Source organism: Lampetra fluviatilis, chromosome 7 (assembly GCF_964198595.1).
Source record: "Lampetra fluviatilis chromosome 7, kcLamFluv1.1, whole genome shotgun sequence".
NCBI classification, from domain to species: domain Eukaryota; kingdom Metazoa; phylum Chordata; class Hyperoartia; order Petromyzontiformes; family Petromyzontidae; genus Lampetra; species Lampetra fluviatilis.
This window is the reverse complement of record NC_136281.1, coordinates 4,552,786-4,837,186: the sequence shown is the minus strand read 5'-3', so window position 1 is coordinate 4,837,186 and position 284,401 is coordinate 4,552,786. Positions and strand designations below refer to the sequence as shown.

At 51.4% G+C, this 284,401-nt stretch overlaps 7 protein-coding genes across 18 annotated transcripts; 2 read left to right on the top strand and 5 right to left on the bottom strand.

Annotated features, from left to right (window-relative positions):
* Nucleotides 1-23,254: 23,254 nt before the first annotated feature.
* Nucleotides 23,255-35,310, bottom strand: LOC144933466 (prostaglandin E2 receptor EP2 subtype-like). The gene is made up of 3 exons (XM_078858250.1): nucleotides 34,675-35,310; nucleotides 31,659-32,346; nucleotides 23,255-25,343 (listed from the first exon to the last, which is right to left on the bottom strand). The coding sequence occupies exons 1-3, from the start codon at nucleotides 34,869-34,871 to the stop codon at nucleotides 24,546-24,548; spliced, it is 1,683 nt and encodes a 560-aa protein (XP_078714376.1). The 5' UTR covers nucleotides 34,872-35,310; the 3' UTR covers nucleotides 23,255-24,545.
* A 16,308-nt stretch (nucleotides 35,311-51,618) lies between these two features.
* C7H19orf47 (chromosome 7 C19orf47 homolog) lies at nucleotides 51,619-58,056 on the top strand. Its single transcript, XM_078858248.1, has 8 exons — nucleotides 51,619-51,667; nucleotides 53,870-53,957; nucleotides 54,711-54,825; nucleotides 55,117-55,201; nucleotides 55,337-55,468; nucleotides 56,158-56,322; nucleotides 56,699-56,775; nucleotides 56,892-58,056. Exons 1-8 carry the CDS (start codon nucleotides 51,649-51,651, stop codon nucleotides 57,597-57,599), a joined length of 1,389 nt encoding a protein of 462 aa, XP_078714374.1. The 5' UTR covers nucleotides 51,619-51,648; the 3' UTR covers nucleotides 57,600-58,056.
* A 44-nt stretch (nucleotides 58,057-58,100) lies between these two features.
* Nucleotides 58,101-68,109, bottom strand: MED6 (mediator complex subunit 6). Its single transcript, XM_078858249.1, has 8 exons — nucleotides 67,647-68,109; nucleotides 60,591-60,750; nucleotides 60,009-60,100; nucleotides 59,543-59,625; nucleotides 59,163-59,271; nucleotides 58,958-59,070; nucleotides 58,843-58,870; nucleotides 58,101-58,716 (listed from the first exon to the last, which is right to left on the bottom strand). Exons 1-8 carry the CDS (start codon nucleotides 67,666-67,668, stop codon nucleotides 58,577-58,579), a joined length of 747 nt encoding a protein of 248 aa, XP_078714375.1. The 5' UTR covers nucleotides 67,669-68,109; the 3' UTR covers nucleotides 58,101-58,576.
* A 3,431-nt stretch (nucleotides 68,110-71,540) lies between these two features.
* On the top strand, nucleotides 71,541-83,579 carry DPF2 (double PHD fingers 2). 9 transcript variants are annotated; one of them, XM_078858239.1, is made up of 13 exons: nucleotides 71,541-71,607; nucleotides 72,939-73,099; nucleotides 74,022-74,129; nucleotides 75,380-75,501; nucleotides 75,593-75,685; nucleotides 75,979-76,080; nucleotides 76,761-76,839; nucleotides 77,044-77,085; nucleotides 77,627-77,761; nucleotides 78,124-78,252; nucleotides 81,295-81,407; nucleotides 81,526-81,607; nucleotides 81,776-83,579. In XM_078858239.1, the coding sequence occupies exons 1-13, from the start codon at nucleotides 71,576-71,578 to the stop codon at nucleotides 81,844-81,846; spliced, it is 1,269 nt and encodes a 422-aa protein (XP_078714365.1). In that variant the 5' UTR covers nucleotides 71,541-71,575; the 3' UTR covers nucleotides 81,847-83,579. The 9 variants fall into 9 exon arrangements, with proteins under 9 accessions (XP_078714365.1, XP_078714364.1, XP_078714369.1 ...); XM_078858238.1 differs by having other exon boundaries at nucleotides 72,939-73,129; XM_078858243.1 differs by lacking the exon at nucleotides 75,979-76,080.
* Nucleotides 83,580-84,459: 880 nt separating this feature from the next.
* LOC144933460 (regulator of G-protein signaling 7-like) lies at nucleotides 84,460-146,141 on the bottom strand. 2 transcript variants are annotated; one of them, XM_078858232.1, is made up of 18 exons: nucleotides 145,658-146,141; nucleotides 110,725-110,821; nucleotides 109,679-109,729; nucleotides 106,914-107,020; nucleotides 103,528-103,579; nucleotides 101,849-101,913; nucleotides 99,924-100,000; nucleotides 97,678-97,759; nucleotides 91,049-91,123; nucleotides 89,833-89,931; nucleotides 89,489-89,550; nucleotides 87,346-87,456; nucleotides 86,709-86,834; nucleotides 86,043-86,229; nucleotides 85,349-85,438; nucleotides 85,158-85,211; nucleotides 84,992-85,033; nucleotides 84,461-84,549 (listed from the first exon to the last, which is right to left on the bottom strand). In XM_078858232.1, the coding sequence occupies exons 1-17, from the start codon at nucleotides 145,742-145,744 to the stop codon at nucleotides 85,013-85,015; spliced, it is 1,443 nt and encodes a 480-aa protein (XP_078714358.1). In that variant the 5' UTR covers nucleotides 145,745-146,141; the 3' UTR covers nucleotides 84,461-84,549; nucleotides 84,992-85,012. The 2 variants fall into 2 exon arrangements, with proteins under 2 accessions (XP_078714357.1, XP_078714358.1); XM_078858231.1 differs by lacking the exon at nucleotides 84,992-85,033 and having other exon boundaries at nucleotides 84,460-84,549.
* Nucleotides 97,757-99,919, bottom strand: LOC144933325 (uncharacterized; the record flags this gene model as incomplete). Its single annotated transcript, XM_078858009.1, has 1 exon — nucleotides 97,757-99,919. A coding segment is annotated over one exon (1,125 nt), but the record flags the coding sequence as incomplete, so codon positions are not given.
* Nucleotides 146,142-160,323: 14,182 nt separating the features above from the next.
* LOC144933456 (signal-induced proliferation-associated 1-like protein 2) lies at nucleotides 160,324-266,789 on the bottom strand. Of its 3 annotated transcripts, none has more exons than XM_078858218.1 (22): nucleotides 266,607-266,789; nucleotides 233,688-235,598; nucleotides 222,689-222,831; nucleotides 217,660-217,848; nucleotides 209,134-209,308; nucleotides 207,426-207,529; nucleotides 199,486-199,643; nucleotides 198,778-199,183; nucleotides 198,216-198,392; nucleotides 194,784-195,058; nucleotides 191,083-191,457; nucleotides 187,450-187,578; nucleotides 186,188-186,300; nucleotides 183,380-183,495; nucleotides 178,670-179,079; nucleotides 177,142-177,321; nucleotides 174,280-174,436; nucleotides 172,468-172,693; nucleotides 171,770-171,901; nucleotides 167,701-167,818; nucleotides 164,838-164,919; nucleotides 160,324-163,901 (listed from the first exon to the last, which is right to left on the bottom strand). In XM_078858218.1, exons 2-22 carry the CDS (start codon nucleotides 235,213-235,215, stop codon nucleotides 163,758-163,760), a joined length of 5,337 nt encoding a protein of 1,778 aa, XP_078714344.1. In that variant the 5' UTR covers nucleotides 235,216-235,598; nucleotides 266,607-266,789; the 3' UTR covers nucleotides 160,324-163,757. The 3 variants fall into 3 exon arrangements, with proteins under 3 accessions (XP_078714344.1, XP_078714345.1, XP_078714346.1); XM_078858219.1 differs by lacking the exon at nucleotides 266,607-266,789 and adding an exon at nucleotides 243,746-243,841; XM_078858220.1 differs by lacking the exon at nucleotides 164,838-164,919.
* Nucleotides 266,790-284,401: the final 17,612 nt, after the last annotated feature.

Below are 284,401 nucleotides of genomic sequence, written 5' to 3'. Positions count from 1 at the left end.
GGGATCTATAGCAGTGTGCGTTGGGGTAGTCGCGAGTGTGCCTCCTGTTTCGTTTGTACAGTAAATGTTTTTCTTTTTAGATTTCCAGAGGCGCACCCCATTAAAACTGCCGACGACGTAATTTCATCGTGCCGGGCCGCACCTGCGCCCTCCAGTTTGGAGAACTCTTAACTGAGTAGTTTTTTTTTTTAACTCGTGTTTTATTTTAATGCAACAAAATATAAACGATTTGTGCTTTTCTGCAATTTTGTCCGGATTGTGCTTTTGGTGTTGTGTCTTGAGACAAGTCCGTTTGGGCCCGTGGAAGTGGAAATTGTAGAACTGCTGCTGAGAAGCCTCTTCAGATGACCTTCACTCTACACATTGGGGCGCAGCGTTTTCACATCCACCCCGCTTGACAGAGCAATGAGCATCGCATGAGAGTCAAATGGATATTTATTTAACTCGCAGAGATGAAATTCAACAAAATTCGGTGCAAGCTCAAATTTTATGTGAGGAGTCTTTTTTTGTGCAGTCATTGGTGACTGGACTTAGATCATCAACTCCGCCATGCTTGGGAGCGCAGTTTAACAGTTCAGTCACTAGCAGCGACCTCCATTCGTACCCAAAGTCACAGCTTAGCTCAGCACTTTGACCTCTTGAGCCACTTGGGTTTCTCAAAATATGTCATTTTGTAAGTGACAAGCCCCCTGAAGTTTTGCATACGACCCCAGTAACCGGTTGCCGTGCTCGCTTATCAACGAGCGGCCCGGGGCTCGTGCGTGCGTGTGTGGTTGCATTTAAGACTTTGGCCCTGGGACATTTTTCCCGTGTGGAGCTGTGCCTGTATCTGCCCCCCACTTTGTACCTCCAGCCCCCCACCCGCCAACGCCCCCCAACGCCCCCCCCCCCCTACGGCGCCGTCTCTAATCCTGGACGCAGCTGTTGACCCCTCCTGTCGCTCCCTTCGAACGTGGAGCGCAGCGTTCCCTCGGGAGCCGACACTTGCGTCAACAGAATTCCTTGCAAGGAGCTCGTTTTTCCTGGCTCATCGTTTTTTGTTACTGTGGGTGGTGGTGTTTTTTTTCTTGTTTCAAGCAGAAATAGAACACTGGAATGTCTTTCCAGGCAGGGGAAAGGGGTCTCCGTGCGTCGTTTCGCTAAAGCGAGGTGCTCCACGTCTCATTTCTCCCTCGTTCCAGTGTCCGAGCAGAGTCTAAACAGCCGGGGTCGATCCGGAGGTCCTGGGTCGGGTCCACCACCCTTATACGGTGTGCACGGGCCTGAGATGGGCGTCGAGGGGGCCCGGACAGGGGATCCAGAAACGCCTGGGGTGGGGTCAGAGGCTCCGAGATAGAAGCCCGTGGGGCCGTGAAGGCCTCCAATGCGTGCCGTGGGTTTGTTGCCGGATGCGTAGCCGGGGGCGTGATGCAGAAACTCGAGCCCGACATATTTTGCTACCATCGCCATTGACAAACTGTGTCCCGGCGGCGGCAATGCTGTAAATCGAGCCGACCGACAGGGCAGTTGCCTCGTCTTGGTTCTCAAAGCGTGAGCAGGTTTCATGGTCTCGCATCGCTTGCCGTTGAGTGCCACAACCCATCGTGGTTATTGGCCAAATTGAGGCAAGGAGGGATCGAAGCATGGGAAAGGGAGACGGCAAGGGAGGTGGGCGATGAGGGAGGGAGAAATGCGCTTGTGGAGCGTCTCGAGAAGCATCACACGATGCTTTACAAAACAGCAGCACAACTGTAGCATGGGGTGCGGTTGGAATCGCTTCATGGGGATGCGGGCGGTCGGGCAGTCGTAAGCAGAGGTCAAGAGGAAGGTCGCCCCAACCTGCACCTGAACGGCGGCAGGAAATCGGCAGCCGCAGGTGGCCAGGGGAGGACATTTCAGACCCGAGGCAGCGGCAGCAGGAGCAGCAGGGAATTTCGAGGACGTTTCAGACCCGAGGCAGCGGCAGCAGCAGTGGCAGCAGGAAATTTCGAGGACGTTTCAGACCCGAGGCAGCAGCAGCAGCAGCAGGGAATTTTGAGGCTCCCCACCACGGAATAGGGGATGAGGAAGTTTGCCAGGGAGCTGGAGCAAAGGGGGCGCACTAAGATGGGTATCGGCTTGCAGCGCTGTGACGAAGGACCGTTGCCTGACCTGTCGCCTCCCTTTTTTGCTTTCCATTTTAAGGCCGTGTTATTGACGAATGTTTAGATTTTGTTTTAAGATGTAACATACAGGGAGGGACGAGTCCTTGGGAGACGTCAAAGTCGGAGATTGCGGTCTTGGTGGGGACTGGCTTGGGAAGCGGCGGAGCGGATCTGAGGTTCGGGGTGATGCGGTTTCACTTACGAGCGTGGGCGCGGAATCTAGCGGCGGCGGCGTTCTGGATCACTTTGGGGGGGAGGAGGAGGGGGGGGGGAGAGTGAGGGATTTTGGGGAGGCCGTAGAGGAGCGAACTGCAGGTGCATGGCAACGGCCGGGGACGAGGAACTGGAAGATGTTGGGAGATGTTGCACCGATGGACGAACAGGTCCAGCAGAGCAAGACACAAGTTCGACAGCAAATTTCTGTTCCCGCCAGCGCTGGAATGGTCGTGCGTTACTCCCCCCGCACCTCCGATTCCTTCCCCCGCACCTCCGATCCCTGGCTACGTAGAGTGCGAAAGAAGTTCAACATACGGACGGGAGGCGAAGGTTGTACGGCGACAGAGATGCAGGGAGTTAAATAACTCCATTCGGAGGGAGACGCTGAAGAAGGAAAGAAAGAATGGAGTCTGCAAGGCAGGGAGGGAATCGGGGGAGCAGGGCTGGCGCTGTGCGGAACGCAGCCGCCGTGGGCAGCAGGGTGCAGACGCGGTGCCGCCAAGGTGACCGCGCGCAGTGACGCCGCTCGGCAGCTGCTGCAGCAGGGGGAGCCCCAGTCGCAGCGGCCGTCCCGAGGCCCTGGACATCGGGCGAGGGGAGCCGGGGATTTGTGTTGTCCTTCCCCGGCATTTCCGATTGGCGCGGTTGGCTGCGTACGGTGCAAAAGAAGTTCAGCGTGCATACGCAGATACATTTCTCTCCTTTGAGGGTCTCCATTGGACAACGTGGGCATCTTGGCGAGAAATGCCTTTGGTGAGGTTTTGGGTGCAAATGAGGCCTCACTCCTGAAGACGGTGATGCCCAATGCACACGTGATGCCCAATGCACACGTGACGCCCAATGCACACGTGATGCCCAATGCACGCGTGGGCAACTGTGGAATTTCCACCGATGTTTGATAGCAAAGATATTTCCGTCAGCACGCGAATTGGTTTGAGCATTCGAGTGAGATCTTGCGCACGACGCTTGCTGTGAGAATGATCTTGGTCTGCAGCCATGCAACGGCTGCCTCTTCCTGCGCATCGATAATTATCACTTGTCATAGTAATGTGGAATTTCCACCACGGGCCCAGGAATAACAAGCACCACGTCGCTCTCATTTGAAGTGGTTCTCACTTTTAACGCCTCGCGTTAAGTCGCTGGCAAATTCGGTCTTTTGTCGTGTTAAGTTAGTCGTGTTAAGTTAGTCGTTGGTGTTAAGTTAATCATACTGGTAGGAACGAAGTGGACCAGACCACCAATAGATTATATCGTCCGTCCGTCCGTCCGTGTATCAACATCGCCCCCTACTGCAAACACTTGGCATGACCCTGTCCGACAAGATGGCCGCCCGCTCCCCCTGCGATCAGTGAATTAAACAAGATGGCCGTCGCTTCCGGCGCCTCACGGCGAAACTTTTTGATCGACTGACTATGGGCGAACTCATTTATTCTGGTGGGTGAACAGTGGCGGGGAGGGGTGGAGGAGGAATTGATGATAAAAACAAACTTGCACCATCGTTACAGCTGCCGCGACGAGAGATGTGGGAGGAGAAGCGGCGACCGCTGCCTTGCAGGTGAGAGGTGCGTGTGTGTGTGTGCGCGAGTGTGCGCGTGCGTGCGTGTGTGTATGTGTGTGTGTGTGCGTGTGTATGCGCGTGTGTGTGTGTGTGCGTGTGTCTTTGCGTGCGTGCGTGTGTGTGCGTGTGTATGCGCGTGTGTGTGCATGTCTGTGTGTGCGTGTGTGCGTGCGTGTGTGTATGTGTGACTGTGTGCGTGTGTGTGCGTGCGTGTGTGCGTGTCCGGCCCACTCGAGCGGCGTGATGAATGGGCGCTATTGGGCTTTGGATCGTTATTCACGGCGAACTGGAAGCGTAGCAGCACAACTTCATTACGTGTGCGTGTGCGTGCGTGCATGTGTGTGTACGTGTGTGTGTGTGCGTGCGGTGTGTGTGCGTGTGTGTGTGCGTGTGTATGTGTATGTGCGTGTGTGCGCATATGTGCGTGTGTGTGCGCGTGTGTGTGCGGTCGATATCCCTGTACCGGTGTAGGGGTGTTACGGAGGGGCTGTATACATAGGATCACACGGGAAACAAACACAGTGGGCGGGGCTTCGTGAGTGCACGGGGAGGTGCTCTCAACGACGTCCGCACCGGGCAGCCTGGGGGGCTGGCCCGGAGTGGTGATCCCCCGGGGCCCCACCCCTCAGCGGGGGGTTTTGGTATAAAAGGGGATGAGCCGGAGAGCTCGGGGAACAATGTTAAAGCTAAACCAGTGAAGACCGAAGATCGTCTAGCTAGAGCCCTGGACTCCCCTGGGTCGCCGCCCTTGTCAGGGCCGCGCAGGACCGAGCCAGCGGCGTGGTCCCGAGAACCAGAGCTAGTGCTCTGGGACTCCGGGTACCGTAGCCCGACTTACCAGTGTCGGGCCAGACAGCCTCCCCTAGCCCGTTAGTGGAGGACTAGGAGGTAGGTCAGAGATAGCTAGCAAGTGTGTTCCCAGCTAGCCGGGTGAGGGGGCCGATACCCCCTCCAGTGTTGTATGTCCGCGGTTGTGACAACTGTTGCGGAATAAATACGTGTGCCTCAACCCCGGCGTCCAAGAGTCTTCAACGACATAACACCGGTATTAGTATCATTCCTACCAGCCCACCCCGCAGGGTCCTGTTTGTTAAGTCGTTAGTGTTAGGTTAGTCGTTGGTGTTACGTTAGTCATTGGTGTTAAGTTAGTGTTAGTCGTTGGTGTTAAGTTAGTCGTTGGTGTTACGTTAGTCATTGGTGTTACTGGTAGGAACGAAGTGGACCAGACCACCAATAGATTAATGTGTCCGTCCGTCCGTCCGTGTTTGTCCGTCCGTCCGCGTTTGTCCGTCCGTCCGTCCGTCCGCGTTTGTCCGTCCGTGTATCAACATCGCCCCCTACTGCAAACACTTGGCATGACCCTGTCCGACAAGATGGCCGCCCGCTCCCCCTGCGATCTGTGAATTAAACAAGATGGCCGTCGCTTCCGGCGCATCACGGCAAAACTTTAAACTTCGCTTCAAAATTACTTTACTGAAACGCAGCACGTTTATTTAAAAAATTACTTTACTGAAACGCAGCACGTTTTTTTAACACAGAGACAAGAAACATTTATTAACAGAGACGAGATACATTTAATCGCCTTATTTGTGCACGAAAAGCACGGCGCGAGGCCTAGTGCGGCAGGCTTCGCGAGGCCTAGTGCGGCAGGCTTATTAACACAGAGATGAAACGCAGCACGTTTATTTAAAAAAAATTACTTTACTGAAACGCAGCACGTTTTTATAACACAGAGACAAGAAACATTTATTAACACAGAGACGAGATACATTTAATCGCCTTATTTGTGCACGAAAAGCACGGCGCGAGGCCTAGTGCGGCAGGCTTCGCGAGGCCTAGTGCGGCAGGCTTATTAACACAGAGATGAAACGCAGCACGTTTATTTAAAAAAAATTACTTTACTGAAACGCAGCACGTTTTTATAACACAGAGACAAGAAACATTTATTAACACAGAGACGAGATACATTTAATCGCCTTATTTGTGCACGAAAAGCACGGCGCGAGGCCTAGTGCGGCAGGCTTCGCGAGGCCTAGTGCGGCAGGCTTATTAACACAGAGATGAAACGCAGCACGTTTATTTAAAACAAAATTACTTTACTGAAACGCAGCACGTTTTTTTAACACAGAGACAAGAAACATTTATTAACACAGAGACGAGATACATTTAATCGCCTTATTTGTGCACGAAAAGCACGGCGCGAGGCCTAGTGCGGCAGGCTTCGCGAGGCCTAGTGCGGGAGGCTTATTAACACAGAGATGAAACGCAGCACGTTTATTGTTGTTGTTGTGCATATTGGCAGTGGTGCCTGACTCGGCTGAATCTGCAGCCCGGCAGCGGCAGAGCAGAGGCAGCGAGAGGCCTCGTCGCTGCTGCTATTCACTCGCTTATAGTTCTACCGTGTTCACTACATCTCTGTCGTGTTCACTATATCTCTGTCGTGTTCACTACATCTCTGCGTGTTCACCACATCTCTGCCGTGTTCACCACATCTCTGTCGTGTTCACCACATCTCTGCCGTGTTCACCACATCTCTGCCGTGTTCACTACATCTGCTGTGTTCACTACATCTCTGCCGTGTTCACTATCATCTCTACATTTCTGTCGTGTTCACTATATCTCTGTCGTGTTCACTATCATCTCTACATCTCTGTCGTGTTCACTACATCTCTGCCGTGTTCACCACATCTCTGTCGTGTTCACCACATCTCTGCCGTGTTCACTACATCTCTGTCGTGTTCACTACATCTCTGCCGTGTTCACTACATCTCTGCCGTGTTCACTACATCTGTTGTGTTCACTACATCTGCTGTGTTCACTACATCTGCCGTGTTCACTACATCTCTGCCGTGTTCACCACATCTCTGCCGTGTTCACCACATCTCTGCCGTGTTCACCACATCTCTGCCGTGTTCACTACATCTCTGTCGTGTTCACTACATCGTATTCACACGCAAGTATTTCTACTTGTGCTGCAATCTTTGATTATTTAGCTGCTGGCTGCATGTTTGGTGGCGATGCTACCGTTATAGCAGCACCAACTGCGGTTGGTTCTGGGTCCATGGAAACGACGCTTTTCACTGCGAGTTTGTAAAGGGTTCCAGCAGCAAATGCGGTCTCTGTTTCAGCAAGCATCTTTTCAATGTGGGCGTCCAGACAACCATTGGGGTCTTCAAAGTCGTGGTTGTTTTCGGTATCCATGTCGTGCGCGCGAATAAAAACTCGAAGTGACAAACAAACACTGCTCAATGTAGTACTGTTATATGAATATGCCAAACGCCCGTCTATTCAACTCTATGTAGACGACATAAAATGCACCAAGGTGCCGTTTATTCCCTCTATTTTATTTCACCTTTATACTAGTAAATGCATTCGAGTTTCCCCATCTAAGGTCAATTAATCTCAGATGTGATCGTTTTGAAATGAAAGACTACGAGTCTTTAAATCTCACAGCGTTTCTTCTCAAAACAAACACTTTTAATTAACGTTACACTAGAACAGGGGTCGGCAACCTGCGGCTCCGGAGCCGCATGCGGCTCTTTTGAACCTTGACCGCGGCTCCGGGGCGGATGCTAGCGAGGGGAGGAGGCGCACTGTGACACCTGCTCTGGCGTTGCCGCTGCTGACAGGTCGCCGCTCCGCCCCACACTGCCCGCCCGGTGACAGGCAATAACGTTGCCGTTGCTTTGTCACATGTTTGGAAGAAGTAAAAACCTTCCTGGGCAGCAAAGAGCTCACCTTTGCTGAGCTGGAACAGCCAGAGTGGCTGGAAAAATTACATTTTATGGTAGACATGACAGCACATCTAAACACGCTAAATACAACCCTTCAGGGGAAAGGAGGCACAGCCCTGCACATGCTGGAGGAGGTTTTGGCATTCGAGCGCAAGTTGACAGTGTTTGTCAAAGATTTACAGAGAGGTACACTGTCTCACTTTCCCTCTTTGAGAGAGTTCAAACAAAGTCATGATACGATAAATTTGGAATATTTCAAGTCTGCAATCACCACAATGCAAAGTTCGTTTGGGAAACGATTCTGTGAGTTCAGAGGAAAAAACGACATTATCCTTCCCTGTCACTCCCCTGGCGATCGATCCATCCCTATTGAATATGACTGCATTTGCAGGTGTAAGTCAACCTGATCTTGAGATGGAACTGGCCGATATAGCCGACAAAGATATATGGGTGTCCAAGTTCAAATGCTTGACCGCTACTCTTGAGGATGTTGCCCGTCAGAAGGCCATTCTGGCTCAGAATCATAAATGGAGTGATATTGAAAACCTTCCCAAACAGGACAAACTTGTATTCGAAACATGGAATGCCATCCCCAACACTTATATAAACATGAAAAAGTATGCATTTGGAGTCCTGTCGATCTTCGGCTCCACATATGTATGTGAGCAGGTCTTCTCCAACATGAACTATATTAAAAACAAACATCGATCACGCCTCACAGATGACAGCTTGCAAGCCTGTGTGAAAATGAAGGTGACGTCTTACAGCCCTGATGTGCAGACACTGTGCACTGAGGTTCAGGAGCAAAAATCCCATTAACCAGGTAATTTAGCTATTAATTTGCAAAAATATATTTTACATTGTTAAGTGAAAAAGTCCTTTTTTTATTCAGATTGACAGCTGACTGCACGATCCTGTATATAGCAATCAGGTAAGAAACAATATATGCAGTGTTATATTTGTTTTAAATGTTGCAATGGTTTTGCGGCTCCCAGTTTATTTTTTCCTTCGGAAACGGGTCCAAGTGGCTCTTTATGTCTTAAAGGTTGCAGACCCCTGCACTAGAATACAGTAATTTTTTCTTTAACTCCTCTATACCCGGTCGATATCCCTGTACCGGTACTAAGTATTATTCCTACCAGCCCACCCCGCAGGGTCCTGTTAAGTTAGTGTTAGTCGTTAGTGTTAAGTTAGTCGTCGTGTTAAGTTAGTGTTAGTCGTTGGTGTTAAGTTAGTCGTTGGTGTTAAGTCGTTAGTGTTAAGTCGTCGTGTTTAGTTAGTTGAGCGATAGGAGGTCGTGCGCTGTCCTTGCTCCACTCAGTCGACCCCCTGTCGGGTCACACTCCGCCAGAGCCCTTCCTTGCCTGGCGCCCCCACACCTCGGCAACTCTTCCCCTCCATCTCACATCTCAATAAGACAAAGATCCCCCGTGTAGCCTGAACAGACTGTTGGGGCAAGTGCTGTTCGCGTGCACGATGGCCAGCACCACGCGATGTTTACACACCGCACCAGATACTCATTTGAGGCTGAGTCGACCTAGGGGAGACCCAGTATAGATAATCGTCACCGGTGTTGGCCGTGAGCCGGGAATCGAACTCGGACCGCCAGGTTCGTAGCGCAGCGTAGCCGCTAACCGCTGCACCACCGCTCCCAAAAGGCCCTTGCTTCCCCCCGGCCCCCTCCACATCTCATCAAGTCTCGCCTCCACCTCCAAACACACACGCGCACAGGGGCCCATGTAGAGCACGTGCTCTGCACGCCGATACAATAATAGCCCGGCTGGATGCGATGGCCCTGCTGGATTAAAGGGGTCATTCGGAGCGGTAAGGGGTGGACTGCCCCCCCCCCCCCGCGCCCCCCCTCCACACCACCATGAGCCCCTTGGTAGCACGCCTCACGATTGTCCAAGTTGCGGTTCGAGGTGACGGGGGGGACAGGCGCCGGACTTGTGAGGACCCAGCTGACGCCAACAGCTGCACTTGCTGCGGTGGTTGGGTGGAGACGTTCAGAGTCGGGGGGCGGGGGGAGCCGTGGGTAGGAGCGGGGGGATGAGGCGAGGTGGTGGTGCTGGTGGTGGTTGTTGCGTGAAGAGCACTTAAAGGCACGTGTCACGCTGTGACGTGCAGAATCTGCGTGTGGTTTATTAAACACTCAACACTCGTGTGTGCGTGGGAGCGGTGGCACAGTGATTGCCGTATTGCAGAGAAAGATTCCCCCTATAGCCTGGACAGACTGTAGGGGCAAGTGCTGTTTGCGAGCATCTGAAGGCCGGCACGGCACACGTGGGGGTGGGTGGCCAACACCACGCCCGACCGCCTTTGTCTCCCCAGTGGCGATGTTTACACACCGCACCAGATACTCATTTGAGGCTGAGTCGACCTAGGGGAGGCCCAGGACCTGTTCAGACAATCGTCACTGGTGTTGGCCGTGAACGGTAATCGAACCCGTGTCGCCAGGTTCATAGCGCAACGCGCTAACCGCTACACCACCGCTCCCCACATACACTCGTACACACACTCACACTCATACACACGCTCACACTCATACACTCACACACTCGTAAACACACATACACACACGCTCACACACTCACACACTCATACACACGCTCACACTCACACACTCATACACACGCTCACACACACACACTCTCACACACTCATACACACACACACGTACACACGCGCACACACACACCATCATACAGACGCTCACACGCTCACACACACACACTCATACACACACACACTCGTACACACGCGCACACACACACCATCATACACACGCTCACACGCTCACACACACACTCACACACACTCATACACACACACTCGTACACACACACCATCATACACACGTTCACACACTCACACACACACACTCACACACTCATACACACACACTCGTACACACGCGCACACACACACTCACACACATGTTCACACACACACCATCATACACACGCGCACAGCTGCTCTGACATCGGCCGGGTCTCCGTCTATTGCCGTTTTTGGTCTCGCGAGGGCAGGCCGAGGTCACGCACGCGGGCGAGGACCTGGGAGACCACAGGCAGCTGGAGACACGGGGACACAGAGACACATCCAGAGACACATCCAGAAACACGGGGACACAGAGACACATCCAGAGACACATCCAGAGAAACGGGGACACAGAGACACATCCAGAGACACGGGGACACACAGACACTTCGAGAGACACGGGGACACAGAGACACAGAGACACGGGGACACAGAGACACATCCAGAGACACGGGGACACACAGACACTTCGAGAGACACTGGGACACAGAGACACAGAGACACGGGGACACACACAGAGCCACGGGGACACAGACACATCCAGAGACACGGGGACACAGAGACACAACTAGACACAGGGGGACACAGAGACACTTCAAGAGACACGGGGACACAGAGACACGGGGACACATCCAGAGACACGAGGACACAGAGACACATCCAGAGACACGGGGACCTAGGTTAGAACGTATATTTGTATGTTGAACTTTTTTCGCACCATAGTGCTATTCTAGACTCAGCACTGCCCACAGACTCAGCGCTGCCCACAGACTCAACACTGCACCATAGACTCAACACTGCCCATAGACTCAACACTGCCCATAGACTCAACACTACCCATAGACTCAACACTACCCATAGACTCAACACTGCCCATAGACTCAGCGCTGCACCATAGACTCAACACTGCACCATAGACTCAACACTGCACCATAGACTCAACACTGCCAATAGACTCAACACTGCACCATAGACTCAGCACTGCACCATAGACTCAACACTGCACCATAGACTCAGCACTGCACCATAGACTCAACACTGCACAATAAACTCAACACTGCACCATAGACTCAACACTGCACCACAGACTCAACACTGCACCATAGACTCAGCACTGCACCATAGACTCAACACTGCACCATAGGCTCAAAACTGCACCATAGACTCAACACTGCACCATAGCCTCAACACTGCACCATAGACTCAGCACTGCACCATAGACTCAACACTGCCCATAGACTCAGCGCTGCCCATAGACTCAGGACTGCCCATAGACTCCACACTGCACCATAGACTCCGCACTGCCCACAGATTCAGCGCTGCCCATAGACTCAACACTGCCCATAGACTCAACACTGCCCATAGACTCAGCGCTGCCCATAGACTCAACACTGCCCATAGACTCAACACTGCCCATAGACTCAACACTGCCAATAGACTCAACACTGCACCATAGACTCAGCACTGCCCATAGACTCAACACTGCCCATAGACTCAACACTGCACCATAGACTCAGCACTGCCCATAGACTCAACACTGCACCATAGACTCAGCACTGCCCATAGACTCAGCACTGCCCACAGACTCAACACTGCCCATAGTCTCAACACTGCCCATAGACTCAACGCTGCCCATAGACTCAACACTGCCCATCGACTCAACACTGCCAATAGACTCAACGCTGCCCATAGACTCAGCACTGCCCATCGACTTAGCACTGCACCATAGACTCAGCACTGCCCATAGACTCAGCACTGCCCATAGACTCAACACTGCACCAGAGACTCAGCACTGCCCATAGACTCAACACTGCCCATAGACTCAACACTGCACCATAGACTCAGCACTGCCCATAGACTCAACACTGCACCATAGACTCAGCACTGCCCATAGACTCAGCACTGCCCACAGACTCAGCGCTGCACCATAGACTCAACACTGCACCATAGACTCAACACTGCCCATAGACTCAACACTGCACCATAGACTCAGCACTGCCCATAGACTCAACACTGCACCATAGACTCAGCACTGCCCATAGACTCAACACTGCCCATTGACTCAGCGCTGCACCATAGACTCAACACTGCACCATAGACTCAACACTGCACCATAGACTCAACACTGCCAATAGACTCAACACTGCACCATAGACTCAGCACTGCACCATAGACTCAACACTGCACCATAGACTCAGCACTGCACCATAGACTCAACACTGCACAATAAACTCAACACTGCACCATAGACTCAACACTGCACCACAGACTCAACACTGCACCATAGACTCAGCACTGCACCATAGACTCAACACTGCACCATAGGCTCAAAACTGCACCATAGACTCAACACTGCACCATAGCCTCAACACTGCACCATAGACTCAGCACTGCACCATAGACTCAACACTGCCCATAGACTCAGCGCTGCCCATAGACTCAGGACTGCCCATAGACTCCACACTGCACCATAGACTCCGCACTGCCCACAGATTCAGCGCTGCCCATAGACTCAACACTGCCCATAGACTCAACACTGCCCATAGACTCAGCGCTGCCCATAGACTCAACACTGCCCATAGACTCAACACTGCCCATAGACTCAACACTGCCAATAGACTCAACACTGCACCATAGACTCAGCACTGCCCATAGACTCAACACTGCCCATAGACTCAACACTGCACCATAGACTCAGCACTGCCCATAGACTCAACACTGCACCATAGACTCAGCACTGCCCATAGACTCAGCACTGCCCACAGACTCAACACTGCCCATAGTCTCAACACTGCCCATAGACTCAACGCTGCCCATAGACTCAACACTGCCCATCGACTCAACACTGCCAATAGACTCAACGCTGCCCATAGACTCAGCACTGCCCATAGACTCAGCACTGCCCATAGACTCAACACTGCACCATAGACTCAGCACTGCCCATAGACTCAACACTGCCCATAGACTCAACACTGCACCATAGACTCAGCACTGCCCATAGACTCAACACTGCACCATAGACTCAGCACTGCCCATAGACTCAGCACTGCCCACAGACTCAACACTGCCCATAGTCTCAACACTGCCCATAGACTCAACGCTGCCCATAGACTCAACACTGCCCATCGACTCAACACTGCCAATAGACTCAACGCTGCCCATAGACTCAGCACTGCCCATCGACTTAGCACTGCACCATAGACTCAGCACTGCCCATAGACTCAGCACTGCCCATAGACTCAACACTGCACCATAGACTCAGCACTGCCCATAGACTCAGCGCTGCCCATAGACTCAACACTGCACCATAGACTCAACACTGCACCATAGACTCAACACTGCCCATAGACTCAACACTGCCCATAGACTCCACACTGCACCATAGACTCAGCACTGCCCATAGACTCAACACTACCCATAGACTCAACACTGCCCACAGACTCAGCACTGCCCATAGCCTCAGGACTGCCCATAGACTTAACACTGCCCATAGACTCAACACTGCCCATAGACTCAGCACTGCCCACAGACTCAACACTGCCCATAGACTCAACGCTGCCCATAGACTCAACGCTGCCCATCGACTCAACACTGCCAATAGACTCAACGCTGCCCATAGACTCAACACTGCCACCTATAGACTCAACACTGCACCATAGACTCAACACTGCCACCTATAGACTCAACACTACCCATTGACTCAAAACTGCCCACATACTCAACAATGCCCATAGTCTCAACACTGCCAATAGACTCAGCACTGCCCATAGACTCAACACTGCCCATAGACTCAACACTGCCCATAGACTCAACACTGCCCATAGACTCAGCACTGCCCATAGACTCAGCACTGCCCATAGACTCAGCACTGCCCACAGACTCAACACTGCACCATAGACTCAACACTGCCCATAGACTCAGCACTGCCCATAGACTCAACACTGCACCATAGACTCAACACTGCACCATAGACTCAGCACTGCACCATAGACTCAACACTGCCCATAGACTCAGCACTGCCCATAGACTCAACACTGCACCATAGACTCAACACTGCACCATAGACTCAGCACTGCACCATAGACTCAACACTGCCCATAGACTCAGCACTGCCCATAGGCTCAACACTGCACCATAGACTCAGCACTGCACCATAGACTCAACACTGCACCATAGACTCAGCACTGCACCATAGACTCAACACTGCACCATAGACTCAACACTGCACCATAGACTCAACACTGCACCATAGACTCAGTACTGCCCATAGACTCAACACTGCCCATAGACTCAACACTGCACCATAGACTCAGCACTGCACCATAGACTCAACACTGCCCATAGACTCAACACTGCACCATAGACTCAACACTGCACCATAGACTCAACACTGCACCATAGACTCAACACTGCACCATAGACTCAACACTGCACCATAGACTCAGCACTGCCCATAGACTCAGCACTGCACCATAGACTCAGCACTGCCCATAGACTCAGCACTGCCCATAGACTCAGCACTACACCATAGACTCAGCACTGCCCATAGACTCAGCACTGCCCATAGACTCAGCACTGCCCATAGACTCAGCACTGCACCATAGACTCAGCACTGCCCATAGACTCAGCACTGCCCATAGACTCAGCACTGCCCATAGACTCAGCACTGCACCATAGACTCAGCACTGCACCATAGACTCAACACTGCCCATAGACTCAGCACTGCCCATAGACTCAGCACTGCACCATAGACTCAGCACTGCCCATAGACTCAGGTGACGAGGTGGAGAGGAAGTGACGAGGTTCTGGTGGTGAGGAAGTGCGTCCTAGCGGCCCCTTGTGGTGCCCCCCGGGGGGGGGCAGCGTGACCACCCTTCCCATGGGGGGGGGGGGGTGCAGAGGCTTTGAAGTGGCCCAGCTAATTAGCGCGTAAATGACGTCACGTGATTTTGGACGATTTCCCCCCCCCCCCTTCGTCACACGGCGTCACAAAAAGTCAGACCCCCCTGAAATATGACGTCACAAAGCTCTGCCCCCCCCCCAAATGAAACATGCTTAAAATCGCTTTAAACTATTGTCATTGTAGTGCGTATTTAATGTGGTGCTGCACTCTGATGTTGTAGCAGAAAACATTTATTAAAAAGTCTATTTAATTAAGTAGAACGTGTTGTCTATATTTATTTAAAGTTGCGCATTTTGATGTGACGTCACGTTTCTCAAACCCCCCCCTCGTCACACATCGTCACAAATGTCTGACCCCCCCCCCCAGGTGCGTGACGTCATTTATGGACGGCCCCCAAGGGCCCGCCGAGCGATGGAACTATTTTTCAGAGGCGACCTGGACACCAACGACAGCTCGACGAATTGGAGGCTTATCACGTGGGCATCTACAGCTACCAATGACTCTAAACGCGTGACGTCGTTGATTCTAAATGTGGAGGGAAAACCCCGCGGACCCGGAGAAAAGTCCACGCGACCACGAGGAGAGAGAGACACGCAAACTCTAAATATGCAGGGGTCGGGGTCGGGATGAAACCCACGCCGTGGGTAAGGTGAGGGAGTTTACACCTCGCCACGGCAGCGCACAATCCGTGTTCTTAAAACGCCGTGATCTTAAATTGTATGCTTAAATCCATCCCTGATCCTGACCCCCTTATACCCTAACTCTCAAACGCATGCCTGGTCCTAGCCCTGACCCCTGACCCCTAATCCTGAAACCCATCCGTGGCCCTCATCTTGACCCAGAACAGGCTAATCCTGGTTCCTAATCTTTAAAACCGTCCCTGCTACTAACCCGGACCTGTAAACCCAAAGCCTTCAGACATATATATGGTTCTAACCATGACCCTTAAACCTTCGCCCCTAAGCCCAGCCCTGGTTCTAACTCCGACGTCTAAACATTGCCCGCGAGTGCATAACACGATCCCACACAAGCCCGCAACGGTACACGAGGGGGTGGGTGGCCAGCACCACGCCCGACCGCCTTTGTCTCCCCAGTGGTGATGTTTACACACCGCACCAGGTACTCATTTGAGGCTGAGTCGACTTAGGGGAGGCCCAGGACCGGTTCAGATAATCGTCACCGGTGTTGGCCGTGAGCGGGAATCGAACCCGGGCCGCCGGGTTCATAGCGCAGCGTAGCGCTAACCGCTACACCACCGCTCCCCACGATCTATACACAACACACACACATTTGATTTATCCGGCGAGAAAAAGAAACCCACTAAAACCTCAACTGGTGTCCTGTTGGGGGGGGGGGTTCGTTAGTTTATCATTGACAGTTGTTGACGGTGCGAGGAAGCGAAGTGACTGCGGTGATTGGTGCGAGAGAGGCGTGGCGCGAGCGAACAGCGACAACGCTTCTGCCGGGCACGACGGAGCGGCGACTCGGTGGTTCGCACCAGAGGTCGCAACCGAGTACCCGACACCCGTACCCTACCTGATACCCGGCTACCCGTACCCGACCGGGTACGGTTAGCCGTTTGCGACCCTGGTGCGGCCGGATACGGGTACGGGTAGGCCGTGAGTCACTGGTGAGTCACCGTTTGTCACTCATTTCGGGTAGGGTACGGGTACCCGTACCCGGCCGGGTACGGGTAGCCGGATATCAGGTAGGGTACGGGTGTCGGGTACCCATTTGCGACCCTGGTGCGGCCGGGTACGGGTACGGGTAAGGAATCAAAACCCGTTTGCGACCTCTGGTTCGCACGCTGCGATATGAACCGGGCGGCCTGAGTTTGACGGCCAGTCACGGCTAATATCAGTGGCTTGTGGTATCTGAACTGATCCTACCCCCCCCTCCCCCTCGCCGCCACAGACCAGCACGGTGAAGTATGGTCAAACGATCCCCACGGTAAGCGAGCCGGCGTAGGGAGCCTCTCTGTTTTTTTAGGGAGCCTCTGATTCAGCAGTTTATTGACAAAGGGCCGTACAACGCGCATGTACTCAGTTTCATTTCAGTTTCATGTATTAGGTATAACCCTGTGAGCCATGCGGCTCTTCACTCGGGTGCAACCGCAACAAAACAAAAACATGAACAAGAAACATCTTAAAGTGACTACAAACAACAAAAAAATACTGGAATAGACATCAAAGTATTCCAGAAAAAACACCGTATTTCAACGGTGTGTGCAAAAAATCCCAGTGGGATGCAAGTCAAACAATAACAACCCTAAGACAATTTAGATTAAAGCCATCAGTCTTAACTCTGTACTTCAGCAAACAAACATGGCTAACCAAACGTTTTCAAAGTGACCAAAATAAAGCTATAACAAAATGTAACAGTGATCATAGGAACTGTGATTGAAATGTAACAATAAACGATATAAACAACATGTACGACCAAACTTTGCAGCCATAGCTGGCTGCATGAGTCACTCCATAACAGCAGGAGTATCAGTTACAGAATCAAAATATTTCAATACACCTTTAAAGATCAGCACACTATAATCAAAACTCAAGATCATACTTTGCAGCAGTCATCCGCAATTATACATTTGATTTCAGGCCATTCTGAATAGCAGTGGCAGCTAGGGGTGTACTCAGGTCTCCAAGCACTATACGAACTCAACCCATTCGTCAGTAACACTGCCCAAAGATAAATATCTAACATGCGACGTTTCGGCCCATGGCCCTTTATCATAGCAGCAAGATGATATCCAAATGTGGGTTTATTGGCCGAAACAATTACGCCCATTATATATTTCGTCTCTCGACGGTCGTGTTACTGACCAACGAGTCGTGTTCTTAGGTTTTTTCGGTAAAGTCACGTAGGTAAAAAATTCTAATTAATAAAAGTAAAATTAAAATATATTTTATTTTATTTTACTTTTATTAATTTAAATTTTTTACCTACGTGACTTTACCGAAAAAACCTAAGAATATGAATCATTGCAGTCACGAAAGCTTCAAATCTAGAATCAACGAGTCGTGATTTACTCTCGTGCGCCACTGCCAACGCAGCGTCACGACGTTTTGTTCCGGGAATCCGAGAGGGTGACTCACTCGAGGCACTCGCACGCAACGAGTCGCCCGCTCGCTCGCCCGGACAGATGATGACGAGGAGGGGAGCTTCCCGGCTCTCACCCCCCCCCCCGGCTCTTAAATCTTCTCGCCGGGACAAACAAAAGAGCTTCCTTTCTCCGGACGAACGGCGCCGCGATTCTTCTCGGACACGGTCACGCGATCGAGGCGCGGTCACACGTGGGCATTCCACATTCATGCGGTCGGAACTAACACAGATTGTCATCTGCCCACGCGTCTTCGCCACCGTTTCATCCATTCCCGTCTGCCATCGTCCACTTTTTGTTGTGATCCATCTGCCGCAGCAGCTCATGTGCACCGATTGAAGACCTTCGTGCACATTCGGGTTTGTCGTTACTTTTCATGATTCAATTCAGCTTCCCATGTCTTTATCTGCGACCTCTCATAATTTACAATGGCTTCTCGAAATCAAATGTTTTCCTGCTGTACAAAGCATCAATGCAGGTGTGTGGGGTTCGAATAGAATAGGTCTGAGGCTCTTTTCTGAATGAACACCAGAATTGACTGAATTCTGGTGTTCATTCGCGCACGACGTAGATCCGACGGAAGAAAGTTGCGTAGCGCTGCAGGAAAGTGTTCATACGCTGAATAAGTTGGGGCAGGATGCAGGACTGAGGATTAAAGCGGAAGAGATAAAGACGATGGTGTTCGGAAGGGAGGACATTGAGAAAGAAGTGATGATAGAAAACAGAATCAAGGTTGTGAATATAAAGGAATGTGTGTAACTTGGGAAGTCTACTGACATGGGACAACGACTGAACGAAAGTCAAAAGAGTGAGTGTCGCAGAGGCAAAAGGAGTGTTAGCAGGATTTTATAACGTAAGACCAAACTGAACATCTCAAGGATGTGCGTGTTAAGTACAACTTTGTATGCATGCGAGACTTGGACATTAAAAAGATTCGTCAGTATAACACGTAGGCTTTCGCGACTAATATCCTTCATAACATAGGGGGAGGGTTTTGGATTAGATTACTAATTGGCTGTGTCGGGTGGTGGCGGGTTTAACGACACATTTATATTTACGCGATCTAACCCACAAAAACACCCGTATCAAAGAGATCAGTTATTGGCACTCGAAATGCATTGCTACAGAAGGATACTGCCGCATCTAAGCTGGACCCAAAGATTGACCAACGTAGACGACCTGATGATGCAGGCAGCGATGAGAATACAAGTGCCACTGTTTGGATACACGTGTAGTCGTAGCGTGGGCAACAACAGGACAATTAAAAGTGTGTTGTGGTTCGGGAGAGAGAGGAAGACCTCCCAGATAATGGATTGACGACGAAATCAGAGATCGGTGGCAGAAAGATGCGGCACTACTTGAGCATGTTGGCACGAGACAGAGGAAAGTGGAAACGGATTGACGGAATGGGCACCTCCAGGGGGGCTCTCTGCCCATGGAGATCGCGATGATGACTGAATCACGGCAAGAGATCTTCGCTGCTGCCCTCCAGCGACAAGTGATGGACAGTTCACGAACAAAAGATACACCACCATTGGAACCTCATTTGTCAGTAAAAAATATGATAATTGTTTTTTTTTACCCTTCTATCTGGCAACAAAACTGACACTTTTTTTTACAAAGAGTCATGTTTGCATAGACCACAATACCTGCAGTCATAATGCGAACAAAAAGCATAACTCTGATAATGTATGTGCACTGTCCTTGAAGTTGATTGGTCCACACCCGAGACAGCTTTCCTTAGAGCCTAGTCTCACATGGTGTTGGACCAACATGGTGTTGGACCAGATGACGCCAAAAGGGTAAAAAAAAACAATTATCAAAAAATACACCGTCAGTAACTCCGCGTTGAAAGGAAAATAGAACAAGGCGACGTTTCGGGTAATGGCATTTGAAGGCTGCGTTATTGAGTTTTTGTTACTTGTAGAGTAGGTCTCCTATAAAATATATATATATTTATATAGGCCTGTGTTGACCGTAAATTCCCTTGTAATAATAATAATCATTATTCATTTGAATTGACTCCACCGTAAAGGTGGAGCGCTCTTAACAATACGATGACTCAGCTGACATCCTGGACATTCTTGCGAAATAGGTTGTTCCCTCCCAAAAATGGTTGTCCTCGTGAATTATTGGTAAGCAATCAAAACAAACACAACGGATCCAGCAAAGCAACGGTGGTTTTGGGGGCTTTAAACAAACCAGGTTCACGGATCGCTGGGAAGTGAATCGGTGCTGCAGGCTTTATAGCCGTGGCTGCATGTTTCCCGTCATCACCGTGTACTGCGTATTGATTCGCCCGATAGGTTCTGTGTGACTGAGGCTGTTTCCACTTTTTACGGTGCTGCTGCTGCGGCGTTTCGTCTGAAACATAAGAATAGGTCTTACCCTTTTCTCGCAATAAAACAGGAGGTGTTACAAAGACGATGGCTTGTGTTGCATTCGAAACTTCGTGATTTAATTGATTTTATTTTCTACTTACGTGACTTTACCGAAAGAACCAAAGAGTATGGATCCCTGCAGTCACGACAACTTCTGATCTAGAATTTCTCTGATAATATTTGCATTGTCGTTAAAACTGATTGGCCTACACAAGAGAAGGCCTTCTTTATTATCTATCAGAGCTTGTGTTTGTTTGCATGTTCAACGCGTGGTTACTGCAGACATGATTCCTTGCAAACTGGTATCTATTTGGTGTTTGAATATCTCTTTGGTTCTTTCGGTAAAGTCACATAGATAGAAAAATAGCTAAGGGGCCGTCCATAAATGACGTCACGCACCTGGGGGGGGGTCAGACATTTGTGACGATGTGTGACGAGGGGGGGGGGGGGTTGAGAAATGTGACGTCACATCAAAATGCGCAACTTTAAATAAATATAGACAACACGTTCTACTTAATTAAATAGACTTTTTAATACATTTTTCTCCTACAATATCAGAGTGCAGCGCCACATTAAATACGCACTACAATGACAATAGTTTAAAGCGATTTGAAACATGTTTTATTTTTGGAGGGGGGGGCAGAGCTTTGTGACATCATATTTGATAGGGGGGGGGGGGTCTGACTTTTTGTGACGCCGTGTGACGAAGGGGGTGGGGGGTCAAAAATCGTCCAAAATCGCATGACGTCATTTATGGACGGCCCCTAAGAGGCCTACGCGATGCAAGAGCGCCTTCGTTGCTCCTGGAGCATCGCACGTGGTCGCCTGTCTGAGCCGCGCGCGCGGGAGCCAATCGGCGGCCTCGACCTGCCCGTGACGTCACTTGTGTCAGCACCAGGACACGCACACAGAGACGAGACCAGGAGGGAGGGCCCCTTACCCCCCCTCCCCCCGGTAGACCTCTCTACCCCAACGCTACTCCCCCAATGCTTTCTGGCAGTAATCTCCTGAAATACCTCCCACCCCCCCCACCAACTCCCCTGGGGTCATCTTTGCCGTTGCAGAAATAGCTTCTTACCTTCATGGGCACTACCCTGGCCTAAACAAAAAAAAATGAACCAAATTAACGACGATAGGCTGACGAGGAAAAAAAAAAAATCCCGATTCATTTGTACGCGGAGAGAGACGGACCGTAAGTCGTTTTTTTTTTGTTTCAATTTAATTCCCGAAGAAATCTTCGCCAGAGTAACCGCGTTACAATTGAAATACAACACTGAATTTGTTAACCCATGGTTGTACGGGGTAACCTCTGGTGGTGAGGATGATAACGACGATGGTGGTTTCCACGTGTTTACATGTAAAGCGTACATACGTGTTTACATGTAAGCGTACTTACACAGACACACTACACACGACTCTACGCTCGCACTAACTTACGCGTGTACATTTTAAACACATTTCTCTATATACATACATACACACACTGTACTTGCATCTACGGTATAAATACTATACGTACAAAATACGAGAAATTACACGTGCACATACACGTACGAATATCGGTATGTACATAGCCTTTCATTCAAATAATATAAACTGTGGGGAGAATTGAGTGTTGGAGGAAACACTGCTGTGGACGATGTACATCGGGCGCAGGGCCAACCGTCTCGTATTCACCCACGGTGCATTGCGGCTCTTAAAATCTCATTTTCTTTTATTGAATTGGGAAATAAAACATCTTCTTGTTGTTGTTTTGGTTGCCGACCCCTGGTCTAGCGTAACTGTTGAATACATTACATTATTAAACGATGCAGCTGCTGCTGCTGAGTCGGCAGTGATGCACAAATAACTTAACACGTTAGGCATTAACGTTCGTTCGTAACACCGTGGCCTTAACGCAAAAGTAGAGCACAGGCGACGTTTAGAGTTGGGAACTCGTTTCCACTCTACCTCTCTGGTCTCTGTGCATGTTAAGAAGGACCATTGCCCGAAACGTCTCCTGTTATTAAATTTTTCATCGGAAGGCCACAGTGTCACTGGCGATTATCGAAGGCGGATGGAGATCACATTTATCAAATAAAAAAAGAGGAGCGAGCAGGCGGGCTGGAGTGCTTTTTAGAAAGCTGGCCATGAAACAATCAACATCATGCGCTGCGACATATTGCACATTAAAAAGAGACACGCGCAGAGAAGTGGCAGACGCGTGTCTCGCCCCCTTCGCGTGTTTATTTAGCAAAGCGACGCGCGCGTGGAGGGGCTCCTGTGACCTGGAAAAAAGGTAATCGAATCCCGCGTGGCGCTTTTCCTTCAACTCTACCGGCTACTCACCTCGCTTCCATCCTCCCACTCACCCCCCCCCCCTACTCAGATGAGTGGCAGGAGGAGGATGAGGTCCCATTGACCTTATCCCCCACCCCATCCCTCATGTCATGCGGGTGGCGTTGTTATCCGCGAGTTATGAACACGCCCCGGGCCTGTTTCGTATTGGCGACGGTCAGTCCGGCGTCAAGGATGTTGTTTATTGGCGTGCGTACGCTCACAACCCTTAGCGACGGACAGGCTCGGTGATTCGGGCGTGCGGCGTCCGTCGACTGGCCCATCGTGTGTGCGTGCGTACCGGGATGAGCGGTGAATTGTGACATTCAATTCGGGGAGAGTTTCGCAATGACCCTGCGGGTGGGAACACTGCCAAAGGCATTGGTGACCGATTATGAAGAGGGCGCAAAGAAGCGTGGAGAGATGCATGCTGGGTATTCCAATGAGAGATGCATTCTGGGTATTACAATGAGAGATGCATGCTGGGTATTACATTGAGAGATGCATTCTGGGTATTACAATGAGAGATGCATTCTGGTATTATGAGTGATGCATTCTGAGTATTACAATGAGAGATGCATGCTGGGAATTACAATGAGAGATGTATGCTGGGTATTACAATGAGAGATGCATTCTGGATATTACAATGAGAGATGCATACTGAGTATTACAATGAGAGATGCATTCTGGGTATTACAATGCGAGATGCATGCTGGGTATTACAATGAGATGCATTCTGGGTATTACAATGAGAAATGCATGCTGGGTATTACAATGAGAGCCAGGGAGGGGAACGCATGGATCAAAGAACAAGCACAAATGACTGCTATAATAATACAAAAGTAAGCAGGCCTGGGCAGGGCACGTCATGTCTAGAGGGTATGATGGTGATGGACCAGCTCGCCAAAGACGTTGATCCTTGCGAAGATGGAGTGATGAGATCAGTTGATTTTGAGAAGGGAGATGGATTGTGGCATCGTAGGACCCGTGCGGGGTTACGACGGAACGGAGAAGCCTTCTTCCAACAGTGTAGATATCTCGGGATCTGAAAGGTATACTGTTGAGCCGTATAGATTGTAGAAGTAAATTCTGTTAGCGAGCACCTATTGAGGCTGGCTCAGAGCACGGGGGTGCGGTGTGGCAAATACTACGCACGCCTACACGGGGACACCTTTGTCTCTCTCGTGCTAGTGTTGAACACACTGCAAGCAATTGCTAACTTTACTCTTGAGTCGACCTAGAGGAGGCACAAGCCAAGTACTCTCACCAACTGCTGGTGGGTACCGTGCACCACGAGCAGAAGGAGTAGGTAGCTCGTACTGCTGCTGCTGATCATTGACGTGCAGCAAATTACTGTGCTACTCCATCAGTTGCCGCCTCGACCGTTGCTACTGCTGCTGTAGATTACGATGCTGTTCCTGTTTATGCTGCTGCTGCTGCTGATGAGATTGTTGCTTATCTAGACATTGCTGTTCATGTGGCACCATCTGCAGCTGCTGCTTTTGCAAATGACAAAGCTGCTGCTGCTGCTGTACCTGCTGCTGCTGCTGCTGTAGCTGTACCTGCTGCTGCTGCAGTTGACAATTCCGCCCCAGCATCCCCAACTGCCACTGCTTCTGCTGATGATGGGATTGTTGTTGCTGCTGCACTTGCTGCTGTTGCTGATTATAATTTGGATCCTGCTGCTGCTGCTGCTCCGTGTGTTGCCGCTGAGGATGATGGTTTGGATCACGCTGCTGCTGCTGCTGTTGATGCTGCTCCGTGTGTTCCCGCTGAGGATGATGGTTTGGATCACGTGGCTGATGCTGCTGATGCTGCTGCTGCTCCGTGTGTTCCCGCTGAGGATGATGGTTTGGATCACGTGGCTGCTGTTGCTGCTCCAGCGACTGCTGCTCGCCACGCCGAGCCGACACGAGGCTCCTCTCAGCCCCCGTGTCCGCGAGCGCTCTGCGGAGTCCTGACGCGGCGCTGCGGGAGACCTTCCCCGGGGCCTCCCTCCCTCGGCGCGGCCTCGGGCAGCAGCCGCACAGGTGGCGCACGAAGCGGCGCAGACGCACGAAGAACGAATGGCGCCCCAGCAGGTACATCCAGGGGTCCAGGATGGGGTTGAAGGCGTGCAGCCGCAGAGCGTTAAGGTCCCGGTGGTAATCCGACTTCGAGGTCACGGCGTTGACGATCGCACGGACCTGCGGTGGGGGGGGGGGGGGATAGGGTGCAGGGCACGGCGGATCCCGTGAGCTCGGGGAAACAGCGCGGGTCTGTCCGCTGCGCAAATCCTCTGTGATGCCCGTTACCCTCGGATGTTGAGCTGCGGTAGGCTGACGCTCATCTGGTCAAACCGAAATAATAAGGGCCATTTTTTATATATATATAACTTGGTAATAACACTCAATACTTCAGGAGCTGCAATGCACGTGAGCACAAGACGGTGGGTCCGTAAAGAGCCGCATTCGGCTCCGGAGTGGCGGGTTTGCCGACCCCTGGATCAGGCGGTGCGGCGAGTAAAGCGCTCGACTTACAGAAGAAGGGCAGCTGGAATGGGCGTCCCAAATTTAATTTAATTTAGCCACTTTATTATATATTTTTTGGAAAAAGGCATTAACGGTAGCTTGTCACGGTTACTTAAGTATACAGGATATATGTAATAATGTAAAAACAAAAAATCGTAGGTGTGGCACTGTCTCCACGTTTTTCCTAAACCTTTTCCGTGAATTCCTGTTTCGTCTTTAACACGGCCGCGATTTTACTTGAAATGTTCCTTGACAAAAACGTTGCCTTCTACATTGGTTGACGAGCCACAGAAAATATTCATCACATTCAGCGCGCTGTGTATGTATGTTGACCTTCTTTCGCACCGTACGTGGCTAACCGTGCTAATCGGAGGTGCCAGGCTAAGTGAACTTTGAAACCACGTGGAGTTGTCGAAGGCCCGCTGGCAGGAGGTCACGGGGCAAACCGAGGTGTCATGGGTTGACTGAGATGACTGACAGATGCACCACCTGTGCTCCCCCCCCTCCCCACTGTGCCGTCCGGCGCTCCGCTCGTTGTCGTGAGAGCGTCGCTCCTCTGCCCTCCGTTGTGGAGGTCGACTGCCTCTAGATTCCCATTAGCGTCCTTCACGAGCCTCCTTCACGGAGGCCGATCTTGAGCACAGGTGGTGCTATTTGGAGGAGCGGGGGAAGGATTGCAAACTAAGCACAACAACAGAAGTTCTAAACAAATGCATTTTCAATCTAGACGGAAAGGTGAAATCTTGAAAACTCATTTCTTAGGAACCGCTTTGTGTTTGGCTTGTGTGGTAGTGGTGCCGCCTAGCGGACACAACACGGTGTTGCATTTTTAGTGTACAACGCGACCCGGGGGTGCTGGAGGGCAAAGCAGCCTTGACCAGTGTCAGGGCACTCAGACGCAATGCAGTCTCATTCACGTTGGGTGTCTGGCGCTGATAAAGTTGCCTCGTCCGTTCCGGCTTCTCTACACCACCACCACCACCACCATCAGTGACGTGCATCTGTCACGGCACTCACGTAAGGACCACAGTTTCATCGGAAGGAACCGGTGATATATTATTTGTACTGATGGCGAGCTGTGTGAGCTGGTTTAGAAAGAAATAAACAATAACCAACATTTAGACTGATAAAAGGGCTACACACACGTGTACAAAGATAAAGATCCCCCGTATAAACTTAACATACTTGTGGGGCAAATGCTGTTCGCGAGCACCTATGAAGGCCGGCACGGTACGCTGGGGTGTGGGTGGCCAGTACCATACCCGGCTGCCTTTGTCTCCCCAACGGCGATATTTACACACCAGGTACTCATTTGAGGCTGAGTCGATTTAGGGGAGGCCCCAGACCATTTCAGATAATCGTCACCGGTGTTGGCCGTAAGCGGGAATCGAACTCTGGTCGCCGGGTTCGTAGCGCGGCGCACTAACCACGACACCGCCGCTTCCCACACGCGTACACACACACACGCACACACAACAACCGCCATTCGCCACTAAGTGGCGGTGACGTCACCACGACGCTTGTGCCAGGCCATGTGCACCCTGAGGCCACGTGAAGTGTCGAACGCCCGCTGGCAGGAGGTCACGGGGCAGACCCAGGTGCCACGGGTCGACTGACCGAGATGACCGAGATGACTGGCTGATGCACCACCTGTGCCCCCTACTGTGCCAACTTGCTGTGCTTTAGCCACCCGGCGCTCCGCTCGTTGTTGTGAGCGTCGCTCCTCCGCCCTCCGTTGTTGTTGGAGGGCGACTGCCTCCAACTGCCCAGTAGCGTCCTTCACGAGCCTCCTCCACTGAGGCCGATCTTGACACCGCTGGTACCAGTCATCGGCAAGTCCACTCAGCTCCACGTCCTCCTGTACCACATCACTCCATCTCTTCTCTAGCCCGTGCCGCGCCCGTTTAGCCCCCTCGATCCGGCCGAACAAAAGCTGTTTAGGCATGCGGTGGCTGGGCATGCGGGCTACATGACCCAGCCAACGCAGCCTTGCCTGCCGGAGGAGCTCACTGATGGGACTTTGCCCAGATCTTTCAAGGACTTGTGAGCTCCTCACACAATCCAGCCTGGTTAAACCCAGGATGGATCGTAGGCAGGCCAGCCTAAATGTTTCCAACCGGCGAAGATGCTCCACTAGGGGGGTCCACGTTTCGCAAGCGTAGAGAAGGGAGGGAATGACCGTGGCCGAGAAGACCTGAAGCTTCGTGCGGAGCGACAGACCAGGTAGCTTCCACACAGCGTTACGCAACCGATGAAAATATATTGCCGCTCGACTGATTCGGAGTGAGACCTCTGCTGATAAACTGGAGCCGGTCATGAGCACACTGCCCAGGTATGGAAAACTCTCTACTCTCTCCACAACTGCCCCATCACCGATTGGGAGTTGTGGGGGCGGAGTGCCCGATGGTACAAAATACCCAGGCAGGTGCTTAGTTTTGGTGGGGCTGATGGTAAGGCCCCACCTCTTAGTGGCACACTCCAGTCTCAGCAGCAGCGTCTCCAACTCCTCTTCTGAATGAGCAGCTATTACCAAATCATCGGCATACATAACGTGGTTGACCAATAGGGAGCCATCCCTTGATCGCACCCGGGCGTCGATCAGCCTCCCATTATATCTGTACCAAATGGTAATTCCCCCGGTACAGCTATTGAAGGCTTCACGAACTACGCAGTCGAAATAGATGTTAAATAATGTGGGAGCCAGAGGACATCCCTGTCGCACCCCAAGGTGTACAGGGAAAGGCTCCGACTCCCGGCCACGTAGTTTTACCCGGGCCCGCTCACCATCATGAAGGTCCTTAATGATCGTGAGCAGAGGGTCAGGGACTCCGAAAGCACGAAGAACAACCCAGAGCCCAGTCCTACTGATGGTATCATAGGCCTTGACCAGGTCAATAAAGCAGAGATGTAGGTCTTTTTGGAATTCCCTACACCTCTGCTGTAGCAGACGGACAGAAAATATGGCATCTGTGCAGGACCGCCCTTTCCTGAAACCACATTGGGGCTCCGCAAGCCTCTCCTCAGCATGCCTAGCAAGGCGATGTTGAATAATCCTTGCCAGGACCTTACCCGGCACACTGAGGACAGAGGTGTGGACTCGAGTCATGTGACTTGGACTCGAGTCAGACTCGAGTCATGAATTTGATGACTTGCGACTCGACTTGGACTTGCATAACAATGACTTTGTCCCACCTATGAGATGTGGACTCGAGTCATGTGACTTGGACTCGAGTCAGACTCGAGTCATGAATTTGATGACTTGCGACTCGACTTGGACTTGCATAACAATGACTTTGTCCCACCTATGCTGAGGAGTGAGATGCCCCTGTAGTTGTTATAGTCGGTACGGTCCCCCTTCTTAAAGAGGGGGACCACCAGGGCATCCTTCCAGTCCTGCGGAACCCGTCCAGTGGTCCAGACTGTTGTTATGATGTCATATAGGGCAGTCTGTGCACAAACGCCACCCTCCCTCAGCATTTCGCCTGGGAGATCATCTCTGCCCGGTGCCTTCCCTGGTCTCAGACTCCGGATCGCCCTCAGTACTTCCTCAACAGCCGGTACCTCAGCCAGCCACTCACAGGGGGTGACCTTTTCCAATATTTGAGGCACCGCAGCCTCAGCAGGGTTATCCCCACTTTGTGCCATGATGTTTTCCTGGCTGAGAGATTTTCCCTCCCCCAGGACCTCACAGAAATGCTCAGCAAATCTGCAAACCTGTTCCTGGGGGTCGGAGATTGGATCACCGTTTTTTCCTCTAATGATGGTAATAGGTGTGGCGCTACAGGTTACTTTTTTGATGGAGTTAAATAGTGATTTGTGATCGCGGGCTACTGAGGCAGACTCCATCTCCTCAGCAACCCGCGACCACCACCCATCCTTACAGCGCCTCACGGCTCTCCGAACCTCCGAGCAAAGACTGCGGTAAACCTCCTCATTCTCTGACGTGGGATGCTGTAGGCGATGAGAGTGGGCCTGTCGCTTTTTCTCAATTAACCTGAACACCTCCTCCGTCAGCCAGGGTTCCCGGGGAGGTCTGGACCGCGTACCCAAAGCAGCCATTGCAGCTGCATGAGTCACAGTCTTAAACCTCGCCCATTTACCCTCGACATCAGGTGGAGTGGGGGACGATGCCAACCCCAGCTGCAAGCGATGATGAAATTCTCGCTTGCAACTTTCATCAGCTAACTTAGACCAGGCCACTTTTGGTTGGAATGGGATCCTGGGTGTACACCCACCACCGGAGTGGAAGAATGGCAGGCGCATCTTACAGATGACTAGTCGATGGTCAGAGGGCAGATCAGCTCCACGGTAGGTCCTGGTGTCAAGGACATGGGCTCGCATCCGCTGGTCCGTCACTACGTAGTCCAGCAGATGTTCTTGCTTGGACCCGGCATGCATCCATGATGTTGTGTGGATGCGCCGATGCCGGAAGAGCGTGTTGGTAATTACAAGCCCATGGGCTGCACAAAAATCTAGCAGCCTCCTACCGTTATTATTGAGCTGATCTGGCCCATGCCTTCCAATCACTCCAGACCAGGTGCCAGCATCATGACCAACTCGGGCATTGAAGTCACCCAACAAGATGACTCTGTCCCGAGTGGCCACTTTAGCCAGCACCTGTGACAGGAGGTCATAGAAAGCGTCCGACTCATCGGCTTTGCCTGCATCCCTCCACGGATGTTCGTCTTCGGTGGGGGCATAAGTAACCACGACCACCACTCCTCGCCTCTGGTTGATGGGAAGGCGAGCCCAAAGTATCCTGCGGCTTACAGCTTCCCACACCTCACCGCCACGCTCCCACGCCCCCTTCATTCTTTTGTTCAGAAGAAGAGCCACACCCTGTTGTTTGGCAGTCTCCTGCCCCGAGTAGAGGACTGTCCACCCCTCATGGTGGCAGGAGCCAGAACCGGTCCACCGGACCTCCTGAATGCCACAGAGATCCAGGCGGTACCGGTCCAGCTCCCGACAGAGGAGTGGCAGCCTCTCCTCCGCAGTGAGCGTTCGAACATTCCACGTGGCCATCCGCAATGGTTTTTCGTTGTTTCTGGAGGAGCCCCGAGGGTTAAAATTCAATCTCCTGGCTCCGCCAAATGGGGTTTGGCCAGGAGACGTCATAAAAGCCTGACCCCCCGGGGCCTCCGGCACAAGCTTATTAATTACAGGTTTATGTTTAATTCGTAGTTTAGTGGTGGTTAATTGAAGGTGGAGGGGTTACCAGCCCCTCGCACCCGTCCAGAGCCCCCATTTAGCCACTGTGGTGGTCACAGACGCCATGAGGGGAGAGGCCAATGGGCATTGGCCCTCCCCCCACAGCACTGCCCACGACAGTGTTGCCCGTCCGGCACCGCGAGGAGGTAGGAGGTTGTTTTGCCGGACGCACACACACACACACGTACACACACACACGTACACACACACACGCGTACAAACGCACACACACGCGTACACACACACACGCACACACACACGCACACAAACACACGTACACACACACACGCACACACACACACGCACACAAACACACGTACACACACACACGCGTACACATACACGCGCGCACACACACACACGCGTACACACACACACGCGGACACACACACACGGACGAGCGGTGGTGAGATGTTATCTCCCTGGCCTGGTGTATAGAGCAAGTTGTTTGTACGTCTCTCCCCCTGGTCGCGTGTATTTTGTTCCGGGACCTCCGGTTATTTCCTCAACATTTCGAAACGTGCTTTTACAGTATTCGGCTGCTATTAATTTCCACACGACAAGTCACTTCGTTGAGCCATCATTTGTAGCCAGGTCGCTTCTGAAAAAGAGCTATACACCTCGGTGGGCTTTACCGAGGTAAAATGAAGAGAAAAAAAAGCGGGAAATACAGGGTGTTTCAAAAAGACGGACCCAATTTCAATGACATTTCAAATCAGTACTGCTTTGAAATTGGCTCCATCTTCTTGAAGCCGGCTGCAGTTTAAAAATCCAGCGGGGTACCGTGAGCGGCGTGGTGCAGACGAGCGACATGAGGGTGATGGACACGAGCAGAGTGAGGTTGTCCTCCTCCTGACGGTGCATCCGGCGCCTCTCGCGAGCTCCGGCCGCGCCGCCGGGCCCTGCCGCTTGCAGGACCCTCTTGCGCCTGATCATGCGGCTCAGGGTCACCATGACGCACGCGTTGCACACCACGGTGACGAGCGTTAGCGTGGCCATGACGGACGCGTACGCGAGCGGGAACGCGGCCGCGTCGCGGCCGCCGCGAGGGCGCATGTCCACGTAGCACCACGTGCCCGGCTCGTAGACCACGGCGTCGGCGATGCCCAGGAGGGGAGCGGCGCCCAGGAGCGAGGCGCCCGCGAAGATGACGCCGAGGGTGACGCGCAGCACGACGTCGCGGTGCGCGCTGCCCGCGTACGCGAACGGCACGCTGATGCAGAGGACGCGCTCCACGGCCATGGCGCACACGATGCCCTGCGTGGCGGCGCCGAAGAAGAGCATGCACGCGGCCATGGACGTGCAAAGCCCCGCGCCGCCCAGCGCGGGCACCGTGAGGTTGCGGCCGTAGGCGGTGATGGCCACGGGGCTCGTGAGGCAGGTGCCCAGCAGGTCGGTGACGGTGAGGGCCAGAACCAGGGTGTAGAAGGCACCCAGCTCACGGCCGCTGCCGTCGCCGCTGCTGTTGTTGCTGATGGTGGTGGTGGTGGGGGAAGGTGGTGGTTGATCAGTGGGTGGTGGTGGTGTTAAACATTTAAATGTCACCTGGATAAACCTTGAGACGGAACATTTCGTTTGCAAGGGGTCGTGTCCATTGCAAGGTGCTGTCGATTGACCGCGTGCACAGCAAAACAAGTATACAGATAGATGCAAATCTGTAACTTACACGGCACGCGTTTATACAATTAACAATCATGTATTACAAAAACAATAATAATGATGATCGTGGTGGTGTTGGAAGTGGTGTTCAGGTGATTTGGTTAATTCGTGGAGAAAGTGGCGAGTTAATTGTTGCAGCGACGGTATTGGTGGTGATGGCGATGCAGTTTGTGATGATGGTCACAGGGGGAAGGTGACTATGATAATGTTGATGGAGGTTGGTGGTCATTGTGATGATGATGGTGGTGATGATAATAGCAGAAGTGATGGTGGTGGCAAGCGTCAGGTTAAAATAAAAACACAACCGAAGAAATGAATCTCGTTGCCGCTGCAACTCGGTTCCTTGTCTCATTCCACATTCCCCTGACGCGCATGAACGCATCCAGTTGTACAACCACCGGTTGTGACTTTACAACCCAGCGACAAGGTGTAACCAATTAGGAATGACCCCGGGGGTGTGATAGCTGTGAGTCAACAACTCCCAACCCCGGGATTTGAATTCGCAACAATCGCGGGCCCAAAACACAGTAATTCTAGATTTGAAGCTTTCGTGACTGCAAGGATTCATATTCTTAGGTTTTATCGGTAAAGTCACGTAGGTAAAAATTTAAAATTAATAAAAGTAAAATAAAAAATATTTCATTTTTTATTTTACTTTTATTAATTAAAGTAAAATAAAAATTATGTTATTTTTTATTTTACTTTTATTAATTTTATTTTTTTACCTACGTGACTTTACCGAAAAAACCTAAGAACACAGTAACTCGCTTTATTGCTGATCACTTTTACAAGTAGCAGTAGTAGGAGGAGGCTTTTGGAACCAAATATCAGCCATAATTGAGGTTTGTGGGGGGTTAGATCGCGTAAATATAAATGTGTCGTTAAACCCGCCACCACCCGACACAGCCAATTAGTCAGGGGTTGTCACGTAAACAAAACGTGGCATTTCGTTACCAGTGCAGCACTAACCGGTGTGTTGGAGAGTAAACCCACAACATTTACAATCGGAGTACGACGTTTCGCCAGTAATTACAACCAGCATCGTCAGGCGACGGCCAGATTTGTGGGGAAATCTTCCTGTTTCAGTCTTAGACATTGCCAATACTTCCCCCCGCATGTGACTGCAGTTGCGTGATTCGCGGCCCCCACAATGCCACGTGCGTGTGATACTTCCGGTACTCGATCGACTCGCGCGCCACATTCTGCTGATTGTGACGGCTATGCTCATGAGCAACGCGACTGGGGAAGTTATTTCCGAGTCCCAAGTCATTGTCACAGTCTGGGTGTTCATCTTCTTGGTTCTTTCGGTAAAGTCACGTAGAAGGGAAGTAATACAATAATACAAATAAAACATAATAAAATAATTATCACGATGTTTCGGCCACAACGCAAGCAGCCGTCCTCAGGTGAAGACCAGGTCTGTCAGACGCTGTCTCCCCGACAGACCTGGTCTTCACCTGAGGACGGTTGCTTGCGTTGTGGCGGAAACATCGTGAGAATTATTTTATTATGTTTTATTTTTATAATTGTATTACTTCCCTTCTACGTGACTTTACCGAAAGAACCAAGAAGATGAATCCCTGCAGCCACGAAAGCTTTAAATCGAAAGTTTGGATGGTCCTTAGCGATGTTTTTTTCGCCAATCCCCTTTGAGTATACGGCTAGGAGAGGAGGTGTCTTGCTGTCTATCGGGAGGAAGCCGGGGAAGCCCCACCGCGCTGACGAGGGGATAGCGCCGAACAGATCCGCTCTCGGCCGACGTGCTCGTCAACCCACTTGCTGTACTGTCGTCCGCGCGCCCAACTCGCAGCCCTGCGCATGTCTTGCAGCACGTCATATCTCCACCTCCGATTTATCACGGGTGACTACGTACGGCGCGAAAGAAGTTCAACGTACCAAAAAGGGTCCCGTAGATCAATTTTACAGACTGACTGAAGCGCAACACGTTTGACCAAGTCTTGCCGCAAAGATGCGCCGAGCGACCATTCCGAACCAAGGTGTTGGAGTCGTACCTTGGAGGTTGGTCCACGCGGTCCACCAGCAATCTAAACAGAGCTGTGATCTCATAAACGCGCCCCAACACCGCCACGTGTCAGCCACGCGCTCCCAACCCGTCCCACTCGGCGCGCTCATCACTCACCCGCAGGCGGCCCTGAAGGTGCCGCTCGTGCCGGTCCTGCCGCCTCTGCCGCTGCAGCTGATGCAGGAGCGGCCCGCGGTGCGAATCAGCATGGCCAGCGCGAGGAGGTTGCCGAGGAGACCCACGGAGAACATGACCGCGCACGTGCGCACCGTGTGCATGGGAAGGATGTGAGTGCTGTTCCGCTCGAACACCATGGTGACTTGAGACGCAAGCCTCGGCAGTCAGACTCGTGATAGCCTCTCTCTCTTTCTCTCCGTCTCTCTGTTCCTCTCTCCGCGTCTTTCTTCCGTGTTGTTTCCCCGTTGGAAGCGGCGCTTTGAGAAGTGACAGCGGCGAGTCACGACGCGTCGCGACTCAGCCGGGCACGGGCGGAGCCGCCCGGGTTATCGCGGAGAGAGGCGCCTTTCATATCGACCAGCGGCTGCATTCAGACGCAGTGTAACGCGTAGCTGAAGTCGTATAAAACGCGTGTCAAACGCGAATGCGCAGCTCGCCCTGTTTGATCAGCTCGCCAGACGACGGCAGAAGCAGCAGCAGCGACGGCAGCGACGACACGGACGGTGCCAGACGGTTCCGCGCCGCATGGATTGAATTTCACGCACGAGGAGAGACGCTGATGGAGGCGGGCGGGGGTGGTCTGGGGGGTGGGGCGTGCAGATCGGTCCAGTGCGTCGCTCCGGTTCTGTAAATCCCGTGGGAAGGTGCAGGATCCAGCGGGGATCTGTTCAATCCCAGCATCGCCGAGGGACAGATCTGCTCTTCCCGCCACAGCGCTCTCGTCTCTTGCTCTGCTCTGCTCGCTCGCTCGCCCCCCCCGTCTCCCACATTCTCACCCCCCGCCCCTTTTCCCGTGCCCCAGAGCGTGGGGAACCAAGTTCGGTTGTGAGTAATCCGGCCCGGGATTTGGAAACCGCCACACATTTCCATTGCGTCTCAGCCGTCCACTACGCCGGACGTGGGGAACTGGCAGTGCGTGTGTGTGCGTGTGTGATTATGCGTGTGTGTGTGTATGTGCGTGTGTGTGTATGCGTGTGTGTGTGTATGTGCGTGTGTGTGCGTGTGTGATTATGCGTGTGTGTGTGTATGTGCGTGTGTGTGTATGCGTGTGTGGGTGTGTGTGATTATGCGTATGTGTGCGTGTGTGTGTCATTATACGTGTGTGTGCGTGAGTGTGTGCGTGTGTGTGATTATGCGTGTGTGTGCGTGTGTGTGTGTGCGTGAGTGTGCGGTAGTGTCGCGGTTAGCGCTACGCTGCGCTATGAACCCAGCGACCCGGGTTCGATTCCCGCTCACGGCCAACACCCAGTGACGATTATCTGAACCGGTCCCGGGCCTCCCCTAGGTCGACTCAGCCTCAAATGAGTACCTGGTGCGGTGTGTAAACATCGCCAATGGGGAGACAAAGGCGGTCGGGCGTGGTGCTGGCCACTCACTCCCTCGTGTGCCGTGCCGTCCTTCATAGGTGCTCGCTAACAGGACTTGCCCCAACAGTCTGTTAAGGTCTGTGTGATGCTGTGCGTGTGCAAATCCTTTACTTATAACCAGGTTATAACCCGCTGAGATCAAAAGCTTAGTCGTTCAAGAGAAGACCTCTGGACCGAAACAAAGTACAGCCGTAGAGAGCACTTACAGCCATAGAGATAACGTGTGTAAGATGTTGAATTTATTTCGCGCCGTACGTAGCCAACCATGCCGATCGAAAGTGCGGGGGAAAGACAACAAAACGAAACACAAAAAGCAGTTCTAAAGAAATTCGTCTTTTTTATAGATCGAGTGCAGACATAGTGATCACGTACAGTCGTAGAGATCAATTACAGCACCAGGTAGCAAGTGTAGCGGTGGAGGACAGACAGAAGTCGTTGCACGAGTATGAGGAAGAGCGGTCACAGCTCGTCAGCGTCACATGAACCTTATGGCGGGACCCCGGGGTCCCCGAAAAAACGGACGTCGAAATCGTAATTCATTGTTTTCTTTTTGGCGACTCCGTCCCACCGCGCACATAAACGCCGCGACCCGCCTTGGCGCGGATCATTCTGTTGCCGTGTCGTGTCCAATCAGCAGCAGCAGCGAAGGCGCAGAAGAAACAAAACGTTGAAACTTTGATGAGCGCATCGTGTAGAGCTCGTCGAGAGGAACAGATTGCCGTGTCGTTCGCCTTCAACAAACATAAAATGACGTCACGACGCAGTTTATTGCGAGAGCCGGGGGGAGGGGGGGGCTTATGGGACCCCGGGGTCCCGCCATGAGGTTCACAATTCGCTTTGACAAATACCCACATCCACACAGTCCGATTCACGAGTCGATCGACGTCCTGTATCGATATTCGATTCGATAGCGGCGATTGTTCTCGTCTCGTTTCTACCCTTCTCGTTCTGCCCCGAATTGTACAATTCGCTCAACCACTCTCAGCGTGACAATCACGGCGTGTATGATTGGCACACACAATTCCATTTTTTTACAAGCACGACAGTCGATGCGTGTTATCCCGAGGACCGTACATGTGTTTTAAATGTATCATCATTGAAAGTCGCACCATTCATTTGCTGACGCCAGCGCGGCTGGACAGCACTGGTCTGGACGGCCAATGGAGGCGAATGGACCAAAACACGAGTTTATATTTGCGTCGGAAGAGATGAAGGTCACTTTCATTGTTTATTAGACAATCTACCCATCAATCAAGCCCTCGACAATGCACCTCCCTGCCGACTCGAGTCCCGATCCCCACCCCCTTTCTGCTTCCATCGGCCTCGACTCTCACCCAGATGCGGGCAGAACGAAACATCGCACCTACTGTTCTTTGGTTCTTTCGGTAAAGTCGTATTATGCTATTATTTAATTTATTATTTTATCTTTATACGTGACTTTACCGAAAGAACCAAAGAATAATTCCTGCAGTCACGAAAGCTCCAAAATTAAGATTGAACCACTTCTACGGGGAAGATTTAAGCTTATATTTTTTCTCTCTCTCTGTTTTTTGTTTTCTCTCTCTGCCTGTGTCCTCTCTTTGGAATTATCACACTTAAATTCTAACTTAGCAAGCTCCAAAATTAAGATTGCACCTACTGCCATTGACATTTCTCATCCAAGACACTGACTGGTGGAACCATCAACCGCATTTCAACATCAACAGGCCGACGCGCACATCTCCTCTGTGAATGGAAAATTAAAAACACAAGGCACAGCGGTGCGAGTGTGGCCATGCAACACGTACCATGGACCGTACAGTAACCCCACTGTGGTCAGCGACACGAACTCTCTCTCCCCTAAAGCTCTCTCGTCGTGGTGAGCGGACATCGACGTTGAGCTCCTGAACATATCGTTGTAATGCGCAAGCATAGAATAGCAGGTGAAAGTCCACTCAGACGGAAATCTCTGTTGCAATAGGGGAGGGCATTGGCAGACGCGCACGTAAAAATGCGAGGTATTTGTGTTACGCTTCGGGATTCCGTCTGCAGACGGCGAAGAGAGTGGCGCACATGGTGAGTCACAAGCAGAGAGAGGGGGGGGTGACACGGGCAAAGAGAACGTATAAGGGAAGGGGGGGGGTAGAGATGCTGGCAGAGAGAGAGAGAGAGAAAATAATCGGGGCAGAGCGATAAGGGGTCATGGGGGGAGAGAGTCGTGGCGAGAATGGACAGCGGTGATGGTGGTGGGGAATTAAATGAAGAACTGTTTACAATTTTATGCTTTCTAAAACTCATTGGTGTAGGTCAATCGGTTAATGTCAATTTGCAACGGGTGTTTCTGGTGTTTGAACATCTTAGTAGCTCCTGAATTATTGCCAGAAAGGGTAAAAGCCTGTTCTGTTTTCATCATTTTGATACTGGCAAAACGTGTCCCATAGATATTTCTAAATTTATGTTTTTGCTGTATTCGTTTTTGGATGGTATGCCAGGGTGGTGGTGGTGGTGGTGGAGAGTCATGGGCAGAGGTCGGCAACGAAAAAAAACAAAAGATAAAAAAAAAATTCGAATTCGGTGATGAAAAAACCCCTGTCAATGTTTCAAGAGTCGCACTGCTGCAACGTGAATACGAGACGGGTAGTGGCGGCCCTTAATCAAGAACGGCCACGAAGCAGTCCTTTAAAGAGCCGCACGGGGTTTCGGATCCGCATGTCGCCAACCCCTGGTCACTCATGGGGAGAGAGAGGGAGACTTTTGACTTTTAAACAACTTTTATTGCCGCCAGCAGCAAAAGCACTGGAGGCGATTTCAATATGAAATACGCCAAGTCACCAGCAGAACAAAAGAAAATAAACGCTACAAATCGACGCGCTGTGGCGCTGAAAGCACCGCGCACAATACAAAAGAAAAGTCACGTGGTGGTGGTCATCGCGCACGCCACGGTGACGAGCGAGCGCTTCAGAAGGTGAACACGAGGGTGCCGTCCACGCTGGTGCAGAGGGCTTTTCCGGCTACCCAGCGTTCGAAGAAGACGCGCACATCACCAACATGTGTGTGGTACATGGCGTGCTCCAGCCGGAGCCGCGCCTTAAGCAGGCCTCTGAACACTGGAAGCACAGAGCAGCCGTCAGTGTCGAGAGAGAGAGGCGCGTGTGCTTCCTGGGTGAGGAATGTGGCACGCGGGGTAGCTGTCGGTGCCGTCCGCGGGGTGACTTTGAGCAGCAAACACTTTCCACATGCGGGGGCATCCGAGCTGTTTGCGATGATGCGGTGTTTGTTACCGTGGGACTGAACCACGCACACCTTTTGCCAAGGGCTTCCGTGCAAGTAAAATAAACGAACGCGCGGTGCTGTGTCAGAGGGCTCCCGTCCTGGTTTCAAAAAAGACACAGAGCATGCATGCCTGCCAGTCTGTCTGTCTGTCTGTCGCCCTCGCTAAACTACTGTCTGTGTGTCTGCCTACTTGCCCGATGACGTTGTTGTTGTTATTGTTGTTTGTGTAATTGCGGATGTTGTTGCTTTTGTGGGGAGCGGCAGAGTAGCGGTCAGCGCCCTGCACTACGAACCCGGCGACCCCACGGCCACCAACACCGGTGACGATTGTCTGAACCCGTCCTGGGCTTCCCCCTAGGTCGACTCAACCTCAAATGAGTACCTGGGGAGACAAAGGCGGCCGGGTGTAGTGTTCTGGGGTACCCAACCTATCGCGTGATGTGCCGGCTTTCTTAGGTACTCGCTAACAGCACTCGCCCCAACAACTCTGTCCAGGCTATACGGGGAGGGGGGGGCGGTCGTTGTTGTCTTTGTTGTCTGGAGGCTTGTACACAGCGCGCGATACGTGATGGCTGGTTAGTTCAACTCGTCAATTTAGTCGCCAGAAATAAATTGGCTATCTGTTGCACGGAGCCATTCGCGTTTGTTTTTGTTATAGAAAGCAGCATCGTGCGGTCATGTTCGTCACAGAATATGACCGGGACAAGCACATCCAACGAGCAGGAAGACGCAGACACACCTACAGCAACCGACAACAACAACAACAAACCGCGCGTGAATCCACGAAGATAACCCTAACAGCCTCTTTCTATGAGGCTGTTGTTTCACACAATTGCTGAGCACAGGCCCAAAGCGACGAGCGGTCAGCAACAAGCAGCCCTGTCAATGTTGTAATAGATTAGCGTGTAAACACGTTTCTTCAATTGACCTAGGTAGCAAGAGCTTCAGAATCAGAATATTGTAAAATCTTGATTTAAAGCTTTCGTGACTGCAGGAATTCATATTATTGGGTCTTTCGGTAAAGTCACGTAGATAGGTTCAAAGAAAATAAAAAACAGAAAACTACGACGTTTCGACGACCACTTGCGTTGCGATCGAAACGTCGTAGTTTTCTGTTATTTTTGATGATTTTCTTTGAACCTATCTACGTGACTTTACCGAAAGACCCCAGAACAGAATGTTGTATTTATGCTGGAGGAATCCGACGAGCTATGAAGCTCTTTTTCACAGTCGTCCAGTAGAGCTTTGGAACAGACACAATGCGATGCCGTGGTGGTTGGACGGGTCCTCAACATGGGTGGTGGAATAATCAACGGGAACAACAGCAACTATAGTAGGAGCGATAGAAGAGTGACAAGTATGTGACGGGCAAATGACTGCTCCTTCTAGAACACTGGTCAAGAAAAAAACATTTTTTTCTGGCCTGGACTTTTGCAGCTGTTTTAGACTAATTTCAGGGTGCTGATTCCAAATCTGATCTCAGATTTGCTCTATCACATCTCATTTTTATGCTATCGGCATACCCCATTTTCATTGATTTTACCCGAAATTAACTCTGTCACTTATGATTGCAAGTTGTTGCGAGTCAGTGACTGCTTTAGTGTTAAAATATGATGCTGTCTTTTTAAGATAGTGTGTTTATAATATAATTTAATGTAGATATCCACATTTATTTAATATTTTTCTTCTGCAGTTTTTATTGAAAATGCAATATTTGATATCTCAAGAACCTGATGTGATAGACAAAAACTGATGCCAGATTTGGAATCAGCACCCCCAAAATTACCTTAAAACCGTTGGAATACCTTATGCCAGAAAAAGTGTGTTGACCAGTGGAATTCTATCGGGGGCAGTGGGGTAGGAACTAAGTGCTCCACCCCTCAGATACAACAGCAGCAATATTCCAACTTTGCCCGTGTGCTTTGTATCGCAGCAGTAGCTTGAAGAAGCTTTAGCACAGAGACGGAAACCATGCTTATTCAATGCCTCCGAAGCCAGATCAGTGACACAGTCGCCGCTCTACGACAGCTCAGATGAGATTATTGTGCCAATCGGACTGACGGATTGACTGTGGGTAACAGCATCAGTGTCGTATACAATGGGAGGAACTGTGGCATTGCCAGCCTCACGTGATCATTTCATTGGCTGTGAGTTTCGAGTTGAATGTGAGCAGGTGTTCCTCACCGCAATCAATAATTGTATTAAAACCCGTGGTGATTGCCCGTGAGGTGTTTGCTAGCTGTCTCGTACTGTCAGCTTACGATTTTTATTACTATGATGCATGAAGCAATACCGTAGTTGTCAACTCACACGGGTTACCCGTATTTGTTGTACAGGGAAATTGAGCTTTCAGGTCCATACGGCGTACAGCCGCTTCAATACGGGCACATTTTTTGTTAACTAATTTTTGTTTGTGTTTCTCCCTTGTGATGGGACATTGTCGAATGAACTTTGAGATGTATAAGGGCACGCACGGGGTGATCAATAATATCCGAATTGGTCTGTAATAAGGTAGGGCACTGATAAGGGATCGACATGTTTGCAATACTGGGGTAAGTGCTGTTAGCGAACACTTCGGTGTGGTGTAGGTAGCACCATTACCGGCCGCCTTTGTCTCCCCAATGTTGATGTTTACACATTTGCATCATGCACAGCACTCATTTAACGCTGATTCGACGTGGGGAACGAAGGGCTGGCTGTGTATGGCTCAGAAATCACTCGCCACTATTAGCCGTGGTCGGAAATCGGTCACATGGTATGTGGAGTTCAGTGCGCCAACCACGACCACGCAGGTTGCAAACACAAAGGCAAAACATCCCAATGTAACCTTCACGGACTATCGGGGCAAGTTCTGTGAGCGAGCACATGAAGGCGAACAGGGCACAACAACAACAACCGCCATTTGCCACAAGGTGGCACGGGGTGTCACCAAAGGCGCTTGTACGTACACGTATGTTGAACTTCTTTCGCACCGTACTTATCCAACCGTGCTAATCGGAGATGCCAGGCTAGGTGACCTTTGAGGCCACGTGAAGTTGTCGAAGTCCCGCCGGTAGGAGGTCACGGGACAGACCTAGCAGGTGCCATGGGTTGACTGAGATGACTGGGAGATGCACCAGCTGTGCTGCCCACTGTGCCAGGCTAGGTGCAGGAGGTCACGGGACAGACCCAGCAGGTGCCATGGGTTGACTGACTGAGATGACTGGCAGATGCACCAGCTGTGCTGCCCACTGTGCCAGGCTAGGTGCAGGAGGTCACGGGACACACCCAGCTGCCATGGGTTGACTGACTGAGATGACTGGGAGATGCACCACCTGTGTTCCCCACGACCCCACTGTGCCAACTTGCCGCATTGTATCCGTTCAGCGCTCCGCTCGTTGTTGTGAGCGTCGCTCCTCTGCCCTCCGTTGTTGTTGGAGGGCGACTGCCTCTATAGCTGCCCATTATGGTCCTTCACGAGCCTCCTCCACGGAGGCCGATTTCGACACCGCTGGCGTTCTCTTCGTCGACAAGTCCACCCATCTCTTCTCGCCCGTTTTAGCCCCCCTCTACCCGGCCAAACAGAAGCAACAACGGCACGCAAAACACAAAGGCAAAGATCCCCCGAATAGCCTTCGCAGGCTGTTGGGGCAAGTGCTGTTAGCGAGCACCTATGAAGGCCGACACGGCACACACGAGGGGGTGGGGGTGGCCAGCAAGCACGCCCGACCGCCTTTGTCTCCCCAGTGACGGTGTCATTTGAGGCCGAGTCGACCCAGGACCGGTTCAAATAATCGCCACCCGTGCTTGCCACCGTGAGCGGGAATCGAACTCGGGTCGCCGTGTCGCTGACCACTACACCCACCGCTCCTCGCGCAGCCCGTCTCTCCCACGCACGCCCACACATCTATTAACAGCGCAATCAGCAAGGGAGCCGTTGGGGGAGGGGGGGCATGCCGCAGTACACTACTCATAGTGGGGGGGCTGGGTGAGAAAGAGAGAGGGGGGGTCGCAGTATCTGAGTCGACACAGCCGGCCACGCAAACCATCCTCCCACGCCTCCTCCTCCTCTTTCTCGTCAAGACATCAAAGATGGGGGGGGGGGAGGGGGGACCACAACTTTTGAGGACTGGTTTATTTCTCAATGTTTACGCCGCAGCATTCTGCTTGTTCCGCTAAGTCATCGTGTTGTATTTATGGCCCTTTGCAGAGGCGAATTAAAGTTTAATCTTTTGGTGCAGTGCCCTTCAGTACGATACAGTATTGCTTTATGGATATCGATTTGTTACAAGGTAGTTTTCAATCCGTTGTTGCATTATGCATCCGATGATGGCCGTGAGACCGTGCCTGGTGGAGTTACTTTAGATGTACTCGGCTCTGCGTTTTTGCACCCATCTCGCATGCCGAGTGTTAGTCATCGCCGAGTGAATGAGTTGCACATGTATACAGCAATGGGTCAATCCTCTGCTGTTTGGGGGTCTGTCCACGCATTACGGCTTGTTGTGGGAGGGGGGGGGGTTATGTGACCATACTCAGAGCCGTCCCTATGCTACGGCGAATTGGGGGGTCGACCGCCCCGGGCCCCGCGCTTTGGGGCGCGACTGGGGGGGGGGGTGTGTGCACGTTTCGTCGTCACGTTGTCAGATGCAAGACTTGCGGTGTAGTCTGAAGGCGTCGGGAGGCCCCCGGTTAGACGGCCGTGACCATACTTCACTACCAGGGGCGGTTTCTTCATTAGGGCGATTGGGCGACGCACCACCAATGTCATTCAACCACAGAGTCACGCTAGCCGTCACTGTGCCTCTGGATATAGTCCAATCAGCGTCATGCTACGTTCTGTGGAGTACCGCCTCTTTTTGGGCGATTTCCCTCCAGCTGAGAATCGCCCCGAGTGGTCCCATAGACTTACATTCAAAGATGTTTTTTTCGAACGGGGGCGCTGCAATGCATTCTCTATGGCTTCCGGGAGGGCTCGCCCTAACGTGCTTACGTCATCATACGTGCTTACGTCATCATACGTAAGCACGTTTCATCCAACAATATAATTTGTCGCCACCTAGTGGAATCTTTAATAAAAGAAACTTGAGTGGTTTGTTTTAATAGTGAGTATAGAAACAAACAAGATGTATTGTAAGAGTCACTTTATTTTTCATTAATATTAAAGAAGTGAAGTTGCCTTTACATGCTTAAGCTGTTAATTTATCCATTGCATGGGTGGACCTTATCCTTATCAATCATCCAGACATTTGCCCCCCCTGAGAGATTTTGCAGGAGCCGCCACTGTTCACCACGCTGGTCCGGCGTGGGTTAGCGAAGTCTGAGGAGCTCGGACGTACGAGCATGACAGTGCGGCGACGCGAGGCATCTGGCTGCACTGCTCTGTGCGCTGCCGACCACGGGGACCCTGGGGGTTCACTACACGGGGATAATTCGTGCCCACAACAACAACAAAAATCATAAAATGTTCAGCTCATTAGCCGAACGGCCTTCCGGAAAATTGTTCATTCAGCAGTAGTTTGTTTTTCAAGCAGGCTTTGTGGGTCTCATCAGCAGATCCGGTTCTATACAACAAGTGCTGCTGCGTGTTTGTTCTTTATGGTGACATTGGAACACAGTACTCTGCCACAATGGGACACATTTTAGCACAAACAGCGCCGTTGCAAAGGTGGTAACGTCTGGGCCGATGAGACCGCTCACAGGTCAAGCCCGGTCCCGAATTTGCTGCTTAAAAAAATACTCGTGGATAAACATTGTTCCAAATTACGAGAGCTATGTTTATATGTGTTTTTCCCCCCCGTAGCAATGCATCATTACTGTTTACATCGTCCTTCATGGTGCTCGGCATTGCCGGGATTTTATTTGACGTCGTCTTGATAATTGGTCGGGATGTAGCCGAGTTTCTCCGAATAGTAACATCATCATCATCCTTATTTTACAATCACAACCTTCATCACCGTGTGCATGATCTTTCGCGTTCCCCTCTTGTAAAAAAAAACATGCTATCGTCGCCATCATCATCATTAACTCATGGGTGATCGAAACATCACCACGATCATCACATGCGACAGCTCCGGCAGTAACATCTCCTCCACTACCAGCCCAGTTATCACCACTGTAACCTTTCGACTTTCATGACTAATACTGTACAAATTCCTCTCATCGTACGAATAACAGAAATTCCACCACGACCGCTCTGGGGATCGATTAAACGAACAGCGACTGCAAGCGAAAATAAATACATGAATATAGCAGCAATAGCCGCTTATGCATACGGCCTGTTCTCTCGCCCTAAGCAAGCACTGTGACATTTTCGCACAACTGGCTCAAGGCTCGGTGGGCTTGTTTTTTTTGTGTGTGTCTTTGAATTATAGTGCACAATAACAACGCGTCGACGGAGCGGAAAGAGTGTCTGTGGGTAAATGGGGCAAAGAGCGAGTGAAGACAATCGCGTGAGAGTGGGACGGGTTTTCGTGGACATGCAAGACCCTGACCCCCCCCCACCCCTCAGTGGTGAGTATTAAATTATTTACTAAAGGCCCCTTCCTCTCTCGCGCTTCCCACCACGTGAAGTTGACGCAACACGCGCTGCCCTGAGACGCTCCTCGTGGGGGAAGTGGATTTGGAACCGGGTAATTTTCTCGCGGTTCGAGCGCTGACTGGCAACAGGGGAAACGGCTGTTGTGTTATTTGTAAACGACAACTAATGTGGTGACGCGCGCCTGTAACCCAGCACCGTGGATGCGTGGCTTGGCCGGATCACGCAGATGTTGTGAAAGCCTCTTCGCCTGGACGCCGAGGTACCGTACCCTGGATGGCCAGGAGAGTGCGGTACAGCAAATGTAGACTCCGTCAGTTCGTCTGTATGGGATCGAATGGTGCCCCCTCGCACCACTCCCAAATGTAAACGGTCATTACGGTGTGCAGGACGTGGGTTCGAATCCCGATCCTGACGCCTGTATAGTTGGAGGTTGTGTGTTCTCCCCCGAGGTCGTGTGGATTTTCCTCCGAGTCCTCCACATTTAGAGGCATGCGTTAGGATTATTTGGCAGCTATAAATATCCACGCATGATAAGCCACTCCGATGAGAGATCACACGTGTGGCCAGGTCGCTTCTCAGAAATGTCTAATAAATAATAAAATTATACAAATAAAACATAATCAAATACAAGAGAGAACTGTATTTTATTATGTTTTATTTTTATTATTTCCCTTCTACGTGACTTTACCGAAAGAACCAAGAAGATGAATCCCTGCAGTCACGAAAGCTTTAAATCGAAAAATAGCTAATAACTCAGTGAACTTTATCTTTAAAAAAAAAACAGACTGAAAGCATCTAAATGTACTGTACAGAGGACCACAGAGATTGGGCAAGTATTGGTACCGACTCACTGCCTGCATTTCCCAGTCCCCTGTGACACCGTGCGCCTGTGAGTCGTTCTGTTTAGGGGCCGTCCATAAATGACGTCACGCGATTTTTTACGATTTTTCACCCCCCCCCCCCCATCGTCACACGGCGTCACAAAAAGTCAGACCCCCCCCTCAGATATGACGTCACAAAGCTCTGCCCCCCCCCAAAAGTAAAACATGCTTCAAATCGCTTTAAACTATTGTCATTGTAGTGCGTATTTAATGTGGCGCTGCACTCTGATGTTGTAGGAGAAAACATTTATTAAAAAGTCTATTTAATTAAGTAGAACGTGTTGTCTATATTTATTTGAAAGTTGCGCATTTTGATGTGACGTCACATTTCCCAAACCCCCCCTCCCCTCGTCACACATCGTCACAAATGTCGGACCCCCCCCCCCCCCTAGGTGCGTGACGTCATTTAAGGACGGCCCCTTATTCGAGAGTGAGCGAATACTGTTGCGGGCGCATTACAAGCTGACATTATTATGAACACAATACAAATAGACAACGTTGAATGCTCTGCAACTCTCCATGTGGTGTGTGAATTGACGAGGAAACTGCGTGAGCCGAAGCAGTCGCGGCGTGCACGGCACGCGTGTGACACCTTAGAGGAGCAATGATCACGACGTGAGACGAGTTTCATGCTCCTGCCAAAGGGGTTGCGTTCGACCGTCTCAATGACGACCGGCGTGGTCTCGCCTCCCTCCCCCCTTCTCTCTTTCCACACTCACTGTGCAGTCTCTCCACGCGCTGAGTCAGTCTCTCTCTCTCTTTGTCTGTTCTTCCTCCTCTAACTTCCTCTCTCGCGACTTCTGCTTTGCTAACATTCCCCAAAAGTGGCGCTACACGCTCGCCCACACAACCATTCCATTGCATGGTGCGTTATTTAAATATCGGTAAAATCATGAACTTTGTAACCGCACAATTCGCTCGCGTTGTTTTAATTATGCGATATTATACTTGACATATTTCTATATTAAATCATGCAACAGGATTGTTACATATTTTTAGGGGTTTTCGGTAAAGTCACGTAGATAGGTTCAAATAAAATAGCAAAAAAAAACAACAAAAATTCCTTTGAACCACTCTTTGTGACTTTACCGACAGACCCAAAGAATATAAATTCCTGCAGTCACGAACGCTTTAAGTCGAGATAGGATTGTTACGGTTGTGCAGAAGGACTTGCCACTTGTCGTATGATTGTGGAATTTGTCAGGCGAGGTTAGCACAGTCCAACAACGCTGGCTTGAGCATGGAGATTCTTTATTGTTAAATGAGTCGCACGTGGGGAGAGGGGCGCTATTGAAATCGCCGTGAGGTTTCCCACTCAACCCGGCCCAGTGGGTGGCGCTCGCAAGACATTTACACACCTCAGCCCGCCATGGAAACTGCACATTTCCGCATAGACGATTTGAAGCTTTCGTGACTGCAGGAGTCCCATACTCTTTGGTTCTTTCGGTAAAGTCACGTGGGTATAATATAAAATAAATCACGACGTTTCGGGCGCAACACAAGCGTCCGTCATCAGGTGGGAAAGCTTGTGTTGCGCCTGAAACGTCGTGATTTATTTTATTTTATTCCAACGTGACTTTACCGAAATAACTAAAGAGGAAATATTTCCATAGAGTGTGTTGTCATCCCCCCGCACCTACTCTTAGCGCGGTTGGCCACGTACGGTTCCAAAGAAGTTCAACATATTTCGATTTAAAGCTTTCGTGACTGCAGGGATTCATCTTCTTGGTTCTTTCGGTAAAGTCACGTAGAAGGGAAGTAATAAAATAATAAAAATAAAACATAATAAAATAATTCTCACGACGTTTCGGCCACAACGCAAGCAGCCGTCCTTATTATTTTATTACTTCCCTTCTACGTGACTTTACCGAAAGAACCAAGAAGAAGTTCAACATATATACAGTACAAATAAGTCATTCACTGCACAGTCATTTTTATCTTTCCAATAGATCAGAGGTCATGAATTCGTGTTGGGGAAGGGGTTAAGGCTTTCGTTATAGCAATACACTTTGTATTTACCCAGGAAAGCCTCACGGGGTCTCAAGCCTTCTTCACGAGGATGATGCAGTGGGACGTTAAGGCCAGTTCCATTATAAAAGAGTTTTTTTGATATATACAGTATGTTGAATTTCGTAGCCAACCGGGCAAATCGGAGTGGTATTGTTCTTTTGCTTCATGTGGGGGGAAACCGGAGTTCCTGGGAGGAAAAAAAAACCCCACCATGAACACCATTGGAACCTCATTTGCCAGTTAAAAATATGAAAATTGTTTTTTTTTTGGTTATTATCAGAGTTGTGTTTTTTGTTTGCATTATGACTGCAGGTATTGTGGTCTATGCAAACATGACTCCTTGTAAAAAAGGTGTCAGTTTTGTTGCCAGAGAGAAGGGTAAAAACCCAATTATTATATTTTTAACTGGCAAATGAGGTTCCAATGGTGAAAATGCTTACCCAGAGCTCTCATACTCTGATGGTGCATTGTCTTTGAGTTGTGCGCCTTTTGGCGTCATCTGGTCCAACTCATGTGTGAATAGGCTCTAAGGAAAGCTGTCTCGGGTGTGGACCAATCAACTTCAAGGACAGTGCACATTATCAGAGTTATGTTTTTTGTTTGCATTATGACTGCAGGTATTGTGGTCTATGCAAGCATGACTCCTTGTAAAAAAAGGTGTCAGTTTTGTTGCCAGAGAGAAGGGTAAAAAACCAATTATCAACCCCACCATGCATACGAAGAGATAACATTAACAACTCTGCAGAGATTGATTCGAGAGCCCACTTTGTTTGACTTTTATCGCCTGACCACATGTGCAAGTGGTCCACTAACCCTGTGTGTGTGTGTGCGTGTTTTGCAATCGATTGGTATTTAACTCAAATTCAGCATCTCTGCTGGCTGCCCTATTGGCCGAGGATGTGACACTACGATTGCCGTTCCGGTCCTGGAAACGGGGGTGTCCTCTTCGTGTTTTGTGAATCACTCTGCGCTCTGTGAGGTCGTGTGAGACACGAGCAGCTGGTGACGCTGGAAACTCAACCGATGCCCCCACCCAGTTGGCTCAGGGCAACCCCATAGCCCCCCCCCCGCTCCATATCCCTTGTGTTATTGTGACAAGTGGCATTGTGGTTATCGTGTTGTGCTAGTTGCTACACACAGGCTTGGGTTACGGACTGTGTGACAACAAGGTCCGTGTACTGTGTGGCGTGGACTTGCTCTGCGTCAGCTGCGTAGCGTTTTTGGGGGGCTGAGAACAGCACCCCCACAACCCCCCCCCCCCCCCCCGATGATGTGTTAATTATATAATTAGTACCGCCTCTTTTGTACTGTCTATATATTTCACACTAGATTCTACTATTATTCTCGTGTGTACGATATGTCACGGTTGCTGAGCAAATGCTCGAAACGCCACGCGGCCAGCAACAAACAGCACGATGCAAGTTGTAACAGACAAGCGTTGATATTGTTTATTGAGTAGAGCAATGTTATACGAACTTGGGGATGTATACGAAGGGAGGGAGGGATGTCTCGTTTGTTCACTCGATTCGTAAAAAAATGTTATGATCGCCGTTGCCCTTGTTTGCCCGTGAAGGCCTCACTCGACTCATTTTCAGCAGTTTCTCGCCGAGTTTTCGCAGTGGGCCGTGACGATCGCTGTGTGTTTTCAAAGAAAGTAATTCGCGGTGACATTTCTTTCAAGTTTGGCAAAGTTGGACCGTGATGCCGACACACAGTGGTCTACGTCATGGGACCATTAACTTCCGCTGTGAAGCAGTGCGGTTTGTAGCAATTATTGGCCAATACATCCGCAGCATTTACCAGAACGGCCGTGGTCTCGAACCTTCTGCAAGAAGAGGCGAACGCTATCTCGCTCGGCCACGTTATATGCCATCAGTATAGGGGCCGTCCATAAATGACGTCACGCACCTAGGGGTGGGGGGGGGGTCAGACATTTGTGACGATGTGTGACGAGGGGGGGGGGGTGAGAAATGTGACGTCACATCAAAAAGCGCAACTTTAATTAAATATAGAAAACACGTTCTACTTAATTAAGTATACTTTTTAATAAATGTTTTCTCCTACAACACCAGAGTGCAGCGCCACATTAAATACGCACTACATTGACAATATTTTAAAGCGATTTGAAGCATGTTTTATTTTTTGGGGAGGGGAGGGGCAGAGCTTTGTGACGTCATATTTGAGGGGGAGGTCTGACTTTTTGTGACGCCGTGTGACGAGGGGGGGGGTCAAAAATCGTCCAAAATTGCATGACGTCATTTATGGACGGCCCCATATGAGCATTTAATGGGCGACGTTTCTGGCGAGGACCTTTATTCATATCACATAAATGGCCCTCCGTGGCATAAATGTGCCATGAAAAAGGGACATTGTCCGAAACGTCGCCTCTAATTTTTTCCCTTTTTAAGGACACAATGTTATTGACGAATGTGTTGAGGTTTTTATTTGTGCACCACTGCCAACGCAGCTTCACTAAATAATTCGTAGAAGGACATCGATTCGTACACGCGCAATGCAATGCTGTACATGTATCGATAACGATTGATCATGATTAGAATCGATTATCAATCGATACAGATCAGTTCACAAACTCAGCCGTGACGAATCAGCTGCGTCCAATATGTGCGCGCTTGAAATAGCCGCCTCCTAACAACCCAATCACAGATATACAATCCTACACCATATCAATAATTGTATCAACTGTACAAAAGTAACAGAGAGACAAAAAAGTAGTTTGCCTAACATGGACAATCTTACTTTAAAAAAAAATATGAATTGTACTCATACCGACTTCATTGCAGTCCAGTAACAATGTTGTGAGCGGCGAATCAGCGGTGCCGAATTGTCCGCTAACCCAGATTCGACGTCTCCCTCCCCCGCACGGGCGATGGCGTCGGCAGGAGCGGGTAAGCAGCAGCGGCGGCGGCGGCATTTGCGCGTTTCGCCTCCCTCGCCGCCTCCCTCGCCGCCTCCCTCGCCACAGCTCGGCCCGGGAGAGCTCGTGCAATTGTTGCTTTGTTCAATTCGAGAACGGGGTGTGAAAAATCGAACTGCGAGACACCCGGAGCCGTGGTTCGCGTGGACTAGGCCGCTACGATGCCTTAGCCGTTTCCTAGCGACTCCGCCGCCGCTGACTGGGCGAGCGAGGTGCCGCCGCGGGATAAGACCCTGGCCGCCGTATATATATAAAACAATAATTTATATTTGGACTTACATATTAGCGTAAAGTAAAACGCTGCATAGCTTTGCGGGAACGTACGCATCAGAGGTGTGGTTAGAGACTCGTCGTAGCCGAGGGAGAGTTTTAAGTAGAATAAGAACGTATTGAGGTAAAAATTTAATTAAAAAAAACTAAATTAAATCACGACGTTTCGGAGGCAACACAAGCCTCCGTCCTCTGGTGGAACCCGTCACAGCAAAATTACTGATGTATCAAGGTTTGTGTTACCTCCGAAATGTCGTGATTTAATTTAGTTGTTTATTCATTTAATTTTTTACCTACGTGACTTTACCGAAAAAACCAAAGAGTATGAATCCTTGCAGTCACGAAAACTTCAAATCTAGAATGAACGTATTGAGGCTGGACTGGGAGTGGGCAGAAGAACGGTGAGATGGGGGGGGGAACGAGTTCCAGATGACGAGGAATCATCTCTCGAGAGAGAGGTTCTGGGGGGCCACATTTAAACCGACTTGCGAGTTACTGACGACGAGGAGTAATCTCTCGAGAGGATCTTGGGGGGGAGAGGGGTGGGCACATTTAAACCGACTTGAGGCTTACTGGTTACGTGGCTTCGGCCGAGTCCTGACGTTTTTGTTTCGATAGATCCGGGAGTCAGCTCGCACGCCTGTCATAAGAACCCTCGAACGACGAGGGGTGATGTCGCGTGTATATATGTACAACTCTCAAGCCGTCGGCGCTGCGAGGTGTAAATGGATTTGTGTGCCCATCTGTACGGACCTTTAAGTCATGTATTTCCCCATCGTATGTGTGGTGTATGTTCCTCGGGAAAAGTGGTTTGCTCCCACACACGTTATAATGGGATTAGTCGAACATCTTGGTGTACAATGAGTTTGAGATTTACAGAGGCTTCCTCGTTACAAACGAATAACGTTATTACATACACTACATTGGTATAAATGTTTAGCCACTTAGTGTCATTACTATTATTGATGGGAGTGACAGTAGTGTTCCCAGTCGCGGTTTTGATTAAGAAGGGCCAGTCGTGCACAGCAATGATGCAGTTTTGCATCTGACGGTTTCACGGATTTAATGAAAACGTGGCGTTTGGGCCAGGCTGCCTTTAAATGACAGCAGCCAACAGGGTTAATGTCAGTGTTGAGTGTGGAGTTGTCCGTAGTTTTGGTTAAACTTTCCATAGCTGGCATGCCATAAATAGGAAATTAACTCTGCTTATTCGAATCCATGTATTCATACAAGTTGATAAACCGTTTTCAAGTAGATTTTGTGTCTCTAACGACGACTACAGGGACCACGTGATTGTGACTTAGGCATTGTTTAAAAATGTCTTAGATTATAACTATAATTGCCTACAATTCGTCCTGTGTAGCTTATTTAGTCTATAATTTATTCACTACCCAAAATGTATTCACTTGAAAACATAGAGCTGATATTTTTAAGCAATGTTTTGTTATTTATACGTTTGAATTTTTTTTGCACAAACTGGACTTGTTCGGATACAAGGTGAATTCACAAGGCTTTGTAAAAAAATCCAATATTTTAGAATTTTGCCTTAACGGAGAATATTTTTTTAAATGTTGGTCAAAATAAAGATTCAGAAATAAATATTGTGCCGTGTTTACAATTTTATTGTAAAGTGGAATTGGTTAAAAAATATTTATATTTGCACATCACATGTATAATGCAGTACATGTGTCAGTGCAGTGAAATCAGTTTGTCTCTAACTTGACACTTCCTTAAATAACGTGCCACTAATTTAAATAGTAAGTGGCTCTGAGTGAGTTGTTAATGTGGGTTAAGCAGTGAATGTGTGACTGGAATGGGTGAGTGAGAAGCTGACAGTCTTTCCGTAAACTGGGTGTTCTCCGATTCTTAATCGTTTTTTTGTGCGTTCTCTGCCACCTCACAGTGACGTCAGAATGGATCCAGTTCTTCAAAGATGCGGGAATTCCCGTGGGCCCAGCCGCCAACTATGCCGTCACCTTCACGGACAACAGGTGCACCATCTGCACGATCGGTCTAATATTAGACCCTGACACAGTCTGCGGCACCCAGGGGAGAAGTGCTTCGTGGTGATCTAGGCTGGAGAGGAATTTGATTGACAGTTGCTTGTGTGAGTAAGAGCCAGTCTGGCCACACAGCATGGCGCTGCATGGGGCTTGCAAAATCCTGCCACGTTACGGTGTCGCGTGTTTGTTTAAAAGATTTAGAGCAAACGTTTGGGTGGTGGCAGGTGGAGTTGACAAAGTTTTGAAGAGCGTTTTTTTTTCCAGTACTATATCTGTGTGTGCGGCAGCGTTCTTATACAGTGAAATATATAGGAATGTTTGCGGAAGCCCAGCCTGCACATTCCATGTGTGAGCTTTGATTAATAATGCTATTGTTTTCTTGTGAACTCAAGTTATGATCTTATCTTTAGGATTTCACTTTTGATTTTTACTTGATATTTGCTTGACTTTCCAGTGTTTGTTTGGATTTGTTTAAAGTTGCAAGACCTTGCCTACACTACTTTTTACTTGTTGACTATGAACTGTATAGTACAGGATGACTTGTACGAAACCATGAAACTAAAATTATATGTATTTGCCACTAAAATGCACTCTCATGTTGTGTTTCCAAGATGGAGCTTATTACTGTGACGCCAGATTATCGAGATGATGCGTTGTGGAGATGCAGGGTATTACCATGAAATTGCGTTGTCGCGACACTGTATTGCACACCCCGAGCAAAGTGCCGTGCATGCCTTGCAGGATCCAGAAAAGCATGCTCATGGACCTGTCCCGTGAAATCCTGCACGAGATGGGCATCGCCGTGGTGGGCGATGTCATCGCCATCCTCAAACATGCCAAGGTGGCGCACCAGCAGGTGGGAGGAGCAGGAAACACGCACGCAACGGTGTCCGAGGGAAACACACGTGTGTCCCTGGCTCCTTGGATCTTTGTAGTAATTGCCTTACCCTCATCCTTACTCTTGACTTCACGCCTTTTATGCCATTGGCATTGGGAAGATGTCGTTGGTCACATTCACATTTTGCATTGGTATTGCACCACGGTGTGTTTATAAACACTGCAAATATATGTAAGTGTTCATCACTTCGAATATGAATACCTTTTTCACTGCCCTCATTAAAACAATGGCAATGTGTTGTTTTCTCAGGAGATTGGCAAGGTGGCAGGAATACAGACCAAGTCTAGCGGTGTGCTGTCGACATCATCTTCACTGAAACGAGCCCAAATTTCTCGTAAGTCTTATTTCATTTCGAAAAGTTTGCATTTTTGAAAGAAAATAGCATTAGATTTTAACAAGTGGCATTTCCCCACGTTGTTGACATTGTGTTTCTCCCGTCATGTTTCTGCCCATGATGTTGACTGCTCAGCGGCCTCAAGGATGATCGCCAACAGCCTGAGCAGGGACTCCCCACCCAACACACCAACCCGCGCTGCATCTCCTGAGGCCCCCAAGCTCTCCTTCACCGTAGCCAACAGGCTGGGAGCCCGTCCTAAACCTGGTAAAGACACACAAACGCATCGCCATGCAGTTCACAGTCATGTCGAGTCAGACAGCCGGGCGGTCTGGTCAGGATTACAGAACTATGCTGTGTTCTTTGCTAAAACAAGTGAAAGCCCATTCATAAGTATTCATTTAATGTTGTGATTTGTGTGATGGAAGCGATACGATGTCATGTGATCAACTCTACAGTGGACACCACACCTGGGTATGAACTCCACTTGCATTGATTACCACGCGACTTTCTAACTCCCGATGTCCATTGGGGAACTAACAGCCCATGGGCTTAATACAGCCCACAACTTAAATTCATACAGCCTGCAGCCACATGAGGCCTAATTTAAATGGCCCACAAATTATATGTATTCCCCTACTGCATCTTAACCACACGAATTTAGTACTAAAGGGGAATTATTTTGACCTGGCAACACTGTTCTAATTTTAGTCTTTCCTGTCACTTCTGTCACTCCAAAGACCTTTTGCAGTCACAGAAGTGAGGTGTGTGTGTGTTTGTGACCCCACCCCCCCCACCAGCAAGATATTTAGATATTTGGAAGTCCTATTTGGCCCTCAGCAAGGATAATGTCCTCCTCACCCACACCGTTGTTAAGTTTAACTGGATAAATAAGAACAGTGGGGCCCGTGGGTGCTGTGGGGTGGCATGTAACCGTATTTTTGGGGGCATCTCAGTGTCTGAGCGGCTAGGCACGAGCGCGAGTGAGGCACAGCCCGAGGAGGTACCGGTGAAGCGGCGGCGCCGGGTCACGGCGGAGATGGAGGGCAAGTACGTGGTGAACATGCCCAAGGGCATCACCTCGCGTACCAAGAAGATCCTCGAGCAGCAGACGGCCAAGAGTACGCACCCCAGCAGTTTCACTTCATGGCAAAACCCCACAGCTAAACCCCACAGCTTAACGAAATACACAGATAAAAACAATACTATAGCACTTCTTGGGTACATTCCTAGGCTGTGTGTGGTGTGCTGTTTGATATGACTTGAAAGCTTTGGGAATATATGCTCCTATTTCTTGGGTCATGTCACATATGCCCACTATGAATACTATCCTGTTGTTACCACCCACCTCATCTCTCAGCCTGTCGATGAAATTCCTCCCTTGTAAGAAGCTGTCATGTTTAGACACTTAATACATTTAAATTAGTTTTGAATACTATGTTGTAAATTCAGCTTGTGTGAGTTAAGATTTCCGTGTCTTCTGGGTTTCTGTTGCAGAGAAACCCCTGGTGCGCAACTCTGTGTTTGATCGATTAGGAGCCGAATCAAAACCCGACACCACAACCGGCACAAAGGTGAGTGACCCTTCACCCCGTAACCAGTACAGTGATGATCCAGGCATGAGTGCTACGTGTGGCTTGTCCAGTTACCTCGTTAGCTCGTGCTTGAAAATAGCGCCTGTGCTTTCCAGCCGACAGGGGTATTCAGCCGGCTGGGGAAGGTGGTGGCAGAAGACAAGGCGTCAAGTGGAGGCAGCAGTGAAAGCCAGGACAACGACGACGATACAGGCTCCGTGCTGCAGTACGCCGGTGTGCTCAAGCGGGCGCGCCTCGGCAAAGCAGCGCCGCGACCCACAAGCTCTGCCTTCGTGCTGCGCGCCAGCAGACCACCTGTCGTCACTGCCATAAAGCGCCTCGCCATAACCCGCAGTGGGGGCGGCAGCGGTAGCAGCAGCGTGTCCAAAAGCAAAGCCGGCACGTCCGTCACCTTGGTGAAAAAACCCACCGCCGGCATCCTGGCAGGGCCATCACGAGAAGGGCTGAAGGAGCAGCAGCAGCAGCAGCCGCCACGCAGACCCAAGGTGCTGGAGCGCCTGGGGAAGCACGTGGCCGAGGCTTCAAGCAGTGAGAGCCGCGTGTCGAGCAGCAGTGGCGTCGGCGCAAGATTGGGCGGCACTGGCGCAAGATTGGGCGGCACTGGCGCCGTGCAGGCCCGCGTGGGAAGTAAAGCCCTGACCGTGACCATCAAGAGGACTGCACCAAGTGCGAGGGTCAGCAGCAGCAGCAGCAGCGGCAGTGGCAACGGCCGTGGCCACAGTTCGCAGGGTGTCCTGGCGAGTGGCTGCGATGACCGGGTGGTCAGTGTGTTTGATCGTTTGGGTAACAAGACAGTTGCATGAAAATAGTGGGTGTCGGTGCAAGTCTTGTTCACACCACCCTCCCACATTTTATTTTCAGAAATGATAAGTGTGTTACTATTTATGGACATGTTTTACTCTCCAATAAGATAGTACTAAACTGCTGGGATTGTAACATTTTAGTTTTGTTTACAGCATTTGATACCAGACATTTGTGATCATAGTTACCCAAATTATATGAATTGACAGTGGTCCTGCAGAATAACATTAGAAAGGGTTTTCAATCACCAAATAGCCGTAACTAAAGTTCCATGATCTATTCCCCAGATGGGACTTATAAATCCAGCCCATAAAGATGTTTTTGTTGAAGTATGTAACACACGCCACATTAAACTAAGCCTCTCAGCGGTAATGGTTATTTTATGTGAAACTAAACATTGCAATGTTTTATGCTTTAATTTTTTTGTATTGAACAAATCACCCAAACAACTTGCAAATGTGAATCAAGGTGTATTTACACAGCACCAAAATGTTCACATTGAGACGTGTTTAACTCTTTTATAATGTCGTGTGAAAATAAACTACATCACAATTACACTGTCAAGCCGTTATAATATTTTGTTTATAACAAGTACAAATGAGAGAATATTTACATTCAACCACAACCCCATCGCTCTTTGAATTGTACAACAGTTTTTTGTGAGCCAAATCAGAATTCGATGTATTGAATTGTAAATCAATTTGCACTGGCTGGGGACAGTCAAGGTTCATTGACACCACTCTTCACACCGAATGCTGTACTTGGCATTGGCAGCACTCAAAGGTGGCATAACCACCCATTACGTATGCACTGTATATACATATTCAACTTGCAAACACGCATAGAGCCTGTAATGTAAAAAAAAGTGTAAAAGTTAGCATAGCACCATCTAACTGCTGTGTAAACGTATCGCATAAGGGTATCTATCCTTGGCGCAAAGAAGCAATGCTGGGGTTTGGGAAGCGGGTCTGTTGCACCCCTACGCCAGACGGCTCCGCTTCTCAGCAGGCGGCTTTGTGGCCGCCCCAGACTGCGTGCCGCCACCCTTGGCTGATTCTTTGTCTTCAGACTTGACGGCAGATTCTGCCACGGGCTCACTCTCTTTCTTCACTTGCTCGGCTGCAGAAAGGAGAAGCGAGTGAGAGGTACTTGAGTATGGGAAGGATTAATATGGCTCCCATTCTTAAAACACATGGTGGTTGCGAGAGGCTTTGGTGAGTGTTCAATGTGGGGGTTTTCATTTACCTGCAAGAGGTTTCTCTCCAGGCTTTGGCTGCAAAGACAAGACAAATTTATTTTTTTAATCCAGTCGTACACTGGCAGTGACTAAGGGTTTCAACATATTTGATGGCAGACAAACCTGGTAATATTTAGGTGGAAATTTCTGGCACAGTTCGGACAGCAGCATGTCCACCCGCTGTCTCTGGAAGTAGGAGCTCGGTTCATCCTTCTTGTCCTTTGGCTTTGACTTTTCTGGAACAAAAATGTTTGTAATTGTTAAGTGACGTGCAGAAAGCATCAAGCATGGTGAGCCGACTCGTGCCAGTTAATGTTGTGTTGCTTACCTTTGAAGTCTTGGTCTTTGAACCTCCACCAATAACCTTTGGAGGGGTGATAACGTGAATACGCTTGGGTTTCATCGAATGCGGACTGGATGTTGTGGACAGCGGACAGCTGTTGTCAAAAGTACAACAGGCACTCTTTTAGTACAAGATTATTTAAATAAATTCATCACAGTAATCCAATACTAACTATTGAAAATATGTGAATAGACAATACATGTTGGGAATTATTAACACTGAATTCATTGGTGATCATTTGAGATAGAACATACATTTCACCAATGTTTACTTTGCATTTGGCGACTCAGGTCCATGCTGTCTGCATGCTTGGGCAGTGGTACGTGTAGGGTGTAGGCAGTGTCTGTACTGTGTGCGCTGCATACTATTCTTGAGTTTATGACCGTGCCCAGGTCAGGAGCCTGGTATACCACTCCCGCAATGATATAGAAATCCGCAAATGGGGTAACTGCAAAAAAGACAACAGCATCAACTAATTAACAAAGTATTCTTCATGTGTTACCAAAATATAGCGTGTTTAATGCAATTTTATAACTTCGTGGAAAGTAGGAAAATTTGCTTTCGGAAAGCTGTTTTGCTAGATCTGATGAAACTGTTAATTTGGCATATAATGGAATGTGGCTTCGTACTTGACTCAACAATATGGTTTAAGTAGGTTGGTTTCAGGAGTTTCAGTGCCACGTTGAACTGGCATAGCTTCGTACCAGAGCAGTAAGAGAGTATCCGCTCACTGAATTAAGAAGCCGGGAAAATAAGCCAGCTTCAGCCTCGTTCCTTAAAGGTGGAAGTGACATGAACAGCATGTGGGCAGCACTGCCCTAGCTGGCTCACCCTGTGTGGGCGAGTGTCTGTGCTGCTTGCGCACTATATACAGGATCGGCTCCTGGGTATGCAGTAAGATGTACTCCAGGCCTGTCATGTTGCTGGACAACAAAAGGGATGACAATACAAAACATAAAAGTGGTGTCCCGCTCAAACAAGCTTGGAGCAGTATTTAGCTCCTGATTATTGCACTCAGCCAGTGGTTGAAATTCGACATTGCTACAGTAGTGGTACTAAAAGGATAATCACTTTTTCCACAGAGGGATACGAATTTAATCGACCCAAGGGGCGAAAGGTCAAGTCATTCCCTCCACTTACATCTTGCAAATTTTAAACCCTGCACTCTAACCATCGTGTCACGTAGCCTGATGGTTATTACAGTGCAGGCATGTAAAAAACCCCAGTAACAATTAAAAACATTCATTTCCAAGCATTTAAGCTCCAAACAATATTGTAAAGTGTCGGAGGTGTGTATTTTTAACACAGCATTTAACTAAGTTGTCCAATGACGGTTGACCATAATAAACAACATCACTGGACATCATCAGCTGCGTGCGCGCGTGTGATGAGGGGGGTCACGCGCGGCCGCACTTGAGTTGCTCCAGGCTGAGCCGCTGCATCTTGACGACTTCGTTGTTACACGTGCGGTCGTAGAAGGGATTGCTGCGCTCGGAGAAGTAATCGAGGACGTTGGCCGGGTTGAGAACAGGGATCCACGCGCTGTCGTGCCACGAAATCCCAAGAAGCGTGTCTGGGGGGGCGAGTGGCAGGAGGGCAGGTCAGGCAGAGGCGCTCGACAACTGAGATACTTCAAATCAAAATTTGAGATACTCCATAATGGAGGTTTGTTGGGTTAGATCGCGTAAATATCAATTTGTCGTTAAACCCGCCAGCACCCGACAGCCAATTAACCCCAAAACAACTTATGGATAATATTGGTCGCGAAAGCCGACATGTTAAATTGAGCTACTTATTCAGACTGTTCAAGTCGCGTTCACGTGTAACCACGTAGCGGTGGCACCGATCAGAAGAGGGAGTTGACAACTTACTGTCCCCCCACAGATGCGAGGAAATAAAACCAAGTCTCTGCCACGATAATACCAGCAGATAAAAAAAATTATGGACAGGGTGTGTGTTCAAATAACATACAGTAGTCGGTTCCGCTTACACCGTTAGCGGTCCTGTCAAATTCCCACTTCTTTAGCTTTCAATACATTGAATATTTATGAAGGCTGCTTGTTTAGTGTTAATGTAGGGGTTAAGGTTGGGGGTTCGGGTCAGGCTATCCTCTGGACTACTCCTAGTAACATTACTGGCCCTAATCGTTAGGGTGCTTTTCTTGCACCGCGTCTGAGGACTGTAGTAGCATTTTTTTTTTTTTTCAGGATCATTCTCTCGTCGAGGTAGCTGTCCTGAGGGATCCGAGAGGCCTACGTCGGGGCCTACGTCGAGGCCCACGTGGGGGCCTACATAGAAGCCTACGTCGGGGCCTACGTCGAGGCCTACTTCGTGGCCTACGTCGGGGCCTACGTCGAGGCTACTTCGAGGCCTACGTCGGGGCCCACGTGGGGGCCTACGTGGAGGCCTACATAGAGGCCTACGTCGGGGCCCACGTGGGGGCCTACATAGAGGCCTACGTCGGGGCCTACGTCGAGGCCTACGTGGAGGCCTACATAGAGGCCTACGTCGGGGCCCACGTGGAGGCCTACATAGAGGCCTACGTCGGGGCCCACGTCGAGGCCCACGTGGGGGCCTACATAGAGGCCTACGTCGGGGCCTACGTCGAGGCCCACGTGGAGGCCTACATAGAGGCCTACGTGGAGGCCTACATAGAGGCCTACGTCGGGGCCCACGTCGAGGCCCACGTGGGGGCCTACATAGAAGCCTACGTCGGGGCCTACGTCGAGGCCTACTTCGAGGCCTACGTCGGGGCCCACGTGGGGGCCTACGTGGGGGCCTACGTCGAGGCCTACGTGGAGGGTGCTCGTCAATGGAAGCAGAACAATGAAGCTGATGGGCCAAACATCTCGCCTCTCCACGTCCACATCACGCAACTATTCGGCCTCGGCGCCTCCAGGCCGCACGCCCGCTGCTGCTCTGCTGTAGTACACACAGCTGCGGCTGCTTCGTGTATGACTCCTGCAACTGCAGTTGGGTCGGCTGCAGCTGCTACAGCAGCTACAACAACAACAGCAGCTGCAACAACAACAGCAGCTGCAACAACAACAGCAGCTGCAACAACAACAGCAGCTGCAACAACAACAGCAGCTGCAACAACAACAGCAGCTGCAACAACAACAGCAGCTGCAACAACAACAGCAGCTGCAACAACAACAGCAGCTGCAACAACAACAGCAGCTGCAACAACAACAGCAGCTGCAACAACAACAGCAGCTGCAACAACAACAGCAGCTGCAACAACAACAGCAGCTGCAACAACAACAGCAGCTGCAACAACAACAGCAGCTGCAACAACAACAGCAGCTGCAACAACAACAGCAGCTGCAACAACAACAGCAGCAAGATGGCGGCGGCGTGTGCGGCCGTGTGTGCGTTGTGCTGCATGGGTGTGGGCTGTGCGTGAGAGTGGGTGAGGGTGAGCTGCGTGTGAGTGAGCTGTGTGTGTGTGTTTAAATTTAGTGTTTTAAAGATGTCAATTCACCTGCTGTGTATCTTACTACTGTCCCTCCCGGCCATATCTAGTGCCACACTCAACTCTACAAACGGCTACCCGCGTTACTTCGCGTCAATACTTATTGCTAAATTTGCCACTACACCTGCTAATGAAACAACTTATAGACACTTCTACACTCCATCATTGTATCCTTTTAAACCCTATCTTTGTCCCATTACTTCACCAGCACTCCTTCCAAACTTCATTCTGCTCTTAAAAATAACACCATCTGCGAGCTGCTGCTATTCGTCCAAGGTTCGTCGCTCTTCATCCTTTCACAGAAAATACCTGTGCAAACTATTAATTCTACTTTTCTTATTTCTGGGTGGTATTGAGCTTCATCCTGGCCCAAATGTAAAGAACTCATATAATTCTGTAGATTTTTCTGGCAGAAAAGGTGTTGGTGTTCTACATGTCAACATCAGAGGGCTTTTGATTAAATTAAGTCAACTAAAACTAGAAGTAGCAAATCTTGACCCGGACATATTTTGCCTAACAGAAACATTTCTCACTCCTGCCGTCAATGACTTGCAGATTACGATTGACAACTACAACCTTTTTCGGCTTGACCGAGGATCTAAAGGAGGTGGAATTGCCATATATGTTCGTAATACTATTGCATGTTCACCAGCTCACTCCTTGTTTAAAAAATGTTGCTTTGAAGGTCTGGCTCTCAGAATAACTCTCCCTAATAATCAACACATATTGGTAGTGTGCTGCTATAGACCGCCTAGTGGTAAGGATGTTGAAGCTGCATCTGCACTGAGAGAGCTTCTTGGGGGCCTCCCTAAAGGTGAAATAGTTTTAGTGGGTGATCTAAATTGGAATTGGCTAAACCCGCCGGCCGTGGCCACAAATTTTGCAGATGAATTTAACCTGTTTCAATTAATAAATGTCCCCACAAGACCCAACCTAAAAAATCCGGGACAGTCATCTCTGCTTGACGTCCTATTGACAAATGCCCCTCACAATTTCGCACTGACTGGTGTTCTAGGTAATAACCTTAGTGATCACTCCTTCATTTTTGGGGTGAGATCATCAGCCAGACACAAAGCCTCCCCTAAATTGGTTGAGAAGCACTCCATGAGACACTTCAGCATACAGGCATTTACTAATGATGTGCTTCACTCGGATATTGACAAGGTCTGTGATATTCCAAACCTGACTACGGCTTGGGAGACCTTCAGGTACACGTTTCTACAAATTCTTAACAAACATGCTCCGTTGGTTAAATTTAAAACTAAAGGCAATCGTCCACCATGGTTTGATCCTTTGATTACAAAACTCATGAAAACTAGAGACAAGGCTTGGGCATGTGCTCAGAAAAGTAATTTGGTTAATGACTGGCTAGAATACAGGATTTTAAGGAATAGATGCGTCAAAAAAATACGGCATGCAAAAAATGACTACTTCTCTTCTACTCTCCTTGAATCTCATGGAAATGCCAGGATTTTCTGGAAAACAATCAAATGTATCGAAAAGGCATCCAAAACAGATCATCTGCCCGTTCAGCTTAACCGAAATGGGGAATATTTTTCAGATCCCCAAAAAATAGTTGACAATTTTAACCTTCATTTTTCTGAAGCTGGTACCCTATTTGATAATCTATTGGGAGTCACCCCTGCTCATGCAAATTCCTACACCCCTATCCAAACATTAAGCGAATTTAGTTTTCAGCCAATCCACGAAAGTAATGTTCTGAAACAACTGTCCTTCCTCAAAGGGTCCTCCTCTACCGGAGCAGATAGTATTCCCGTCTTTGCTCTACTAAGTGTTGGTCACCTAATATACAAACCTATAGCCCATATTTTCAACCTGTCCATCAAAGAAGCATCAGTTCCTCTAGAATGGAAACATTCCTATGTTCGTCCACTTCACAAAGGGGGCCCTAAAGATGATCCAAATAACTACCGACCTATCTCAATTTTGTCCCCGTTGATGAAAATTTTTGAAAAATTATTGAACTACCAAATTATCAGTTTCCTGTCCGCCAACAATCTATTACATCTAAAACAATCTGGGTTCCGAAAAAAATACAGCACCACATCTGCTGCATTAGACTCTATGAATCACATTTACAGTAGCCTTGATAATAAGCAGTACTGCGCCTGTCTTTTTCTTGACTTGTCCAAAGCTTTTGATACAGTAGACCACAACATCCTGCTTAGTAAAATAAGTTGCCTCGGTTTTTCCGAAAACACAGTAAAATGGTTAAAAAATTACCTCTTTTCTCGCACCCAAACTGTATTCACAGATGGTTGGAGGTCAAACAGTGTTAAGATAACAAAAGGGGTTCCACAGGGTTCCATTCTCGGCCCCCTCTTGTTCTCTCTTTATGTAAATGACTTGGGCACTGAACTGGATTATTCCAGGGTAAATCTTTTTGCAGATGACACGGTACTAATTACTGCTGGCCGCTCTCCGGATGACGTGATTGCTAAGCTCCAGAGTGATTTCAACAAACTACAACATCAGCTAGTTGCTCTTAAACTAGTCCTAAATCCTGCCAAAACCAAGGTGCTATGCTTCTCACCAGGACTAAAGCGGGAAGTTATTTTCCCCAAATTACATTCCTTAAATAATGATCAAATAGAGCAAGTTAAGATCTATAAGTATCTTGGGATCATCCTGGATTCAAAACTGAATTTTGAAGATCACATTGATTATATTGGGAAAAAGACAAAAATTAAAATTGGTTTTCTATATCGACACAAGCACTGCTTCCCCCCTATGTTCCGTTTGGAATTGATTAAAGCTACCATACTGCCTCTACTTGATTACTGTGACATTGTTTATAAATCAGCCCCAAGTACTGTACTGAAGAAGCTTGACTCAATGTATCACTCGGCCTTAAGATTTGCATTGAACTGCCCATATAGGACTCACCACTGTGACCTCTACATTGGGTCAAACTTAACATCTCTGAATGTTCGACGGCTTGTGCACCAGATCTTATTTATTCATGATGTACTTGCAAAAGAATCTGCAGATTACCTGCTGGATCTCATCTCTGTTTCAAAGAACAAATTTGACCTAAGGTCTACACTCATTTACCAGCTTAATATTCCCTATTGCCGTACATATACTGGAGGAAGGGCCTTTGCTATTGATGCCCCCAGGGTCTGGAATGCTGTTGCCAATAAATTGAAACTTGAGTCACTACCTATGAGATCTTCACTCAAAACTGCTCTAGAGGAGTTGTACACCCCTAGCTGCCAGTGCTATTCAGTGACCTAAAATAAAATGTTTCGCTCCGGATGATCGCTACAAAGTATGACCTGTGTTTTGATTTAGTGTGCTGATCTTAAAGGTGGAGTGACTCATGCAGCCAGCTATGGCTGCAGGGTTTTGGTAGTACATGTTGTTTATGCCATTTATTGTGAAAATTCTGTCACAGTTCCTATGATTGCTTTTTCATTGCTTTCATGGCTTTATTTTGGTGATTTCGAAAAGTGTATTGGTTTAGCCATGTTTGTTTGTTGTAGTACAGAGTTAGACTGATGGCCTTAATCTAAGCTGTCTTGTGGTTGTTGTTGTTGTTGTTTGACTTGCATCCCACTGGGATTTTTGCACACAGCGTTGGTGTACGGTGTTTTTTCTGCAATATTTTGCTGTCTTTTCTTGGATTTTCTGTTTGCACTTAGTCACATATTCACTTTAAGATGTTTTTTGTTCATGTTTTTGTTTTTTGTTTGTTGCGGTTGCACCCGATTCAAGAGCTGAATGGCTCACAGGGCTATACCTAATAAATGAACTTGAACTTGAAGCATAAGCCGTCTGAAAAAACACTGCAGCCAATATAGCCACAGCCTTAACACTGAGTGCACTCTCCCCAATGTAGGCTCACTGTATGGCTATATCCCATGCACATTAATCACACCAGTCATTAACCACACTAGTTTTGATCAGGACCATTTTCTCCGAAATTGCGATTGTTCTCAAACGACAATGTATCGGGCTCATACAGCCCAACTAAGGAATCCATCCATACGAATGGTGATGGCGATTTTGGACATGATGATGATGATGACTGTGATGCCGTGGAGATGAAGGTGCTGCAGAGAAGATGATGGTTGTGAAGGAGATACAGTTCAGTAACATTGGAGCTCGTGTTTGAGATGACGATGGTTTATAAGATGATGCTTTTATTTCGATTTAAAGCTTTCGTGACTGTAGGGATTCATATTCTTGGTTCTTTCGGTAAAGTCACGTAGAAGGTAAATAAAATAAAAACAATAACATTCTCACGACGTTTCGATTGCCACATAAGCAATCATCATCAGGTGTGAAAACCACAGCAAGTACATTTTTTGTTTTATTTTTCTTATTTCCCTTCTACGTGACTTTACCGAAAGAACCAATAATAAGATGATGCTTGTTTAGATATGATCCTGTACTTTAGCTGGTGGTTATCGGGGTGGTGGACCATAGTTGAGATGGCAGTTGCTGTTCGTGGCGATTTGGATTAAACGTTTCCTACTCAGGAAGGCCTCACCGAGTCTCATGACCATTTCAGGAGGGTCCTGCCAAGTTGATGGCGCTGGTAGTGGTTGCAATTGTGATGGTCGGGGTGAATGATGGTGGAGGTGGTAGTTAAGATGGTAGTGGTAGAAGTCGAGATTGATGGTGGTGGTAGTTAAGATGGTGGTGGTAGAAGTCGAGGTCATTGATGGTGGTGGTAGTAGTGAAGGTGGTAAAAGTCGAGGTGGTTGGTGTAGTGGTTAAGATGGTAGTGGTAGAAGTCGAGGTGATTGATGATGGTAGTTAAGATGGTAGAAATCGAGCTGATTGATGGTGGTAGTAGTGGTAGAAGTCGAGGTGATTGATGATGATGGTGGTAATGAAGATGGTAGAAGTCGAGGTGATTCATGATGGTGGTAGTGAAGATGGTAGAAGTCGAGGTAATGGTTGATGGTGGTAGTCGAGGTTGAGGCGGTGTCTGTGTGGTGCAGCAGCAACGCCTCCATCCTCACCTCGGCCGTCCACGGACGCCATCGCGGCCTCGGGGTCTGGGAAACCCTCCGCGAGTGACGTCACCGGAAACTCTGCGATGGCGTCACGCAGCAACGAGAAGTTCACGCGAGAATGACGTCATAACGCGGCTTGAGCGATGACGTCACGCCTACGTTTTCTCACAGCGTGGTGCTGAGGTTCAAGCACGACGGCTCGCTCGCCCATCGTGTCAGCATCCGCATACAACTAACTACAAGTACAGCCGCATATATCGCTGCGCTCGAGTTAACGCATCCTTTTTTTAAATGCACGGTCGACACATTTTAAACACCACAAGCAACAACGACAAACAAAACCCCCACCGATTCACAGAACGTGTGGTTTAGAAAAGGCAATAATCGCACGTTGCAGTAAATGACAATTTCCCCCGGTCACGTATTTACAAAACGTGGCCCGCGCGAGTGATCAGTCCCCACCCGCGTCACGTGCGCGCGGGTGGGTTGGGGGTTGCGGGGAGGGGGGAAGGGAGGGGTTTTTGGGGGGAGAGTGTGAGGGGGCGAAGGGGGTGGTGGGGGGTGGTGTGGTGGGTGTGGTAGGGGGGGTGGTGTCATTGGCTCCCGTGGTGCGAGGTGGGGCACGAGGGAGAGTTCCGATTGGGTGCTTCGCGTTAATTGGCGGCAGGGTGTGGGCGTGACGGGTCAAGAGCCCCTCTGCTATTGGCTGCCGGGCCCGTTAGCAGCGGGGCACAGGCAGTGGTGGTGGTGGTGTTGTGGGGGGTGGTGGTGTTGTGAGGGGTGGTGGTGTTGTGGGGGGTGGTGGTGTTGTGGGGGGGGGTGTTGTGGGGGGTGGTGGTGTTGTGAGGGGTGGTGGTGTTGTGGGGGGTGGTGGTGTTGTGGGGGGTGGTGGTGTTGTGGGGGGGGGTGTTGTGGGGGGTGGTGGTGTTGTGGGAGGTGGTGGTGTTGTGGGAGGTGGTGTTGTGGGGGGTGGTGGTGTTGTGGGGGGGGGGGGGGTGTTGTGGGGGGGGGTGTTGTTGTGGGGGGGGGGGTGTTGTGGGGGGTGGTGGTGTTGTGGGGGTGGTGTTGTGGGGGGTGGTGTTGTGGGAGGTGGTGTTGTGGGAGGTGGTGTTGTGGGGGGTGGTGTTGTGGGAGGTGGTGTTGTGGGGGGTGGTGTTGTGGGGGGTGGTGTTGTGGGGGGTGGTGGTGTTGTGGGGGGGGGTGTTGTGGGGGGTGGTGGTGTTGTGGGGGTGGTGTTGTGGGGGGTGGTGTTGTGGGAGGTGGTGTTGTGGGAGGTGGTGTTGTGGGGGGTGGTGTTGTGGGAGGTGGTGTTGTGGGGGGTGGTGTTGTGGGGGGTGGTGTTGTGGGGGGTGGTGGTGTTGTGGGGGGGGTGGTGTTGTGGGGGGTGGTGTTGTGGGAGGTGGTGTTGTGGGGGGTGGTGTTGTGGGAGGTGGTGTTGTGGGAGGTGGTGTTGTGGGGGGTGGTGGTGTTGTGGGGGGTGGTGGTGTTGTGGGTGGTGGTGTTGTGGTGGTGGTGTTGTGGGGGGTGGTGGTGTTGTGGGGGGTGGTGGTGTTGTGGGGGGGGTGTTGTGGGTGGTGGTTGTGTTGTGGGTGGTGGTGGTGTTGTGGGGGCTGGTGTTGTGGGGGGTGGTGGTGTTGTGGGTGGTGGTGTTGTGGGGGGTGGTGTTGTGGGGGGTGGTGGTGTTGTGGGGGGGGGGTGTTGTGGGGGGTGGTGGTGTTGTGGGGGGTGGTGGTGTTGTGGGGGGTGGTGGTGTTGTGGGTGGTGGTGGTGTTGTGGGGGGTGGTGGTGTTGTGGGGGGTGGTGGTATTGTGGGGGGTGGTGGTGTTGTGGGAGGTGGTGTTGTGGGGGGTGGTGGTGTTGTGGGTGGTGGTGTTGTGGGTGGTGGTGGTGTTGTGAGGGGTGGTGGTGTTGTGGGTGGTGGTGGTGTTGTGGGGGGTGGTGGTGTTGTGGGAGGTGGTGTTGTGGGTGGTGGTGTTGTGGGGGGTGCTGGGGGAGTAACGCTCCATGCAACGATTCATCCTCCCCCTCCTCTCACGGCGCTTTGATTGTAAACCAAAGATCCCCTCCCACGCATCGATTAGAACAATTGACTCGTGCGTTATGCGCTTGCCTCTGTGTGCACCGTTTCCGTCTTCACCCATTGTCTCGTTTTGACGAACAGTTAAGCCTCAAGGAACAACACATTTGTTGCAGTATTCGTCGATGTTAAATGTCGATTGAAATAGTTTAACACGTAGGCTTTCGTGACCAATATCTACAATACAGATTTTGTTGGGTTAAATCGCGTTATTTATAAATGTGTCGTAACCCTCCACCACCCGACACGGCCAATCAGCAAAAAAGTGTCACGTTGACAAAAGACAAAATAGTTCACTGCTTTAGCCCACCGGTGTGTTGAAAATGTTGTGGTTTCACGCTTCAACACACCGGTGGGCTAAAGCAGTGAACTATTTGTCTTTTGTCAACATGACACTTTTTGGCTGATTGGCCGTGTCGGGTGGTGGAGGGTTACGACACATTTATACAGGGAGGAACAATGTTCCACACTGCCCACCAGGGTTTATTTAGCTGTCTGTCTGTCGTGTATAAATAAATATATAATACACACAGCTCTTTGATTGGTGGAGACCTTACAAACAGCTCTTTGATTGGTGGAGACCTACTGCCGGGTACGGAGAGGGGAGGTGCCTAAGGGAGGAGGGTCAGGGGAGGGGCCTAAGGAAGGGGGGAGTCAGGAGAGGGGCCTGAGGGGGGGGGGGGGTTCAGGGGAGGGGCCTGAGGGGGGGTTCAGGGGAGGGGCCTGAGGGGGGGGTCAGCGGAGGGGCTTGAGGGAGGGGGGGTCAAGGGAGGGGCCTAAGGATATGGGGGGGGGGGTGCTCAGGGGAGGGGCCTGACAGAAGGGGGGTCAGGGGAGGGGCCTAAGGGAAGGGGGGTCAGGGGAGGGGCCTGAGGATATGGGGGGGGGGGTTGGTCAGGGGAGGGGCCTAAGGGAAGGGGGTCAGGGGAGGGGCCTAAGGGGGGAGGGGCCTAAGGGAGGGGGAGGCGATCGTTAAGGGGGCTGTCTGCCTGGCTACCTAAAGTCAAGTTATCTTTTATACATACAGGTTACGAACAACAGGTTCCACACTGCCCACCAGGGATTATTTGTCTGTCTGTCGTGCACGAATGCGCTGTCCAACCAAGTTCCTACCTGCCCACTCTGAAGGAACGTGTTAAATAACGCGATCTAAACCAAAAACGTTGATCATGAATAATATTGGTCGCAAAAGCCTACGTGTTAAACTGACATTTATACATGTTTACGCGATCTAACCCCAAAAAAACTATTATCAATTGAAATAATTTATCGCTCGGGGGCCGGGGGTCGTGAGAAGCTGGTGGGGCTCGGGTAATGGAGGGGCGGGGTTCGGGCGGCAGCAAGGGGCGGGGCTTGAGTGGTGAGGAAGTCGTGATTGGTTAATGAGAGGCGGGGCTATGGTAATGAAAGGCGGGGCTATGGTGATTAGGGGGCGGGGCTATGGCGATTAGGGGGCGAAACTTGAGTAATGATGGGCGGGGCTAGAGTAGTGAGGGGCGGGGCTTGAGTAATGATGGGCGGGGCTCGGGTAATGAGGGCGGAACTTGAGTTATAATGGGGAGGGCTAGGGTAGTGAGGGGCGGGGCTTGAGTAATAATGGGCGGGGCTAGGGTAGTGAGGGGCGGGGCTTGAGTAATGAGGGGCGGGGCTTGAGTAACGATGGGCGGGGCTAGGGTAGTGAGGGGCGGGGCTTGAGTAATGATGGGCGGGGCTAGGGTAGTGAGGGACGGTGCTTGAGTAATAATGGGCGGGGCTAGAGTAGTGAGGGGCGGGGCTCGGGTAGCAGGGGCGGGGCTCGGATGTCGAGGGGCGGGGCTAGGCTCTTTGTTTTCCCGCGCGCGGCACAAAGAAGCGCAAGATGGCGGCCGTGGTGCAGAACCCGCTCAAGGCGTAAGTGACCGCGTCGCCTCCACGACCACCTCCACCCGCCGCGTTATCTTCTTCGCGTCGTCTGTGTCTCTCTCGCTCTCTCCCGCACAAACACTGCTTCATAGCGTCGCCCTGCCACTCTTGATTAAAATCGCGCCACCAAATGATGTTCGCATGCGGTGAGGGAGCGCGGGTTGAGGCGCTGTTGAGCTGAGGACGTGGCGACGCCAGACTCCCTCACGCGCATTAAAAACGACGCGATTTATAAATGTTACCGTCTTTATTTTTTGTTTAAAAGCGGTGTACGTACGTCGCAACTCGAGCGAGGGCTTCTTCGTCGTTACTCGACGTGGCGTGTCTTGTTGTCGCGCTATTGTCCTAATTGCAAAAGTTCTCGTCGGGAGTCATGGCCTCGCAAGCTGTCTATAGTCTTGTCAGCGACTATATCGCTCCTCGTATAACAATACAATTAATACGGACATTTATACACACACACACAAAGATACGATAATCGTGTTGGTGCTGTGCGTGGACACGTTGATCCGTGACAATGGCCGCAGCCTCGGCCACGTTTGACCGGAATGGGGGTCACGGTGACCGGGGTCACGCAGGGGAAGCCGCCTTATTGTCTCTCGTTATTGTTTGCAGTTATTGTTTCATGTTAATACAATGCTATTCTGTTTGTTGTGTGTTGAGGAGGCGATGGTCAAATACGAGAGCGACCTTGGGTTGCGCAGCCGTTGATGCCGTCACTGGCCGCCGTGATGGCGTGGGGCGTGAATGAGTTAAATCCCCTCCCCCATTGCTCCCATCTGTGCTTTAAAACTGCCTCTTCTCCCCACCATCAGCAGTATATACAATTCCCATTGCTCCTGCACGCGTGTTGAAATACATGTGCTCGTTAACAGCACTTTCCCCGGCAGTCTGAAAGGATATTTGTGTTTGTATTAAAATGTCTTCATTGACCAGTGTGTGATACACTGTCATGCCTCATTGCACCTCTCTTTCCACTCTGCTGTACCATGGTATGTGTGCGTGTTAAACCATGCCCTCCTTCAAAAGGCACGTGTGTATATCGTATTGACTATATCGTTCCTCACCTTGGTGTGTATTTTAGGACACAACCTCCTTAGAAGCCCTTGTTGTGTGAATGTTACTATCTCTCCCTTTGCTGCTGCTTGGTTTTGTTTGGGGTTAACACCATCATGCTTAGATCCCCTGTATATATATTAAAACGACATACCCACGTGTTAAACGCCGGCATTCCCACGTGGTTGCATTGAACCTCTCGCTGCAATGCCTACATGCGTGCGTTACACTTCTGTGTTTGTGCATGATATCCAAACTCGCAGCCTCGGAGACCAGTTCTACAGGGAGGCGATAGAGCATTGCCACAACTACAATGCACGGCTGTGTGCTGAGAGGAGTGTACGCCTGCCCTTCCTGGACTCGCAGACGGGTGTCGCGCAGAACAACTGCTACATATGGATGGAAAAGCGGCATCGTGGACCTGGTCCGCGCAGCCTCTCCCCCAACATTTTTGGTTTCAGATTGAAATACTTCACATAACACGCACCCATAAAACCCACCAACAACTCTTACAGACACAATACAGTCTTTGTGTCCCAGGCTGTCCGACATTGGTTTGCTTCTTCGTTCATGAAAATATAATTTAAATATGGCATTAAGCATGATAGCGCTCCAGTGGCGTCGCTATACTCACGGCCATGCTTTATTTTCTAATGGTTACTTTTTTTTCCATGAAAAAACATCAGATTTGTATTGGGCCCTGTGTGTTACTGCCAAAGTGTATCAACAAAATAAGAGCTACGTTTTTTGTTGTTGTTGACTAACGTGCATATCATTTCAATGCAAAGGTGCATTGAAAAGGTTATTTTGAGTTGGTGGACAAGTAGCCATGGAGGTCCATAAATTCCATTAATTGTAAGGGACACAGCTTGTGGCTTCCCTTCCCATAGTGCATGGTTGTGTTTTCTGATTTTGTCTATAAGAGTTGGGTGCGTTTTTTTACACCCGTACACTGACATGATTTTCAATGAGCAGCATTTCACAAACTAGTGCCCATACAACCCTATGGTGCCAATTTGCATGTTGACCATCTGGGAGATGAGTGGAATGTGTAATTACCCTATTTGCGTTTGAATGGATGCTATTAGTGCACGTGGACTTATATGCTTTAGGGATATACATGGAGTTAACATAGCTGCATAATTTAGGATCTTACATTTTCAGTTTGAACAGAGATATAAACCCTGTTTGTTATGGTGATAATCTTAAAGGTGATTACCACTGAACCATGTATGAAAGTAGATGCTTTCGTTTAGTTGAAAACAAGCTGTGTGAAGTGTTATCTTCAGAAAGCGGCAATTGGCAGAGCTCGCTCCGTGTTGTGCTTGTGGTGTTGGGTGGAGCAGGCGTTGCGCCAGGACAGCTCTACACATACCCAGCACGCCGCTGGCGCAAGAAGAGACGGCTTCCACCACCCGAGGATCCACGGCTCCGAATAACCGATATCAGACCAGGTCAGCATCTCTTGTCGTTGACTGAAGTGAAAGGTTGAAGTAATAGAAACGCAGCCAGTTTGCCCTTAAGTTGACAGGTTTTCACAGCTGCCTGGTAATTTCTGCTGGGAATTAACAGAAGCGTGTTGGGTGTTGTAAAACGGACATTAATAGCTCTGGTATGTGCAACCGCAGCCTCTGCACGTTAGTGTCGTGGTTCAAAGTCCAAAATAAAATTTTTACTACACCTTGTCTAATAAAAACGCTCATTGTAGCTATGGGTACCTAGACCTGGAAAACAGTTGACCTTAATGGTAAAATATCAGTGAATTGAAATGACAATAACTGAACATTATTAACAAATGAACCTTATGGAGGGACCCCGGGGTCCCATAAGCCCCCGGCTCTCACATAAACATTATAATGTAAACAAAAACTTTGCTCTTTTCCGCCAATGGGTTTGAAGGATGGTGGCAAGTGTTGTCTTGTTAAACTATGCCCTTAAACTGAAAACTTCATACCTGCAGTACCTCTATTTAAATACACTATCGAAATAATTATTTACACCCCTCTGTCAATCATCGTTTTTCTTAGTGTGGATTTGTGAATGCACTCTGTGAACAGTATATAAAATAGTATGCGCTTTCAATGTGCTGTTCATATTCTAATAAGCGTTTATACCAATGTTACTGTACAGAGTAGTGGGTCGCCGCTACTCTTATCTGCATATATACGAGTGGTATGTGGAGAATATGGCTTAACCGCAAAAAAAAACCTATCTGCACAGATGCATACGAACAAGAGAAGTATGATCAAACAGGGGGAATTAACGGTGCAACGCATCTCATCTGTTAAATATCTGCAGGTAATAGGATTGTCAATGATTGATCCTGGCTGCAGATATTGATAGGTCACAAATAATGAAGATAAGAGAGCAGTTTCACTTAAGTCGTGTAGGCAGTTTGAGCAGCTTTGGATAAGACTTATGATCCTGCTCATACCCGAGCATGGAGTGCATTCGCTCTTCTGCGCATTAATCCTCGCTGCTGCGCTTGGACAACACAACAGAATGATCCGTGCCAGGTGGGTCGTGGCGTTTATGTGCATGGTGGGGCTTCCATTTATTCGGGACCCTGGGGTCCTGCCATAAGGTTCAAATGTTGCAAGTACATTTAACTCAACATAACCATTTCATGTAAACTGATAAAAAAATGGTGGTAATGCAAGAACTGTCACGGTTGCTGTTTGTGTCTTGGGTGTTTTGTTTACAGAAAGCGAGGTGCCTGTGAAGAAAGACCCAGAGTGCTCCAGCCTGGAGGTGCTGCTCCGTGGAGACATGACGGAACGCAAAGGCGTTGACACCCGGGAGGATGACAGCATCAGCGAGTTCCAGGTACCCTCAGCTTAGCCTTTGTGCGGGTATGTAATCATCTAGCAGAGCCTTTTGCACTGTAGACGCTTATCTCCACTCCATTCGTTTACAGAGAGTCTTTGATGCCGAAGATTATTTGGACGATTTGGACGATGAAGATTACGAAGAGGACACGCCTAAACGCAAACCCAAGAGCAAAGGACGGGTATGGATTGTGAAGAATTGCAAACATATTCTGAGGTGTATTTAAGTGTCGGATATAAAATACAGTTTGAAAATAGTGTATTGGTTGTACTTTCAGAAGTAATTTATTTTGTGTGCATATATAAAGGTGTCTTGTTTTAATTTTAATGCAAAAACATGCATCTGACAACACCGCTGTAAACAGATGCAGTTAAAAAGAATGGAAATGCTGCATCGTCAGCGTGAGCTGTAGCCTTGGGGACTGTTATTCTTGTGCTGCCCAGTGGGTGGTTGTGGGTACTTTGTATTCTGTAGGCAAAAGGGAAGCGTGTTTATAAGAAGCAGTCTGAAAGACAAGTGGAGAGTCCTGCTGATGAGCAGGACAAGGGTGATATGAGCTGTGAAGCAGGCAACAGTGTAAGTTTGAAACGCATGAGAAGGGGGTCGTTGGATGGGGCATGGGACATCCTGTTGTTTTATTAGACGTTTTAATTTAAGGAGGATTCGCCGTTATGGAACAATAGTACAGAAAAACGATTTGGCTTTCAGAACTAAAATACCTGTTGCAGGTAAGGATATTTGGCAACTATTTTACATTAATATGTGAAGCCTTTGCTTGTGTAAAAACAAGTTAGTTTACATGCAATTACTAACAACTACATTCGTTAGGGAAATAGACTGTTGTATAAAATTTATTGAACCTCCTTAATGCTGATGACCTAAAGCTGCCATTACATTACAGCGATTACAATTATTTTGCTTTTGCATGACATTGTCATGTTAGCATTTTGAGTGTTTGATACACCATTGCAATGGGCTTATCAAGTGCAGTCTTGTCTGAAGGTGTTACGTAGATGTTGCTTTTACTCATTTTTGCAATCGAGTTACATTTAACTGTGGCATGGTTGGTCACATTGCTGCAAGCTGCATGGGTTTTGTGAAGCATTGACTGCTTGCATGCCATACCTAAATGGTCAATTCATCTTCCCATCAATCAGGTTGTGTTTCCATGACCCTCAGAATAGCATGCGTACTGCAGGTTGCACTGGCCGTTTGTTTAGCGAGTGTTCTGGCTTTCCTGTACCCTGATCCTCCAGGGCAAGGCAGCAGCTGGGACCAGGAAGAAGAATGAAGCAGCAGCACAGGAGGATAAAGACAAGCCGTATGCATGCGACAGTGAGTACTGTTGTGGAGGAAGTCTGCAGAAACAGTCTGTCCATGATACAGAGCAAGTCCTTGAAAGCTGTCTTTGAAACCTAAACCTTTTCAATGTTTGTCTGCCATCATTCTAACTTTTACATCTGTTCTTTTATTTCTCTTTTTTTTTATTTGTGTTCATCTGATCTCTCTTTTCCATGCCTTTTTCTCTTTCCCTTTCAGATAGTTACAAACACAAACGTAGCTCAAAAGCGTCTGATAAAGGTATACACCCTTGTGTTATTGAAACTCTAAATAATGGTGCTTGCACAAAATTAACAGTTGATTAGCAATATGATCATTTTAACAGTTGTAATCAACTTTTTTGGTCAAATTTATGCAACAAATTACAAAAAACCCGTTAAAATTACCAGTTAAGGTTCACGAAGAATACCACCTGCTGCTTGTTTATGTGTTATGCATTCTGCATTTAATACCCCTGAAGTCAATGAAAAATTACTAACAATTTTAATGTTAGATGTATGGCTTTCGCAAATATCAAAGGCTATGTAACATTGCATGTTTATTATTGAACCAGTCTTTTGTACAGCATTTGTAATATCATACTAAGCATTTTATACCTCTTTGTTAACTGCATTTGTTCTGGCTTGCTGTAATTGGTATTTTAGTGGTGTTATGAAAAAAGTATTTTTTTAAAATCACATTGAACCTGTGCGAGAAAAAAAGTGCGGAATAAATAAGCCCTTGCAGATGGTGTGCTGCGTCACACTTCACAGGCTACGTTTTCTGTTTCTCTCTGGTGAAGTTTGCGGGAAGCGGTACAAGAACCGCCCTGGGCTGAGCTATCATTACACGCACAGCCACTTAGCGGATGAGGAGGGCGAGGACAAGGACTCGCGGCCCGCCACACCTGTCACGCGCCGCTCGGAGGACCGCAAAGGTTAGCCCGTTGCATCTGTTCACTGGCTGATCTTTTTCTAGAGCCTGGCACCGTTTGTCAGATGTGGCAAGGACATTGGGATGAGCTTACCAAAGCAAGATACCCGGTGCGGTTTGAAAAGGAGTTCACCTTATTCTTTGGGTCTTTCAGTAAAGCCACGTGGATTAAAACATATATAATAAAAAGAATACCAATATTGTTATTTTTTATTATTTGATCTATCTACTTGGCTTTACCGAAAGACCCAAAGAATATGAATACCTGCAGTCACGACAGCTTTAAGTCAAGGAGTTTACCGTTTGTCATTAGGTCAACTTTGTCTGCATTTAATAATGACATGCCTCTGTTTTTGTTGTTTTTAGCCAAAAAAGGTCCTGATGGGCTGGCAAACCCTAACAACTACTGCGATTTTTGTCTGGGCGGCTCTGTGGAGAACAAGAAGACAGGACAACCGGAAGAATTGGTTTCCTGTTCCGACTGTGGACGTTCTGGTAAGTTCTTGTCGCTCTTATCTTTTGTATATTTATCACATTTTATTGAGTGCATTAAGTGAGGTGATGTTTGGAAATTGGGCATTGTAGTTTTCATTGTACTTAATTTGCAGTGGTGCACATTGCTTCACCAATAAGCAAAGTGTTTGGTCTAATCAAAGCCTTCTGATCATTACATACACTTGAAAGGTACAAGTAACTTTCAGTGATTAACTTTTTGCATTTTAAACTAAAAGAGGCTTTTTGAATATGAATAATACTAAATAGTGAATTGTGACAATTATATTCTAAATGATGTTTTAGGTTTACAAAAACTAGCTGTTTTACTGGACAGCACATAATGCTTCACCTTTTTAAACATCGCTCATTTTTTTCCGTTGTATTGATGAAAAGTTGAAAAAGATTTACAGCATTAACCATTTGCTGCTGGTCGTGTGAATAAGACATTGCATTAACAGCATTATTAGGTTACATTTTTCTGCATTCGCCATTTGATAAATCTGGTGCAGTTTTGCTACGTTTTTGTTAGTTTTGTTCTTTCACCATGCATGAGAAAGATTGAGTGACTGTAGCTCCTGTGTTTGTATCACGTCCTGCACATGTTGGCGGTGCCAGAGCGTGAAGTCTCGGAAGTGGACAGGCGCATTGTAGAGGAGTTGTTTGCAGCCTCCGATAGCGACTGTTCTACGTTTCTGGGATTTGGTGAAGACGATTACCAGGAGCTGCTTTGCAGTGATGACTTGAATGGCCATGCACACTAAATGCAACAAATACCTCTCAACGTTAAGTGTAATTATGTACTAGGTAATGTTATTCTGCGGTTAGCATCCTTTCAAGTGCAAAGGTTTGTAGCACTGAAAAACAAGGAGATTTGCAGTACACAGACAATTTTTCTTGTAAGTTCATTTGAGCGTAATTGGAAAGAAAATAATGTAGATTTTTTTAGAGTATTACGTGTTAGTAGGAGTTTATTTTTTTACCACAGCCTGTGAATAAAAAAAGAGATACTGTAGTTTGTACATTCAAAACGTAGTTTCAATACGTTTATGCTTTTAGTTTTTAAAGTTTGCATTGAGAGCTGCAGTTTGCACACTGTATTTGTGATAGTAATTTGCTTACCTCAAGAACAACTTTATTTAATTAGCAATGCTTTCTATTGAAAGTCTGTAATCGAATGATTTGTTGAAAGGCAGACAATTTTTAACGGTCATACATTATGGAGAATGGGTGACTAGCTTATTAGCTAATGCTGGCCATCATCAGTAGCTCCTCAACTGGGTGATTCATAAGTGGCGTGGAAAGGCCCATCTCTTAATGAACAGTGTCAGGTATGTCCCTTTGCTTTACATTAATTTCCACATCATGCTTTTTACATTACAATCTCAACAACTGTTAAATTGTAAAAGTTTGTGTGCTTTTTAAATGTAGTATGACCCTCAGGCGCTGGGCAGGCAGTTGGCCATTCCATTACAAAGATGGTTCATTGATGGTGTTGGTGTACACTTGTGCTATATCATCTTTTAGGGTCAATACACATCTCAGATTATTTTGTTAACTTATTTTTTAAGTTAAAAGCATCCATTATTTGTGGGTCATGTGAGTGTCGAGGTCACAATGTTAGCGTGCCAAGAGATTAACATCGTAAATCTTGACTTAAAGCTTTCGTGACTGCAGGAATTCATATTCTTTGGGTCTTTCGGTAAAGTCACCTTTTTTCCTGATGATGACTGCTTGTGTTGTGATCAAAACGTCATAGTTTTATTTTCTTTGAACCTATCTACTTGACTTTACCGAAAGACCCAAAGAATAAGATTAACATCTTGTTGGGTAATCTGTAGAAGGTAAAAAAAAACTACCACCGTGTTTTTACTCTTTGCTTGTAAGTTATGATATTTTAGAAAAGCAAGAGTGCCGTTAATGGCATTGAATCTGGATTTAACATGTCTTTACGAGGTTGAGATGAAGTGCTCTGAATGTTAACTATGTTTAACGTGTTGGCACACCCTTTTAAGAATACTTGGATTTTGGCTTCAGTGGGTTAGTCTAAAATGTTTGTATGCTAATGAACTACTGTTGAAATATACTGTGATACTTAATTTATCAGAATGTGGGTGATATAGTTTTCCAGGCAAATCTAACATTTGCATTGCTTAAATAATTGGTAGAATAGCCTACATTTTAAAAACATTTCAATAGGACTGGAAAACATGTTTCTGCACATGGAAAGTAATGGATTTTCATCCTGTCATTTTTAAATTTTTATCAACTTTGATACCATTTCTATTTTTGGTTGATAAGTATTAGTGTTTTTTTCTTCAGGAAAATGTATTTGCCTGCAATGAAATTTTTGGTCTGATTAGTATTTAGTTGTGTTCTCAAATTACTGCAATAATTCTTGAATATTGCAGGGCCAGAAATGTTGATTGTAATTTGCATGCTTTGATTTTAAGTTTTTGCATACCATTGGGTCATGTGGTGATGTTTGTAAATGTTCTTTTAACAAATCTCAGTGATGGGTTCTTTTATTCTATGCATTTGATGAACTGCCACTGAATATTACCTATTGAAAAAACTAATACTTAAATTTTAAATGAGATGTAAATTTGTTAACTGCAATAATTCGGCATTAGAATGATTTGCAATTTTACGGTGGTCGCATATCAATGTAATGTTATTGGTTCAGTTGTGGAATGAGTTGTAATGTGTAAAGTATTAAAAGCAATCTTATTTATTCTTAATAAAGCTGTTTGCACTTTATACAGTCTCTGTGTATTTTTTTGTGCAAAACATCACATTCTCTGAAACTGCTTATTGTAGACACCTTAGGGCCATTGGCATCCTGACGAAAAATTGCGCTCCTAAACCTAAATGAATTCTGTAACCTGGCTGAGCTGTCGTGTGATGGCTGTTGACACGAAGCAGCAGTAGGTCTTGTTCTGCCCAGCAGCTAAAGGGTTAATGCTGTATTTAATATCATATCTTGTCTGTGTGTCTCTGCTCATGGTTTTTAACAACCAGTCTGCCTTTTTGCACACCCCGTAGGACACCCGTCTTGCTTGCAGTTCACTTCAAACATGATCGCCGCCGTCAAGACTTACCGTTGGCAGTGCATTGAATGCAAGTGCTGCAACATTTGCGGCACCTCTGAGAATGACGTACGTACGGGGACACCATCGTTCATACTAGAGGCAGACATTTACACTCTTCCTGTAATTGGCTTGGCGGATTACGTAACATTGTCACAGTAATGACAAGTGTTCACCTTCATTGCAGGACCAGCTGCTGTTTTGCGATGACTGCGACCGTGGTTATCACATGTACTGTCTCAGCCCTGCCATGTCTGAGCCCCCAGAGGGTAAGAAACAGTTCAAATTCCACCATTAAATGACAACTTCCGGGTCAATATAATTTAATTGTATAATTGGAAAAGCATGCACTGAAACGGTCTTGCAAATACTTTTTTTCAGACTTTGTTACATTTGCTTAAAGCTTTGAAACTTAATTCTGCTCGTCTTATTTGCAGGAAGCTGGAGTTGCCGCCTTTGCCTGGACTTACTCAAAGAAAAGGCATCTGTCTATACCAACCAGTCATAAGATGGGGTCCTAGATGCCAACATCTTTGAATGATGACTCAGTTCTCAAGGGCATACCCAATTAGTAAACCCAAGTTTGAGCCACGGTTTGTCTCCTGTTGCAATTGGTATCTTTTGAGTGTAGCTGAGAACCAAGAATGTAATGTCTCTAATGTATTGTTACAGGTAGGTTTTTTTGACTTACGAAATTAACCCGTTGTCGATATATTTGCGCATCAGATGACATGACTGTTCTACATTTACTTTGTCACCTATATGGAGGGGTGTTCGTGCAGCTTGACAACTGATCCATAGAAATTCAGCATGGGCATTATGTCTCTGATTGCGCGCTCGGAGGAGGTAAACAATGCAATCATTTTCTAACATTGTAACCATAAATGCCTTAATAGTGGAGTTTTATATCACAGTGGCCAATAGAATCTGAGTAGACCTAATGTACACCAACCAGATCCTATGTAATTTGTGTGTATATGCGCCAAATTTTGAGAAGTTTGTAGATTTTATTTTTATGCTGTGTACCTGCTTGTGGAAAGGAGAGAGCAGTACTTTCCGCAGGCCTTTTTTTTGTAAGAGTTTTTTTTGCCTGTTTGGCCATCCTTAGCAGTCTGGTGTATCTTACTGGGCGTTGGGTTGGCTCCCCATGAGGGTGTGTTCACTGCCATTGCTTACCTAGGTACTACATGCTTTGGGTACCAACCATCCCCGTGTGCTGGTTGTTTACTCAGTGCTGTAATTGGTCACCTATTATGCCAAGGTCTGCAGTAAGTAGTTACTGTGTACTGCAGCTGATGTTTTTTTAAATTACTGTAATGTTCAAGCTTGCTTAGGGATTTAGAAGAAACATAATAAAAGGATGGTACAATAGAATGTATGGTCATAAAATGAATAAATCAATTGAACAGATATTTGTTTTGGTAGATGCCATAACGTGCATATAGTGCCTATGTAGGGTATTAGTTTTGTTACTTTTGAAAAATTATCATTTAAAAATTCACCTAGTGTAATAATGTGTGGTGTGATCTGGTCTGTATACTGTTAATAAGCAGGCAAGAAGATGACAAAGTGGCTGGCTTGTAAACTTTTTGTAAAAAGAGGTAGATTATGCAGTGTACACTGTAGTTATCTCACATAGTTAATATAGAACATTCAAGGTGTTGATGGTACTTCTCAATATATTAAGATGCTAGCGGGTGGGGGGGGGGAGTACCGGTATAATTCCTGGGGATCATTGTTACTATCAACTCATGCTGCTCGGCATATTAACGGTGTTTTACTTTAGAGCGCAGCAGTTGTCCATAAAAAGGTACTGTCGTAATATTGCAGTATTCTTAATTGCTGAATAGACTCCACATATATCGCCTCTTATGGGTGGAAATATATTCATAAATAAAAACCCCATTGTGCTTTTAGTAGCTTGTGTAATCAAACCCAACTTAAACTCCATTTGACATTTCTAGGTTTTTGTAATTAGTGAATAGCTTTCATTTAAGGGAGAAAATGGCACCCTAAATATAGTAGTTGCCTTTTTCCATAACTGTTTTCTGTTTTTGGCAAAAGTCATGATAATGTTCCCTGCACAAGAGAAAATAGCCCGTTTGTTATCCTTTGGTTTTAAAAAGTGTACCGTGTAGCCGGAAATAAATGCTTGCTTGACCGTCTCTCACCATTAGGTCATCAGCCGTGTTCCCACAACGTGAGGAGGGAGGCACTTCCAATAAAGATGGCCACTCCGTAGTGTTATTGACAGAGCATTTTATTGTATCATGTTGTCTGTGTTAAACTATTGCAGAACACCTAAATACCTGAGGTTGCTAATGCTGTTGCCGCACATGCTGCTCCACAGGGGTCCAGAGTGAATTTCAGGAAGTGTCCTTTGTGTTGGAGAGATCGCGTACCGTAGGTTAGACTTAATGCATACGCTGGACGCTGCGCCAAGTGATCCGTGAATTTTGTATCACCGACTTCCACTTTCCGCCACCTGATTGAATGTCTTGGCGTATTATACGAGAGCTGCGAGCTTTATAGGATTAAAGTTGACTTTTTATGACTGAAGGTTGTTTATGTAGAGCACTGGCCCGAAAGTTGAATATACAGATACGTAATGTGTGCATCGACATGAGTATAGCTTGAGTAATACAGAGCCCTTGTGGAGACGTGTTTAATTACAAGCAACATATTGGGTTTGTCAACAATGTCCAAGTAAATTGGCTTAGCTTACAAGTTGTGCTTGATGGAAAACAAACAGGGTATTCATTTAACGGCAAATATAAATTGCTTAAAATAATAAACGAAACTTTGCCCTAGTTATAGTGGCACTTTTGTGGTTTAAGTTTGTCACAAGCTCATGATGAACAACATTTGTCAGTGCTCGCACAGCCCAGTAACATTGCTTTAAAGTAGATAACACTGTACCGTTGTTATACCCTATGTTCTGAAACAGGTGGGGAGTAACCCATGTGCTATATTTGATAAAAAACATTTCTGTACAGGATATAAAATAGAACACAAATGTGAGTGGCGGTAATGTCCAAGTGGGCGTGTGGACACATCAATTAGCAGCACATGAGAAGCATTCGCAAAAGAAGTTGATCTTGCTTCCAGGCGATGTCTCAGGATCCCTTCCCTCGAGACTCGTGAAGGCTCAATTCGATGAAGCCGCTCTGGCAGATGATGGTCTGTGTCTTCTGCCTCTTAAGGACAATTCCTGCACACAATAGAATGCAGTATGCGTATTACAATGTAAACTGAATTGACGTGAAGAGCGAAACTATATGCTGTATATTTTACTTATATGGATGGCTTAGGGTTTTTGAAGCTGATGTAGACAAAAGCTGAAATGGAGAGCTGATGTGGATGGAAAAGCAGTCCATAGCTTTGGCAACAAGTACACATGCAAATGCACAATAATTTTTTTTTTTATTTTGCTTTGTAAAATGTTTTTTTACACTTCCAAAATAAAATGCATGTCTCAGAGCTGCACTTGTTTGCAATGCCGATTTTGGCGGGTTGCAGATCATGTCCAGCAGTGGATGTTGTGGACGTTTGGAAGAAATGGATATAGATGCACAGAGCAGACGGAGTGGAGCTGACAGTGGAGTAATGATGCTGCTCTATTAAAGCAACACGCATACAAGGACCCTTATTACCTCTGCCCTCGGGTGAACACCTCAAAACAAGTTCATACTTTTCTGTGCACAGGGAAACAAACCGTATTCCGCCTTAACGCATTTCACCAAAATACACTTGTACAGGTGACTGACATCGGTACCCCACAGTTATGAAGAAAAAGTACAAGACGCGTGCGTTACCCACCACATTCCGCGTGAACTTCTCAAACGAGGTCCGTCTGTCTTGGTCATGGTCAGACTTGGAAAATTAGGACATTAAACAAAATGCTGTTTTAGAGCAAAACTGGGGTGCTTGCATTTGACATTTCTGTAAATGTACAAACATTTCAATAATTTTCAAATGTTAAATAGTAATTTTAATGCTGCGTTAGTTACCATCTTTCTGGCCGCCAGAAGTTCTTGATAGTTGTTGGACCGCAGAAATCTGGCGTAGCTGTCATTTTTCATCAGCATGTAAATGTGCTCCTGTTGAAATGCAGGCCAATGCAAACCAATTAAGACCGGTATGCGACACTTTACAACCTCAGACACTTGACAAAGCTAAAACAAACATTTGATTGATGGAAACTACACGGACATGGAAATTAAAGTTTTAAGTAAAGCTAAGGCATCCTATCAGTGGTGTACAAGCACCACAACTCCGTGGAAGCAGTCTGCATGTTTTTTTTTACCAGTCCGTCACCATATTAAACACGTGGGAAATTAGCAACTGGAGAGAAAAAAACCGTATTATTGACGAAGATGGTTTTACGCCAACTTGTGATCATGGGGAGTGAACTTTAAACTCGTAGCGCTGAAGCCACTCACGACTTGCCATGTCACTCGGATATTTCGATTTAGGGGAAGAATTATGACTTTCCCTGGATTGTAAACCACGGAAAGGGAGTCAGAATTTTTTTTAAATATTACATACACTCGCACAACCGCAGCCTTTACAAAGCTGTTTCAGTCACCAGCCAATCCGTTGATGGAGCGACCATACCCCCTGTCTGATCTCACAAGAGGGCAGACCTCTGGCACGTGACGGTGGAGGGAGGGAGGGAGGGAAGGGGGGAGCTGCGGCCGAGACCTGCGCATCCTGGAAGGCGAATCTGCCGGGTTCCCGCACGTTGTGTGCTGTGCGCTCGAAGCTGTGCGAGTCGAGGTTGATGGTGTTGGGTGCCCCAGGCTCCAGGAACTCTTGCCAGATCTCCCGGGCACGATCTGCCACCTTCCGCAACGGCAGGCGCTTAAGTTCCTGCACAGCCACCCAGAACCTGGGGCACGGCACACGGGAATGATCTGGTATTATTATCGTTATACGCGTGCCACAATGCCCCAGTGGTCTGCAGAGGTGCACTGGGACTCGCTATATCGACCACCCAACATCACCGTATTGCAGGAGTTGATTCGATGAGACCAGGAATCAACGTGTAATGGGAGTTATTTATCAAATATGTAGAGCTGGTTTGGGATTTGTTCAGATCATCAAAGGGCTTTGCGTTGGATGACTCTTGAGGAGATGGAGTTTCTGCTCTGGATGAGACGAGCGTTCTGTATTGGCCGAGAAAGTGTCGTTCCTGGATGAGATGAGAGTTCTGACTTGGATAGGACAAACTGGAATTTGATGAGGTGGGGGTTGTGTATTGAATGAGACGAGAGGTCCGTAATTAATTAAAATAAGAGCGATGTTCTGCACGAGCGGAGGGCTAATTGTGATGGAGGTGGTGTCCGCTTGCGTAGCTCCCTCACTCACTGCAGGTTCTCGGAGCTGAACTCTGACTGCAGGAATCGCAGGAACTGCTCCTGCCCCACCGAGTCCTTGAGCACCTCGTCCATGCAGAACCCCCACCGCACCACCCGCTGGTGGCTCGGCTCTTTTCTGCACGGCGGAGTTGGGGGGGGGGAGACAACGGCACGGTCAGGGGTGGGTGGGTGGGGTGGACAGAAGGTGGGTGGTGGTGGTGGGTGGTGGGTGGTGGTGGGTGGTGGTGGTGGTGGGTGGTGATATTGGTGGTGGTGGTGGGTGGTGGTGGTGGATGGTGGTGGGTGGTGGTGGGTGGTGGTGGTGGTGGTGGGTGGTGGTGGTGGGTGGTGGTGGTGGTGGTGGTGGTGGTGGGTGGTGGTGGTGGTGGGTGGTGGTATTGGTGGTGGTGGTGGGTGGTGGTGGTGGATGGTGGTATTGGTGGTGGTGGTGGGTGGTGGTGGTGGGTGGTGGTGGGTGGTGGTGGTGGTGGGTGGTGGTGGTATTGGTGGTGGTGGTGGGTGGTGGTATTGGTGGTGGTGGTGGGTGGTGGTGGTGGGTGGTGGTGGTGGTTGGTGGTGGGTGATGACGAGTGGCAGGTCGAGAGTTGTGGGGAGTGTGCTGCAAGGGGCCTGTCTCCAGGGCTCACCTGGCCTCCAGCTCCCACAAGCTGGCGTCGTCGCAAGCCCAGGGGTTGGAGGGGTCTGGCGGTGTCAGAAACGGGTCGTAGTCCGTGTACTGCTCCGAGTAGGCGATGAGGCTTGGGCATCAACGGGGGGAGGGGAGGGAGGGGGGCAGTCAGTCAGTCAGGGAGCAAGCGCTTTGGAATGAGTTCTCCGCTCACTGCCAATGCTGCACGCCAGGTATGCAAGGACGTGCGTCACGGTGGCGAGACGTTAACTACCTCGCCTGGGCTACAGGAGGTCGGAGGTTCCATCCCTGTAGTTTGCGTGTTCTCTTCCCCGTGGTCGCGTGGATTTCTCTGCGTGTTCTTGCGGTTTACCCTTCCACATTAAGAAACATGCGTTTAGACTTTAATATATTTGGCTGCTCTGAATGTCCACGTGATAAGCCACTTCGTTGAGCTGTAATATGTGGCCAGGTCGTTTCTAGAAAAAATAGCTATATAGCTCAGCGGGTCTTACCTGCTCAAATAAACATAGTTTAATTGATGTATGTTGACATTCTTTTGCATTGTACGTAGCCAGCCGTGCTCATCGGAGGTGACAGGTGGTCTAGCCCCCACCCCCACCCCTATCCTTCAGATATCCACACTGCGATTCTGTTAATTATGCTAACCGTGCCAGTTGAATGGTGGCTGCGGCAATGGCGAGCGTGCAATGTTTCTGCATATGTTGTTGCCACCAGATGGCAGACGTGTCACGGTTGCAGGCTCCTTCGAACAAGGACACGGCATATTCTTTGTGTCTTTCGGTAAACTCACGTAGATAGGTTGAAATTTAAAAAAATTAACCCGTAAAAACAAAGTTTTTCACTATAAATCCTTTATATGCGTGGCATCGGTTTTATTTTATTATTCATTTCTGTTTTTCTTGAGTAAGAGTTTCATTTTGATCACATTGGTATTTTAAATTAAATATGACATTTTTTTTTTCCTAAAAAGTGGACATTTTAGGAAAAATTTTTTCACGAAAATAAATTGTCACGCACAACGAGTCTGTGTGCAAAATGTCAGCTCGATTGGATCACGGGAAGTGGGTTAAAAAACGACCGAAAGATTTGCACGGTCGTAAGCGCGCAAGCAAGCAAGTGAACTTAATATAACGGATTTAAAAAGATACGACGTTTCGATCACAACACAAGCGATCGTCATCGAAACGTCGTAGTTTTTTAATTATTTATTTTCTTTCAACCTCTCTACGTGACTTTACCGAAAGACACAACGAATATGAATTCCTGCATCCACGAAAGCTTGAAGTCAAGATTTAAGGACGCAGCAGTGCAGCTCGCTATTATTATTATTTTGCGTCTTCTGAGGCTGCAACGACAAACGTACCGAACAAACGACACTCCGCCATGGACACGTTCACTGCAAATCGGATCCGAGCGCGATTGTCATTTGAACATAAGTGGTTCGGGCCAACTGAGACGTTGATCTGGGATGACGGACAAGTCGGAAATGGGTACATGTCACACAAGTCATAGGGACACGGTTTTGGAACGTCAATCAAATAAATCGCTCAGAAGTTGCGTTTTCTAAAGAAAGAAAAAAACAGGACTGCCCCGTTGGATGTTTGAAAATGGACAAGGACATCGGGCACACGCTCCGCGTAATTGACTGACAAAAAACCACGGGCCTCCCGTGGTTTTTTGTTGTTGTTGTTGTTGTCTGAGTGCGGCTGCTCCACCCAGTCGATGAATGTCACCACGATTCAGAATCAGAATAAGTATTTATACTGGAAGGGAATCTGATGAGTTGTGAAGCTCTTTTCATTCAATTCGCGGTTTCTAAAAAAAAAATCACACGAGAGAGAATTATTGGAAGTTGTTGCCCTTATTGAACCTCTCTGGTACAACAATACCGCTTTGTTAAGTATTCTGGCTTCCTCGGTGAGCATTTCCGTTCGTTTTGACCATGCCGCACATTTAGGTGTCCATCACCTCTGTTTAAAATTTACCTCTCTCCCACACTGACCTCTCTCCCACACTGACCTCTCTCACACACTGACCTCTCTCACACACTGACCTCTCTCCCACACTGACCCCTTCCCCACGCTGACCTCTCTCACACACTGACCTCTCTCACACACTGACCTCTCTCCCACACTTACCTGTCCGCCACTTTGGACGTTTTCATGCCATGCCGCTCCATCTGCGCGTGCATGAACCGCACCTGAAACGGAGACGTCATTGTCACCATCACGATCATCATCACGATCATCATCACAATCACATTAATTAAAATCCCAGCCATGGCTAAGGGCAGTGGCTGGCGAGTGATACTGATCCAGTCCTGGCACCAACCTCCCCTCCCACCCCACCTCCTCATCAACCCACACTGACCATCGTGGTTAAGAGTGGTCAAACAACCCCCATGACTAACACTGACACGGGGAAGCCTTCGTCTAGCAGTGGATCGATAACGCGTGGGGCACAACGTGTTTGTAAACCCGACCTGCCGTTTGAGCTCCTCCATGCTTGGCCGTTTGACATCTGGAGGCGGCGAGGGTGGAGATCCGTCAGCCCGTCCCTCCTCCTTGAGTCCATAGACAGACTTTAGTTTTTTGGGGGGGCGGTGGGGAGAGCAGGGGGGGGGGACAACGTTGGAGACGGGGTCAGTTAGGGGGACGTGGGGACAGTGCCGGATTAAGCTAATGCGGGGCCTGTAGCAAATGTTGTTATTAAGGGGCCCTAAATAAAAAAAGCACGTAAATATTAAAACGAAGTTTTTTACTTGCATAGTAAAGTAATTGTATTTTTTCATTTGCTATACAACCAGATAAAACGACAAATCGCTAACCTTAAACACCCAGTCGTTCATAAAAGTTAAAGGCGGTATAGTACTGTAGCAATAGAGCAAGTGCAGAATCACCGAACCGGAATTGATAGAGAATAGGTTTTCACCTTTTTTCTGGCAACAAAACAGTTGTGTTAAGATGTTAAAACACCAAACTGAAACCTTTTACAAGGAATCATGTCTGCTTTAACCACAATACTTGTGGTCAAAATGCAAACAAAAACATACTCTGAAGTATATGCATTGTCTTTGATACTGATTGGTCCACATCAGAGACAGCTTTCTTTTGAGCCTAGTCTCAAACGGTGTTAGACCTCTGGTCTAACACCGTTTGAGACGAGGCTTTTTGACCACAAGTATTGTGGTTAATGCAGACATGATTCCTTGTAAAAGGTTTCAGTTTGGTGTTTTAACATCTTAACACAGCTGTTTTGTTGCCAGCAAAAAGGGAAAAACCTCTTCTCATATTTTGGTACTGGCAAAGGAGGTCCCATAACGGAATTGATAGATTGAAAGCATTTAGCGCGGGGCCCTTGAAAGTGCGGAGCCCGTAGCATATGCAGCTACTTGTGCTACTGGGATAGTCCGGCACTGCATGGGGAGAGAGGATGGGGGCAGGACGGGCAGCATTGGGCACATCGGAGACATCGGCAGTGTGACGACAACTGTCGCGTCTCCATGCACAAGGCGGGGAAGGAGGTGGTAGAGGCGAGACAGCGGAGTAGCCTGGTTCGAGCAAGGGGCCCGGCGAAAATGAATGAAACGGAGCACCGTTGTCCGATGCCATATTATTGTGGAGATGCATGGGGCCTGGGCCTCGGCGCAGTTGCACCGCCTGCGCACTCGACGGCTCCGCCAGGGTGAGGGGTCGCACCTTGTGAGCTCTGCCCGAGTTGATTTTGCGACTTGACTTCTTGATGTCCAACTCGAGGATGTTGACGCAGCCGGGCTGGCGGGGGGCGGGAGCACATCGAGAGGAGTCACCACGGGCAAGACCTTCAAGACCTTCAAGACCTTCAATGCCTGCAATACCTTCCTTCAATGCCTGCAATACCTTCCTTCAATGCCTGCAATACCTTCCTTCAATGCCTGCAATACCTTCCTTCAATGCCTGCAATACCTTCCTTCAATGCCTGCAATACCTTCCTTCAATGCCTGCAATACCTTCCTTCAATGCCTGCAATACCTTCCTTCAATGCCTGCAATACCTTCCTTCAATGTCTGCAATACCTTCCTTCAATGTCTGCAATACCTTCCTTCAATGCCTGCAATACCTTCCTTCAATGCCTGCAATACCTTCCTTCAATGCCTGCAATACCTTCCTTCAATGCCTGCAATACCTTCCTTCAATGCCTGCAATACCTTCCTTCAATGCCTGCAATACCTTCCTTCAATGCCTGCAATACCTTCCTTCAATGCCTGCAATACCTTCCTTCAATGTCTGCAATACCTTCCTTCAATGTCTGCAATACCTTCCTTCAATGCCTGCAATACCTTCCTTCAATGCCTGCAATACCTTCCTTCAATGCCTGCAATACCTTCCTTCAATGCCTGCAATACCTTCCTTCAATGCCTGCAATACCTTCCTTCAATGCCTGCAATACCTTCCTTCAATGCCTGCAATACCTTCCTTCAATGTCTGCAATACCTTCCTTCAATGTCTGCAATACCTTCCTTCAATGCCTGCAATACCTTCCTTCAATGCCTGCAATACCTTCCTTCAATGCCTGCAATACCTTCCTTCAATGCCTGCAATACCTTCCTTCAATGCCTGCAATACCTTCCTTCAATGCCTGCAATACCTTCCTTCAATGCCTGCAATGCCTTCCTTCAATGCCTGCAATACCTTCCTTCAATGCCTGCAATACCTTCCTTCAATGCCTGCAATACCTTCCTTCAATGTCTGCAATACCTTCCTTCAATGTCTGCAATACCTTCCTTCAATGTCTGCAATACCTTCCTTCAATGCCTGCAATACCTTCCTTCAATGCCTGCAATACCTTCCTTCAATGCCTGCAATACCTTCCTTCAATGCCTGCAATACCTTCCTTCAATGCCTGCAATACCTTCCTTCAATGCCTGCAATACCTTCCTTCAATGCCTGCAATGCCTTCCTTCAATGCCTGCAATACCTTCCTTCAATGCCTGCAATACCTTCCTTCAATGTCTGCAATACCTTCCTTCAATGTCTGCAATACCTTCCTTCAATGTCTGCAATACCTTCCTTCAATGCCTGCAATACCTTCCTTCAATGCCTGCAATACCTTCCTTCAATGCCTGCAATACCTTCCTTCAATGCCTGCAATACCTTCCTTCAATGCCTGCAATACCTTCCTTCAATGCCTGCAATACCTTCCTTCAATGCCTGCAATGCCTTCCTTCAATGCCTGCAATACCTTCCTTCAATGCCTGCAATACCTTCCTTCAATGCCTGCAATGCCACCACACCTTGACGTAGCTTCCTTCCTTATGCTCGATTCCTCAGCTATTGCACAGTTGCGACAACTCAGTGTTCAAGGTCTGCCCCTTGCAGTTTCATCGCCAGGATGCCTATGAGCTATCGCCTTGTTAACCCCCCCCCCCCCCCACGTTGGGCGCAGAATGATTCGTTGAAATGCGGTTTTTCTTCTGGAAGACTTTGCTGTTTATTCCAGGAATTTTCTGTTGCGTGTAGTCACTTTAAGATGTTTTCTTGTTCATGTTTTTGTTTTGTTGCGGTTGCACCCGAGTCAAGAGCCGAATGGCTCACAGGGTTATACCGAATAAATTAAACTGAAAACTGAAACCGTCGACAACCGGGCTTTTAAAGAAGCGCTCCCACGTTCGCATCACCACCACCACCACCACAAACCAACCAACCACCACCACACATCTGGCTTTAACGTCGTCTCCCCTTTGATCAACCGACCTCTGGTTCGTCACTGCGACGTCTGCCTCGGCAAGCTGCCCTCCTCCGTTCTGCCACGCGTCCAACGGAGCGACTCTAGAGCGACTGTCTCCCAGAGCCGTGGCTCTTGCCCATGGGTCTGTCCACGTGCTCAGCGCGGTTGGCATGGGCCCCTCCTCCGGTGCCGGGACACTGGTGCAGAGTTGCACCTTGAACACTCAATCGCTACGCCACTAACTACTGTCGTCTTTTTTTTATTTACTTTAAAAGGTAAGGCCGACCGAGTTGCATCGCTCTTTTTCAGAAGCGATCTGGCTATCACAGATGATAGCTCAATGATTTGGCTTTTCGTGTGGAAATGTATAGCGGCTAAATACGCTGAACGCGCGTTCATTCTAAATGTGGAGGGAAAGACCGGAGCGCCTGGAGAAAAATAGACGCGACCGCGAGGAGAGAGAGAGAATACGCGAACTCCAAATATACAGCAGCAGGCGCCAGGGTCAAAATCGAACCCACGATCTCCTGTACACCAGGCGAGGTAGTTAACTCCTCTCGGATGCGGGAGTGGGGGGGGGCAGTAGAGATGTTGTCTAGGGGGGTGGGGGGCAGTAGAGATGTTGTGTACGGGACGTGGCACCATAACGGCGAGTGAACTTGGGTTGTGCCAGAGGGACACGTGGTGGTTGGAACCCCCCCCCCCCATTCTCCAATCGTCGACGTCGCATCTCGACTCGTGACACGACGCGTCGGGACGCCAACCTTTGACAGTGAGGCTCCAATCAACGACCGCTCACGTCTCGCGTGCACTGCCCCGTCTCCATTGCGGTGCCTCGTCTGGACTTGTCTCAAATGGATTGTCCGTTGTTGCGTTTTGTTCTGTCTCTACTGTCCGCCTTCTTTAGAACCGTCTCGTTTGTATCGTCTCGTTTGTACTGCCCGTAGCCGTATGGTCTGTACGCATGTTGCCCGAATCATCATATGAAACGTCTGTAAATGACGAGAAAAACTCACGATCGTAACGGAAACACCTGCGCGGCCCGAACATCCATCGGCTTCAAATAACAGACAGAAGCTTCTAGAAAAAGTCACTCTGCCTCTCGTGCGTTCCGCAAAACCCGTCAACAGTTCCTGGAAGAAAGAAAACTGCACTGTGGTCATCTTCATCTTCGGTCACGACACAAACACATGGTCACCGAAGACGAGACGAACACAACGCAGGAGCCACCGCTTTCTTTCGGGACCGTTTGATAGTGACCCAAGAACCCAAGTGGACCACAACGCCGTCGTCCGTGAACTGTTGATGGCTTTGGGTGCACGGGGCAGAGGGCTTTCTGTCCGTCGTTTTGTCACCGTTTCGCTCTTCGCGCTCGGGGTCAGGGGGGGGGGTCCCAGTTGCGGTATTCATGGTCAAAATTGGCTCAATTTGGATACAAAAAATTTACTTAAGTAGGTTAAATACACCGGCTTCTAACTGCGAATACTTGGTGGGAACATCCTGAGAAAATAGTGGAGACTCGGTGAGGCTTTCCTGGGTAAACTAGCGCAATAAGGCAGTCCGGAGTCAGAAAATAATTGTAAGGATCGTACGAATACGAAAGAGGGCAGCGTTGGGCGACCGTGATTAATATATATGTTGAACGAGAGTTGGTGACGGTGACAAAGACGGGTTTATCATGAGATTGGGATTCATTTCAGCCGAGTCTGTCCGGGTCGATAACCGGACCAACAATATCCATGTGAGCCGTGGTCGAGAATCAACTCGTCGTTGGGTAAATTCTGCAGTGTACAATATTAGCAGCGATATTCTTTGGGTCTTTCGGTAAAGTCACGTAGATAGGTTCAAATAAAATAACTAAAAAATAACAAAAAAACTACGACGTTTCGATCGCAACACAAGCGTTCGTCATCAAGGAGATTAACAGCTATTCCAAGCAGACACGTTCACACACACAGCTCACAGGCACATCACGAAACACGTTCACACACAAACATCTACAACAGACACAACCACAAAGATACCCCCCGTAGCCTTTAACAGACTACAGTATTGGGGCGAATTCTGTTAGCGAGCACCTATGAAGGACGGCACGGCACCACACGAGGGTGCAGGTGGCTAGGGCCGCCTTTGTCTCCCTAATGAGGATGTTTACGCACAGCACGAAGTGAGGGTCGGTTCAAATATTCTCCACAGCCGTGATCCGTGAGCTCGAACCCAGCTCCATACACACATCCACAATGACAAGAACAAAGATCCCCCGTATAGCCTTAACAGAATTTTGGGGGCAAAGGCTGTTAGCGAGCCCCTAAGAAGGCCAAAACGGCACACGAGGGGGTGGGGTGGCCAACACCACGCTCGGCCGCCTTTGTCTCCCCAGTGGCGATGTTTACACACCGCACCAGGTAGTAATTTGAGGCTGAGTCGACCTATGGAAGGCCCAGGACCGGTTCAGATAATCGTCACTGAGTGTTGGCTGTGAGCTGGCTGTGAGCTGGAATCGAACCCGGGCCGCCGGGTTCGTAGCGCAGCGTGCTCACCGCTACACCACCGCTCCCCCACAAACATCTACATACACACACACACACTTACACACACACACATCTACACACACACACATCTACATACACACACCTACATACACACACACATCTACATACACACATCTACATACACACACACATACCTACACACACACACCTACATACACACACACACATCTACATACACACATTTACATACACACACACACTTACACACACACACATCTACACACACACACCTACACACACATATCTACATACACACACCTACATACACACACACATCTACATACACACATCTACATACATACACACATACCTACACACACACCTACATACACACACACATCTACACACACACCTACACACACACACCTACATACACACACCTACATACACACACACACATCTACATACGCGCACGCGCGCGCACGCACACACACGGCGCCGTGCAAGGGCGCGTTTATCTCATCAGTATGCAAATGAGTGGCTGGAGGCACTCGCTCCCACGAGGGGGGCGGCAGGAGGGGGGGGGGCGGTCTGGCTCCGGCCCGGACTCGCATACCACGTGATCCCGCACGCCGTGGGCTCAACGTCGTATTCCGCCAGCCCCCCCCCCCACTTATCCATCACCGGCAATGGTGATTAGTTTGTCGCCCGTCGGAATGGAAATTCTGACGAAGGGAATGGTAAATCTGACCGACCAATGCCTGTCACAGATTCACCCGGGATGCTCTCCCTTCCGAGAGGGGGAAGCCACCGGTGCCATGCGCTTTTAAACCAAAATTAAAGACGAATTTATTTAGTTTTTCGTGTTTCGGTTGTCGTGCTTTCCACGCACCTCAGATTCGCACGGTTGGCTACGTACAGTGTGAACTAAGTTCAACATACCAGTTCACCAAAAAAAAATTGCCCCAAAGTTCCCCTTTTCAAAAAAAAGGCAAGCTTGTGTTTTGAGAGGACGCCAGCTGATCCGCAGAGCGGTCAGAACATTTCCTCGAGTGTTTGGTTGTGGTTGGTTGCGATTGCTCACGACGGAACACAATTGTCGGATGGCTGATTGGCAACATTTTGAAAGCATCGTCGTTGTCGTCGTCATCCTACTTGCACTATGGGTTTAGTGAAAGGTGTTTGTTCGTCGTTCTGCGATGGGTTTTACACGCTTTTATTTAACTCACTCTGCCTGTTGTTGTCGTTCTTGTCGTATCCTCAAATATTGTAACTCAATTTTAACCCACTTCCCAATGTGGTATCGACTGCAAACTTGGTATACTTATGTCATACTGATGACAATACTATATTCTATAATGAAAAAAACATATATTTTTAAACATTCTTTTTTATATGTTATGTTTCGGCTTGGGTCTAATTGTCCACGCTCAACTGACGTTGGCTGTAATTGACCACGGCCCCTTACGTTATGGCAAGCTTCGGGGCCACTTCCTGGAGTCGTGGAGTTATTCCATTACTAGTACGGTACATTTGATTAAAGCGTGTTTTAAAAATATATATTTTTTCAATATCACTTATTTTTAGTCCACAACCAAAAGCTCAGTGCGGGGATGAAGCCCCCCCCCCCGCGTATTCGTCCACGGTGGTGGCACAGGAACAGAGGCACCACCGCAGGCAGAATGAGTCTAAATGTCTTCTTGGTTCTTTCGGTAAAGTCACGTAGAAGGGAAAAATAAAATAATATAAATAAAACATAATAAAATACAATTCTCACGACGTTTCGGCCACAACGCAAGCAGCCGTCCTCAGGTGAAGAACAGGTCTGTCGGGAAGACAGCGTCTGACCTGTTCTTCACCCGAGGACGGCTGCTTGCGTTGTGGCCGAAACGTCGTGAGAATTATTTTATAATGTTTTATTTTTATTATTTTATTATTTCCCTTCTACGTGACTTTACCGAAAGAACCAAGAAGATGAATCCCTGCAGCCACGAAAGCTTTAAATCGAGATTCTAAATGTTTCACACGGAGGAACAATCCACGCGTCCGTGCTCCGTGCTTGACAAACTTTCGTCCCGTGCTATTCCGCCGAGAGGCAGACGACGTTGAGCCAAGTGAGGGCCTCTCACCACGGGTCTGTGCACATCCCAGAAGGCGCGCTCCTGGCTCTCCATCACCTTCCTCTCCAGCTTCTCCCTCTTGCGGTCGACCCTGGGCGCCGCGCGAGACATGCGACCACTCGGAATTCGTGGCATTCTCTTCTTAAACCTCGCCGTGATTAGAACAATAATAACAACATCTTCATTGGTTTATACTGGGCTTCGCAGTTCTCGTTCTGGGTGGGACTGGGTTCTGGGTGGGACTGGGTTCTGGGTGGGACTGGGTTCTGGGTGGGACTGGGTTCTGGATGGGACTGGGTTCTGGGTGGGACTAGGATCTGGGTGGGACTGGGTTCTGGATGGGACTGGGTTCTGGGTGGGACTGGGTTCTGGGTGGGACTGGGTTCTGGGTGGGACTAGGATCTGGGTGGGACTGGGTTCTGGATGGGACTGGGTTCTGGGTGGGACTGGGTTCTGGGTGGGACTGGGTTCTGGGTGGGACTAGGATCTGGGTGGGACTGGGTTCTGGATGGGACTGGGTTCTGGGTGGGACTGGGTTCTGGGTGGGACTGGGTTCTGGATGGGACTGGGTTCTGGGTGGGACTACGATCTGGGTGGGACTAGGATCTGGGTGGGACTGGGATCTGTATGGGACTGGGATCTGGGTGGGACTGGGTTCTGGATGGGACTGGGTTCTGTATGGGACTGGGTTCTGGGTGGGACTGGGTTCTGGGTGGGACTGGGTTCTGGATGGGACTGGGTTCTGGGTGGGACTAGGATCTGGGTGGGACTGGGATCTGTATGGGACTGGGATCTGGGTGGGACTGGGTTCTGGATGGGACTGGGTTCTGGGTGGGACTGGGTTTTGGGTGGGACTGGGATCTGTATGAGACTGGGTTCTGTATGAGACTGGGTTCTGTATGGGACTGGGTTCTGTATGGGACTGGGTTCTGGGTGGGACTGGGTTCTGTATGGGACTGGGTTCTGGGTGGGACTGGGATCTGTATGAGACTGGGTTCTGTATGGGACTGGGTTCTGTATGGGACTGGGTTCTGGGTGGAACTGGGATCTGTATGAGACTGGGTTCTGTATGGGACTGGGTTCTGTATGGGACTGGGTTCTGTATGGGACTGGGTTCTGGGTGGGACTAGGATCTGTATGGGACTGGGTTCTGTATGGGACTGGGTTCTGTATGAGACTGGGTTCTGTATGGGACTGGGTTCTGTATGGGACTGGGTTCTGGGTGGGACTGGGTTCTGGATGGGACTGGGTTCTGTATGGGACTGGGATCTGTATGGGACTGGGTTCTGTATGGGACTGAGTTCTGTATGGGACTGGGTTCTGGATGGGACTGGGTTCTGGGTGGGACTGGGTTCTGTATGAGACTGGGTTCTGTATGGGACTGGGTTCTGGGTGTGACTGGGTTCTGTATGGGACTGAGTTCTGTATGGGACTGGGTTCTGGATGGGACTGGGTTCTGGGTGGGACTGGGTTCTGTATGGGACTGGGTTCTGTATGGGACTGGGTTCTGGGTGTGACTGGGCTCTGTATGGGACTGAGTTCTGTGTGGGACTGGGTTCTGTATGGGACTGGGTTCTATATGGGACTGGGTTCTGTGTGGGACTGGGTTCTGTGTGGGACTGGGTTCTGTATGGGACTGGGTTCTGTATGGGACTGAGTTCTGTGTGGGACTGGGTTCTGGGTGGGACTGGGTTCTGTATGGGACTGGGTTCTGTGTGGGACTGGGTTCTGTATGGGACTGGGTTCTGGATGGGACTGGGTTCTGTATGGGACTGGGTTCTGTATGGGACTGGGTTCTGGGTGTGACTGGGCTCTGTATGGGACTGAGTTCTGTGTGGGACTGGGTTCTGTATGGGACTGAGTTCTGTATGGGACTGGGTTCTGGGTGGGACTGGGTTCTGTATGGGACTGAGTTCTGTATGGGACTGGGTTCTGGGTGGGACTGGGTTCTGTATGGGACTGGGTTCTGTGTGGGACTGGGTTCTGTATGGGACTGAGTTCTGTATGGGACTGGGTTCTGTATGGGACTGGGTTCTGGGTGGTACTGGGTTCTGTATGGGATTGGGTTCTGTATGGGACTGGGTTCTGGGTGGGATTGGGTTCTGGGTGGGACTGGGTTCTGTATGGGACTGGGTTCTGGGTGGTGCTGGGTTCTGTATGGGACTGGGTTCTGTATGGGACTGGGTTCTGTATGGGACTGAGTTCTGTATGGGACTGGGTTCTGTATGGGACTGGGTTCTGGTGCGTGAACTCGCCTGGCCTGCGCCTCCGCCTGCATGAAGATGAACTCCCACTTGCGGTCGAACGCTCTCTGCAGTCGCGCTAGGCTCTCCTGCAGATGGGTTCACATCACCATCATCAACTGTCATCATCATCATCACCACCACCACAATATTGCACCAATTTATTCAGCGTCATCACCATAATCATCATCACTATGATCACTATAGTATGCATGCGAAGGAATGCGTGTGCCCTGTGTTGGACTGGCCCTTCTCCGCAGCACACGCGCTACAAATAAGGACTATCGCCTGAAACGTCGCCTCTTACTCACTTTTCTTTTTAAGGCGGCGCTGTTGAAGAATGCGTTCATTGTTATATTTTTCGCACCACGAGCCAACGCAGTCTCACCAAATGAGTTGCCGTGTGCGTGCAGGTGTGTGCACGCTCACGACCACCAACACCGGTGATACTTATCTCAACCGGTTATGGGCCCTCCCTAGGTCGACTCAGCCTCAAATGAGCACCTGCTGCGGTGTGTAAACATCGCCACTGGGGAGACAAAAGCGGCCGAGAGTGGTGCTGGCCACCCACCCCGTCGTGTGCCGTGCCGGCCTTCATAGGTGCTACTCGCTAGCAGCACTTGCCACAAACGTATTTTATGTCTATGCGGGGGATCTTTATCTTTGTACGTACGCGTGCATTTCGAGATCATTACAGCGGTGTAGCATTTACGCTGGGAATACCAACGTAACGACCCGCATGCAGATGAGATGAGTGTGTGTGGCCATCTGCCAGTCAATCTACAACCGTAATTATCCAGATGCAGTCGTCTTGGCCAGGCGATGGATGCCGCTCACTAACTCAACGGGGATGATACTCTTAGGTTGTTTCGGTCAAGTCACGTAGGTAAAAATAAAATAGAAAATAAAAATAATATAAAAAAAAATATAAGCAAAATAATTATTTTATTTATATTGTTATTTTATTTACTTTATTTGTATTATTAATAGAAAAAAAATAAAAAAATTTGTTAATTAAATAATTATTTCATTCCTTCTATTATTTCTATTTATTATTATTTTATCTCTATTATTATTCCTATTATTTTTATTATTTTTTTTTACCTACGTGACTTTACCGATAAAACCTAAGAGTATGAATCCTTGCAGTCACGAAAGCTTCAAATCTAGACTCAACGGGGATGACTTGCCCAGTCTGTTCAAGGTTGTGCGGCGGCTCTGTGTGTTCTCGATTCAAAAGGCATTTCTTTAGAGCTGCTTTTTTGTGTTTTTAAGGGGCCGTCCATAAATGACGTCACGCGATTTTGGACGATTTCGGACCCCCTCCCCCCTCGTCACACGACGTTGTAAAAAGTCAGACCCCCCTCAAATATGACGTCACAAAGCTCTGCCCCCCCCCCCAAAAATGAAACATGCTTCAAATCGCTTTCAACTATTGTCATTGTAGTGCGTATTTAATGTGGCGCTGCACTCTGATGTTGTAGGAGAAAACATTTATCAAAAAGTAAATTTAAATAAGTAGAACGTGTTGTCTATATTTATTTAAAGTTGCGCATTTTGATGTATAGTAACATTTCTCACCCCCCCCCCCCTCGTCACACATCGTCACAAATGTCTGTCCCCCCCCCCTAGGTGCGTGACGTCATTTATGGACGGCCCCTTAGTTCGTTGTCCTTCCCCCGCACCTCCGATTAGCACGGTTGGCCTCGTACGGCGCGAAAGAAGTTCAACGTACATACATACCTGGTGGTCGTGTGGTTTAGGTGTCTGTGCGTACGGGTTTGATCCCTGGCCGCGGCTAACATCGGTAGCAGCGGTATCTCACCCTGGCGTGGGCCTCCCCTAGGTGGACTCAGCCTTAAGTGAACACCAGGAGCGGTGCAAGTGACGTGCATCAGCACTGGAGAGACAAAGACGGCCGTGCGCGTGCGACTCACGGCCTCGTAATCCGCGAGTTCCAACCTCGCCTTGTTCTGCATGGTCCTCTTGCACAGATACACGGCTACATCGCGACACGGACACAGACGGAGACACGCAGAGGCACAGAGACGTAGCGACAGGCAGACACGGACACACACGGCATCGACACAGAGACGCATTGGCACAGAGACGCAGACAGAGGCACGCCAAGAGACACAGAGGCACATGTTGCGTTAATGTGGAATGTGTTGTGTGTGTGTGCGTTATGTACATATATATGTGTGCAGGTGTGTGTGTTTTTATTAATATACTTGCAGTAAATCTGAAACTTGCAAGCGAAAAGCAGACCGCGACGTGATATTCATTGCATCAATCCGTGTGCAATTTGTAAGGGCGCGGTGACACAGACCTATTTCGTTTAAAGGTTATAATCCCTTGTGCATCAAGACGTTCTTTTTACTTTGATATCTCAACAGCGTGACGGAGATCACGTGACGTGAGGGTTCTGCCTTGTGAGTTGACGCCGAGGAGGGGGGAGGAGGCGCCTCGCCCCCCCCCCATGTGGAGTGACGTCACCCGCTAATTATTATGAATGGAGGGGGATGTCCATTTGGAGGACGTCACCTGCTAATGATTATTAATGAGGGGGGCTGTTCGATGTGGAGTGATGTCACTTGCAAATGATTATTAGTGAGAGGAGGGGGAAATATTCCATATTGGGTGACGTCACCCGCTCATGATTATTAATGAGGGGGCTGGTCGATGTGGAGTGACGTCACGAGCGTTAAGGACAGACATTCCTGGGTGATTATAGGAGGTATATGTGTGTGTGTGCATTATGGGGAGCGGTAGTGTAGCGGTTAGCGCGCTGCGCTACAAACCCGGTACCCGAGTTCGATTCCCGCTCAGGACCAACAAGCGAGTTCTATTCCTCACGTTATAAGTTTAAATCATAATTATTGTTGAAATAAAGCATATCATTAAATATATATGTATTTGTAGTTCAAGTGGTCTGAGACGTCACGACGTGTAGGAGGGCGCTATGTTAAAACCAGTGGCGGCTCCTGCAAAATCTCTCAGGGGGGGCAAATGTCTGGATGATTGATAAGGATAAGGTCCACCCATGCAATGGATAAATAAACAGGTTAAGCATGTAAAGGCAACTTCACTTCTTTAAAATTAATGAAAAATAAAGTGACTCTTACAATACATCTCCTTGTTTGTTTCTATACTCACTATTATTACAATCGACTCAGTTTCTTTTATTAAAGATTCCACTAGGTAGCGACAAATAATATTGTTGACTGAAACGTGCTTACGTATGATGATGTAAGCACGTATGATGACGTAAGCACGTTAGTGCGAGCCCTCCCGGAAGCCATAGAGAATGCATTGCAGCGCCCGCCGTTCGAAAAAAAACATCTTTGAATGTAAGTCTATGGGACCACACGGGGCGATCCTCAGCCAGAGTAAAATCGCCCAAAAAGAGGCGGTACTCCACAGAACGTGACATGACGCTGATTGGACTATATCCAGAGGCACAGTAACGGCTGAGATTGGTGGTGCGTCGCCCAATCGCCCTAATGAAGAAACCGCCCCTGGTTAAAACCCCAATAAATGATCATGATGAATTTCTATGAATCGCGTTCATTCGGGAAGCTGCTCTGTGCCTCCAACTCGCTCCGAAGCTCCTCACCGTAATCCGTGTTCTCGGGATCCCAGCAGTTGGAAGGCCAGAAATATGGATTCTGCAAGAACGAGTTAGCCACGATTACCACCACCACCACCACATGTCATACCACACGTGTGATCTTCACCACCACCACCACCACCACATGTCATACCACACGTGATGATCTTCACCACCACCACCACATGTCATATCACACGTGTGATCTTCACCACCACCACCACACGTGTGATCTTCACCACCACCACCAACATCATCATCATCATCATCCGTCATGACCAATACACTTCTGAATGAAGGCTCCGTGATGCCAAACATCATCTCGCCGCTGAACTGGATGACCCGATCTCGTCGTCGCAACCACCGTTGGTACTGGGCATCCTCTCGGGCCGTGTCCCCCCCCCCCCCTCCTTGTGGCTGTCATTCCGTCAGTGGTCTCACCCATCACTTCTCGTGACGTGTCCTTCTCGAGCCCAATTGTTTACTTTCCTTGTCAGTCGGGCTGCAGCACGCCCGACCTCTATTTGTCTCTCGGTGTAATTCCCAGCATGCACCCCCACCTCTCCACGTTTCTTTGACCTCATGAAATATTCACAGTTCCATGCCACGATGGCGAGGCGTTAACGAGCTCGCCTGATATGCAGGAGTGCGTGGGTTCGATCCCGACCCTGACTTCTATATTTTTTGAAGTTTGCGTGTCTTTTTCCCCCTGGCCACGTGGATTTTTATCCGGGTCCTGCGGTTTTTCGCTCCACATTTAGAATCATCTATCCACTGCCGTTATACAGTTCCACATTAGTCACTTCGTTGAGCTATCATTCGTGGCCAGGTCGCTTCTAGAAAAGCGCTGCATAGCTCAATGTGCCTTACCTGCTCAAATAAAACATCGCTTACTTTAGTTTATTACAGTTGGAATGGTGTGGCTAAGTGCCCTGGTTTTGCCGTTAGAGCGTTATCGTGTATTATGGCATTTCTTTATTGAATTAAAAGCGTAAAAGTGTGTTAAGGGATTTACAACGAAATCAGTTGGACCAGGCATTTTCACAAGTGCTTTCCATCCCATAGCGTGGCTAAGTGCTCCCGTTGCAAAATGTCAAACGAATATCAAACGTCCAACCGACCACCCTTCGGTGTTTCTTTGCGCCCTTTCATAACATTTGATATTTCTTCTCACTTTCTTTGTCAACCTCCGTGTTTCTCATCCATACGCCATCCTGAGCATCGCTAACGAGACTGACTTTTGGGAGTATTGCTCGTCCAGCACGCGATAGACCGTTGGCCCACGATGATGGCGAGGCCTTCATCCAACTGTGGGCACACCATGGTCGATGACGAGTGTGGGGCGACTTCAATGTGGCTCACGACGACGACGACGATTCGTTTGGCGAGGGGCGGTCACTGCGCGCGGCGCCTTCAAACCCCGGTCTCTCGACCCGGTTCGACTCCCATCCCCGGTCGCTATGTGAGCCACCTCGCGTTTGAAACTCGGTCGTAAAGACAAACTCAGTAGCCCCAGCGAGACTCGCGGGCGAAATGCGTGACGCTAAATGGCTTTTTCCCCCGGCTAATGTGATGCGTTCACTGCCGCATATCCCGAGGCGCTGTTTCGACATTGTAACATTTCCCATTTATAACCGCGGCTGCCTCTCTACTCCATGAACACGGAGGGAGGGGGCTGGTGTGCGCGCGTGTACGCGCGTGTGTTAGGTCTACTCGGCCTGAAATGAGTACCTGGTGCGGTGTGTAAACATCGTCAGTGGGGAGACAAAGGCGGTCGGGCGTGGTGCTGGCCACCCACCCGTACGTGCACCGTGCCGGCCTTCACAGGTGCTCGCTCACAGCACTTGCCTCAAAAAGTCTGTTGAGGCTAAACAGGGGGATCTTTCATCGAGATTTGAAGTTTTCGTGACTGCAGGGATCCATACTCTTTGGTTCTTTCGGTAAAGTCAGGTGGGACAACCACCTGACGATGGACGCTTGTGTTGTGCCCGGAACGTCGTGATTTAATTTATTTTATTTTATACCTACGTGACTTTATTCGAAAGAACCAAAGAGTAGTGGGATCTTTGTCCTGTGCCAGCCAGGCCGCACTGTGTCAAATAGGCTCGCTGGTCCTGGCCAAGATCCGTGCATTGCCCCATGAATGAGCTCGTCCGCAAATCGAGGCTGCGTTGGCTGGGTCACGTAGCCCGCACGCCCAGCCACCGCATGCCCAGCCACCGCGTGCCCAGCCTCCGCGTGCCCAGCCACCGCGTGCCCAGCCACCGCATGCCCAGCCACCGCATGCCCAGCCACCGCATGCCCAGCCACCGCATGCCCAGCCACCGCGTGCCCAGCCACCGCATGCCCAGCCACCGCATGCCCAGCCACCGCGTGCCCAGCCACCGCGTGCCCAGCCACCGCTTGCCCCAGCCACCGCGTGCCCAGCCACCGCATGCCCAGCCACCGCATGCCCAGCCACCGCATGCCCAGCCACCGCGTGCCCAGCCACCGCGTGCCCAGCCACCGCGTGCCCAGCCACCGCATGCCCAGCCACCGCTTGCCCCAGCCACTGCATGCCCAGCCACCGCATGCCCAGCCACCGCACGCCCAGCCACCGCACGCACAGCCACGGCACGCCCAGCCACTGCATGCCCAGCCACCGCATGCCCAGCCACCGCTTGCCCCAGCCACCGCATGCCCAGCCACCGCATGCCCAGCCACCGCATGCCCAGCCACCGCTTGCCCCAGCCACCGCATGCCCAGCCACCGCATGCCCAGCCACCGCATGCCCAAGCAGCTTCTGGTTGGCCGGATAGATGGGGCTTAATGGGCTCGAGAAGAGATGGACTGATGCGCTTAGGGAGGACTTGGAGCTGAGTGGACCTGCCAACAATTTGGCGCCGGCGGCGTCAAGATCGATTCCCGTTCGTGGCAAACATCGGTGGCGTGTGGCATCTGAACCGCTACTGGGCCTCTCCCAGGTCGACTCAGCCGTAAATGAGTACCTAGTGCGGTGTCTAGCATCAATCATCAGCACCTGGCGCGGCAAAGGCGGCGTTATGCTGGCCGTGATGAATGTTCGCCAGCAGCATGTGCCCCAACAGTCCGTAAGCTACAAGTGGGTGTGGGGCCGGGTGAGGCCTTTGTATTTGCGTAATAGGTGCTCGCTAACTGCAACAGCTCTCACAGTGTACGTACAGCGACACAAGGATGGATGCACGTGTGCGTGGCCTGGCGTGAAGTTAGTCGCCCCCTTGTCAATCATTCGCGGTCGCAGATGTCTGCGCTTCTTGGTTATTACAACACCCACAATACCCCCCCACAACCCCCCCACAATCCCCCCCACACCCCCCCCCCCCCAACACACACCCCCCCGCCAGTAATGTCTACCCCGGGTTGAGAGGGGGCACCTGGAACCGGTACAAGGCGCCGTCGTCTTTGAGCACCAGCACGTGGTCTGAGATGGGGAAGAAGTAGCCGTGGGCTGCCATCTGCGTGCCCAGGTGCAGCGCCTCCGCTGGGGGATCGAAGGGGGAGGGGGTTGTGTGGGAATAGCGCGGGGGGGGGGGGGGTGAGTGGGGGGTGAGTGGGGGGGGGGGTCTCTCACACTCACAATCAGGGCGGTAGCACCAGCCACACGTGTGCCGTGTGGGTGGGTGCGTGGGGTGCTGGACATCGCACCCACTCGGGTTCGCCTTCATGAGTGCACTTTCTGCAACACTCCGTTAAAGGCTATGGGTGAGAGAGGCTGGTTTGGAGGGAGGGGTGATCGAGTTGATGGGTGAATGATCGGGTGGGTGAGTGAGCGGGTGAGTGGATGAGTGGGTGAATTGTCGGGTGGGTGAGTGAGCGGGTGAATGGATGAGTGGGTGAATGATCGGGTGGGTGAGCGAGTGGGTGAGGGGATGAGTGGGTGAATGATCGGGTGGGTGAGCGAGCGGGTGAGTGGATAAGTGGGTGAATGATCGGGTGGGTGAGCGAGCGGGTGAGCGGATGAGTGGGTGAATGATCGGGTGGGTGAGCGAGCGGGCGAGTGGATGAGTGGGTGAATGATCGGGTGGGTGAGCGAGCGGGTGAGGGGATGAGTGGGTGAATGATCGGGTGGGTGAGCGAGCGGGTGAGTGGATGAGTGGGTGAATGATCGGATGGGTGAGCGAGCGGGTGAGCGGATGAGTGGGTGAATGATCGGGTGGGTGAGCGAGCGGGCGAGTGGATAAGTGGATGAATGATCGGGTGAGCGAGCGGGTGAGTGGATGAGTGGGTGAATGATCGGGTGGGTGAGTGAGCGGGTGAGTGAGTGAATGAGTGGGTGAATGATCGGGTGGGTGAGCGAGCGGGTGAGTGGATGAGTGGGTGAATGATCAGATGGGTGAGCAAGCGGGTGAGTGGATGAGTGGATGAATGATCGGGTGGGTGAGCGAGCGGGTGAGTGGATGAGTGGGTGAATGATCGGGTAGGTGAGCGAGCGGGTGAGTGGATGAGTGGGTGAATGATCGGGTGGGTGAGCGAGCGGGCGAGTGGATGAGTGGATGAATGATCGGGTGAGCGAGCGGGTGAGTGGATGAGTGGGTGAATGATCGGGTGGGTGAGCGAGTGGGTGAGTGGATGAGTGGGTGAATGATCGGGTGGGTGAGCGAGCGGTTGAGTGGATGAGTGGGTGAATGATCGGATGGGTGAGCGAGCGGGTGAGTGGATGAGTGGGTGAATGATCGGGTGGGTGAGCGAGCGGGTGAGTGGATGAGTGGGTGAATGATCGGGTGGGTGAGCGAGCGGGTGAGTGGATGAGTGGGTGAATGATCGGGTGGGTGAGCGAGCGGGTGAGTGGATGAGTGGGTGAATGATCGGGTGGGTGAGCGAGCGGGTGAGTGGATGAGTGGGTGAATGATCGGGTGGGTGAGCGAGCGGGCGAGTGGATGAGTGGGTGAATGATCGGGTGGGTGAGCGAGCGGGTGAGGGGATGAGTGGGTGAATGATCGGGTGGGTGAGCGAGCGGGTGAGTGGATGAGTGGGTGAATGATCGGGTGGGTGAGCGAGCGAGTGAGCGGATGAGTGGGTGAATGATCGGGTGGGTGAGCGAGCGGGCGAGTGGATGAGTGGGTGAATGATCGGGTGGGTGAGCGAGCGGGTGAGGGGATGAGTGGGTGAATGATCGGGTGGGTGAGCGAGCGGGTGAGTGGATGAGTGGGTGAATGATCGGGTGGGTGAGCGAGCGGGTAAGTGGATGAGTGGGTGAATGATCGGGTGGGTGAGCGAGTGGGTGAGTGGATGAGTGAGTGAATTATCGGGTGGGTGAGCGAGCGGGTGAGTGGATGAGTGGGTGAATGATCGGGTGGGTGAGCGAGTGGGTAAGTGGATGAGTGGGTGAATGATCGGGTGGGTGAGCGAGCGGGTGAGTGGATGAGTGGGTGAATGATCGGGTGGGTGAGCGAGCGGGTGAGTGGATGAGTGGGTGAATGATCGGATGGGTGAGCGAGCGGGTGAGTGGATGAGTGGGTGAATGATCGGGTGGGTGAGCGAGCGGGTGAGTGGATGAGTGGGTGAATGATCGGGTGGGTGAGCGAGCGGGTGAGTGGATGAGTGGGTGAATGATCGGGTGGGTGAGCGAGCGGGTGAGTGGATGAGTGGGTGAATGATCGGGTGGGTGAGCGAGTGGGTGAGTGGATGAGTGAGTGAATTATTGGGTGGGTGAGCGAGCGGGTGAGTGGATGAGTGGGTGAATGATCGGGTGGGTGAATGAATGAGCGAGTCGGTGGGTGGAAGAGTGACTGACTTGAGAGCGGTAGAGGATGAGTATGGGAATAAATGAATGAGCGAGTCGGTGTTAAGAGTGAATGTGTGCGTGAGAGTGGGTTTGTTATTCAGCCGGCGAGAGCGTGAGAAGTGAATGACTGTGTGTAGTGCAATGGTTAGCGCACTGCGCTGCGCTACAAACCCGGCGAATCGAGTTCGATTCCCGCTCACGGCCAATACCAGTGACGATTATCTGAATCTGCCCTGGGGCTCCCCTAGGTCGACTCGGTCTCAAATGAGTACCTGGTGCGGTGTGTAAACATCGACACTGGGGAGACAAAGGCGGTCGGCCGTGGGCCTGCATAGGCGCTCGCTAACAACACTTGCCCCAACCGCCTGTTGAGGCTATACGGGGGATCTTTGCGTGCGGCAGTGCTCCGTCTACCTTGGTCCTGGGTGTTGAGGTTCTTCATGAGCCACTGCACAATGTCGGCTCCTGCACGCGGACGGGAAACGAACTTCCATCAGCCTTCACCCCAGGTGACCTACGACCTCAAGGAGCACGTTCAAATCTCCCTCGTGGATTTGTCAACGTGGAACAAGCACAGCAGTGACAGCCCGCAAAGTGGTTGTTCCGTGGCTGCAGGGTTCCTTGCCTTACCTGGAATGTGATCGTTTTTAGTAGCGGGACGCTCTGCTGAGTGAGTTTACACTGAGCGGACCTTTGTCACTCTACCGCTGGATGGGGGAGGGGGCCTCCCCACGTCGTGTTGGTCGTAGGGGTTGTTTGACCATACTTCACCACGCTGGTCATCATCGACGTAGCTTCTAAATCTACTTTGATGCCGCTGCTGCTGCTGCATTGGCCTGTGTGCATTGTGTCGAGTATGAAAACAAAAATCCTGATCACAAAAAACTACTGATGCGTAACGGTGGAGAAATATCGGTAATTCAACATACCCTAATATATATATTCAAAAAAGTTTTGCTGGCTGGAGAGAGGGAAGTACGGACGGTCACGTCCAAAGGCCTCGCTCGTTCACGTTGAAGTTTATCTTCTTTTTTGAGAGATTATAACAGGAGATTATAACAAGAGATTATGATAGGAGATTATAATCTCTCAACAAAATAAACCATGCTAATCTTCAAATTTTGACTTTAAACTTTCCTGACTGCAGGCATTCATATTCTTGGTTCTTTTGGGTAAAGTCACGTAGAGAAAAATAAAAATAAATAAAACAAATTACATAAAAAGTTGCTTTTATTATTTAACATTTGTATTATTTTTATTATATGTATTTTTTTTTCTACGTGACTTTACCGAAAGAACAAAGAATACATAATAATCTTAGTTTGTTAGAGATTATAACCTCTCAAAAAAGAAGATAAACTTCAACATCCCTCGACCCACGACTGTGGGTGCTCTCTCCTCCCACAACGCACTCCACCCCGACCCCACACTCCCACGGACTGCAGCATCGTGTCCCTTACCCGTGACCACGCTGGGGATCTTGGTGAGGAAGCTCTTGACGGTGCGGATCGCGACTCCGCCCTCCTCAGCCTGCATCCGACGCACGATCTGCTCCATCTGCACGCCGGTTCAAAAAACAACAAAAAAACAACAACGGCCATCGGCACACGCGGTGGCTATGAGATGTTAACTACCTCGCTTGGTAGGCAGGAGGTCGCGGGTTCGATTCCGACCCCGACGCCTGCTGCTGTGTATTTTGAGTTCGCGATGTCTCTCTCTGCCCGTGGTCGCGTGGAATTTTCCTCCGGGGTCCTCCGGTTGTTTCCTCCACGTTTATTTAGAAATACGTTTAGAAACATCCACACGACGACGAGCCACTTCGTGTGTGGCCAGGTCGCTTCTGAAATAGAGCTAATGAGCTCAGTAGGCCTTACCCAGTGGAATAAAAAAACATAGTTTAGTTTAGTAGATAGCAACAGTCTCAAATCCTCATTATCCACCGTGTCTCTCTACTGGGATTCTCATCGTATGTGCACTGAAGAAGGGCCATTGCTCGAAACGTCGTATTTTTCCTATTAAGGAACTTGTGGGCCATGGGCCAGAGTGGAAACTGCTACCACCTAAAGTAGCAAAGTCGTGGTGCCAATCTATTTACACGGCTAATAGAGGATTATTTCATATGTTTATCATACAATTCACTATTATCATATAATTCACTATTAGTGACCACGTACAGAGACATGTAAACCTGCGTGAGTCATGCCATCCCAGGTGGAACCGATGAGTGGAATTTATGGGCTTTTTGTTGCATTTTATTACAGGGAAGAGTCGCATCAATGTATCTTCGTAAGTAAGAAGGGCAGCGCATTTAACACACTACGGTATCTGTAAAGACAAAGCACGGCTAACTTGATCGTCTTGCGTACGAACACTCCTCGGTGGAGTTGGACAAACATCCAAATATATGACCACGCAGCTCGAACAATTGTGGATAGTTAGCAGTGTGAGAGAGAGAGAGAGAGCGAGAGAGTGAGCGAGAGAGTGAGCGAGAGGTGGGGGTTTACATAAAGCAAAGTTATTATTTTGAAAAAAATTACGAAATGATGAACGAAGCAAAGTGCCGACTACACCGAGCATCTTCTTGTTTCCACTGATCGTAAAAAAAAGAGAGAGAGAGCGAGAGAGCAGTCGACGTCTATCTCTGTTACGGGGGGGGGGGCGTGGTGGGAGTATAATCAACGCATCTTCTCAAACAAAGCCAGCGCAGTCAATTGATCTCTTTAAAGACACACGGCAAAGCCAGGGTGTGTTACAACACACTTGCGACAGAGATTGCACCATCAAGAAACCTTACTAATTGGCTGTGCCGGCTGGTGGCGGGTTTAATGACACCTTCATATTTACGCGATTTAACCCAACCCCCTCCCCTCCTGCTCATTCATGGATAATATTTGTTCGTGAGAGCCTCCTACGTGTTAAACTCACCATCAACGTATCTCATTAATCACAGCCCCACGTCAACTCGTCTGATTAATGATCAGAGAGAGAGAGAGACTGTGAAGTTAACTCATTCCCCTTAGGAGGCGCGCAGGAGATGTGTTTGTCCTGCGTGTCCGTGACTGCCATTCGTGTGCGGAGATCACGAACTGCGGGCGCTGAGGTCACAATGAAAGCGGACCGCCACGGAATCACCGATCTTGCTGATATTAGCCAATCCAATGAAGGGGGCGGGGGAGGGGCGTGGCGCGTCATTACTCGATCCATGGATCGATTGGTAACGAATTGACGCAGCAATTAACCCGTAAATTGTGATTAAGGGGTTATCCATTTAGTACGTACGCATGGAGGGGGGAGGAGGGGTTAACCCAAACGCGTACGCTTGCGTATGGGGGGTCTACTGACAATGTCCGTACGCAATGGAAACGGGGGGGGGGGGGTGAAGCCTCGATAATGAATTGTCTACATTGGCCTTCAAATGAGCCACAGTTCAGTGTCTTCAGCTGTCAGACAACAAGTCCTGCCGGGAGAAGTGGGACTGTGGGAGAGGTGTCACTCGTGTGCCACCGTGCCCCCCTGACTGCAGCTCTCACGCAGCTCAGCAACATGAGTGGCCAAGGTACGCAAACTGAATTATTTAATGCAGCCGGCGGTGGACGATCTGTTTGCTTAAACACGCTAATATGATTCATCCTTGATCGTTTCTGGTGGGGATCAAATAGATTCGGGGGGAGGGGTCAGGTTTTGACAGATTTTTGCGTTACCTACTCAATGGATGGCCCCAAACTCCGGTGTTTTTGACGCGTGTTTGTTACGGATCGACTGAGCAGAATCGATGCCATTAATCTCGATTCACGATTCACAATTACCATATATGGTGATGGGGGTGGGGTGGGAAAATCTCCGATCTGTGATTTTATCGGCTGCAGGATTGTATCGCTCTATTCCAGAGCCTCCGTGGCAAGGCATTTGAGACGCCGCGGCGCCTCCACGTGTGGAGGAGTCGTGGAGGCGATTGCCACGGGGCTCACGATGCGCGAGCGGTCGGTCAACTCAGAGGGATCGATCTCCGGCTCAGGCGTCGTCCACTGGTTTCTGCCAAAGCTTGACAATGAAAAAAACACTCAGTTTAACACGTAGGCTTTCGCGACCAATATTATTCATAATCAACGTTTTTGGTATATCATTACAATAACCCCCCCCCCCGCCTCAAATCGTTGCACCTGATGAGTTGATGAGTTAATGATGACGTCACCCTGCTGCTGCTCTATATAAGAACGGGAGACACAGCAGAGCCTCACCATTCTGGCGAATTGCCCGATGATGCTGGATGCAATTACCAGCGAAACGTCGTACTCAAAAATTGTAAATGTTGTGGTTTCACGCTTCAACACACCGGTGGGCTAAAGCAGTGAACTATTTGTCTTTTGTCAACGTGACACTTTTTTGCTGATTGGCCGTGTCGGGTGGTGGAGGGTTACGACACATTTATAAATAACGCGATCTAAACCAGGGGCGGTTTCTTCATTAGGGTGATTGGGCGACGCACCACCAATCTCAGCCGTTACTGTGCCTCTGGATATAGTCCAATCAGCGTCATGTCACGTTCTGTGGAGTACCGCCTCTTTTTGGGCGATTTCACTCCGGCTGAGAATCGCCCCGAGTGGTCCCATAGACTTACATTCAAAGATGTTTTTTTTCGAACGGCGGGCGCTGCAATGCATTCTCTATGGCTTCCGGGAGGGCTCGCACTAACGTGCTTACGTCATCATACGTAAGCACGTTTCTCCAACAATATTATTTGTCGCCACCTAGTGGAATCTTTAATAAAAGAAACTGAGTGGATTGTATTAATAGTGAGTATAGAAACAAACAAGATGTATTGTAAGAGTCACTTTATTTTTCATTAATATTAAAGAAGTGAAGTTGCCTTTACATGCTTAAGCTGTTAATTTATCCATTGCATGGGTGGACCTTATCCTTATCAATCATCTAGACATTTGCCCCCCCTGAGAGATTTTGCAGGAGCCGCCACTGATCTAAACCCAAAAACGTTGATTATGAAAAAAAACTCAGCCGAAAGCCCCCTTCATATGCGCATCTCCAGTGTTTTGCTCCTCCCACTCCCAGCCCCGCCCACTTCCCCCCCCCCCTCCTCTATCTCTCCTCCCTGGCTCCTCCCCCGTCTCTTACTTATATAGCCCCTTGAGAATTGGTTATTTACCCTTCTCTCTGGCAACAAAACTGACATCTTTTTTACAAGGAGTCATGTTTGCATACACCCGAGACAGCTGTGGACCAATCAACTTCAAGGACAGTGCATATATTATCAGAGTTATGTTTTTTGTTTGCATTATGGCTGCAGGTATTGTGGTCAATGCAAACATGACTCCTTGTAAAAAAGGTGTCAGTTTTGTTGCCAGATAGAAGGGTAAAAAAACAATTATCTTATTTTTTACTGGCAAAAGAGGTTCCAATGGTATATCGCCCCTTGTTACAGCAGCTCTTTTGCCCACTTCAGCAATTGTTTCTAGCTGTGGTTGTCCCACCTGATGACGGACGCTTGTGTTGCGCCCGAAACGTCGTGATTTATAATTTTATTTCTATTATTATTTATATCATTTTATTATTTATTTTTATTATTTCCTTTTTACCTACGTGACTTTACCGAAAAAAACCGAAGAGTATGAATCCTTGCAGTCACGAAAGCTTCACATCTAGAATGAAAAGAAAAATTCCTCGGATCAGGACGCCGCCGCCGATCGAACAAATAGAGTTGAATTGTTGTCATGGCTATTGTCCCCCCCCCCCCAGCCTACCACCTGCTCAGGCTGCAGGCGGCGTTGCGCTGTGACTTCTCCTCTAAGGGATTCGCGTTCTGCACCTCCGTGGAGAGAGCGAGGAAGCACCTCCACTCCTCCACCTTCTCTGTCTCTCACTCTCTCTCTCTGTGTGTCTCTCCTCCTCCCCGTGCCCAATCTCGTTTGCCATCCGTCCGTACGTGTGCACGTTGAACTTCTTTCGCGCCCTACGTAGACAACGGTGCTCAGTGGAGGCGTGGGGGAAGGGCAACAGACGAAACACCGAGCAGCAGCACTGAAGCGATGAACTTTCAATCGTAGATTTGAAAGTTCGCAGCTCCGGTGGCCTCCTCATATCGGAAGGGAGAGCGTTCCAGACGGCCGCAGAAGCGCATCTAAAAGCGCCGCGTGGTGACCGCCGTCCGGCACCCCTCCACTGGAATCAACTTCCCCCGTTCATTCAGCAGTCCCCGTCACCCCCCTGCGGTTCATATCCTGAAGTTTACCTTTTCTCTCTATCTCTCTCTCGCACATTCTCATCCTCGCCCCTCCACTCCTTCCCGTCCCTCCCCGAACCCCTTCGTGACCCCTCGATCGTGCTCACTCGTTCCTCAACCCTTTGCACGCCGCTGCCGTCGAAATCGTTCCGTTCTGCTGTCACCGTGTGTTTTTTTGTTTTTGTTTATACGACGTTAATCGCCTTGAGCGAAGGCACTCTGTGTACAAACACTGCACAAGAGAAAACTCGCGAATCCCGCGCGCGTGTGCCCGTGCGTGGATCGATGCGCCGAGACGCTCCGAGCGAGACGCGGGCGCAAGCACTACAGAGAGAAATGAAAAGGTGCCACCACCCCCGATTTAGATCGATCTGTGATGTGGAAGCCTCTGAACCCGAGAGGCTTCAGAAGTCCACTCCGCCCACGAATGCGCAGCAGCAGCAGCAGCGCCCGTCCCCACCACACCGCAGCCACCGTTGCCGTCGTTGTTTCGCTTGAACAACAGCATCGGTGCCGTGACCGATACTTATAATGACCCCTGGGTGCGCGCACGGCCTCCTGTGGAGGGTGGGGCTCGTCGAGTCTGCGTTGTGCCAACGCGCTGCGTGCCCACCGAGAGGGCTCGCGAATCAATCGATGGAACGCTGCAGGCGGGACGAAGCGGGGGGTCTCACTCGCACGCCGCCACGGCGCTCGCGGTGCAAGGAAACCCCGCGCGCGCCCGCGACTCTCCGTGAGCCGAGAGCCGCGGTCTGAGTCGCAGTCACCTCGCCACCGCCGCATCGCCACCGTCAACACCTCGCCACCGTCATCACCACCATCACTATAACCCCCCCTTCGCCACCGTCATCACCACCATCACTATGGCAATGGCCACACCTCGCTACCGTCATCACCAACCATCACCACACCTCGCGACCGTCATTACAACCACCATCACCACACCTCGCCACCGTCATCACCACCATCACTATGGCAATGGCCACACCTCGTTACCGTCATCACCAACCATCACCACACCTCGCGACCGTCATTACAACCACCATCACCACACCTCGCCACCGTCATCACCACCATCACTATGGCAATGGCCACACCTCGCTACCGTCATCACCAACCATCACCACACCTCGCGACCGTCATTACAACCACCATCACCACACCTCGCCACCGTCATTACAACCACCATCACCACACCTCGCCACCGTCATTACAACCACCATCACCACACCTCGCCACCGTCATTACAACCACCATCACCACACCTCGCCACCGTCAGTACAACCACCATCACCACACCTGGGTACCATCACACCATGCCAGCATCCTGCTCCCTTTCACCGACCAAACCAAAATGCCAAGGGGCCGCATTTGGCGACGGTGCACAAGCAACGATCTCAAACAATTATCACAACGCCAAAGACTGATATCGAGAGATGTATGCAGTACAAGCTAGCCTGACGATTCGGGCAATGACCCTCGTTTGGAGCAGCTGTTGCGAAGACGTTGCCCGGCCGACACGGCGCGAGGTGGCCTTCATCCTACGGATTGAAAAGTTCGAGCAATTTTAAATGAACCCTGGGGTCAGTCCTCTGTATCCCTTGACGCCCACGTCTTCTTCGGTGCCACCGTAATTATCAAATGTCTCCCGAACGTCTCCCGCCGTTTCGACTCAATGTTTTTTTCGTTACACGGAGAAAAAAAAATCCCGTGTAGCCAGTTACCCAGCTATTTTTCGTGGCAACGCCACGCAACCACGAACAGCGGAGCACTATGGAGTCATTGGTGGAGAGAAGCACATCCAGCCAGGAAACTCGAGGCATAGATTACGTCTTGTCATCATCACATGGGTTTGTGGACGTTCACGTCGACGGCGTACTGTCATCTGGCGACCCGGGTTCGACTCCCGCTCATGACCAACATCAGTGACACATCTTAACCAGGCACAGGGCCTCGCCTAGGTCGACTCAGCTTCCGATGAGTACCTGGTGCGGCGTGTAAACATCAGCGTTGCGAAGACAGCAGCGGCCCGGTGTGCTGGTGGCCACCCCTCGTGTGCCGTGGCGTCTCTCATTGGCGCTACTCGCTAACCGCACTTGCCCCAACAGTCTGTTGAGGCTGTAATAGAGGGGATCCTTTGTCTTTGTACGCACGTTTGCGAAATTTCCTGCGCACGTTCCTCCCCGACCGAAGCATTTGAGCAGCATGGGGGCTTCTTTAATGCCCTGGATTTGCCGGTTCGCATTGGCATTAGCACACAGCAGGCGCGCTACACTGGCAGTAATTAGCCTAACCTGTAAGCGTCATTAAGATACGGGAAAGAGGGTGAAATTAATTTCTAAGGACACATTCAAATAACAAAAAATACCATTAGCTTATATTTCTAATATTCAGTTTGGCTTTAAAATCCATAATAAGTTGAAATTTATAATTAAAATCACATTTTGAAAATGACGGCAGGTGCTCGCCACGCCACGGTAGCGAGATGTTAACTACCTCGCCTGGTATACAGGAGGTTGTGGGTTCGATCCCGACCCTGACGCCTGTATATTTGGAGTTTGCGTGTCTCTCTCCTCGTTGTCGCGTTTAGAGCATTTGGCTGCTGTACATTTCCACGTGCATTACCACTCCGTCGAGCCATCATTTGTGGTCAGATCGCTTCTGAAAAAGAGCCATATAGCTGCGGTGGGCCTTATCTGGTAAAATAAAATAAAAACAACGTTTGTCGTTCAGTTTAATTGCTGAGTCGACGAAGATTAAGGGACTGATGGGCGGGATCACGCGGCGATTGTGAATCGGTGCGAGACTCACATGGCGCCGAACGCATTCCGATCTCTGCAATGATATTCCGGGCAACCTTGCGGGCGACATTAATGAAAACGAAAATACGGGGAGGGGGAGACTCGCTTCCAATCGAGAATTCGCCGGCCTACCGGCCTGCCCGGGTAACCTTCATCCTAGCCCGAGTCGACGCGTGCATCGCTCCGCTTTGAAGTGGGGACACAAGGCGGGGGGGGGGGGCAGGGGGGAGCAGGGGGGGGAGAAGGGGGGGAGGGGGGAGAAGGGTGGGAGGGGGAGGAGAGGGGGGGACAGACAGCTACCCTGTGACTAAATCACCCGGAATGCCCCCCATCTCGTCAGATCTCAGAAGCTCCAAGCAGGTTTGAGCCTGGACAATAATAACAACAACAGTAATAATGTTTCGTTTTATATAACGGCGTCTTTCATGCAAATTCAACCTCACGATCGCCGAGGAGCCATATGGACAAGCTTGAAGGCAGCCAAGCAACAATTGCCCAAGATCTGCAGCCATATACATATTAAGATGTTTCGTCCAATTAATGAGCCTTCTCGTGGCTAGCAGACCTCCGCTTTGGCATTCAACTCCTCAACATATTGCCATTCGCAAGATGATAAGAATGAGCATGTATGCATGCGGGAGGAAAACGGAGCACCCGGAAGAAACTCACGCACGCGAGGGTGAAGCACTTTATCCCACGCGGAAGGGCCAGATTATACGAGTGGACACAGAGCTGTTCCACTTTCTCATGTCAGGGAATGGCACCACGTCGACGGCCACGGGAAGGCAATTTGATCGCATTTGTGCAATCCACCAACCCTCCACAGTGCTGGATTGCAGGCCACGTGCATAGCAGGTGGCTCCATGCTCAGGGAATAGGTTGCCGATATCGGTGAGCAGCGCAGCAAACTCCACGCATGATGCCGCCACGTGCTATACACGGAAGACACGGCACGAATGTATAACCCCCCTGTGGTTGCCGCGTGCAGACGGGACGCGCTGTAACGCCGAGCAACACTCGGCATCACAGCCTCTCATCCCGGGGACAGATTTGAAACATTTCCTTTAAACGAGTAAAATCCCATGAGGACGATGGCATCACGAAGCTGCCATGCCTCCCTGCTGAGGATGTCTCTGCTCGTCAGTGTCGGCCCATGACATCAACCCCACCACGTGGACAGACGCACACCATCCCCACCACGTGCATCGGAGCCATCACGCCGATCCCACCACGTGTATCGGACCCATCACGCCGACCCCACCACGTGTACAGACGCACACCACACCATCCCCATCACGTGGATCGAACCCATCACGCCAAACCGACCACGTGTACAGACGCACACCACACCATCCCCATCACGTGGATCGAACCCATCACGCCAAACCGACCACGTGGACAGACGCACACCACATCATCCCCATCGCGTGTATCGGACCCATCACGCCGACCCCACCACGTGTATCGGAGCCATGACCCATCACGTGGACAGACGCACGTGCGCCAATGGTCTTCGTCACACGAGGCGTGGACGGCCCCGTGCTCCGACTGTGATCTCACGCGTGCGGGGTTCTCGCAACTGAAATCGACCCGCGAGTTGAGTTGAGACACGGAGCCCGCGCTCTGCGCGCCCCGGGATTCGAGCCACCGAGAGTCGCCGAGAGCCGCCGAGAGCCCTTGAGCGTCTCCGCGTTTGCTCAGAACTCGCGGCTCAATGTCACAACAATCGGGATTCGTCGCCGTCTTGTGAGCGGCACTCGTCGTGAGAGGGGCGCGTGTCGTCAGACTCCTGGCCACGGCGAAGCATCGGTGGCGAGTGATATCGGGAAGCGGCCACTGGCGGAGCCAGTGGGGGGGGTGGGGGGTGGGGTGGCACGTGCCCCCCTCCCAATGATCCGATCGAAATCCCTAAATTTCGATCGGATCATTGGGGTTTATTAGTAATAAATCGGCATTTTGCGACCCCCACTGCCACTGTGTAGCATATTATTATTACGTGCCAGGGACTCTTATGAGATGATATGACTCTAGTCTGAGTCCATAAATGGCAATAAGTAACCGCAAAGCAGTTATAAGTGACTCACAGAATTGTGCCCAGTCGCGTATACAGTCCACACGACTTCCCTGAAGGCATCAACACCTTCAGCGAGCGCGATGCCGATCACACAACGCGGTTCGAATTCGACCCTCGATCGATGGCTGCGCCATCGCCGCACACGCGTCGAATAGAAAGCAAGGGACAAGTCCTTACTTACTAACAACTCCTTACTTACTAACAACTCCTCTATCGTGTTTCATTGCTAGAGGGGTTGCCCCCCCCTACCTGAAAATCCTGGCTCAGGTCCTGTAACCCGCCCCGCCCGCCTGCCGCCGCTGTGACCCCCTTCACCAACCCGCACTGACCAGCGTGGTGAAGTATGGTCAAGCATCCCCCATGGCTGGCAAAAGGCTCTGAACCGCCCTCTGCCATTTCTGACGCTGCCGCGGCTCTCCACGTTGGGAGCGGAGGGGGGCTGCGTTTTTAGGAAACGATTTCAATTCCTCCAGGCTCCAGCTGTTCGGATTCAACACCCGATCGATGCGTCTATTTATCTGTCCCCCCCCTCCCCCACATCCCCTCTCTCCCGTCCTCTTTGTTACATCTCCCACGTGTTGACGAAACCGTTCCCTCTGTTGCATTCGTGACCCACAACGATGTCTTCTTTCATCCCCCGTATGGTCACCAAGCAGACTGTTGGGTTGAGTAATGTCCGCGAGTCAACACGGCGCACTAAGGGGTGGTGTGGCCGGGGCGGTCGTCTCTCGTCTCCCCAGCGCCGCTGTCGACACCGCGAACCAGGTGATAATTTCACGGCTGAGTCCGACCTTGCTCAGATAATCATCACCGATGTCGGTCCGTGAAGCGAGGATCGAACTCGGATAGCCTGGTCCGTAGCGCAGTGCGCAGAGCGCTGCGCTACCGCACCGCACACACGCGCGCGTGCATAACAAAACAAAGATCCCCCGTATAGCCGTAACAGACTGTAGGAGCAAGTGCTGTTAGCAAGCACTCACGATACTCATTGGCCTCCTTGTGGAGATGATGAATAACAAAACAAATACGCGGCGAACGTCTCCATAACTCCGTCTGTCTCTATAAAACAACGACGGTATTTATCTTCTTGGTTCTTTCGGTAAAGACCTGTTGTTCACCTGAGGACGGCTGCTTGCGTTGTGGCCGAAACGTCGTGAGAATTGTATTTTATTATGTTTTATTTTTATTATTTTATTATTTCCCTTCTACGTGACTTTACCGAAAGCACCAAGAAGATGAAACCCTGCGGTCACGAAAGCTTTAAATCGAAATTTACCGACGGTATTTGTTTACACAAACGGTCAGGCGCACTGCCCGTGATTTCAGCGGCGACGATTTCAGGGCAAGCAAACTCTCTAGACCGGTTTCGACACCGCAGGGTCTCATCATCAGCAGCAGGCTCTCTTGAATCAACGCTGCTCGGACCCTGTCTTGACGCTATGGGTGGGGGGGGGGGGGTCCTCGTTTAATGCAAAATTCGATAGTCGCGCACAACTAAACACAACAACGATCGGCATCGTTGTGCCGGATATAAATAAAACAAGATGAATGGACGCGAACATGCCAAGGAGCCGTGTTTGTCTTCTCAGTCGTTCTCCGAGAACGAGATTTGTGGCTTTGCCCGATGGGCGTCGTTTGGCCACCGACGTTGTGGTTCGTGAGGATTGTGGAAAAACTCGCCCCCCCCCCCCCCAAACCAGCGTGTCGCTTCGCCTCCAACGGCGCGGGGTGACCCGCCCTTGGGACGCGGAGTGAATGTTGAGATGCATTTCAGACATCACGACATTCGACTCGGCGCGTTGGAATTCTGCCACCACCCTCCCACCCAGCCACCCAGCCACCCAGCCACTACCTCTCCCCCCCCCCCTTGCCTCAATTCGAGAAACGTATTCACTCGTATTCACTCGTACCCATCGTACACTCAATAGCGATGCTTGTTGCTGGCCGTTTGGCGTTACTGCGAAAATGATTTCGCCATCAATGTGATTATTCGCGTAATTATTGTTTCAGCTTCAGTTTCATTTATTTGGTATAGCCCTGTGAGCCATTCGGCTCTTGAATCGGGTATGTCTGCTATCGCGTTGTGAGATGCAATGGGCACGCATGACGCGAAATGTATCTAAAAAATGATTGTATTGTTATTGTCGTGAGGCCTGCGCTCAGAAACCGCGATTTTGCAACAACAACAACAACAACTCCTCGCCCTTGTGAATCAAATTGTGAATGTGTCCGCGGGTGTCCCGGGGGGGGGGGGGGGGGGGGGGGGCTCAGTGTGAGTGTGTGAACACACACTCACACGCGCACGTATAGCAGCAGGCGACTCGCCGCCTTCTCGCCTCCTTCTCGCCGGTGCAGTTTACGACTCGATCGAAACGTGTGAAATGGCGCGGCGGCACGGCGACGGATGCCGCGGTGAGGCATGTCCGTGTGGCGGCCGCAATGGACCCATCGCGATTGGCCTTCGGCTGCCTGGCCGCTGTGCGCGCCTCCGTCTGAGCACCACTCAGCGGCCAGCGCCTGGCCCCGCGTAGATGGGGGTCGGCCCGTTCCTGCAGACGGTGTCCTCGGACGCGTGTCGTCGGCATGCCTGCGTGACCAGGCGCTTGAGAGCTCCCCGACCCGAAGTGTCTGCGATCCGGACTCCTGGGCCTAAGTGCTTGAAACAAAAGTGCCTGCCACCCCCACCCCACCCCCTCCCCCTCCCGAGTGCTTTAATCATCGTCACTCGCACGAGGAGTTCTTCCATTGATTTTCGTGCTTTGCGAGCTTCCTTCACTGACCGTGGATTTCTCTCCCAGCCGATCATTAAATCCGCCATTCATTCTGATCCAGAGTCCCTGAAGTTGAGTACCTTCCTGTGTCTTTGTTTCCAACCTCCCCCCCCCCCCACGGTCCCCCCCCCCACGGACCCCTCCCCCCACCTCCTCCTAGCCGCACCCCCAGGTTGCCGCTCTCCTCGTGTCGCGCCTGAGCCGCGTGAAGCATTTGCAGCGCCACCGCACGCTATGATTTTCTTCTCCGCAAGCAGCGGCTTTGACGCATTTGGCGAAAGCTCTTTCCTCCTCAACCACCCCCTCTCCTCCATCACTTCCCCCAACAAAAGCTCACGGTGCATCCCTTCCCTCCGTCACGCGTGGCGCGTCTATTTTTTGTCACCACTCTCATGTCGACAGTGCCACTGGCGTCGTCTCACGAGACGCGTCGCGCATTCGTAGCTGTCCCCAGAGCTTCGCGTGCATCGCCGCGTCTTGGTGAACAGCCTGCGGAATGAGACATTACAGAACTGCTTCTGAGATCCCTCCACAATTGGGCAAGAGTCCGTCAACTCGCTACACTTAAGAATTTGATCCCAGTTGAGCCCACGGTCTCGGCGCGGCTGATCCTCCGATCTGGAGCCAGATTCTCATCGCTGGCTGCCTCTCCCGTGCCCCCTAAGCCAGCCGGCCACCTCGTTACGTGGCCGATTAACACGGCCTGCTACGCACGGCGCGCAAGTAGTGCAACGTACACGCGTCCATAAATAGACACGTGTGCGCGTGCCACTTCGACCCGCCACTCTCCTATCTTCTCGTCGCACGGGGCTGGAGACGCAGAGCGAGAACGCCGCTCGTAATTTCTGTGCGCGCGATAAAAGAGCGCTGGGAAATTAAAGGAAAGCGCGCGCGCACACACGCGGTGACACACACCCACACACGGACACACACACACGCGGACACACACACGGACACACACACACAGACACACACGGACATACACATACGCGCACACGTGGACACACACACACTGGGACACACACACACGTGGACACACACACACGGGGACACACACACACGGATGCACACACACACGGACACACACACACACGGACACACACACGCATACGCGCACGTGGACACACACACACGGGGACACACACACACACGTGGACACACACACACACACACGGTGACACACACACACACACAACATAGAGCGGTGGCTGTGGCCGGGAACCTAGGAACACGTACCATCACATCCCTGACATCAAGGTCAAACCTCTCCTTGCGTACAAATTGCCGATAGGAGCCGCGTGGCACGAACCCTGCCTCTCCGCCCTCTTATCTTGGTCGGTGGGAGGGGGGGAGAAATGCCCACGGTTTGGTTGCCGAGACGAGAATGCATTCGGGAACAGCGCCGCGAGGGGAGGGGTACAAGAGGGGATGCAGTGATTTTTTTTTTGCGGAGGGGGTGGTGGTGGTGTGGGTGAAGAGGCGTGCGGTGAAATTAGTCGTCTGGCAGCGCCGGGGGAAGAGAAAATGAAAATTGCTGTTACAGCTCAGACAACACGTGCGGTGCATTGTGTATCGCTCTCACAAAGGAAAAGATCCCCCGTACAGCCTCAACAGACTTTTGGGGCAAGTGCTGCTAGCAAGCATCTATGAATAGCATCGCAGCACCACGCACGGATGGCTTTTTATGTTTAGTTTGTTGTCCTTACCCAGCACCTTCGATAAGCACGGTTGGCTACGTACGGTGCAAAAGAGGTTCAGAATACACACACGTGGCGATGTTTACATGTCGCATCAGGCACTCGTTTGAGGCGTTGTCGACTTCGCGGACTGCTCAGAGATGTATCACTGATGGTGACAGTGAGCGGGAATCGAGGTTTTGTCGCGCAGCGCGCTAACCACACCACCACCACCCCCACAAGACAAAGATCCCCCGTATAGCCATAACAGACTGTTGGGTCAAGTGCTGTTAGCGAGCACCTATGAAGGCGGGCACGGCACACGAGGGGGTGGGTGGCCAACATCACACACGACCGCCTTTGTCTCCTGATTAGCGATGTTTTTACACACCACACCAGATACTCATTTGAGGCTGAGTCGACCGAGGGGAGGCCCAGGACCGGTTCAGATAATCGCCACTGGTATTGGCCGTGAACGGGAATCGAACTCAGGATCGCCAGGTTGGTAGCGCAACGCACTAACCGCAACACTACCGCTCCTCACATACAGATACACGTGGTGTACCGTATTCACACACACGTGGTGTACCGCACACACACACGTGGTGTACCGCACGCACACACGTGGTGTACCGCACACACGCACACACGCACTTGGTGTACCGCACGCACACACGTGGTGTACCGCACGCACACACGTGGTGTACCGCACGCACGCACACACGTGGTGTACCGCACACACACACGTGGTGTACCGCATTCACACACACGTGGTGTACCGCACGCACACACACACGTGGTGTACCGCACGCACACACGTGGTGTACCGCACGCACACACGTGGTGTACCGCACACACGCACACACGCACGTGGTGTACCGCACGCACACACGTGGTGTACCGCACGCACACACGTGGTGTACCGCACACACACACGTGGTGTACCGCACGCACACACACACGTGGTGTACCGCACACACACACGTGGTGTACCGCACGCACACACAGACGTGGTGTACCGCACGCACACACACACGTGGTGTACCGCACACACACGTGGTGTACCGCACACACACACGTGGTGTACCGCACACACACACGCACGTGGTGTACCGCACACACACACACACACACACGTGGTGTACCGCACACACACACGTGGTGTACCGCACGCACACACACACGTGGTGTACCGCACACACACACGTAGTGTACCGCACGCACACACACACGTGGTGTACCGCACGCGCACACACACGTGGTGTACCGCACACACACACGTGGTGTACCGCACGCACACACGTGGTGTACCGCACGCACACACGTGGTGTACCGTACGCACACACACACGTGGTGTACCGCACACACACACGTGGTGTACCGCACGCACACACGTGGTGTACCGCACGCACACACGTGGTGTACCGCACGCACACACACACGTGGTGTACCGCACGTACACACGTGGTGTACCGCACACACACACGCACGTGGTGTACCGCACGCACACACGTGGTGTACCGCACACACACACACACGTGGTGTACCGCACGCACACACACACGTGGTGTACCGCACACACACACGTACGTGGTGTACCGCACGCACACACGTGGTGTACCACATTCACACACGTGGTGTACCGCACACACACACGTGGTGTACCGCACACACACACACACGTGGTGTACCGCACGCACACACACACGTGGTGTACCGCACGCACACACACACGTGGTGTACCGCACACACACACGTACGTGGTGTACCGCACGCACACACGTGGTGTACCGCATTCACACACGTGGTGTACCGCACACACACACGTGGTGTACCGCACACACACACGTGGTGTTCCGCACACGCACACACATGTGGTGTACCGCACACACACACGTGGTGTACCGCACACACACACGTGGTGTTCCGCACACACACACACACACACGTGGTGTACCGCATTCACACACGTGGTGTACCGCACACACACACACATGTGGTGTACCGCACACACACACACATGTACCGCACACACACACACACGTGGTGTACCGCATTCACACACACGTGGTGTACCGCATTCACACACACACGTGGTGTACCGCACGCACGCACACACGTGGTGTACCGCACGCACACACACACACGTGGTGTACCGCACGCACACACGTGGTGTACCGCACACACACACGCACGTGGTGTACCGCACGCACACACACACGTGGTGTACTGCACACACACACGTGGTGTACCGCACACACACACACACGTGGTGTACCGCACACACACACGTGGTGTACCGCACACGCACACGTGGTGTACCGCACACACACACACACGTGGTGTACCGCATTCACACACGTGGTGTACCGCACACACACACACATGTGGTGTACCGCACGCACACACGTGGTGTACCGCACACACACACACACACGTGGTGTACCGCATTCACACACACGTGGTGTACCGCATTCACACACACACGTGGTGTACCGCACGCACGCACACACGTGGTGTACCGCACGCACGCACACACGTGGTGTACCGCATGCACGCACACACGTGGTGTACCGCACGCACACACGTGGTGTACCGCACGCGCACACGTGGTGTACCGCACGCACACACACACGTGGTGTACCGCACGCACACACGTGGTGTACCGCACACACACACGTGGTGTACCGCACGCACACACACACGTGGTGTACCGCACGCACACACACACGTGGTGTACCGCACACACGCACGTGGTGTACCGCACACACGCACGTGGTGTACCGCACACACGCACACGTGGTGTACCGCACGCACACACGCACGTGGTGTACCGCACACACACACGTGGTGTACCGCACACACACACACACGTGGTGTACCGCACGCACACACGCACGTGGTGTACCGCACACACACACGTGGTGTACCGCACACACACACGTGGTGTACCGCACACACGCACGTGGTGTACCGCACACACGCACGTGGTGTACCGCACACGCACACGTGATGTACCGCACGCACACACGTGGTGTACCGCACACACGCACGTGGTGTACCGCACGCGCACACGTGGTGTACCGCACACACACACGTGGTGTACCGCACACACGCACGTGGTGTACCGCACGTGCACACGTGGTGTACCGCACACACACACGTGGTGTACCGCACGCGCGCACGTGGTGTACCGCACGCACGCACGTGGTGTACCGCACACGCGCACGTGGTGTACCGCACGCGCACACGTGGTGTACCGCACGCACACACGTGGTGTACCGCACGCACACACGTGGTGTACCGCACGCACACACACACACGGCCACGTGCACATTGGATTGTGACGCACGTCGCATGCGTCCCAATCCAATCCAGATGATAATTGGCAATTAATTGCCAATGCTACAGAGCGCCCCTCTTGCCAATTACTCCAATTGCCCATTATACTCGAGGCCCACGGCCACCACCACGTGACGTGGGGCAAAGCCGCAGAGGTGGCAGCAGGCAAGGTTTGCCCCCGACCGCTGTGATCCACTGACCACGTGACCGCGCAAACGTCTTGGGAGAGTAATCCGATCACTCCTAACAGGCAAGACGAAACGCATCGTACACCCCCCGTGTTTCCACCACTGGTTCGGTATTTTTTTTTTCCTGGCCTGAAGTTAGGGATTTTCGGCGTAAGGCACTACCACTACAGTTCAAGACAAGCCTATCCGTACGAATCCTCCAGTATTGTGACCTATATTCGTATGATCATATGAATATGTAAAACAATACGAATGTAGATGTGCCGGGGGATAATAGGAGGTGAGATGGATGCGGCGCGCCAAAAACAATTACCTGGGGCAGCGTTCCGATTGAAATTGAGCCACCGCTAATTTAACAATCGCGAAACAATAACCGCGTAACTCACAAAATCAAGGTGCCAGCTCCCAGAAATGTGGGTGTCTCTCTCTCTCTCCTCTGGCGCCTCTGCAGTAGGGCGGAACGATTTGGGGGAAATATATAATTGCGATTTTTCTGACAGATATTGCGATGGAAATGTTTTAAGTCAAGCTTCAGTTCAATATTCACTGTGTAATAGATTTAAAACATGTGATGGACCATTACATGATACCATCAAAATATGAACTGCTCTATAAATTATAATGCAAGTATGAGAACTTTACAAATTATGAATTGCTTCCAACATGTATTTATTAAAATGTTTTAATTAAAATAGAACAATCAAACATAGAGCAATTGTTAAGTTCAAATAATACATTAATAAGAAAATAAAATTCCAACAATTCCAAATCGCAAAAAAATCGCATTGTTTCAAATTGCGATTTCGATTTGAAATTGATTAATCGTTCAGCCCCACTCTACAGCTCCCACTACGGGATACAAATAACACCTCTGACTGCTGCTGCTGTTGTTGTTGTTATTGTCTCGCGCCATCCGCGCGAGCGTGGTTCGCAAACCCACGCCACTCCTCCTCCTCCCTCCTCTTCCTCCTCCTCCTCACAGAGACACGAGACGCGCCACACGCCACGCGGACGCCTTAGCGCCGCCGCTGCTGCTGCTGATGATGATGAGACGAGAGCGGGTGTGGAGGGGGGGGTGAACGAGGGTTGGGTGTGTGGAGCGGGGGGCGGGGAGGGTGTTTGAAGGTGCCCCCTCTCAATCCCCCCCCCAACACAATCACTCGCCTCCCCCCCCATCCCTCGGCGGGCGTCAGGTGCAGAGGCTGATTCGAGCCACGGGGTGTCTCGTGTTCACACTTTCAGCCTCCAGACCCCACCGCAGCCAGCACCCCCCCCCGACCCCCCCCGAGACGACAACATCCGCAGCTCGCCACTAAGTGGCGGTGACGTCACCACGGCGCTTTGTTTAGTCCAGGCCAGGTGCGCCATGAGGCCACGTGGAGTGCTCGCTGGACGCGGTGTCACGCTGCTGAACCCATGTGCCATGGGGTTGACTGACTGAAGATGACTGGCCGATAAACCGCCTGTGGCCGACGCTCCGCTCGTTGTTGTGAGCGTCGCTCCTCTGCCCTACGAAGTTTGCCGGATCGGCGACTGCCTCCAACTGGCCAGTTGCGTCCTTCACGAACCTCCCTCAACGAGAGGTCGATCTTGACACCGCTGGTACCGGTCATCGGCAAGTCCACTCAGCTCCACATCCTCCTGTACCACATCGGCTCCATCGCTTCTCTAGCCCGTGCCGCGCCCGTCTAGCTCCCCCCCCCCCCTTTTCCGGCCAAACAGAAGCTGCTCGGGCACGCGCACACAAAATGCAATTACGTGGCGCTGCACGTAACTGAGGCGAGGGGATGACGCGGGTAACACAGCGCGAAGACTTCAGCGTAACCACCACTCCCATAACCTGCGAGCGACTGCTGCTGCGTAATGACGCGATAATGGCGTGAATATGACGTCATAATGACGCGATTATGACGCGATAATGACGCCATAATGACGCGATTATGACGCGATAATGACGCCATAATGACGCGATAATGACGCGATAAGGGATTTTCAAACGTCTCGTTCTTGTTCGACAAAAGGAAGGCGGCATTGTGGCGCGGCGTTTCCTTTCCAATTAAGGGTGAATAACGAGGCGCTCCACAGCCTCCCCAGAGCGACGCGGGGGTAGAGGAGGAGGTGGGGATGGGGGGGGGTATGGGGGGGGCAGAGAGCATCTATCAGTTGGGTTAATGACGCCGGCAGCGAAGCAGACACGGGCTCCGTCACGCGGCCACCGTCATCGTCGCGCTAATCCTGTAAGTGTTTGTGATGGAAACTGCATCATCATCGTCGTCGTCAGCATCATTATCGCTCTCGTCTTCAGCGTGATACAGATGACACCGAGGTCATCCTCGTCATCATGATCACGTCGAACCCTTGACTTTCATCGATATTGACCATGATTGTACTGACCACTATCATCATCATCATCACCACGTGATCACCATATCTTACGTTTTTTGTTACTTAAAATGACTTCAAGATTAGAAGAACAATATGAATGATCAAATTCCATCGTCAACCGCTTATATGAGTGATTGAATTCGTACCATCTTCACCACCGTCATCATCATCATCGATCTAGCGCAGGCCTGGGTATGGTTCAGATTATCACTCACCATTCATGTTTCCCGCGGCCGAAAATCGAACTCAGTTGGCAAGGACAGTTGCGCATCACGCTAACCACTGCACCACCGCTCGAATACAAAGATCCCCCATATAGCCTTAACATGCTGTTGGGGCAAGTGCTGTTAGCGAGCACCTATGAAGGCCAGCACAGCACACGAGGGAGTGGGTGGTCAACACCACGCCTGATCACCTTTGTCTCCCCAGAGGCGATGTTTACACATCACCACCAGGTACTAATTTAAGGCTGAGTCGACCTAGGGGAGGCTCAGGACCGGTTCAGATAATCGTCACGGGTGTTGGCCGTGAGCGGGAATCAAACCCCGGGTCGCCGGGTTCGTAGCGCAGCGCACTAACCGCTACACCACCGAATACACGCGCGCACACACGCACGCACACACACACTCGTACACATTCACACGCGCACACACACACGCGCACACACACACGCACGCACACACACACACTCGTACACATTCACACGCGCACACACACACGCGCACACACACACGCACGCACACACACACTCGTACACATTCACACGCGCACACACACACGCGCACACACACACGCACGCACACACACACACTCGTACACATTCACACGCGCACACACACACGCGCACACACACACGCACGCACACACACACACTCGCACACACTCACACGCGCACACACACACGCGCACACACACACGCACGCACACACACACACTCGCACACACTCACACGCGCACACACACACGCGCACACACACTCACACGCGCACGCACACACTCGCACACACACACTCGCACACACTCACACGCGCACACACACACGCACACACACACACACGCGCACACACACACACACGCACACACACACGCACGCACGCACACGCACACACACACACACACTCGCACACACTCACACGCGCACACACACACGCGCACACACACACGCACGCACACACACACGCACGCACACACACACTCGCACACACTCACACGCGCACACACACACGCGCACACACACACGCACGCACGCACACACGCACGCACACACACACTCGCACACACTCACACGCGCACACACACACGCGCACACACACACGCACACACACACACACGCACACACACACGCACGCACACACTCACACACGCACACACACGCGCACACACACACGCACACACACACTCGCACACACTCACACGCGCACACACACGCGCACGCAACTCGGCGCGGCTGTTACACGCGAAGATGAACATCGATGCGAGGCAGGGACACTCGGGGTCCTGTTGCCCCCTCGTCGTCTCGGGGAGTTGACAACCGGCGCGAGTTGGACTTCCAAGTCATCTCGCCCGCTCGTCCCCCTCGAATGGGGACATCCACCTCCAGCGAAGCCCGAACGACGGCGTGAACCGCGTGCGCGCAGCCCTTGCTAGACGATCGTGAACGACGCCTTCTGAGACCGTTTGTAGCGGTCGGAAGTCATGGGATGCGTGTGTGTAAGTGTGTGTGTTTTATGGGCGAGCGGTGGTGTAGCGGTTAGCGCGCTGCGCTACGGACCTGGCGACCCAGAGTTCGATTGCCGCTGACGGCCAACACCGGTGACGATGTTTATACATCGCAATCATCGCCACTGGGGAGACAAATGCGGCCGGGCGTGGTGTTGGCCACCCAACCCCCTCGCGTGCTGTGCCGGCCTTTATAGGTGCTCGCTAACAGCACTTTCCCCTACAGTCTGTGTTTATATAAAAAAAAACATACCAAATAAAATAGAATCTACTCACTACCCCAACGAATTACTGACTGTTTTTCACGACCAATATCATCCATAATAGAGGTTTTTGGGGAAGATCGCGTAAATATATAAATGTGTGGAATTACTGACATCTCGATGTAGTGAGCGATTGGCCGACTCATTAATTCATTACTTGACTGATGAACTGACTGATTGACAAAGTCACGAGCGAAATAATTGATGAATTGACCAATTGATTGATTGACCAATTGATTGCCTGCGCGGCCGTCACTTGAGCATCCCATTCGAGACGCGGCGCTTGACCCAAGGCGCCTCCACGTTGAAGCGCGCGCTTGCGCGCGCCTTTGCTCCTCTTCCCCCCTCGCTCCTCCACCCCCTTCCCCGCCACAATTCGTCTCCTCTTCGTCCTCCTCCTCGTTCCCCCCCCCCCCCGCGCGGTTTACTGTCGTAGTTGCAGCGCGTTGGCCGAACGCGCGTGAGCTGCAGAGACACCCGGAAACGTTACGGCCGAAAACGTTGCGAACGGGAACGGCAGCAAACTGTCGACGTAGTTGACGTAGTCGTCGTCTCTCGTCGCCACCGCGTGCACGTGGTCTTCTCTCGCGGCGCCACCAGCACACACGAGGACGTCTGTGCTGGTGGTGGCGCGCGACGCATCCATACGCTGGTGGCGCGCGAGCCGTCGACCGGAGACGGTGCCGACCCGCGGGTTTCTCCTCGACCCGCGCACGAACTTTCTCTGGCGCCGTTCTGCTGTCGTGGCGGGGTGTAGGGGGAGGGGGGGCAGTGCCGGATTATCCCAGTAGCAAAAGTAGCTACATATGTAGCTGCTCAAGTGACTACTACATATGTAGTAGCTACGGGCCAAGCAACTTTTAAGGGCCCCGCGCTAAATGCTTTCAAGCTATCAATTCCGGTTCAGTGATTCTGCACTTGCTCTATTACTATAGTACTATACCGCCTGCAACCTTTATGAACAACTGGGTGTTTAATGTCAGCGATTTGTCGTATCATCTGGCTGTGGAGCAAATGAAAATATACAATTACTTTACTATGCCAGTTAAACATTTGTGTTTTAATATTTTTTATTTATTGTATATTTATTTAGGGCCCCTTTATAACATATGCTACAGGCCCCGCACGAGCTTAATCCGGCACTGGGGGTGGTGGGGGGGGGGACCCCAGGCATCTTTTGGTGGAAGTTCTATTGTGCAGTTGCCGCCGGTAACGGCTCTGTCCATGACAACGACTGCTGCCTTCGTGACTTCGCGTGCAAGGTCTCGCCAGGCGGTGATCATGTTAGCGGCCCCGGTTGTGATCGAGATGACGACGACGACGATGACGTTGTTGGTGGTGATGATGACATTTTGATCTCTGGAATAGAATTGAAGGCGGATGAGTACCGTGGAGTTTCCCTCACTTGTATGATGATGATGATCCTGATAATATTACCAATGCTAATGAGAATGCCACGCAGATAGTAATGATGATTATTGGTGATGAAGGTGATGGCCCCGGAATTTTAGCAACTCTGATAATGATGATTACAATGATGATGAAGTGTATGAGATCGGTGATGATGAGGATGACGATTAGATCTCGAACTTTGGCCAATATTTCATATCGGAGGTGGAATTTCTAAAGCGAGCGTGGAAATCTTCTCAAAATCCGCATGCGCTCTTTTTCACCACCCGCGACGCAGCAGCCGCCGCCTCCATCGCCACGGCCCCTTCGCTGCAGCAACAGCTGCTGCTGCTGGTGGTGACTGGAGGCCGTCATCATCAGCGGTGACAAATGCCCGCCTCTGCGCCGCTAATTGCTTTATTTAACGGAGCGGATCAACGTTAATTGAGTTTGATCGCGGCTACACTTCGAGCCCCGGAAAGGTCAAACGAGATCGTGGGAGGGCGTTCTCACGAGTCGTCGGGACTCGAGCACGGCTCTCGCGAAGGGGGGGGAGGGGGGGGCGGGGGGTCTCGCACTGCACTCTGCGTCAGAGGACCAAGATCGCACGTCTCACTTGTCGGCACACCCTGCTACGGATTCATGTTGTGTTTACTCGCCGCGTTCGTGCCGGAGAAAAATATTGAGCCGTTGACGTTTTGTGCCCAGTTCCCTGCTTGCATGCGGTTATACAATGACCCATCATCGTCTGTGAAGAAGCGAGAGCGAGAGAGAGAGCCATTGGTTGGAGTGATCTCCACGAGAGTCTGGCGACAAAGGGGAAGAAAGGACCTCAGAGCACGTGCTGGTTACTGTGAGGGCAGATCGGGACCTGGCAGAGGGAAGGAAGCGTTGCCAATAAAGTGCGCATGGCCGCATTCATTTCGGGATGATAATACACGCCTGTCCCCCCCCCCCTTGTGCTGTATGTATTAAAGCATTGTGGCGTTCGGCTTATAATACCGGTAGCTGTATGCGCGTGTGTCTGGGGCACTTGCCCCAAACGTCTGTAGCCCCTGTAGGGGGATCTTTGTCTGCGTGTGTGTGAGTGGGGGAGCGGTAGCGTGGCGGTTGGGGCGCTGCGTTACGAACCCAGCGACCTCCGCTCACGGCCAACGCCGGTGACGATTATTTGAAGCGGTCCCGGGCCTCATCTAGGTCAACCCAGCCTCAAATGAATAGTTGGTGCGATTTGTAAGACATCGCCACGAGGGAGAGAAAGGCGGCCGGGCGTGATGCTGGCCACGCACCCCCTCGTGTGCCGTGCCGGCATTCATAGGTGCTCGCTAACAGCACTTGCCCAAACATTCTGTTACAGGCTATACGGGGGATCTGTGTCTGTTGCACGTATGTGTCTGGTGTGGGTACGTACACGTACACGTGCGCGTATTTGTGGTCAGTGTGCGTGTGTATGTGTGTATGTGTGTATGTGTGTATGTGTGTACGTGTGTACGTGTGTACGTGTGTATGTGTGTATGTGTGTATGTATGTGTGTATGTGTGTATGTGTGTACGTGTGTACGTGTGTACGTATGTATGTGTGTATGTGTGTACGTGTGTACGTGTGTACGTGTGTACGTGTGTACGTGTGTATGTGTGTATGTGTGTATGTGGGTATGTGTGTATGTGTGTATGTGTGTATGTGTGTATGTGTGTATGTGTGTACGTGCCATCATAGTCGGGAGCCGTGGGGCAGAATTGCATTCTCACTCACAACCACTATCGGTGACGAATATCTGGGGCCTCCCCTTAGAGCGACTCAGCCTTAAATCAGTAGCTTGCGCAGTGGTGTTAGCCACATCACCCCCTCGTGCACAGTTCCGGCCTTCATAGGTGCTCTCTAACAGCACTTGCCCCTACAGTCTGTTCACGACTATACGGGCATCTTTGTTGTGGCTTGTGCGTCACGTGCACGCATCGTCACGTGCACGCATCGTCACGTGCACGCATTGTGACGTGTACGCATTGTGACGTGTACGCATCGTGACGTGTACGCATAGTGACGTGCACGCATTGTGACGTGTACGCATCGTGACGTGCACGCATCGTGACGTGTACACATCGTGACGTGCACGCATCGTGACGTGTACGCATAGTGACGTGCACGCATTGTGACGTGTACGCATCGTGACGTGTACGCATAGTGACGTGCACGCATTGTGACGTGTACGCATAGAGACGTGCACGCATTGTGACGTGTACGCATTGTGACGTGCATGCATTGTGACGTGTACGCATCGTGACGTGTACGCATAGTGACGTGCACGCATTGTGACGTGTACGCATCGTGACGTGCACGCATCGTGACGTGTACACATCGTGACGTGCACGCATCGTGACGTGTACGCATAGTGACGTGCACGCATTGTGACGTGTACGCATCGTGATGTGCACGCATCGTGACGTGTACACATCGTGACGTGCACGCATCGTGACGTGCACGCATTGTGACGTGTACGCATTGTGACGTGTACGCATCGTGACGTGCACGCATCGTGACGTGCACGCATCGTGACGTGTACACATCGTGACGTGCACGCATCGTGACGTGTACACATCGTGACGTGTACGCATTGTGACGTGTACACGTGCGCATCGAGCGGTGAAAATGAACGTTTCGCGACGTAAACCAAGCACAGAGCGCAACACGAGGCGCACAGCTCCTCATGGCGTTGTTATACGCATCGCGCCAATGTACTGATTTAAGGCTGAGCCGATCTGAGGGAGGCCCAGAACCGGTTCAGATATTCGCCACCGATATTGGCTGTGAGTGGGAACGCAATTCTGCCCCACCACTCCCTCCGATGATGGCACGTGCACACAGACCACTTTAATTATTTTCGTTTTGCTGTGATTCCCAATTTCACAGTTGTATCGTAAAATTCGTATTAGTATTGTAATTACTTGGATTTGCAATGCAAATTTGCACCAAATTGCTCACATCCCAATGTCAATGGACCCGCTTAGAGCCAGACGAGGTGAGAGAGAAGGCCTCCCGCGTGGGATGTTGACGAGCAGCCGCGTCTCGAGATGAGATTAGGGTGAGAGTCGCGGCTCCTCCGGAATATGGAGAGCGGAGCTTTCGACAAGTGGGACGGATCTCCCGTTGAGATGACGGGCGCTTGTGTTGCGCCCGAAACGTCGTGATTTGTTTGATTTTGTTTTCTACCTACGTGACTTTACCGAAAGAACCAAAGAGCATGGATCCCTGCAGTCACGAAAACTTCGAATCGAGATTTAATGCGGCGGAAAAGTTCGTCGGAAGGCTCGTGAACACGGTGAGTTGGTCGTGGGAACGTGGAGATGCGGAGTCTCTGAAGGATCGTGAACGCGACGGGAAGGCAGGCGTGGGATGGCACGAGATGGGAATGAGATGAGGAGTCATAATAAGAAGGTGAGAGATTCCGACGAGACGTGGAATCAGAAAGAATGAGACGAGAACGGATGAGTTAACGGGGACGGCATGGCATGCGACGGAATACAATATAATGTTATTATAAAGGGGTGCGATGGGATGCCGAGGAGGGAAGAGATGGAATGCGATGGGATGGGATGGAAAGGGGAGCGATAACATTTGGATTTGATGGGATGAGAAGTGATGCAGCTGGACGGGGTGGAGTTGGCGTAGGATGTGAATTGTCCAGCTGTGATGGGGCCCACTCGTCCCGCAGTGGAAAAGTTCTGCCCCATTAATATTGCAGAAGCCGTCAGCACTGCGCGCGGAGCGAGCGGGCGAGAGGGCGAGCGATTGGTCGAGGCGTCATACCGGCGGAGATGCCTTTAATGCCGCCTCCCCCAACCCATATATAATCGATAGGCGCAATCCAGCCTGCGCTAACGGCGCTAATGTAATGTTTTAAATCATTTCCCATTCGCCAAGCACAAAACTTGCATCCAGATGGGCTCGTGTGCTAAATGGACTCTTCCATCGACACGATCGTGGGAGGTGGTCACCGCTTGGGCTTGACCTCCCGGCAGTGGGTTGGTCACGGCTAATGATGCTGCTGCTGCTGATGATGATGATGATGATTTTACAGCCATTTTCAATTCACCACTGGATGAATGCCTTTTCTGTATATTTCGGTCATGGGGGGGGGGGGGGGTTGCTTGGCCATGCGTCACCATACTGATCAGTGCGGGGTTGTCAAGTGGGGAGGGGAGGAGGGGTGAGTTTAATGCTGGTGGTAAAACGTCTTGAGATGCGATTGCATTTGTGATGATATGGATATTCATATTGTTGTTTCGGTAAAGTCACATAGGTAAATAAAATAATACATAAAATAAAAGATAAAAAATAAATAAAATTAAATCACGACGTTTCGATTGCAACACAGGCAATCATCATCAGGAGTGAATATCACAGCAAGAAAATGACTTGAGTAGACATTTTCACAATAATTTGTAAAATATGTTATTTTATATTTTATTTATTATTTTATTTACCTACGTGACTTTACCGAAATAACCAAGAGTATGGATCCTTGCAGTCACGAAAACTCCAAATCAAGAACATATTGTTGTTGTCGTCGTTGTTGCCGTCTATAAACAATTCACAAAAAATATTATTCATAATCAACGTTTTTGGGTTTAGATCGCGTTATTTATAAATGTGTCGTAACCCTCCACCACCCGACACGGCCAATCAGTAAAAAAGTGTCACGTTGACAAAAGACAAATAGTTCACTGCTTTAACATCATCTCGCCGCATTGCTTTGTGCTCGCCACAACACCTTGACGATCTGGTCAAGGAGCATCCACGATCACGCGAACTCCGATTATACTCGCAGCGGCTTTTGGCTGCTGGCCATCGAACAAAGACGGCCACCGCTTTCAGATGCGCTCCTGCGGCCGTCTGGAACGCTCCTTCCATCCGATGTTGGGACGCCACTGGAGCTATGCACGATCAAATCATGTGGATTGAAAACCAGGTGTCTTTAGACACGCGCTTTGCGCTTAGCTCGTCGTCCGCCCTCGCACATCCGATGAGCGCGGTTGGCGTACGGTGCGAAAGAAGTCCATCGCACATGAACCGCGCCTGGGCGCTGCAACGCGGTCCGGTTCAACGCGCTGCTTGCCGTCGCCGGGGGGAGGTTTTGTTGTTGTTGTTGTTGTTGTCGTCGCCGGACAAGAGATGGTGATGAAAGGAAGCGTTTGCCAATCGCGTGAACAGCTGGTGTCTGCGATTTTGCAGGCATCTATCGGCGGCAGTGGAGGAAAAACACTTCCACCATTGTGTCGGTATGGATTCTATGAATCATTGAACACATTTGAAGAAAACTGCCGTTAATGCCAAGGTCAACAGCTGCAATTATCCTGCACTTTGTGTTTAATTGTCCTTCCGAGCAACAGATCAATGATTATTCTCCAATGATTGCAAGAAACGAAGTTGCATAAATAAATGCACAAGTGTGTATGCAGTAAATGTGTTTATTGATGCAGTATATATACTGTAGATTTATATCTCATGAAGGCCACAGTGATCTTGACGAATGTGTGAGTTGTGTTTTGGTGTTGGCTTTTGCTTTTTGTGCACAACAAGGCGCTGAACTGTGGGCCAAGATGCGCGTCCGGGCGAAAGAACCAAAACTTGTCACAACGCCCGGTGCGATTCGCATCATCATCATCGTCATCGCCGTCATCGTCGTCGTCATCGTCTTCGTCATCATCATCGTCTTCGTCATCATCGCCGTCGTCGTCATCGTCAATCTCATCATCGTCGTCATCGTCATCATCGATCTCATCATCGTCATCATCGTCGTCATCATCGTCATCGTCGTCATCATCATCATCGTCGTCATCATCGTCGTCATCATCATCATCGTCGTCGTCGTCATCATCGTCGTCATCATCATCGTCCTCGTCAGCGATGCACACACATCGGCGCGTCCTGTGCCTGGGACAGGGTCACGATATTCACCCCCCTCCGACTCTAGCGACCGCGTGCACGCAGCCGGGAGTGACGACGAGGTCTCTCCTCCCGGCGACTCACGTCAACGGAGAGACACGGGGGGGAGAGGGGGGCTGGAGGAGGAGGGGGGGTCAATCACCGCACGCTGGACATGGCAGAGTGAGCCGGGTGCGTGCGCGATGGCTGGGCGAGCGAGTGTCCGAAGAGCGGTTCACGATCCGTGGGCAGATAGCCCCGTAGGTGTCCGCTGTTGTCACACTTCGTCATTAATCTAGATTTGATGCTTTCGTGACTGCAGGAATCCATACTCTTTGGTTCTTTCGGTAAAGTCACGTGGGTCTAAAATACAATTTTATTTTATTTAATTCGCTCGAGTAGTGCGACATCTGTCCGCCGCCAATCTCTTAATTCGTCGTCGTCTTCAAGCCATTCTCGGTGAGGTCCTTCCTCCCTTACCGGCTCCTTCCATTGTTTCCGAACAATAACAACAAAAACAACAACAACAACTTGCGTCCAAATGGTGGCAGTTTCCTTCTCGTCGCCGCCAGCATCGTGGGCTCCTCTCCTCCTCCTCCTTCCTTCCGCGTGCAATTATCGCGGAGAATCTCGCAAGCCGGAGGGAGGCGGAGGAGGATGCGCCGAATCGCCCTCAGCCTGTCGAGGCACGACGCGGGCGCATTGCCGGACGCTGCGTGTCGGGATCGAGCGAGGAAGAGGCTCTGAGTGCGTGGTGGAGGTGGAGGAGGAGGTGGAGGTGGTGGAGGTGGAGGAGGAGGTGGAGGTGGTGGAGGTGGAGGAGGTGGTGGAGGAGGTGGTGGAGGTGGTGGAGGAGGTGGAGGAGGTGGTGGAGGTGGAGGAGGTGGAGGAGGTGGTGGAGGGGTGGGGGTGGTGGAGGAGGTGGTGGAGGTGGTGGAGGAGGTGGTGGAGGTGGAGGGGTGGGGGTGGTGGAGGTGGAGGAGGTGGAGTTGGTGGTGGAGGTGGAGGAGGTGGAGGAGGAGGTGGAGGGGTGGGGGTGGTGGAGTCGCCTCTTTAGATGTCGGCAAAAAAATTCTCCCGGGTCAGCGGTGGGCGTCGTCTCTCAATCGCGAGCGACTTCACAGAGCCCCCGGTACGGGGTGGAGGGGGGCATAGGGGGGCGTGGTGGGGTGACTCACAGACCGCGTGCTTTCTCGTCTTAAACCGCCCCCCCCCCTTCTCACGCGGACACAATGTAGCATAGAAAGTAGGTTTGCCGATTTTTACAAGGGGTCATGTTTACATTAACCACAATACCTGCGGTCAGAATGCAAAGAATGTCAAGGGCAATGCATACATTATCAGAGTGTGTTTTTTGTTTGCATTCTGACCGCAGGTATTGTGGTTAATGTAAATATGATTCCTTGTAAAAAGGTTTCAGTTTTGTTGCCAGAAAAAAGGGGAAAAAAATCTATTATTAGGTTTGCCGACCTATCTAAATAATAATATAGGCGACGTTTCGGGTAATGGCCCTTTATAAGGAGACGGGCTTTGTGGCTGGGCAAGTGTGCAGTGCCGGCCGTGATGGGTGCTACTCGATAACAGCACTTGCCCCAACGGTCTGTTGGAGCTATACGGGGCATCTTTGTGTACATGTGTGCATTTGAGTGATTTCATGGGTGTATGCGTGTGTTTATATCAGCGAGCGTGTGTCTGCGTGCTTGATGGAACTACATTAATATTTTACGTTTTCTCACAACTCGTGGCGTTTCGCTGCTCATAAAACCGAGCCCAGATGAGAGAGTAGTTTTATAAGACCCGAAACCCATTAACAATGTATGCGGGAGTAGGAAACAAAGCAATGACTTGTGCATTTTTTAAAAATACTAAAATTCCGGTGGCTTACGACCGCCTTATTCTAGCCCCTGCCTACAAAATAAATCTGGACTCTATTGTATATAAGGGGTGGGGGAGTGAATTTGTTGGCACCCTGTTGAATCAACGTTTTACCTCCACTTCTGAGGGGGGGGGGGGGGGGTCCACCTTATATAACTTTTTTGATTCAGGCCTTTTGAAAGGCTCTTACAATTTAGTTGAAGGACAAATGGAACGCCGGGATTTTATAATAGATACAACATTTAGCTTTTCACTAATGAGCTCCCCAGACATCAACGCCTCTTAATAAAAAAAAAAATTCCGCAAAGGCTTCACCCTAAGAGCTTCCTCTCCGATCCCCAAAACATTCAATGGCCTTTTTTTGTGTGCAAGCTGGGAACTGTACAGATCCACGTGGCGAGAGACACCCCAGGGGGGAACTGTACAGATCCACGTGTCGAGAGACACCCCGGGGGGAACTGTACAGATCCACGTGGCGAGAGACACCCCGGGGGGAACTGTACAGATCCACGTGGCGAGAGACACCCAGGGGGGGAACTGTACAGATCCACGTGTCGAGAGACACCCCGGGGGGAACTGTACAGATCCACGTGGCGAGAGACACCCCAGGGGGGAACTGTACAGATCCACGTGGCGAGAGACACCCCGGGGGGAACTGTACAGATCCACGTGTCGAGAGACACCCCGGGGGGAACTGTACAGATCCACGTGTCGAGAGACACCCCGAGGGGAACTGTACAGATCCACGTGGCGAGAGACACCCCGGGGGGGAACTGTACAGATCCACGTGGCGAGAGACACCCCGGGGGTGGAACTGTACAGATCCACGTGGCGAGAGACACCCCGGGGGGGGAACTCCGGGTACCTTGGAGAGCGCGCATCGCCGGGAGGAGCCATCGGCACGAGCCGCCGAGGGGGACCGACCCACCGCCCCGCGCCCCCGCACTGTGGCACCTCGGCAAGAGCACGCGCCTCCCATTGGCAACGGGGTTTGTCACTAGGTACGGTGGGAGAGAAGTTCGAGATACCGGTTGCACGCGCCGTGTGGGCGCGAGTTTGCCGCGACGGTCCGGGCAGGTGTCGGGGAGGGTTATGCGGTGTCGGGAAGCCGTGGCGGTTTCTCGTCGAGTTCCATCGTCCATAGTTAGTTGCGGAAGACCACGGATGTTCGACTGTACGTTGTCAATGAAAGTGATTGAGTTGTATATATTGTTTTGCCCCCCACCCCCTCCCCCCCCATCTTTATTAGCAATGTAATTAGTTAACGACGAGGGTTCGACCATCTAACGTGATATCAATCTATCTCGGGTGACCGTCTGCATGTGAATGAAATGATCTGGACAATAGATGTCAATTGTGGTGTTACAGTAGAATGCTGAAAGTTCGCAAGAAGTGCAAAATTCGTAACTAGCCACGAGTTTTTACGAACAATTTCTCATAAATTATTTGTAATTTGAGATTTTAATTCATATGGCGGAAGTAAGGACGTGAAAATTATTATCATTCTTCACCCGTTCGTCTCAAGACTCGCTTTTAGGAGGCTCTGACAGACAAGTTTGTGCAGTAATGGGTGTCGGTTACTATGTGTGTGTCTAAACATGCGTTTAGACTATTTAGATGATTTTGCTGCTATAAAGGTCGAAATGATAAGACACTTTGTTGAGCTATCATTTAGAAAATAAACTGTTGAAAAATAAATTCATACCTCAATGGATTTTGCCTGGTAAGATGGGGATTGTTCAATTTCATTTGTTAAATTTCGTTTGTATGTGTTGGGGTGATTTGTTTACCTATACTGGTACTTTGAACTCCAATCATCTAATTTTTGGTCGTTGTTGTTGTAACCTTCCTACCCAGCCCGATTGGACATCTGCGAAAAAGAGCTTTACAGCTCCTCGGATTCCTCCGGTATGGAACACATTACACCGATTCTGTGTAACGTCGACGAAAATCGTCAGCCATCGCGATCACTTTTGGTTCACGCCGGCGGCTGTGACGTTTCACCCGACGTCACAGTTGGTTGACGCCACGTCACAGTGGCGACGTCACCGCGCCACTGTGACGTCGCTGCGGCAGCTGCCACGCGGACGAACCGACAACGCTGTGGATCTTGCGGTTGACCGAGGCCTACCTGAGCGAATGCGCCCCGAATTCTCCGCCGCGTCTCGTAAGCTCTGCGGCGTCACGTCTGGACGGTGCTCGGGTGGGCGGCCACTCTGCCTGGGAACTGGCACGTGCTGTGGAATTGGGCTACGAGCTTGGCCGTGAGTTGGCAGTGCTAGCAATGGATTCTTGAATCTCTCTGCTGTGCAGAGGTTTTCGCGTTTACAATTCTCGCATGCGTGGGGCTTTCTCCGGGGTTACTCCGAACACGCTCCAGTGATGGAATTCGCCAAATATTCCCGATGCAGACCCCTTCCTTAAAATAGGACGACTTGAGACTCGGTCGTGAAGCGCTGTTTGGGATTAACCAAGCCGTAGAAACTCGGTTCACTTGCATTGACAGTGAATCAGTCTGGGCGGCAAAATGCGTTCCGAAAACACTCAACCCGGCTACATGCGGGTAACGTCGAGGGAGGTAGCGTGTGACGCGCACTCACGGTAACCGGGTAACGTGCGGCCCACACAGCTACCAGGTGTTATCGGGGGCTTCTGTTTTGATTCGTTTCTCGCTGCTACACCACAGCGGGTTCACCACCACTACCACCACCAACAACAACAACCACCAACCAACCAACAAACAACATCAACACCACCATCCCTCGGGGGGAGGGGGGGAGGGGGTGGTGCAACTTCCCGTCTCCCTTTAACCAAAAGCCTCATTTCAAACGAACCCTTCCGTCGCCTCCAAAAATAATAATGAGGTTAAAAATTAATGAAAGGGACAGGCGGGGGCCACGTGGCGGCCGTTCGGGGGGGGGGGGTGCGCGCGTCATAAGCGGCTTTCATTTCGCCCCTTGTGACCCCCCCCCCCCCCCCCAGAGCAGCAGCAGCAGCGGCGGCGCTCACGGGCACGCGGCTCTTAAGGGCTCGCGTAGCGAACGCGAAAGGTTAAAACGAATTGGCTTTTGATTGTGACTGATGGCCGTTGGCATTGACGGGTCGCTTCAAGTGAAGATCCGAAAGGCTGAGCGGGCCGCGTGGGAGAGAGGGGGGGGGGCTTGCGAGGACCCCCCCCCCCCCAACCCCCTCGATCCACTCCCCGGTCGGATTCTAAGTCGCGGGTTACAGGTCCCCGGGTCCCAGCCTTCGGTCGCCGCTCGCACAAATGCCGCATTGCACTGCCACGGACGCGAGGCGACTCGCTAAGGGTGGGTGGGGAGTGTGGGGAAGGGTGGGGAGGGGGGGTCTCCGCTCTTCCACCAGCAACTTGCTGCGTGGCGCCGCGCGTTCTCTCTCTCGTATTCATGCCGAGTGCGGCGCGATCGTCGTCGGGGACGTGACCGAGCGCAAGGGGACACGAGCGATAGTGGAGCAACAGCGACAACAGAGAGGCAGAGCAGAATGAACCGAGCACGAGACGATGCGTCTTCTCGTGCGACGTGCGGTGAATCCGAGGCAACATTTTTTTTCCGCGCGGGCCACCAAGCCGAGCGGGAGCTACCCGTAGCCGGGCTGCATGCCCTCTCATCATCATCCTCCTCCTCGCAGCTCGCGTTACTAACTCGCCCATTCACTGATGCACTCATTCACTGATGCGCTCACTCACTCAGGCACGCACGCGCGCATTCATCACTCGCGCAAGCCACTCACCTTCCTGTAGGTGCTCATGTTGGGCGAGTGCTGCACGCAGACAAACCCAGATGCCACCGCGGCGGCCTCCGCAGCGAACTCGGCCATGGGTTTCCCCCCGTGACGCTTTGATTCGTAGTAAATTCCAACAGAAACAACTGATGCAACAGCAGCAGCAGCAGCTGCAGCAGCAGCACGCGGCAGTAATAGCAGCGACAGCAGCAGCAGCAGCAGCCGCACGTCGGCAAGAGCGCTATGGAAAGTTGCTGGTAGTGGCCACCACCACCACGACCAGCTGCTGCTGCTACTGCTGCTGCAGGATATCCATGCAATGAGGAGAGGAGGAGGCGTCGGCGCGCAGGCAGAGAACCGCTGAGCGGTGCGCGAGTGCTGCGGGAGGGGAAGTGGAGCGCGCGTGGCGGCGGGGTCACGACGCCACGGCGCCGAAACAGCCGCCGCGGGCAGAGGAGCGCGCACGCACGCGCACGCACGCACGCGCGCAAAGACAAAGATCCCCCGTATAGCCTTTGCAGACTGTTGGGGCAAGTGCTGCACCGATGAGGGAGTGGGTGGGCCGCACCACGCCCGGCTGATTTTGCCTCCCGAGCGCTACCAGTGCTGCTGTTTGGACAAATCACCTGGTACTCCTTTTCAGGCTGAATCGACCTAAGGGAGGCCCAGAACCGGTTCAGATATTCGCCGCTGTTATTGGTCGTGAGCGTGAATTAAACTCGGGTGGTGAGTTGGGTGGCGCAGGGGTTAGCAGCTGACCCTGCCAGCTGCAAATGCGAACACGAACGTCATGTTTGTTTTACATGGCTGTGTTATTGTGCACACCAAGAGTTAATTTATGGCTTTTTCTTACCTCTGCTCGGTTTAAACATTTATTATGCTTTATTACGGCCACGCGCGGTCGTGTTTTACTGCACGAGCCATCGCTACGGTGCGGTGTATAGGAATAATAACAATAACCGTAAACATAAATTATTTAACTTGTTTTATGTAAAGCCGGCGTGACACGTGAACCCTTCACGGCGGAACATGCGACGCGGAATGGCCTCGTCTGACCCCGGAGGGAGGCACGCTCTCCTACGAGTTGCGTGGCGCCCCTGACAATCGGAGAGACCAGCGCGAAGTCTCTGACCCTAGCGCTGACCGTACGAGGCAGACCCTCGCTCCTCGCGAGCTCCAATCAAAAGTTTGGTAGTACATCTTCTTGGTTCTTTCGGTAAAGTCACGTAGAATGGAAATAATAAAATAATAAAAATAAAAATATATTTCTCACGACGTTTCGGCCACAACGCAAGCAGCCGTCCTCAGGTCCGAATGAGACTATGTCTCCTTCACAGACCTGCTCTCCACCTGAGGACGGCTGCTTGCGTTTTGGCCGAAACGTCGTGAGAATTATTTTATTATGTTTTATTTGAATTATTTTATTATTTCCATTCTACGTGACTTTACCGAAAGAACCAAGAAGATGAATCCCTGCAGTCACGAAAGCTTTAAATCGAAATTTGGTAGTACATGTTGTTTACGTCGTTTATTGTGAAAATTCGGTCACAGTTCCTATGACCTGCACTGTTTCATTGCTTTTATGCCTTTATTTTGGTGATTTTCGAAACGTTTTTTGGTTTGGCCATGTTTGTTTGTTGTAGTACAGAGTTAGACTGATGGCCTTAATCTAGGTTGTCTTGTGGTTGTTGTTGTTTGACTTGCATCCCACTGGGATTTTTGCACACATTGTTGGTGTACGGTGCTTTTTCTGCAATATTTTGCTGTCTTTTCTTGGATTTTCTGTTTGCATAGTCACTTTAAGATGTTTTCTTGTTCATGTTTTTGTTTTCTGTTTGTTGCGGTTGCACCCGATTTAAGAGCCGAATGGCTCACAGGGCTATACCTAATAAATGAAATGAACTTGAAAAAAAACTTGAAATCACCGCAATCGGACCACGCCTGTCCAGCACCCGCCCTCTATGTACACGTCTAGTATCTGTAGTATCTGTAACGGAACCTTTTGTCAATCCACTGCTGGATGAGGGCCTCCCCACGCCGTGCGGGTTGGTGGTCATCGGCGCGTGATTGTGAATGAAAACGTGGTAGGATTTAAGCGCGGCATTGAAATATACTGCACTGCCCACTACTGCCCCACCACATCGCCCCTGGCAGCGCTGTGCCGAGCTGTGTGCGGTCATCCATCCAAGCGATGTCCAAGCGATGTCCAAGATAAACCCAGAGATGTGACGAGTTCGGCGACTGGAGACACTGCCTTGAGCACACGCAACATCCACACGCACAAGGGTCGCGTCCGTGCCGCGTCTCCATGGACAGCCACAGAGACAAAGATGCCCACTTAAAGCCTCAAGAGGCTTTCATCTTCTTGGTTCTTTCGGTAAAGTCACGTAGAAGGGAAATAATAAAATGATAAAAATAAAACATAATAAAATAATTCTCACGACGTTTCGGCCACAACGCAAGCAGACGTCATTCAGACGCTGTCTTTCCGACGGCCCTGTTCTTCACCTGAGGACGGCTGCTTGCGTTGTGGCCGAAACGTCGTGAGAATTCTTTTATTATGTTGCATTTCTATTATTTTATTACTTCCCTTCTACGTGACTTTACCGAACAAACCAAAAATATGAAAGCCTTAAGAGGCTTTGGGGCAAGTTCTGTTTGCGAACACCTATGAAGGTCGGCGCGGTCCACGAGGGGGTGGATTGCCAGCACCACGCGCGGTCGCTTTTCTATCCTCAGCGCCGGTGTTTTCATACACACCGCGCAAGGTGCAGCGCTAATTTGAGGCCGAGTCGGAACCAGGGGAGGCCCGGGTCCGGTTCAGTTATTCGCCGGCGGTGTTGGCCGTGAACGCAACTTGAACCCGTGTGGGGCCGGGTCTCGAACGACCACGAGCAATTTGACGTTTCAAGCGGCGTGTCACTACCGCCGCCTTGCGGCTCCACGTGAAGCCGGCCACGTGCGTGTCCCGAGAGCAGTGGCCAACGATCTGCGTCTGCCCGTGGGACCTCTTCTAGGTCGACTCGGCCTTAAACGAGCGGTGCGTAGTAAACATCGCCACGAGCGAGATAAAGGCGACTGTTTGATTATTTGAATTGACTAAGGTCACCTTTTATTTATTCCATGAAGGAGCATTTTGCTTCCCCATGGGAGAATGGAGAAGCATACATTTTGTAAAAAAAATTATGATTGCTATTTAACATTTTGATTCTAATGATTCTACCAGGGCTTTTCATTCTGTGGAATGAATATATAATTGTTATAATTGTACTCTCCAATTTGCTTCGTTCTACTACAAAGTTTCAAGTATTTTTACAGTTAAAATTACTTTTAATATTTTATAATTATAAGATAATTTCCATATCATTCTGAACATCTGTAGTTTTAGTTAGACGTTGAATATTTTCAAGTGAATTTTATGCTAAATTTCAGCTTTCCAACGCCTCCTTTTTAATAAATGTTTTCTCCTACAACATCAGAGTGCAGCGCCACATTAAATATGCAATACAATAACAATAGTTTAAATCGATTTGAAGCATGTTTTATTTTTAAAATGGAAACATGGTTTTGGGGGGAGGGGGGGGCAGAGCTTTGTGACGTTGAATTAATTTTGTGACGCCATGTGACGAGGGGGGGAGGGGGGGGGGGTCAAGAATCGGCCAAAATCACGTGACGTCATTTATGGACGGCCCCATACTTCACAACGCTGACCGCTGCGGCTTCGTGAAGTTGGTGGGTGGGGGGCAGGGGGGGGGGTACAGGCACAGGACCGCTTCGGATTTCACTCGCCGCTGATGTTAGCCGTGCGCGACAATCTAATTCAGGCAAGCAGTGCGCTAACCACTGCGCCGCCGCTCCAATGATAAGGAACCGCCACAGCGACAACAAAGATAAAAACAAAAATCCCCCGTATAGCCGTAACAGCCTGTAGGGGCAAGTGCTGTTAGCGAGCACCTATGAAGGCCGGAATGATACACGAGGGGGTGGGTGGCCAGCACCACGCCCGACCGCCTTTGTCTCCCCAGTGGCGATGTTTACACACCGCACCAGGTACTAATTTGCGGCTGAGTCGACCTAGGGGGAGGCCTAGGACCGGTTCAGACAATCGTCACCGGTGTTGGCCGTGAGCGGGAATCGAACCCTGGTCGCCGGGTTCGTACCGCAGCGTAGCGCTAACCGCTGCACCACCGCTCCCCACAACAACAACCAAACAACAACCAAACAACAACAACCCAACCTGCAATTGCTGCGACACAACGGCGGGTGGCGGCAATTCTTCACCTCCGCATTCTCTGCCCTACGTCCCCGCGCCATCTTACAGCAAAGCGGCTCACAAATGTCAGAATGCATCCGCGTCGTCTGAATCCTCCCGTGAATCACGACACTCATCTGTGGCACCAACACCACCACCCCCCCAACTCTGAAGACGTCGATCCGTGCAGCAGCCTCGAGACACTGTTGGAGACTCTTCCTCGCGTTCTCCCCGTCCATTGCGAATCCCTTCACCGTTATTTTCTAATCTTTGCCTTCCACTTTTTTTTAGTTTTACCTTCCCTTGGGAAACAAAAGACGACTTTCGACGTCACCACTCGCGTGTCTGCGTCATGGACAGCGGTTTGTGCTGTTGTCCATGGATCACGATGCTGCACGGTTCACGCGCCGTGCAAATGCTGTGTGCGCGATGTTAATTGCTGCTGTGCGCCCATGCACCGTCGCTATGCGTGTGTGTGCGTGTTGGTGTGTGTGTGGGTATGTGTGGGTGTGTTGGTGTGTGTGCGCGTGTGTTGTGTGTGTTGGTGTGTGTGTGGGTATGTGTGGGTGTGTGTGTTGGTGTGCGTGTATGTGGGTGTGTGTGTGCTCATGACCGGCTCCGGTTTAACAGCAGAGGTCTCACTCCGAATCAGTCGAGCGGCATTATCTTTTCATCGGTTGCGTAACGCTGTGTGGAAGCTATACCTGGTCTATCGCTCCGCACGAAGCTTCAGGTCTTCTCGGCCACAGTTATTCCCTCCCTTCTCTACGCTTGCGAAACGTGGACCCCCTTAATGGAGCATATTCGCCGGTTAGAAACATTTAGGCTGGCCTGCCTCCGATCAATCCTGGGTTTAACCAGGCTGGATTGTGTGAGGAGCTCACAAATCCTCGAAAGATCTGGGCAAAGTCCCATCGGTGAGCTCCTCCGGCAGGCAAGGCTGCGTTGGCTGGGCCATGTAGCTCGCATGCCCAATCACCGCATGCCCAAACAGCTTTTGTTCGGCCGGATCGAGGGGGCTAAACGGGCGCGGCACGGGCTAGAGAAGAGATGGAGTGATGTGGTACAGGAGGATGTGGAGCTGAGTAGACTTGCCGATGACTGGTACCAGCGGTGTCAAGATCGGCCTCTGTGGAGGAGGCTCGTGAAGGACGCTACTGGGCAGTTGGAGGCAGTCGCCCTCGAACAACAACAGAGGGTGGAGGAGCGACGCTCACAACAACGAGCGGAGCGCCGGGTGGCTAAAGAACAGCAAGTTGGTACAGTAGGGGGCACAGGTGGTGCATCAGCCAGTCATCTCGGTCATTTCAGTCAGTCGACCCGTGGCACCTGGGTCTGCCCCTTGACCTCCTGCCAGCGGGCGTTCGACACTTCACGTGGCCTCAAGGTGCACATGGCCTGGCACAAGCGTCGTGGTGACGTCACCGCCACTTAGTTGCGAATGGCGGTTGTTGGTGTGTGTGTGTGTGGAGCGATGGCGTAGTGGTTAGCCCAGTCCGCCTACGGGACCGACCAGAGCCTCGTGCAAAGAGCACCCGGCCCTGCAATGGCTCTATGGGGGATTTCGCGACCAATATCCATAATAGAGGGGGGGGGGGGGGTTTGGGGGGGGGGGGGTTAGATTGTGTAAATATATAAATGTGTCGTTAAACCCGCCACCATCCGACACAACCAATTGGTAAGGTTTGTCACGTAAAAAAGACATGCCAATTCGTGATGAGTGCAGTACACCGGCGTGTTGGAGAGTAAACCCACAACATTTTACCATTCGAGTACGACGTTTCGCCAGTAATTACAACTAGCATCATCAGGCGACAGCCAGATGTTTGTTTTTAATTTGCGTGCACATGCACAGACGCATCCTCTGCTCTGTGCCGCTCTGGGGTTGCTGCGCGTGCCCTCGTCACGAGTCGCGTCTGCCGACTCGGTCGAGTTGGGGTCAAGGGTCGAGGTCACGTGCGAGCTGACGGACTCGGGGAGACGGGACAGTGCGAGGAGGAACGCTCAGGGGCCGTCCATAAATGACGTCACGCGATTTTGGACGATTTTTTACCCCCCCCCTCCCTCGTCACACGGCGTCACAAAAAGTCAGACCCCCCCCCCTCAAATATGACGTCACAAAGCTCTGCCCCCCCCCCCCCAAAAAAAAAGAAAACATGCTTCACATCGCTTTAAACTATTGTCATTGTAGTGCGTAGCTAATGTGGCGCTGCACTCTGATGTTGTAGGAGAAAACATTTATTAATTAAAAGTATATTTAATTAAGTAGAACGTGTTGTCTATATTAATTTAAAGTTGCGCATTTTGATGTGACGTCACATTTTTCAACCCCCCCCCCCCCCTCGTCACACATCGTCACAAATGTCTGACCCCCCCCCCCCACACCCAGGTGCGTGACGTCATTTATGGACGGCCCCTAGCTCGGCGAGACGGGACAGTGCGAGGAGGAACTCTCCGACACCGTGGCAATAGCCAGCGCGGACGCGACCCCAAGCGACGTTCACCCTCACTCATCCAGATTCAGGCTTCTACCCCCCCATCCCCCCCCCCACCCCCCCATCCCTCCCCCGGAGGGTTCTCACCCTCCTCACCCTCCTCACCCTCCTCACCCTCCTCACCCTGCTCACCCTCCTCACCCTCCTCACCCTGCTCACCCTCCTCACCCTCCTCACCCTCCTCACCCTGCTCACCCTGCTCACCCTCCTCACCCTCCTCACCCTGCTCACCCTCCTCACCCTCCTCACCCTGCTCACCCTCCTCACCCTCCTCACCCTCCTCACCCTGCTCACCCTCCTCCACCGCACGGCGGCTCCACTGGGACGTGAGAAAGGGACATCGAGCGGGTTTCACGCCGCTGCCAGTACGACAAGGCGACAACCGCGTGGCGGTGGATCGTGACGCGCACCGAGAGTCTGTGACGTATGGGGGGGAGGGGGCGGGGCCTGAGGAGGGGGGGGGGATCGAGTTCGTGGGCTGTAGTTGTTAATTGGCGTCATCACCATCGTCACAACATACCCAGTCCGATATTAACATAAATTAAAGTGGCATTAATTATCGTGATAATGTTATTGCATTTTTTTTTAGATTATCAATCATAAAAAGTGATCGATAATGATTATACTAATCATGAATCATCGATCGATGTGCTGTGCCCGTTTATGCTGCTGCGCGGACAGAGAGATGCGATGGGGGGGGGGGGGATTTAAGAGAGGTGCCCATTTGTTTCAACTACCACGCCGGGAGAATAGAATCTAATAAATAATAACAACGACGATGATGATGATGACAATCGTCATCGTGATTATTGCAACTCACGATGCGAAGCCTTCCCGAGCCTCGCCCATATTGTCAGAAATCAATTTCTCGCCGTATTTTGACAAACTATTCTCCGTTATTCGAGTGCAACGTTTAATTTGTTCCGCTGTGCGGCAGGTAAAACCGCGGTGTCTGGAAAAAACCCCATACGCAGACGAGTGCATGACGCTCGCATTCCTCACGAATGAGTCAACAGCTCAGAGACTTGTTCTGTAAGAACCCATCCGCCCACAGGGTCAGAGCACGGGTTCAGCCGTTGGTCGTGAGTCACGAGTTCAAGTCGCGGTCAGGGGCGACAAAAAAATAAAATGAACATCATCCATCATCATTATCATCGACAATCATCATTGCCACCACTCATCTCCGTCATAATCGTCCCGACGGGGTCAGACAAAATGAGTACCACGTGGTGAGGCTGTAGCACAGCTGTGCGATTATACAAACTCCTGGAAGGTGGAATTCCCACAGCGGATCCAGGACTGACCCATAGAGGGTGAACGCCACGTGCCAGCCCTTCGCTGTGAGGATTTGGGGGTTTGGGAAGTTTGGAATTCACAACATTGCACGGGTTTGTGTTGTAGCATTGGCACCAGATCGGAGGCTTTTTGTCTTCCAGGATCTCGAGGCGGCTTTTGGGGCATTTTGGTTTCTTTTAAGTGCTTTTTTTTTTAGAGGAAATGTTGCGGCAGTTTTTCAGGAATCATTAGCAAGCAGGCCTCTTCGTCATCTCTTTATACTTCTTTGAACGTACTGCTTTCCCCACCTGTTAAGTGTTTTGTATGGACATTCTCACTAAATATTAAGGTGCTATTGCTTCTAAAGAACTTGAATTCCCACAGACATTTGCATCACAGGCTCCGCGTTGTGCATCTGTGATAGCGCCAGAGTGCTCGTTTCACTCACAGGTCGGTCCACGCAGCTCTTTTCCTGCCTGATAGTGTTCCGAATACACCCTCCACCACCACCACCGCCACAGCCTAAATCATCACGACCACAACCACCCTGCATCACATTTTCCGCCACCATCTGTTTAGGTCTCGGGCTCCACATCCTAAACCAACACCACCACCACCACCACCGTGATCTCTACCGCCTGCATCTCCTTCTAAAAAACAAAGACAAAGATCCCCCGTATAGCCTTAACATATTTAGGGGCAAGTACTGTTAGCGAGTACCTATAAAGGCCGGCACGGCACACGAGGGGGTAGGTGGCCAACACCACGCCCGGCCGCCTTTGTCTACCCCGTGGCGATGTTTACACACCGCACCAGGTACTCATTTGAGGCTGAGTCGACCTAGGGGAGGCCCAGGACCGGTTCAAATAATCGTCACCGGTGTTGGGCCGTGGAGATGCATCTCCATCTAAACCACCAGCACCACCGACCTCCTCAGCCACCACCTGAATCACCACCAACTACTTAACTGCCATTTCCTCCACCACCACCACTTCTACCACCACCACCACGGCTGTGTGAGGCACAATAACGACTCGAGCCATGTGCCCAGAGCTAAGAGCTAACAGAAGTGAATTATGTCACAGGTTTCTCATTTTTAAATGTCAGCAGTCCTAGGCCGTAGCCATGGAGTCAACATTGGGGTGGACCACATTTTCCAGAGGGTGTGGGGGTCCCCCCCCCCCCGAAAAAAATCTAAATTTGAAAACAAATTTCCTGCCATTCCCTGCCTAAAATATTGTAAAAAATTCACTAACACACAGGATGGACTTTTTATTTATTTTTAACAATAATGTCTAATAGTGTATTGTATTACATTGCTCAGTTTTTTTCTTTTTTACCTTTTCTTGTTTCATTGTATGTAATGGCAGAGATTAGGGATTAATAAAGTACAACCATAACCACAATCATATAAACAGAAATCTATTTTATAGCAATATATTGGGGGGCATTTTGAGGCATATTTTAATATAATCATGGCCTTGCAGCAGTCACACGTTTAATTGCTATTGGTCATGTAAAATAAATGGTTCCACTCAGCAACAACACAAGAAAAACAAACTTAAATATGCATACAGGTGGTGTATGTACGACCGGCACATGAAATATTAAACAAATCTAACCCCGGGCTCTACGGACTTAGCGGCACCCATGTGGCATTGGAGACCGTGCCGGTTAACGCCATCCTTTACTTCATTACTCTTGAAGTCACAGTTTTAATAAACATTTACGAAATAAAAACACCTTCGATGAAAGTACGCGGCCGCGTTGTTTGATGCACCCCCCTCCCCCCACTTGCCCTCCACAATGGCACTTGCCGCTGCTATTGTCAAGGTTCGGCCCCACGGCCTCCCTTGATGATATTATACTCAACACGGGGCTGAACACAAACACGGGGTACGGCACCACGACGGGGGTACCCACGTCTGCTCGTCCCTGCGGCCCCATAACAGCCCGAGGGCCGTTTCAAAACGGAAAGGTCCAAGGCTCGGTGCCCGCGGCCTAATGAGGCTCTCGCTCAAGGCAAGGTCGCCCCGTCGTCAGCCTTGAGCTAATGAGCCTCCTGGTGCCGTCTGGCCAGGTGAAGGCCGCTCTCTGGCCAGTCGAATGCGTTTTTAATGTCGTGCCAAAATAAATGTTCTGAAATGTGTTTTCGTTTTTTTTTCTGTTTTCCTCCGTCCGGCTGTTGCGCGCGCATCGCATCGCCGGTGCAAACTTCGCGTCGACGTCTCGGCATTGTAAGCTCCTGTGGACCGCACGAGTCAAAATGTGTGCTGCGTTTCAAACCCGGGGGTAATCTCTGCCTGAGACGATTTGCGCTGCGGGGAATTATGTTTTGCCATTACTTTTCAATTCCTCAAGTGATAGATGCGGTAGTTGTTTTTGTTATAAAATTGTTTTTTTTTACGCGGGTTGCTTTTGGCATGCTTAGTGACCCAGATCGTCACTACCGTATTGCACTTGAGTTTATCCTGGTATCGTTTGAGTTCTCACGTGCACGAATGAACAAAATAAATTGGAAAACACCAACATCCTCCAAGTAATTATATGCTGTCTGCTTGTTTGTGGGCTCCTGGGATTTTGAGAAATCCCAATGGATACTAAGTGTATTGTTTATTTATGAAGTCATTATTAGAGACAGAAGCCAAGTGGAAGGGTGAGAGGGCGTTGCATGCTAACAGAGCACAGGCTCGTCTTTCAACAAGGGGGGGAATAACTGAGGAGTGGACGCAGAGGTTAAGGCACTGCGTTATGAACCAGATCGTAGGTTCGCTTCTCGGCCACAGCGAACATCAGTACTGAGTGACATCTGACCCGCTCCTGAGCCCCCACCCTTCAACCCGCCGTGACCAAACGGAGTGAAGTGTGGTCAGAAAAAAACCCCCATGCACTGACACGACGTGGGGAAGACCTTCATCCAGCAGTGTATTGACCAAGGGGGGCTGTAGAGAAGATCTGAAGCATGTCTCTCTTTTCGACTAAGAACAGAGGCACATTCACATCTCGCAGCAGTCTCCACCCGCACCCATTCTTCGTGAAACCGATGGCTGCAGTCATCTTGAGAGGGAAATGAAATCCATTTTAATTAGTGGAACATGAGTTTTACCGCACATCTGGGTGGAATAACTCATAATGACTCCCTGCAAGTCCTCCAACATTGTACTTCTGCCAAACCGTCGTAGCGCGCGTTATTCCACGCAGCACCACTCCGCGGGGGGAAAGGGGCGCCCCCTTCCCTCCAAGAAAATCATCCCGCAAAATGCACGGGGGGGGGGGGGGGTGACTGGTCCGAGCTGCCGACAAGATGCGCGCACCCACGTGCAGCACAGAGGGACGACGGTTGTGTCAGCCACATGGGCGAGAGACACGCGGAGAAGTGAAAACACGGCGGGCGGGCGGGCGGGCGGGGGGGGTGAAAGTGATGTCAGAATGCGCCGAGCCAAATGTGTTCAACCCGAGGTTCTGTAGGCGCGGCGAGGCGACGTTCACAGCTGCACACGAGGACGGCCTGACTCGACTCGTCTCGTCACTGGCTTCGGAGCTCCACCAAGCACCACCACCACCCCCCCATGACAAAAAGCCCCGACGTTTGCCACGAGGCCGAGGCTGGTTGGGGTCAGGATGACGACGTTCATTGCTTGCGTCACAGAGTCATCGTCGGTGACAGAAGTGCTGGCGCGTCGCGATCAGGGAGGAAGCCACCCGGCGCGCTGTTTGTTGCGGTTAATTGGGAACTGGTGACAGGCGGGGAAATGCGTCCTCCTTCGCTTGCGTCACCGAAATCGATGCGGACTTCCTTTTCTGACGCGCAGAGAAAATGATTAATGGGGCATTAACGAAATTACTCTGCGCCGTGGGAGGAGCGTTCGGGACCACACCGAGACGAGGACATCTGCTGCCCCGAGACGCCCTCGCCTCCAGGCCACGCGGAGGCAGCGCGAGAACCCGGCGGGGTGTTCCCGTAGAAGCCGCTGCTGATGGCTCACACAGAGTGCGCGCGCTGTGCAATGTGGTAAGTTAGCAAGGGCGGGGCGCTCGCTCCAAGCGCCCTTCCCGAGAGCGGTGGTGGAGGTGTGGTGGAGGTGGATTGGAGGTGGGGTGGAGGTGGGGTGCAGGTGTGGTGGAGGTGTGGTAGAGGTGGGGTGGAGGTGTGGTGGAGGTGTGATGGACGTGTGGTGGAGGTGAATTGGAGGTGTGGTGGAGGTGTGGTGGACGTGTGGTGGAGGTGTGGTGGACGTGTGGTGGAGGTGTGGTGGAGGTGTGGTGGACGTGTGGTGGAGGTGTGGTGGACGTGGATTGGAGGTGTGGTGGAGGTGTGGTGGAGGTGTGGTGGAGGTGAATTGGAGGTGTGGTGGAGGTGTGGTGGACGTGGATTGGAGGTGTGGTAGAGGTGGGGTGCAGGTGTGGTGGAGGTGTGGTAGAGGTGTGGTGGAGGTGTGGTGGACGTGGATTGGAGGTGTGATGGAGGTGTGGTGGAGGTGAATTGGAGGTGTGGTGGAGGTGAATTGGAGGTGTGGTGGAGGTGTGGTAGAGGTGGATTGGAGGTGTGGTGGAGGTACGGTGGAGGTGTGGTGGAGGTGGATTGGAGGTGTGGTGGAGGTGAATTGGAGATGTGGTGGAGGTGTGGTGGAGGTGGATTGGAGGTATGGTGGTGTGGTGGAGGTACGGTGGAGGTGTGGTGGAGGTGTGGTGGAGGTGGATTGGAGGTGTGGTGAAGGTGTGGTGGAGGTGGATTGGAGGTATGGTGGTGTGGTGGAGGTACGGTGGAGGTGTGGTGGAGGTGTGGTGGAGGTGGATTGGAGGTGTGGTGAAGGTGTGGTGGAGGTGGATTGGAGATGTGGTGGAGGTGTGGTGGAGGTGTGATGGAGGTGTGGTGGAGCCGGTTAATTGGTTCGTCTTCCGCAACAACATCAAGAACCGTCGTTTGCCACTAATTGTGCACGTTCAGGCCACGGCGAAGTGTGTGGGGTGGTGATGGGGGGGGGGGTGAACGATGCTGCTCTGTGGTTCCCCCCCTCCCCCCACTTACGGAGGCTTCTTTTTCGGGAATGTTTTGCTTCTAAATTGGGACCGTGACGCCGGCACCACGTGGACTACCACGCGTCTTTTTTTTCTTCCTTCGAATAAACCCGTCGGGATCAGACGTACAATTGTGGGTTAAATACACCCGGCAGTATTAACCAGGGTCGCCATGGCTAACCCGAACCTCTCTCTCTCTGCTACCACGCGCGCTCCTACCCGCTCGTCTATGCCATGGCCCCGCGCGCGTCCCAGGACCAGCCAGCGGTCTCAGACCGCTTTGCCAATCAACCGCTGGACGAGGGCCTCTACTCCCCACTCTATGGAGATCGTGGGGGTCATTTAAAAATTCTTCAGCGCGCTGGTCAGTGCGGTTTGCAGGCGGGGAGCATAGAAGTACGCAAAGTCCATCGCCTTCTTTGTTCGCTGCCCACAACGCTGTCCCCCGCAGCTCTGTATTAACCCGTGAGTTCATCATGCACGCGTGGTTCATGCAGATTTCATGCCTTTGTAATACGTATCTATTTGGCGTTTGCACGTCTTTAAACCTGTATTTATGCCAGAGAGGATTCAGTCGTTTTTTTATTACACGCTTTCTTTTAACTCACTCTGTCTGTTGTTGTTGTATCCTCTAATATTGTAACTCCATTTTAAACCACTTCCCAATGTGGTACCGACTGCAAACTCGGCATACTTATGTCATACTGATGACAATACTATATTCTATCATGAAAATATACATTTTGAAACATTCTTTTTAATATGTTTCAGCTTGAGTCTAATTGTCCACGTTCAACTGACGTTGGCTGTAATTGACCACGGCCCCTTACGTTATGGCAAGCTTCGGGGCCACTTCCTGGAGTCTCGGAGTTCTGCCATTACGAGTACATTTCATAAAAGCGTGTTTATTTTAAAAAAAAATATATTACTTATTTATAAATCAAACATTTTAACAGATGTGCAACGGCTCCGTGGTTCCACTTCCTCTCCGGCGGTCCGCAGACCACGGCACGGGAACCAGAGCTCGACACGCAGCTAAACCGTCAAGGGGCGCCGTGGTGGTGAGATGTCATCTCCATCGCCCAGTATGCAGGAGGGCGAGGGTTCGATCCCCGACCCCGACCCCGACGCCTGCTGTATTTTTGGCGTTTCCGTGTCTCTCTTTCCACGGTCGTGCAGATGCATCTCCGGGTCCTCCGGGGTCTTCCCTCCACATTTAAAAACTTGCGCTCAGAGTATTTGGCTGCTTTACATTTCCGCACGATGAGCCCGCTTAGTGTGGTAAAATAAAAAAAAAACTTAGTTTATTTCAAGTGCCTCGCTTCATTCAGTCATTCGCTCGAAACGACGCGGTTAAGAGGACAAATAAATCGATCCCGCGAGTGCGAGCAGCAACCGCGTGCAGAGCAATTCTTCAACAACGACTGTATGGTCGAGTGGAAGCTGAGTGGAGGCTGTGTGGTGGTGGAGTGGAAGTTGTGTGGTGGATCCTCAAGTCCCAGAGCTCTTGTGCCCGAGGCGGGATGGCTAAGGGCGCGGAGATGCGACCAGACCACACGGAAAAGCCCATCACATCACTCGCCTTCATCATGATCATCCCAATCATCGATCACCACCGACAACCGCAAACACACTTTACTGTATAACAATGTTTATTATTATGCAAATCCAAAAATTGGACCATCTTCTGGCAATGTTAAAACGGTGAAATCATTACACGTTTTATACTACGTTCGAATACAGTAATTAACGGAAACAAAACGAAAAATCACCAATGTTCGTAGGCAAATTAAAAATGAAAATGAAATGTGACACAACTTGCGAACCAGTTGACAGTGACAAGGTCAGAGACGTGCGACCCCTCCACCACCAGGCGCTGGGACCCGGCCCCCGGAGCTCCAGGGATGACACGAGACTCGTCGCGCAAATGTCATCGTACGCTCGGCTCCTCGGACGAAACAGAATGTTGCAGACGGACCTCACTAAAACAAAAAAACACTTCTCTTACGCGCAGACGCCATGTGTGGAAAGAAAAAAAACCCAACCCAACCTAACACCAAGTACAAAATATACAGCATATAGGAACCTGCTGAATAGTGCATATGAACGACCACCACACGTCTTGCACAAGGCCAAACAATGGCCACCCACACGTCACTAAATGCACAAACAAGTCAGCCCGATTCCGAATCTACTGCTGCTTTAATTAGTCTCCCCATGTGCGGGCGCGCGCGCGTGCCCATGGGCTGCTATTGCACGAATATAAGACAATAATTAAGGAGAATGGTGGATGAGCTTCACGCGTGCCCCCTGGCACGCTGTGGTTTGATGTTACAACCGGGAGCTGGTAATTCAAGTTGAACAGATTTCTTCATTACAACAAACAACAACAACAAAAACATTCTGTATCTATATAGTATGTAATAAAGAATAAAATTACCTTTTTTTTTAGTTTAAAAACAATTGTTTCGCAATACGCTTTTAAATTAAAGAGCCAAGTCGTCGCCTCGGGTGGGTCCGCAGCGGCCGCGCAGTGCGGCGCCAAACACCCAGCGGCAGAGTCGGGCGGCGGGCATCTCGCGCGGTCACTGGGCCCGTGACATCACTGGGCCCGCGAGCACGTGATCACTGGGCCCGTGACATCACTGGGCCCGCGCTCGGGCGATCACTGGGCCAGTGATCGGGCGGTCGTAGCGACCGTGAGATCACTGGGCCCGCGAGCACGTGATCACTGGGCCCGTGACATCACTGGGCCCGCGAGCACGTGATCACTGGGCCCGTGACATCACTGGGCCCGCGCTCGGGCGATCACTGGGCCAGTGATCGGGCGGTCGTAGCGACCGTGAGATCACTGGGCCCGCGAGCACGTGATCACTGGGCCCGTGACATCACTGGGCCCGCGAGCACGTGATCACTGGGCCCGTGACATCACTGGGCCCGCGAGCACGTGATCACTGGGCCAGTGATCGGGCGGTCGTAGCGACCGTGAGATCACTGGGCCCGTGACATCACTGGGCCCGCGAGCACGTGATCACTGGGCCAGCGATCGGGCGGTCGTAGCGACCGTGAGATCACTGGGCCCGTGACATCACTGGGCCCGCGAGCACGTGATCACTGGGCCAGCGATCGGGCGGTCGTAGCGACTGTGATATCACTCCGCCCACGGTCGCTGCGTCCGCGATCGCAGAGGCAGCAATCCGGTCGCGAGTCAGAGCCACGCGGAGCGCCTCCCCCGATGGCAGTGTGGCTTCGCCGCAACGGGCGGACCCAGCTCAAGGCAACTCTGTTTCAAGCTGACGTTAAAAAGCATTCTGTCAGAGATTGTTGTTGTTATTATGGGAGGTTATTGAAGTTGGTGGTTTTTTATTATTATTCTGCATTCTGGAGTTAAACGATACATGCCATTTGGTTTAAAAGGAACCGTACAATAAAATTGAACACTGGTTAACCGATTCCCACGATGTTTAACTTCAACGGTATATGTATACAGTATATATATAAAAACACTACAAAGGAAATCTCCGTTTGAGAACAAGCACAGCACAAACCAGCACTTCTCCAGAAAGAAAGCCATCCGGGGACTTGCCGTTACGGGAACACACCAATCAGCACGTGTTGCTCTTTTGGTTCTAGTTAATCATAGTTCTGATTGTAATGCCAAAAAGGTAAAAATTAAAAAATAAATCGATTGTCCCACTCTCGATCAATCAAACCCACGCGTCTCCACCGTGCGCCCAGAGCGCCCAGATCTCCGCACCCCACCCAAAGACTTGCACGAATTCCACCGGGGGGGGGGGTGGGGGGGGGACTGCTCGCCGGACGCCGTGCTCCGGCACACGCTCCGGCACACGCTCGGCCCGCAGCGCCAAGCCACACTATCTAATGCAGCAGTTTCACTGGCACGACGCCATCACCATTCAAGTCCTCGCTGGCCCGCAGGCTACGGAAACAAAGGCAAGAATAAAGTCCTTGTTGGGCCATCAGCCTTCCCGAGGCTATGGCCATTTGAACTCACCACTTATTTATTTTTTGTCGTTATTAATATATATCTTTTTTAACTGGGGGGGGGGGGGGTTCCACCAGAGAACATGGGAATTCAGAGGCACAATTTGTTTGTCTGTTAGGCAAGCGTCGGAATTGTGTGCTTCAGGCCTCCGAAGGACTCGACTTCAATAACACACCCACCGTGCCTACGATTAAGGCATAATCTCGATATTCTCATCCACAGCGGCGCACCGCGCTCAAAAATAAATACGAGTGCATTTAACACAAAAACGTGCGAATGGGACGATTCAACGCGGGTGCATGAAGGCTCCTTACAGCCTCTTCATGCACACATGCCTGAGTCTAGATTACGGGCTTAAAATAGAGCAGATATGGACATCAAATGAGACAGCAGAAATCACACGTTGGCAACACTTTGCGTGTCGCCAATTTAAAATACTGTACAGTTAAATCTCCTCAGGAATTGAGCAAATTACTTCAAATCGTTTTCGCATCACACACTATTGCCCGAGCCACATTCAGGCCCCGGGAAAAACCACTTCATGTACGTAACACAGCTAACTCTAAGCACGATACCCTGATAGTGAATTCAGATCGACGCAAGAGACCAAATGCCAAACACTGTACACCTCTGCAAGCTGGGGATAATACGGGCCTGTTGTGTCCACGCATTTGCCAAGACGGTCCCTTCGCGAGACGGCGAATACGAGTTGGCAGTCTCATGGACGCATCGCAGGGGTGGGTGCTGCCGAAAGTCACGAGCCCCCATCGGATCTGTGCCGTACGTTCGGGAATAAAAGCGGCGTCGTGGAGCCTCGGACTATTCGTGAAACTCCTCCATTTCCAAGCGGCCTCACGTCCCAGCGACAGCAGCAGCAGCAGCAACATCGGCAGCGGTAGCTACTACAGTAGAGACAGGTGGTGACGTCCAGTCATGACAGGAATTCATCCTCACGCCCAACGGAACAAGGCTCCGTCGCGGCCTACAGAGTGCGGAAACGTACGCGACGAAAACGCAAGCCGCCTGGTCCCCATGGCGCTCAGTCTCGAAGGTGCGGCGTCTTCATTTCTTGTCGATGGCGTTGAAGAACCACTCGGTGAACTTGCGCAGCTGCGTGGCCGCCGTCTGCGACTCCTGCTGCAGGCGCACGTTGTCCTCCCTCAGGTCCTCCAGCTCGGCCTGCAGCGCCGCCTTGTCCGTCTTCTCCTACGGAACACGCCGGCGACGGCCGGCGGCGCACGTGTCGGGTGAAAACACGGAGAGCGTCGCGCGTTGTGGGGGGGCCCCCCCCCGCCCCCCGAACCGCTCACAGCTCACGAGAACCGACGGGCGGGGAGGTGACCGAGCAAGGCGACGAGAGGATTTCCGCGCGTCTACGGGAATGAAACATTCATCCAGACCGAGACGCCGAGAAAGACCCGGCTGGACTATGCAGAGACTTTTTTCTTTCATTGCCCCACATTTGTGCATCACATTCAAGCGTGGGGGTTATAAGTCACTGTGTGGAAAAATAAATCAGCGCGACTGTGTTTACTTTTAATACGTTCTTCTCGTTACACAACCTCTCTCTCTCTCATGTGTTCGGTATTCAACAAAGACCCTCCCCGTCTAGCCTGAACACACTTCAGGGGCAAGTGCTGTTGGTGAGCACCTCTATAAAGGCCGGCAAAGCACACGAGAGGGTGGTGTGGCCAGCACCACACCCGGCCGACTTTGTTTACTCGTTTGAGGTTGAGTCGACCTAGGGGAGGCTCAGGACCGGTTCAGGTAATCGTTACTGGTGTTGGACTTTCCTCTTCCCCTCCACTGCTGTGTTACAAATGTTTCAGTGCCTGATGTTTTGCTTGAATCACAAGTGTTTTGTTTACGATATTTAACATTCGATAGTTTTTTTTCCCCTTGCACAATTTGCTTTTAATCCACACTGTTGCTTGAGTAACCCAGGTCTCCCTTAAAAGTGAGGCTTGGTGTCTCAGTAGGCTCTCACCGGGTTCAAAATCAAAGTGTCCTATCTGCCTGTCCCCATCGCTCACTTGGTATTGGACGCCCGTTCCTGCACAGTGTCGTGGGACTCGACAAATTTAACCCCGGCTAGCGTCGCGTCAGTGTCGCGCAAACAGGTGCCAACATTCTCTGACAAACCTTCTGGAGGTCTTCCTGAAGCTGCTTTAAGATGCTCTCCAGCTGCCCGACTTTAACGGTGAGAGATTTAGGAGAGTCATCCCTGAAAAAAATAAAAATAACGATGCGTTTGCGACGATCCCATTAATCACCACGCACTGCTCGGCCCTGGGCCGTGGCCTTGTACAATGCCCTGGGCATAACGCGCGCACAATTACCACGTGTTTGTGCATCTGACAGCACCGCACACGGCCTGCGAATGCGATTAAAACTGCATGAATCTGCGAAATGTAATTACGCTGTGGCAGTAATCGGAGCTAATTTTATTTCAGGTAGTTCTACGCGACCTTGCTACGCCTGGTTTTGAATAATGACCGTGTGTAATGACGCAGGAAAGAGAATAAAATGTTGCATTAAACCCGAGAACACATTTACGTAATTTTGTCGAGTGGCGTTACGTCCGAAGGCAATGCCGCGGCTTCGGATTTTAAAAGGAGAGCGTGCCGAGCAGAACTGGAGCCTAAAAAACATTTTTAATCAAAGTGCTGTGGAATCTAATGGGATACACGGCATAGCAATGCTTATTTATATATATTGCTTTCTTCCCGTTAGCTCCCTCTTTTCCACGAACCTCGTCTGAAGATTATTCTTTGGTTCTTTCGGTAAAGTCACGTATAAAGATACTTTACTACGCGTCTTCTTCGTACTCATTGACATGTAATTTTTTCTCTAACCCCCTCCCTCTCGCTGCCTCCGCCCCCCTCTGTCTATTTAAGGCCACCCCACAGAGACGATCACCCCTCTCTGTACCTGTGTTGCCCGCTCTGTGTATCTTGGTGATATCTGTCTGCTTATATGTCTGTCTATAGTTTTCTGGTTAGATTTTATGTTGCTATTTCATTATACCTGATGATGATTGCTTGTGTTGCAATCGAAACGTCGTATGCTATTATTTAATGTATTATTTTATCTTTAAACGTGACTTTACCGAAAGAACCAAAGAATAATTCCTGCAGTCACGAAAGCTCCAAAATTAAGATCGTCTGAAGATGTGTACAATAAACAGACCATTTCAGTCCGAATGTACTTTCAACCTGGGACGACTATTTTTTGTGAGATTCTGGGCCACTCTGAAAAAGGGTTAAAATGTCAAGAACCCCTCAGCGTCACGTCCTTCAAATGAAACTTAAAACTCAAGGCGTCTGCCAAACATCAGGGGCGCACTACAGAGCCTGAATCGTAACATCGGCGAATGTTTATTCCTCCCCCCCCAACCCCGATTATGGCCACCACCAATGTTTCTCACGTTGCCGCGTTACATTTTTTTTTGTTTCACCCCCACCACGGCGCTCATCTCACAGACCACACTGGAGAAGCTGGACGCGAAGAGTCATGAATAAGCACCGCCCACCGGTTTATCGGTAGTTAGCCAACAGACGCCACCCCCTCCTGAGTAGAAGTTCCACAGGTCCGTAGGATTTAAGTACTTCCTGCCTCCACTGCCCCGACCGAAGCTTCCACCCCTCGTCCCCACAGATCGTAAAACAAACCGGAGGGGCTGACAGCTCCTGTGCGGTGTGGCCTTCAGCGAGGAGGGGGGGGGGTGGGGGGGCTGGCAGATGGTTTAGCACCGTGCGGAGATGGTTGACTATAACACAAGTGGAACAGTTTGAAGGGGAACTGCTCGCATGCCTCAATAGCCTCCACGGAAGCGAGTCTCTCGTGGGATTCTCATCGCTTTCATTTACGTTTGAAGGATGGCTCTTTTAGAGTCGCACTCTATGGAAAAAGTTTGTGTTGAAAATGGGAAACGTCCCCTTTAAAATGACCGAGAGCCTCTATTCATCTGAGTTACGCCACTGCGCCGACAAGTTAATTCAAACGACAAACTTCCCATTCCCTGTGTCTGCGAGTTCAACGGCTCATTCTAAAAGCACATTTAATCGAATCCTATTCGAGAGCCACCCAGTCTTTAGCCCCCTAACCATAGAACTCATCCGTCATAAGCGGGCCGGTTTAAAACGCAATTCCTTGCAAGTTTAGTGGAAAGATGTTTTTGCGTTGTAAAATAAGTCTCGTTTTCCAATACTGCCCAGCAGAAAAGGCATTGCCGAGGCAGCAGTGAAGGCCTCTGCTATAGCAAAGTTCCTGCAGGTGGGGTCCTCGTCACGTCCACAGTAAAAGCCGCCTCGACCCCGACCCTTTACAGAGCAGCCAGGCAGGGGAATTTAAGGTCACCAGACCCCAGGTCGCGACCTCTGTTCGTTAATTTTAATTAAAATATGCATCGAGACCAAAATACCACCGCAAGTAAACGGCTTCCCTGTGCGTGCATTGTCCACACGCGTGCGCACACGCACGCACGCACACGCACGCACGCACACACTCACACGCGAGCGCTAATGTAATGCAGCACCTAAAATGGTGTTAGCGGACGAGACAACGTGTAAATGTTCGCCAGCGATAGTGCAAAGTGAGGATAGCCTTAGGAATAGAAGTTGACGACAGTGATGTGCAAACACTAAAATGCAAAGCAGGGTGTCGACACATGCGATTGCAATTATTTGGGTAATGGTAGAAATGCGATGAAGATAATCGCACATAAATTACTTCACGGAAGACGATGCATGAACAGCTACGCGCCGCACCGGACGCGTTTTAAGCGTGGCTGAGATTTCAACGGAAGGTCCTGGGTCACGTGACGCTCAACAAGTCGGTGACTCAGCAGCCCCGTGACTGAGCGACACAACTCTGAATTTCCAGTGCTTTAAATGGACGGACGCATGGACGCACGGGCAAGACGTTGGGACAGACGGACAGACAAATGGACGGACGGGTGGACTGGACGGACGAATTGACGGGACTGAGCCACGGGACTGCTCACCCCACGAGCGACGCCGAGGGAAGGTGGACGTCTGCCTGGTCGCCCTCCGCCAGCTCGGCGATGCAGCCCATGTCGTCCACATCGAGCATCCCCCCCAGCACGCTCGTCACCCGCTGGTCTGCAGAGCGGGCAAGGAGAACGGGCGGGTGGGGGGGGTCAAACGTGGGCAATCGACGACACCGAGAAGAAGCCACACACCGTTCACCTAAGCACTCGTGTGGTGCACCCCGGCTAGTGGGGACGGAAGACGACCCAGGTGCTAGATGGGAATGGGGAATCCAATTCCACCCAGCTGACCGGCTAAACAGGATTTTTCCGGAGGAGCGGAATGTCGGCTTAAAGCGTGGCCGATGGGATCATTCGCGCTCGGTCGCTTGCGCAACTCTTGACCTTTCAACTAAACCTCTCACAGCAAAATTAACCCCCCCCCCCCGTGGCATCACCGCCACCGGTTCACACGGCGCGCGGGTATTGACCGGCCGTGCAGGGGGGAGGAATGCCGCGCCTCTCCGTGCCGCGGAGAAGACGCGCACAATGGGAAGCATTGTAGCCCTGCTTAGCATCCACCCCCCCCCCTGCCGCCACCGCCCCTTCCTCGTACGCCTAAACCCCCCACTCCCTGCATTCATCGAACATGACAGTTCTTAGGCAGCATGCAATTTTAATGTATTAACCAGAGAGAGAGAGAGAGAGAAATCGCGGTGAAAATGAAAATAAGACTTGGGCAATTAATCAAACAGCGAGTTACTGACTGGCAGAATGTCTTCAAGATGTACATTTAATAAACAGCTGCTGCAATAATAAGCTTTCCTGTGACGAGCACTGACAAACGCATTTAATTGCCCAAATCCTTATTTACATTTGCACTTTTTTTTCTTCTTCCAGTGCACAGCAAACACACGGGTTGTTTAGGCGAGCGGAGAATGTGAGAGGGCCATGGGGTTGATGACCGGAGTTCGTTATCGACGAGCGAGCCGATGGCCCGTTGCCGTAGGTGTTGTCGTTAGATTGGTCTTAAGTTGGGTCCGTGACATTCACATTCATCTAAAATGCAAGTCGTAAAAAAACTGACGATTCGAAGATATTGCGAGTCGCGAAACCCGATTTTCTTTTTTTAATACACAGACGACGGGCAAGACGCGAGACCGTAATAAAACCGTAGGCAAGGGAACGCGAAACAAATGTTATTGCGGTTGTGCGCGAAGTCGTCTCACGTTCCACAACCCAGGCCGAGAAGAGTGAGTCACGCAATCGGAGAAACACAAGATACAAACGTCCGCCGCTCACAAGGTCCCCCACCCCCCACCACCACCCTCCTGAGAGTTTGAGAGTTCACAGAATTTCAAGGGCGATTCAAAACACAGAAAGAGGGGGAGGGAGGAAAAACGAACTACCAACAGCACAGCACAGCAGGCTACGGGCAACGCAAGTACGTGACACGTCAGCCACAGAAGGCTCCGGAGAGCGAGAGAGAAAAAATAGCTCAAAGTATTTCAAACAGAAAAGCACTTCAGATGAGATCGGCATCTGTCATTGTGCGAGGGAATTGGGGGTCGACGGGTCACCTATCTCACTGCTCGCGCTGCCACCGCTGGAGGAGACGCTCATCACGTCTATGCCTACGGGGGACACACGCAGCGCGCGGGCGCCGTAGTCGGGAGGGGGTAAAAAAAAGGCAGAGGCCGCGACACGGTGGCAGCCACGGCAACCGCGACGGCAACGGCAGGTCAGCACGAGCACGATCGGAATTACCTACGCCGGGGGGGGGCGGCTTCCCAAACCCCCAATCTTTGCAACTCCAAGTGGAACGCCTTCTTCCACATCTACCAATTTTACCTACTTTTTAAATACCGATTAAGTTGTAGGACACTCCACATGCCTGACGATTGCTAAAAACACGTCCCACGTGAAGTAAACAACGGCGAATCAAATTCACCGCCACTCGCGCGATCACATTGGGCCTCTTTAGTGGCCATCGGTCAACGTTTAAGAGTGAGCGACTTTATTTTAATATGAACGGCGTTACATTAGTTAAAACGGAAGGTGTCCCGTGATGGCTCGCGAGGATTGGCGTTTGGGAAGTGCTGCCCGATGTCTACACCGCACGACAGAGGGGTTAAGAATGTGTCGAGTGGCACTAGGGTCGTGTGCATTGGCCAGGACTGCCCAGACCATCACCTCCACACTTTGTGGTCACATGGTCACCTCAATAAATGTGTTTTTCCCAACATAAGGAGCGACCTGCCCTCGGTTCCTTTACCCCGGAACATCGGCTGGGCAATGCCGCTCTGCGCCAGCGCAGGATTACCGGAGGACTGCTTGCTCGCCGAGAGCCGTCTCGTGCAGCCTTGAAGGTGCAGACTCTTTAGTGGGGGGGGCGGCGGGGGTTGATGACCCGCACGGTGACTCGCGCACACAGGCACGCACCGGATCAATCGTCCTTCAAGGCGTCCTTGCCTCGTGCAGATGCGTAATCGATATTCCCCCCCTCGTGTGACACTTCATGCTGCTCTTTTGTTTCATTCCCAATCCGCAGAACTGCAGGGGTCACACACCTGCAACACTCCGTTCCGCTCGGCGTGCATCCGACGCGCTCCGCACCGACACCGCGAACCCCACACACACACACCCCCCCCCACACGCCACCACACCAAACCCACGCGCCTTCACGATGAACCCCGGGTTCCGGGCTACGCTAGCTGGGCGAGTAATTACGCGGCGCTTAACGAGGACACCTCGCTTAGCGGCACGGCACGGCACGGCACGGCGGTAATGAGAACGGACGAGCGCGCGGCCGTCACCCATGGGTCATGCATTTTATCCACTCGCTCGGAGAGCCATGCCAAGGGTCAGCTCGTGACCAATTAGCAGCACGGACAAAAAAAAAACACCACACCAGCGGCAATTACCTTCCACGAAGAGAGTGTAAGAGAGTTCTACGAAGGAAAAAAAATCACAAGTGAGACGTTTCTCGTTTTTGACGGCCCCATTGGCGGCGGCGGAGCGAGTGCAACTCTAATGAGCTGGCACCGCCACCGCCGCTTGCACCGGGCGCCAACGGGTCCCGTGCGGGAACTCGCTCGCTCGCGCGCTCCAGAAATGTCAGCCAATCGGTTTCATCTCCCGATACTTAGAAACTTCGCCGCGCACCGCTGCGACTCGCCGTTCAAATGAAGAAACAAATTGAACGGGGCCGGGGATTTTTTCAGAGCAAGCAACACGTCTCCGGCAAAATAGGTCCCGTAGCAGTTTATTTTAATTTCAGGTGTGCTTTGAATTCTTGAGTGCTGTCCAAAATCACTTCGCCTCTGCGGTGTACTAACGAACCTTGACGTGGATGCAACTTGCGAAACTTCTTACGCGTTCGATATACGCGGTGCCGTGCTCTGCAGCATGCGTGTACAGTGCCAAAATGGTGAAACTGCTAATGAAGTAACAAAATATACCCTGCGAGTGTGCGCATGTGAAATACATTAAATGTGCGCGTGCACACAAGGACTGCAGATATTTTTAGCGTCTCTTGAGACTCGAAAGAGCGTTGGAATGCTGTCGGCAATGAATGTCATCCGTCCGCATAGGCGGCCCCGAGCCAATAGTATATATTCCACATTCCTATGACAGGGGCTATTCTGAATATTTATAAAACACGGTAAGCGTGGGCGAGCGGAAGCTGTGGCGCAGTGGTGATCGCTTTGCGATATTAATCTGGCGGCGAGCGATATCCGAATCGCTCCTGGGCCTCCCGCCTCTTCACAAACCCACACTGACCGACGAGGTGAAGTATGGTTGAACAACCGGGATGGAGTGGGGAGGCCTTCTTCCAGAGGTGGACGGATCAATGGCTGTGAACTATTATTTTTATCATACGGACGAAAGACGCTGTAAACTATTGCTTTTTGCTGCATTCGATCGCACGTATGAAGTATATGAGATGCACACAGCTGGCCGGGGCGTCTGGACGCCGCCGCCATACCGGACGTCTCGAACGTGTCCCCCCTCCCCCCACCCCCAAACGAAGTCGTGGCCGCGTGCGGGCAGCGAGAACGAGCCCGCCACGGGCGGTGCTCACCTTCGAAGGCGCGCGCCGCGTCCACCAGCGTCGCCCACTCGAGGCCCGCGGCCGCGTCGGGCAGCGGCAGCAGCTCCTCCACGTCGCGCACGGCTAGACGTGGCAGCGACTCCTCCGAGCCCGATGAGTCCACTGCGGCGGCACGCGGGCGGGCACGCGGGGATTACCGTCGGCGACGGGGCGAGGTGCGGCGCGTATTGACGGCGAGCGGCGCAGGTCGGCACGTGGTCACGCGGCGTGTGGCACGGCGCACGATGGCATGTGGCGCGTGGTGCACAGCATGGTACATAGGACAAAGTTCCCCCGGGTAGCCTTAACAGAATGCTGGAGCAAGTGCTATTAGCAAGGCACCTATGAAGGCCGGGATGGCAAAGGAGGGGGTGGGTGGCCAGCACCACGCCCGGTCCACCTTTGTCTCCCCAGTGGCGATGTTTACACACCGCACCAGGTACACATTTTAGGCTGAATCGACCTAGGGGAGGCCCAGGACCATTTCAGATAATCGCTGTCGCTAGTAGTGGCCGCGAGTTAGAATCGAACTCGGGTCCCCGGGTTCGCAGCGGCACAAGGCGAGGCATTGCACGGCACAAGACACAAGTCGCCCAGCGCGCGGTTCACATTGCGTGGCAAGCGGCACCACAGCACGGAGCGCGGCACGCGGCGTAACGGGTACGAGCCGCGGGGGGCGGCATCCGTACCGGAGAGGCCCGACATGCGGCAAGCGGGCAGCACGGCGTGGGAGGGCGGCTGCGCGTGGCCGGCGGGGAACCCCGGCGGCAGGAGGTAGTCGCCCGCGGGCGCCGCTTGCTCGAGGAGCGAGTCGCGCGCGCCGCCCACGCAGCCGTCACGCCGGCACAAGCTCTCGTCCGAGTGCGTCCGCTGCAGCCGCCTGCGGGCCAGCGCCGGGGTCTGCTCCAGCGACAGCTGCATGCGCAGCAGGAGGGAGTGGGGGTGGGTGGCGGGGTACAGCGGTGGGGGGGGGGGGGAGTTAGGGGAAGGCGCGGAAGCAAACCGATGTCGGTCAGGCGTCGCGTCTCGACGAATGCCGCTCTGGCGCGCCTCGATGCGATGCGGCCGCATTCCACACGTTCTGTGCCTCTGGGTCAAAGTGTCGCGTGCATCCGCACGTTGAACTTCTTCAGCGCCGCACGTAACCAACCGTGCTAATCGGGGGTGTGGGGGAAGGACAATGTGCTGCTGCCGCTGGCGCTGCCTGCTGGTACTCGGCAAAGATTCTTCGGTTCATCAGACTGAAATCGCTAATTGCGGTCATGATATGCGCGCATCCAATCGTGTGCGCGAGAATTGATTAGTTAGAGGTGGGCAGAGATGACGTGCAAATGTTATTTTTAGGCTGCCGATTTAATGAGATGGAACGTGAGACAGACGATGGAAATGAGAAGGACGGTGAAGGTGAGAGAGTACAAATGAGACAAGGAAAGAATCGATTCGCGAATCTCAACGGTGACCCACATCTCGTAACCATTCATCATATCTCAGGAGCGGTTGAATTGTGCCCAATTTGCGAATAGAGGCTGCAGGGAGATTCCTCCAGTGTCTGCGGAATCCAACAGGGCAAGGGAATCGAGCCTGGAGATCCAGTGTGTGTGAGCGTGCGTCTACGTATGTTGAACTTCTTCCACACCTTACATAACCAACCGTGCTAATCAGGTGTGTGTGTGTGTATTGGGGAGTGGTGGAGCAGCGGTTAGCGCGCTGTGCTACGAACCAGGCGACCCGAGTTCGATTCCTGTTCACGACCAACACCAGTGAACGATTATCTGAACTGATCCTGGGCCTCCCCTAGGTCAACTCAGCCTCAACTCGGGAGACAAATGTGGCTGGTGGTCGTCCTGGCCAGCCACCCCCTCTCGTGTGCCGTTCCGGTCTGCATTAGGTGCTCGCCAACAGCACTTGGCCCCAACAGTCTGTTACAGGCTATACGGGGCCTCTTTGTTTGTATGTGTGTGTGCTGCGTCGCCACTCCAGACTCTTCAATATTGGCTCAAGGGCACGGCATTATGTTATCCCTTTCTTCCTTGAGCCACATTAGCCGCGTGGTAATGGACACAAGTAAACACTGCCGAGTGGCTCCGAGGACGAATTGAGCTCCGTGCGTTTTCTCCGCGGTGTTAATTTGAACAAATGATGACCAGGCTCCAAGAAAGCGGCTTGGAAATGTTTGCGCTGCAGAGTCTAGGAAAACATCGATCCATTAAAACCTCCGAATGTGTTTTTTTGTGTTTCCCTATTGCGGAAACGCAGTGACTGCTTACACGCAGTCACTGCCAACACGCAGTCATTATGAACATACAATCACTACGAACACAACATCTCCGATTAGCACGGCTGGCTACGTACGGTGCAAAAGAAGTTCAACATACGGCAGACACGCAAACCACGACCGCGCGCACACAGACGCACGCTCATCCGCGCTCACACGCACGCACGCGCGCGAATGTGGACTAACAAGCCAAGAGCAGCCGTAGGAGTGGGGACGGGTGACGGACCTCATCCCGAACGTGCATCCTGCCGTGGGGGGGCGACATCAACTCCGGGATCCCGTCTGACGCCGCCTCCGCCTCGGCTTTGCGCAGCGATCGTGCGGTGGCGGTGGCGCGCTGCCTCGCCCACGAGACGGTGTCGCTGACGTCGCTGCCCAGACGCCTGGCGCACACACCGTCACATTTCAAAATTGCAATACGGCGACCTCCGACCGGCGCGTGAACCAAGAGGGGGGGGGGGAGCGGTCAGTTTCGCGGCGCAACGCGTTAAACCCATTGTGTGAGCGTGCACGCACACACGCGCGCGCGCCGCCCCCCCTCCCACGCCCTGCACACGCGCCGACCTAATGCGCTAATGGGGTCGTGCGTTGCCTCGTGACCAATTACCCCACGAGCCGCCGAAAAAATTAAATTATCCCGTGCCTGGGGCGTGGGCGCGTGGGAGCGGACGTAAAGCTCGGAGGAGCAAGACACACACCAGGCTCTCCGCCCCGACCTGCCATGACCTCATCGCACAGCGGTTCACGTGGCTGTGAACTCCACACAGCAGCACTGAACGAGGACCGCCAGGAGGTGATGAAAGGTTTTGAGGTCGATACGCACTTACCAGGCGTAAGACGATTCATCGGTTCATTGAGCGACTGGATTCTTTCGCTCGCGATGTGCGTCTCGAATCGCGTTTGGAAAAAGATACCTCACTTGAGAGCTACGCGCTATTTGCCAATATACCTTGGGACGGAGAGAAAGAACAACCCAGAGCAACGAACTCGGTACACGTACGGCACGGACAAGATGAACGCGGCGGCGCACACGAGTAAGATACGAGTCGACTATTGAATCGAATCATGACCCTGAATTGCGACCATTCATTGAATCTCCAGGGGTGTGAATCATTCCAGGCAGAGTTCCTACCAGGAGGTGCTGGTACTATACCACAGTGGCGGCACACGCATGTAGTGCACACGCATGTAGTGCACACGCATGTAGTGCACACGCATGTAATGCACACGCACATGGAGTGGACACGCATGTAGTGCACACGCATGTAGTGCACACGCATGTAGTGCACACGCATGTAATGCACACACATGTAATGCACACGCACATGGAGTGCACACGCCTGTAGTGCACACGCATGTAATGCACACGCACATGGAGTGCACACGCCTGTAGTGCACACGCATGTAGTGCACACGCATGTAATGCACACGCCTGTAGTGCACACGCATGTAGTGCACACGCCTGTAGTGCACACGCATGTAGTGCACACGCATGTAGTGCACACGCATGTAGTGCCCAGCTGTAGGGGTGGGGTGGTGTGGATGGCGTGCCGCTCATTCTGGGTGAAGCTCACAACAGCCTGCGAGGCGACGAGGCCAACACTGGATGGCAGTATCGCGAGCAGATTTCAAATTCTCAAGAGGCCCCCGACCTTATTCCAGGGACGTGCGGTCAGGGGAGGCAGGGGAGGCAGAGCCTCATCTCAGATACTCCAATGGAAATAGCTGTTACGAATACAATAAAGATTTTGTGCTATAAATGTCATTTCTGTACGATTCCAGTCATTTTTATTGCCAAAATATGTAATCATTACATTGGTGACTAATGTAATCATTACATTGGTGACATACAGAGACATAGTAAGGGGCACGCTCTTATTGCCCGCGCTCCATCCAGTTACTGAGGGGTTGCGCAATCAGAGGGGAGGCTGAGCTCGTTGCTGCCTCACCTCTCCTCTCTTCCCTGTCTTTGCAGCGGAGCTCCGTCGATTTGGCGATTTTTACTATAAAAATGATTGAAAATTACATTTATAACACAGATCAGTGGAAAGATCTGAATATTAATTTGATTGGATTATTTTTGACTTTGCGTAACAGCTATTTTCACTTGAGTATGACGGGTGAAGCTCTGCCTCCCCTGCCTCCCCTGACCGCACGTCCCTGCCTTATTCTGAAGAAATATGGAGACCCATGGGACAAATTTCAATACTCTAATTTATGCTAAGTTGCACCCCAAATAATGCATTGGGAGCAAACATTCCAATATCTTCCTTCCTTCTAAGTGATGGAAAAGAATCTGCGATAATATTTTTACTCGGCCTGTTATTTGTTTGGTGTGGATGTGCGTAGCGCGGTTATTAATATCATAGCGTTACCGGCAGCGTCGTTACCGAGATGTCCCGACAAAAACGGTGGCGAGGCCGATGGCGTCAAAACGCCTGCGTAGAGTAGCACACGCGCTTCCCCCGCAGCTGTGCACTCCATTTACTTGATGAATATCCAATTTAAAATGATGAATGGCCCAACAGTCGCACCACGCTGACACCATCCATCATCGCAGGCGGAACGCGATGTGCTCGGGCACGGGGCTCGAAATTACCCGGCCCTAGCGCCTCCTCCATCGTCGCTGTCCACGCGCCGAGAGACAAACGAACTCCGTGCACACCTACATCTCCCTCTCTCCCTCTCTCCCTCTCTCCCTCGCTCACTCGCTCACTCGCTCCCTCTCTCACTCGCTCCCTCTCTCACTCGCTCCCTCTCTCACTCGCTCCCTCTCTCACTCGCTCCCTCTCTCACTCGCTCCCTCTCTCACTCGCTCCCTCTCTCACTCGCTCCCTCTCTCACTCGCTCCCTCTCTCCCTCTCTACCTCTCTACGTGAACGTACTTTACGTTCGGCTGCGAAGAGCACATCTTGTGCGATCGAACAGACACGAAGGCAAATAACCTCCCTATGACATTACAACATAATACATGTCATTAAATAGTCATTATAATGCCCCGGGTTCTTGCAATTCCGGAACCCACCGTGCGATCGCCCACGCACGCACCGCACGCGTACTTCCCGTCTTTGGCTCTGTGTTACGGTACCTGCGGTTCTCGCTGCTGTTGGGGCTCTCGGGCTTTTTCCACCCCCTCAGGTAGCTCCCGCTGGCGCCCTGGCGCGGGTAGAAGGGGGGGCCCACGCCCCCAACGCCCCGGCCCTCCTCGCCCAGGGAGCTCTTGCTGCGAGCGCGCGTGCCAGGGCTGCTGCCGGCGTGCCGCGAGCTACTGCAGTGCGCGACAAGGCCGGGGGTCAGGGGGCGTGGGCGGTGAGTGGGGGGGGGTGGATGAGACAAACCACTCGGAATTGGTCAATCAGGAAAATAATCAACACGTGTTTAAAAGTATCAGCAAGTGTGCGATGCAGGCTGTACGGTGAGTGTTTTGAGACACAAGCGCGTCATTCGTGAAGCCCCATGATGAAGCATGGCAACAGCTCCCAGTGAGCCCGACGGGCAGCATGCAGCAGGGCATTCCTGGAATAAACCAGGTGGCTCTGCTTCAAGAGGGAGCCCCACCTGCCAGACACCCAGCATCACCCCCAACCAGAAGCCACCCTGTGGACCCGAGCCGATCTATCGCCTCCGCGTACCCGCACGTATGGGAACGCAAGCGGCGCCTCATCTGTGCCGGCATGGGGAGACGATAGTTTGTGCTGCTGCAAGAAAGAATCAGCAGTAGGAGCTGCAGCAGCAGCAGCAGCGCCTGCCGTCCCAACGGCGCGTCGCCAGGCGCGCACCGCTGCTGTGCCGCACACACGTTGCAGGGAAAGCGAGCGCAAGCCCAAATCTCACCTGGCCAGGTTGCACCCAATGGCTGCCCCGCCGGAGTTCACAAATGGAGCTCAAGGTACTTCTGTGCCAATTGCATCGTTACAGAGAAACTGCACGGAGTTTCCCTTTCAATCGTACGCTTAACTGCGGTGTCTGTGTTTTCAAACCATTAAACTAAAAAAGATATTGCCTATAAGGTCCGGTTGCACGCAAAATTGGTACGAAAAGCAACCGAGACGATTGCACGGGGAGAGAATACGCGCGAGTGAAACGCAGGCGCAAGCGCTGGTGGTGGCGGTGGTCGATTGCGGTGTGTCTGGAAAGGAAGCCAACCCTGGCTTCCTTGTGACCTCTCCCATGATGCAATGTGCCCAAGCACCATCATGACCGCGCTGCTATGAACTGCATCGGCGCGCTGATTTACCGAACGAATTCTACGTTTCCCAAGGCGTGGAACATTCTGGATGAAGATAAGAGGTTGAGAACTTCTGAAAATCTGACGAAGACGGCAGAGACAGCAGCACAATGAGAATCCTGTACACTCTTAAGTACTAGACGGTGAATAGCATGGTCAGAATATCACGTGCTAACTCTATATCTTGTGCACGCGTGCAAATGCTTAAATCTTTTCAGCATTAAGTGCGAGTCTTTATTTCCAACTACATTCCAAGTCTGGGGTAAAAAAGAAAAATACCTTCCTTTTATTTGTTGACAATGAACAAAGACGACAAAACTCAAACAAAAAGTGCAGCCAACGTCGATTGGGAGCAGTGGAGGGGAGGGGGAGGGACGCGGCCTCGTACCTGGACTGGGAAGGAATGTTGGAGGGACTCCCAGAATGCAGTGGGCTGCCGTGTGACCGCGCGGTCCCTCTGTCGTCGCGACCGCCCCCCCTGTGGGCGCGTTCCCCGGCCGCTCTGTGGGCACCGCTCCCATCCCCCCGGGCGGCGCGGGCCGAAGCGTGGCCCGAGGCGAGCGGCGTGCCGCGCGGCGTCGCCGTGTCGATGCCGCTGTCCGTGGACGTTCCCGGCGCCGTCAGCTGCTGGGAAGTGATGGAGACCGCCACGGCGCCGCCGCCGCTGCCGGAGGCCGCGTCCCGGTCCGAGGGGGCGCCGTCGCTCGGGTGAAACCAGCGGTCGTCGCTGGCGCAGCTGGAGCCCGTGCTGGACAACGTGTTGCTGCTCGAGTGGCTGGAGTAGCGGTGCTCCACGGCCTGCGGACAGGTGTGGCCGGGGCAGCATCGTGGGTCACGTCGCCGGTGCCGGCACCGAATCGACGCCTGCGGTGCTTGCCGCTGGCCGTCAAGGTCGACGGTGCACGCGTGCGCCAAATTTCAAGGTAAAAAGTAGATTTAAAATAAATAATCCTCTGCATTTTCAGTTTAGGTAAAACCAGCCAAATGAGCAAAACACTTTAGTTTAAAAATCTCACAATTTACAAATTGCTCTCCTGGCGGTGGCGAGCCGGATGTTGTTGGATGCTGCTCTGGTCTCAGCGACACGGACACCGCGCTCACCGCCTGAGCCTGGTTAAACCACTGTTGCCTTGATAATTTTTAACCCCGATCGCAACCAACGTCACATTTCTACGAACGAACTCAAAGCGATTCACAGACGCGCATTAAAAAACGTACAATATCGTCGCGGCTCCACTGCCAAATGTTGTGTGAATTGCTTACAAGCCATGTGTTCGCTCAAGCGCAAAAGTTGCCACTTTAAACGGCACCGCACGTGCCATGTGGCTTCAGTGCTGCAATTCAATTTAGAAATGCATTTGAGCATGGGGCTACCTTGCCCCCCCCCCCCCCCCCCGCGTAACCCCTCTCTCCGGACCCACAGGTCTCTGGCACCTGCACACACCAATTCCGCATCTCTGCTGCCCATGTATAATTCACCACCCTGCCAGATGCCTCGTCAGCGCTACCGCCCCTGACGCGATCAGACTGAACGAAATCCACTTAGAGCAGCTCTGTGCAAACGGTGGCACTCGAGAGAGAGAGAGAAAGATCTCATCGCAAGCGAAATCTAAACGACGATGGGAAGGACGCCTAACTGGTCACCCCCAACTATTATTTAGTAACAAAAATATATTTTTGTAACATAAATTTTATTTGTGGCACCGTGGTAATATGACACACGAAGGGGCAGGATTCACATAGCAAAGTTGCAATAGCTCATTACGGGCTCTGGCACGCGATCCGTCGTTTAGTCTTATCCGTGCGGCACGGTTCGTGAGGTGTACTGCACTTGATGGCTGTCGCCAAGTTTAATCCCAACAACAAACGCGACACGGAGCCTGCAGTGGAGGCCGCGAGAGGGGGTGAGGGGTGGGGGGGTGGGGCAAACGTTGCACTCAAGGGCTGCACCGCTATGCGGGTAGCTGCGCTGCTGCCACGGCCAGGGACAGATAACGCGCCCCGTGCGCAGCAACTCAAACGCGACGACAGACGACCCCGCCGCCTACTCTTGCGCACACGCTCCGCTCGTCTCTAGTTGATTAAAAAGGAGGAAAACTTGTTTTCCAAAAGTATTAAATATCAAGGGCAGGCGAGTCTCAATATTAGCCCATCCGTCCTGGCACATCGCCGCCGTGCCGGCATTGCCGTAGTCGGATGAGCAGTAACGAGGGAGATACCCGAAGTTCGCGCGGGTCAGAGTGTTTTGAAACATTGTCAGGATGGGCCCCAGAGCGGGCTCGAGTTACCGAGATGTCCATCTCACTGGGGAGGAGATGCGTCGTACGGCCACGGTGCTGCGGGAACCGTCCTGGAACGCGCACGCAATCGCTTTTGTTTTTGCAATCAACCTCGTGACAAAGCAGCTCTATTCTCTCGGGAGTAAAGCCGACTTGTCGGGCAACGCAAGCCACGATGGTAATTTTCTTCAAACGCCCACAGGCAACGAAACTCAAGGCGCGCTGCACTAAAATTATCGAGGCGGCCGGGTGGCTCAGAGGTCAGCGCACCGAGCAGTGAACAGAGGTTCACATCCGGGTATCGGCCACCTGTCATTAAACAAGGACCTCGTGTGCAGTGAGTTGTGCACAGACAAAAAACCCACCATGTTAAATTTGACCCTGCGCTTAAAATGTCTCAAATTCCAGACGTGATAATTAATAACATTAGTTTGACTATCGCACAATGAACGTTTGTCTCTGTATCAGGCATGGTAGGAATATATCTCCTTTCTTCAAAACACGGGATTAGGACTTCGTGTCTGAACTGTTACGGGACAAGAAGGAGCTCATCAAGCTGAAGCTGCTCCAACCGTAGTAATTTGTTGTTGTTAAATCTCCAGACATCTCAACAGGCAACTATGAGACCTTTTAATTCCTGCCAAGTCCACAAGCCAGCTTCCGCGGATTGACTGCTCAGTGAACATCATCTTGGTGGGGATCTTTCCTTGCCCATAATTGATTCGATATTTAAATACCTCCGTCCGTAGGCCGCTCTCTAACGTAAGAGTTGTGTGCTATTTCGGAAGGCGCTCTTAATCGATGCTTCATCTCCTGACGCCCAGAGTGATATTGAGATTAAATTGGGAGCAAAGAGAAAATAAAGAGAGATTTCAATGAATAGTTGGTGTAAATCAGGTAAATAAAAATGTCATTCTCAAGACTTTGTAAAGAAATAACCAGCTTCAAAATACAACCAAAGAATCAAGTGGCAGCAAAAACGAGCATATCAAGTTTCAAGGAGGTCGTTTGTTTTCTGAAAATGTTTGGGAAAAATGGTAGCTACTAACCCAATTAATTTATCGAATGAAAACACAGCCGCTGCCGTTGACTTTCCAAAAAAATGGTACTCGTTTTATCCACCCCGGAGAAATGAAGATGATGAGCTGCATGGACCCCCCGACTGAGATTTGTATTCGCAACCTTCCGCTTACAAGCATCGCGCTCTAAACGCAAGGCTACAGATAAATACTGTATATAAACATATTAAGAGGTCAAGTTATCGCCCATCATTAATTAACACGAAGAGCAATAAGAGCGGGGGGGGGGATTATCCGAGTGCCGAACAGCAGGGATAAGCGGTAATTGCTTGGGCGAGCATGCCACGCGAATCTCATCTCAAGCCGCTTGATTTGTGGTCTGCTAATTCAAGCTCCCAGCAGAGAATGACCTTTATCGTGGTGCTCAACGTATTGTACCTTTTGCGCTCGATGTGCGGTAACATTTACCCTGGAATCAGTGAAATGAGCGGTGCCCTCATGTCGGATATTCACAAACCCTGGAAGGACACGTGCGAAAGGTACGCGCGCACGCACGTGTGTGCATGTGTGTGTACGCGTGGGGAGCGGTAGTGCAGCGGTTAGCACGCTGCGCTATGAACCCGGCGACCCGGGTTCGATTCCCGCTCACGGCCAACACCAGTGACGATTAATTATCTGAACCGGTCCTGGGCCTCCCCTAGGTCGACTCAGCCTCAAATTAGTACCTGGCACGGTGTGTAAACATCGCCACTGGGGAGACAAAGGCGGCCGGGCATGGCACTGGCCAAGCCACCCGCCGCGCTCCGCGCTGGCTTTAATTGGCACTCGCTTAAGAGCACGATACCCAACAATCTGTTCAAGGCTACACAAGGAATCTTCCGACTCTGCATGGGTCTCACTGCCAAATCGCATCATGGCACCCTCCTGCCCTACCTCAGGGCACATACGGTGGTCTTGGCTGAATGAGACGGCTCTCCCCGCTGGTTGCCCCACACATCCCTCTTTCCGGCCCCCCGCAGGTAACGTTGGCTGAGGGTAATGGAGCGTGAGAGGCTAAAATGGAAAGAGGCAGTCGGCCTGCCTATTGCAGATTATTTTACATCATTAGAGCTTCTTTATGCCTTTTAAAGGCCCCCCCCCCACCTCGAGAGCAGCTGTTTTGACAAACTGCTCGCTGTTGGGGCAGGTCAGAGATAAAAGGAGCGCCCCCTCAAGCAGGATTGGGCATGCCGTTTGAAATCCTGAGGCAAGGAATGACGCGACCTGAAAACTAAGATACATTTATTTATTTGGCATCATCACCGATAACGAAGCGGCCGAGGAGTCGACGCTTGGCCAGGTGGCACTGCGGCAGCGGGCACAAGCCGCAGCCGAAACGGGGTGGGGGATCGACTCGACCTATCATCTCATCATGGTTGCTAAAATAGATACCACTTCGTGCAAAATAAATGAATGTCAGATTATGGAGAAGCTGAACCTCACAAAAACGTGGACTACCCTCACGCATGTGGGCGTTCTCCGGACGCTCCGCTTTTCTTCATTAATTGGCTGAAAACATCTTTATATATAGAGGGCCGCACAGCTTGGGCAATTGATGGCTCTGCCTCACCGCCTCGCTGCCCTTCCTGCTTGTCTGTGATTCCTGTGTGAGGTGCGTTACAAGTTTGGATAAACAACATTTTGAATCATGATTATTATTCGCCAGAAAATTATCGCTCTGTGGTTTCGCCTGACGTCCGCTGCTCATCGCACCGCCACCGCACACCACGGCCGGACAGTTGCAACACTGCGCCACGCTACCTGCGCCGCCCTGCCCGGCGAGTCCCTCCCGTTGGCATCCTGGCGTGACACCCGGCGAGTGGGGCTGTCCCGGTAAGACGACGGCACCTTCCCCGCCGGCACATGCCACATGGGCTCTGCAAGGGTCGACACCGACACACCGGCCACCGCCATCAGCGTGGTGACGTTCATCGCGGGGAGGAGGGGGGGGAAACAAAGGAAGCCGAATGAGAAACGATGACTCACCGAGTCCCGAGAGGAGATTAACGCGGCACGCGAAGGCTGCAGAGCCGCCGCTGGGTTTGTGAAACTGCGGCAGCACGGACGGCTGCCCCCGAAAAGAAAACCGCGGCACTGACGTCGTTAAAGGACGCAGGAGGACCCATTCGTGACGTGAATCTTAATGTCCATTAAACAAAAACAAAGGGGCCGGCGGTGGCTGCAGCTGTGGCCAACGATCCTTGCACATCCCGATGAGTGTAACCAAACACGTTTGCATACTGCGTAAAGTAACTCTACACGGGAAACAGCAATTTATGCGGGGAAGCATTAGTTACAAGAGACTTTTTTTTTTCCAAGGAGGAGTTCTTCACACACTTGGCCAATCTCTCACGAGTACGTTTGAATTGAGGAAGGAATGCCCATCGCGACGGGCAAAAATCTACACAGAGGCCAGGAAGTCATTTCGCTGGACTGCGATCAAATGACTACGACGACAAAATGCCAGAAATTGTTCTCACATCTGAAACGTCACGCTGGCGGAGAGTTTCAGGTGTGGGATTAGGCAAGGGTTCGTTTGTGCTCGGAGCTCTGTGCGTGTGTGCGTCGCCGCACCGCAGAGAATGCCGGGGTCAAGCGAGTGCGCTCGGAGCTCACAGAAGCCCATTCCAGGGCGGCGCACAGCCCCCAGGTTATGAGCCACCGCGGCACGCGACGATTTGTCCAACGCTACAATCGGCAGCACGAGCACTGCACTCAATCCGGACAAATGCGCGAGATGCGAAGGTCACGTCGAGTTTGAGTGCGCGGCACTCGCTCGCGTTCGTGAGATGCCGGATTGCGCAATTATTATTATTTATTACATTTGGCCAACAAGCCAAACTTACAACGCAGGACCATCACGAACGAAGGCGCTGCATTTCACGGAAATGCTTAATTTTTTTTACGAATTAACATCCATGCAATCCTAGATTTGAAGCTTTCGGGACTGCAAGGATTCATACTTTTAGTTCTTTCGGTAAAGTCACGTAGGTAAAAAACTAAATTAAAATTAATAGCAGCAGCAAATCTGGCTGTGACGGTCCCACCTGATGACGGAAACTTGTGTTGCCTCCGAAACGTCGTGATTTTTATTTTATTTTTATTAATTTTAATTTAGTTTTTTACCTACGTGACTTTACCGAAAGAACAAAGAGTATGAATCCTTGCAATCCTCCACGTGAGCGTCCTGCTGATGCTCTCCTCACGGCGGAGAGAAGATTGCTCACTGCAGAGGCTTACGTGGGTGCCCGCTTTTGATGCCAGAAAATATTTTACGAAAATATACTGGGTGGCCCAAAAGTCAGGAAACACATGGTCATTTAATTTATTTTTACACTGGCATTAAAATGTTGAATTGCTTATTATTTAAGTGAATATTGTATCTATTAATGTAATTCATATTTATTTTCCTTCTTCCTGTGGAGTCACCTCAATCCTTGGTTTACAAAACTCCACCAAGAACCCCGAATAAATTGAGGCAAAACAAAATTGATGTTCAGAGATTACACCTGTAATCGTAAAAAAAAAACCCATCTTAAATTCATTTAAAAACACAATTCATTCACGCACGATTGTTCAAGGAAGTCGTTCTGAACACGTGAAGATAAACATAACCCTCTTAATCCACCCCACTGCCTCCGAGCTCACGAGTGGCTACGTCGCGACCTCGGCTCGCTCTCCCTGCATCCCACGAGGAGGCCGCCCGTGCGACTCTCGGGCAAAAACGTCCACGCCGCCATCCCGGGCCACTGCCGGGTCAACGAGACGGCCGAGTGACGGGGACGGAGGCAGGCGCCACCCCACCACGCGCCAAACTCCCCCCCCCCACCCCACCATCACGAGAAGCGGTCGCTGCTATTGCGCAGTAGCGCGTCGTGTCCGCGTAATCGTGACCTCGGTGGCTATTGCTCTCCCGGCGCATCACGCAATAGCACGCCTCTGCTGCGGGCTTCAATGCCGACGGAAATGCATCGTATAATCTGGGATGCCAAGACCTCCGTTTGCTCAATGCCGATGATACAAACCCGAGGTGACGGACGAGAACGTCAATTGACGGCTGACATTTATCGTCCGAGTGGCTGAGAAATGGACGCAATAAGAAACAGCGCTCGCTGACCTCGCAGCCTTGCGCGAGATCCTCCGCTCTTGTGCCGGCCCCGGACAGCTGGCATCGGCCAGCTGACCGGAACTCGGTTGGCTGATGATTTCACGATGCTGAATTATTAATGAATGTTCAAATGTCATACAAAATCAGAATGCTGGGTCGATTTCAGGGTAGGGTGAGCGAATGCGGTTGGAGTGCAGCCTAAACCCGCTCGCTGTTGGGGATAAGCAGAAGTGGCACGGTCAAACCCCTTCTCCCCTCCACTCAGGGTCCACCCCCTCCCAACCGAAGCTGCGATCTTAAGCGGAGATGACTCATAAATGGCGTAAGTCGCGTTTCCAGGATCGATAGGAGCAATGGTGAATTAATTACGTTAGGGCTGTGCTCGTAATTGAGAGAAGCCGATTGTGGCCGATGAGTCAGCGGGGCCTGGAGTGCGATTATCAGCACTGTTGCACACGCACCAATGGATTTCGGCTTCTCCCTCTCGAGGGTGCCGCTGCGACTCCTCGTGCCTCCGTCCACGCTCATCTCGGTGTCAACCGCGTCCTGGCAGACGGACGCCGGCATTTTCTGGCTGCAAAGAGGCAGACGAAACACGCACACGGATAAATAAATATATATACACATATGCAAAAAAACTAATTATAAAGAGACATTAAATTCCAACCAAGACGCAGCAAGGTCATGCAATTGGCGTCACCATAATTGCACGTGCAATTATCAATTTGCTCAATGAACCGCCGTGATGCGGATCGCGCCGTTTGCACGCAAGTCACGGAGGCGAAGCATTGGCGTCGTGGGCCACGTGCTCGTTCGCTCGTGAACGGGGGGGGGGGGTGGGGGGGGGCCACCTGCACACCGTGCCTACGGAGACGATGGCAGTCATCCTCGCAGTCATCCTCGTCCTTCGGCGTTCCACGAGGAGAGAACCCGTTGAGACTAAGGTCGCTTTTTAAGGGGGGGGGGGGGGGGGGCTGGCTTATGCAACCATTGGCAGGAACGAGGACGATTGCACAAAAATGTGATTGATTTGATTTTTTTGTCACGGTGATGACGGCGATGGTGACGATAACAACGGTGATGCTGATGAAAGTGGTGTTTCTCCCCACCCTCCCACCGGCACTCGTGCCGTTTTTAGTACCGAGCTATGAGACGATACATTTTGACGGGAGCCCTAGCAGCTGCCGCTGCGCTACCCCCCGTGTCGGATGAGGGCCTTGGAAGTTTGCTCCACAGACCTACTGCTGAAGCCGCTTCAATAAGACAGGCACCTTTATATGCACAGCAAATAATGTTCATCGCATACGAATTGTAGCTACGTTTATAATTCTCACAGCTGGAAAACGCCAATTTAATCCACAAATCAAGCATGACACGCTGATTTTTTGTGAAGTAATTGGTGATCAAGCTGAGGCCATGGGTATCTAAAACCCAGGATCCCAACAATGTTGGCTTGGTGCTGCGACTCTCCTAATATACACCCGGCCACCTCAACGATGATGAAAACAACGTAGATCATTAATTATCATATCGATGACAAAGTCAATGGCAATGATGTCGACGATAAAAACAATGTCGACACCGTTGACGACGACGACGATCACGGTGGTCGTGATCGTCGATGACGTTAACGACGACGGGATCCTTCGCGAGTGACGAACGAGGAGGTGGTGACGCCTGTCGAAATGCTCGGCCGAGTTGCGCTCGTGCGCACGGCGCATACCCGTCGTGCGCGGGCCGCTGCCTGCGCGAGGGCCCCGCGTCCCCCGGCGTGGCGAGCGCGCACGGGGAGCCCCGGTGCGGCGCGTGCCGCTCCGCTCCGACGGGACGGCCGTCCACCGCCGTCACCCCCCTGGCGAGGCGGGGGAGGGAAAGGGGGCGGCGTGGGAGAAGCGGGAAGGTGCGGCGAGGACGCGCAAGGACACGGAGGGGCGCGGAGAGCGGGGCGACAGGACGGGCGAGGGGGAAGGACAAAGGGATGCAGAAAGGCGGCAGGGCAGATAAGGAGACATTAATGTAACGGCCACCACCCACGTCGCGTTATCAGACATTTGCCCCGAACCATTTTAGAGCCTGCTTTTATCCGTGCCTCGCAAAGCTTTAGATAAAATCGTTACAACGGCAATCAATCTTCCACCTGCCACTAACACAGATTTGCACTTAGCAGACTTAGCCGGCGCTTCCAAGCCACGGCGGAATTTCCCAGTGCTACCAAAAAAAGAAGCTGAATGATGTTGAGCCAAAGCGCATGAACCTTGATTAGTCATGCAACAAAACCGCCACTAAGATCAACGCGAGCGCCGTTTGCTTTCTTGTGGGCGAGGCTCTTGTCACTCATCACCAACTGCTGCTATCGGCGGTGCTAAAAGCCCAGCCCACTCGCACCGAGAGCATCGCACATGGCGCCAAGCCTCAACTATTACGGCAGCCGAGGGCGGGCATCGCACACCAGACCCTCGTGACTCGCCGGCTCGCCGGCCCACCCGCCCGGTTACCGTGATTAGCGAGGCGAGAAATACCACAAACTATCAAGCAGGCGAAGCGCAATGTGAAATGTGGATATCGCCGTATTATCATGGCAAGGAATGATGCATTGATTCCAATCGACGCTTGAGCTCACGATACACGCAATGAACCATATGCGCGAGGATCGATGGCGTACACATTGCGCAAATTGCATGCCGTTATCTTGAAGCTGATGTGGCAAACAGTACAAACGAGATGTTAAAAATAAGATTGAGAGCATTCATTCACGTATAGAATCACGATTTTGGAACCATGGCAATTCTCTGGAATCGCCGCGGGATTGAATGGCACTCGGCTATCGTAAACCCCAAAGTTAACGGAGCGTAATTTATGTATCCACAAGTTACGCAAACGACAGATCGCGACTGCACGCGTAGTCGTGCGCAAGTAAAAAATTGTTACGCAAAATACATCTAGAGCCGACACTCAGTGCGCGCACGTACAGGGGGGCGGCACCACCGTTGTCACTGTGTAAACAGGGTTGAAAGAAAGCAGTGGCAAGATTGTCCATGTGCCGAGACGGTGAGTCACGTCCATTCACGCGTGGAGTGGAGTGCGGTGCGGTGCTCGAAGGCAGCGCAGTCGGCCCCATTCTCTCCCGTTTCCGAGATAACGAAAAAAATCCGCCCACTCCGATCCGACGCGTCCAACCATCACGCGTGCGTCAGATATTGTCCCCGAGAGTTTTGGCCACAGGAAGGGGAAAAAAAACCAACACCCCGGCAGGACCGCCTGGCTTCTCAACAAAAGCTCGGTGCACTCGACTGTTCAAATGCGCCGCAGTATGCGCCGGGAGCGTTGAAAATATTGTCATTTTATGTTTGATGCCGACGCGTAAATGGCGCAATCTTGGATGAACACGACGCTCGAGTCTTTCTGCGTCACTTCAGAGGCCCAGCTGCCTCGAGTAGCAGGCACAGAGAAATTCCTGCAACGACGCTGTCCCTCCATTCTAGCGAGATTATAAGCTGACCAAAGCCATCTTCATTACACTGAGGCAATCATGAGACGTGCAAGCCGCAGACCTGCATGCGAGCCAGCAAATGTGGCGAATGTAATGCACGTAGAAAGGATTAAAAAGTTTGGCATAAAATACACTTATTAGGAAAAGCTACATTCAACGAGCTTATCAGACGAGCCTACTGAGGAGAGAGCTCCAATCGCGCGTTACATTGAGAGCAGTTTTGCGACTGGGGCTGTGGTTTTATTCGCGGTATCGAAATTGCGGATTAAAAAAAAAACCTCATTCCAGATTTCTATTTAAATCCAAAGAATGCGTGCGCCAGCTTCACGCAAGAACACATTTCAGGCAGACACCAATTACAGAGGATTTACAGGCAGTCAATGAAATACTTTGAAAAAAAATATCGCAACTTTGTTGCGTTTAATATGGATTAAAAAAAATGAATTTTCGCGACGGCAAACTAAGCCAGTGCCAGCGGCATGGAAATGTAAACAAACATCTGCAGGCCGAAGATATGCAATTGGGTGACATGAACCTGTTCAACACTGACGCTCTGGAAGCTGCTGCTGCTGCTGTGGCCGCTAAATCCAAGAGCAATCACCCGAAGGCTGCCCGCATTTGCGAAAAGGTTTTTGTCTCATATCGGAGGTGCAGTTTCCACAAAAGCCGGGCTTAATTGGCAGCGCTTGCGACCTTGATAAAGTGTTTAATCTTGTACCGTAGCACGGAGTAGACCAATTTGTGATCTGTCACGATGCATGTCGAGAGGTACAGTCTTGCCACCTACAAATTTATGGAATAAGTATTATTATGATACCGACAGCAAAATCATCACCGTCATTGTTACGTGCATTATTTTAAACGCGATCAAAGCCCTAAGACGAGAGCAAGAGTATCGGTCGCGGGCGAGACCTGCGCGCGAGGATATTCCCGTTGTAATTGTGGCGTTTAACATTAACTGTACTTTGTAAAAAATATTCCTGTGGGAACCCCCTTTACAAATTGCACCAATTAATAGTAAATGTAAAATGGAGACCCTTCACAACAAAGCAATGAGATTAATTAGCCCTCGGAACGTTGCAATTTCTAGATTGAATTAACGCTGGCCGCAAACCCACAAGTTGTGACGTACGGCACGGGACCATCGGCTTCACCGGACAACGGCCAGCCAGAGGTTACCTCCATTACCCTGACAAACGCACGCATGATGGGCACTCCTCACACTCCCGGAGGCAGCTAACATCTCTGTTGATAGGCCTGAGCCGGTGGTGGAAATTCCACATTTTTGTGGCGAGGACCAGTGTATCCATAACACTACCACCACCACTGTTGGCGTCCCGCACAGCGGTACTCATTTCATCCATCGAGAAGCAACGACGGGCCGAGGAGTCGACGACCCGACCGGGATTTCGAACATGAAAACCCTTCCCTTCGATTGGGTCTTTCGGTAAAGTCACGTAGATAGGTTCAAAGAAAATAACACAAAATAACAAAAAGCTACGACGTTTTGTTCGTCATCAGGAAGAGGGGGTTAGCTTCTAAAGGTCAACTGTTTATAAAGGTTTAGAAGCTAACCCCCCTCTTCCTGATGACGAACGCTCGTGTTGCGATCGAAACGTCAGTTGTTTTTGCTAATTTTTTGTTATTTTCTTTGAACCTATCTATGTGACTTTACCGAAAGACCCAAAGAATATGAATTCCTGCAGTCACGAAAGCTTTAAGTCGAGACCTTCCCATCGAGTCAATCGTAAATTATGAATGAGCCACAGGCGGCCCCCCCCAGGAGACAGGATCACCCCCCCCCCCCAGAATCCACCCCCCCCCCAGAACCCACCCCCCGCCGCGTCGCGCCGCGTCGTGTCGCACCTCTTGCCGCTCTCGGCCGCCTTGCCGTCGACGGAGAAGCTCCGCGGGATGGCGCCCTGGCCCTGGGCCGAGAGGATGAGCCCGTGCGGCGGCTGCGCCTGCATCGGCGACAGGGCCTGCGAGTGGTGCGGGGGCAACGTGGACGGGTGCTGCGCCAGCAACGGCGGCTGCTGGCGCGGCGAAGAGCCGGTGGCGGAGGGGCCCTTGCGGGCACCGGGCGGGTGACCCGAGGTCGGCGAGGGTGCGGAGCCCGCGGTGGGCGTCGCGCGCTGCCACACGGGGGCCTTGAAGGGCGTGCGGTTCACGTCGAAGGGCGCGCCTGCCTCTCCGAACTTGTACTCCATCATGGGCACGCGGCAGTGCTCCGAGCAGCCCCTGCGACAAGAGTCACGAGCGAGAGTCGCGCCGCGCGTCAATTGCACCTCCGAGCCTTCAAAACGAGGCGGCGTGCGTCGAGCGGGCTGCGACAACACAAGGGGCGCCCGCGTCGTGAGCTCCATTACATTCCTAACAACTTAAATCAATAACAATCTAGCACGGATGTAATGAAGACATATGCACGGATTTGTTTGTGTCTTTGTGATTAATTTAAGAGCAGCGTCTGGCTTTAAATTCGACAGCAGGCGAAGGCCGTTTTTTGTTGTTGGTTGCGTCTCCCTCTTCATAACGCGACCAAGAAATGCTGCGGGAAAAAACAATTGCAGTCTTGCATTCCCCACAGCCTCCTGGGTGCATGTTTCCCCCAGCCTGGAGTCAGACATATCACTGAAATGACCAACTCAAAACGCCACACAGATCTGGCCAATTCCCCCGGCAGCGGCACAGAGGAGGAGGTAATGCAATCGGGGCCACGCCGCCCGAGCCGGGGATTACAACGCGGGCGGCTCGAGTCCGCAAATTGGCGGTAGCAGCGGTGGTGGAGCTCATGTCGGGAGGCGGGGGGGGAGCGAGGATTGCGTGATGGGGATAATAATCCTGGCTCTGAGAAAGCGGCTCGCAAGCAAATGCTCTGCTTATCGGGCCCGCGGCAGGGCAAGCTAAACCCTCCGGTGTGTTTAGGCAAAACAATGAGCGCGTGCTTGAACCAAAACATCACCCACCGCCAAGCAAAGCAAATGACTAAGCCGCCAAAACAAAGGGATTAAGGAGAGGCACTCGCCTTGAAAAGGCGTTACATTTCCTATGCAGAGCAGGTGGAGGAGAAACGGTCCGGAGCCAAGCGCTAGAAAACAGCATCAATATTTGTCGCGCGCGCGTCAAGAGAGGAAATAGCTTTGGCGTTCAGCCATTATTGGGCAATTCAAAGTTCTCTGTTGTCGCAGGTAATTCAGAAAAGAGTGGGATGAATGGAAGGGCCTCTTTTGGAAGAACACATCCAGCGGTCTTCTGGGAAAACACGACTCCTTGAGACGGTCCGTAGCCGAGAACGTCCACCGTCCGCTCTCAAGGGGCATGCATGGCGGCCGAAAGGCGTCTTTTAGCCAAGGGATTCAGCCCAGCCCCGGAGAGTTGATAACGATTCACTCCCAATGCGGACGCCGGGGCCCGTACAAGCGGCAATTTAATTCGCGGCCTACCGCACAAAAAGCCGGTGACGATGCCCCTGTGCGTGCGTGCGACCGAGTGATGGCGTGACTGTGTGTGGGGGAGCAATGGCGGCACAGCCGGAAATCTGAGTTTTCTCCCTGGCCGTGGCTAACCTCAACGGTGAGTGATATCTGAACTTGTCCTGCCACCCCGGCCCCCCCGGCTGACAACCCCAAACGCGGCAGCGTGGTGAAGTGCGCATGACCGACGCAGCGCAGGGAGAACCCTTCGTCCGGCAGTGGCTGGACAAAGAGCTGTTATTTTAACAGCACTAGCCCTGGAGATCTGCATCTCTGCATGGGTGATCTTTGCTTGCATGTTTATGTTTCCATGCAAGTGTCCATGAGGATTGTACGACTCCTGATGCGCCACTAAGCGCCAACAGCGGACTCCGTGCAGCCCCTTTTCGCCAGCTCTAAATCAACACGAAAAATCACTGTGCACCGAAATGTTTTAACCACGACCAATGCCTGCAATCGTTATTTCAGCCAGTCGCCGTTTCAACGTCTACGAGTCTCCGAGGCCTCGTGACTTCTGCGTTATGCGAATCATAAATTTCCCCTCTTTAAACATATGCAAAGTTTTTGTGTGTGTGTGTGACGCACTATAACTCTTTCGTGTTCAAAGTTTAAATTGCTTGGCATGCAGGTCAGCCCACACACAGACTTCCAGCGAGCTCTGCCTGGGTCAGTGCACCCTCCCAGCCCCCCCCGGGAGGAAAAGGCGCGTCTGATTTGTGAGCTCTCGCTCATTGTTCCAGATCCTGTCCAATACAATTTGCAGGCGGTGGGCCGCCGTACGTACAAGCCGGCCTAACCAGCCATTATTCCTGATTGAATTATGCTTCCTTTTTTTGTTATACAGTCGGTAGAAGCGAACCCCCGACTTCAATATACTTTGAACACAAAAGTTAATTAATGCACGGAATCAAAAATCCATTTTTCTAAGCAAAAGCCGGTCCAATTTTTCGTGCGCAGCTTTGCTCAAATTGACGTTTGCTGCACGAAGCATTTGAACGCAGCCTTATTTGCGATGTTTGCCAGCACTTTAGAAGCAGTGTCGTTCAGGGCATTCAAAAGTGGATTTGGCAAGGTCTCGCTTGCAAAGAAGATAAACTGTCAACTATTTTTTATTTTACCAGATAAGGCCCACTGAGCTCTACATCTCTTTTTCAGAAGTGACCTGGCCACAAATGATAGCCCAACGAAGTGGCTTATCAAATGTTTACAAATGTGTAAGGAAAAAACCGGAGAACCTGGAGAAAAATCCACGCGACCACGGGGAGAACATGCAAACTCCAAATATACAGCAGGCGTCAGGGTCGGGGATGGAACCTCCGACCTCCTGTATATCAGGCGAGGTAGTTAACATCTCGCTATGGTAGCATCTCAATGAGCTCTAAACACATTCTCATTGAAAACTGTGTCTGAAATGGATAGTATAATCATATTGGTCACAGCAATTGGGGGAATCACATTTAAATTCTGATCACTCTAACACAGGGTGGGGTGTGGCAGTGGTTAGTGCACTAAGAAACTGGCCCTCCCGAGTTCGATTCCCAGCCACAGCTAACATCACGGCGAGTGATTTCTGAACCAGTCCTGTGCACTCCCTGCCAACATCCTTCACTGTCCAGCTTGGTGAAGTATGGTCAGCAACCCGCATCGCCAACACGGCGTGGCGAGGCCGTTAACCAGCAGAGAACTGACAAAGCACAGCAAACACTACGACAGACTGTGATAGTTGGAATAGAAGAAGTTTGATCGATCACAAGTATTTTGGAAGTATGCCCACACTGTGATGTCATGCTTGACCAAGCTTCTGAACATGATGTGAGATGCCACCCTCCCTTCCTCCTGTACTGCTCATAGGATATGCAAGGCCAGACAGAGGCTTCACCCCGAAAGACTGACGGAGAGGCAGACAGACAGATCGGCACACAGAGGAATGAGCAGACACACAGATGTACACACACACAGAAGAAAAATACACAGACAGGCAAGGCAGGCAGACAGACACCTGTAGGTGGAACAGATAGACATAGACACAGACGACAGAACCGAGGGACACACGGAGCGAGTGGGGTGGGCGGCCGGGCAGCCGGGCGGGCGAACCTCCTGGGCGAACCGTCGTCGTGCGGCGGGATGATGACCACCCGGACGGTGACCGAGGTGCGCAGCAGGTCGATCATCTGCTCGTGCGAGAGCGTCGCCACGGCGACCTTGCAGATCTCGACGAGGCGGCTGCCCTGGCGCAAGCCGGCCTGCCACGCGAAGCCGTACTGCTCCACGTCGGCGACGACGCCCTCGTAGTTGACGTGGAAGCCGAGCTGGCCCAGCCCGTTGCGCCGCAGCGTGAGCTCCCGCGTCTCGCAGCCGCGCGTCACCAGCTGCGTGCAAACGGACGGACGGGCACGCGTGCCGTCGCGGTTATTTTTACTATTATTGTTTTTTATCGAGTAAGACGACGGGCAGGGGGTGCTGTCGCAATTATAAAAAAACATGTTTCGCCACGATCTCCGCCACGCACGCGCGCGTGCCCGTCGCGGTTAGTTCCACCGTTGGGCACGTGATGAGACGTCACGTCGATTTTCATCGGCTCACCCACGATGCGCGCTCGTGATCGCGTGTGGGAATCGTTTCGCTTACATTTATTTACGATTCAGTGAATTGTCACGATTCATTGCATCATCAGCGGGGTGAATCACTGCACATCTACCAGGCTTACAACAGCAGAGGAATTGTAGCCACCGCAACTATTACAGGAACAGCCGAACACAAAACAGCAGCGCTCCCGCCAGGGACATTGATGCCAGCACTGCTGACACATGCTGGATCAAGCCCTGGGGCTGGGTCTACGTGACACTAGGTTCACAATGGCTGTGTCAGAGACGACGAGTCACCACCGCTGTGAACCCGGTTCACGTCGTACGGTTGAGTCTAATCGTTTATCAGGAGGCTCAGAGTGGCTTTGTCAGACCCAATGAGTCAGCACCACTAGGATCCTGTTTTTTTTTAGTCATCTGTGAATAATAACTTGAATTTCAAGTGCCGCGAATTCCAATGTCTTCAGCCTGGCCACCAACGAACGCAGAAAATAAAATAAAAAATCTCAATTTATTTTCACAGAAGCCATCTTTAAGGCGAGACCAAATGTATACGTTCGCCGCTATGTATATATCCGACGATTGGTGGAGTGGTGAGCGCAGTGGTTCACCGACTGCACCGTTAGCTGGGGATGACGATCGTCAGTGGCGAGCGATATCTGAAGCGATCCTGGACCTCGCTTTACCAACCCGCATTGACCGGCGTGGTGAAGTATGACAAAACACAACTCTTGCTGCTTGACATGGCACAGGACGGCCTTTGTCCAGCAGTAGATTTACAAAGGGGAATGAAATGCAATTTATTATTTGACGATGATGCAACTGCTATTTATAGAGGAAGAAAGAATGACAGCTATTCGTGGGCGAGACACGCTGCAAACTACTTCTGTGGTGTCGTCTGAGGAAATGATTTGTTGAGTTGTTGGCGCTATGTAAGCAAATCCTTTCATTTCACTTCCCAACTCCCGCAGGAAAGCTGAAATCCTATTCTTGACCAAGAGGAGAGAAAAAATATTTCAACAATCAATCGCGTTTTGTTTTATTTAGACGCCTGTTATGTTCCACCAAAGCCGAGCTTCGCAAACACTCTTAGCCCTTCGTGGCGGCTCGGGGTTGTCGGTGTGCAAGGGTTAAATAAACACAACGGATTCGTTCTTTGAGGGCACCCCGAGGGGAGGGTTTGGCAGTTAGAGGTGAAAACGCACCAGCAACCGGAGCGCGGTTAAATCGAGTTCACGTGCGACTCCGCAGTCCAGCGGCACACGTGGCACGGCCTGTGACGAACACGTGCACCACCCAGCCCCCTCCCCCCCGGGCGCTGCCCCGCGACTCGCTGGGAAAGTGGCTGCCTCTGTCTTGGAGGTCGCGACCCTCACCGTGATCAGTTTGCCTTTTTTGCGGAACGTAAACACTCAGGTTTTCCACTCGGAGGCCCCGAGGTCGCGGGCGTTTCCCCCGGGATTCACTCCGTGAGCGTCGAGGAAGCTCGGTTGATGAGACCGGGCTTTCATCGCACGCCAGGGCGACGTGGCCTCGCGTCCCGGCGAAATACGAGCCGGCCAGCTGCCACCACACAACAGCTGTAACCAGGGGTCCGTGGCAAATATTTAGAAGGAGTAACCCTCCGATTCCACCACGGGAGGAATTTCAAGCGAGTGGCAACCGTTCTCCAGAAAATGTATCGATTTGTTTACGACGATGGCTCCCAGAGCGAGTGTTCCAATGAACCTAGGAAGAAAAAGCCGCGAGACGGCGCCGAAATGCACACCATGTGCGGCTCGCGAGTGGGACTCAAAAGCACGGCGAGGCAAGACCAGCCATCCGTTGTCACAAGGGACACGGAGAGGGCCGTGCAAAGAGAACCACCAGCAGAGGCTCCCATGATTAGCAACACGGCGCTGCGCCTAGCATTCACACGCCGCCTCCGTCATCCCGTGGGGCCTCACCGCTAAACATCTCGCCACAAAGCTGGCGAGGCGTCATCGCCACGGAATGGGGCAGCGAGCACAAGAACTCGTGGGCGATTTAAAATTGAATGGGTCGGCATATTCGCCGTGTAAGGAACAACGCGACCAGCCTGTGCAATCCATTCAAGCCGAGGGAGGTCAAGGAGAATTGAAGGAATGTCCACACCCGGTGTACTCCATCCGGATCGGTTGTGCGCCTTAAACTTTACATGCGGAGACATGAAAAGGCTTCTGACACGCGACGGGTATAAATATCATCAATGGTGGGGCTGAGCCACCAGGCAACTGGGCATCTGCGCTGCGAGCCGACGGTGCAGTTGAGCCGATTCATACTCCGTGCGTCTTAAAAGTTCAAAATGCTGAGTGCCGGCTTAAGCTACGCGAAGTTTGAGCTGGATCAATTCCAGAACCGGCTTACTGGGAAAGTGCCGAATTGCCCAGTGACCCAATTCCATCCTAAGCTCACGTGTGAATGAAGGCCACTCGACAAGGCAAGACTATGCTCCAAGCCTTTGGATCTCCTTCCTGTCCTCGGTAAGACTGATGTTTTGGTGTTCCATTTCAAAATCACACCCGACGACTTATTTGCTCTTGATAGCATGGGGGTAATCAACGACGATGTCTGTGATATTAACCGCTCAATATGTTGCATAAGCAAAATAACTGGAGATCAAGGTTGGATTGTAAAGTTCTCGGTGACATCTTGAGCCAGAGATGCCCAATATTAAACGAAGGCTGTTGTATTAATTCTAGATTTGAAGCTTTCGTGACTGCAAGGATTCATATTCTTAGGTTTTTTCGGTAAAGTCACGTAGGTAAAAAATAAAAATTAATAAAAAGTTAAGTAAAATAAAAATCACGACGTTTCGGCTGTTGTATTAATGGGTGTCTCTGCGTTCAACCGAGCAGCTGTGTTTGCTCGCGGCTCGGTTGCTTGGCGACAGCGACGACAACGACGACGGCCGCTCGGTCACCTGCAGCCGCTGCACGACCTCCACCACCTCGTCCGGCGCCACGGTGAGGTCGATGCACTCGCCGCGCTCGTAGTAAATGCGCAGCGCGTTCTGCGACGACGTCCACCCGATGACGTCGCGCGTCGTGCAGTTGAACACCACCCCGCTCCGCGCCACCCTGTCCACCAGCACCACCACCTGGCACGGGGGGACACGCCGCGAGCCGTCACAGACAACCCGCGCCTGCCGTCCTCTTGAAGGGACTCAAACTGTCCCCATGCTCCGCAGGAGATTGCGCGGTGCGCGCTCATTAGCGACGGTGGTCCTGAGGACCTGGTGAAAAATCCGCATTGCTATGGCAGGGAAGAGCCTTCGACAAGACAACCCACTGTGGAATTTAAACAAGCATGGTGCTTTGGAGGAATGCACCAAGCCGACCCACGACCAAAATTTTAATTAAAAAAATCCGTTTAAATCCCACAGCGCTGCGCGAGCGAGCGGCGTCGGTTTCAAACTGTGCAAGACGGCACGTGCGTGCGCTCGCTCACGGCGCTGGAGCGTCGCTCGTGTCGTCGCGACGCACCTGGTTGGAGATCCCCAAGAGGCAGCCGAGCTCGGGGTGTGTGGCGGAGTGGGAGTAGTCGTGCGCGCGCGCGTGCCAGACCAGCGCGCCCTGGCTGCCCAGCTCGGCTCCCAGCCGCGGCCGCGTCCTCTCCTTCCTCTTGCCGCCCAGCGGGATGAACCCGAACGAGCGCGCCGCAGACTCCACCGTGCCCGTCGTCACGTGGTTCTCCGCCAGGTCGCGCAGGTACTCCTGCCTCGTGCGCGCCGCCATCGCGCGGAACTTGTCCGACTTGTGCGCCGCGTTCTCGCCGTTGATCACCTTGGCCAGGAGGAAGTCCCGGAACACGGCCGACTTGGGGAAGGTCACACCTTTGGGGATCGGCGGCCCGAACGGCGGAACGTCTTTCGAGCGAGTCACGGCGACGCTGGCGTCGTGAAAAGAAAAAGAGGAACAAGATTTGCTCGCTTGCGTCGGGAGAAGAGAATGTGAAGGATCACCTGCGCTTGGGGGTTAAACACATTTTCACAGGCTTTGACAAAAAATTTGAGCACGGGGGAGGCCACGCATACAGATGTGCCCCGCATGTGCTCGCCTACTGCAGACACTGCAGGCGCTCGCTCTAAAAGTAGAAAGTAAACATTTGCGATGTCTGCACGTGGCTGCACACGTGTGTGTGTCTCTGTGCCCCCCCCCCTCCCCCACGCGTGCAACGTGCGTGCGTCTCACCTGTAGCAGACGTTCTCGCTGCCGGGGTTGTGCACTCGCACGATGACAAACACATGCTGGAAGTGCGAGCGAATGTTCTTGGGTGTAAAAGGCAGCGCCCCGGGCTCCTGGAACACGATGGTGACGATGTCGTTGCCGATGTGCCGCTTCCTCAGGAGCTGCGACACGACATCCGACATCCGACATTCGACATCCGACATCTGACATGGCACTGCAGCTTCACAGAGGCGCCGGCGAGGGCCTGACGAGAGGTCTTGAGCACCAGTTCGCTCGGCAGAAAGAGTTGGGTGGCTTCTTTTCCCCCCCATCCTCCTAATGTCAGAGCTCACAAATTAAATTGTGTTTCCCTCCCCATCCCCCACCCCCGCCACCCCTTCCCCTTTGAGGATCGCTTTTAATTCTAAAACTGCCAGCGTAAAACGAAACAATAACGACGTGAACGGGGCAACGCGCGCCTGTAATCGTTTCCTCCGCCGCTCGCGTAACCGCGCGCCGCCGCCGGCGCTCACTCGCTCCTCCCTCCCGAGCCCAATAAAAGCCTCAAACGGAACAACTCAACAAATAGGATTTGATTAGCGAATGTAAATGATTGCACAAACCGGCGCGGGCGCAAGCCAGCACGGCACCTTTGTGAGACGGTTAAATGAAAATCCATCGTGCTCCTTGTGGCTACGATTAAGAGCGGAGTCGGGTTTATTATTGAAAGGAAACGCTTTGATTTCATTACAACAATGGGTGAAAAGCACGGCAACGGTTTTGATCATTTCAACACAATCGTTGGGGTGGTGGGGGTGGTTTTAAAGAAGAAAAGCCTTCACGTATCAAGCACTTAGGACTCCCACCTCCCCCAACCCATCAAATGTAAATACAACAACATCGAGCTCATTGTAAGTGCAATGCGCATCTCAATGCGAGGGAGCCCCCCCCCCCTCCTCTCTCGACTAAAGCGTAGAAGAACAGCCCAACGCACACGGCGCGCGAGCCGTGTCGTGCCAGGGCAGGCGTCCGGGGAGAGACAGCGCCGAGGCAGCGCTGCCCAGGGGAGTGGCCCTGCTGCCAGCGAGCGGCTGGCGAACTGCTGCGCTGTGAACCTGGCGACCCCGAGTTCGATTACTAGCACACGGCCGCCTCCCCTTACCCCACCACCCCCCCCACCCAAAAACATGCACCAACTACCGTGCTGAAGTATAGTCTAACAGCCCCCGTGACAAACACGTTGTGGGGGAGGCCTTCATCCAGCAGTGGATTGGCAATCGGGACAAGTTACAAGCAAATAATAGTGGTGGAATGAATTTCGATTTAAAGCTTTCGTGACTGCAGGGATTCATCTTCTTGGTTCTTTCGGTAAAGTCACGTAACTTTACCGAAATAACCAAAAAGAGTGGTGGAATGGTCAATCAAGGGCCGATCTCACAAGTACTAGACTGACAATGCTCCGTGTTACGCGAAGTTTTGTTGAGAGGTTATAACCGATGTAAACTAGAATCAGGCATGTATATCGATCCACATTTGTTTTTGGGTTAGGCCACGTGGTAGTTATATGCCAATTTTCCTAATTTTGTTAAACTTACAGAGCTAATATTCATACGCAGTAACGGATTTATCAAATGTGTATTTGTACACACACACACAAATAAAGAGTTTATAATGTTTCATAAGCGTAACTTTAATAGCGTTCGCTAAGCACTGCAGCGGGAAGCGTTCCCACTGTGGAGATAAACAAAAATCACAGCCTTGGCTGAATCGCCTTTAATGTGGTTCTCGTTTGGAGACGCGGTTTGGCCAAACAGGACTTCCAAGTGGACCATCACGCAGCTCAAGCAAGAGGAAACAAATTCATAGATTCTCATCCAGCCACAAATCGAAGCTCCGACGATGCCGATCGGCAATTTGAGCACAGTAAGCGGTCCCCACCGCGCCAAACGAGGCGGGCCACTAGACGGAACAGCACCTGCGTTTCCCATCACTGCCCTCGCTCGCACGGGGGGGGGGGGGGGGGGCGGCTGCTGGAGAGTAAATCGCAATTTCAGCCGACGCTCAGGTTTCAACGGCACAGATGGAAAGACAATTTAGGCGGCGCCACCATCTTCTGGGCGAGGCGTTCTCCAGCTGCGGGGGCCACAGCCCACGTGCATCGCCCCGTAGGGGACGTGGCCCCGCGGGGGGGGAGGGGGGGGGTCTGGCTTAACCTTTTAGAAAAAAGAATTATTCTCATTGTGACTTCACTTTTTTTTGTTTTCCCAGAAACAGCTCCCTTGGGCAGCAGGAGGTTGCAGGATTGCGGGTATCGTGACGGCGTTCGTGGGTGGACAGCAGACGCGCGGCGTCGTTGTACAATTGCAAAAGCGTTGTTTTCGCTGGAGTTACAAATACGTTGCGATTGTAATTAATTGCGATTTGGGTTTGGTGGCAACACGCAGCAGGACGGTGCTGTGCGGGGAGAAGCACCTATCTCTTCCTTTTTGCGTCACCATTCATAAAAAGACGTTCCCGAGTACGACCGGGGATTAATTGCTCACGAAGCATTTCGTGGATCTGTGGAAAAATTCAGCAGGCTGCACGTGGCCAGTAGTAGCCACAAGAACCGCAGCGAGAGGTCTGCCGGACGTGGTGTGCGCCGGGCGCCGGAAACATATTTCCGACTCACCGATTAGGTGAGGGCCGCACAGAGATGAATCGCTGCTCGAGACTTTGCTCGGCTTCGCGGCGGCCCGACGCAGCGCTCGTTCGATTCGCGGCGCCTTTCAGCGGAGCCGCCGATGATCCCGTAGCTTCGCCGGCGCCGATTGCCAATTACACGCGGAACAGCACGCAACACAAAACGCTTCGCGCACTACGTTGGCGCGAACTGGCCCGGTCACTCCGACGGATGCAGACGCCGAATGTCGCCCGGGCCACTGGCCTCACCAAGAAAAGCCACGTGCATTATTCATGCACTCCGCTTACCAAGAAATCTATCTGCCCAGCCCAGGCACCGTGGCCTCCCCATGTAACCCCCCCCCCCCCCCCACCGCCTCCCCGGTGCTGAGATGAACACTTGCGATCGTGCAATGACAGACGAATTTTAGTTGCCAAGCCCGAAAGGCTGATAGTGGCCAGCAACGTAGATCACGAATGACAATGATGCCAAGATGAATACAGTCGGAGCCGGTTCAGATAGATTCAACGTAAAGCGTACGTTGCACGCGGTGCAGGCGGAGGCGGGGGAGAGGCAAAGGGCGACCTCTGATACAAGCACACTACTGCGGATATAAGCACAGCGTGCCTTGCTCCAAAAGGGTGCGCTTCCATCAAGCTTGTGCCGTCAAAGGGGGGGAAGAGGTGACGGAAGGGCGTTCTGGTCAAGTGTCACGTGCCAATAAAGAAGACCGTTGAACACAGTGTGGGTGAGAGGACACAGCCAAACTGAGGGCAGGAATCCTTAACATTGCCAGAGGAATCAAAGCGATAGGAGAGGGACAAGGAAGAGGCTTGACAATGGTGAGATCGACTCGAGTGCATCATTGAGCACTGGTTCAATCAATCAACTCCTCCACGTTGGAGGATTGTATTGACGGAGATGGAATAATCATCGGTTTCTGAGTGCCCGGCACAGGGATGGAATTAGTACTTCAACCGGGGCGTGCCGGTGACCACCATATGAACCATCAGCTCGTGTGCAGGTGCTAGATTGATTGTGAGAACGCAGGGCCGAGGGGAGTCCATCCAGCAGTGCATTGATAATGGCTGTTGATGACGACGACGACGACGTTGACAATGGTGGTCAACGTACGTCCTGGAGCGCACGGATCGAGGAGACGTCACGAGCGCACAGCTCCGATTGGCGCGGCAATTCCCGGCGGAGGACGCTTCTCTCGCGCGCACGGCCAGGCTGCTATCGCGTCACCGCCCAGAGGCGATAAACGACACCACGACATCTGCCCTGGCGACCCAGGGAAATTGCGGTCCATCAGCCACGTCGCACCACCCCTGCTACAGACAGGAGGAGCCGATTCTCACTCGGTGGCTGCTGAAGAAAGACGCGCAAACGACCGCCGAAGGAGGGAAGTGCAGCCAGCTAGCAAGTACGGTAATTTAAATCGTGCTTGTCAAAATTCCATTTGCGGGCCTTTGGAAGTGTCCAACTAATTATGGCATGTCTGGACTATTTCCCGAACAGCGATCGTGCGCAGATAAAGAGAGAAAAACCCCACGAACGACGTGTACAAAATTATCGCAGCAAAACGAAGTTTAAACGGTCAAAGAAAATTAGCGCCTTATTTTTCAATTTCTCGGTGGCTCCAGCACAAAGCAACAAACTGTTTGTCAGTGACACAAACAAAGCCAATGACTTCATCGATGGTCTTGAACAAAGTTCCCAACGATCGAGCCGGCGAGGCGGCCACGGGGCAGGCAGTCGCACTGCTTGAGACAGACGGTGATCACGATCATCCCGGAGAACAGATGCTGGCGGGGTGACTCACTGCACACACGTGACACGTGTGTACACGCGTGACACGTGTGTACACGGGATGCGACTCGACACGCCGCTGCGGCGTGGGTGGTTCCTCTTCGCTCCCCACTCCCACGCGCCCCTCCCCCTCCCCACCTCCCCTTCCATCCCGACAGCCACTCCAATTCCCTTCTCTTTCTCACCCGATGTCTCTTATGTTTGGAAGTGATGGGCCCAATGACATCACTGCGTTTGGGGCCTCCTGGCTGGTGTAACTTGATCGGGGCGTAAAAAACAAAATCTTAAGCCAAAAAAAGCAGCGCTTTGATAGGGGCGATTCCTGTCGGAGCGAGGAGGATGATGAGGATGAGGCCTGGTTGCGTTGCACGCGCTAACTGCAGGGGATGCTCAGCAGGGTGCCGGTATCTGGTAACGCTGAGTTTTTATTTGGGGGCGGGGTGGGGGAAAATAAAAACTCAATCCATTGAGGTAGGGAAACAAGCCACCAAAAGAAATATAAAATAAACCGTTGCAGAAAATACATGACTGTCGAAGGACGGGGCATCATGTAGACATGGCTCATAATATTTACCGAGCCATTGTCCATTTTTTCAAGGAAACTATGACGACTTTATAGGAACAAAAACAAATAAGAAAATGTACGCCGCAGCTGCGCACTGCTGCTGCTGCTGCTGCGTCAGCGTGGGCGGTGCTACTGCCGCTGCTGAGATTCCTGGGAGCTCAGCGCACTCCTGTCGTATTTTTTGTATCGTTTGTTGCTGTAACGTGCTGCCCCGCCCCTACTGGTCATCTGTGAAAAAGAGCTTTATAGCTCATCGGATTGCTCCAATATAAATACAATATTCTGTCTTCTTGGTTCTTTCGGTAAAGTCACGTAGAATGGGAATAATAAAATAATAAAAATAAAACATAATAAAATAATTCTCACGACGTTTCGGCCACAACGCAAGCAGCCGTCCTCACGGCTCGGTGGCTGCTTGCGTTGTGGCCGAAACGTCGTGAGAATTATTTAATTATGTTTTATTTTTTATTATTTTATTATTAACATTCGACGTGTCTTTACCGAAAGAACCAAGGAGATGAATCCCTGCAGTCACGAAAGCTTTAAATCGAAATACAATATTCTGCTTCAGTCTGTGAGGCACTCGCCATGAAGCTCGCTTGCAACTCGGCAGCAGTTTGGCAAAACTACACCCCAACAACGTTTCCCCTCCGCTTGCGCTACAGGCAGCCCTCGCTTTCATCGCGATGCTCACCTCGGCGATGCTATTTACTCCGCGCGACATGCTGCTGCGCACTGCAGGGATAGGTGACGTTTATAGTCACGGGAGGGAGCCGGCGCGGCCCGTTAAAACTTAAATAATAATTTCAAATTGTAACGTGCACAGCATTCCCTCACCGAAACTTCAAGCTTCACAAGGTTAAGACGTTTGATTTGCTAGGACGCGTGCGAGATTTGAGGCCGCATTAGCGGAGGTGTATCGGATTGTGCAGTTTATTTATGAATGCGCGACAGATCGAAAACGGTGCCACCAGCGACCCCCGTGTTGCTGGCCCGACACAACAAACAGCAGCAGAGACAGTCCACAAAAAAATGGGCTTTCAATTTGTCACAAGTGTTTTTGGATTGACAAGCAAGACAGGCCAATATGTAGGTAATTTTTTGTTTGTTTTGCCGTGATGAAATTGCCTTTCCAAGAGACATCTTGCTGCGAGACTGGATAAATCTCCGTTTATCCGTGCGCACGCACACACACTTTCACACACACACATTCGCGCGCGGCACACACATATGCACAAACTCTCACTCCCAGCACGAGGCTGACTCATTACATCCCGCGGAGGATCGCTCCGCTGAACAAAATAGTTCCGTGGTTGAGTTTGCAAGTGCGAGTTCGCGTTTTAAGCCGATGTATTTTTTTCAGGCAAGCTGGTTTCGCAAGTGTGGGTGTTCGTAAATCAGGTGTTTGGAAGTCAACGACTGCCTCTACCACAAACATCTTTTGTCTCCTCTCCGCCGTAACTAAAGGCCTCTTTGGCACGGCGCTCCAAATGAAGACTCGTCGCTGTGGAAAACAAGCGTAATATGTCGCCAAGCCCTTCCTCTTTTATGACCATTACACGCCCCCATAGTCACGATGACTATCAAGGCTTTGTCCCATAATAACAGTCTGCATTTGCGGTTCTACAAAACATTATACGCCCCCACGACGCTGCAACCCCTCCCTTTTTATTGACTACATTTTTGATAGGGCCGTTAGCCCAGATGCCAGATGCTCTCCTATTCCGTCCGCCGTGGCAACAATCAGCAGAACTGCTCCCATCCCACCACGCCAGATGCATCGCCCCGCAGGCCAGCGCAGACGAGGCAGCCCATACTAATTACAGCGGATAATGGGGTATACAGTCGCTTAGGCACCAAATGGCCCATCAGAAATGTATTATGGCAATAAAGACAACGTCACTAAACGATCCCTAAATTATTTGGTGGCTAGGAACGCTACGATCCGGCGGGACGAGGCTCGCAGCCTGCACCAGGTGCAACTCTTTGTGTCAAAAGTGTCGGCGCGGGGCATTGAGTAAGACATCGTCATGCCTAGGGTTAGTTTCTCCCTGGATGCATCGATTCAAGAACACTGCAGTTTGAGACTCACAGCTCTCAGAGGCCTGTCCTATGCAGTTGAGTTTACACAGAAGCCTTACATTCCATCAAGGTAAGAGAGATTCACGAGCACTTATTTTGGCACGTTACACATGGCGTGGGGGCAGGGAGTAGGAACGACCATCTATTGGCCACGTCAACGCCTAACGTATGTGTGCAGAACTTTGTTCGCACCGTACGTAGCCAACCGTGCTAACCGGAGGTGCGGGGGAAGGACAAACAAAACTAAACACAAAAAGCAGCTCTAAAGAAATTCGTTTTCAATTTAGAGGAGAGGAAGCTATGTAACAGAAGCTTCACATGATGATCTCTGCACGATCCACCAACTCCCACCTCCAAAGCCACTGGACCACTTCGCCAGGTGCCAAATCAGCAGAGGGAGGCCCTCGACGATGACGCTCGATTTCTATTTAAAGCTTTCGTGACTGCAGGGATTCATCTTCTTGGTTCTTTCGGTAAAGTCACGTAGAATGGAAATAATAAAAATAAAACATAATAAAATAATTCTCACGACGTTTCGGCCACAACGCAAGCAGCCGTCCTCAGGTGAAGAACAGGTCTGTCGAGAAGACAGAGTCTGAATGACACACCCCAGGCTTGGAGCGACTATTTAAGCTGAGATGGAGGGGGGAAGGGCGCCTTGACAAAATAATTTGCATATCAAGAGGAATTTAGCATATTTATGGGAAATGCAGATATGCGATTAGTACTTCTTGTGAAATGCGTAGGAGGTTTGGCGGGGGGTTTAAAGATGACGCTCGAGCGCGCGCGTGCGTTGGTGCGCAAGGGGGAGAGGCCACGGCTTCGCGTGGGTCACGTGGGTACCTGCTGCCGGTTGTTGGGCGTGTACGGCAGCATGCTGGACACGTGGAACATGATCTCGTAGTCCTTGTAGGTGGTGTAGAGCGAGTGCATCCCCGTCGAGTCGGCTGTCAGACACGGGGGGGGGGCACCGTCGCGTCGGTCAGTTCAGGGGACAACTCAAACGTGAGCCGAGCCGCCGCTGCCGCCGCCACACCGGACGGCGCAGCACGGACGTAACAGAGTCGCGTTTCATTAACGACCAAATTAACCGAGCAGTTGGGACTCAATTTTGCGCTGCGATTTCAAAATGCAGCAGCGGTTTCATTGTTTTGCTGCCAGTGCCGTTGCCGCTAACGGGCGCCGTTGGCACGGCGCTGCGGCCGGGAACACTTCCAGTGTTTGTAAGGCGCTGCCCCTAATTACACGACTTGCAAAATAATTTGGTTATCGGCCGTCGTACGAGCAAGCGAGAGCACAAACATACCATGGCACTCGTGAGCCGAGCGCAAGCGGATATGACCCAAATTTGGAAAAACCTTTGACCGTTGGAATACCGACGTGCGAACCGTGACATTTAACGTCAAGCGATGTTAACCCAAGGTGATGACATTTTTGTGGCGCGGGCAATGCAGAGGCCAAGTAATCCGGTTTGCAGCGGCAGCTGTGAGGGCATGCGTACATTTACAGGGCACGATTGCTCTTCCTCTGAAAAGCAAACATCACACTTGATAATCTGCGGCGGTGGGGGAGCAGAGTGGTCAACCAGCGACGTGCCGTCTTCCGCGTCTATGCCCCTGGGCTCCCGACGATTCCTGATAACGTTTTGCGTACGGGGGGCGGGGGGGGGCGGCAGCTTTCGCACCATCCTGACTAAATGTCACATCCTCCACGTGGCCTCTTGGCTAAGCGGTGCAACGCTTCACATCTCCCACCGTGGCACTAACACTTTGAGGATTTTCACAAGTGCTAAGGGGAAAGCTCGAGGTTGCACAGGGGCCTGGCGCTGTCGAGGTGCGGGATTGCCCGTGCGAGCGAACGTGCGGGCTTACAGGGCGGATCGCCCAACCGTCGTCACACCGCCACAAACACAGAACGGTGAGAGGGAGCAAGTGACGGCGAGTGACGCTCGCTGCCCAGCACCCTGTCCACCGGCAGAACCGATGCCTCGTCTCCATGAAGCAATTACCCAAAGCAGACACATCACAAAGAAGTGCTGCTCATCGTTCATTTCCCGCCCTGCACCTGTTAGGCAAATACATATGAATTTTTCTGGTAATTAAAGCTAATTTGGCAAATCTTGAAATTCGCGGTGCGGTGCGGGAGACGGATTTGTGCGCGGAACCCAAAACACAAAGTGCTGAACGCCGCCCACGCAGAGGCAGAAAGTGTTAATGACCCCCCACCCCTCCCCCCCCGCCATGATGTTCCAGCTGCTGCAGCTGAGACATCTGCATGCAAATGTGAAGGTAAACAAATGGAGAAATATATACAGCCTACAGGGGAGAAGGTGGGGGGGGGGGAAGAGGGGGAACAGGGAGGATGGGGAGCGAGAGGGATGGACAGCAATAAGAGAGATGGGAAGCAAGACTGATGGAGAGCGAGGGGTGGGGGGGCAGACAGGGACGGGCGAGGGGGATGGGAAGCTGGGGGGGAAGGGAGAGCGAGAGGGATGGGGAGCAGGGGCAGACGGGGAGGGGAGGGGCGACGCGTGGTGCCGCGGGCCGCTCACTCTTGTTGTCGAGCTGCGCGCGGTACTTGGTGAAGCCCTTGAGGCGCACGCGCTCCCCCAGGAGGTCGAGGAACTCGTCGAAGGCCGCCTCCGCCGTCTCGTTGTTGTACATCTCCTCCTCTGTGCTCTGGCCCGCCTTGCAGTACATGATGCCCACCTTGTGCTGGTAGCTCAGCTGCCGGGAGACGACGAGCGGGCGGGAGGGAGGGGGGGGGACAGGCGGCGAGGGTGAGCGGCGGCCGCGGCGGCGGAGGACCCAGCGAGCGATACCCAGCGAGTGGCGGCCGACTCGAGCGGCCACGGGCAAACGCTGCTGCCGTCAATCGTTCCAGAGACCCGTCATTTAATCCGACGGATTTATTTATAGCCACGTGAGGGCCCATTGAGATTAAAAGGTCTCTTCTTCAAGGGACACCTAAGGTCAAAAAAACAAAGTGTCTCCAAGTGCAATCAGAAGTATGATAAGGGTTGAAAGAAAAACGATTCTTTAATGGAAATCGCTTTCCCTGATTTTGACAATCCTTGGAATAGCTGCGGGGGGGGGGAGGTGGCGGTGGTGAGGTTGAATTGTTACATGTGTAGCCACCAGGAAAACGATTGACCTGGCAGACAAAATCCAGAGGTGGCAGCGTGGGGCCCTAGGGGATTATAAAATCAGGGGCCTCAGGATGGAGGAACACCGACAATTGTGATGTCTTCAAACAGTCAGCGTCGTTGTTATGTCACAAACATCGTGCCAACAAGATTCTAGATTTGAAGCTTTCGTGACTGCAAGGATTCATACTCTTAGGTTTTTTTCGGTAAAGTCACGTAGGTAAAAAATAAAAATACAGTAAATTTATCTGTGACGGTCCCACCATGAAGAAGGAGACTTGTGTTGCCTCCGAAACGTCGTGATTTCATTGATTAATTATTTTATTTATATTATTATAATTTTTTTTACCTAGGTGACTTTACCGAAAAAACCTAAGAGTATGCCAACAAGAATTCTACATTTTTTGCGGACATGGATTCCCTGGGATGTTGGCTATCAACAACAAGGCAACTCCTATGACTAATTGGGAATGGGACGCAAGCGTAGGATTGATCACCCTGTCGCTGGCCGCCTTTGGGGAGGGTGTATAGTGTGAAAGGCCGAAACACCCTAGGAACCAAAGGGTCACTACTGACGATGCGCTCCCCAAATTTCACCAGGCTCACTGTTCATGAACTCTTGGAAGTGCTTGCACAAAGGATACTAACATCTCATCCTGTGTTCTTTGGAATCCCCTTATTACACAGTATCATCCAGCTGCTGGAGGGGAGCGGGAACAGGGGGGAGCGGGAACAGGGGGGAGCGGGAACAGGGGGGAGCGGGAACAGGGGGGAGCGGGAACAGGGGGGAGCGGGAACAGGGGGGAGCGGGAACAGGGGGGAGCGGGCCCCATGGCACACGTTTTAATTTCCACCTTATTCCCAGTTGAGTCATTTCGTTTATATTTGAATCTCAAATTAAATGCACAAAAACCGCCATTAATGTTCCTTTCATTATTTTTTTGGAGCGCCCAGGGATACGCGGCGTTGTTACAGGCCTCCACGAATGGAATGAACGTTTCCGCGATGGCAATTTTACTGAGTGGATTTTCTGCAGAGACTTTCAAGGAAATGTCAAACTGTGCATTTCGGTGCGACACCTTACAGTAAACAGACTTGCACGACTGATTTCCAACTCCGTGGGAGAAGAATGCGGCCGAAAGGCAAGAGCTTTAGTAGTAGTTCGGATTTGAATATATGCGTACAGAGGGCCCATTTCAATATAATTGGAATCACCAATAATCATGTAAGTACCGGCAATTGCACCAAAATATTTTACAACAGAGAGAGCGATTTAATTTATACTTGAGAGGTTGAAGTCAATTCCGCCTTCGCTCAATGTGATGCAATGATGTAAAAAAATATATAACATATCTGCTCGATACAAAAAGAGCCACCGCGAGGGACAGCAGTGGGTGCCTCAAGCGCCCGATAAACAGAAAGCAGTGACGTTTGACCCGAGGCTGAATTACACGACACCCACACACAACCGCACTCTATGGGGGGGGGCAGGCAGCGTCCTCTTCAAGCCACGCGGGTTTGTTCGGGGGAAGGTGGGAAAAAAAAGGGGAAAACCACCACGCACAGAGGCCATGCCCACGCAACGACGCAACACTTGTCGGGAAACACAAACGGGGCCATTTGCAACCTCCTCACCACAATCAAACCTCATCGATCAAAAATTAATTAGCACCCGGGCGAGAAAAAACACCCCAGCCATCCCACTTCCTCCTTCCAGCACACAGCAGCAGCCCCCCCACCCCCCCCCCGAGGGTGTGAAATCCAGACGCGGTTGAAAGGAGACAAAGTGAGGCACAGTCTCAGCCAAACGTCCCCCGCACCCACCCCTCAACACCGGCTGTTCGCAGGAATGGCTAACCACAAAAACGGCAACACGCACCAGCCTCCAACAGCCTCCGCCGGATACGAAACTCCAACGCGAGAATTCCAAACGAATGCTTCATATGAGAACAGCCACACCCAATCTTATAGGAAAGGTTCATTCTACTGAAATGCAAACTATGCATTGGTGGCAGGAACTTTCTCATCTCTGCGCAGAAGAGTGAGAGGCCGGCTGCTCGTGGTGGCAAGAACGCTGGCACCTCGGGGCTTTGTGCGTCGACTTGCAGGAGAGAGCCTGCACAGGGCCGTGAGGCACGGCAAGATGCAGAGGTTCACGTCGATTCAATCGCTCAAAACGCGCGCGCGCACCAGGTCCCGCAGTGTAGGAATGTGTTTGCGTGTTAACACCATTTACGATTCACGCACGTCGTTAGATTGTTTTGTATCTAGGGCGATGGCGTTAACAAAATGGGCACGAAACGGATATGAAAATGAGACCGAATTTGTTTTGGCCCTTGAATGCCACAGCCACCCCGACAATGAGTAGAATCGCTGGGGATGTGCATCGCTACGTCCTGTGAATAGTTTTACACGGCCGTATGAATTATAAACATGCATCCACGTGTAATTATGTAAACATGACAAACAACATTAGCGTCAACCTCGGGGCTTACAAACCAAGAGAGTTGCTAGACGCTGCCACTGCCTGGTCAGGGGTGGGGATGGAGAGAGGCGCTTCGATGATCGCAGCAGCAGCAGCCGCCACCCCTCCAGCACGGCCCTCACATTAGCCTGCGATTAGCACCTCTTATTCGTACGCGCCCCCACGGGCGTGCGGAAACAGCATCCAGTACCTACCCCACGACGTCCCCCCGCCCCACCTCTACACGACACGTCCCCCGACCGGAACGAGTCCCGCGGTCGACTGCATCGGGGACAAGCTGATGGACACGGGGAGACGGGAGCGACGGGTACAGGGAGACTGGTATGGGGGCGACGGGTACGGGGCGACAGGTACGGAGAGACGGGACACGGGGGCGACGGGTACGGGGAGACGGGACACGGGGGAGAGCGCAGGGTGGATGTTGCGGCAATAAAGCTGGGCGCTCGCTTATTTCGGGAGGAGGGTCACACGCGCCAAAACGTTATTTTGCGCTTAAGATATTTTAAATTAACGAGCGGCAACACAAACAGCTGCGCTCGCATCCCCAGCGATGAGCGCGGTGTGCGGACCCTGGTGCAGGAGGAACCCAATCAGCCAGGTCAGCAAGTCCTTATTTCCCTTGTCAGCGCGGTTGCCATGGATATTGTGCAGAATGAATTAAAGTGACAGCTTGAAGGCTCACATTTACTAAACTGCCAAGAGGGGTTTGCGTTTCAGCCAATGCTGGCGGGGCTGATGCAGCATAACATCCCCAGGCCCCCCCCCCCCCCGAATCACTCCCCCGTCCTTACCCCCACTTCTCATCTGTGAACGCTGTCATTTTGTTCAACTCAGGTCCCGGCCGTTTGATTTAAAGACGTAATTTCGGCGTGCCGATGCGCGGGAAATAATGCAAGCTAATGGGTTATAAAATCTTCTAACTTAATAATTTATTACGCTGACGATGTTGCACTTATTATACGCACACGGTATAAACACTTTCCCATAACCGACAAAACATTTTCTCCGTGGAACGTCAATGTTTTTATGAACGTCGTACGTTTCAAAGCTTCATGAACGAAGCGCGTTGCGATGGCGATGATGATTTTCACGTTTTGTCAAAACAGCACCAACGGGATTGCGAGGGTTACTCGTACCACAGACCAACAACTCGGAAACTTGGGAGTAGGTTTCTGTCCCATGGTGTCCCTCGGCATAAATGGACACAAACCTGGCGGGCCCCTCAATCCGGCACCACGATCGTTACCACAGAGGCTTAATCCAGTTTAAATGAATGAAATGGCACCTACGTGAACAACGAGAGAAGAGAAAAATTCGTGGACGTTTCACCGCCAGATTGTCCTCGGTCCAGTCATGCCTCCATGCCTTTTGGTCATGCCCGGACAGTCATATTTCATCGGGATATCATGGACTTCTTTACTAAATTCTGCAGCACCATTCTTCTCACTCCTGCAATCGAAACTACTTTGTGGGGCTCTGTCGAAACATCAGCGTGCTTTCCTGCAAACCCATCACGGCCAGGAAGGTCATATTGATCAATTGGTAAAGACCATGTACCCCCTTTTGTGGAAACAGTCGCATAATACCCTCCCCCCTCACCCTTGCAAAAATCGAGCACTTTGGCCACAAGCTCAAAGACAGAGAAAGTGGAGTTCTAGGCCAGATGGTCCCCATTCTTACGGAGTCGTCGGGGAGGTCGGGTGGAGGGGGACGGCTGTTTTTTTTGGGGGGGTGGAGGGGGCTGCGCGCCAGAGGTCGCAACCGGGTACCCGATACCCGTACCCTACCCGATACCCGGCTACCCGTACCCTGCCGGGTACGGGTACCCGTTTGCGACCCTGGTGCGGCCGGGTACGGGGACGGGTAGGCCGTGAGTCACCGGTAACCGTTTGTCACTCATTTCGGGTAGGGTACGGGTACGGGTAGGGAACGGGTACCTGTACCCGGCCGGGTACGGGTACGGGTACCCGTTTGCAACCCTGGTGCGGCCGGGTACGGGTAAGGAATCAAAACCCGTTTGCGACCTCTGCTGCGCGCACCTCTTCCGCGGGAGCGGAGCGCCGACCTGTGGGACGTTAGCATAAATTATTTGATTTGCGGTGTTTTATTACACGCCTTGCACTCTTTTGCCCCCGCCCTCCCTGCCCCCACTTTCTCTCTCCACCCCCACCCGACCCTGTCCCCCAGCACGCTAGTTTACCTTTAGCCCCTTTTTCCGCCTCCCCCATGTAAACTGCCACGTGAGTGGTTCCCACCTGGCTGGAGCAGCGAGCCCCCCAATTCTCACCCCCCTGCCCCCTCCCCCACCTTCGTTAAGCCCCCGCCATGACAAACTCGGCCTGCTGTTGTTGCTGTTCGTGGGATTTGCGTTCCTCCCTCCCCCCCGTCTCCGTTCTGCAATGGGCGCTTTGTACCGGGCTCGCGTTGAGTCGTAACCAAAAGTAAAACGCCACCAAACCCCACGTTGCTCAGCAAGCCGATGAGGCAGGCCGCGGTGGGTGTGGGTTGGTTACTGGTGGGTCAAGAACACTGGAGACACCAACGCTCAGGTGACCCTGCAATCCAACAGCTACACAGGTGAACCAACGGGTTCACTGTCTCACAGGTGAACCAACGAGTTCACAGTCACACAGGTGAACCAACGAGTTCACTGTCTCACAGGTGAACCGACGAGTTCACTGTCACACAGGTGAACCGACGAGTTCACTGTCTCACAGGTGAACCAACGAGTTCACTGTCACACAGGTGAACCAACGAGTTCACCGTCTCACAGGTGAACCAACGAGTTCACTGTCTCACAGGTGAACCGACGAGTTCACTGTCACACAGGTGAACCGACGAGTTCACAGTCACACAGGTGAACCAACGGGTTCACTGTCACACAGGTGAACCAACGAGTTCACAGTCTCACAGGTGAACCAACGGGTTCACTGTCTCACAGGTGAACCGACGAGTTCACTGTCACACAGGTGAACCGACGAGTTCACAGTCACACAGGTGAACCGACGAGTTCACAGTCACACAGGTGAACCAACGGGTTCACTGTCACACAGGTGAACCAACGAGTTCACAGTCTCACAGGTGAACCAACGGGTTCACTGTCTCACAGGTGAACCAACGAGTTCACTGTCACACAGGTGAACCAACGGGTTCACTGTCTCACAGGTGAACCAACGGGTTCACTGTCTCACAAGTGAACCAACGGGTTCACTGTCTCACAGGTGAACCAACGAGTTCACAGTCTCACAGGTGAACCAACGAGTTCACTGTCGCACAGGTGAACCAACGGGTTCACTGTCACACAGGTGAACCAACGGGTTCACTGTCACACAGGTGAACCAACGGGTTCACTGTCACACAGGTGAACTAGCACACATTCACACAATTGAACCAACGAGCTCACTGTTACACACGTGAACACCACATGCTCAGAGTTGTACACACAAACCCAAATGCTCTCAGCCGCATCCACAAGTATAAATCAAGCATGAAGGTGGAATTACCGCCAGAAATTTGGCAGTTTCCAGTAAGGAACTCCTTCCGAGCAGTCCGCAGCCAACGTAAACATTTACACGTTGTAATTGAACATGCTAAATATTTAGGTGAAAGTCACGCTGTTCGCCAGGCCCATAATCGTTCCGTGTGCGCGTGTGTCATTCCACTCAGCTTGTTCAGACCTTACACCGCACACGCACCGTCGCTGTTGAATTGACGGCCCCGTCCGTAAAAAGGGGCACAGCAAACATTCGGAATCGGCAACTCTGAATGCGGCGTTTCATCAGCAGAATCAGGGCGATTCGCTTTTCTCTTCCTGACGGTTTTCGCTCTCTACCCCAGCTGCGATGCCAATAACCGAGAGGTGCAAAGGTCCGGTTCGTGATGTTACTTACACATTTCACTGCAATTTAACCTCTGCTCTTAACAGTAGCACCCGGAATGCCACAGGGACCCCCACTAGAGCCATGCAAAGCTCATAAATAACCTTCACTAACCCTCACGCGCACACAGCAGCAGCAGAGAGAGAGAGTCATTCCGGTTGGCTCGCAATACTCGCTTCACTCACAGCCACATCCCCCACCACCCATCACCGCCCCCGCCCCCCCACTCCCTTTAATCGGCAAATTTAAGTTGGAGCGTTTTCGTGGAAGTGCCGAGCTCAGATCCTCCACGGGTAACGGCGCAGGGGGGGGGGGGGGGTTTGGCCGCGTGCCTCTCTCCGCCGGAGCAGAGGAACAACGGCGTGGGGGGCGGCGTCGCTCGTCGCAACGCAGGCGGCCGCCGACCCCCCGCGCAATTCCAGCATCGATTAAAAGTGGGGGGGGTGATGTACATGTATTAAGACAATACGGAGCCGCGAGTTATTAACCCCGCGATAATGGCAGCAGTCTGCCCGTATTAAGCACTGCGCCTCTTTCGTCTTCGCCTGCTGCAACAGTTGAACTAAAACTAAACTTTTTTAAAAATTATTTTAACCAGGTAAGGCCCACTGAGCTACGTAGCTCTTTTTCATAAGTGACCTGGACCACAAATGATCGCTCAACGAAGCGGCTCATCACGTGGAAATGACGAGCAGCCAAATACTGGAAACGCACGTTTCTAAGTGTGGAGGGCAAAACCCGAGGAGCTGGAGAAAAATCCACGCGACCACGGGGAGAACATGCAAACTCCAAATATACAGGTGTCAGGGTCGGGATCCAACCCATGACCGCCTGTATACCAGGCGAGGTCGGTAACAACTCGCCACCACGGCGGCCCGTCCCCGAGGCAATCCACTGCTGGATGAAGGCTTCCCCACGTCGTGTTGGTCGCCGTGATGGCATTTATTCAGCAGCGGATTGACTAACTATTGGAGGACAATTGTAATGACGGCTAACGTTCGAGCGGTATGTTTTCTGCTATTGTTTTAAGCGCCATCGTCCCACAAGTGTCCCACAACGCTGGCAATGAGATGGAATTCTTCGCCTACAGAGCATGAAGCCAGTTGTACGAATTTCACATTCACACAAAAAACAAATATCACCCATAGAGCCTACGTCGACTGCTGGGGGCATGTTTTGTCAGAAAGAACCAATGTTCATACATAGTAGCAGGTACTCATTTAAGGCTAGGTTAACCTAGGGGAGATTCAAAACCAATTCAGACACTATTTGCCACAGATGCGCGTTGTAACTGTGAATCGAACTTGGGTCACGAGATTCATAGCGCAGTGCTCCAACCACTACACTACTACTGCCCAACAACCGCCATTCGCCACTAAGTGGCGGTGACATCCCCACGGCACTTGTGCATTTCTAGCCACCACAGCGGCCAACCCCTCCATCTTCAATTAATTACCGCTAAACGTCGTGGAAAAAAAAACCATCCTACTACTGCTCACACAGATAAAAAACACACACGCACCCAGAGACAAAGGCAGCGTCAACCCACGCGCTCACGCCGCTCCTCACCCCCTGCTCGTCGAGCTTGAGGAGCTGCTCGGAGACCCTGGGAGTGGCCGGCGCGAGGCGCAAGCAGCTCAGCTGCAGCTCGGGCAGCACGAACTCCATCACCTCCTTGAGCGGCAGCCCCCGTGTGGTGCCGTGGCGCGCCGTCGACGGCACCGCGTCCTCCAGCACCGCTCCGCGCAGGGTGCGCAGCTGCGGGGGGGGGGGCCGGGGGCACAGGAGGTCAGTGAGGGGGCAGTCGGGTGGAAGGGTTCAGCGCGGACAGCTCGGCGCAGGCGAGGATGGGCGAGGTCGTGGCAGGCGAAAAACAACGGCAGGTGCAGAGAAAGTGGGGTCGGGGTCGAGTGACAGTGGAGAGAGACGGGGTACAAAAGCTACGGTGACAGGGTAGGACAGCGACATCCTGCACCTCCAATTAGCACGGTTGGCAAGGACCCATTTACAACGATCGCCATTTTTACTCATCGCTGGCCGTTTGGGTCGAGTGCTGTTCGCGAGCGCCTATTGCCGATGGCACGGAAACGCGAGAGAGTCGGTGACGGGATTATTTCAACCCAGATCTTCCGTCCACAGAACGACCTGGCGGTAACCCGGTGCCAGATCCGATAGAATTCATTGAGGAGCACTTAACGAGCGCACACGCACGCACACATCGGCAAGTGCAGCACGAGAGAACGCGATTGCCAAGATGTTATGAAAAGTGCACGAGGCGTTCAAAGTTTCTTTCTTTTTTTAGGCAGCAGCCTTAGGCCTAATGAAGGCTTTTGTCGGGTGAAAACATGAGCCAACGTGTGCTTTCTTTGGCACCGGTGTCGTTTCACTTTTCCAAAAAACACTTTTACAATTTCATTTATATATTGAGGGGCGGGGGTGGGCTGAGGAGGGAGTTGGAAAAACAACAGCTTGAGCGCCTGCGCCTGGTCTGCAGACAACGGTGCGCGGCTTGCGCTGCTGCAGTGCAATGATCGCAGCTCTACGCACATTGTGAGCCAGATTCGCACGTTGACGGAACGACCAAAACGCATCCCCCCCCTTGGCGGTTTCGCCCATCTTCTGGGGACAGATACATCGGTGCAGAATTCTCGTGGGAAATGGGATCGTTCGCCTACAGCACGCGAATCGGACTCCGCTGCGTAGATGGCTGCAACGGAGAGCCAGGGGATGGCGTGGGAACTTTGCAGATGCTAACAGACTTGTACCAAACTCGCATTCCTTGAAAACTGATTAGCTATTGCACGTCTAGTAGCTGGAGGGGAGATGTGAACCGATTACGTACAGCACGTATACATGTACAACCCTTGAGTCAAACCACTGCTGGAAGACAGCCCTTGCCATGCTGTGCGGGACATGGGCGTTTGTTTGACCAAAGTACTTCACACCAGTCAGTGGAGGTTGGTGAAGGCAGAGAGCATAGACATGGCATCAGAGTACAGTACAACAATGGATGTTACTGGGCTGTCCTCTTCTGCCAGCAATGTGCCCTGCTTTGTGCATGGCGGTCACTCATCCATGCACTATCCAGGCTCAACTCTGGTTATAGATTTCGCAAAGAATCAGAATCAGTATTTATACTGAAGAAATCCTTTAAGCTATAAAGCAATTTTTCACAGATGTCTAGGCCCTGCATTATACAGTGGTCACCTGCTAGTCACTGTTTTGACTTATTCCACAAATACGTTTTTTGCTCAAATTTCTTGTCAGTAGATTTTTCTTCAATTTACATTTGCTTCTTTGTTTGTACTTCTTTAAAGGTCACAGAATGGCTGACCCTCATCCTCTTGCGTTTTCACCCAGTTCAACAAAGTGAACCTGATAAATTGGAAACGGTGGCCAACAAGACGAACAAGGGTCGGCGGGTGCGTGGGGTTAGTTCCGGCACCGTGGTACCAGCGCAGCGCCAATTAGTTTGGTGTCGACGTCCTGCCACTAGCAGTGGGAATTGTTGCGCGTGAGTGCCGGCGAGTCGGGAGGCAACAGCGTACCGCTTCGGCTCATTCATGGCTAACGGTGCAGGCAACGCATCCACACAAATCAATACACACACACACACTCACACGCACACACACACGCACACACACACGCACACAACTATAGGCGGTGGCAGCCACGCTCAGGAAGATTGAGACCGCAGCCTCGGCACTGGCCCCTTAAGAGAGCGGCGGTGGGCAAGCAGTAAAAAAAAAACACTCTGCCAAGCGCAGAGCGTTACACGACGCATTGCCGCGGCTACAGTCGACCGCGCCGGCTCGTGCGTGGGGCTGTCGAATCGCAGGACCATGATGGGTGGCGATGGCGCGGGGGAGGCGGCATTTATCCAGCAGTGGATTGACAGTGGCCGAATGATAACGGTGAAAGTCAACACATGCTGAATGCATTAACTGTGCGCATGCCGCACGTACACTCTGTTTACTGTGTACGTACTTGTACACGATATCCACAATTTTTGTCAAGGCGCTCTCCTTCCCCCTCCAACCCAGCTTAAATATACGCTCCAAGCTTGGTGTTTCATTCTTCACCTGAGGACGGCTGCTTGCGTTGTAGCCGAAACGTGGTGAGAATTATTTTATTATGTTTTATTTTTATTATTTTATTATTTCCTTTCTACGTGACTTTACCGAAAGAACCAAGAAGATATATCCACAATGTGCAGTGGGTCAATAATAAAACTACCACTTTGTGGGAAGCCAACAGCGGGCGGTTGTCTTATGGGTGGACTGGCACCAAACTTTGGAATGTGGAATTCTGGAGGAGGCAGACTCGGACTTTGTAATTGTGTGCATGCTGTAGCACACAAAGTACTTTATTGGATGGCGTAAGTGTTCGTGTGTGTGTGTGTAGCGGTAGTGCAGTGTTTAGCGCGCTTTGCTAGAAGACCGACAACCCAGGTACAATTCCCAGTCACGGCCACTAACACCAATGATGATTATTATCTGAACAGGTCCTGGGACTCTCCTAGGTCCACTCAGCCTCAAATGAGTACCTGTTCGTGGTGTGTAAATATTGCTACTGGGGAGACAAAGGTGGCGGGGCGTGGTGTTGGTCACCCACCGCCTCGTGCACCGTACCGGCCTTCACAGGAGCTCACTAACAGCACTTTCCCCAACAGTCTGTTAAGGCTATACGGGGAATCTTTGTCTTTGTATACACAGGAGCCACGTAATATCACTATTTATTTGAGCGTTTGCCCCTGCCCCTCCCTGGCACCTTCATGGCAGTTCCTCCCTAGATGAGGCAACCTCACAATCAAAATTTCAAAATCATCCTAATAATAGATGTCGTTTTGAAGTTAATTGTCTATAATTAAAAAACACATTACTTATTTACGGAATAAGTCACCGGATTGACACACACGCGAAAATCCACGCGCCATCGCCACCCCAGCGTGGACGAAAACGCCAGTTTGTTTCCGACTACGTCTAACAACGTGGCAGCACTTTGAACATTTCTCCCTCATCGGAAGAGATGGACAAATTAATTACATCCCAATTACGGTTCGAATTGGCCAAGACGCTACGCCCAAGCGAAAAAAAAACTTCACGATTACACCAATGATGACCCACACATCTTTAAAGCGTCCCAATTCATGGAACTGCCCATCGACTCTCCGCCAGCTCTTCGCCCCGGCCCCCCCCCCACCCGCTCCCTCCACGGGAGCGGCGTAAGCAGACTCGAGAGGCGACGACAATAATCCGTAATCCGCAGGAGCGCGTCCCTCGCCGGGCAGGCCGTGGGGCGCCGCTCTGAAGCTTTAGCTCCGCGGTGGCGCCACCTCGGCCGCACTCACACGCCACCGTCACGCGTCTCGGCGGCGGCGCGGGGATTTGGAGTGCGGACGGCACGAGCAACGCCGGCGCCGCCGCCGCCGCCGCCCACCCCCGCCGCCACAAGATCAGGGGCGTCCGTCCGACCTCAAACCCAGCTGCGCCAGCTGCAATCATGAGCTTTTAGTTGTTTACTTAATGTGAAACACCGGACGTTTAGCTTTTAATTCGAGGCGAGAGGTGACGGCGCGGTACTCCAATCGCTTGCTTACAGCACTGCTGGCGGAAGGGAGCGCTCCGCGGGAGCGAACTCTCGCGGGTATTTGGCCTACTCTTCCAGGCCAACCAGAAGTCTTGCAAGAGTTGGGTGCACCCACACTGAACCCACCACACGCGAGCGGCCAATGGACTAACTGTGGCTGCAGCCATTAATACTGCTGGGAGGAGAGAGGCGGTGGCAGGGTGGGGGGGGATTTAAGAAACTTGCCATCGTTGTTTCTCCTGCCCACGCCGAGAGACAACATTGCACTGGAGCCCTCTGGTTTGCAAGTCTGGTGCACTAACCATCCCACCACTTTTCACTGTAACGTTTGTTTAACATCAACACAACGGAAAATTGTTATTTCCGTAACAAAGCCGCTATGCAAATGCGGTAGAGAAAACAAATCATTTATTTGGGTTAACTTTCAACTTGCGTGCCAAGAAATTGTTTCCATGTTCACCTATGCCTTTTTTTATTTCCGTGCAACACAGCTGTTTTATTCAAAACCTTGTGAAGGCAATGATGTTTCATAATAAAAGCAATCAACAGCGTGAACTTACTATTGTTAACAAAAGAAAACCCAAGCTCGCCTGGGGGGAAAAAAAACCCCCCAGTGATCAAAAGCTAGCGAGAGGCACCTAGCACGCAACTTGCTGACCCGCCCCCCTTCCCGGACATCTGTGAAAGAAAGCTTCGTAGCTCATCAGATTCTTCCAGCCTAAAGAAAGCTGATGATTCTGAGATGTGATGCTGCCCTACTGAAAGTGAATTTCAAGCAAGAACAGTTGGTACTCGCACCACTCTCGTTGCTTGAAGGCGGTCACAGGAAGGCGCTACACGTTTACGCCTTTGCAAGGTTTACAGAACATATCCGACTTGAGCCTGCCGTGACAACACCGCCAGCGCTGTGGCAACACCCAAACCCTCACCGGCCATCATCAACTCGCCGCCGGCACGTGCCCAAGACACGCCACGACGGGGACGAGGTTCTTGCCCGCGGCCTCCTCACCTCGCTGGTGCGGAAGACGACGCGGTAGAGGTGCTGCGGGCCGTGCGAGCTCTCCTTCTCGCGGCCCTCGTCGATCTTCTCGCGCCGGACGCTCACCGCCACGGGGCCCAGGTTCTCGTCAACGCCGAAATAGTTCTGGTGGTCTGCGCGACACGGCGGAGGGCGGAACAGGCGCAACGGCAGCGTGAGCGGAACCAGCGACGCGGGTTCGTCAGCCCTGAAGCTGGTTGTGTTGTTTTTGCGTTTTTTATGACAAATGTAAGAGTTTAATCCCACCTGTGTTAAAAGACACGCATGCTCAAAAAAAGCCCTCGAGCATCCAGTGTTCATTGCCTACTATTTCAGGTCTTTCAAATTATGGCGAGTGGCATCCAAAAGTCAAAAAACACATCCCGGTGAGATGGATTTGCCTCGAGGCAGCATCTCGCAGACTTCCAAAAATGGCTCCGAATTCACGCCACGCACCCCCTTCATTATAATTGGCAGTTTAACAACAGAGACCTCAGCTGTGACAGGTCGGTAGCCGACGAGAAAATGACATTCGATTGAAGGTGATTTCACCGCTATCTACATGAGCCGCGTGTGCATTTGCTCCCTCGACGAGAGTGAAACAAAACTGGAAAGGGGAAAATCATGGCATAACGTTCTCTAAACCAGTTGTTACGTTACTTTTAACCAAATTTCATCATCATCATCAGCGGATACATTTATCCGTGCTCCAAAACACGGCCAGGACAAGCGAGGTCTCACGCCGTTGTCATCACAGACGTTGAACAAAATCACGTGATGAGCTTTGAGCAACGAGCAGAGCACTCCGATGCATTCTCGCAATGCGCCGCGACTCGCTTGGCACCAAGTCCGACGTTTTGCTCCACGTGCTAGGAGCTTGTTCAGGCACCCGACTTGGCGGTTCACCCCCAAGCGGAGCTACAAGGTCGGCAGAACGTCGAACAGCACGCTGTGCAACCCTAAAATGCATCGGCGAGCTTTCCGGGGCAAGCGTGAAAAACAACCCGTGCACGTTGAGCACCAACACCGAGGTTCGCACTTCCTCATCGAGGAGGCGGCGTTTGCGACGCGAGCCCCGAGCCGTGCTTCGCTTTGTGGGTCCGAACCGACCAAGGCAGCCACGGCGGCAATGAAGAAAGAAAAGAGGAACGCAAAATGCGTTGCTTCCTTCACAAGGAACTTCCGTGTCCTCACCGCACGCTCACCAGCTCCGGTAGCGTGCGCAGGCCACCCACACGGCAACGGCGTTGATCCCCCGGTGCTAACCGCACGCTTGCATTTTCTCATGCGGACATAGCCCAGCGGCTAATACCGAGCTAAAACTCGTGATGGCATCTGATGTGCTTTTTTTTATTTTCATACACTGGGGGAGTTGACATTGCAATGTCAAGGCGGGCGAGCGAGCGAGCCAGTGGACGGCTTCTGGAGTCGCCCGGTGAATATTTTCTGTCAGGGAATGATCGAAGTGGACAGTCTAATAGTGGGCAATGATAACGACGGTGATGGTGCGGGTGCTGCTGCTGCTGCTGATAAGATGATGATGACTGCGAGCACTTGATTATTCGTGATGCTTATCAATTATCATGCGAGAACTGCACTCAAAACATCATACACGGACGATAACGGCGTCGAGTGGAGTTTGAATCCCAGTTGTGACTAACCTCAGTGCTATCCGAACCAATCACGGGCCTCACCCATTCACCAATGCACACAACGACCGTCGTGCTGAAGTACGGTCAAGAAGCTACAGAGCTCTTCATCCAGCAGTCGATCAGTAAAATACCATTATTATTTTACATTAATACATAGAGGTCACCACCTTGGTAGCTTCGCCAATAACCCGACACGCGGCGGCGGCCGAGAAACAATCGGTGGGCCCCGGATCATTAGCTTCACCGGTCTCGTGGCACGTGAACGCACCTTGCCCCTCACTGGAATCTCAAGAATCTCTCAAGCTATTGTGCAGATGTTTCATAATAGACACGTGCGCACCACATTACTGAGCGATGGGCTTTGCGAGTGTCACCGCAGGAAATAACAACCTTCATTGAAGATTAAATACACACCACCTTGGCCAGATAACGCCTGCGTCCTGGCGTGCGACCTTTCGCGGCACAGCACCGACGGGCGGTGGTGGTGGCGGTGTGTCGGTGCGTTACCGCGGCGATCCATCACCGAGGGGACACCTCTCCCTGCCAAACCAACCAAGATGTACGCCTCCCTTAATCTGCATGAAATTGCGTGAATCGGGCTAACGGAAGATAAACTCACACAGCAGCTCCTAGCATGCGCTCGCCGTAGCTATGGCTACCGATGCACCTACTTTCCAGCTGGAAGTCGTGCCGAGCCATCAGCAGCCTGAATGCAAGTAGCCAGTTAAACGACACTGTCCAAAACAACGGACCACTGTCAATACACTGCTGGATAAAGGCCTCCTAATGCCAAGGTTGGTCATAGTAATAATTTAATACCTTTGATTTATAAAGCGCCCTTTAACAATCGTTCCCAGGGTCCTTTCACGATACTTCATGGCGCTGGTCAGCGTTTGTCGGTGAATGGGGGGGTGGGGGGGGGTCCCAGAACCCGGTCAGGCATCGCTCGCCGCTGACGTGAGCAGTGTCTCCCAACGGAACTCAGGTCGCCGGTTGTGCAGCCCAGCCGTGCGCCAACTATAGCACCGCCGCATTGATAGCGTTCACTAGTTGGACTTGCAGCACGCCACGCTGTTTCGCTCGCTCTCCGAGGAGAGAGCGGGAGAACGACTTGGGAGGCCACGAGGCAGAGCCACGCACGGGGAGGGAAAGGCAGCGGTCCAGGTGGTGAACCGGTGCAAACTTCCCTCCCAAGCCAGTCATGAGTCTGCCGTCGGAATGAGTAATATCGCCAAAGCGAGCGTATCCACTACACGGACTGCTGTTTGGCGACATCGTGACGCCGCTCTCATCGTTTACCGCTTGAATGAAAACCACGGCTGAGAACGTGACTTGTGAAGAGCGCGGCAGAGCGAGAGAGCCAGGCTTGACGAGCCGATCAAAGACGACACAATCAAAGGAGATGAATTAATCGATCAAAGCACACGTGTGCACAAATTGTCGCGGAAACCTTATTGCAGGCGGTGTGTGCTGTGGAGCTCCAGAAAACAAGACAAAAACCGACCACCACACAAAGAGTTCATATATATGAATATTCTTGTTTTAAATACATTTTCACGTCTTAAGGCCCACTCCTAGGACAGGCCAGTTTAAATCCCTTTCACAGCATCGCGTTTTACGCTGCATTCAAGAGATAACTACGTATAGAGGTTCTTAAAATAAAGGGCTTACGTAAGGATACATTTCCCGGGTCATTAGCATGCGAATAAAAACTGTCATCCCTTGCCGTAAGAAACAATTTCCAATGATCACTCCATTTACTTCTCTCCCCAGGGTTCCGAACGCCTTGAAACGAAAAAATAAAATAATTCCGGGGACGTGCAGCATTGACTTTAGATGAAGCGTAGATGGTAAGGATGGCAGATCTCTGCCCCACGTAAACACATTTCATTGTACCGGACATCAAATGCTTCTCCCTGCAGAGTCCCAACGCCTATAAATCGACTCGTGTCCTCCCATGGAATTGAGATGAGCGGCAGCGAATCCTTTTAGGCTGTCTTTGAGATGGATTGACCACTCAAAGCCGAAGGTCGCCCCCCCCTCCCATCTCCCTTGAAGCCATGTGTTGCCGTCATGCAAAAAAAGTAAAATGAAATCCAACTTGTTTCGCACCGTGGTAAACAGACTACGTAAACCTTCGCCACGACCAACGCCAGACACGAGGAGCGTTACGCGCAATGTTTGGTGGACTGGCGGCAATTGATTTGACACCGATTTTTTGGCAGAAAATATACAAATCGGCAGCAAATGAGCAGCTACCAGACCGATTATTATTTCCTTTGCCTGAAAGCTGCCCGACAACTTCGGTTTTTCGGCCGGTTTCCCGTAGGATTTGGGATGGGCCTCGGACGGCACTGCTGGGCTTGCTCGTCTTTGGGCAACGGCTCAAAGTCCATATAAGTGCACGTGTGTGCAGAAGCGCAGTGCAGGGGGCGGGGGGTCACCGCACAGGGAGGGGAGAACCAGATGGAGGGACGCGAATGAGAGAACTGCACAGAGGTCTGACGTCATCGAAACACGTGCTACATGCACCAGCAGCAGCACCGCCACCAGTACCGACCGCTACGACCACCGCCCCTACCACCCACCACCACCAATACCAACGTCACTACCATCCCCAATACCACCACTACTACCACCACAAGCAATAGCACTACTACCACTACCAAAGACCCCCCGTGTATAGCCTTAACAGACTGTTGGGGCAAGTGCTGTTAGCAAGCACCGATGAAGCCCAGAACGGCACACGAGGGGGTGAGTGGCCAGCACCATGCCTAGCCACCTTTGTCTCCCTAGTGGCGATGTTTTTATGCACCGCACAAAGTATTCATTTAGGTCGACCTAGGTCCAGGAACGGTTCATGTAATCATTACTGTTGGCCGTGAGCGGGAATCGAACTCGGGTAGCCAGGTTTGCAGCACAGCGCGCTAACCGCTACACCACCACTCCCCTAACGCCACCACCCACCCCTTCATGACCCAGAGCCGACAAACAACAGGAGGGCATCAATTATTCAACACAATGTTCCAGCGGGGTTTGGAGCCCTTTTTAATATTTATCTGTTACGACAAATGCGCCGCAGTTTTCAGTTTAAACGACAGCGCAGAAGCGCACGGGAGCATCCCAAAGGCTGCGCAGCACAAACAGACTTTAATGAACCTGCTTCCCGAAAACAACAACAACAATAACACACACACACACACACAAACCCCGTCAGCCACTTCAAAATGAATAATACAACACAGAAAGAGGACACCAAAAAAAACATTTCCAAGAATAAAAACTCAAGGAGGCCGACTGATTAAACCTAAAAAAGGGGGAAAACCAACGGAAGTTTTCCCCCGCCGAAAACGAAGCCTTCATTAGCAAATTGTGCGGGGATGTTCGGCCTCGATTGTAGCGGCGTTGTCTCCCGAGACACGCAATGCACTGCCAACAATGCAGCGGAAAGGCACGAAACTGCTCGCGCTAAGCTCGGTACCCGCGGCTAGAGATTCAGCAATTAGACGGCAATATCTTTAAAAGGGAGCAGGCTTCGGTAGAACTCCATAATAACGAGAACTCTTCAATTATTAAAACTTGAGCATGCACAATTTATGAGCCCAACTTGCAACCCAGCGCCGGTATTAAAGGGTCTCTCCGTATTGAATGGCACGGCTCCTGTAATGGCCTTATTATGTGGGCGCGCACGTGCATGGCCGTCCGCGTGTGACGCAAGGCAACGGACACAGACACCGCCTCTGTGTGCGCTGTGCGTGCGCCGCTTTTTTCCCCTCCGCGGTGAAGTCACCACTGGGTCACTGCGGTGACACCGAAGACAGCGGGCGGTTCAGACGCCGCGTTGTCTGGTTTTAGTTCCTCCTCACGCTCAACGACCGCCCTTGTTGACGACGCATTGTATCGGACGTTCAAGCGAAGGGCCCGGGCGCCCAGCAGCTGAAAGCTTCTCTTTCAACCCCACTCTCAAATGCCCGTATATATTTTTTTGGAGCCCCGTTCCGACCCAGCTACGATGTCATGCTTCGTGCACGCTGGACGCGGGACATGAGGCGGCTTTTGTTCGGCGCACGATTGGAGGCGTGGGGACGGCACCTAAGCCTGTTTCATGGCGGCGCGCATCTGCACAGAGGCGTGACATCGCTACGCGATTTAGAGGCGGCTTGCTGCAGCGCAGCCTCACCGCCGGCGAACACTTCCCTCCTGGCCCAAACGGTTCAATGTGTGGCATGTGAAACACATTGCCATTTTTTATTTTTACGTTGCTTATTCAGCTTCGCTATTCAACTTCGATTTATTTCATCAAGTACCCTACTTGGATCACTTCAAATTACACTTCTGGATGCGCCACGCTCATGGCTCATTTTGGCAATGAGGACTTCCACAGTTTCCCAAAAAACGAAGCGCCACCCTCTTATTTAGTAAATAATTGTAACTTCTCTTTTTGCAATTCACAGAAGCTGCAAACAGCAGCTGGGCGATTTGCTGATTGTCTCGCACGTCTTTGTTTAAACAACCCAGCGATGAATAAAAGATGCACAAGGACCCTTGGGTGAAGCCACGGGAAAAGCATCGTCGAAAATATTGTTCGCAGCACCTCTTGCCCCCACCTGCTGCACCCGGGAGCCAAACGTGACAGAAACGGATGCGGCCGCACCGCTCAGTTCGGTGGGGCCGGCCACACCGCTCGGAACAATGAAGATGAATCCCTACGTAGCAGATACGTACGTGAAACAGTTCCAATTTCCGCGCCGTGTGAAAACACCAGGCTTTGGATTTGTGTGGCCATAATTAAGAACAATTTTAAGAGATGGGCAGGAACGAGGTTATTTCTAAAAGAGAATCCTTTCTAATGAATGGGTAAAAAAAAGACATGGACTCATTTTCACGACCAAAGGGGGCTTCAACACAAAGCACTGCAGTTATTTCACATTTGTTGGCCACAATTCAAGCGCCTTGTTGAGAACAGCGACACCACAATGAGACGTACAAAAAAAACCCCTCAAGTTGAGTGAAGAGCAGAGCGCTTTGGAGTGGAATATTAATTTAAATTGAATCGCGTCTGACTCTGACCCACACAGTCGTGCCCAGAGAGGCCCTCTATTATCCCACAAACTGGCCACCCCACCACTGCCCAACGTCGTTGCCCTAAACCAGACCCTCTCTACCCACCCCACACCCGACCCTCTCCACCCCCTCCCCAAAAGGCCCCTCTCTGCAACCCCAACCCCCACGGAGGCTTTCAATGCCTGGGATTATCGCACCTGCTGTGACAAACCGAGCCGAGTGCCACCCGGCAGCTGACACACAACAGCTGAAGCTCCGAGCTCCCCCGCAGCCTCTGTGCAGCTTTGCGAGGCGAGTGCGGGGTGCAGCACCACGGGGGCCTTCACTTTGTAAAGAACAAAAACGTTTAAGTCGAGCGAGTAAAATAAAAACCGGAGGGAGCGAATCCAGAAAAGAAAAAAGCATTAAGCACCCACGTCATTAACGCCGCCTCGTAACGCAGATATAAGCAGGCTGCATACATATTTATTCAAAGCTGGGACATTGGCAAAATCGCTGGCCTACCTACTCAAGTATATCTTCCAAAGGCGGCAAGATGGAGATTAGAGCAAGCTAACGTTTCGGCATTGACTTGTGCATAGAAGTTCGATGCATTGCCCCGAAACGTGAGCCTTCTGTCCTTTTAGATTATATTATTTGTCTGCTATAAAGGCAGTGATAAGAATGAGAGTCGAGGGATTTTTTTATTTATTTTCGCTTTTGTACGCCACTGGCAGATATATATTATATAATCTGCGTTGGAAAAAAAAACCTCATTATTAACACGGGCGAGGAGTCAATGACTCACCTCACAGAAGCGTGCAATTAGGCACAAAGAATAGAAATTAAAATCTATCCGTTTGACTTGGAATGAGCAAGCGGACCGTTGGGTTTAAATTATAGATCCTGCCAAGTCTGAAATATGAGAATAAAAGCTACGAGGAGGTTCCTCCCCAAGACGAGATCCAGTTCTCACTGAAAATAGCGCTGTAATGACCGAATGGATCCGAGTAGTGCCGTCTATTTTGAGCTGAATCTCACCCCGCCAGTGGCACGGTAGTGGCGACACTAAAATAGCAGGCTTTCGATTTTACTGGCAAAGAGGTTCAACGGGAGCTTTTTTTTTGAGCTCCTGAGGAAATTGCAACAATTACAAAGCCATTTACGAGATTTAAGAGGAATATGCCGCCAACATTTAAATGCATTCCCCCCCCTGGTCCTGTTCGCCCGCGGCGCCTCATAAGAAAAGATATGGGTGGTAAAATAGAGAATGAGAACAAGAACAACCACATCACTTGGAAACATTTTGTGCTGCGTCTAAACATAAACGCAACTCCGGACGCTGTGCGGGACGGGGTTCAAAGGAGCACGCGGCGCTTGCGGGCGCAGGCGAACGAGGGGACGCAAAACATTGGGCTGTTTGATCGGCGCGTACGGATTCATCGATTGCTCAAAACGGATTCCCCGCGGGTCACGATCGGCGCGGCAGAAACGTGGGGAGCACGAGAACGTACATTTCACAATTCGTGCTAATTATAAGCTGTTGCCCAGGATCGATCAGTCCCCGGGTGGCAAGAGGCGGATGATAAGCGGGAGCGGAAGAAACGGCGCGTGGTCGCACACCGAATCGACGGGACGGGGACCCCACCCCCCTTCCTGCACGGAAGCAGGCGGCGGCCGAGCCGCGACAAAGAGTCCGCCGATCTGAGATCGGCCTCGTCAGCCATCGCCGGCGGACACGGGTAAGACGCCGATGGAAGACGATCGCCCTCGCCTACGAGGGCCTGGCGAAGAACGAAGGAGGAAGGAGCAGGAGGGGGCAGCGCGTGCAACGAAGATGGCTGCCAGAGTTCGATTCCCAACCACGACCACCACGACTAACAACAATGGCGCGTGACATCCGAAGCGAGCGGTCCTGCCCCCCTTTCGGCGCTTCGCACTCAACGGCGTGGTGAAGTATGGTCAAACGGCGCCCACGACTGACATGGCGTCGGGAACCTTTCATCCAATAGTGGATTGACACAGGGCTGTACATTGTTATTGTTGTTACAGGCAAATATTACTTATCAAATGAACGAGACTACAATGAGACGGACGCAGAAGACACGAACACAGGACAAAGTCGTTTTTGAATTGAACCGCGATCCTGAATCGTGCGGCAAATACTGAACTTACAAGCCCAACGATAAGGTTACCATGATTTATCTGGTTGTTCGTGCGAGGTCATGACTCCTTACACTATGAGACCTCCTTTACCAGTGGCAAAATATGGTAATAGGTTTTTACCCTTTCAACCGGTACAAAAACTGACACCTTTATACAAGGCATCATGTTTGCAATAACCACAACACAAGCAGTCAAAATGCAAACAAAAAGAAACAACTCAGTTTTTGTACCAGTTGAAAGGGTAAAAACCTATTACTATATTTGCCACTGGTAAAGGAGGTCTCATAGTGTAAATGCTAACCCCGAGCTCTCAATACTCTGGTAGTGCGCTGTCTTTGAGTTGTACGCCTTTTGGCGTCATCTGGTCCAACACCAATGGAGACTAGGCTCTAAGAAAAGCCGTCTCGGGTGTGGACCAATCAACTTCAAGGACAGTGCATATCATTATCATCATCAGAGTTGTTTCTTTTTGTTTGCATTTTGACTGCTTGTGTTGTGGTTATTGCAAACATGATGCCTTGTATAAAGGTGTCAGTTTTTGTACCAGTTGAAAGGGTAAAAAACTATTACTATGTCATGACTCCTGTTTAAGAAGCCGGATGAGGTGACACGGTTAGTCTCACTTCCTGGATGTTTATTCGGACTTGCTGGACCTGGTCCTGATGATGTTTAACGCTGTAACGGTATAGACACAGACTGTCGCCCCGGGGTTATGCGGGGTGGCCGAGGTTACATGAGGTAAGCGGTTATGGGGGGAAAATGCCCTAAACCCCACATCTCCGGAAGCCAAGGGCACGACGGAGTCTGGCCTTGACCAGGGGCGGGGTTAGTCGATGGGGCTGTGCGCGATTGGTGGAAATTGAAGTCAACAAAAATTAACGACGTTACGGGGTTCCGATTGGGGGGGCGCTGCACGAGCCAAGTTGATCGATAGAGGCCGTGAGGGCGGTACCAGGTTTGTGTATTTAAGCGAGCGCTACCCGTGTACGGGGGTCGGGGTGGTCGCTGTTCGCCGGGGGTCGGGGGGAGGGGCGGCTGCTGTCGTCCGCACGGCTCGTTGGCCGAGACTGCGGCTGCGTTGAGTCGCTCGGAGCGCTGTCGTGAGCGCAGACCAAGTCCCGAGACTGCCGTTAAGTACCCCGGGGGCTTCTGCTGCGTTACCTCGTCACCCAAGAGTGGGGCGTGCGTAAGGGCTGGTGCGAACGGTCATCGCGGTGTTCTGTGATTGGAGGCACGTGGGGTCGCCGTGTTAAGCCGAACTACGGGGTGATGTAAATGTGTGCTGTTGCTGCTGCCCACAGTTTTTCAGAGTTGGTTGTGCACGGTTGTCAAGAAATTATTATCCGGCGCAGTTGGTTTGCTTCCTCGTGTCGTGTATCAATAGTGCATAAGGGATAAAGGCATAGTTAATACATTTAAAATCTTGTTAAGATTCATTGTATTCCGAATCTAGTTATTGTCCTTCCTTCGGTCGCCTTTAAAGCACATTGAAAAATCCGCATTGGTGCCCTGTAAAAACTTTGATGGAATTGCATGGGAGAGAAAATGTATCCAAAGTCCTCTCTCTTCCATATTAAAAATGAGCAACCCTCACTGACGCAGTTTCAAACAAAACGTCGTGATAATTGTTCTTCGACTTACTGGAGATGTGAAACAGTAATGGCTGGTGCATTTAACGCCTGGACGTCTCGCGTGGCGGTCGGTATTAAGGACCCAAAAAATCATCGTACAAATCATAAACTCGGTCGTGAAAATCAACGCGTTGCGCCAAACTAAAACTAAACATTTTATTTTATTTTACCAGGTAAGGCCCATTGAGCTATATAGCTCTTTATCAGATGCGACCTGGCCACAAACGATAGCCCAATTAAGTTTCTCATCACGTGCAAATGTAGAGCAGCCAAAAACCCAAAGCGCACGTTTCTAAATGTTAAGGGAAAAACCGGAGGACCCGGAGAAAAATCCACGTGACCACGGGGAGAACATGCAAACTCCAAGTACACAGGCGTCAGGGGTCAGGATCGAACCCACCAACCTCCCGCATACCAGGAGACGTAGTTAACATCTCGCCACCGCGGCACCCAACAGCAGCGTCACGACGGAGGCGGCACCCGTCGCCCTCGACTCACCCTTGCCGTGGAAGTGCTTGCGGTAGCAGTAGGCGCCCAGGTCGATGTGCTCGATGATGTAGCGCTTCACCTTCTCGCAGTGCACGGCCTGGCTCTCCCGCGGCACCTCGAGCACCGACACGCCCGCATTGGTGCAGTGGGAGCTCAGCGACCACTCGAAGGACGACGACGCCCCGTCCGCCGCCGACCCGCCGGCGCCCGGCACCGGCCCGCCGCCGCCCGAGCGCGTCAGCCCGATTCGCCGCTCGCCCTCGCCGCCGACCTCGTTGCGGAAGTACGGGCAGCTGTGCAGCAGCTCGCAGCTCTTGCCATCGCCCGTGTCCGGGTCGGGGCACTCGCGGCCGTTCAAGTCTTCCGTGCTGCCCGACGGGGAGCCGCCCGTCCCCGCGATGCTGCCGCTGCTGCCGCCGCCGCCACCGCCGGGACAAGCGGCGAGGGCCCCGAGGGCTCGCGGGGGTTGCGAGGCGGCCGACGCCCCCGTAGTGGTGTTGACGCGCCGGCCCAGCTGGTGCCGGTTTGCGGCCGCCTCGTTGAGGTCGAACAGGATGCTCTGCACGTCGTAGTGGGCGAAGCACTTCTGGCAAACCCAGGGCGGCTTCGAACCGTCCTCGGAGCGGCCGTCCTCTTGGTCCGACGACTTCTCGGAAGCCGACTCGCCGTCCACCCGGTTTCGCAGTTTGCGGAAGATGGAGCTGTCGCCTGTGTCGGAGCGCGAGCGCCGCTTCAGGGACTTCTCCCTCTCTTTGAGCAGCAGCGCAGGGCTCTTGTCAAGGTCCTGCACCAGCATGGGCCAGTCGGCTAAACTCGGCCCGGGGAAAGCCACCGACGAGTCCTGGCAATCGTCCGCACGGTACCCCCTGAGGAGGCTCGAGTAGCCTTCCGCTGCGACGCCGTAGCTGCCGCCCTGCTTGTCGATCGACGAGGTGCTGCCGTACTCCCGGTGCAGGGAGCCCATCCCGGAATTGGCACTCACGGATATCACGTTGAGGTCCAGGTCGGCCAGCGTCACGTCGCTGTTGCTCCTCTGCCGTTGTGGCGGGTGCGCCGCTTTCTGCGGAGAGGCCGCCGAGTGGTAGCAGTCGGCGGCGTCGGGGCTCCCGCCGTCGTCCCGCGAACGCCGCACAGGCGTCCCCTGCGCGCTCCTCGACGACGACGTCGGCGAGGTCCTGGGCGGTGACGCGGGGAAGGCCCTGGGCGGGACGTTGTCGTACGGCGCCGTCGCGGGGCGTGCGTCCCACGGTGCCATACCCGGCTCCTCGTCGAAATCCTTCTTGGGGGGCCACTCGGACACCCGGGCGCGCACGCCCATGCGGGGCACCGAGGGCGTCCCGTTGGCGTGCGCGGGGTGGCCGTCGGCCTTCGACGACGAGCCCGGTGCGCTGCCGCTGCCGTTTTGCATCCTCAGCCGCCGCGAGTAGAACTCGTCGGCGCGGACGCCGCCCTGGGCCTCCCCGCTGGGCCCGGCCATGACGCCGGGCTCCACCACCCCGACCTTCTCTGCCAGTGCCAAGTGTTTAACGCTGGCCATTGCCCCTACAATGCCTTGCTCTGCCCGCCTGCAGGATGCTATCCATAGCCACCTATCTGATTCCTAATGTCATCGAAATGTGCCAAATTAAATATCAGCAGGCAAAGCAAGCCGTATTAATCATTGCCGAAGCTTTCCAGATGGCGTTAAATGTTACCAAAATATTGCGGCCGGTCTAAATTGTTTCCATAATGTTTTCCTTTCAAAGCTTGGTCTTTAAGCAATAAACAAACATCGTCCATCTCGGCAAACTGGGCAGACTCATGCCGGCGTTCAGGGTGGCACGACGACGCCGCCTCCTCCTCGTCGTCACGCGAGACGCTCACGACCAGAATTGGCGGCGACGCTGCAGTCCCTCGCCCACGCAGCCTCCCTCGGTCCGTCTGCGACACAAACATTTCGGTTACAAATTCGGTTACGAACTGATTTTCTAAAAAGACAATTCAATCAAGCGCACGGCTGACATGCGTGAAATCAATTTTTTTTTATGCAATCACGTGCAGTTTGTCAATGTACATATATTTAGTTTTTTTAAATTAAGGTTATCTAGTAAAACATAACGTGATCTTCCATTTATAATTAAATATCTAAAAGCAATAAACACTTCTGGCCCAAACCAAGGCAGAATAACGACCCCGCACAAAACGACGGCCAGGAAACGAAACATTAATCGGCACATTTTGTGACAAAGCACATTACGGCACCGTGGCCCCTACGAGTGTGCAGTGCACATTAAAAGCCACATCGCGTGGATTACATTCTCTAATATGTTACACGTTGTGCACAGACACGGGGTAGCGTGATCGTTCGTCTCCGGAATGCGCCTGCCTGCCAATGAACGGCCGTTTCGAATGCAGTGTGTGGCTCACAAAGCCTTATTCTGAGCCCCTCAAAGATCCAATCAAGGCGTAAAGATCAGACGTGTCATTTTGGAATGTTTTTTTTTCCAAAGCGAGTGCTGCTATTCCCCAGACGGCACACCAAGCCATCTACCAATTTCCTGGAACAGCTGTGCCCTGCCAATGGATTCTGATATTTTTAAGTCACGGGCGCCTGATCGCCACGCGTGCCACAGTGGCAGCCAATTTGCAGAGTCGGCCGTGCGGAGCAGGGTTCAGCGCTACCTGGGCCCTTGGAAAAGATCCTAAGGACCTTTGAATGGCGACGCAAAGTGAAGCAGGGCAATGTCGCGCTGGGAAACATAAAAACCGGACGACGCGGCGGGGGTCGCGTCACCGTGGCCAGTGGCGGCCCTGCGTGGCTTTTGGCTTGCGACTCGGGGGTTTTTGTCCACCAAGCGAACAATGTTTTGTTGGATTTGGCCGCCGTGTGCACTTCTGCACCCATGCATGTGGGCCACATTAATAACAATAGTCATGTTGCATTTGTACATAGCTTGCGCGGTCTGTTCATGGAAATTGCATCTCAAAACGCCGTAGTATTTGTAACGCGCACAGTTTTCGCACGGAGGCGCGGACAACCACAGATAACGGATTCCAACAATTACCCATGATTTGTGGTCCTAGATTTGGATGTTTAGCCGACTATTAACACATTAGTAAGAATTAGGCACTGAGGATGTATCAAAGTTGTACGATTTCTAATTCACCGCACGAGTTAAAAAAGAATATAGTAATGTTTAGCAGAATACATTTCTGCTCTTTTTACTTTATAGTTACCAACACATTAGAATCCTTTATATATATAAAAAAAATATCCTGTATGTAGCAATTATGTTAAATGCATGCAGCTGATGTTAAGAAAAAATAACAAATTAGGCTAAATTCAATATTTCTCAATACAAATTAAAATTCGCAGCAAAGTGCCCACGCGTTAGCCTGGTGACCATCGCTCTCGGCCGTCAATGCACTTCAATGACACACGGACACAATTCCCCCTCCCCGCGTCGAGACGTGGTCAGTCGCCAGGATTGCCACGTGACGGCCACTCACATTTTCTCAAAGAGCCACCCCCCAACCGCCGCGGACAAGGAGGGGGGGGGGTCCCCAGCCTCTTGTCACAGCTTTCGCCAACACCCAGCAGTGCGGCCCAACAAAAGTCCTACAAAGCACCCCCCCCCACCCCCCCAAGCCAAACGGAACAACTTTTACGACCTCCAAAAGACTTCCCCAACAACTGCTCTCACCACTCAACCAGCCTTCAACCGCAACGAAGGCTCTCGCTTACCCCAAGCTCACGAACGCGCCCACCACTGGGGTGGGCATGGGCTGCTGGCTGTTGATTTGTGAACGCAGCGTGGGTGACGCCCTGTTGAAGTGGCCGCTGTTATTGCCTCCTTGCTGCAGGAAATCGGCCACCAAAAACCAACCATTTACACCCGCAAGCAAGCGAAGATCCGCTTGAATGTGCGAGCTGTTACGGGCGACTTTAAAAGTCGGTAAACTCGTGCCGTTCAATGTAACCGTGCGTGTACTTTTTCGCGACACATACGGACCCGAATAGCATCTGAAATGTTTCCAAAACGGTCGAAACGCTTCACCTTGTCGATTTGCCGCTCTGTTGGCGATGGCTACAATCGCGCATACTCACACTAAGCGAAAAATGTCAGGCCAAAAAGGAACATTCTCCTACGCACAGAAACGCCACACACGCACGCGACAACGTTCCCTTGTTCTGCATGCAATGTGAAGGACTGCAAAGCTGCCTTCCAACTGCAAACATGTTCACGTCGTGTTTTATTAAAGCAGCGTGTGGCAGCTGGCACCTTGGAGGATCCTGGGTGGGTTCAAATCCGGACTTCAGCTGACCATGATCAAACTCGGTTAACAAGCGTAGGGAGGCGATGGTCTTCGCCCGGTTACCTATTCTAAAAAAAGTCGTCATTGAAAATCATGTTTTGAGACTTTAACGTGAATAAATTCCAGCTATGACAATTCAAATATGAACTCGAGTGTCATGTGATGAACATTTTACTCTGCGGCAGAACTGGAGGGAAACTGCTGTCCCCTAGTAATAAAGAAAGCAGTCACTTTTAGTGATCTAAGAACTATTTCTGTGACACCTGCTTCCATGAACCGTTTGCTAACAACTTCGCCGGTGAGATCTCCAAACGGATTCTTAGTCTTAGGACAAAACTACGGGAGGTCGATCGGGAAGGAGGGGGGGGGAAACACAGTGCGTGCCAAACACCACAGTGTCCGTCCTTCAACATTCCCAGCAGTTTGTCCGTCTTCTCAGCTTCGGGCTCGATAAGACCCCCCCCCAACCCCTCCCCCATCTTCGTGGTGTCCCCCCCGCCTGAATGTTTGCGGCCACTGTTTTATCAGTTACACGGCGGCCCACTGGCAACAGCTGCCACATTCGGCAGTTGCATCGATCTTGGCAGCCTGGCCTTAGCCGGCACGGTGCCGTGCCATGCTGTGCTCGAGCAATGCTGTTATGTTTTGGCCGCAGCCCTCGAGGGCTGCTGCTGCTGCTCGTGTCACAGTTGGAATGCCACTTACGTATATCTGTTATGTAACTGGCATCTGAAAGCCCTGGGGGCCACATATGTCCACAAACATTGCCCCCATGTACCTCTTCTTTCCAGCCAGCTCCTTTTCTATGCCTGTATTTAACCCAGCTTGGAATAGTGCACTTAATCAGGCAATGGTAAAAATGGCAGCTGATGCGTTCCAACTGTGCAATGTAGCATGTGATGTTGCGCTCGTTTAAGATGTGGCTATGAATTGAGCGTTAACCCCAATATAGAATATCCAAGACCGGTGGTTTTGGAAAAAACTTTTCTAGAACGGATGGAGAAAGGATTTCCAAATGTGGCTTTATGCAAGCAAGCACATGGAAACGAGAAATAGCGGTAGAGCAAAGATGGGCTCCGACCGACAGGGGATACAAGTAAAGCCAGCCGTAAAGCTGGCTCAAGACATCAAGGTCTCCACCGTTCTCATCGTCCCAAAAAGACGACGGATGGTAACTAACGAGAGGAGAAATGTATTTCCTTTAACTGTACTGTCCTGGCGAATCCCACGCGTATACTTGACCCTGGGCACCGTCTCAGCCACGGGTTTTGCCGGCGGGTCAAAACAACTTTTGCCACTAAAGCCGGGCACCTTCTCTGGAATTCTGCGGTCGAGAGGAGGCTCGGCTGCTGAACGACGACGGCCAAGCGGGGCACCAAGTACAAAGCATGCACCGCCAACCCCGCGCCACTTGTTTGTGGAAGGCATCATCGAAGGTTGTCGTTGACCCCCCCCCAACCCTCGCCGCCGCCCCTTCATCTTCAAGGCAGCCTCGCTAAAATGTAGCCTCTTCCGTTTAAGTGCAGCGGGGGGAAAATTAAACAAATGAATGCGAATAGTTAAAGTGCGCTCGATGCGATCGCACGCCCGTCGTCGGGCACCTTTACGAGCCTACGCTTTCATCGCTCAAGGTTCCGCGAACGCGAAAATGTCCAAGTCCAAAGCTCGCACACGCCTTTGAAGGATGAAGTCAATTTGAAATTGGCGTGCGCGGTGATTGATATGGAAAGAAGTTTTGTGCCAAGAGACCGCTTGACCTTAAATCGCCGCATGCGAAGCAAAATGCCGTCTCGGGAACAAAACCGATATAGCAACATTAATAAAATAAAAACGTTGTGCCCGCGTGGTGCGGCATGTCGACATAAAGGAAGTGCCGACTTCTATGAAATGCCAGCAGTTTAATTTTCTAAAGTAATGCTGGCATGGGCAGTCGTACTGCCAATTACTTGCAAATGGACACACAAAAAGTCTAGCACTTTACCACCGCACATTCACACGTGGCTTATGATGCAATCCACTATCGCCAATACCGAAAGCGGTGTAGTCAAAAAAGCCTTTGTCGCCACTGGATATGAATGAATAACTTTGTTCTTCCATAATTTTCATCGTGCGGTTTGCCAACCTCCAACACAAGCATGCATTCGAAATACAATCAGGCACGGTGCGATTGTCACTCGGAAAGCTGCCGTTTCCATCCCAACTTCCCCTCTCGTGCGACGTGTAAACAGCCCTATTGCAGGTGCGGCGGTTAAAGACTGCGACCCACCGACTGTGAGCGCGTGACGGACAAGAAAGCCGCTCGCATGTGCCAGAGTCTCACCACAACATCTGGGTGTCAAAGTCAGTCGATACTCGACACAGTGTTGGCTCTGAAATTGAATGTCCTGTAATTACCAACAACCCGGAGTCAATATGTCAAGGCGATGGTTATTGGCAAGGCACTAGAGAAGTGTTCATCCTAGCCAAGGTCATTTCCCCCCCCAATCCCCAACCCCCCAACTCGAGTTCTGCCGTAGAGAGGCCCCCACCACGACACCACCGCCCTATTTCGCAAACCAACACAATGCGAAACGTGACCTAACGCTCATCAACTCCTCGGTACAGTGCAGCAATTAGTCCCCCTTGTCTAAACACGCATATGGTGGTATTGCAAGACACACACACACGCACGCATGCGCGAACGCACCGAAACAAAACTAAAACGTACGGGGGGGGGGGGGCGGGGGGTACGCCTGGTGAAGTTTAAGTCTAAGCAGCGGCACAAGCAGAAACACTCTGAGGTTTGGCGTCGGTAAACTGTCGACGGTGCTCAACTGCCTGCAGGTCATGCGTGGCTCATGCCGGGAGCCCCATACAATCTGTTGTGTGGGAGGGAAGGCCGGACCCCACGTCCCGTCATCGAGGGGAGGGGAAGCACTCCCCCCCCCCACCCCGAGCTGTTGAAAAAGTCCGTGACGAGTGTTTTCTGTAAGCGATCAAATTTTGTGCTTTAGCTCAAAGCCGCATGTGCCTTGATGCCGAAAAGCCATGGCGGTCAATTATACATCTTCTTAAAGTAGGAAGCGGGCAATCCACTGTGAACATGCTTCGTGAACTTCAACAAGCATTACCTCTGCCTCTCCTGCTGCAACTGGATGCATTCCCACTTTTTTTTATTTAAATTTTTACATTTTTCCGGACGTGCAGTTTTGTAGACACTTTCAGTTTTTTTGGGGCATTAGACTCAAGCTGTTTGCCCTGTGTATCGGGCGACACTGGCTTGAAGAGCGATCACTCGCTCAGGACTCACGCCCCCACAGCGGGCACACGGACACCCGCAAATTGCACGAGCAAATTAAGGGCAGAGTGCCACAAACCTGAGATAATCGTCGCCGCACGTAATCATCGTATCAAATGTTTGTGGAGTCACTTAAAGCACGGCCCAAAATCTTTTCACCCGAGGCATCTGAGGCACAACCGCGGCACGATGACCTTCGCCCGAATTCCCACCCAAGTTGGCGAGCCGGTAGGCTGCTGTCGGTTCGGTTTGCCGCACAATAATGAGGAAGCCTGTGTCGCCAACGCCAACGAATGAAAGGGATTACGCCTAATCTCGTGCAAGCCTCGTCTTTTGTGGCCGAGCAGAGCAGATGGCAGCCCACAAAGCAGGCTTTCTAACCGGGCGAGCGGGCGGCCTTCTCACAGGCCGAACCGGGCGAGCGGGCGGCTTTTCTCACAGGCCGAACTGGGCGAGCGGGCGGCCTTTCTCACAGGCCGAACTGGGCGAGCGGGCGGCCTTTCTCACAGGCCGAACTGGGCGAGCGGGCGGCCTTTCTCACGGGCCGAACTGGGCGAGCGGGCGGCCTTTCTCACAGGCCGAACTGGGCGAGCGGGCAGCCTTCCCACAGGCCGAACCGAAGGCACGGACAGAGCAGGGTTGGAGCGCGGGCGAGCAGCAACCAAGAGCACGGAACCACCTTCCCGCGAATCCGAAGCCAATTATTCCCAGGTTCCAATGTTCTGATGCCACAAGCAGCCCGGACATCTCTAACAGCTTTGGTCTCATTAGCCGTTTACTTCATTCCCCCCCTCACTCATTAAAATGTTAATGGGGGTGCAGCGGCGCGTCTGGGAAGGTAACGGTGCAGACGCACGGCGCTTTAAGCACCGGCGAGCCAACGGACGAGCGAGGCGGAGCGCGGGCGCCACCGGACGCGGTTTCCACGCCCGGCTGGTAGGGATGCTCACACCGGCGGCTCTCGAGGGCGCCTGCCAAAACTTCCTCGGCGCCGTGCACGCACCGCACAAAAACCCCGGCCGCCGGCCGGTGGCCTGCGACTTCGAGCGGCTAGCGGCTCGCGGCCGTGAGTGCTGTCACCGGCGGGGTGCAGCGCTGTGCGACGGCGCCCGCCGAGACGAGACGCCTGCCCGACACCGCATCCTCGTTGCGCATACCTGAGCACGCGGCCGTGTGTTTGCGGCCAATCCGATGCTTAATGTCATTCAGCAGTAGCTCATTAAATTGCAAAATAGGCAAACCCTGGCCTTTTGCGACCAGCCCAGCGGAAAATGTTATCAGCCACCCACGTTATTGTATAATGATGCCATTTGCCGTGAATAAGTAGGGGTGGGGGTATCAGTGACGCGCGGCGGATTCATAATTACGTCAACAGATACCGTTAGAGCGGAATATGGCAAGTATTTCCCTCCCAAAATACAGCGGTAAAAACAATAATAAAGGCATAGCACAGAGTATTCGCAAAAAAATCTATATTGTACCACTTTAGCATTTACACTCTATTACAGACTAATAATAATCATGAGCATTTGAATTGGAAGAAAAGTTAATAACTGGCAAAACAAAACAAAATCAGACCATCACTCTCAGATGTAGCGATGCACACTTTAATCTTATGGCGGTACCCCGGGGTACCATAGTACCGCGGCTCTCGCATAATGTCCGTGATGCAGTCATTTTTAGTCTGTTGATGGTCGGCGATGCGGCAATCGACTCATCTCGACGAGCTGTACACGTGCACCACTACGGTGCGTAGCGCGAGCCTTCAGGGTTTCAGCGCAATCGTCCTCGCTGCGTTTTGACATCGCGGAGTGGCACTGATTTCGGATTGATGGGTACCCCAGTCGCGGAGTAAAGTACGCCCCTGGGAAAAATTGTGTCCCAGAAATACAATACTTATTTGCCTCGGCCATTTTGTATTATTTGGTACCCCGGGGTACCGCCATGAGGATCACTTATAAATGGAACAAGCACACACTCCATGGTTAACGATTTTGTACAAATTGCACCGCAAGTGATGAATATTATTTGCACATTACCTTAGCTGCACAACACAGCCCACAGCCCTTGAACTTGTCCAAAATTGAACAAACATAAGAGGGCGAGCGAGAACTCCGTCAAATGAAAACGCTTTACACGGTACAATCCCCGATACTGCTACCGCAACGGTACCTCCATAAACCATCATCACACGAACTCCGGTCATCCCTCGCAGAGGCTTTTGGCTCGCCATCGAACAAAGACGGTCACCGCATCGCGCGCTTTCAGATGCGCTTCTGCAACCGTCTGGAAAGCTCTTCCTTCCGATATCAGAGACTGAAAACGAATTTCTTTAGAACTGCTTTTAGTGTTTACTTTGTTGTCCTTTGCCCGCACCTTCAAATACCACGGTTAGCTACGTATGGTGCGAAGGAAGTTCACCGTACATACAAATACAAGCGGTGGAGTTGGCGTGGGGCACAGCAGCGGCCAATTTCCACACCACAGAGTTTACCTTCCACAGGCAGCGTCTCACAAGCAGCGGAACTGAGCCCACGTCCTCCGCTGAGCTTGGGAAAGCGAGCACTGGGTGAGTGAGAGCTGCTGGGGTTGGGCTGGGCAGGGATGTTGGGGGGGGGAGGAGGAGGAGGGAGAGAGTCGGGTTAGCGGGAAGAGAGAAGCCGAGGGAGTGGAGGAGAGGAGCCAGGGGAGGGCGAGCTGGGGGTAGGGGTGGCACAAGGCCCTGCAGACTGACCTTGACAGGAAAGACTAAACGATCGCAGAGTTGACAAAGCGAGGGAGCGCGTGCGGCTACTTGCAAGGATGCGGCGAAATTGGCGGCTTCTCATGTCTGGCCATTCGCAACGCCTCGCTGGACGGGCATTAAAACCGCCGAGGCCACTTACTGACGCAGCGACAAAAAAAGACAAGTGCAGATGCTAGCGGCAGTACCACACACGGGATCATTTGTAAGCTAACAGATTAGGGCGTTCGTGCTCATGCCGAATTCTACAACGCTCTGTATTCACGAGCCTTGGGCCCCGTTCCACTTTGCTGCTGTGATCTGGGTTTATTTAGAGCGGTTTTCTTGTCCGTTGGGCATGCCCATGGCTAAAATCTTGACCATCTGTCCCCTTTCTATAACTTTCCATCCCTCGGTCTCCCTCCCTCCCCACTCCACTCTCCCTTTCTCCTCCTCCTCCTCTCTCTCTCTTCCACCCCCCTCTCCCAGCTGGCTATATTTACTCAAGAATTCCAGATACTCCTGGGTGTCCAATCCTCGCGCGAAACCGAACTCGGCGAGATAGCGAATCGGCATGCCGTGCCTGTGCCTCGGCGACACTTCTCCTGCCAATAGAAACACCTTGCCGCTACGGGGGAGGACCGGGGCCGCTGGCGTGGACGGAGGCCGCGTGAGAGTTTCTCCTCTCGGCCTTCCATTGCACCTGTAACTCCCTGCAGCGTGCGGTCCCACGGCGGCGCACGGCGAAACATGCGTGCCTTGTAACGAAACGATAACGGTCCTCTGTTTACCTAGGCAAGCCTCGCAGAGGCCTTACTCCACGCTCTGCAAGGAGAGCTGCACTTGGAATGTTTTCCACAATGCCTGAATTAAACCATTTGGGCTTTGCGAATATTAGTCCAGTGTACCCTGAGAAAGCCCGGTAATATTTATTTTGAATGTTTTTCTACGTGACTTTACCGAAAGAACCAAAGAGTAATTCCTGCAGTCACGAAAGCTCCAAATCAAGTTTAATATAAAGGGCTTAACACAAAGAGAAATACACATCTTAGATTGAAACCCATTTGCTGTACAGCCATACACTGGCCACCTCTGGACCCAGGGGTTGGGAGTCTCATGCATCATGACTTCTGTGCGATCCACCAATTCCATGGCTAAATTGGTAGAAAAATGGCCTGTGTATAGCAAAACCACACCATACCTCAATGGTAAGTGCACAAAAGGAATTACACTTCGGGTTGAGGAACAAGACTACTGCAAATAATCCAAAAATATATATTGCGCGTAGAATTACAGGCTACGATAGAGCACTTGAACAAATTGCATTTTAAAAAGCGTATCGTCACTATGCTGCATTCAAACGCTTTTGACGCCGAATTTAAATGACCTCACGAGCAGGTAACATCAAAACAGCGCAGGCTCCCGGGAAAGTGGGTTCTCTTGCACGGGGACGGCGACGTGCATGCACCGCACAGAATGCACCCCGCTCTCACGTAACGGCGCAGCATTTGTTATTTTTCGCTTCATGCCGCAGCGAAGAGAAAGTCTGACGGAAAGAGGTCTGTATCGGCGTGACGGATGAGACGGCAAGCGGGGGGCGAGCGGGCCCTCTCTCGACTGATCGTTAGGATGGCCACACGAGTGTCTTTTAACGAACACTCCACCGGGGTTTGTTTGCCACCCGACAGAGAGAGGCGGCCGTAGGGGGACGACGCGGGGGAGGTTGGAGACACTCAAAGCCCGAACCAACATTGACATTTTGTCACCGGTCAACAGAGCGAAACAACATTGCCTACGAGCAGGACCACACACCTGCTCATGACAGACAGCCAAGTAAACTATAGCACTGCCTCTACTACACTGCAATACGCAGCGTTTTATAAAGCAATTGGAGAGATGGCATTGCCCATTGTCTCAATCGAAATACATGATCCTGTGGAGGAAACTCCACATTCTCACAGCAGGATGCAATTCTATAGAATAACAATGGTTTTGACTTGCTATCAAGTTTTGCAGTCCCACCCCATGGCCGAGCGAGCCAAGACCAAACTGGGATTTCAACGGAGTGACACTCAAAGCGCCGCACAGATAGAATCAATAATTCACACTACATCTCACATCCCAAGCCAAGAACACCTGCTAGGCAGTCTCAAAGGCAGCCTCCCATCCAAGTACCAACCAGTCTCAAATCCTGCTTAGCATCCAAGATCTGATGAGGTGGGGGGCCACGGTGGCGAGATGCTGATTCCCTCGCCTGGTATGCAGGAGGTCGTGGGTTTATTTGGAGTTTGCACGTTCTCCCAGTGGCCGTGCGGATTTCGCTCCGGGTCCTCTGGTTTTTCTCTCCAAATTTAAAATCAACACGCGTTCAGTGTATTTGGTTGCTATAAATATCCTCATGATAAACAACTTTGTTGAGCTATCATTTGTGGCCAGGTCACTTCTAAGAAAAGAGCTATATAGCGGAGTGAGGCTTACCCGGTAAAAAAAATGTTGTTTAATTTATTCAGAGTGATGTGGTAGTCAGCCCTCGCCCGGTTAGAGACATCTCCGACGTCCAAATTGTAAACATCATGGTGTGCAAACGTCTTAGGTACACGAAACATCACACCACTGGGAACACGTTGTATAAACAGTACAGTGTGTGTGTGTGCCCTGTGTTTTTTTTTCCTTTTGGCAAAATCGTTGGGACCGTTACTGTAATCCCAGCTGCTGCAGAGATTAGCGGTGTTTGAGTTTCTGATTAACACGCGTGTGTGCTTGTGCACTCTCCACGCATGAACGCCACAGAGAGCACCGTCAGCTGCCGCACTACATTAGCCAAATGAAAACGGCACATATCACACGTAATGCAGGCAGCCAATGAAGCATGACTGAGCCTTTATGACCCAAACCTTAATCCATTTCAACCGTTAGTGCAAATTAAAACAGTGCACCTTTCGCTTTCAAAACAGACCTCACGATATGTTTTTTTGCTTTGTCTTTTTCATTTCTAATTTAATTCCTCCCCTACCACCCTCACCAAATCGCAAATAAGGCATCGGAGCAGTGCAATCCTTAAAAAACCCAAGCAAGTGAACGCTACAGAGCTACCTCTAAGATCGGGGGGGGGGGGGCAGCACTATCCCACTGGCTGTCAACTAGAGCGACGTTTCATCGCGTGACAGTCAAACCAATATTGAAATTCTCAGAGCTGGAATTTTGCCGAATTAAGTGAAAACCCACATCATGGTGGTGCTATTTTTTTGCACAGCCATTGGTGGCCAGGCCAATACCAATAATTATGAGCAGCTGGCTGGGATTTGGAAATCAGCGCTCTGACCTCCGATCCATCCAACCATCTCAGTTTTGTTGTTGTTGTTTGTTTCATCGAATGAGCATTTCAAAGATTATGTTTGCATCATCACCCTTTAATGGGAATGTCACACCGGTCAAAAAACACTGCTGGCACAATCCCCAAATTGCCCGGCCGTGCCGGTGACCCACAAACCACGCGGACTCACCGAGCCGCCGCCACTGCCGCGCAAACCGCGACACGCACGAGCGCAGCTCCCAAAAGCAGGCGTCAGCATACAATCGATAACAACGCCAGAGTGGCCATCTTATTTCAGGCAGCACAGGTAGCCGCGCACTAACTCGTCCTGGGGGACAGGACAGACTGCGAGCGCGGAGACACTCTCGGGACAGACTGCTAGAGTAGCGGCGCCGAATTCCGCTCCCGCTCCTTTCCGCACAGCGGCTGGAGAAGTCGGCTTGGATTTTCATGTGCAGCACGTACGGCACTGCGAGGTTCGCTATGGGAGGGGGGGGGCACGGACCCGCGTACAAGCCTGCGCCTGCGCAGGCCGAGCTCTGGGAAAGCGTTACGCAAAGTGGCACGACTGTGCAGGCCCTCGCGTCAAGGTCAAGCCTCTCATTTTCTCGCAGCTAATTAGAAGCTCGAGGGCAGAGAGCGCCTCGCTTTGAACCGCCTGGTGGAGCGAGTGGTGCGGACATTACCGCAGGCACCGGGGTCACAGACGCCCACCAGCACCGGCGGCGAGCGAGCGCAGTCATTCGTGGTGTCGCAGCCTTTTGAAGATAACGAGAATTATTTGCGGCGCGCTGCGCTTTCCCCGACGGTGGACTGCCACGCGCATTTCATTAGTCGGTCGACATGCAAATTAATAAATTACATGGAAGGGGGGGGGGGAAGTAAGATTACGATGGGAACAACCCACGTGTGATGGAAGAAAAGTATAATTCTAAAACAAAATCGCTGACGTTCTGATCATAATGGCTTCCTGGGGATTTTACCTCCCCAATCCATTTTTGAAACGCGCGTGTTCAGCGCCCGCCTTGTAGTTCTCACTCGGCTCCGTGCGACTCCTCATTGATCGCGCCGACCCGGCAAGCGTGCGCGCTCCGATTTGTGCATTTTCAAAACGTGGAGCGTAAAGCGGGGAAAATAAAATGTCAGCAGTTTCACGTGATGTTCCACTACTTTTGATCTTTTTCAAAATAAAAATAAAAGCCCTCGGAGATGCTATCTCTGTAACCTGACTCGCAACATGGCGAAACAGAATAAGATGAAGGGGGCTAGCCATCGAAGCGTAACATTCACTACAACGCCGGCAGAACACAGAGCACCACGGCCCAGAGGCTCCCAAACTTTTTACGACAAAGGACCCCTTACAGCGACTCTCAAAATCACATCGATTTACTGACCGTCGGCATCACATGGCTGCATTGTACGCATTGCTGCGTAGCTGTATGGGACGTTGTTGTATGTGGCGTTGTTGTATGTGGCAATGTAAAGGGATACGTTCATGTCGTGGCTTTTTGTGTGGTCTTTTTTTTCACGTCATTGAGGAAAAGAGAATTTTCACCTGACTTTTCTGGAAAAATCCTTAAAAATGTCCTTTTTTTTATTTGACACAGGAGAAGGCCCGCTTCCCCAAACACTCTGCTAAATGGCTGACGTCACGTGACAGTGGACCTGATATGTTTTTCTCAGAGCTGGAATTGTGGCGAATAAAGCGCGAAAACATTTACTTTACGTGAGGGGCTTTGAGTGCAGTCATTGGGTGACTGGCCTGAGACCGATCAACTCTCTGTAGCTTAAGAGCCTTGCATTTGAACTCGGGATTTTCGTTATCGCTGGCTCAGCACTCCGAACACCGAACCACCTGGCCGCACCTCCCTTCCCGCTGCAATAAAAAAAAACCCACACCCAAAATTTATCGCAAGACTTATTTTCCCGTGGCGCTGTAAAGATTCCATTTGGATCAACGTGCCAAGTTGCGTGGGCAGCCTCAGCGGCCTACGCGACGAGCCCATCGAGGTACCGCAGTGAGCATTCACAAACGGCAGCCGTCGAGGAGGCACAAACTGAATAGACGAGACGAACCAATCCATCGCTACCTCGTTCATGAGCGGCGGAGCGGCTCCGTGAAGACGTCGATTGTTTATTTTTTTCTTTTACAAGGAAGCACCCAGAGTCAAATCACACGACAGGCGCGAGGGCGCGAAAAACACAAACGGGAACGATTGTGCAAGAACGGCCGCAAACAAGACGAAGGGCGCCTTCCCGCCGGAGTATCCGGGCCGCAACAACGACGGCACCTTTAGAGGCGAAGAGAGAAAGGGGCCGTCCATAAATGACGTCACGCGATTTTGGACGATTTTTTCCCCCCCCACCTCGTCACACGGCGTCACAAAAAGTCAGACCCCCCCCTCAAATATGACGTCACAAAGCTCTGCCCCCCCCCCACCAAAACCATATTTCCATTTTGAAAATAAAACATGCTTCAAATCGCTTTAAACTATTGTCATTGTAGTGCGTATTTAATGTGGCGCTGCACTATGATGTTGTAAGAGAAAACATTTATTAAAAAGTCTATTTAATTAAGTAGAACGTGTTGTCCATATTTATTTAAAGTTGCACATTTAGATCTGATGTCACATTTCTCACCCCCCCCCCCCCTCGTCACACATCGTCACAAATATCTGACCCCCCCGCCCTCCTAGGTGCGTGACGTCATTTATGGACGGGCCAAAGTGCGGCGAGGTCACGCGGTGAGCCGAGAGAAGAAGAGCTGTACCACTCGCCCACACCCTGCGGGGGATTTTAGGGGCCATCCATTTAGTGCGTACGCACGGAGGGGGGAGGGGGGTTAACCCAAATACATTCGCTTGCGTATGGGGGGTCTACTACAATGTACGCATAGGAAACGGGGGGGGGGGGGGGTGAAGCCTCGATAATAATTTGTCTACATTGGCCTTCAAATGACTTAGATAGTCCGGCGGTGGACTGTTTGCTTAAACACGTGAATATTATTAATCCTTGATCGTTTCTGCGTGGATTAAATATCGGCCGTTCTATAGGATTCGGTGGGGGGGGGGTGCGTCAGGCGTAAGTACGCAGGTGGTGTGGGGGGGTGTAAAAAGTCCGCGTGCGTACAGGGAGGGGGGGGGGCAGGGGTCAAGGGTTGACAGATTTTCTCGTGACGTCCTCAATGGATGGCCCCTTCTAGATTTGAAGCTTTCGTGACTGCATACTCTTTGGTTCTCTCGGTAAAGTCACGTGGGTAGAAATAAAATAAAATGTTTTACCTACGTGACTTTACCGAAAGAACCAAAGAGTATGGATGGCCCCTTGTTGGAAACGGCCGCCGTGGGGGTGGGGGTGTGGGGGGGCACCCAAGTGGTGCCTTGTCCGTCTGTCAGCGCGCGAGCTGCAGCAGCGCACCGAGACCCCCTTCTTGGTGGCGGCCCTCAACCACAGCTGTCCAGCCGCCCTCTCTTGACGCCCCGGCCATGACGAGGAGGAGGACGACTGTCTGTCCTCCTCATGGCCGGCGGACTCATTAAAGTGCCGTGTTGTTTCTATGACCAAGAAAAAAATCACGTGGAACGCGCCCAATCTTTGAAGCGGGGCCGAGAGGTCTGGGAGCGCTTGCACGGGTGACAATCACGCACGGCAGGTTTGTGTTGCGTTGTTGGGCAGCAGCAGGGGCGCATTGCAGCGACATCCATTTGTTGTACAGTGGGTTCTGTGGTCACACATTTAGGCTTCCCCGCCTTCGCCAACTCCCACTGACCAGCGTGGTGAAGTATGGTCAAACTACACCCACACGGCAGTGGGTTAATAAAGGTCACATTGCACGTAAAATACTGTGTCGGCACGCACTACGTACACTCTCACACGTCAAATAATAATTACAGTATTGAATAATACGAATAATATAAATGCTGCCGGGAGGTGAAGGGTTGCTACAGTAAATAGTTTCCTCCCAGGAGCTCCTAATGATGACAACTTCCACTAATGATCTTCCGTTCATCGCACGGGATGAACACAAAACAGCACTCGAGCCCGTCCGCCTCGCCGCCGAACAAACTCCCGAGTCGTGTTCACGACTCATGATTATGTCAACGCCAAGGCCGCCCTCCCCCAACCACCACATCTCTCTCGAAAGACCAACAACACAACCGCCAGCGTGCATCCACAAAGCCATCGGGCGGCAGCTCCCCCAGAAAAAACTAACCAAAAAAAACACGTATTTCTATTCAATTTCAATTCACGGGCCACATCAGCTATGCCCCGGATTCAACAGCCTGCTGCTCAACACAGAAAGAGAGAAAAAGCTAATTTCCACAGACCCGTGTTTTTTCTTTTGTTTTGATAAACAAAAAATTCATTCTCCGCCCCCAGCTCGCCAGGGGGCAGGGGAGACCGATCCGTCACTCGCCCCTGGCCGTCCCCGACAGCGCAGCGGCGTGAAGCACCGCGCACGCCACAACCGCCGGGCAACTCATCTCACGCGTACGCAGATTATACCAGAGCGAGAACCACCCGGCCGCCCCCCTCTACCGTGCCCAGCCATGGCCGGGCCACGCCGGGCCCGGCCTGGCCGAGACCTGGGGACCCAATCCCATGCCACTGCTTTAAACTGCCCCCAGCAGAGTCCTGAAAGAGTGGGTTTAAAAAAAAAATTACAATTATATTTTATTTTTACAAATTTTTGCGTGCGTTTTTGCTTTTATTATTTTAAATAAATTTTTCATGTTTAATTTTTTATCTTATTTTCTAAATACGTGACTTTACCGAAAGAACCAAGAATATGAATGGGATGAAAGTGGGCTGGAGGAGTGGGCTGGAAGGAGGTGGGCGCCCAGGCTGAAGAGAGAGAGAGTGTGTGGGGGGGGGGTGTTGCAGCTGCCAAAGCAGAGTCGCGCACAAAAGCAGGAGGGAGTAACAGGCAGAGCAAGGCAGAGCAAGCCAATGGGTGCCGTGTTGACCCGTGAAAGAATTTTAATCGGCCCTAGGCCGGTTTCCTTGGAGACGTGGCAAGGGGGGGGGGGTAGGACAAGCTGAGCTGGCAAGCTTTTTGGGGGAAGATGATTAGCGGCTCAGACTAGCGACGTTGTTAAACTCCTTTAAGGAGAGGAGTCAAACTATCCGGAGTAATTATTTTATTAAATTAGTCCCAGGTCTGTTCTCTTCGTCTGGCAGCTTGATCACCGTGGATATACGATCCGGGTTGGCTTTGCGCGCGCCGCTGTTCGACTTCCTTCAAATGAGAACACTTAACTCTCCTTGCACGAGCACAGACGGTGATTGGGAATGATGGAACGCTCCCAATGAACACATGAAAGTAAGTTGGAACAGGCTTTATCCACCCCCCCCCCCCCAGCATGCAATCGGTTAAATCCGCCATGGCCAGAATAAATTGCTATCAGACATATCGGCCATCGGCACGTGCCAAACGCCGCGACGCTGGGGCGTATTTCAAGGAACTTTTAAACAAATCCAATCATTTAACCCGGGGAATGTCTCGTTGGGTTTTGAGACCTACATAGGAGACACTTTTTTTTTGTCCCCCCAAGAGGATTCTGCCACATTGGAGACGTTTGGCCATTGACTTTATTGACGAATGCCCCGATGCCGGAAGAAACTAAAAAACTCGGAGAAAACCCACCAAGCATACGATAAGGGTGGGGGGGAGGGGGGGTGCAACGATCAGCACTGCCATCTGCCTCGCCACACAACGCTGCCCCCACGCATACAACACCTAAAAGCAAGGCTCTGGGAGGTGGTCACCCATCAAAGTGCTCACCACCCTCGAACGCGCTTCGCTTCCGAGGATCTTGACGAGTGATCGCGGTGCATTCGGGGCGAGCTGCACGGAGGCGCCTTCACCGCACTGTTCAATGCGCGTGCGTTTTTGTGTCATTGCCGGGCCCAAATCCACGCTTTAATGGCCCCAACGCTATAGGGTTACAGCATTACACGAGCATTAACAGCGCGCAAAGCGGCAACCGAAACCACGCGATCCGAATGCCACGGCCCCCTTCGGCTCATGTTTGGATTGGCCGCCCGGCCGTGTAGCATCGAGAAAACCACGGCGATATTCCATTTCACGCATTTCCTATTTAACTTGCGTAGCTTCCTGTTTTGATGTCCGAGGGGGTGGGAGGGGGGGGGCACGCCAACGACGACTGCCACGCCGCATTAAGCCACATTAATTTGTACAATTTCTCACGCGGAATCGAAAACAGCGCAGTACGGCACGGCACACGCGCAAGTGTTGACAAAGTAAAACATGCCGGGTGGTCAGCGCCATGCCACGCGATGAGCTTTAATACAGATTCAGTGGGAAAGTGTTACTCAAGTAATGATTCATTATAATTTCGAGCTCTATGTCCATCCATTGCTGGATGAATGCCCCCCCTCCTGCCCAGGAAGGGCATCTGACTCAGGGTCGTCCCATTCAACCACTGCGCCCGCCATCCCCTCGGCTCCGAAACATTATTCATTACGAGAGTGGTATTAACAAAAACAACACACGTGTTAATGTCGCGTACAGGGATACAAGTTGCGGTCAGGAAATATCCGAGGTCTCTCCGCGTGCACACCGCGCCAAGTGCTGCTCCTTCCAGGAACATTCAAGCGAGCGACCGGTTTTCATTTCAGAAAAAAAAACACAAAAAATGTTGAAATAGAGTTATCCCTTCAAACACTCTGCGGCGACTGGGATTCCTCTGGAGAAACGTGCGCGCGTTTCCTCGTTGCGTTCTCGCCAGGGGGGGGGGGTCCTCGAGTTGAGATGTCGCAGTTTTGGGGTATTGGCGAACCACACGCAGCTCCACCGGGGCGCGTTGCTAACACACGGGTGCCTTGCATCACTCTGCTCAACAAAGTAAAGATCTTTCGATTTAAAGCTTTCGTGACTGCAGGGATTCATCTTCTTGGTTCTTTCGGTAAAGTCACGTAGAAGGGAAATAATAAAATAATACTAATTAAACATAATAAAATAATTCTCACGACGTTTCGGCCACAACGCAAGCAGCCGTCCTCAGGTGAAGAACAGGTCTGCCGGAAAGACAGTGTCATTCAGACATTCAGAAGAACAGGTCTGTCGGAAAGACAGTGTCATTCAGACATTCAAACACTGTCTTTCCGACAGACCTGTTCTTCACCTGAGGACGGCTGCTTGCGTTGTGGCCGAAACGTCGTGAGAATTATTTTATTATGTTTTATTTTTATTATTTTATTATTTCCCTTCTACGTCACTTTACCGAAAGAACCAAGAAGAAAAAAGTAAAGATCGGCAGAGCTCCGCATGGCCCTCGGCCCGACGGCAGATCGGCGCGTTTTGGGTTGGGGGCCGTCCATAAATGACGTCACGCGATTTTGGACGATTTCTGACCACCCCCCTCGTCACACGGCGTCACAAAAAGTCAGACCCCCCTCAAATATGACGTCACAAAGTCAAAACATGCTTCAAATCGCTATAAACTAATGTCACTGCAGTGCGTATTTAATGTGGCGCTGCACTCTGATGTTGTAGGAGAAAACATTTATTTAAAAGTCTATTTAATTAAGTAGAAGGTGTTGTCTATATTTATTTAAAGCTGCGCATTTTGATGTGACGTCACATTTCTGAAACCCCCCCCTCGTCACAAATGTCTGACACCCACCCCCTCCCCAGGTGCGTGACGTCATTTATGGACGGCCCCTTGATCGCGCCTTCGGTCATAACAATGTGGACTTTGCTGCGGAACGACGAAGCCTCCTGCGAGGCCCGCCCAGCGGTGCGCAATAAAACCTCGCTTGGCTCACCACGTGGGTTGGAGACACCTGCATCTGGGAGGCGCCGAGTCTGCACAATGCAATCCCAACAACTAGCCCGGCGCTGAAGGCAAAAAATGTCAACATCGGATGACTGACATACAAGGGAACGACCACGTCTTTGCAGCGTGCTAAGCAGCACCCTCTAGCGCTGGTCGACGGCCTTATTGAAGTGACTTTTGAAGTAGTTCTAGTTTTCTAACCGTGTCATCTTCTTGGGTCGAGTGGTGGTCATGGGGTGGTATTTTTGCTCCGCTGGCGATTTAAAAAGGAGCCTCTGAAGGCTAAGCCCGCGGTAACACAATCATAAAGTATTTGATATAGTTTTTCAATATACCATCTTCACTAATGCACGCCATCCGTCACTGCCATCCGCCCACAATCAGTGGTCTAAACAATAAAATCTCGAGCGCGTGAATCTGTTGGCCGAAAAAGCCCAGTGGCATTTTCAGTGCGAACCAAAACGGGGGCGCGCATTTCAGCGACAGATGCCGCACAGAGGACTCGAGACGCATCCCCGCAACTGGGCTACGGCCCGGGATGGCTGGAATGGTGGGGAGGAGCGGTCATGGTGCCGGGGCCTGCCAAAATCGAACCGTACCGACGATTAACCACGCCACCAGAAAGTGCGCAAGGAAAACAAAAGGAAGAGCACTCGCAGCGGTTGCGTTGCCGTGGCAGCGAGCTTTTGGGCAATAACAATAACAGAGCCAGGGAGAAAACAACGTCGCCACGGCAAAAAAAAACACGGAGGGACTGCACCCAAAACGGTCGGAGGGAGCGACTCGGACCTCCGTCTGTGACATCGCGTCCACGCCGCGGTTTGTCGTCGGTGGCGGGAGGAGGAAGAGGTGAGAAACGATCACTTCGGTCACGGCGTACATGCCTGTGCATGGCGTGCAATTGAGTGAAGTGCCCATTGAGCATCTTCCATGCGTGAATGGGCTTTGCAGAAGGAGACAGAGGGAACAAAAAAGCCAGCCGCTATTTTAACAAGACCTGCGCGCCGAGGTTCTCCGCGTTTTCCCAGCGACGATGGCACTTGACCTTGCGTGCGTGCTCCGCTCAAATTAGACGGCGGCTATTCTGTCTATTGCACATTAATGAACCGAGGGTGGGTGTTCCCCCCCCGCCGCCGCCCCCATCTCCTTTAACGTCAATTCTCACATTTCCACCAAAGGCCCCTCGCGGATCCGCAATGCACACAGGGCTGCAAATTGGTTCTTGCCAAGGCTCGGTATCACGTGTGCGGTAGATGCTATATGGGGCGCGACAACCGTATAGATATTTTTCGAGCTTAGCGGCCCTGACTCTGCTGACGAGAAAGTCAAAACCAGGCGAAGAATTTGGCCTGCCGGAATCAAACGCTGGCGGACAACATTTTGTACCAGACGGGCCCCTTTCGGAAGATGGACTTAAAACACTTGCATTCAATTTTACTCCGGATCAGCCCATGATATCCGTCGACCTGCGCTTTGTGATCACGACGAGCGTGCCCCGCAGGCAAACCGGCACGCACGCGCCCATCACCGCCATCGCCGCCACCGACATCGCCAAGGCTCATTGAGCTGTACATAAACAATGGAGTTGTTTTTGCTGCGCAGCCCGCACGAGGTGGTCGACAGAGAAGGCGGTAGTGTACGAGGACAGCGTGCGGCACTGGGGGGCACCGCGCTCGCAAGTGGTGCAACAATGCCGCGGGGGGGGGGGGGTAAAGAATGCGCGACGCCACCGTGCCTGGGGGTTTGCTCGCGCACCACTTTGGACCATCTGCTTCGCGTTGCGAGTGAAAGCCCGCCCGCCCGCCCCTTCCTGCGGCTCCGAAACATCCTTGCGTGTGATATTTTATTAATATAAACAAATTTACTTGGATAAACATTGCGGTGTTTATTGTAGGAATCTCCATTTTTAGCCAACCCCACGTGCAAGCGTAAAATTAGGAACCCTTTGCGAGCTGCGCGATGCCATATACAGTGCCGCCACTCGGGAGACCCAAGCGCGAGCTTCATCGGCTCGCCACCCACGGGGCTGCCGGCTGGAACACGCCCACGGGATTCGGCGCCGTCAGGTTCTCTTGAGGTGCCGACAAGAAACGTCTAGACCTCCGCCGCCCACTCAGACGCAGCGATGCAGTGCACGGCTCACAGGCGCGAGGCGGCACGGGGTCCTCGGGCTCCGCGAGCAACGATGGAGGCGGTGGGTTGGGTTCCGGCTGCCGGCGACTGCGTCCATCCCGCACCACCACGGGCTGGGCACGGGCGCCAGGCCCCGATGGAAACCAACGAAGCGGGCAGCCTCCGTGGCAAACAAAAAAGGGTAGTGGCAGGCGACACAAAAAACAACTCCTCGACCATATTATTTTACATTTACCCGAAACGGCCGAGAGATGCCTGCACCGTGACAATTGCCCCCATTGTAAGCGAAAAAGTAAACCCATTTTGCTGCCACCATGTGCATTGCACCATAACGCTTCGCAAAGACAACACCGCAAGAGGATATTCCTCCTTTGGGTCTTTCGGTAAAGTCACGTAGATAGGTTCAAAGAAAATAACAAACAAAAAACTACGACGATTCGATCGCTACACAAGCGTTCTTCCTGATGACGAACGCTTGAACCGAAAGACCCAAAAAATATTAATTCCTGCAGTCACGAAAGCTTTAAGTCAAGATTTAACCGCTGTAGGAGTTTAGTGTAACTGGCAAATGGGGCCAACGGGACATCACATGGCTCCTCTGCACCGCCGGGCATAGGGTTCTATTTTAACAGCTCTTCCGAGAACACTGCACAGTTCTTACCGAGCGCTGTATCGGTACCATAATCGGCGCGCGACACCATGCCCGCACATCGCACAGGGATGAAAACGAAGGGCCACGGCGCCGTTCTGCATCCGCACAGCAACAGTCGCGGATTGTAAAACGCGGTGCCGAGTCCAGCAATTAAAAGTCGACGCTCGAGGAGGGAACAACCACCGCGTGTGTTCGCACGCAGCCGCCACCCACCCCCCACCCCCTCGCTCCCTCCACTCCCCCACTGGAGCAAAACCAAGGCAACTTGTGCCCCCCCCCACTTCCCTCCAGATGAATTATTCACGTTCCGCACATAACTGATGTTACAGTGTTCTCAATGAGCTGCTGCTGTTGTTGTTGTTGTCGTCGTCGCAGATGGGTAGGAAAGCGTGGCAGCTTTATTGCCCCGAGAGAATTCCAGTGTTCGCCACTGCCGCTGTCACGCGCAGCGGTGACGTTAACGCGGATAAACCAGCGACTGAGAATGCGCGAAACTAGGTGGAAAAGCGCGGCGGTCTTCTGCCACTGCCGCTCAGATTGCTCCACTGAGCAACACATTTGGCTACGTATGGTGCGAGAGAAGTTCCACGTGCGTACATGTGTGTCCCCCAAACAGAGACGGCAGCTCCATTCAAAGAAATGGAACTCAAGTTGATTCAACGGGCTTTAATGTTGCACGTCACCTTTGACCAAATCACCTGGAATGCGCCCGATCTTGTCAGAGCCCAGAACCTAAACAGGTTTGAGCCTGGGCACCAGATTACATTTTTGACCTCCATACGTATAGCAGTTTGTGGGGTTACGTCGTTGGAAGTAGAGGACATTACATGAAATACAATGTTGGACTAGTACTCGTATACTCCCACGTCGAATGGTTTCCCCGCCTTGACTAATCTGCGATGAGCAAAAGGGGGGAAGTATGGCCAACTACGACCCACACAGCATGGGGGAGGCGCTCATCTGGCAGCGGATTGGCAAAGGGCTACAATATTGACATGTACGATGCTGGGTGTAATACGACTTTCACCATCTGGTGAAAATGACCCATCGACCTGTTTGCTGCCAAATGAGTACGGTGCAAGTGAGAAGTCTACAGCCACTGTCTTATGGGTATTTCTACCACCAGCACAGGAGCGCTGCCCAATGCTGGTTTGATTATTGCGACATATATATGTGTGTACACGCTGAACTTCTTTCGCACCGTATGTATCCAACCATGCTAATCATTTAGATTTTTTTTAAAGTGCATTGCTCTCTCGGCTTCCCGATATGGGAAGGAAGAGCGTTCCAGACGGCTGCAGAAGCACATCTGAAAGCGCGCTATGCAGTGGCCATCTCTGCTCGATGGTTCGCCTACGAGGACGACTGGAGTTTGCGAAGTGGATTATGCTCTTGAAAAGAAGATCAGCAACGTAATTGTGGTTCGTACGGGGGTGGTGGGGCACACATTCGTGAACTTTCCTCGACGCGGATTACCCTGGGTCGTCCGGGTGCCCAGCGTGTGCTCTGTGCCAAGAAGGAAGCTTTCATTTGCCGCTTGTTTTTGTTTATAATCCCTCGGAAGAAAGCAAACGTCAACACCGCTTTCAGCACCAGCCTTTTCCTGCGCGGCCGTGACGACACCCGGCCAACAGGAAACCTCACAAGAATGCCCCCCCCACCGTTGCCCCCCTTCGGATTGTGTACCAGCTGCTCCGAGCTACTCGGTCAAACACGCACGCTCCTGTTGTTTTAATAATTCCGAATTACATTACTGGCCCCACTCATACATATTTCACATCCGCTAAACTGCTCAAGTGCACCGGCTATGTACCTTCGCATTCCATTATTCCGAACATGCGGCGTTTGGCGGCTTGCTTGAAGAAGGAACGCCGCACTGCCCGCACCGCTCGCGAAATGCGTTCCACCAACCCTTTAAGAATTCCCCGTTGCTCTTCGCGTGGGATGCAAGCGACTTCCACTCCTCCCGCAATTACAAGTGTAATTACACATTTCACCATCTGCTTGCGTTCCCCGACGTAAGATTTATTTTTAAGAGAGCAAATTAATCTCGCACGGGCTAAACCACCGCGGTTCGTTTCCTCGGGGAGTTTGTGCGTCGCCTGCGCGCCGACCGCCACCGCCGCCGCCGCTCAAGCTTCTGTGATCAAGGACCGCCGTCACGTCGCTCCGCGGGCACCCCCCCACACCCCGGGCAGCCCTCGCTCGCCTGCGATCGAAGAAAACCGCGGTGCCCCGCCGTCCCCCCCCCCCCGCCACCTCGCTAAACCCGAAGCCCTTCCAGGGCCCCGGCTCCGCGCCGCGATGGCTACGAGGGGCGGCAGAAGCAACCGCGACGGCGTTCGTCGGCGCGCTCTGAACAGAGGTCGATTTAAATCACCGCCGCCGCCCAACGAACGCGCGTTGCGAGCACGGTGGTGATCAATTACCGCATCTTTTCCTTGAACAACAGTGCGCCGTGCCATTTATCTCGCGGGCCCGTCAGCGCAATCGATACCGGAGTAGAGCCGACATGGAAAATCCCTCAGCGACTCGGCCCCCTTGCAAACAGCGCGGATGTAGATTATCAATCGGACAAGCCTCTAGCAGCAGCTTCAGACACCTACACTAATTGTACCATGCATACAGTATTCCATTCTGCGTTGTACATTGCACGAAATCATTAACGGAGCCGTTTTACATAATGAGATTAGACAAGTAAATAAATCGGACCGTAAATCAATGAGACATCATTCAAATTAATGTCACAGTAATTGTAGGGGGGGGGGAGCGCGCTATGTTTCTCACCTTCTTGCGGAAGTGCCATCGGCATAAAAAATCTGCGCATTCTCGGACACTGTGATATGCGTCAGCTGTTGATTGGTGGCTCTGTTGACAGCTGACAGGACGGCTCGAAGTGGCATGCGCTGGTGCGGCTGGCTCACCGTGCACGCAGCGCAGATGGGGCAACATTCTCCATCTGTATGCTGTTATGCTGTTGTTAAATAAACGAGTGAGCAGTGCTTTGGCTGCACCGGATTTCGAGTTCCGGCTCGCCTGTTCCTCCGCGTGGGCGCACACGTGTCGGCGCGGACTCGGCAAACCCGATTCGGTTTCCAAATATTAAGACAGCTGGGTTTCATTCGAAGGCGTCCGTTTTCACGCGCAGCACTTTCATATCGCGAGCGATGAACCGCCGCGAATTCCCGTAATATGCCCTCACCTCACCGCCCCGTTCAAGGGCTGCTCACGACGACACTGCTCCAAACGCCAAGGTTGAGCGTCGCCACGATGGGCTTGTCCGCATATCCACGGCGCAAATACCCCAACTACTGGCCACAGACAGACACGGAACCTCCGTGTCTTTTGGCGTTCTATGGTGATACTAGGCCCTAAAGAAGGCTGTCTCTAGTGTAGGCTAATCAGTTTCAAAGACAATGCCAAAATGATCAGAGCATGTGTGTTTGCATGTTCACCACAAGTGCGTGCGGTTAAAGCGGACACGATTCCTTGCAAAAGGTTTCCGTTTGGTGTTTGAACATCTTAACACCTGTTTCATTGCCAGAAAGGCTAAAACCTCATCTTATTTTTTTCATACGGAGTTTTCCTTTAGCAAAGAGGCCAAGTTTTACTTTCCCCGATCGCTCTGTGAAGGCAGCTGCAGCGAACACCGTGACGGATTTATGGACGTACAGACTCACGGACCGCCACCCCCCCACCCACCACCACCACCGTCCTCACCCCTACTCCCCCCAACTCCCACACCACCACCCCAACCCCGACACGCTCTGTGCACACCAACGGTGAGGAAGTGCAGTTGCCGCACACACACGCAGACACCCAGGGCCCAACAGGAAGGGCACGCGAGGAACGTGGGGCTGGAGGACCCGCGTGGAACCACGCACGCCTGGGATTCTACAGACAGATATATTAAAAAAACACAACACAACTCCAGTGCCTTTAAAAATCGCGAAATAACGGAGGCTTTTGACAAAACTCTCACGGGCCAAGCCGAGCGTTACGGAGCAACGCACGGGAGGTGGTGTTCGAAGCGATTCGGCTCTCAGAAGACCTTTTTAATCTCGTTGTTGTTGTTTTGATCGCTTCCCAACCTCTCTGGTCGGGTCGCGACAGCGATACCGCTATTGAATGTGACATGCGCGGCGCTAATAAGCCAACGATAGAATCTAAAGAACCGATCCTTTAAGGCTCCTTAAACCATTCCACCCCCCCCCCCTGGCCCCAATACGCCATTAAATATTAATCCTTTATATTTTATGTATGACTCTGTGACCTTAAACCCTGTAACTGATAATGAATAGTGAATTAATTATTCACATTAATTAAATGGCAACAGTGGTGCTCAACCTTCTTGTTTAAACGAGCGAAATCTACAGTGTAGGTTGCGCAAAGCACCAGGCAGCTTTCAAACTTGGAACACACGCGCGCTCGAAGTAACCATGCCTCTTTAAGCTTGTGCGTTGAACTTCGTTTGCACCGAACGTAGCCAACAGTGCTAATCAGAGGTGCGGTTGGAAAGACAACAAGCTCAACACAAAAAGCAATTCTAAAGAAATGAGTTTTCGGTCTAGATCACTTCAAGGTGGCTTTGCACTTTGCAGTTAGGCTGGTGGGAAACATCTTTGGAGAATGCCGCGAGTGGCATTTCGGCTTCTGCCATGATGACATCTTGATCTTGTTAGGTGAATGCCTATTATAAAGGACAGTTGTTTGACAGCTGGTGGAGCCAGCTGTTGCCATAGCACCCACGACGTCACTGTCCCAGGGCCATTTTAAGTTTGAGTCAGTCAACGTAATAATATTATTATTGCTATGCTTGTTTACCCAGGAAAGGCTCGCGGATTTCTCGTGACTCTTGTTCAGGAGGGTCCTGCCCATTTTTCACAGTAAGCAGCCGACGATCGCTACCCATGATCCACTCGAGTAATTTTACATCGAGAAAACCTCGACCAGCTACAGACAGCTTTAAGCCAGGTATTGAACCCAGGTCAGCTCGATTGTGGAACGACGCTTAACCACCGCACCTCCAATTATATTAGCACAGTTGGCTACGTACGGTGCGAAAGAAGTGCAACGTACATACATAGACCACTAAGAAAATATTTCGTGCAAACAGCGGTGTATGTAACGACACATTATAAGCGTCATTAGGGCATGACTCATCCGCGCTGTTCCAAAGTGACTGTCCAGGTACGCACGGGTTCCAAAGTGACTGTCCAGGTACGCACGGGTGCCCCGGATAGAGGGGTAGGCCGCCAGCCACCACGCTCACCTTCCCTCGTCACCGAAGACACGAAGTTCCCAGCAACGATCGTTTTGATTTGTTCTTAGCCAACGCCAACGACGGAGTGCAGCAAGCCCCTCGCGGCAAATCCAACGCTTGCGAGAGGAAAGGCCACCTCGTGCCCTGGAGGTCACATGGCCGTTATACCTCACCAAACTGGTCGGCGGTGTTGGTCGAAGATGGGAAACCTCGACACGGGAGCGCAGGAATATGCAGTACTGGCACAGCAATGGATTTTTGCTGCACTGCCCGCAATGCCGCTCCCACAGCCTATAGCACCTGCTGTGCACGGTGGGCATCCCTTCAAGCACTATCCAGGCTCAAAAATCTGCCGGGATCAACCGCGTGAATTCCATAACAGCACACTGCATACTATTTGAACTTTGACCCAGAGTATAAATGTATTGGGGTTGTCCTTTAGAAAGAATAAAAAAATGCTCCTGGCCGTAAGAATGTGGAATTTCCGCCTCTGAACGATGACCACTAACGACGACAAACACCTCCAAGTGCGCCTTTGGGGACATCGTGACATTTGACATTTCATTCTGCATTGTTCACCATTATTTATATTTTTCATATATATTTTCTCAGTCCTTTGGTTATTTCCATTACATAACCCACGCAGTGCGCGGCTGCACTCAAAGCCGCGTGTGCACATTTGCAAACCCGCTTTCACCCCCCCCTCCCCCCGGGGTTTTTTACGGTTCCTTTCATAAGCCATGCAATATTTTCCATCTCTCGCTCCGCTTCCCCGTCGCTCTCTGGTTAAGACACCGTCACAGTGAGGAGGCCGTGCGACGTCCTCCCTGCCCTCGGCTCATTTGTGCTCACGTCTGTCTCACCTGCTGGGGTTATCCGGGCCGGGCCCACTCTTCCGTAATAAAGGAACCCAACGGGGCGAACGAAACCTACCCAAAATCGTTTTCCGTTAAAAAAAAAATTCGTGCAACAACAAAAAATGTCTGCCCACGTTCCCGAGTCGACGTGACCGACCGCGCAAATGATGGCAGGCACCTGATCGACGGGCGGATCGGTGGGGTGGACGGCTTGGCAGATGGATGTATTGTTGACGGATGGATGGCTGGACAGGAGGATGGCTGGATGGGTAAACAGATAGACGGATGGGGGCACCAGCCTTGCTTGAGGAGCCTCAGACAAGACTCGTGTCCATAACCGAGCAAGGCTGTCAAGCTTTATGAGCACACGAGGCGTTCATTTTAAAATCAAACCGTCGCGGACCAGGCTTCGTGCCCGTCTATTTCTGTTGCTGCTCATCCGTCGGTTGACACTGAAAACAATCACTCCCCCCAACCCCCCCCGCTCTTCCCCCGTACACCGCGGAGACATTGAGTTTGTGAATGTTAAATATTCGCCACGGGGGCAACCTCTTGGCACGCCGCGTTCGCGCGAGCGAATGCGGCTCCGAGGGCCTCCTCTCCTCGGCTCAGCTACAAATGCACGAATTGATGATTTCTTTCAAGGGATGGATACTCCCCCCCCCCCGCCAGAATACTGTCATCATAATGTCTAAGCGCACACACACACATACACACACACTCACATACACACTCACACATATACACACACACACTCACACACCTACACACACACATACACTCACACACATACACACACGGCTGTCACCGAGACTCGGTTCCCCTTTGTCAAGTGCGTTCGCGAAGGTGAATCAGTAAAAGTGCCGTACTGAATCATCCGCAATCATTGTGCAGCTCTCCGGGGACACAGGTTGCATCTCCGTGTTTAAAGTGAACCCCTCCCCCCCCCAACGTGAATCGGACTGCGAGACTGTTGTTAGTGGTGGGGGGGTGTTAGTGGGGGGGTGGGGGATGAAGAGGGGGGGGGGGTCAAGGGGGGTGGGATCAAGGGGGGTGGGGGGATCAAGAGGGGGGGATCAAGGGGGATGGGGTCAAGGGGGGGTGGGGGGGGGTGTCAAGGAAGGGTGTCAAGGGGGGGATCAAGGGGGGGATCAAGGGGGGGGGATCAAGGGGGGGTGGGGTCAAGAGGGGTGGGGTCAAAGGGGGGGGGTCAAAGGAGGGGGGTCAATGGAGGGGGGTCAAAGGGGGGGTTAAGGGGGCGGTCAAGGGGGGTGGCATCGCTGATGATGTGGTGGCCTCACGCGGCGCCGTCGCTGCGCGAAGGCAGCCACCGAGCGAGCGCCTGCGGCAGTGCCCAGCGCGAGCGGCCGTCGGGAGAACGAGAGGGGAGAGAGGAGCGAGCGATGAGAGGCAACGCGGCCGCCTCCCTCCCCCCGTGTGTGTGTGTGCGAGCACTGTGGACGTCGAGTCGCGTCTCTACTGCACGAGGCGGCGGCGGCGGCGTCGGGGTGGGTGGGTAGGTAGGGGTGGGTAGGGGTGGAAGGGCAGCCGCCGTCGCGCGCCATTGAACCGCCGACAAAACCGAGTTCGCCGAACAGCGAGAGAGACACAGAGAGAGAGAGACACAGAGAGAGCGACACAGCGATAGAGACAGCGAGAGAGAGACAGAGAGAGAGACAGAGAGCACAACAAGAAAGTGGCCGCGACCCTCCTTGGCCTTTCACACCACCCCCCCCCCACCACCCCCACCACCCCCCACCACCACCACCCCCACCACCACCACCACCCCCCCACCATCACCACCCCCCCCACCATCACCACCACCCCCCCACCATCACCACCACCCCCCCACCATCACCACCACCCCCCCACCACCACCCCCCCACCATCACCACCACCCCCCCACCATCACCACCACCCCCCCACCATCACCACCCCCCCACCATCACCACCCCCCCCCACCACCACCCCCCCACCACCACCACCCCCCCACCATCACCACCCACCACCACCCCCACCACCACTCCCCACAAATGTTCGCGTATTCCGTTCAACGCGAAGCACGGCGCCCTCTTGTTATTGTACCCCACTGGGCCGCCACCGCGGTACTCACTTGCGCGGACAAACATCAGCAGCCGCGTCTCCCACGCGCACAGCAAATACACAGCGGGGGGCACTCGGGGTACACTCGGGGTCCCCACGGGGTCCCCATGGGGGGCCCATGGGGTCCCCACGGGGTAAGCACGGGGTACCCAAAGCATAACGTCGGGCACCCCCCCCCCGCCCCCCCGCCAGCCAATTCAATGGCACAATGCGAGAGAGAGAGAAGCAAAACATACGCGCACACAAATGCTGTCAACATCCCCGCAAGTCGATCTCTCCCGCCCGCCCGCTCGCCCATCGCCGCTTCCCCCGGCAAAGTGAGAGGAGAGAGAACGAGCCAAGGCAGGCAAGGCTGGCTCGCTGTCATTCTCTTGCGACGACAACAACCAAACCAACAACAGAAAAGTTCATCATCGTCACCACCACGGGCCACCGCGAACTGGCCTTCATTTCAAGATCAAACCAAGGATGATGAGGATGATGATGGTGAGGATGATGACGATCACTCACCCGCCACCCCCTTCCTCGGATGCGCGCAACGATGCAGAAGGCGGTCACCGGCGTGGAACGGCGGCAACAGCAACAGCAGCAAAACCCAGGAACTGCGATCGACTGCGCTTGGCTTGGCTCGTCCGTGGGCTGGACAAGGCGAAGGATCCGCGGCAGCCAGTGGGCGTTCAGCGCAGGCGGCGGGAGGAGGAGGGAGATCATGCCAGAGTGGGCGTCGCCCGTCATGGGGGTGGGACCCTTTTCAACGTTGGGGGCTCAATAGTTTCCTGTTCAATCTGTCGCGCATTGCCGGGAGATCCCGGCCTCCCGTCTCTCCCTCTACTGCACCGGCGGCGGTGTAGGGAGGGCAGTGTGTGGGGGGGGGGCACTACCACCACCAACCACCACCACCCACCACAACAACCACCACCACCCACCATCAACCACCACCACAACCACCCACCACCAACCACCAACCACCACCACAACCACCACCACCAACTACCAACCACCACCCACCACCACCACCCACCACCACCAACCACCACCACCAACCACCACCACCACCACCCACCACCACCACAACCACCACCAACCACCACCACTAACTACCACCACCACAACCACCAACCACAACCACCCACCACCAACCACCACCACCAACAACCACCACCCACCACCACCAACCACCACCACCCACCACCACCACAACCACCAACCACCACCAACCACCACCACTAACTACCACCACCACAACCACCAACCACAACCACCCACCACCAACCACCACCACCGACAACCACCACCCACCACCACCACCTGCAGCACGGCAGGAGCAGCGCTGCTCTTTCGGTGCGCGCAGACCGCCTCGGGGCTGTCCGTGCGTCACAAACCAACAGCAGCATCAGCAGCATCAGCAGCAGCAGCAACATCATCAGCAGCAGCATCATCAGCAGCGAGCACAGCGTGGTCATTGAACCTGGTTTCTTCAATTCACAAAATAAGGGTTTCTTCGCCTCCATTCTGGAAATGTAATGTGATCCTGCGCCGGTGTGATACAAAACACAAACGATGATGCCGATCGATGATCATCGCTGATCAGCGTTATGCAGCCACGCTTTTGGCACGTGAAATAATACAATCAATGATGCTCGTTTTCTAATACAGGAGAGCCTCACTCGTGAGGCTCATGACTTTTTAAGGAGGGTCCCGAACCGAGTATTTTAAGCCAAAGCCATTAATGAGGATTTTTTGTAATACTGTATTAGGGTACTGTAAGCTACTATGAATCATACATAGCCATCCATTCGCAGGTGTATCGTCACAGACTGATGTCATGCTAATGCAGTGTACATGCTGTATACTTTTTCAAGGAAAAAACGAATGCTTGTAGGATTAATCTGCCAGGTGGAACGAACATCCTAAAAAAAATTTGACCCAGAATTACTGTATTTTGGCAACGTGTCAATATTTCTGTTAATTTTTTAAAAAAAATCCCATTTATTACAGCTGCGTCGCACAGGCCGTGTTGCCTATACAGTACTTCAAAGCCTTTGTAGCTGCTATAAAGTGGCATTTGCCGGTTAGGGGGAAGGGTCTTGCACAGGTCTGGCTTTGATGATCTTACGGGTCAGCCTGAGCCCGTCAGTATCCCAGGGCGCGCACGTTTTTAAATGCCCCCGTGAAAACGCAGGAACATGAAAGCATTTTGTCGTACGGTCACGGCATAAACTTACAGCTCACCTTCCTTTACAACTCCCCGGAGTGGACTCGTGACAATACCCTTGTAGTAGCTAGCCACACGGTCTGGCCTTGCAAGCTTCCTATCCCCACCCCGCATGTCACCATAAACAAATCCCAGCGTTGAGCAAACCCAATCCACTTTTTTTTCAACGGCCCTCCCACCCCCCCAACTATGCACGCAACTCCCGGCCAATAAAGTCACACCTATGCCAACAGAGGAAGAAGGCACTGTTCCTCAATCCAGGCTACCAGATCAGCCTTGTTGTGGGCCATTTCAAAGTTGCAGGATAGAACCCATGTACCAGAACTGAAAAGTGAAAACACAAAAAAAACACAACAATACAGATACTGTACCCAGGTCTCTTATAAAGAGACTTCTCAAAGTACACTGTACTCGTATCTGGTTAATAGATGCCTTCCATTTAGTATTAATACAAACCATGTACAACAACGATTGCTTGAAATTATGTAATATATTTAAAATGTTTATCCTACTTCGGTGAACTTTTAACATGTTTTTTCAACGTTTTGTAATCATTGTACTGTACGGCACTTTCTCAACCCACTGCTGGATGAAGGTGTTGCCCTGTAGGTCACGGGGGTTGCTACCACCATACTTCACTTTACCAGGCGGGCCAGTGTAGGTTGAAGGGGTTGCGGGTACCCAGAACTGGTTGAAATGCTGCACGTCACTGACCATGAGCCGTGACCGAGAATCGAACCCAAGGGTTCATCGTGTGGTGTGCGAACCACTGAGTCACTGCCCCACGTAAATAAAATAAATAATAATTAAACATCTAATTATTATTGAAGAAAAACAATTTCATGGCAACACCGAGGGCAAGGGGAGATAATCGTGACATTTTGAGCAGATGACTTTCAGGAAATGTGTTTTTGTGTTTTTAGCCCTGTGGTGATGTCCATTCCAAGCGGTGCACTTCACTCAACGGCGGTTAACGGTCAACAAAATATTACATTAAATAAAGTGACCAATACATATCTTTCCACCATTGCCGAGAGCAAAACAAAGTCTGCCCGTCATCAAGCTGGGTCCCGTCTCTGCGTGTGGTGAAAACTGCCCACTGCACACAATGCACACCCAACAGTGCCACCATATGGACGGAAAGTTTCCTGCAGTTGTTGTAGCCTTGGAACGTAACGACGCATCGATAATGATGATCCATCAACGTAAATAAAATCTTACGCTCGCAACACGCGCGTCGAATCACGCGGAGCTCAAAATCAATTATTTTAAATGGCCAGATAATTACACACAAACGATTTCGTAGTAAAAATTCTGAATGTATTTCATGCTCACATTAACATTTAGGCGGTGCTCATTTTACGTTTACAGTGGCGAAGAATTCCACATTCGTATGGTGGTGGCAAGACTCCGCAGACCTATCACCGTTGACTTTCTAACAAAGTGGTATTTATTTTATATACTTCGCAGGGATGATGGGCTGAGTCAACCCCCCCCCCAACATTATTTTTATTTGCATTTAGTCTCCTGAAGTTAACTAAACTGTACGCACAACGGGAAGAAACAACAAACATCACATCGTCATTACGAGTAAAAAAGGAAAAACTTTAAATATCGACTCTTGAAATAAATCACGATTTTGATTTATAATAATAGGTTTAATCCTCTCTGGCAATAAAACAGGTGTTAAGATGTTCAAACACCTAACAGAAACCCTTTTGCAAGGAATCATGTCTGCATTTATCACACATACTTGTGATGAACATGCAAAAAAAAACATGCTCTGGTAATTGTATGCATTGTCTTTGAAACTCATTGGTCTACACCAGAGACAGCCTTCTTTAGGGCCTAGTCTCAACCAGTGTCAAACCAGAAACGCCAAAAGGGAAACAGCACATAGCCAATGTACTCAGGGTGAGCATCCACAACATGGGACCATTCTTGCCAGTATCACAGTATAAGAATAGGTTTTACTCTTTCTGGCAACAAAACAGGTGTTAAGATGTTCAAACACCAAACAGAAACCATTTGCAAAGAATGATGTCTGCATTAACCACACATACTTGTGGTGAACATGCAAACAAACACATGCTCTGGTAATATATGGATTGTCTTTGAAACTGATCGGTCCACACCAGAGACGGCTTTTTAAAGGCCTAGTCTCAACCAGTGTTCGACCAAAGAACGCCAGAAAAGCAAACAGCACAATGTTGAATTGTTGAGTCATGGTGCTCAGCAATGACCACGTCGGGCTGTCGTGCAGGAAGGTGCCGAAGGTCCCTGCTTACTAGCTATGCACACATTTTCATGCAAACCCACATCATGGGAAACAAGCTCACGGCAATATTCACCACCATCAACAGCCAGTTTACTGTAAATACCCCGTGCCACATGAGGCGTGTCCTGGAAACACCTGATAATGACCCGCACAACTTCACGGTCCAAAAAAACAGGCCCCTTTTTGGAAGTAAGCAGATTTCATGGACGAAGACAGTGAATGCATTATGTTGATTGTGCCATTATCTGGAAAAGGGGATTCATCAAAAGTGGATCGTTAAATGTTTCCATGATGCCGTAATGGATTAATTTAAAACTAAATACGTAGACGCGAGTTTCCAAGTCATTCCAGGGCACCGCCTCAAGCGAATTGACAGGGGCGCGGGAGAGTTGCAGAGCTAACGCCAGACAGCAGCTTCCTACAAAGATCCCCCGCATAGCCTGAGACAGACTGTTAGGGCAAGTGTTGTTAGCGAGCAGCACCGATAAAGGCCGACTTGGCACACGAGAGGGTGGGTTGCCAAAACCACGTCCGGCAGCATTCGTATCCTCCAGTGGCAATGTTTACACACTGCGATCAGGTACTCATTTGAGCCGGAGTTGCCCTAGGAGAGGCCCAGGACCGGTTCAGATATTCGTCACAGTGTTGGCCGTGAGTGGTAATCGAATTCAGGTTCCCAGGTTGGTCGTGCAGCGTGCTAACCACTGCGCCACCACTCTCCACAAGCACGCTCCTTCCTTCACAGACATCACAAACCGATGCAATGCACTGTCATCTTGTATTTTAAATAACATTCAAAATATATACAACATAAAATATTCTAATATTTTTTGTGTTTTGTATTATATATCTCTTATACAAAGGTCACTCGTTCAATTGAGACTCTCCTGACCTCCTGAGTTCTCATCTGGTTAAATAAAATAAACTTGACTACTTTGTATAATTTATTGTATAATTTTATGTTGACCTAGGCCCTGTATCTGAGATGGGGTTTTCGCCGATACACATCTTGTAGTTCACCAGCATTGGTTCAAGTAGGCTTGACTGCTGATGAAACACTGACTGTCGAAATCGGTCCATGGTTTGCTTGCGATGAAACCAATGCTGTTAAAAAATTTACCCATGGCTTATGGGATGTGTAACAAACACTTTTATTTTACGTGTGCAAAGGGGACATTATTTATTTCTCTGCTTAATAAAAAATACAGCAGTACAAAGGGAAAAAAACGCCCATTGACCTGTGCCAACCCACGCTTGTAGAAGCAATATAGTGTTCGTGTTGACAGTCCTCCTCGGAAGATTACATCTTGTCTGTGCCAGACAGGGCGAGCTACTGCACAAAGCCGGCTGGTGCCACGCTGCATTTACGGGACAATGGAGCGCCCACAGCCCACGCCGCTGGCAAACACCGCAATAAATAAATGAGACACCGGTCCTTGATTCATAACCGCCCACGTGTTCCCGTGCCCATCGATATTTACGCCAGTCTTTCATCGTAGTCGCAGAAAGCGCGAACAAGCGCCCACTGCGGTGACACTTCCAGACAGACGCTTGGCTCAGCGGAAAAAAAAACACAACAAAATGCGGTCAACACGCCCCTGTAATTAAAGTGTAGCTTTGCAGTGAGCACGGTGCCAAATGTATGTCATTACCACTGCGGGTCAACGTGGGAGAACAATGACTCGCTGAGCAACCCGAAGCTCATTAACGCTAAGAATACTCCGTCTCTAATCAACAGGCATTTACAGGTCCCAGTTAGAGGGCACCGAAGAGTTGCTTATCTCCAGATGAGTGATTCAACTCGGGGGAATTGACCAGCCTGAAAAGGACCACTAGGAAACTAAGAAGGAGAGAGACCCATGGTTGTAATTTTAACCGAGAAATGATAGTGTACCACGTGGATGGTGGAAGAATGCAAATGGCAGTGGAGACGCAGTGGTTTAAGACAAGTGGGCTTGGGCCGGACACATTGCCAGAGGAGAGACGATGTCCCAAGGGATGAGACTTGGATGGAGGGAAACGCGTGCGAGAGAGCGTACGTCCACCGTGGGAGATGGAGCAATGAGATTAGCTCACATGGTGCAGGAGCGGGGTGGACTACGGCATTGGAAGACCACCTTTATCCAGCAGTGGAGAGATCACGTCCCTTTAAAAAAAAACATGTTAAATTTTGTACAAATATTTAAATGATCTAATTTCCGAACGTTGATTTATTACAGCATCAAGTATTAGATATTGCATTCTGAGATATAACAATTATAATAAATACACTAACTGCATCTTTCACAGATCCACCACTCCAAGAGACGCTTAATACGAATACTATACAATATACAATAATCATTAGCGTCGTAATGGAGAATATATAAGTAAATCATCCGAACGTTCACAAGCATTGCTTTAAACAAACCTGCTGCTCCTGCACAACGTGTCTTTTTTTGTTGTTAAGGAAAACGCCTTTGGCAGTGGAGGGTACAGGCGCAGCCCTGCAATGTCCTTCTCGCCGCCACCGCTGGGGTAAGAACCCCCCTCTACAGCAATGTTAATACATACATAGGGTTTGATGAAACAAAGTCGTTGTACTTCCGTGCCCGTGCTTAATGTGTGTTCGATAATGTACCTTCTAAAAAAAAGATCTGCCCATCTCTCGCACCCCCAAAAAGGGCATCTCGCACGCCCGGGGGGGGGGAGCGTGCACCCCAAGTGAAGAACCACTGCTCTGGAGGGAGCTCAGAGGGTGCTTGGTCGATTCTCCCACGTGGTCCAAGTGATCTTGGCGAGGTTGGAGTATCGACAATATTAGCGTCTGGCTTGCAACGTCCTGTGTCTCAAATGTATCAAAAGGCTAAAAACATGACTACATTTTTGTTCCACCGCGCGCAGCGTGCACATTAGGGAAGACAATAGTGTGTACAGAGAAACACAATCCATCCATTGTGTGTGTTGTTGACTGCGGGGGGAGCGGTAGTGTAGCGGTCAGCGCACCGCGCTACGAGCCCAGCGAGCCGAGTTCGATTCACGCTCACGACCAACAACAGTGGCGAATGTTTGCACCGCTCTTGGGGTCTCCCCTAGGTCGACTCGGCCTTAAATGAGTACCTGGTGCAGTGTGTAAACAGCCGCAATGGGGAGACAAAGGCTGCCGGGCGTGATGTTGGCCACCCACCCCCTCGTGCGCCTTGCCTGGCCTTGAGAGGTTCTCACTCGAAGCATTTGTCTGCCGAGGCTATACAGGGGACCTCTGTCTGTGATGTTGACCGTAAGCATACCTTCCTCCTATAGGGGCGAAACCAAACGGAGAAAGAAAATCACTGCTGAGGCTCCCACTCCCAACTCCTGGAGATTCACCAAACTCGCAACGAGAGAGCAATCGGATGTGGCACGGGCTGCTGCTGCTGCTGATGTCAACGTCACGAGAAAAACATCCACACGCGCGCGCATTGACTACCTTACATGGGCAGCACAGTTGAAGGTCACGGGGCCTGAAGCCGCAGCCTTACTATTACTGGCACGAGATTCTTGGCCCGTCCTAGGACGGAAGCTGTAATATTTACGAAAATAATTGAGCGGAGTATAATTGTATCTTGTGGAAATTGAATGGCAGTGAATCTTGCACGAAAGTATGCCATCAAACACTTCACTTCATGTCACTGTAGCACTGTATATAACTGACCTTCAATTTGTTCAAATTCACTGCTCTGATACTTTATTATCTTCTGCTTTCGGTCGCTGGGGTTGAAATAAATTGGAAATCGATACAATATCTGTAACATTATTGAGAAATGTCTATTTTACCATAATGTAAAAGCATAAATTAGTCTCAAATGTTGAAGAAATAAATAAAGACACCAAATCCACTTTGTTGCTGCGTATAATTATTTTTTAGATTCACTTTCAATAAAGAAACGTGAAACTTAAAGCGAATTTGCGAAAAAAATATTTCTGCTAGACCTTCTGTGTGAGTATAAAAATCCACCCGCTCATGAATATTCATGACTGGGGGGAGGGGGGGGTGCATGTGGAGTGACGTCACGCGCGGGACACACAGACAGACATTCTTGGCTCATTATGGTAGTAATACGGACGCCTCCTGTAAAAAAACAAACACCTGCAGCAAAACAAAAAATATCCTCCACTTTTTTTTATTATTATACAGAAACTTAGTAAACGCCGTGGATCTCATCGGATCTCGGAAGCGGAGCAGGGGTTTGAGCCCTGGCCGGTGGCTATGCACGTGGCCTGTAATTCAGTACTGTGGAGGTAGGCGATGGTTGGTGTGGATCAACCGCACAAATGTTGTGAAACTCCCATCCCGTGGGCGTCGCGGAGGTGGATGCCCGTACCGTGGCTCGCCAGGAGAAGGCGGTACACCACGTGGACTAATCGCCATCCGTTTCAATCTGTACAGGACACAGCGCGTCGCCACCTCGGTGCGCGTGTCTTTTTGTTTCTTCTGCTCCTACGGGTGCTCCGGTTTCCTCCCACACGTAGGATGAATACACGCAACCATTTATTGGCTGAAAATAACTGAGTGTGGCTTTTCCTAGATAAACTAGAAAATAAAATGAAAATGTGCAAATAGATAGCGCCGCGATGGGTGATCGCCGGCAAGGATCACATTGGCGCTGTGGGCTGCTGCTGCTGCGAGGTTAAGTTGTACTCTACTACGCACAAAAGTCTATGCTCCGCACATCAACAAATATGCACTGATCAGTGCCCCCCCCCCCCAAGACTGACCCGCCGTGGGGAGGCCCTCATCCAGCAGTAGATTAAAATAAAAGTCTGCGCGTGTATTTGGAAGTCAGAATGACGAGAGAGACCAATTCCGCCACTCAGGAAACAACCGCTTGCAGAGTACAGTACAGCGGTAGCCAACAGCGGCGTTTTTAACTGCCACACGATGCGAGGGCATTCCGTGCGTAGTAATTAAGTGAAGAACCACGTCCCGTATCAAATGCGCTTTGCGATACCTAATCTCATTCGGGGTGTACTGAGGAAGTGGAGAGAATTCCACATTCCTATGCCAGTCCCCAGTTTGTTTGATACAAAATAATCCCACAACGTAACGCAGTCCCCCCTCCCCCCCTCGCCGTGCCCCCACCACCACCCTCCACCCAGATGCTGCTGGCGGTAACTGGTCAAATGAACCTTATACCAGGATTCGAAGTCACAACTTTGCGATCGTGAGCCAAACTGCCGTCTACCCCCACCGCCGTATAAGGCCCGCGAAATCATTTGGTGTGGCCCTGCCAAGGCAACCGCAGGCGGGACTCGAAATTCAATAAATCTCGGAGCAAACCTGGAAAAGCAGTTGCGAGTAGCAGCAACATCATCAATACCAGCTAACATCACGTGCCTCGCCAAAGAGAAGCAGTTCCAGCCATCGCATTAGGGGTGAGTTAATGAAATGTTTGACCAAATATAACAGGCAAATTTTTAAGTTGATAATTTTGTATGGCCCGCGAATGATGTTATAAATATCCAAATGGCCCTTGGCAGAAAAAAGGTTCCCCGCCCCTGCACAATGCAACCCATTTAAACCGCGCTCCCGTACCGGAACAATAACAGCGCACTCATTGAACTCAGCACGGCAGAAGGCATTATTTTATATTTTTGTTACGCCAACGCAGCAGCAGTTTACCAAAGTTACCCATTCACCCAGACAACACGAGCGCCCGGCGTTTGAACGATCGCCCTGACAATGTTCCACTCTCGTCGTGCGGCAAAAGAGCGGCTTCCGAGAAGGGAGCCCTTGCTTCAAGGTCAAGCGAGGCAGCCACGGGCCCAACTCGGCCCAGATTAAAATCGCCGCGCGAGCCAGACGCCTGGGAGCCGCCCACCACAGCGACGACTTGCGGGTCAAGAGGGCAGCCGCGTCGCGCGCTCAGGCGCGAGAGGGAGAGAGAGAAAGGCGACAGAGCGGGAGGCACGGGACCACCGCTTCGACCACGGGTGGTGATCCGCGCGCCGCCACCCCACGGGACACCGCAGACAGAGAGAGATGGCTGCTCCATTAGAGCTTTGCGCCAATGCTTCGCGGCACTTTGCATTTGTCCCCGTCAAGATTCAATGTTTGGCTTTATTTGACATATTGTACGCAGCTGTGGCCAAATACCTTGAAATGGCATTGATTCTGCAATGCTCCCTTCCTGTGTATATGTAGGGCTGATATGATGGCCCAGCTGTTTACGTATTTCCCACGAAGCCATTTTGCATAAACTTCAAGGTTCGTTTTCAAAAATCCGTGTTATTATTTCGGTGGCGATTTACTGAAACTGCACCATCTGCCACAGTCCTAGCTCAATTCCCAAACGTCAACATTATTTACAACGCCATTCCCAAAAAATCATAACGGGTCCCTAGCGAACTCCCAAGTTAATCAGATCTCCCATGAAGACACGATAATGGATCTCAGCGGGCCCGCGTACAGCTAAATAAAACACAATCCTAGAACGCGCCGCAATGTATACATCGCAGGCGCAGAGACAACATTGCTCATCTTGCATCCTATTGCTACGTACCTTCCCGCACCTCGTGGGGAAGAACAGCCTACGGGGCTGGACACATTACTCACTGGCAAGCCATACGCGGCACGAGTAAGCGGGGGGGGGGGGGGCGTTGTTTACGTTCAAGAAGACAAATGATTCACCCTCGGCAGTGCCGTCTCGAGCACAACCTCCCCCACCCCCACCTCGCCTCTCCCCCCTCCAGAGCCTGGCCGTGAGACGACCAAAGCTGCTCAATGTGGCATCGCACGTCACTGGTCGCTGTTAATCGTTAAGCATGATAGCCCCGGCTGGACTCTGCCATGGGCACCGCGCCCTTTGGAGAGAATATGCCGACCGGTTAAATAACGCCGTGTCGCATGGTTTCACAACTGTGTCGCAGGCCTGTTTGCGTTGGTGTAGAGCAGTGGTTCTTCACCTGGGGTGCACGCACCCCCCCCCTCTCCCTGGGGGTGCGAGATGCCCTTTCTGGGGACGCGAGCGATGCCAGATTTTTTTTTTAGACGCTAAATAATCAAACCACAAATTAAGCACGGACACGTAAGTACTACTACTTTGTTTCCATCAAACCCGATGCATTCATTAACATTTTATATTATTTAACGATCGAGAAGCAATGGGGCGCAATGCTGCAGTGAAGGCTAAGAACCACGGGTGTAGAGGGAGGCCCTTACCCGAGCGGTGGCGGCGAGAAAGACATTGCAGGGCTGCGCCTGTACCCTCCACTGCCAGAGGCGTTCTCTTGACAAAGAAAGACACGTTGTGCAGGAGCAGCAGGGTTGCTTAAAGCAACGCTGCCGAACTGCCGGATGATTTACTTATATGTTCTCCATTACGACGCTAATGATTATTGTATGTTGTATAGTATTCTTATTAAGCGTCTCTTGGAGTGGTGGATCTGTGAAAGATGCAGTTAGGAACCACTGGTGTAATGCAACGCTGTAGTTTTTATTAATTAATTAATTTAGCAGTTTTGAACCAATTCATTTTCCCCGTGTGTTTGCGTATTTCTCACATTCCCCGAGGCTTCCCCTGTGAAAGACGGATCCATATCTCAATAGGATTTTTTTTACCAGATTTAAGATATCAACCTATTAAAGAAAACACACCTATAGCATGACGCTGCTGTATCAGTACCGTGATGGAATTTAGCACGAACAACCTTTGCCAATCCACTGCTGCGGGTTAAGGCCTTCCGCGAGCCATGTCGATAATTATGAGAGCTGTTTGACCATACTTCACCGCGCCGGTCACTACAGGTTGGTAAATGGGTGCCCCATGACCTGTTTCAGATCGCCCTCGCCACCGGCGATAACCGCTGTCGGGAATCAAACTCAGGTGGCCGGGTTAATAATCACGTGGTCAGAAAACCACTGCACCGCACCGCCACTTCCCAACCCCGGCAATGCAATCGCATCTCGAGAATGAAGGTGTGTGTGGAGATATTCTGTTGGGGCAAGTGCTGTCAGCGAGCAGCTCTGAAGGCCGGGTACGGCACACGAGGGGGCGGGTGGCCAACACCACGCCCGGTCGCCTTTGTCTCCCTAGTAGCGATGTTTACACACTGCACCAGGTACTCATTTGAGGCCGAGTCGACCTAGGGGAGGCTCAGACCGGGTTCAGATAATCGTCACCGGTATTGGCCGCGAGCCAACGGTCTGGTCAGGCTATATGGGAGGGGGGGTCTTTGTCTATGTTTATTCAAAGGATGTCTTATTTTCCAAAAACGCGGCGCTCGCTGCGTGAATTCGAGCGCGTTTCAATAACCGCCGACGACGACGCCGCCTGTCCAACGGAGGGAGGGGATCGTAAACAAGCGAGGCTCACAATGGCCGTTGCCAAGGCGAGCTCGGGGGTCATCACGGGCGCAGGGACTTGTTCCTGCGACGGGGCCATCCCACACAATGAGGGGGGCCAGGTGGACCGAGCGCGCGGGCAGGGTCAGGCCCACGGCTCGATGGGCCCCCCGTCACATCACTCGCTCGAGACCCGCGTGCCCGAGCCTCTTGAGCCGCGGCGCCGCAAGATAACCCAGCCACGACTGATAAGGCGCACGCACAAAGCACTCAATCGTATTTAGATTATTTTTTTTTGCACAAATCATAGTGAACACGCATACGGGATGATGAAGATTAATATTATTATTTTCTGAGATTTTTTTTTTAGTGGGGGGTGGGGGAGGGGTGAAGGGGGGTGGGTGCAGGGAAAAATATTTTCGAAGATAATAAGTGCTTTAAGGATTTGAAGCTTTCGTGACTGCAGGAATCCATACTCTTTGGTTCTTTCGGTAAAGTCACGTAGGTAGAAATATTTTATGAAATATTGTATTTCTACCTATGTGACTTCACCGAAAAATAAAATGATATATTGTATTAATACCTACGTGACTTTACCGAAAGAACCAAAGAGTTTGCTTTAAGGATGTTTGTGGTTGGTTAAGTCGATGAGCCGTGGCGGAGTGCTGAGCGTGAATCCGCAGCCACGGCCAACATCAGCAGCGAGTGGCACCTGAACCGATCCTGGGCACCCCTCCCCATCCTTTATCACCCCGCACTGACCAGCATTCTAAAGTATGGTCAATTAACCCCCAAAGCCAACGTGGCACTGAGAGGCCTTCATCCAGCAGTGAATGAAACACGCAGTGTACTTTATGTACTACAACAAGAGGACCTCTTTTGGGGGCAACAACAGTGGTGTTACTTTCGGAAATATTTGTCCCCAGCATAGGAACGAAGAACTTCCACCACTGGTTCATGACCTCTGGTGAAAATTCCCACCATTGCAAATTTTATTTGCGTGTGGTTAGCATGTACGGTGTACACTGCAATTAAAAAATTTCCCCCCCACGATGAATGTTTAAAAAACAGATGTATATTCTTACACCGATAGCTTGTCTCAATTCCAGTGTTGCTTCATCATTAGACCTCCTTTGCCAGTACCAAAATATTATAATAGGGTTTTTCCCCTTTTTTTCGTACGCCTTTTGGCGTCCTCTGGTCGAGCACCAATTGGGTCGAGGCTCAAAAGAAAGCCGTCCCTTGGTGTGGACCAATCAGTTTCAAGGACAATGCATTATATATTATCATAGTGTGTTTTTTGTTTGCATTTTGAATGCAAGTATTGCGGTTAATGCAGACATGAATCCTTGTAAAAAGGTTTCAGTTTTGTTGCCAGAAAAAAGGGGAAAACCCATGTTATTATTCCATTGTTGCTGTTCGTCGTTGCTTTTATCCCAAGCATTTCTTGCGAGAGACTTTGCTTCTTTATGAGCTCTCGTCTAGGAAGACGATGAATTAAAAAAGTGTAAGCAAGGATTTTTTTTTTACTCAACAGCGGATTATTTGTGTTCCACGCATAACGAATGGGTTACTTACACCAGCTAATAACCCCTCAATTAAACGAGCAAGTGCGCACCAACATTTCTACAAAACACACTGAGAAAACGTACCAGACTCCAATTAGGCAACATATATGAAAAAAGAATCAGGATTCTCTGAATTCCCATTTTTTGTCGTTGTCAAATGGAGTAATAATGATAATTATTTCCCACAGCCGCAGTAAATTGTTCTCCTTGTTAAGCACTTCGATTAAACAAAGAGGAGCGACGAAACTTGACAGCCCCTTGGTGTGTTCGTCGGTCAACCCGTAGCCACAGTAGCGGCCACACGTTCCCCGATAAGTGACGATGGCATCGCCACGGCGCTTTGTGCCACTCACCTCGGTGCCGGGTTACCCCAGTAGCACAAGTAGCTACACATGTAGCTACGGGCCCCGCACTTTCAAGGGCCCCGCGCTAAATGCTTTCAAGCGATCAATTCCGGTTCAGTGATTCTGCACTTGCTCTATTACTATAGTACTATACCGCCTTCAACTTTTATGAACGACTGGGTGTTTAAGGTTAGCGATTTGTGGCTGTATAGCAAATGAAACAATATACTAACTTTACAATGCAAGTAAAAAAATTTGTGTTTTAACAAAATATGCTACAGGCCACGCACTAACTTAATTTGGCACTGGGTCAGCCCACTTTGAAGCTACGTAAAGTGTGGGAAGGCTCGCTGGCAGGATGTCGCGGGACGGACAGACCCAGGTGTTATGGGTTGATCGAGATGACACGCAAAATGGGCCGCATGTGCTCCCCACTGCCAAATTGAACCGCCCGGCGCTCTGCTCGTTGTTGTGAGCGTTGCTCCTCTGTCCTCTGTTGATGATGATGGTGGTGGTAGGCGACTGCCTTCAAAGCTTAGAAGCTTTCCTTCACAAGCAGAGGTTGACACCACTGGTACCAGTCATTCGCAAGGTCACTCAGCTCCAAATTGTCTTCTACAACAACTTTATTCCCCTCTGTGCTCGGTACCAATCCCTGCCGTTTCTGTCCCCAAGTGCTGATGTTTATCCACGGAACCAGTCATATACGTCTCGGAAGGAGAGGTCCAGGCGGATAATCGCCAATATTCTTAGCCAGTGCCTGGATCCAACTCGGGTTGCCGGGTTGGTAAGCTCAGTGCGCTGTTAGCGAGCACCTATGAAGGTCAACACGGCACACGAGGGGGTGGGTGGCCAGCACCACGCCCGACCGCCTTTGTCTCCCTAGTGGCGATGTTTACACACCTTACCAGGTACTCATTTGAGGCTGAGTCGAGGCCCAGGACCGGTTCAGATAATCGTCACCGGTCTTGTCCGTGAGCGGGAATCGACCTCGGGTCGCCAGGTTCGTAGCTCAGCGCGCTATCCGCCACACCACCGCTCCCCACACACACACAGAGACACACACACACAGCGACACACACACACACACAGAGACACACACACACAGAGACACACACACATAGAGCAGCACCCATTGTCCCATGACTCTCGACGCGAGCGATAACAAACAGAGGGCGTTCAACTCGCCGCGGCACCACGTGGCACCCTACGGCGACCTGTGCTGACGCGCCGTTTATAGAACACGGGACACGCCGTCGAACCCCAACGGCTCCATCATCGTCGTCATCATCATCATCATCGCAAATAAAGTCGAGGCATCAGCTGGATGGGTTATTTGCAATTCGCCCACGACCGCGCGCAAACCCCCACGGGAATCGCAGCGTCAACGCGACTCTTCCTCGACCCGTAGGAGGAGAACGCCGCACCAAAGTGGTCTTCATCGCAGCCGGATCTCTCCTGGCCGTCGGTGAAAAAGCAAACATCTAATTTCGCGTCCAGCAAACACCAACATCCCTCGCTATCGTGTCTGTGGCTTACTGCTCTCGCGGCAGCCCGGAAAATAGTTGAGTGAGAAATTAAGCCCTGGGTCGTGATTGATACGGCGCCGTGGGGGCCCAAGGACATACCAGCAGTCCAACTCGACATTCGCTTTACGCGCAGATCCGCAAACCTACTTGCTCCACTGCATCGCACAGGCACCACTCTTCCCCGTGCAGGCAGGCGTCTCGTGCGCAAGACCTCAGCGTTACCAACCAAAGCCTGGGGTCAAAGGCGGCGGAACGAAACATGTACTCGCACAGAATAGGAAGACTAAAACGCATTCCTGCGGAGGGAGCTGGTAGGAACGTTGGGTTGCTCGGTCAATGGCCAGGGTCAACGGCGGCGTGGTGTATTCCGCAAATCTGCCCGACTGTGAGGGCGGGTACAAGCCGGCGTGAGTAGGTGAAACGTTGAGTTTTATAAGGGCACCACGGGGTGACCAGCCCCTCCCCACCCAGCCCCACCCCTCCCACCCCCCACCCAGCCCCACCCTCCCCACCCAGCCCCTCCCTACCCTCCCCTCCCCACCCAGCCCCTCCCTCCCCATCCAGCCCCTCCCCACCATCCCCTCCCCACCCAGCCCCTCCCTGCACGACGGACGGACGGACACAATAATCCCCTGTGGGCTGGTGGAACCAGTGGGTTCCTACCAGTATCACATGTGTGTTTATAAAAGCATGGCCAAACGCGTACGTCTGTGTGTGTGATAGTGTAACAAGATGCTCGCTAACAGTACTTGCCCCCACAGCCTGTTGAGGCTATACGGGGGATCTTTATATTTTTAGTGGAACAGAAGTGTAGTTGGGTAACCGCATTGCGCTACGAACCCGGCTACCCGAGTTCGATTTCAGCACACGGCCAACATCCAGCCTCGGTGACCACGATTTGAGCCGGTCCTGGGCCTCCCCGAGGTCGACTCAGCCTCAAATTAGTACCTGGTGCGGGGTGTAAACATCAGCACTGGGGAGACAAAGGCGGTCGGGCGTGGTGGTGGCCACCCCACCCCCTCGAGAGCCTTCATTGATCCTCGCTAAGGGCACTTGCCCCAACAGTGTGAAAGGATACACGGGGGGGGGGATCTTTATCTTTTTATTATTTTACACGCTTTTATTATTTAACTCACTGTTGTTGTTGTTGTATCTTCAAATCTTGTAACTCAATTGTTACCCACTTCCCAATGTGGTATCGACTGCAAACTTGGTATACTTATGTCATACGGATGGCAATACTATATTCTATCATAAAAAATTTTAAGTATATCTTTTTTTACATTTTTTATACGTTATGTTTCGGCTCGGGTCTAATTGTCCACAATAAACTGACATTGGCAATAAATCACCAGGGTCCCTTACGTTATGGCAAGCTTGGGGGCCACCTCCTGGAGTCGTGGAGTTCTTCCATTACTAGTACGGTACAATTCATTAAAGCGTGTTTCCACATTTGTTTTTAAATATTACTTATTTTGTGTGTGCAAACAACCCGCGAGCCACCCTCCTCATATCGCGCGCCCGAAATGTATCACGGACATCGGGCGAGGCTGCGGGGCGTTCAAAGGTCAAACACGAGCGCGCGGAATTGAGAGCACCTCCTCCTCTTTCGGGCGTGCGCTAGGGTCCTCCGACTGCGTCTTCTTCCAGGACGTCTCTTCAATTACGTTGATGAGGGTGGCTGCATCGCCGCCGTCGCACAGATGATGCAGGGGGGACGACCACCACCCCACCCCCCACCCCCAATAGCGGGTGGCGAGAAGGATTCGCGTCCTCAAAGTGGCCTCGTCGTAGCGGCGAGCAATTAGGGCAGCGGCGAAACAATTAGTCTCAACGAGCTCGAGTGCCCGGTCAAACGTAGCGAGCAGCAGACGCTACCGCGCGTTACGCATTGAACCGGGGGAGGGAGGGAGGGAGGGGAGGGAGAGGGGTCATTGCCCCTCCCCTCCCATCTCCATATTTGCTGGGTGTGCTTCTAGGATTCTGGAGATTCAACAGAAAAAAAAAATGTCTTGACTTAAAACTTTCGTGACTGTAGGAATGCATATGCTTTGGTTCTTTCGGTAAAG

Coding starts and splice junctions, on each gene's coding strand:
- MED6 (XM_078858249.1), bottom strand. CDS start 67,668: ATGGCGTCCGTGGACGGCCGAG. Junction 60,751..67,646: donor GGCGTCCGTGGACGGCCGAG/GTGAGGATGGAG, acceptor TCGCCCCCCCAG/ACACGCTTCTTGGGATTTCG. Junction 60,101..60,590: donor CTCAGCCTGGAGCAACTCAA/GTGCGGCCGCGC, acceptor TTTGTTGTCCAG/CAACATGACAGGCCTGGAGT.
- C7H19orf47 (XM_078858248.1), top strand. Junction 55,469..56,157: donor GGGAGCCCGTCCTAAACCTG/GTAAAGACACAC, acceptor GGGGCATCTCAG/TGTCTGAGCGGCTAGGCACG. Junction 56,776..56,891: donor ACACCACAACCGGCACAAAG/GTGAGTGACCCT, acceptor TGTGCTTTCCAG/CCGACAGGGGTATTCAGCCG.
- DPF2 (XM_078858238.1), top strand. CDS start 71,576: ATGGCGGCCGTGGTGCAGAACCCGCTCAAGGC. Junction 71,608..72,938: donor GTGCAGAACCCGCTCAAGGC/GTAAGTGACCGC, acceptor CCAAACTCGCAG/CCTCGGAGACCAGTTCTACA. Junction 74,130..75,379: donor AATAACCGATATCAGACCAG/GTCAGCATCTCT, acceptor TTTTGTTTACAG/AAAGCGAGGTGCCTGTGAAG.
- LOC144933456 (XM_078858218.1), bottom strand. CDS start 235,215: ATGGCCAGCGTTAAACACTTGGCACTGGCAGAGAAGGTCGGGGTGGTG. Junction 199,644..207,425: donor CGCCCAACAACCGGCAGCAG/GTACCCACGTGA, acceptor GTCGTGTCGCAG/CTCCTGAGGAAGCGGCACAT. Junction 171,902..172,467: donor CCGCATGTCGGGCCTCTCCG/GTACGGATGCCG, acceptor GTGCCGCCGCAG/TGGACTCATCGGGCTCGGAG.
- LOC144933466 (XM_078858250.1), bottom strand. CDS start 34,871: ATGGTGTTCGAGCGGAACAGCACTCACATCCTTCCCATGCACACGGTG. Junction 32,347..34,674: donor ACCTTCAGGGCCGCCTGCGG/GTGAGTGATGAG, acceptor CACCACCATCAG/CAACAACAGCAGCGGCGACG. Junction 25,344..31,658: donor TCTGCACCACGCCGCTCACG/GTACCCCGCTGG, acceptor CCCCCACCGCAG/GTCCGTGCGATCGTCAACGC.
- LOC144933460 (XM_078858231.1), bottom strand. CDS start 145,744: ATGGCCGAGTTCGCTGCGGAGGCCGCCGCGGTGGCATCTGGGTTTGTC. Junction 109,730..110,724: donor GATCCCCAGCGTGGTCACGG/GTAAGGGACACG, acceptor GTCCGCGTGCAG/GAGCCGACATTGTGCAGTGG. Junction 86,230..86,708: donor TTCAGCTCCGAGAACCTGCA/GTGAGTGAGGGA, acceptor GCCGTGCCCCAG/GTTCTGGGTGGCTGTGCAGG.